The sequence below is a fragment of the Drosophila mojavensis genome, unplaced genomic scaffold, assembly GCF_018153725.1.
Source record: "Drosophila mojavensis isolate 15081-1352.22 unplaced genomic scaffold, ASM1815372v1 contig_277, whole genome shotgun sequence".
In the NCBI taxonomy this organism is placed as follows: Eukaryota; Metazoa; Arthropoda; class Insecta; order Diptera; family Drosophilidae; genus Drosophila; species Drosophila mojavensis.
Window position 1 is genome coordinate 1,473,172 of NW_025318822.1, and position 256,829 is coordinate 1,730,000.

General features: G+C 38.1%; 26 protein-coding genes across 47 annotated transcripts in view; 11 read left to right on the plus strand and 15 right to left on the minus strand.

The window, feature by feature from the left end:
* Positions 1–11,386: 11,386 nt before the first annotated feature.
* Positions 11,387–12,328, minus strand: LOC6574043 (RNA polymerase-associated protein LEO1). The gene has a single exon (XM_002000065.2). It carries the CDS (start codon positions 12,326–12,328, stop codon positions 11,387–11,389), a length of 942 nt encoding a protein of 313 aa, XP_002000101.2.
* A 9,472-nt stretch (positions 12,329–21,800) lies between these two features.
* On the plus strand, positions 21,801–23,202 carry LOC6574044 (opsin Rh3). Its single transcript, XM_002000066.4, has one exon. The coding sequence runs from the start codon at positions 21,842–21,844 to the stop codon at positions 22,982–22,984; it is 1,143 nt and encodes a 380-aa protein (XP_002000102.1). The 5' UTR covers positions 21,801–21,841; the 3' UTR covers positions 22,985–23,202.
* A 25,522-nt stretch (positions 23,203–48,724) lies between these two features.
* Positions 48,725–50,147, minus strand: LOC6574045 (E3 ubiquitin-protein ligase RNF113A). The gene is made up of 3 exons (XM_002000067.4): positions 49,917–50,147; positions 49,113–49,848; positions 48,725–49,052 (listed from the first exon to the last, which is right to left on the minus strand). Exons 1-3 carry the CDS (start codon positions 50,026–50,028, stop codon positions 48,818–48,820), a joined length of 1,083 nt encoding a protein of 360 aa, XP_002000103.1. The 5' UTR covers positions 50,029–50,147; the 3' UTR covers positions 48,725–48,817.
* Positions 50,148–50,206: 59 nt separating this feature from the next.
* On the plus strand, positions 50,207–51,276 carry LOC6574046 (S-formylglutathione hydrolase). The gene is made up of 2 exons (XM_032729438.2): positions 50,207–50,294; positions 50,341–51,276. The coding sequence occupies exon 2, from the start codon at positions 50,344–50,346 to the stop codon at positions 51,199–51,201; it is 858 nt and encodes a 285-aa protein (XP_032585329.2). The 5' UTR covers positions 50,207–50,294; positions 50,341–50,343; the 3' UTR covers positions 51,202–51,276.
* A 37-nt stretch (positions 51,277–51,313) lies between these two features.
* LOC6574047 lies at positions 51,314–53,215 on the minus strand. Of its 3 annotated transcripts, none has more exons than XR_001449579.3 (3): positions 52,441–53,215; positions 51,831–52,362; positions 51,314–51,752 (listed from the first exon to the last, which is right to left on the minus strand). XR_001449579.3 is itself a non-coding variant. In XM_015167243.3 (3 exons), exons 2-3 carry the CDS (start codon positions 53,000–53,002, stop codon positions 52,106–52,108), a joined length of 819 nt encoding a protein of 272 aa, XP_015022729.2. In that variant the 5' UTR covers positions 53,003–53,008; positions 53,097–53,213; the 3' UTR covers positions 51,314–52,105. The 3 variants fall into 3 exon arrangements, 2 of the variants coding, with proteins under 2 accessions (XP_015022729.2, XP_002000105.3); XM_015167243.3 differs by having other exon boundaries at positions 51,314–52,362; positions 52,441–53,008; positions 53,097–53,213; XM_002000069.4 differs by having other exon boundaries at positions 51,314–52,362.
* A 1,071-nt stretch (positions 53,216–54,286) lies between these two features.
* On the plus strand, positions 54,287–55,413 carry LOC6574048 (vasotab). The gene is made up of 3 exons (XM_002000070.4): positions 54,287–54,420; positions 55,008–55,202; positions 55,263–55,413. The coding sequence occupies exons 1-3, from the start codon at positions 54,393–54,395 to the stop codon at positions 55,319–55,321; spliced, it is 282 nt and encodes a 93-aa protein (XP_002000106.1). The 5' UTR covers positions 54,287–54,392; the 3' UTR covers positions 55,322–55,413.
* LOC6574049 (iron-sulfur cluster assembly scaffold protein IscU) lies at positions 55,401–56,677 on the minus strand. Its single transcript, XM_002000071.3, has 3 exons — positions 56,472–56,677; positions 55,767–56,273; positions 55,401–55,707 (listed from the first exon to the last, which is right to left on the minus strand). Exons 1-2 carry the CDS (start codon positions 56,556–56,558, stop codon positions 55,896–55,898), a joined length of 465 nt encoding a protein of 154 aa, XP_002000107.1. The 5' UTR covers positions 56,559–56,677; the 3' UTR covers positions 55,401–55,707; positions 55,767–55,895.
* A 482-nt stretch (positions 56,678–57,159) lies between these two features.
* LOC6574050 (ubiquitin-conjugating enzyme E2 N) lies at positions 57,160–58,040 on the minus strand. Its single transcript, XM_002000072.4, has one exon. The coding sequence runs from the start codon at positions 57,790–57,792 to the stop codon at positions 57,337–57,339; it is 456 nt and encodes a 151-aa protein (XP_002000108.1). The 5' UTR covers positions 57,793–58,040; the 3' UTR covers positions 57,160–57,336.
* Positions 58,041–58,142: 102 nt separating this feature from the next.
* Positions 58,143–60,836, plus strand: LOC6574051 (armadillo-like helical domain-containing protein 3). The gene is made up of 6 exons (XM_002000073.4): positions 58,143–58,344; positions 58,399–58,606; positions 58,664–59,117; positions 59,214–59,588; positions 59,651–60,231; positions 60,287–60,836. The coding sequence occupies exons 1-6, from the start codon at positions 58,291–58,293 to the stop codon at positions 60,694–60,696; spliced, it is 2,082 nt and encodes a 693-aa protein (XP_002000109.1). The 5' UTR covers positions 58,143–58,290; the 3' UTR covers positions 60,697–60,836.
* Positions 60,837–61,208: 372 nt separating this feature from the next.
* Positions 61,209–177,523, minus strand: LOC6574054 (tight junction protein ZO-1). Of its 12 annotated transcripts, XM_044008267.1 has the most exons (15): positions 176,908–177,523; positions 127,125–127,200; positions 108,331–108,871; positions 79,530–79,699; positions 74,992–76,548; positions 74,288–74,915; positions 70,833–71,066; positions 69,961–70,595; positions 69,096–69,247; positions 68,933–69,032; positions 67,701–67,935; positions 67,344–67,635; positions 66,570–66,702; positions 63,061–65,243; positions 61,209–62,136 (listed from the first exon to the last, which is right to left on the minus strand). In XM_044008267.1, exons 1-15 carry the CDS (start codon positions 177,470–177,472, stop codon positions 61,913–61,915), a joined length of 7,725 nt encoding a protein of 2,574 aa, XP_043864202.1. In that variant the 5' UTR covers positions 177,473–177,523; the 3' UTR covers positions 61,209–61,912. The 12 variants fall into 12 exon arrangements, with proteins under 12 accessions (XP_043864202.1, XP_043864203.1, XP_043864206.1 ...); XM_044008268.1 differs by lacking the exon at positions 70,833–71,066; XM_044008271.1 differs by lacking the exons at positions 108,331–108,871; positions 127,125–127,200; positions 176,908–177,523 and adding exons at positions 82,058–82,295; positions 83,330–83,431.
* A 4,302-nt stretch (positions 177,524–181,825) lies between these two features.
* LOC6574058 (maternal effect protein oskar) lies at positions 181,826–187,006 on the plus strand. Its single transcript, XM_002000080.4, has 5 exons — positions 181,826–182,373; positions 182,866–183,292; positions 184,580–184,947; positions 185,036–185,417; positions 185,951–187,006. The coding sequence occupies exons 1-5, from the start codon at positions 181,851–181,853 to the stop codon at positions 186,051–186,053; spliced, it is 1,803 nt and encodes a 600-aa protein (XP_002000116.4). The 5' UTR covers positions 181,826–181,850; the 3' UTR covers positions 186,054–187,006.
* An 80-nt stretch (positions 187,007–187,086) lies between these two features.
* On the minus strand, positions 187,087–188,618 carry LOC26528720. 2 transcript variants are annotated; one of them, XM_044008239.1, is made up of 4 exons: positions 188,482–188,618; positions 187,875–188,402; positions 187,539–187,800; positions 187,087–187,476 (listed from the first exon to the last, which is right to left on the minus strand). In XM_044008239.1, exons 2-4 carry the CDS (start codon positions 188,337–188,339, stop codon positions 187,247–187,249), a joined length of 957 nt encoding a protein of 318 aa, XP_043864174.1. In that variant the 5' UTR covers positions 188,340–188,402; positions 188,482–188,618; the 3' UTR covers positions 187,087–187,246. The 2 variants fall into 2 exon arrangements, with proteins under 2 accessions (XP_043864174.1, XP_032584209.1); XM_032728318.2 differs by having other exon boundaries at positions 188,467–188,618.
* Positions 188,619–188,740: 122 nt separating this feature from the next.
* LOC6574059 (succinate--CoA ligase [ADP-forming] subunit beta, mitochondrial) lies at positions 188,741–192,599 on the plus strand. Of its 3 annotated transcripts, XM_032728315.2 has the most exons (9): positions 188,741–188,832; positions 188,895–188,970; positions 189,539–189,642; positions 190,389–190,541; positions 190,605–190,767; positions 190,832–191,099; positions 191,233–191,235; positions 191,389–191,813; positions 191,880–192,599. In XM_032728315.2, exons 2-9 carry the CDS (start codon positions 188,902–188,904, stop codon positions 192,051–192,053), a joined length of 1,359 nt encoding a protein of 452 aa, XP_032584206.1. In that variant the 5' UTR covers positions 188,741–188,832; positions 188,895–188,901; the 3' UTR covers positions 192,054–192,599. The 3 variants fall into 3 exon arrangements, with proteins under 3 accessions (XP_032584206.1, XP_032584207.1, XP_032584208.1); XM_032728316.2 differs by lacking the exon at positions 188,741–188,832 and having other exon boundaries at positions 188,850–188,970; XM_032728317.2 differs by lacking the exons at positions 188,741–188,832; positions 191,233–191,235 and having other exon boundaries at positions 188,850–188,970.
* A 603-nt stretch (positions 192,600–193,202) lies between these two features.
* On the minus strand, positions 193,203–195,388 carry LOC6574060 (beta-catenin-like protein 1). The gene is made up of 4 exons (XM_002000082.4): positions 195,279–195,388; positions 193,764–195,212; positions 193,436–193,631; positions 193,203–193,374 (listed from the first exon to the last, which is right to left on the minus strand). Exons 1-4 carry the CDS (start codon positions 195,306–195,308, stop codon positions 193,289–193,291), a joined length of 1,761 nt encoding a protein of 586 aa, XP_002000118.1. The 5' UTR covers positions 195,309–195,388; the 3' UTR covers positions 193,203–193,288.
* Positions 195,389–195,908: 520 nt separating this feature from the next.
* On the minus strand, positions 195,909–200,277 carry LOC6574061. The gene is made up of 3 exons (XM_002000083.4): positions 199,041–200,277; positions 198,799–198,952; positions 195,909–196,637 (listed from the first exon to the last, which is right to left on the minus strand). Exons 1-3 carry the CDS (start codon positions 199,184–199,186, stop codon positions 196,275–196,277), a joined length of 663 nt encoding a protein of 220 aa, XP_002000119.1. The 5' UTR covers positions 199,187–200,277; the 3' UTR covers positions 195,909–196,274.
* Positions 200,278–205,661: 5,384 nt separating this feature from the next.
* On the plus strand, positions 205,662–210,728 carry LOC6574062. The gene is made up of 6 exons (XM_044008324.1): positions 205,662–205,928; positions 205,999–207,261; positions 208,049–208,729; positions 208,789–208,921; positions 208,983–210,400; positions 210,464–210,728. The coding sequence occupies exons 2-6, from the start codon at positions 206,004–206,006 to the stop codon at positions 210,646–210,648; spliced, it is 3,675 nt and encodes a 1,224-aa protein (XP_043864259.1). The 5' UTR covers positions 205,662–205,928; positions 205,999–206,003; the 3' UTR covers positions 210,649–210,728.
* A 168-nt stretch (positions 210,729–210,896) lies between these two features.
* On the plus strand, positions 210,897–211,715 carry LOC6574063 (probable ribosome biogenesis protein RLP24). The gene is made up of 2 exons (XM_002000085.4): positions 210,897–211,066; positions 211,150–211,715. Exons 1-2 carry the CDS (start codon positions 210,986–210,988, stop codon positions 211,642–211,644), a joined length of 576 nt encoding a protein of 191 aa, XP_002000121.1. The 5' UTR covers positions 210,897–210,985; the 3' UTR covers positions 211,645–211,715.
* LOC6574064 (D-aminoacyl-tRNA deacylase) lies at positions 211,702–212,517 on the minus strand. 2 transcript variants are annotated; one of them, XM_002000086.4, is made up of 4 exons: positions 212,369–212,515; positions 212,225–212,315; positions 211,938–212,170; positions 211,702–211,867 (listed from the first exon to the last, which is right to left on the minus strand). In XM_002000086.4, exons 1-4 carry the CDS (start codon positions 212,409–212,411, stop codon positions 211,758–211,760), a joined length of 477 nt encoding a protein of 158 aa, XP_002000122.1. In that variant the 5' UTR covers positions 212,412–212,515; the 3' UTR covers positions 211,702–211,757. The 2 variants fall into 2 exon arrangements, with proteins under 2 accessions (XP_002000122.1, XP_032589622.1); XM_032733731.2 differs by lacking the exon at positions 211,702–211,867 and having other exon boundaries at positions 212,080–212,170; positions 212,221–212,315; positions 212,369–212,517.
* A 48-nt stretch (positions 212,518–212,565) lies between these two features.
* Positions 212,566–220,588, minus strand: LOC6574065 (zinc finger FYVE domain-containing protein 26 homolog). Its single transcript, XM_002000087.4, has 7 exons — positions 219,920–220,588; positions 218,041–219,858; positions 216,678–217,983; positions 214,932–216,616; positions 214,615–214,873; positions 213,329–214,556; positions 212,566–213,272 (listed from the first exon to the last, which is right to left on the minus strand). The coding sequence occupies exons 1-7, from the start codon at positions 219,992–219,994 to the stop codon at positions 212,831–212,833; spliced, it is 6,813 nt and encodes a 2,270-aa protein (XP_002000123.3). The 5' UTR covers positions 219,995–220,588; the 3' UTR covers positions 212,566–212,830.
* A 239-nt stretch (positions 220,589–220,827) lies between these two features.
* LOC6574066 (neither inactivation nor afterpotential protein G) lies at positions 220,828–223,082 on the plus strand. The gene is made up of 5 exons (XM_002000088.4): positions 220,828–221,018; positions 221,078–221,212; positions 221,273–222,543; positions 222,608–222,819; positions 222,879–223,082. Exons 1-5 carry the CDS (start codon positions 221,000–221,002, stop codon positions 223,018–223,020), a joined length of 1,779 nt encoding a protein of 592 aa, XP_002000124.2. The 5' UTR covers positions 220,828–220,999; the 3' UTR covers positions 223,021–223,082.
* Positions 223,038–223,809, minus strand: LOC6574067 (peptidyl-prolyl cis-trans isomerase-like 1). The gene is made up of 3 exons (XM_002000089.4): positions 223,644–223,809; positions 223,539–223,587; positions 223,038–223,480 (listed from the first exon to the last, which is right to left on the minus strand). Exons 1-3 carry the CDS (start codon positions 223,715–223,717, stop codon positions 223,082–223,084), a joined length of 522 nt encoding a protein of 173 aa, XP_002000125.1. The 5' UTR covers positions 223,718–223,809; the 3' UTR covers positions 223,038–223,081.
* A 637-nt stretch (positions 223,810–224,446) lies between these two features.
* LOC6574068 (sodium-coupled monocarboxylate transporter 1) lies at positions 224,447–227,021 on the plus strand. Its single transcript, XM_002000090.4, has 8 exons — positions 224,447–224,892; positions 225,164–225,229; positions 225,290–225,564; positions 225,622–225,871; positions 225,946–226,326; positions 226,385–226,581; positions 226,646–226,829; positions 226,889–227,021. Exons 1-8 carry the CDS (start codon positions 224,533–224,535, stop codon positions 226,937–226,939), a joined length of 1,764 nt encoding a protein of 587 aa, XP_002000126.1. The 5' UTR covers positions 224,447–224,532; the 3' UTR covers positions 226,940–227,021.
* A 69-nt stretch (positions 227,022–227,090) lies between these two features.
* Positions 227,091–231,490, minus strand: LOC6574069 (importin-9). The gene is made up of 5 exons (XM_002000091.3): positions 231,215–231,490; positions 230,506–231,147; positions 230,025–230,443; positions 227,804–229,141; positions 227,091–227,739 (listed from the first exon to the last, which is right to left on the minus strand). The coding sequence occupies exons 1-5, from the start codon at positions 231,366–231,368 to the stop codon at positions 227,221–227,223; spliced, it is 3,072 nt and encodes a 1,023-aa protein (XP_002000127.2). The 5' UTR covers positions 231,369–231,490; the 3' UTR covers positions 227,091–227,220.
* A 258-nt stretch (positions 231,491–231,748) lies between these two features.
* Positions 231,749–232,889, plus strand: LOC6574070 (prefoldin subunit 3). The gene is made up of 3 exons (XM_002000092.4): positions 231,749–231,934; positions 232,062–232,456; positions 232,516–232,889. The coding sequence occupies exons 1-3, from the start codon at positions 231,848–231,850 to the stop codon at positions 232,619–232,621; spliced, it is 588 nt and encodes a 195-aa protein (XP_002000128.1). The 5' UTR covers positions 231,749–231,847; the 3' UTR covers positions 232,622–232,889.
* Positions 232,890–233,030: 141 nt separating this feature from the next.
* Positions 233,031–233,892, minus strand: LOC6574071 (39S ribosomal protein L40, mitochondrial). Its single transcript, XM_002000093.4, has 3 exons — positions 233,781–233,892; positions 233,482–233,712; positions 233,031–233,420 (listed from the first exon to the last, which is right to left on the minus strand). Exons 1-3 carry the CDS (start codon positions 233,804–233,806, stop codon positions 233,108–233,110), a joined length of 570 nt encoding a protein of 189 aa, XP_002000129.2. The 5' UTR covers positions 233,807–233,892; the 3' UTR covers positions 233,031–233,107.
* Positions 233,893–249,052: 15,160 nt separating this feature from the next.
* The window catches only part of LOC6574072 (homeobox protein prospero), a 68,033-nt gene continuing 60,256 nt past the window's right edge, over positions 249,053–256,829 (minus strand). For 4 of the 5 annotated variants that reach the window (XM_032728800.2, XM_032728832.2, XM_044008374.1 and 1 more), the window contains 3 exons: positions 256,673–256,829; positions 251,885–252,029; positions 249,053–251,440 (listed from right to left, as the gene is read on the minus strand). The exon at positions 256,673–256,829 is cut by the window's right edge and continues 29 nt beyond it. In XM_032728800.2, the coding sequence (XP_032584691.2) occupies positions 251,261–251,440; positions 251,885–252,029; positions 256,673–256,829 (482 nt within the window). In that variant the 3' untranslated portion in view covers positions 249,053–251,260. The remainder of the gene's footprint in view (positions 251,441–251,884; positions 252,030–256,672) is intronic. The other variant, XM_044008373.1, reaches the window with a different exon arrangement.

Genomic DNA, 256,829 nt, shown 5'->3' on the forward strand with positions numbered 1-256,829 from the left:
TCCCAGTTCAATGTTCTGAGCTCAAACCGAAATTCATTGTAAAGTCAGCTATGTGAGCTCGAACCCATTGAGGCTATATTGGACAACATTCTATGCTCTCTCGCACTCTTACTCTTTCCCACTCATACACACGCTCTCTCTCACACACACACACACATACAGGTCAGCAACTGTGGCTTTCTATTAAAATGTGTGTGCTTCATACAAATTACAATTGGAACTACATCCCACACACACAAGCTGCGTATGCGTGTGTGTATGCAATTATATACTACACGAATTGCTTTCATATATACATATGTATGTGTGTGTGTCTGTGAGTGGACAGAACAAACAATTTTATGGCTTTGGCTATTATTTTTTTGCCATAAATATTTATTAGATATTTGTGTTTGTTCTTTTGTTTCTCTTCTTCTATTTCTGTTTTTGTTGTTGTTGCAGCATATTTGGGCAAATTGTTAGCATGAACCAAATAGGTTTGGGCCTATGAAAATCAGGGAATTTGTGGAACGGATAACGCTTAATCGGCGACGGCCCGTGCCAGTCGTAACGCCTCAATTTAAGTGCAGCCTCAGAATTATCGCACAATAGATACAAATTAAGCTAATAAATAGTTCGAAATCCAATTTAATAATTATACCACACTTGCTGCTAATAAATACGACTCAGCTAAAAGGCTCATAAGGCCATAATGCTCATACCACATCAGACCTATTTAGCTGTAGACATTGAAGACCCTTTCGTAATGAAGTAATAAATTTCACTATTTCCAACGCCAGTTAATATTAGATGTGAGTTCATGAGTTGGCAAATGTGGTAAAAACCGACCCGAATCCTTTCATTCAGCACAATTATTGAGTTCAAACGTCCCGCTTAATTAACCAAGCGTAGCACAAGATTCCCTCTGCTACCCAAATCAGCAGGCGAAATTGCTGAGTCAATACAATTTGGGGCACAAAAAATTCCAATGCGGGTCACTTCAATTATTATAGAAGCGAGTCGGCCCACACACACATACAGATACACACATAAACAAAGCCACAAAACTTTCTGTTTACAGTAATGAAATTATGCGAGCAGTGTGAGAAGGGTCAATAGCAGCTCGCGTTTATCGAAACGCCCATCCTGCGTAGAGTTTTTAATTATTTGCAAATAAAGGCACCCAAAAGTCTTCCAATTAACGCTGCTGCCACAAACTTCTACAAAGAGAGAATGAGAGAGCAAAAGAGAGAAAGAGAGAAGAAAACAAGGAAAAGTTGTGAAAAATGAGCAAATCATAATGAATAAATGTCACACCGGAAGCGACGGAAATCTGAGCAAGTTTCCCATAATACACAACATTTCCGTCAAAGTGCCGAAAACTGGCAACGACCATTACAATGTGACCAGCGCCACGACAACAATAGCAATGCCGACAACAACAACAACAACAACAACAAATATAGGGGCATTTGTGGCAGCGTCAAGGGGTTAAAGCCGGCGAGCTCCTAATGGAAAACGTTGTTTGGCATAATAAACTTTCTGGTCCCAGTGCAGAGGGCAGTAACAACAGCAACAACAACAAAAACAACAACAACAGCAACAACAGCGTGTTGACTTTGTTAATAAGTTCCGTAATAAGTTTTGCCGGGATCCACCCATTTCCCAGTATCTAAATAAGCCGCACGAGCATAAATAACAGAAGAAACGGAGCATTAAAAAATAAAAAAAATTGCTATCTCGGTGCCATAAAAACAATCGAGAATAGCCAGAAAAACCGCCCGTCTGAAAAGTTTTTCAGTGACCCCTGTAAAGGAGCAGAAAATGCGGTTGACCGGCGAAAGAAATTTTTAAGTACTGTTATAATGTAAAATAGTATATTAATAAACTTAAAAAATAAATAATAAATAGATAACAAGTAATTACTATGAATTTTGTTCTATAGTCAAAGAAATGAATATATCCATGGCTCAAAAATATTATTGTAAAATCTACAAGCACTTTTTCAAAAAAAAAAAAACACCCTAAACCCCTTGCAAAAAATACAACTTATTTTGAAGTTTAATAAAATTAAAAGCAACTTTTTTATTCGCTCTTAAAAACTACCTTTGAAGTAATCCTTAAATTTGATTTTTATTATTCTAGAAAAGAAACAAAACAATAAAGTCGTAATAAACAAAAAAGAAATGTCAACTGGAAAAAGAAATCTAAATAAACTCGAATCGGGAGAAAATGAAGTTAAGAGCTGGAGCAAAGACGAATGTATACAATGATAAAGTTCAAGCGACTGTGGCCCACAGCAGTGAAGGAAAATCGGAGAGGCAAAGCACGAGTAATGCAAAAAGCCAGCGTATAAAAAGCCAATAAAAAGAAAAGATGATTAATTTACGCACCCAATTGTTCATTCGTCTTCCTGCTGGTTGGTCCTGGAATGTCCCTTTGTTAGCGCTGTTTCAGCTGCACCATGCCAGCCGAAACTTAATTTGATTAACTTTGAGTAGGTTCTAGCCGCCATTGTCTTTCCGGCTGCGGCTCATCAGCAATGCTAAAGTTTCCGCTGGCTTTGATAATGATGTGGTTGGTCATCATCAGCGCGGACACTTGGTTATAAAAAATAAAAGGAAACTGTTAGCAGGAAACAGACGAAATGTGAATACCCTTAAAAATATAGAGATAAATGCTGGAGAAGTAACATTAGTGCAAAATATTTGCCAGTAATAAAATTAAAAAAAAAAAAAAAAATCTTGATAAACAAATTTGAGGAAGAAAAGGAAAGCTTCCATTTAGTAACAAAATATAATAAATACAATTTATTATAAGCTTTTATTGCGCTTGAACAGCTTAAAAATACTTATATAGTCTTTGACTACTACAAATATTAAAATAAAATAAAATGGAAAACTAAACTTTCATCGAGTGCCCCAATTGTTAAATCCTTTTTGTTAGGACATTCAAAAACATTGTCATTTTATTTTATTTGGCTTATTGGCCTTGCAAATGGAAATAAACGAAATGAATGCTGAGTGTTAATGCCTTGGGCAGAATTTTGAAACTTTTGGCAATCGTCATTAGAGTACTTAAGTGATGTGCGCTATAAATATTGTCCTTGGCAGCCAACTGATGCTCCATAGAACTGGCAGCAGTAGCAAATTAAATGTCCATTTTATTGAATTTAATTAATTCTTTTAAAGAATTTTGATGGCAGCCCTTCTAGTATATAAGAAGAAAACTTGTAGATTACTTTGTCTGAAATAGACTCCTTTATATATGAAAGTTTTGCTGTATAATTATTTGCAGTCATCAATATAAATAAATAAATTCTTGTTTCTTCAAAATATTTCTTGAATGAAAACAATTTTAAAATTATTAGAAAATAAAATTTCTTATTTACTTATTTTTTTATATATATATATTTCTAAATTGTTTTCACAACTTGTCGAGCTCAGTTCCCCTTTTCTTGATCTGAAATATAGCCCTAACAATAATATGAATAGCTCCATTAAGCCAAATCGTTTATTCTCACGCTCGCCTTTGTCTGTTTTATAGTGCCAGAGCGCAGTCATAAATCTGGATGCTGTTGCCAGCCACGTATTGGCCACATGTGCACATAAATATAATTTGTTGCTGCCATTGCAGCTTAGCATTTGTGGCTAGCAATTTATTAATTGGCTTGCAAGCAAATGGATACAGCCAAGGCTAAGGATGCAGGAGCAGGAGCAGATGCAACTATATGCATATGTAAATGGAAGGCAGCAGCTGCACAAAGTAGACAACCAATTTGCAATCTGTTATGAAAAGTGTCAACAAATGTACAAGACTTTGATATTTATGCGCATTGCTACCTACACACACACACACACACACACACACACACACACGGGTGACTCTCACCTGGCCTGAATGGAAAGTCAAGTGTATTCTTTTGCCGCATGCTATTTGCATTTGCCAGTATTGTGTCAATGTGATTGCCCCCAAGTGTATCTGTATCCGTGTGTGTGTGTGTGTGTGTGTGTGCTTAACTGTTTAAGTGTTTGCCATGTTGCCATTGCCATCGCTTTTTATGCAGTTGCCTGCAGTGAATGTGGTCCATATGTGGCCCAGACGCGAGGCTCTCCTGTCTGCTCTGGCCCCTTCTTGCCTCTCCTCGGCCGGCGAGCTCTGGTAGACCCTCTTTCGAGCGCGGTAATTGATTATCAAATTCAGCGCTGCATTTGCGGGCGCCGCCTTTTCGCATGGCACCGCAGCCTTGGCCACAAAGCCATTCTGCATGTCCTGCCACACACTCACACTCGCACTCACACATATTCAAATGCCCTTAAACGAGGAGTCTTCGTGGCCTGGCTTCATGCATGCAGACATTTTTTCTCTGCTTTTATTTTGGCCGTTTGCATTTTTTGGCAAGCCGTGTGGCAGTAGCTGAGAGGCAGAGCAGCAAACATATTTTTAATGTGCAAAAATCTGTGAAATTTGTGCTATGTCGCTTAGATTGCATTTGCTCAACATATTTGATTGTGCTCGCATTCCAGATTTTTATTTCACATGTTTTTATGGCTCAATGCTCTGTTTTTAGTTAGTATAAAGCGGCTCGAGGGATCATTGATGAATGCAATACATAAATGTAGTATAGTTTGATGGCTTTTCTAATAGCTAAAGGTCTTTAGCGATTTTTAAAACATTTTCAATATTCAACAAGAGCAATTAAAGCTATTATTGGTGAAACAAAACCGTTATTGTTATCAATTTTAATTAATTAAAATGAAATTTGGCTGCGGTAACAAATGGAACAATTTTGCAATCAATTGAAATTCAATTAAAATGCGATGCCAGTTGGTACAGGGATGTTGTTGTTCGCGTTGTTTTTGTTGTTGTTGTTGTTGTTCGGCAAACGCACAAATACTAATTCGAAGAGTTTGCTTTTTAGGGGCAAGGGTTAAGTGTATTGCTGTCTGTGTTGGTGCGTTCGTGTGCAGCCTAATGGCTTTTACACCCACACAGTGCAGCAAAATCCATTAGGTTCAATTAAATTTATTCATCAATTAAAAACAAAGGCTAAACAACAACAACAAAGCTGCGAGAGAAAAAAAAGACAGCGAGAGAGAAATGAACTTAAATTGATTACGAGCGGAAACGGAAATGCGTGTGCGCCATTCACGCAACCTTCAGCAACGCCAGCAACACCAGCCACGCCCGCTCCGCCTCCCAGCGAGTACCCTTTGCTCTGGTGGTGCACTGTGCGCAAACAAGTTAATGCCACGCCACAGACCCCGCGCTCGCCCCGTCGAGCATAATAAATTCGGTTATGGCTCAAATTATTCAAGGGAAACGCTTGAATGAATCAATTTGACAGCAGTGCCCGAGGCAGAGGCGACGACGGCTTCCATGGAACCGAGCTCGCTGTGACCTTGTGCGGAACTGTACTCAGCTCAGCTCGACACGAAGTTTGGCCTGCGGAAAATTTTTATTGTGTATGCCACGCCCACTCATCAGCACTCGACATCTGCCTGGCATTGCATGAGATTGTGTTCATCAATTAGTTATAAATCACACGCATTTGCCTACGTCCAAGATCCCCTTTCTCCATAGCTTATCTAGGTGCGTATGTGTGTGTCTGTCAGTATGTATTCGTGTGTATGTGTATGTGTGTTTAATCTGTAATAAATTGCAATAATTATTTATTGACATAGAAATGCGGTTTTAACCCAAACCAAAGGGCGTATACGTAATTTTGTTAGATATCTCACATTAAGCAAAATATATTAAATTTTTAATCCATTAATCATTTTTAGCTCAAACGGGGTAAAGCAAAGTCGTTAAAACATTAAGGTGTAAAAGGTAAACAAATACCATATCTTATATAGAATAATTTTTAATTTAAAGATTGTTTTTAATTTTAATGAAATAAATTTGAAAAAAAAATATATATATATGTTTTTAAATTAAAAACTACTATTTATATATTAAACAATTTAATTCATAAATTATTTGGGGTATTTTGTATATAATTTTTTTCGTGCTTAACTCCAATGAATGAATATTGAATTTGTAAATCAGCGAAGGTGTAGTGTATATTGAAAGTAATTAATAATTGGTATTGAATATTAAATCATTTCCTTTGTTCGTTTATCTCAGTTTTCACTTCTTTCTTGCAGCTCGGAGAGTTTCTCATTAAGTAAAGTGCGGGTTGGCAACCCGTTCCCGTAAACTTACAATCAATAATTAAATGAAGAACTATAAATTGTTTATGAGAAAGTTTGCAGCTGTCCTTTTGGCTTAGCCCGTTGAATTTCAAGACAAATTTCACTGTCTGTTCACATATTCAATGAACGAATGTGTACGTGGCCCAGCGAATAATCAGAGCTTGATTATTTGTATAACTCATTTGGCTGAGTGTCTGCCATTTAGCCTGCTTTTCAGCCTTGGTTTGAGTCCGCTTTTGTTATGTAATTACCGCTGATATTTGCGGCGCCAAACGGGACGGGACGGGCAACGGAAGCGGAAACGGGCAAAAGGCCAGTTCTCGAGGCTTATAGTGCCAACTGTTACAACTGTTTATGCTGGCGCTAAGCAAACGCCCGAATAGTTGCACACGTAAACAAGCTCACATACACACGGATACACACACTGAGAGGACCAACACTCTGACAGTTGACCATCATCATCAGCAGCAGCAGCAGCAGCAACAACAACAAGAGCAACAGCAACAGCAACAGCAACTTGTGTTTTCCTAATTTGCCCACACTGCCTGCGAAAATGTCAACAGCAAACTGTGCAAAATGCATTTCCCATTCTCTAGCAACTGTAACTGCAACTGCAACTGGAACTGGGACAAAAACTAGAACTGAAGAGTTGAACAATTGTGGCTGTTGCTGCTCTGTCCAAGTTAAATACACTCGCATAAAGCGAACCAGTTGGCTGCGGGAGAGTGTATCTCTCTCTCTCTCTCTCTCTCCCTGTCTTTCTCTGTCTCTCTCTCTCTCTCTCTCTCTACTGAACGTTGAAACTATCCAAATATCTATAAGCATGTGCCTGGTGTCCGTATGTTAAGCTAATGTATGATCGGCGCTCCAACTGAGGCGCTCCCCATAGGAGTTGGAAATTTAGCTTATTTAAATATCAATCCAGTAGAATTCTGTCACATATATATGCATAAGTATATCTATGTGCGCTACGAAATATATGCAGACTGCTGAGCTATGGGAATCAGGGACTGACATAACAAATGCCAGCTTAGTGGCCTGAATTCAGAATTCTACAGAAATATTCGCTTGCAATGTTGATATTACCTAGAATGAGATTATTGTATATCAAAAGTGTTTAGCAGAAAGCAAAATAGCCCCACTCAAGTTGACTCGGATATGCTCGCCGACTCATTTCTGGTGAAAGTAGGGATAAACGTTTTACCATTCCGTTTATGGTGAATATGATGAGTAGCGAGTGATGCACTAGGAGACTAATTAATACATATATACAATATATTAATACATATATACAATATATATATACAATATATATTGTATATATACATATATACAATATATTTAATACATATATACATATATTATATGATCAACTTAGTACAGGCAGATTCAAGTGCTCAAGTTATAATAATATATTCTTGCTAACTCAAATAGTTTTCTGTTCACAAACCAAGCAATACCTTTAATTATACGGATATAAGTCACAATTAATATGATGATTTATCGATTTTTCAATTAGTAAATTGAGTTTGCATGCAAAAGTTCATTGCTTCAGCAGCCACATAGACTGGCCATTATAAATGCTCTTAAATGCATTAAAGCTCGACTCTTCGACTTTGTATTAATTAAAGGAGTTTTCTGCACACTGCATGAGTTTCCACTGTTAAATCAATTAGTTTGCTCGAATTCACTGCCGAGTAATTAGGCAGTGGAGCATGCTTAGAAATCTTATGTGGTTTTCCGCTCTTAGTTCGAATCACTCAAAGTGCAAGCCATTAAAGAGTTAGTTAATGAATCGCAAGAGCAATTAGCAAAAGCAGAATCCACCCACGATTTACCTTTTGTAAATCAAATGAAATCTAATCTCTCTTCTCATTAAATAGAACTTGGCAAAATTTATAATCAGCGCATACTTTAGGGGAATCTTTATATAAGAACTTATTCAAATGTGTCTGCTAGCCAGTCTTGATGTCTCTTATCAAATTTGCGTATAAAAAGTACACTCCAAGGAGAAGGGCTGCAAATATTTTTTACTGCCGCAAATTGGGTTTATTTGCACTTTTATGCTGTAAAAACAATAACTTTTAAATGGAAGAAAGCATAAAAAATGTTTGCAAAAAGTTCTTAAGAGATGACAAGAAACAAAAAAATTACTTTAAAGTAAGAAATTATATCCGATAGAAAGAAATTGGATATTTTCCAAAGCTGCCAACAAAGACCCACAGTGCCTGGATGATTCTTAGAGTCAAGCGTCATCTACTTAAACAAATATTAGCTTAAAACACACTCACACACACACACACACACATACACACATGTCAGCAAAATTGTTACGTAATTGCAAATTGTTGAAGGGGGGCAGTTAAAATTTGACAACTGTCATAAACAGGCATGAAGACAAAGACGAAAACATTGCACAGCAAAGTAAAAAGGAGAGAAAGAGAGAGCCGTATGAAGAGAAATACAAGGGGATATTGAGACACAAGGATAGAGTGAGAGAGAGCGAGACAGATTTCCCGAAAGGATGTTGGCACAATTAGACGATTTTGAGACTGTCATGTCACTAATTTTATAATGCAAGCCGCAGGACATAAAACGCTACAAAGCCAACGTGCTAAAGACAAGTCTAGCATTCGGGTACACCAATACACTCACACACACACACATACACGCACGCACGCTTTGCGGTTCTTTCTTTGGCCTGTTTGTCGATGCTTGTGTCAAATTGCAGCGTTGACAGCTGACACGTGGCGTGGCCAAGAATCTATTTTATTGCATGCCGCATCTCTTCGACACCCACTTGCCGCATCCGACGACACTCATTCGTGTAAGTTAAGCTTTATTATGGCCTTTAATTACTTGCCCACTGGGCCTGGCCTGCAAATTTAATGTAATTTTCCGTCTTAATTGCTAGAATTTCAAAACCGTTTGTGCTTGCGGCAGTCGCCTGTAATTTTATTACATGCTTCTCTGTTCATAAATATTAAATGCCTGTTAGGTATGTAAACTGTGAATAAAGTTAGCTTAACACAGCATACATACATACATACATACATACATATATTCCCTAATATACACACATGAATGCATGGACGGACACTACATATACATACACAGACACACAAATGCCCTGGTCTGCGAAAATGATGATGTTCACATAAGCAAAAGTATGTATGCGTGTGTGTGTGTGTGTGTGTGTGTGTGTGATGGGTTAATGTATGCCACTTATTTGCAACATATAAACCTTAGAGTCATCAAGTTAACCAATAACAATGCAAATAGCCCTGAATCAACACATAAAACCAACGTTTAGCATAAGCCAGTTAAGAGTTTTTCCCATTTCGAAACTGGGAGTAGTTCCATAAACGTAGACTTTAATTGATATTGCTAATGTTGTTTTCAAAAGCTGCTGAAACAGCAATAGTTAAACCATCATTAAGGCCATCTTTCAGCACATTTCAAGTTAATTTTCGCCATTATCAAATTAATAAACTCTGCTTTAAAATATCATTCATATTTTATATACTATATCATAACATTTATTTATTATTTATTTTTGGCAATTATTGTTTATGTAATATATGTTCTTATTCATATATTATATATAATTCGGAATATTTATTTATTATTTATTTTGCTAAAGTAAATTGATTGAAATTAAAACAGTAACAACGGAATTCTGCTTATGCCGCAATAAAATAATGATATTTTTAAATAAAAAATATCCTTGGAATGCAAGCTACAATTTAAAACTCTGTTTTATGGCTCTAAAAATGTAAACGGAAAGTGAACAGCTGCAGAAAATAATGAGCATTTTCATTTGCCCAATAAATTTTGAATATAATATACTTAAGCTACAGTCAGCTAATGTAAATGATCATTTAAGTAAATTGATCTGCGTCGCAAACTTACCCACTCACACTGCAGAGATCGTGCAAATATTGAGGAGGCCAGCAAAAATAATATCGATTGCATGGCAACGCAATGAATGGACAATAATAGGGTCTGAAATTGAATGCCATAGAGACGCAGCTCAAATTGGTGTCTAATAAACACATAATCAAGCATCATTAGTTGCAGATGCTCAAAATTGCATCAGCAGAACGCACAGCCTCCCTAATCCACAGCCACCCACAAGGCCGAGGGATCCACCAGCAGATAAGCATAATGGTATACAAGCTTGTCGACAAGCACAAATACAAATCATTGAGCTTTGCAGCTGGCCCATCCTTTGGACACAATTGAAAAGCAACGTAAATCGGTGACAGTTTAGTTTATGGTCTGCTACAAGTTAAGGCCCACCTGCATTACAATTGGATGCATAACCGCAACAACTGCACCTATTGCAACAGCAACAACAACTACAATTTGTTTGTAAGGGAAATTTACTTACAAGCAGCAACTCGAATGGAAATAATTCACTAAGCGGATTATTTTTATAAGCTATCATTAGTTCAAACTCAATCACAAACTCTTTTATAACTCCTATAGCGAATTTGTAGCTTGAATAATATTTAGTTAATTTTTGAATATATAACAAAATATATTCAAAATATAATACTTCTATAAACTATGTCTTTTAAGCAGCTCATATCTCTTACGGAATTCCTTTTGTTTAAGACATTTCGAATGAAGGAATATTTTTAAAATTAATTGAGTGAAGGTAAAATGTTTACATGACTAAGAAATTAAATAAATTTTTACTCCATATAATTGTTTACCTCAATTCTTACAACTTGACTTCATCTTTAAAGCTCTACACATGACAATTGAAATTTGGGTTTCGTTAGCCATCGCCAAATTCACCTTTGCTGCCCCCAGGCATTGAATAGGTCTTGGGCCGCAACAATATTACACGCCTAACAACCGGCTCTCAACAAAAGGCAATGTGAGATATCTGGATATTGCAACTGGACACTGGAATTCAGGCGATGCTTCATATTGAGAGCGAATGCAGGCGCAGAGGCAGGCCACTAATTAGGGCAAAGGTGACAAAATGTAAAGCACGTTTGAATCAAATGCAGTTGGGGTTAGTTAATTAACTGCAAATGGGAAGCAAACTCGAGAGGCTGCAAAGTACCAGCTCAACAGCTCAACAGTTCAACTGCTTAACAGCTCAACTACTCGACTATTCGAGAGCTGGACCTCAAACATAATTGCAATAATAGAAACCGCATTTGAATATTGTGCATTGAAGACTTGTGTCAAGTTTATTCAGAGTCATTAAGGACGGCTTTTGGTGGCTGCTTGCGCTTGGGCTTGGGCTGCACTTGCTTCACATTTGATTTTCTTTTAATGCCTGGGCCGACTTTTTCCTTCCCCTGCACATCGTTATCCATGTCCTCTTCATTCTGCTTTACATTCACGTTGGTGTTGCGATTAATGCGAGCGCCTGCCGGTCGCTTGATCGGAGGAAGCAAAGGCTTACGAAATACATGATCATTTGGTTTCGAAACCTGATTGGCGGCCAGTGCAGCCGAATTGCTGTCGCCGGCTGTACAGTGTCGCGTTGGCTTCACAGTCGGATTGCATTGATTCTTTTGCTCACGCATCTTCTCGAACTTTTCTCTGCGCTCCTGGGCCTGGTCCTCTTTGATCATGCGGTCGCGATCAAGCATCGGGTTAGTGCTCACACAGCTGCTGACCGGCTGCACATGAGTCTGGCCAAACTTCGACTCTATGTCGGAATGCAGTCTCATATTTTCCCTGATCGGACCTATCAGATAATGGTGGCTGTTCTGGCGCACATACAGGTGATCATGCCCTAAGGGCGAAGGATGACTGACCAATTCAAAGGCCTCTGCGCCAATGTGTAGGGTCTCCGAGCCATCGGACCAGCGCACGATGCGGGTATTGGACTCTTTGTACAGTGCGCCTGTCTCCTTATCCTCACACTGGCGCCAGCGGACGGTTGTCTTCAGTCTCGAGATGAAGGCATCCCGAGACTGCCTGTCCTTAAGGTCATCCGGGAGTAGAGCGCTTTGAAACTTATGCGCCTCGAACGCCTTCGGCTCCACAGGCTGCGGGATGCAGAAGACTCTATCTAGGCCAGCCAAATGCCTCTTATGGACTGGCGGCATCACAGCCTTGAACTCGGAACGGAGCCTCCCCTTATACGTTTCCCTACAATGCTTTTCCAAATCCGCCACCATTGCGTCAATCTTTCGATCGAGAGCACTCGGTACAGGGCTTGCTGCCCGGTTGCAATCGGTCTCTTCGGGTACGCCATCGGCACTGGCCTTCCCTCCTTTCTTGGGAGCCGATGGCTTATCCGTCTCCGAGTCACTGCCGCTGTCACTGCAACTGTTATCGCAGCTGCTGCTGCTGCTGTCGCTGCCGTTTTTGCCGCTGCTGCCGTTGCTGCTGCTTTTGCTGCCGCCGTTGCTGCTGCTTTTGCTGCTGCCGTTGCTATTGCCGCTGCTGCTGCTGCTGCTGCCACACTCTTCGTCGCTGCTGCTGCCTTTGCTGCTGCCGTTGCTATTGCCGTCGCTGCTGCTGTCGCTGTCGCTGCTGCCACACTCTTTGCCGCTGCTGCTGCCGTTGCTTTTAACGTTGCTTTTGCCGTTGCTTTTGCCGTTGCTTTTGCCGTTGCTTTTGCCGTCGCTGCTGCTGCCGCTGCTGCCACACTCTTCGTCTCTGCCACCAGACTCTTCGTCGCTGTTGAAGGACACATCCTCAATCACATCCTTTATTTCAGATATATCCATATTCTCGCACACTTTGGTCAACCAATTCAACTGACAAAACAAGTTATTATATCGGAATGCGAAATATTTTTTTTTTTCTTACCCTTTGACAGTTGAGCTTTGAGTCTAGTCTAAGAAAGCAAAGCAGACTTGATTACTTACTGCTCATGTATGTTCATATATAATTTTGCAGCCTATTCTGTATTTTATAACAGAGTTGATTTTCCAGCATATTCTATCGAGTATAAATTAACACGATTTATTTCTGACTGCATATTCAGTTTGACACATGGAAGTGGAATAAAGTCAACAGCGCAATGAAACGCTGAAATGTCTTCTCAATATTATATGCGAATAAATGTTCCGTTTCCACATATCGAATTTCATACGAAATTCGAATCAGGAGTATGTTTAAAAAAATGGATAGGCTAAAATACAGAGGGACTCTATATTTAATATATCAAATTTATAGTAATAATTATATTTATATCATACAAAATTTAAGATTCTTTACCATTATAAATTTTTTTTTGCTAGTATAAATAATTAATTTAAATAATAATTGATTGATTGATAATTAATTTATTATTATTAAATTTATTTAAATACAGTTTTTATACAGGCCAAAAAATGAATAAAGTTATGGAATCTTCAATTTTGTCTGATATTTCTGGTCTGGCTTAGGAAATAAAGTTGTTAATATGCTGCGAGAAATTGTTGTGCTATTAAAAACGTATTCACCTCATCAAAAGTAAAACCTGTATATAATGCAATTTTTATTTACTAATTCCTGTGAGCCAATGTTATCTTATGAAAACTAAACTTAATTAAGGCAAACAGAGCCTCATAAAGCCAATTATTATCTGAAAATAATCAACAATTGCGCATAGAACTCCAAAATCCTATTGTAAACAAAGTCAAATCTAATATCAATATGGGAAATGTTTTATCTGACATAAAAAAGAGTTCGAGTTTTCAGCCAAAGCAAAAGTTGGTTAAATAGTTTTTAAACAGTTTGTTATTGCACCGAAATTCCGAACTGGTTTGAAGTTGTGGCATTTTACATACAGTTGTATAATGGCACACATATACACACATTTACAATGTGTGAGCTGTGAACAAATGTAAAGTAGAAACCAACAACGCACAAAAAGTTTCCCAGTTGCCCACGAACCAAAAAAGCAAACGGCTCCAAAGGAATGAAATAATATACGTAATTAAACTCGAAATTAATTTAACAACTGCCAGCGAACGTACGTACTCAGCTGAGGCTTTATTACAATCTATAACTGAACCAGAGATACCCAGCATAGATAGAAGTATATATGTACATATGTGTGTGGAATTATTATATATAAATTAGATATTCCCGATAGTAACCTGATATTCACCAATCATTATTTAATATTTAATTTATTAATATTTAGTAACATGTGCATTGCTAGTCCAGCACTCCCCACCGGGTAGCCTCTTGCATAGCATTATTATATTTACACTTTACACTTTTATATTTAATACTATTATGAGTTCCCGATTAATTAAAAATCGCTGTCAATCAGCACCTGTGCGTCGAGTTCTCGCATCTGAAATATTCTCTATGATGGCAGCCAGATAATGACAAATGATTTATTTATGAATACCGCGTATGCCAAGTCTGTAAAAATCCGCATGTAAGTCCGCAAATTACTGAGTATTAATCAGCAGTTGAATCCACTTCAAAGTGCTCGACGAGCAGATACTTTGTAGTCGGATCTCAGCACAAGCGAGGTGTATTAAGTCGAATCTCTTTTTCGTCTTAAAACATGTTAATATTTCAAAAGAGAATATGTATTCAAACAAGCCGATATTCACACAAAAAGCATAAATGTTCGCAGAACTCTTTCATTTACTCACACGGTTACAGAATATTCGAATGACTCAGTGATGATGAGAGCCTAATGACGTCAAGCCGAAAGCTTTTAGATAAAAATGTCGATTAATAATTCAGACATCAAATGCAAATGTCAGAAAGCGGGGAATTCGTTGAATGCTTAGTTCATCGCCATAAATTTGTAGTTGCAGAACTATTCTCGTAATGTCATGGAAAATTAATCAATAATATCGCAAATGTAATAATTTTGTGAATCTTTGCGATTCGAGTAGACCCTTCTTATTAATATATTACTAATAAATAATACATGCCAAAAAATCAAAGTATGCATATCACTCTAAAGTAAGCAATACTATATAATAAATGTTGCTAGGAAAGCATATAAATAATATTATTATTAATAATTATAATTATTATACGAAATAAGAGTATGCATATCACTCTAAAGTAAAAAATACTATATAATAAATGGAAAACATATAAATTATATTATTAATAATTATAATTATTATACGAAAAAAGAGTCTTAAATAGTTTGTATATTTAAAGTTTAACATGTGGCATTCATAATTCTATAGTTCCAACTGCTGCAAAGAGTCTTCCTTTACAATTTAAGAAATTGTCAATCATTCTGAGCATATTCTGCATTTTAAATTCAACTTGCAATACTCTTATTTATTTTATTTTATTTTTGTTATAAGGCGTTTGTTTCAGATTTTGAGCAGACACTAGCATAGCAAACATTCACTTTGTAAATATTTGTATAATCATAATCGGATTATATCCATTTGAACGCTGTGCAAATTGTTGTCTATTTAAAGTTGCAAAATGTTACATAATTCAATAAATCTTTTAGCGGTTTCTTATTTAATGGAGTGAGAATTCTCTTACTTTTCAATTGCACACGCACTGAAGTGGGAAACTAGTCACAAATGCAACATAAATTTTAAAATAATTTCTTCTCATGGTAAACGAGATAAAGATAATCTCAGCAAAAATATTTTTTTGTTTAACTATTTCAAATAATTTTCACAAAATAAAGGACATTAAGGGAAACATTCATATATATATATGTGTATATATAAATATATACGTACATATATTTATTTATTTAACTATTTTCGTTCGTTTGGCTGCCTTGAAACGCACCACTCAAGTTTGTTAGACAGACATTAGAACGTCGCTACTTTTCAGAGAAAAAGTCAACTAAATATTGCACAGGCAATAGAAAAATATATGCAACTGTACGTCTTCCATATGCTACACACACACACATACAAAAGCACACACAGTCGTGTTTGGCATTGCCTGAGAGCAGAGTGAAAAATAAACCAACATCTAAAATAAATATTAAAATTTATGCAATAAAATGCTGAGCAATAAAACGAAAAACCTTACTCTGTCTGCCTGTGTGTGTGTGTGTGGGTGTCGGGTGTGTATTTGTGTATGCTTTCTTATAAAGCATGTGCGGAAGTGGCAAGCGCCTCAAGTTGAGAAATATTAAGCTCACATTCCAACCATGGCAACCCGCCCAGTGTCCTCTGCCCATGCTATGTCTGCCAGTGCTGAAAAGTGCCCGGGGGTGGCAAGTTTATCGCCACCACTAAATCTGCGCCACGGGCCGGAACTGATGCCAAAGTCCAGGAAGTCCGCCAAAGACGAAGGAGATGGCAAAAGCGCAGCTGAAAGTAATACAAGTATATATGAAGTAATGAGCGGCTGAAAGACGACCTACAGAGTCGCCACAGCAATGAAAGAGAAAGAGAAAGAGAAAGAGAGAGAACAAGAGAGTGAGAGAGCAGAGAGTTGCTGTAAAAATAAGTTTAATATATCCGCATCGAGATTGCCCCAACCGGAAGTCGGCGTCTGTTGATAAAGGAATCCACTTTGCGGCTGCCCTCGCCCCAAAGTATGCTATGGTTTTTTGCATTTGCCAACGCTACGTTTTTCTTGTGATAGAGCAGCGCAAATATCACGAAGCCTGAGCAACTATGTGCCTGGCGTGTGTGCGGGTGGCAAGAAAAACAGTGCAGCCAGGAACAGGCAACACTTGCACACCTGCACACACACACACACACACACACAGAGCTTACTTTGCTGCCTTGGAATTCAATAAAGTACTAGCCATGATTACTGCAAGCAAGGCAAAAGAGCAAATTCTTGCAACCTTTGCACCTGCAGCAGAAACTTACTTGTCTTGTGGAATTTAAGACAGTCTGCTGAGAAATAGAGCATTGAAGAGAGTTTTCATTAAAAGTTCCTGAATTGCTTTCAATTTCCATTGTTATAAAAATCATAATGAAAACTAATATCTCAAATACTTTGGAATTTAGTTGATTAAATGAAAAAAATATAAAGCAATTTTTAATAGACCACAAATAATTGGTGATAAATTGAATTTATTCATATTTTGTGAAACATTTTTAAAGGACAATGTCAACAATTGAGCTCTGAGAGCTTTAACCAGAACAAAGAATTTTACTTTCTTCTTTGCTTTTATGTTTAGCTTGAACTGGGAGGGGAAAGGAAAAGTTTGGATATTTATTTTTCTGATATATCAGCCAATCAAAAATTATAATATATATTCAATTCTGTTGTTATGATACAGATGACTATGAAATTCAGATAACTATTGAGTGATATCAAATATGAAATAAGGTAATAATAAGATATAAAATAAGTTAAACAATATACATAAAATATTTTTTTAAATATTAAAGAAATTATTTGGTCGTTTTATGGAAAGTAAAACAAAATATTATAATTATAATTTTATATATTTAATTTTAAAAAAGAAAAACACTAAATTGAAACATTCTCTGCTTTGATGTACCTCAACAAATTCTAGCAATAAAGCATATTTATTCTAATATTTCATAAAAAATAAGAGATTTGCAGGAAAATGAAAAGCGGAAAACTAATTTAGCAAAAACGCTGTAAACAAGTTTATGTTTCATATTTATGCAATGCAATTAACGACGATTTCTTGATGCAAGCCATGAATGAAAATTAACATGACGACAGCTATAAGAGTTGATGGCGACAAAGCGCGCATGAATATAAAAATGCTTTGGATTTTTGTTTGTCGAGCAACGTGTGAAAAAGGTTGTAAAGGAAAGGCAGCGCAATGGCAAAAGCAGAAAAGCCACATGCAGCGCCACTTCAGTACTTGTTTAAGTTGTTGTTGTTGTTGCTAAACGTCAGTATCAGTCAGTGCTATTTGTTGATTGTTACGAGCTGTTGGCCGTGCAAGGGACAGGGGGCATGGGTATAATTTTATGTTCAGCTTGAAGCATTGCACAAACAGCAAAACATGTAACAATAAAGTTTTATGAAACAACAAACAGAAGGGTAACTAGTGTCCTGGCCATGTTGCAGTTGCTGCCTGCCTGCTAGCTGCAAGTTGCCATTGTTGTTGCTCCTGCTGCTCCTGCTGCTGCTGCTGATGGCTGCTGCCGTCGCAGCCGCTGCTGCTGCACCTGACGTTGCGTTGAACTCTTAGCTCTGTCTGTGCCCATGCTGCTGCCGGCCATTTCCGTCAGAGAGCGCACTAAGTGCCACCCAAAACATAGACTCTCACACACACACACACGCATACAGACACACGCAAACGTTCAAAGAGTCGCTGTTGCATAGACACCAATACAACTTTGCTTTGGCAGACGCGTTTCGCATGCCAAGTTTATAGTTAATGACGCAACTGTGGCGTGTTTGTAAAGTGTTGAAATTGGAATTATACCCTAGGGCCTGCTTGCTGTAGTCGTTGATGTTCCTGTTGTTGTTGTTGTTGTTGCTGTTGTTCTTGTTGGAGAATGTGTTGCTATTGCTGTTGCGTTTGCCGCTCTTACTGCAATGCATAAAATGCAATATTATGCAGTCAAGGCGCAGTCATGCTTATTGTTGTTGCAACATAGCAACAAAGACAACAGCAGCAGCAACAACAACCACAACAACAACAACAACAGTGCCAACAACAATAATGTTAATGAATACAAATACACAAGTTCAAGCAAACACCAACGACCAGCACTAGGTCGCAGCTGCAACAGCAAAAGCAATAACAACAACAACAAAAACAACAACAATAGAAACAACAAACAATTACCTTCAGCCAGAGTTGGCTTTCACCTGGCTGTGCAATTAAGTTCTATATAGAAGGAATTGGCGTTCCAAGCAGAACAAAAGCGAATAGCAACAGCTGCCGAAATTGAATTTATTAAACAACTTTTCATTGTTTAGTTATCAAATAATAAAACTATTTCAGGCAAAATGTTCAAATTGCATTAACAAAATCTAAGCACAATGCAAAGCAAGGGAATTGTTTGGGATTTTTTTAGTTAAAACAAAGAACTTCATAACTTTGGAACATCAAAGCCATTGAAAACGGGAAGTCAGGCTATAATGCTTTTATATTTCTTCATTTTTATCTAAGAAAATCCACTACATTTATTCAATAACAAATATTTATGACTTTTTAGTTTATAAATTAACTTTTAAAGGAGTTCTAAAAATGATCCAACTGTAATGTTTCAGCCTCCGAAATTGTAAAAGAATTTTCGATTTGCTCTTTATGTAAATGGACTTAAAAATGCATTTAGATTATCCGAGCTCCCAGTGGACGCTAGAAAGAATCTCAATTTTGTATTTATAAAAGAGGAGAACAAGAACAAAACAAGAGAAGAAAAGAACACGGACAGAATGGGAATGTGAACAAACCCATTCTCGTTTCACATAAAATAACATAGAGCATAAAATGCCTACCGAGAATGCATAAGACTCACAGCTATCCTCAATATATATATGCAATAAATTTGCAATCCGAATTTGATTATTTTTAAAACTAAAAAAAAAAATATCATTATGAAAATAGAATGCAAAATAAACGATAAAAAATAAAACAGCCAACAGCAATACGCAATTGGTCAGCAGAGTATTCATGTATAATTTAACCTCAATAAGAGGTAATCTCGTTCTCTTATGGCCGTTGATTGAAATTAGTCCAGGTGAGAAATGATTTGAAGCGCTTTGTATTGCATTCGCAACCATTTCCGTTTGCTATCAATTGCCGCTGTCACCGTTTCCACAGTTGTCTAATGAAATCCTTTAATCAGTGCTTTAGACACCAAAGACAATTAGTAACAATGCAGACAGCCAGAAGGAGAGAGAGAGAGAGAGAGAGAGCGAGTGAGCGAGTGAGTGAGGTGAAAACATGTTCAATTTATGCAAGCTCTAATCAAGTTGGAACATCTGGACGCCACGGGGGGCCTCACATGCCGCAAACAGCTATACTTAATTACTTGGAAATGCAGCCGCCACGGCTCTTGGCTGCTCCATTGGGAAGTGTTTGCTCCCAATGGAGTCATTCACCCTGCCCCCTCTCACCTACAAAAAAACAAGTACAGAGAAAAGAAACCTCAACGCGGGAGTCGAATCCAGCAACTGAATACTCGTTTAACATACTCGTAGTTATTATTTTAACAGAGCCATGTTCATGGCCCCCCACGGCTTCCAATGTATGCTTTATGGGCCATGATGGCTGCCTAGGCGGTTAACTGTGGTTAGATGTGGTTGGCAGCTGTTGGGTGGTTGGGCGGTTGGATGTAGGGATTGAGGTGAGCACATCGCAGCGCTAAAAGGCAAACAAAGGGAAATCAATCTTTGTAGGTACTTTCAGCATATTGGTAGGCATATGTGAGCGCACACACGCGCACCCTCACATGAATTTGAGCATGAACTGTGCGTGTGTGTGTGTGTGTGTGTGGGCAGCACCGAACGGGGCTACAGGGGAATATTTGCATGCCTTTGTGGACTTTTTCCATATGATTTATGACCCAAATTGTAGGTGCACACACCAGCGTCTCATAATTACATACCCACACACACGCATATCTGCACATCTGTATGTTTGCCTCTGTGCGCCTCAGTGTCTTGGGAGCGCACGAAAGTATGCTACACTTTTGTTTTATGAGTTAATAAGGGGCGTGGCAGCTGAACGTTCGCCCATAATAATGATAGCCACATACATGAGTACATATGCGCATAAATGTGTGTGCTTTTAGCTAGCTGTGCGTGGGTGTGGATGCAGGTGCCTGAACAATATTTAAATTCAATGTTGTCTTCCATTTTTGTTGTCAGCCAGCCACTGTGAAATTGAAATTCAAGACTGTGGGTAGCAAAAATGATCAAATATTTGTTACACAATACATACATATGTATATACATATACATAAAATAAAATATAAACTTTTTACACAGACTATAAATACGCGCAACTTTGATTCACATCAATGAAAAACAAATTCCAGCTTTCTTTGGAAAAAATAATAAAGTTCAGCTCAAACGGGAAATTCTGTCATATTAAATTTATACGTTATATATAAACCGTATCAGACTTTACACTGAAATTTACAATCGTAAAACAAAAAGTGTATGGAAAAATATAAACAACAACAAAAATACATTTATTTATTCAACTCAAAGAATTTCTGCAAAATAAATTATTTTCCCGAATTCGGTAAACACCAAATAAATGAATGGAAATGATTTCACTTTCAGATTTTCCTTCTCCATTTCAACGTTGCTGAACCGAACTATTCATTTGTCGTTGGTGCTGGAGCAAATATATTTTTAAATATCAAAGAAAAATGCAATATAATACTTGTTGGAATTTTCAAGTGTCCTTTTTCCCATTTTAGCAATTAAAACAGCTTGCTAAAAATAAATATGTAGAACTTTGTTTCGTCAAATCAACAGTACAACAATTATTCCATGTAAAATAAAACTAACAAATTGGACTCTTTCCTTTGCGAAATTGCAAACAAATTTAGGTACAATAAAAATATTGGAATAAATTAGGAATAAATTTATTCAGCGTAGTTCACCAAATAGAAAAAGCAAAGGCCAGGCAAAGAGATAGAAAATCAATGCAAAATAGTTAACTCAGCAAAGTGGGCTAAGGGATTAGTCGAATCCGCGCTGTAATCCACAAGTGCTGATGCAGAGATGGGGCTAATCCAATTGCCAGCGAGCATATAAAGCAGCGAGCAGAGCGCACTCTGATTTTGTCTTGGGGCAACGACAGAGGCCGGCTGGGCGCCCAACTGTGCGCTATGGAGTACAATATAAGTGGCATCGGGAATGTGTCGACTGCGCTGCGACCGGAGGCGCGTCTGTCGGCGGAGGGGCGCTTGCTGGGCTGGAATGTGCCGCCGGACGAGCTGCGGCACATACCCGAGCACTGGCTGACGTACCCAGAGCCGCCAGAGTCCATGAACTATCTGCTGGGCACACTCTACATATTCTTCACGCTCATGTCGCTGATTGGCAACGGGCTGGTCATTTGGGTCTTCTCGGCGGCCAAGTCGCTGCGAACGCCCTCCAACATACTGGTGATCAACCTGGCCATCTGCGACTTCCTGATGATGAGCAAGACGCCCATCTTCATCTACAACAGCTTCAACCAGGGCTTTGCGCTCGGCAACCTGGGCTGCCAGATCTATGGTATCATTGGCTCCTACACGGGCATCGGGGCTTCAGCGACGAATGCGTTTATCGCCTACGATCGCTACAACGTGATCACTCGACCCATGGAGGGCAAAATGACGCATGGCAAGGCTATTGCCATGATCATCTTCATCTACATGTATGCCACGCCCTTTGTGGTGGCCTGCTACACGGAGTCGTGGGGTCGATATGTGCCCGAGGGCTATCTGACCTCGTGCACCTTCGACTATCTGACGGACAACTTCGACACGCGCATGTTTGTGGCGACCATCTTCTTCTTCAGCTTCTGCCTCCCCACCACCATGATACTGTACTACTACAGCCAGATTGTGAGCCACGTGTTCAGCCACGAGAAGGCACTGCGCGACCAGGCCAAGAAGATGAACGTCGAGTCGCTGCGCTCCAATGTGGACAAGAGCAAGGAGACAGCCGAGATACGCATCGCCAAGGCAGCCATCACCATCTGCTTCCTCTTCTTCGTGTCGTGGACACCCTACGGCGTAATGTCGCTGATTGGCGCCTTCGGGGACAGGAGCCTGCTGACACCGGGCGTAACCATGATACCGGCCTGCACGTGCAAGATGGTGGCCTGCATAGACCCCTTCGTGTATGCGATCAGCCATCCCAGATACCGCATGGAGCTGCAAAAGCGCTGCCCCTGGCTGGCCATTAGCGAAAAGAACGCCGAATCGACCACGGTGGCCTCGACGACGACCACGCAGGAGCAGCAGCAGACGACAGCGGCGTAGAGCTCGACTGCTCCTCTACTGCTCCTGAATGCCTGAACAAATGACTCGAACTCAACTAATCTAGACTCGTAATACTAAGCGCCAGGAAACTCTATAACAGCAACTGAAACGAAACGAGTGTGTAAACAATAATATTTAATATATATTTTAAATCTCATCTTTAGCCTCATTCACAAGAACAAATAAATAAATAGTTAACTAATGCAAGCAATGAGAAACAAACACCCTGTTCTCTGTCTCCCTCTCCCGCCCACTCGGGGCAGCTGAAAAAGCAAAAGCAAAGTGGGTGAAACACAATGCGTGAACGTTGAATATGTTGTGCTAGTTTGCGACTGTAGCATGCAATCCACAATACCATCCACAATCCACACCCAATGAAGCCTGCTCTCTCGTGCTCGCTCTGGCTCTCACTGGAATGCGTTTGCGCAAACGGAATGAAACACTCTGGCTGTGAAACGCGAGCGGAATTAAAGGTTTGCAATCAGAACTTGGCATCCACAGACTGATAACAGCATGTGGGCATATCTAATGCATACGACGGCCCCTTGCATGAAATCTGAACTTTATTTACAGCTTCCACATGAGCTCCACAGGACATTTATCATTTCTCTTAACTTAAATCACGCTCTACACTTGCCATCCACAAAGAATCCACATGCTCGCTCATAGATATATACATATATATATATATAGATGTATATATTTCCCCTCTTCACCGAAGGCGCCTAGACGCCTGTCCCATGCTCAGCTGCGCCGTGGCTCAAAAGATTTTTTTAAGACCCGTTGTCTGTTTATATGGCGCCTTCTTCTTCTATATAGTTTAGCAAGTGAAAGAGCATATAGGGTTGGCTATGAAATATTATATATATATATTTTTTAGATATATACAATATGTATATATTATTAAGAAATATTTTTATAATATTATGGTATCTTGATAAAGTTATGATTGACAGCCCTTTTATTCGGTTAAGTATGGCACAGTCTGTTCCACCCGATTGCAGTTAAGTTATTGTCATCTACTGCCTTATCCTGCAGTCGGTGCCCCTCGGCCAACAACCATTGCCTGAGCTTTTTCCCGCCTCGCTTTGCGGCAAACCCGAAAACCGCGAGCCAACAGCAGCAGCAGCAGAGAGTGCCGCAGCACATAAACCAAAATCTTTCGCAGGAACAGAAACGAAGCAAAATTAATGAAAATCACCCGCAAGCATATACAGGCACACGCCCTCTTCTCACATACACGAACAACCACGCACACACATGCACACTCACACTCATACTCGCAAAGCGAGACAATTAAAACGGCAGCCACAAACGTCCTTGCGGTGCACGCCAATGAGTGACTGCCACCGGGACGAACTGCCGCCAGGACGAAATGCCGAAAGCCGACAGTCGAGAAGCGAGAAGCGAGAAGCAGTTCTGGCACATTTGTCTTCCACGAATTTCACTTTCGCACTCATTAATTAAGATAATTAGGCCTTTTCGACGCCTTCAGAGTTCAACCTGGCAAATGGCACCCAACAAACGTAACACCAGCCGCACGAAGGACTCACTCGAAGGACGACGTCGTCGCATATTAAGCGACAGTTCGAAGCTCAAGCAGCGGCGCCTGTAATAGTCTTAGACCCGAACTGCAATTTTGAATGGTTTTGCGAGGGCACTCGAAGGCTTTAATGAGTGGCTTTAGCACACGGTTCGCCTTTTTTTTACGTGGGACTCGAGCACACACACACACGTACACACACTTACACAAGTTTCAACTCAACTTGCGTGTCGACCAAGCACTTGACTTTGGCTAATGCAGTTGTGTTAGTGAGCATCTTAGGAACGAGCAGCACTGAAAATAAAACTGTGTTAAATTGAAAAAAATAAATAAATAAATAAAAATTTAAAAAAAATGGATATATACATTTATAATTAGTAAATAAAATATAACTTAAAAATATACATATATTGTTAATGATAAGGCTTTACATTATACAATATACATATATAATATACATATATATAAAATCATTTTAATACTAAAAGTTAGAACACACAAAATATTCGAGTATTGTTATAATATACAAATCAAAAATACAAAAATTTATCATTAGTAATACAGTCGACTCTCGTTATTTCGAAATTCAAGGGACTCTTAAACTATTTCGAATTGTCGAGTGTTTAACCATATGAGTACGAATTACCGCGTCTTAGCAATGATTTTTTGTTCGAATTACTGAGTGATAACTTTGAATTAATGAGAGGTTCGAAATATCGCAGGTTTGAAATAACAAGAGTCGACTGTATTATATATTTTCTGACAAGAATTTATTGATTATAGATTTGAAAAATATATATTTATATTTTCATGTATATGCATACATATATATAATTCATTATATAATTTCATTGAAAATAATTTCATAATTGAATATAAATACATATCTTAGATAACAAATAAAAAGAGGATTACGCTGCAATAAAATGATTTTAAGAGCCAATAAAAATATAATTAAGTTATGAACCTAATGTGATTTGCAATTAAAATTTACTTACTTACTAAAAATAAATATATATTACATATAACATTATGCCACACATTTAACGAATCAAAACAAATCAGATTCAAAGAGAAATCAAGTGCGAAACTCAAAACATTTTAGATACATTACTAGTAATAAAATAAAATATCAAGTAAACAAAATAACATTACTCTCAGCCCTTTTATTTAAAGGCTCTCATGTTTGGTAAATCGAAATATAAAGCAGATATATGGAATAATATTTTATAAATAAGCATTATTATGAACTGGCGATATTAAAATGAAATATTTGTTCATAAAGCATACAATTTCTTAAGCTTAAAAAGAACAATAAAAAAAATATTATTAAAGATACAGACTAAAAAAATAATAAAAATAGATGAAGAACCAATCTAAGTTGGATAAACGTACCGAAAACAACGATGAATTTATATTTTCTCATACAACAGGCAATTGCGACAATTCCTGCAACTAATTGAGATTTGCATGATCCTTGTTAAGGTTTCCCCGTCTAGCGGAAAGAATAATTGGGCAATGCTTAAATTATGTGCTGCATAGCTGTTATGGTCTCAGCCATCTTTTGTGGCAATGTGCTAATATTTTTAGATCCGTTTTGTGCTCCGTGCTTCGTGCTTCGTGCTCGGCGCTGTGCCGATGAGTGTACAGGCATTGCGTATACGCCCGCTAGTCCCTCGTTAATTGCAATGCTTGTCATTTGCCTGTCAATTTGCATTTAAATTACAAAATTTAAATGCTTTGGGTGTTGTTGTTTTTTTGTTGCTGCTGATGCTAAGTGCGTTGAGCATTCTACACACTTTATGACCAGCAGGAGGCGGCTGATATTAAAGGCGGCAGGAACAGCGCATTCGTCAAAGCGACCAGAGCCATTGGCTCTTAGTCACTTGGAATGCCAGAGATACTTTGACAGATGTCATTGCGAGTCGTGCTCTCCAACACAAACACACACACACACACACGAACACACTCAGACAAGACTCAGCCTTAACCCAATCTTTTGTTTACGCTGCCACATTGGCCGCTGCCTGGCTAATTCTCAATGAGCACGGCCTAGCTGGAACAATGTTTTTCGGCTAATTTTGTTGCAAATTGCTCGACTGTAAAAAAGAGGAACGAAATGGCCCAGCCTCACGGCCACGCGCCACACGGTCACAGGGCCACACGGCCTGACCTCGAACTTTGCTCTCTGATGCGAAGGCGAGATGCTGGATGTTGGATGTTGGATGTTGGGCACTGTTTGCCGTTTAATTAAAGCAACGCCCACGCACCACGCCCTTATCAGGCGCCAGCACTCCCTTTTTCCACATCCTGTGCATGTTGACCTTATTATGTTAACTTTGTGTGTGCAGTGCATAAACTGTGATAAAAATCGCATATTCTACGCCACGCCGCTCGCCCCATTTTAAATGTCTATAATTTATGTTGGCCGTTAAACTGCTGCCTGCTTGGCTTGGCCTGGCTTTTGCTTTGGCTTTGGCTTTAGCTTTAGCTTTGGCTTACAACAATTTGATGGCATATAATTATTAGTTCGTATAATTTATGGCTTCATTTTAGCTTAAAAAGTTGCGCCAGCTGAGTCAATCCTGTATACACACAGATATACATATACATATATATGTGTTTGTATATGTCCGCTTTGCTGATTTATAACTAATTTCGCTGGAGTTTTTTACGAGCTATCAAAAGTGCAGCTGCTTTGAATTTTAATAAACATCACTGCCAAGCAATATGCAAGCGATTCAAATTGGCTTTGAGCTCTCAACCATAATTCACTAAAAGCTCATCCTTAATCGCTTTATGCAATTAGTTTCATAAAATGTTTAGTGTTTTTGTAAATTGAGGTTATGGTTGCAGTTAATATTTTGCTGAAATTAAAAACGTTTTATTTCCGTGTATTTTGAGCTACAGATTAGCTGCAGGTAAGACCACATGAGCTGCCAAATAAATAATTTATATTATTACGTGACAGTCGCCTGCTTTCCACATGCGCTGCGATTCCAATTTAATTTTTTGAAACTTATGAGAGATAAGTGGAAATGTATATAGTATTGTCTAAGCATTGGCAGTAAATTACTGAAGCCTTTAAGTAAAGAATATACATCAGTTAATAGATTTCTGTTCTTCAGAAACTATCCTCAGTCAAACAAAAGTCTACTATTATGTAAGATCAAGTATTTATTATAAATAAATATAATTAAATTTAATAAATAAAGTGGGAGACATTCTACGACAGCTCCCTCGAAGCTGCCTCTTTTATTTATTTACCAATATAATTCATTTACAATACATGCAAAGCAACGTTCAGACCGACTGCTTAAGCCTTTTCCACTATTAAATTAACCTTAAGTTATTCAATTGAATGGTGAAAAGATTTTCATTTGTCATAACTATGAGCCACAATTTTTACTTCATATTTCTACATACATAATGTAAGCAATATTTGTAAATTTTAAATACCTTGAAATATTTGGCTTTGTGTCTGCTTTGACTCGTCAAAAATGATTTTATTTGGCAATCCACAACTGCCCAATGGAGCAAACCACAATGAATTCCGTGCACAAAAACTATTTATTAATACATAATTTATTTACCTATTTAATAAATTAAACTCCAAAGACTTCGCTTCATTTCGAGTGGCGAAGCAAACCCTAAAATTTAACTGAAGAATGCTGAAAATGTTTTCTTGCGGGTATTCCGCAGCGCAAAGAGGGCTCTGGGTATGTATTTTGAAGGGCTGCGAGTGGGTCGCCCGCATGCAAATAATTGCATCAAAGTTTTACAGGAGCCGACCTCCTGCTGCCTCTTGGCCGCGTGGCTGTTTGGCCTCCTGCCCTGCTGGTCTCCTGATATCTGTTCACAGTGACACCAACTGCATTGCGGTTCGGGCGCGTCAAAAACTATTTGTTCGAGAATTTGTACTTGCTGTTAAGTTTTTCATGTTTTTGTTTTTGCATTTTGTTTTTTGTTTTTTTGTTTGTTGTTTTTGTTTCTGTGTGTGTCAACAAAACAAAGGGCCAAAGTGTCGGCCTCCTCTGTCTCAGGCAGTCGCCACTTGGCTGCTGGCCAACAATTGCGCAGCTCAGCACATAAACATATCCATTTTCCTTGGCCTGCCAACTAAGTCAAATACAAGACGTGACGAAGCCAACGAAATTTGACTTTAAGACACGACCCGCTGCAAACTCTGGCAACCCTGGCAAACAGTGTGCACAACAACACTAAGTATGCAAAACATGCTAATTTCAGTACGTTCTCTACTTCAAATAAGGCTTGAGCTAACTTTTAATTTATGCACCCAATTGACTTAAATTTCGCTTAGAATTATTTAATATATCTGGGAATATTTCATTAACATACTCCTAAATACATAAATACTTGAGCAAAACTTTCTAAATTAGATAAATGTACCAGAAAATTTGTTTCTACAGCAGTTCTAAGGTGCGTGTTACGTTTTATTTTGATTATTATTTATTTTTTTTTTTTATTAAATTGTTCATGCCTAATAAAAGTTTGCATAGGGGTAAAAGTTTTGCCATGTATTTATAACATGATGATGTAAACGAATGGTAAAAACGGCCAATATGGAAGTTATCTCCTGTTACGTAGTATAACGTAACTGTTGTGGATTAACAGCAAGCAGGCTAGCCAAAGGGGATGCGTGAAACAAAAGACTCTACTATTTGTTTTTAGAGCAAAGTGAGAGGGTGAGAAGAGATTTGTTTTTGTATATTACATATATAAATATAAATGTAAATAAAACTGAGATCACATTTAGACTGAAGTGTGTTTCGTCAGCTGTTACAAAAGTAATTCTTAGAATTGTTATTGAGTCTTTATAACAGTTTTCTTGAATGCCCATTTCTACCTTTGTTATAATTGCTCACTTTAGGCAAACCTATTCTGATTAATAAAGCAATCAGGTCATTTCTCTCTCCATTCGAAACGAAGTGGAAAGAGTGAGTGCGCAGCACGAAACATATTGAGTGAGTTGGAGTTGGAGTGCGCCACAAGTCTCAAAGCTTACTGCCTTCAGTAAAATAAAAATTAAAATGGAATGAAAAAGTTTTGCATGCATTAAAGACTTCGTATTTACTCGGCTCGGTCGCTTGATGCTCAAGTGAAAATAAAGCATGACGAAAATAGGCTGCGAACGCTCAAACGCAGTGATCACAGTTCTATACGCTATGCGTATACGTTTACTCTCTCTCTCTCTTTCTCTCTCTCTGCATGTGTGCGAACTTATCAACTCATTTAATTGCGCTCCCACTTCTTCACTTCGTTCTTGCTCGACTGTATATTCTGCCTTCGTGTCATATACGGGCGCACTCTTTGCCTTCAATGTCAGTCAACAAATTTTACTCACTGTTAGTTCAAACTCCTTTTTTTTAAATTCATGCAGCTCTCTAACGCACATAAGCTCATTAATCTAAATAATCAACAAAACTAAATTATTAGCACAAGTAAAAAAAAAAAATTATAAATAAATAAAAAAGTTCAGACAAGCATAAAGCATATCCATGATTTCCTATAGTGAGTGCGAAAAAATAAATTTATTGACAGGCTTAAACAAAAGCCTCAGTTATTTTTGTCCGTACATCGCTTGGGGCAAGTTGTTGCCATAACAAATCAATTTTCTATTATACATAAATATGTACAGATATTTTTGTTTGCCAGGATGAACTCACCAATAAGCTCGCCGGGATATAACTTTTTGTATTATGGATTTGAGCGCAACTATAACAAGACGCTTAAAATATAAAATATTTTAAAATTGCTGCGCACGGAAAATTGAAAAGTGTCCCAAGGCAATTCCCAAACAAGTGAAAACAAATTGGCTCTAAAATCAAGAAAAACAAGAGCAACAAAAAAAAAAAAAAACAAAAAACAAAAAAAGCAGCAAACGTAATAAAACTTTTTGAACCTCGAAGCTTCAAATACTTTAACAAGCTGAACTTGAAATCGAAATGAAAATCGAAATGGAAATCAAAATGGAAATGGAAATAAATCACGTTGAATATGACGCGTATAAAATCAAAGGCTTGCTCAGGTTGCGAAACTTCCTCTTCAACTGGCTGTGTAACAAGCCCCGATGTTTGCCTAATGCCGCTGCCAACATTGTCAACTGGAAACTCTAACAACTGCTAACTGCTAACTACTAACAAGCGGCAAATGGCAGCTACTGCCGCAACTTGAGCTCGTAAAGCTTCCGCCCAAGGACAAGTTTTAACAACGTCAGCCAAGGCAGGGCCTCCGTTGCCGGCGACAGCAACGGTGACGGTGATGTTGATGGAGACGGAGAAGGGGCTGAAGGAGTTGAGGGTCGGGCAATTTGATTTTTACGACCATCACTAACGAGTTGCAGTTGCAATGGCGCAGCCATTGAACGGGCTACGAACAAATAAATACAACGTGGCGTATGAGCGATATATGCCTAAAGAGGCAATCAGACCGCCCCCACGTACAACGCGAAGCCTGAACCATTTCGCATTCATGGCATTACACCTTAAATGCATTTTAAGCCCTTTAACTGAGCAGGTGACATCAATATTATACAAATCGACTTAAAGATACTATTCAAACCGTCTTCACAACAGGGCGTATGAGAAATAAATAGCCAAACAATATCCGGCTTAAACAGTGGATGTGAAATGCAATCTTATTCTCAAATTCGGTCCTAGATAGTTTCATGTAAGCAAGAAGAAAAAACTCGGTGTATACGGGTTATACTATGTACAATAGCATTTAACGTTGAACAATTATTCTATGAGGTACTTAAACAGCATAATATGACGGTGCGTATGAGTGATATTTTAGCCATGAATCTAATAGGCCAACAGGCTTAGTGCAATAGCTTATGAAGTGTATATAGCAAAGGTCTAGGAGGAGCCCGAATAGGAGAGCCCCTCAGCCCCGCCTGATCTCCACAGTTTGATTTCAGCATAAAACATAAATTATAAAATATAAAATATAAGATATAAAATATAAAATATAAAATATAAAATATAAAATATAAAATATAAAATATAAAATATAAAATATAAAATATAAAATATAAAATATAAAATATAAAATATAAAATATAAAATATAAAATATAAAATATAAAATATAAAATATAAAATATAAAATATAAAATATAAAATATAAAATATAAAATATAAAATATAAAATATAAAATATAAAATATAAAATATAAAATATAAAATATAAAATATAAAATATAAAATATAAAATATAAAATATAAAATATAAAGTATAAAGTATAAAATATAAAATATAAAATAATTAAAACAAAAATGCATTTTCTCTCATAAATCTCAATATCCTGATCATAAATATATACACTCCGCCTCCATCTGCCCTGTTACATACGCCAACCAAGTCAATATGCCTTGATTTCCCACTTTTAATGGATTCAGAGTATTTAAAAAAAGGTGAAGGCTCCAAGTAGGTAACAGCAGCAACAGCAACTGCGGCTGGCCAATCAAATCATTTTTTTTTAAATATTGCAATATATGTAACTTGAAAAAGAAACATTGCCAATTAAGAGAAATAAATAAATAAATAAATACTTAAAAATGAAATTTAAAAATGTACGCCAATTATTTTCATATGTATTAATGGGAAAAATATTTCAGACTTTATTTTCTTTACCCAAAATACTTACAATAATATTACGTGTTGGTGTTAGTTCAATATTGCTTTTATCAATATGCTAAGCACTTAAGAAAAACAAACAAAATAAGATTTTGTTAGCCTGGACAACAAGGACATTTGACAATTCCCCCGGCCATAAATCGTTGTAGAATTTAGAAATATGTTTTTTTTTTTTTTTTTGAGTTTTCTTTTGAAATTTGTTCTATCTATAACTGAGCAATCGAGGGCTTGTGTACAATGTACATATTTGCACACGATGGCAGCGCCAAAGGAAAACAATCAATAAAATTCTGTGAATTTTGCCATAATCTCCAAAATATAAAAAAAAAGAAAAAAAATAAGGAATGCAACAAAAATGTGGGGAAAGGGAAGCATCAAAAATCAATATGCTGCAATGCATAAAAGCTGGCGTAATTTTTGCACTAAGGCGATAAACGACAAGGCAAAGCTGGAAAAACTGCAAATTCAAAGGCTGCAGATACAATGCCTGCATGTCACACACATACACACAAACACACATATGTGTGTTTTCATGTGTGTGTGTGTGCCAAAAGTTGTGCATATGCTGGCAAGTGTTGCCAACGTTAAGCAAAAACAATTTATTTTTATGTGTCTATGTTTGAAATTAAAATTTGCATATGCCCCAAAGAGTCGCAGTCATTCTGCGGGCTGCCAGACTGACAGACCGGCCGACAGACACACAGACAGACAGCCTGACAGACTGACAGGAGCGAGCTCTGCTTCCTGGTCCCGATCTCAGTCTGAATTCTGTTTGTCTGAATCTGAGTAAATGTTGCTGCAATTCAAGTCAGTGCCGCAATCACAATTGGAGTCATGGCCGCAGCGAGTTTCAGTTGCAACCGCAGTGGAGACACGTCCCCAACTGCACATGTGACAACTGATGCGATGCGCTGATTTCCAAATCGGAGTCTGAAACGAATGCGGATGCAGCTACATGTCAGCAGCTCCTCAAGTGAGCGTTGCCAGCGATTGCAATCAATTCTATAAAAATCAATTTGACGAAAGCAAATGCATGGAAATCGCATCAAAAACTTTGCTCGACAACTCAGACGATTGCGGTTAGATGAAAATATTCCCGTCATTTCAATAAAATTAATCCAAATTGCTGACGAAGTGTGCGAAGTGAATAAAATATCAATGAGTTGCGAGTCTTGCTGTTGTATTTAAACAAACTTTGTTTTCGATTTTCATTGTCATGTTCGAAATATATTTATATATATGTCGGAGAATGAGTAGATATCGATTGGTAATATCGATAGTTATAAGCTGTGAGTGGCAATCAGGATTACTAAACTTCCCGATTGCTGAGTGTAGTCCGTGTCACGTAGTGTTATGAGGTGGCAACGGGTAGTATTGCCAGATTGTTAAGAGACGACGACGACTCGGGGCAGATGACTTGCATTTTTGAAAGGATGAACACACGTACACGGAATTCACGCAGCTCCAGCGTTAAGAGAAATATGTCGGCAAGAGCTGATAGAAAAGTGACGACTATTCCATCCGATGAAGAAATAGTTAACTACGAACAAGATAACGAAGACCCGACATATATATAGTTAATGTACTACATGCATATATGTCCGAGTTCGAGCAGAAGCTCGCTAAATTCTGGGATTTATGACCACATGCAGTCTTTGAGCGTGCTCGAATGATTTCAATAAGAGATAAACATTAGCACAGTCGGGAGGCACTTGAGCAGCAGCTTCGGCCGGGCCATAAGTCAGGCAGCGGCAGGTCTAGCCAACGGATCTGCTGTCATGCGAGCGATAAGGCCATTTGACAGAGGCACACGCAAAGCGCGCACAAGCCGACAAGTTGAGACGCGCACCGCAAGCCCCACAGCGGTGCAACATGTCTGCCGATAGCCGAACAGAGAGCAGCAACAAAAAAAAAAAAAAAAATGCCGCCACAGAGAGTGAATGGCACGACATATCGGCGAATGTTGGTGCCACTGGAAACGCTTCTTCTGCTCCAGCCACACGCCTGTCAATCCGGCCGCAAAAAGGGACTAGAAGATAACAATCGCAGTGTCCTTCTGCAGCAGCAGCAGTAACCGAATGCAAATCACAGGGATGCGAACGTGCCTAGTTGTGAATCCTTGCTCCTTGATCCGGCGTCCTAGACTTTTCAAAAGTTTTCGGCCCTCTATGTATTTCTACCCACCGAGAGTTTAAATTTATTGTTTATCCCGCTGATGCAAATTTAATCCTTTCTCCACGCACAGCAGTTCGTTTCGTGCTGCCACATTTGTTACTTACTTATCTTCAAATAATGTCCCAAATGACCAATTTGGAATACATTATACATTTACTGCGAACAATTTAATGAACAATTAGTTTACACAATTTATTCAAAGATTGTTAGATATTTACTAATGTTTATAGAACAATATTAATGAATTAATGCCATGTCAATATATCTTAAATTAAAGCCGCAACGCTGGATCAAAGTAAAGTTTTTTTTTTTTTTTGGTAATTTGCATTAACTGATTTTAATTCGGTAGAATCTGTAGCTCTGTGATGTTTAGATGCTGAGTTTGTGTTCTATCTAAGGCCAAATAAATCCAATTCCCAACTTGAGAATTCTTCGTTTATAGAAAAAAGAAAAGAAAGAACCAAAAGAACTTGGTCGCATCTCTCATTGATTTTTATTCAAAGTAAGCGCAGAGAATAGGAGCAGCGAGCATAATGAGAGCCACATTTCCGCTGTTCAATTTCAAATGCTGCCCTTGCAGATCCCAGTCAAATGCCGCTCTTATCATATATAACTACCTATGGTATATGAAGGCAAATTTATATAACAATCGGCAAATTCTTTTTTATAACTTTAACTATATAATAATAAAAACTTCAAGAATATAAAGTATTTTTGCAACAACTGAATTTAAAGCTGAGACGTTTTATTTAATATATGAGAAACTTGTCAACATATGAGCTGACATTAACAAAAACCTATGTTTGATGCTAAACTCATCAAAAATATATTGAAACTAAAATATTTGCTATTTGGAAGTTAATTAATTGGTACATCGCTCTATTTATCAAAGTAAAAAAGGGAATATTTAATACTCTGGACCACAGATTTCTTTAAATAGTTTTGTGATTTAGAAACGAATTTCAGATAGGGAAAAAACAAAGCAAACATATATATGTATATTTGTAAATTTACTAGGGTTACAAGCTTTATGCATTCTATTTTAATCAAACTTCAGAATAGCTTGAAAGACGCAAAGGCATGCTACTATCTTAAAGCAAAGGCTACTTGAAGTCATCCTTGCCCTAAGTCTCAACCATAACTCTGTAAAGTAATTCGTAGTATTGGCCTTTTTCAAGCTATCCTCAAGTTTGCCTAAAATCTTTTAAATAACAAATGCTGAGCTGTGAATTTAGTTTTATGCCAGTGGCAAACGTGACGAAATATAATTTTTTTTGCAAACAATTTGTTTGCTAATTTTGTTAATGTCCGTCAGACAAAGCAAAATTTATTCCTGTGCGAAGTAAACAAAAGAAGAAACAAAGTAAAGTGAAGCTTCGACTCGACGGCTTCGACGTCTTGGCATATGTATATTGATTGGTTATCCGTGAGAGATTGGCGACGTGCCTGTTCGTTCGCATTAGTGCAAATAGACATTTTGTGGCTGCCGCCCACATAAGGGGCCCAAATGCCCCGATAGCCAATTTTAATGACAACAGCGATTGAATGAAATTATCAATCTATGGGCCGTTGGCCGATGGCCGATGGCCGTTTGCTGTTGGGTCAGGCCCAAAAAGGCAACGCAATCAAATTGATTGTATTTACTTTGACACCAACGTCCACAAGCGGCGTCTCTGGCCTTCCGGCCCAACCACGAGCTCTGCCCGGACTCTGTGCCCATTTGACTTAAATACGGTTTTTAGCTCGTTAAGTGTAACTAACAAGTTTCCAATGCCCTGATGCTCTGTAGTCGGTCCTTTCGATGTCCTTATTGTTTGTTGTTTTTTTTTTTTTTTTTTTTTGCTTCGTAATGCCACACCCGAAATTTTGAGGGGCATATTGTTTGGGTTGGCGTATGTCAAGCGGCAGACATAAATTTTCGGCATTCGAGAACAGATTTCTGCTTTTCCCAAAACGATGCTGGGCAAATTAAGTTATCGAAGTTCAGTCATAAAAAAAAGGTTTGCTTTTTAAAGTATTTATTGGATTTTGAAGAGTATTTCGAGTATAGGAAACTGTATATAAAGAGTGGAAGATGTGTGAATGTAAGTGGATGATCTGTTGCTTAAAATATATTACTACGAAAAACAATTTTCCAATCATAGTCATTTCTGTGTAAAGTAGTTTGATTTACATATAATATAGTTAAATATTTTCATTTGTTATTTTGTAAAATATCATTAATGATACTGTCTTATTCACATATTTTGTATAATTATTATCAGAATATCAGTTAAGTCAGAATATGTGACTGCAACTAAGATCAGTAAATTGTTAGAATCGTTAGGAAAATATAGAAGAGTTTACAATGTTAGTTTCCTTCATTTAGCCAATTTTTAGTAACTTTCCTTAAGAGTCGCATTGCAGCTCATTAAAGATGTCGACTATGTTATATAGTCAAACGATTCAATTAATTTTTTCGGGTTACCTCAGACTGCGTAAAACTCTCAGTTTGATCACGAATTTTGCACAGGCAGGCCGTTGCGTCGTGAGCCTTTTAAAGGGCGGGAGGGAGATGAAGTAAGAACAAAATAATAAAATACATGCACAATAAATAAATAAAAAAGCATAAAATAATCATGTCACGTGCGAATTGATTGAATTTCAGTGACGCCATTTTGTTTCGAGCCGAACGAAGGCGCCACCGCTCTTGTCCTGGTGTTCCGGTGTCCCGGTGTCCTGTTGTCCTTTTACCAGCAGCCGCCCCAAAAATGGCCCATGTTGGGTTTCCTTTGCCCCTTTCGGTCGCTCGACTCAGCTCGACTCAGTCGTTTCATTTAATGGCCACAGACAAAAGGTATTTAATTTAATGCTCGCCACTTGGGCAGGTAATTTGAGCTATGAGCACACGCTACACTCGCAGAAAACTCGCTTCACTTCAGCGTCACAATGCGAGTTGGACGCAACAAAAAAATAGAAATCCGCTCCGAAATGCCAAGAATTCCAATACACATGCCCACATGCACACAATGCAACCAATCAACAAAAACCATGGCATAGATCGTGACGAAAATCTCTCAACCAATATGTGTGTATGTGTATATGTTTGTTTATGTCAGCCAGCATTCTGCATTTAGCTATTATTTTTGACAAATAACACACACACACACACGTACTATAATAATAACTAATAACTAAAAATATACTTATTTATTTATGACTAAAATGATTATTGTTAATTTTATCTTTCTTTCATTTTTGTAACTATGTGCATTTCTTATCCTCAAGAAAAATAAATTAATTATTTTATTTTATACCATATCTATATTACATAATTAATATATACCAAAAATTAATATATACAAATAAATATATAGTATAAACATAAGTATAATTATCCAAATATTTGCAAGTGTATTTTTGAATTCATTTTAATTCCCTTTTTATGATTATCTTACGATTTAGTACGAAAATTAGGTTTTTAAGGCAGCTAATACAGCTAATATAGCCACTCTGATTTAAGGGTATGGGTATAAAAACTCTGACTGCGCTTCACGCAAAAGACGTGGCTTTTTTTAAACGCAATTCGAAATCGTTTTTATGCGTTCGCCACGAGAAATCTGGCCAAAAACTGCCCCAGCTAAATTGTTAAAGTCAGCGAGCTCACAAAAACAAACACTTTTATGGCCACGCCCACACCCACAGCCCCACCCACGCCTACGTTCATGTCCACGCTCAGTGCAATGTCGCTTGCCGTCGACCCACTCAAATTCACAGCTACTGTCCAATTCAGTTCGGACTTTGCTTTCAAACTGCCATTGTTATTGTTTCACTTGCAATGAAGGTGTCATCATATTTTTTCAATTTCATGCAGATTTTTTATGTGTTTTTTGCTTGCGCTGAAAAATGTGCATTCGGTTAGGTTGTCGATGGCATCGGCATGGCCGAGTTACGTTAGATCTACAAAGAATTGTGACAAATTTTTAAAGTTAAAAAAAATTACAAAATTTTGATTTTGCTTTAACTCGAAATAGGCAGGAAAAATTTCCAAAATTATTATATATTTACTCAATTCCTTTATGCTTTAAATAGTTTCTGATATACCTGAGCGGCACTAGTGTAGCGTGCTCAGCCGCCTCTCTATGCGATTCGCAGAAAAGTCAGCAAAAATATGAGCGGGTGTTTGTTGAGAAAAAAATGCTTGTAGCTGCTTTATGGCATGAAAGGGGCCAAAGTGAAATCGGAGCACAAAATGCCCAGCAGCTGCGTGTGAAAGAGAAAGTATAGCACGCACACACACACTCGGAGAGACATACACACACGCACACACACTACTAAAGACGTATCGAAAAAGAGGAACACTTGCAGTAAAAGCACGAAAAACTCGTTACTCAAAGCGTTAGTTTTTCAATTATGGCGCGTAGATTAGTATTTGAAAGCAATTCAATGTGTGTGCGTGCGTGCGAGTGTGTGTGGGTGTGTGTGCATGTGTGCGGGCGTATGTGTTCGTAAATCTGCGGCAACTCCAAGCTCCAAAGGCCATTATTGGATTTTGGCTTGCTGCAGTGGCTTCGCGGCATTCTGCTACCGGACCATGCCCAAGGTGATGACAGAAAAACTTTCCGACAGCCTCACAATAACTTTGAATGCACAGAGGCAGAGAAGCGTGTAGCTGTGTGGGCGTGGCAGCAGAAACTTTACAGTTTCAATTTTGCCATTCAACTTGGACTGGTGACACGCTCGCCTGCCAATATCTCAGCTAGGCTGCTCGAGCACCTGCTAACTTCACAAAAATCACACATACGCAATGTTGTGCTGAAGCATTTACCGCATGCCAATCATGTGAAATAAATTGGATTAGCCTGATTGTAATTCGTAATTGAAGTATTCTATAAATGTCAGATATTTATAATTTTCTAGATTTATAGATCTCAAAATCGAGACGGGGTTTTAACCAAGCTCTGCTATTCGGACTTCCTTTAAAGCTGTGCTTGCTGTAGGGGTTTTTATTGTGGGCACTCTCTCCCACGAGCGCTGTGGCCACTGCAGTTGCAGTTGCAGTTGCATTCGTAGTCGCAATAATACGCTTAGCTGGGGCATTTTATTGTTCATTGAACGGGGCTTTCGTGTGAACTTCTAGGCGACGACAACTTATGCCATTTCCGTTTCCGCCGACCTGAGCTATAGCGCACTGGCTACAGCAACACAATGGGCGATGCCAAGGAGCGGAACACAATTGTGAGGTCATGTATGTGACAAACAATAAAGACGATAACTTAACGCACTGCGCGCAGCGAGAGAGTGCGAGATAGAGAGGGAGAGGGAGAGAGGAAAAGAGGGAGAGAAAGTTGTAGAGCGGCACGAGACAGAAACGGAAATGCCTCGTGTAGATACGTTTGCGCCATGTGTGAGAGTTTCCAACTGCGCGAGTGTGAACGTAAATGTGTGTGTGACTGCTTAAGTGTGTGTGTATTTGATTTCTTTAAGAATAAAATTAAGTTTGCGTTCGCCTCTTCCGCAAAATATGGCAAAAGTAAAGTTTATTTTGTTTAACGAAAATAAGGTTGCCGTCGTCATATGCCTTGACTTCCTTGGCTATAGGTGCGCCCGGAGCAGCACAACAGCAGCAACAGCAACGACAACAGCAGCAAAAACAACAATAACAAAGCGAAGCAGCAGCAGCTGCTGCTGTTGCCAGTTGCCAGTTGTCGGTTCGCAGTTGGTAGAATGGCGGCTCCAGCGACTTGGCGCAAAAGTTTTCTTTGTCCCGACACTTAAAAAGTCGTAAAATGCACATTCCGCATCAAAACCACAGTGGAAAATTATAACCACCTCGCTGGCAAGGGAAACCCAAACCTTTCCGACGTTACTCTATCAGATTTCTTGTTTTCTTTCAACTCCCTAACAGTCATTTTTACTTTGATATATAATTTCGGCACAAGCAAATGAACTTGGTAAATAAACGAGGTAACATCTTTAACATTTTAATTGGTACAAAATATGACAAAAAACTTCCATGATGATGAAGATGATATACATTTGCATGTGTGTCTTTTCCATTGTTTACTTTACTGAAACATATCAACGAATATGAATAGCTGTTGTAATATTTGGCCAAAATAATTGGAAGACAAACTCGATTATAAATAAATCCCCTTTTTACATAATAGGGTTGACTTTAAATCATTTAAAAGTACAAATTCGATGCATAGATTCTCCACTATAAGTAAAAAATAAAGCAAAATCAATAAATTTGGAAAAATGTTTTTTATCCTTATAAAACTAACGAACGCTGCTAGGTAAAACTATTTTATTTATTTTAAATATTTGTAGAAAATAATCTATTGATGAAGCAGAGAAACGGAAAAATACGGACGTATTTGACGTGTGTCAATGTATGTAAGAGTTTTGTCTGTTACATGAATTGGCATTGAGGGAAAACAGAATCAAGCATATATCATTCAAGTTAAATCAACATATCAATGTCCCAGACACAGAATCAAATGCAAATGTGAGTGAGTAGTAGATCAGTAGAGATTAAATTGCTTCAAATTTGGGGCTTATACAGTTCAGCAGGCAGCTAGATTTTCAGACTCTCCTAATTGTCTCTGAGAACAAATCAGACTACTGCTGATCTGAATTTGAGAGATACAGAAAGGGAGAGTTAACACTGCGAGTAAAATGACCTTCCCGCTTGCACGCTTGATGTCCGTCAAACCCCGAAGCCTAATTGAGCGTGGGGGAGAGAGAGAGCAAGATACCCGAACAAATACGAAGTTGATTTTGACCAGCCGCAGAAACTTTGTTCTCTTCTGATTACACCCCCCATTAAAGATTTAAGTGTTTGTGACACGAAACACCTCTAACAAGCATTTCTAATCTCCTCCTGCAATCCTCTTATACAAAGTAATTTAATTCAATTGAGTAAAATTTGGGTAGCTTCAACAGCAACGTTGAGACTGTTTAGAAAAGTGAAAGATATAAATTTGTATTTATCTTCAATTAAAGCAACTTCAGTGACTTTATGGCACAGCAAAGAAATAATTCAACAGAGAATATGTTCAACAGAACTTGTCAAGAATAAAGTTTGCAACTTGAGTTACTTAAAGGTGGGTCAGATTGCTAATTTCGTGATGGCTCTCGTGCTGAACTGTAAACAACAAAACATAATTCAGAAATTACATCAAAATGCGCATTGGGGCTGCTTTATACCCCCAGCGAACGGGGCGGCGCATCACCTGTTGATGCCACCTGATGACGCTCCACACTCCAAAACCAGCGAAATAAAAGTTTTGTACTTTTCCTCTTTTAAACCGCGACTCGGCCATTAATTCGCATAAGGCTCGTAAACCTAATGGCAACTTGGCCCAGTCCTGGCCATGATTGAAAGATTCGCCCCCAAGCAAATGTTTTGACCGCAGCGCGCCACCAGAGCTTATCGGCAATGTGCTGGCAGTTACTGTTATTGCTGGCGCTGACGATGTTGCTGCTGTTGTTGATATTGCTGCTGCTGTTGCTGTTGGTATTAGCAGCACATTATTGAAATTATTTATGTACATTGTCCTGCTCACCTGTCTGCTGTCGGTTCTTGCCTTTGTTTGTTATCCTTGGACCATCGACCAGCAGCTGCTTAAATTTCCTCTCTTAATGTATTTCAATGATTCTTTGCGCAAGTTTTGATTAGCTTGGCTTAAAGTTTGGGCATATTCAAAATCAAAATGAATCCTAATTTAGAAGTATAATGCGATACAATCAGCTTTGATTAAATATGCACCTGCGTCACATTTATGGTGTGAAAAAGAAGAGCAAAAACGTGCATGGCCAAGGTAAAATGGAAAATATTTAGATAATCGATACTCAATACGTAGGAGAATTGCGAATAGATTAGCTATGCATTTGCATGAAACTTACGTTAATGATAGAGCTGGTTATCATATGGTTTGCAATTATGTTAATTTAAATACGACTCTTCATCAATTCGTAAGCTAAAACCTTCTCAGCTTGTCTTTCAGTAAAATATACCTAACTGCAATATATTTTGATTATTTAATATTATTATATATTTTGTGAAATAAAATATAGTATAGTTGTTATAAAAAATTTAAAATAATATAAAATATATATTTAATAAAAATATTTCAAAATTATATTTAGCCGCATTAAACTCGCCCATTTCTATCCTCCTGTACTGTAAGTTGCTTGCATGATAGGGCAGAATGATGAACGGCCATAAATAGCCAGCCTCGATAGCAACTACTTATATATATTCTGAATTTGTCAGAATCTCCGTGTCATCGAACAACTCGATCTTTTGTTGCGTGCGTCGCCTTGCTAACCCGCAGCTAAAATGTTGGTCATTTCGACGTCTGCGAACATATTGTGGCACAATTTTTAAAATAAAATTAACTAGTATTACTCGACGTATATGAAAGTGACTTTGCTCTGAGCGTCCTTGGATGTCATCATGTGCACTCAGCCACAAGCAGACATACACATACGCACACACACACACACACACATGAAACAGTGTAAGACGTGGCGAGGCAGCAGAAAAAGTTCTTAGCTAAAAGTTGAGTTTTAAGTTTAGATTTTGCACACATAGACAAGCCGACACACAGACCGAGGGAGAGTGAAAGAGAGAGATAGAGAGAGGGATAGGAAAAGGAAGAGAGTGAGCTTGACTGACTGGCATTTCTGTGGTGCTGTTGTGCCCTGCGCTCGTGATTCGCCTCGAATGGCAATGGAATAGCGTCCACACAGCCGAGAGGAGTGCGAGTGGCATGCCACAATTGCAACATAACTTTGCAGCTTATTATTTTTTATTGCAGCTAATAAGCTTGACTTGCCAGTTAATGGCGCACTTCCGTTCCTTTGCGAAACCTGTCGTAAAGTTTATAATGAAAGTATTTCCAGCTTAGTGCGACCAAGTGGGGCAAATAGCAATGCTAACTTGTTGTTGTCTAACAACTACAATGGACTCAGCGCACACACGCACACCCGCTCACACACACACACTTACAAGAAGTTTGCATGTGTAAACACACACACTTTCAAGCTTATTAAAATAAAATTTTCCACACTTTTCATTTATTTTATTTGCACATATTTCCTTATTGAAACTTCTAGACCCGTCTCTCAGGCCACTGCTCATCTCTCCCCAGGCTCACAAATAAATGGACAGCCATTTGCGAGGCAATGAAAAGCAACACGCCTACTTTGTTTTTGTTGCCTGTTTATTGCATTCACTGCGGGCCTTTTGTTCCCTCACATTTCGTCTCTGAATGTAGATGCCTTTGTTGCCCATTTGTTTGCTTGACCGGAAGTCGTTTATGTCTCCCCGTTCAGGTTACTCTGTCGCAGCCATCCACAGCCTCATTTCTGAGCGTGCTCTGAGAGATATTTGCATACATTATGTTGGTTTCGCTTGGCTTGTAATGGATGCCATTTAACTAAAAGTGAAACAATTTATGTTGTTAGTATTACTAGAGTCTAATATTTGAGTCTAAGCTTGCCTTAAATGAATTACTTACCTCTTTAATTAAATAGTAAGTTAAGGCAATTTAAGGCAACGTATCGGTACCGATACCGATACCGATACAGATACCGATACCGATACCGATACCGATACCGATACCGATACCGATACCGATACCGATACAGATACAGATACAGATACAGATACAGATACAGATACAGATACAGATACAGATACAGATACAGATACAGATACAGATACAGATACAGATACAGATACAGATACAGATACAGATACAGATACAGATACAGATACAGATACAGATACAGATACAGATACAGATACAGATACAGATACAGATACAGATACAGATACAGATACAGATACAGATACAGATACAGATACAGATACAGATACAGATACAGATACAGATACAGATACAGATACAGATACAGATACAGATACAGATACAGATACAGATACAGATACAGATACAGATACAGATACAGATACAGATACAGATACAGATACACCTGCACTACATAAATACACAAATACTGTAAATTGAAGCACATTGTATTTCGTTGAACAATTTAAAGTGCTCTGTCATAAGCGGCATACCAATTAAATTGCAATTTATTGGCTGGCTTTGAGCACATAATTGTATAATTATATTATAAATGAACCCGCATGGCCAACTATGCGCTCACAAAATGCAACAAATTAATCCGCCACAATCAAAAAACATTAATCTTATACTTAATAGTGCCAAACAATTATCCACACAAGCTTTATTGTATGCTACACGCGCACACGCACACAATATTCATATGAGTGCGTATGGCAATTAAAACTAAAATACAGAGAGCAAAAAATACATACGTATATGTATGTATATAAAAAAGAAACAAAATAAAAAATTAAATTATAAATTGCGGGGCGTGGCAAACGAGCAGAGAGCAAAATTGCCCTCGGGGCAAATACATATAAAATTGATCCATTAGCTCCAGGGAGCGCGATAAAAGAGAGCTCAGTGCTGCCGAGCGATGGCAAAAGTTATGCGAAAAGTTGCGTTTTTACAATTTGCTTGATAAGAGTTCCCAATAGCCCAACTCACAGAGCCACTGGCGGAGCTCTTCATTTATAACAACAGTCGCATATCTGAGCCAAAAGGTTGCCCAGAATCTCTGACACTTGCACTCCGACCAATATTTTGGCGTGCGGCCAAGAGGAAGAGCAGGATGTGCCGGAAGTGCAGTCAAAGCAGAACTCGCTGCACTTGCAACACTCACAAAGCCAACAACGTTAAGATGAAGTAGAAGAAGTCGAAGTGGAAGTGGAAGTAGAAAAGGATGAATCGCTTCACTTACAGCTGTAACAAAGCCAACGTCGAGCAGAGAAACTTTTCAAAGTTTTCTTCAAAACAAACCGCAAAAATTCTTGTCTCTGGTTAGCCGCAATGCAAATACAGCTGCAAGTGGACGGAGAAAACTGCAAAGAAAACACTCAAAAATAAAAGGAAAAGAAAAAAGAAACAACAACAACAACAAAAAATACTATTGCGTTTACGCCAATTTTGTTATTGATGTTTGTCGATTTCCATTCTTCGCTGCTCTCATTTTCGATTTGCCTTTCTCTTGTTCGCTCTTTCTCTTTCTTTTTTTAGCTTATTTCTCACAAACTTTTCGTGCACTTTATGATTATGTGGCCAAACTTTTGTCAGCTCGGCTTTGTGACTGTTCTTTATCGACCCATTCACTTCTACTTGGACCAGTTGTGGCATTATGTTTGCTGCCAAACTAGATGCATGTTTTTTATTGCACGTACACATTCGCAATTCCAAATGGTTGGAAGAAGAGAAACAATTGCAGAAATCAAATATTTAGTAGGCAAGAATCAGACTTCCAGAGAGGCTTGTGCTATGCTCAATTCTAATTTGAAATCAAACTAACCGCGAACATATTTTCGATTATGATAGGATAAAAGATACATGACAATTACGTTTTCTATTTTTGCTTGTTACATTCGAAACTTTTTTTTTTTTAAATAACAATATTAATTAATAATAACATATTAACATATTAACAATATTAATAATATTAAGATAATATACATCCTTCGTTAACTATTTCTTATTATAATTTTTTAGATATGTTTTTCTGCAACGGCGACACATTTTTAATGTTACTAAACAGGAGTTTATTATACTTTTAAGCTAACTAACTAGCCTCGTTTATAAGCGCGCCTATATATTTTTATATTTTTAAATTTAAAAACATATATTTATATATTCTAGCTAAATTTTTTTTATTTTTTTATTTATTTTATTAATTATTATTAATATTAATATTTCTTATTTTATTGCTCTAATTATATTTTTTTAAGATTAATTATAATTTTCTTATTCATTTTGTATTATTACAAGATATATTTTTAATTATTTTATAAAAAAAAAATTGTTCTTTCTTTATAAAATTTGGAGAAATATATTTAGTAGCTGTTTTTGGAGACATCTTAGTTGTCTATTTGGCTAATGACACAGAAACCGCCATTAAAACACAATGAATATAAATCAACACGATCTGTGTGAATAACTAGCCACGCCCCGCAAACTATCAACAAATATGCCATGCGTTGGCATTGGCTCTTTAAGGCATTGGCCAAACCGACAGTCAAATTATACGCTCAAGAAATAACAATTTATATGGCTGGAGACATTTTAACTGCAGCGTACGTGCCACGTAGCCACGTAGCGGGGAGGCGTGCAAAAGGTGCGATAGCCTTGGCGAAGACAGGAGCATTCCGAAATTAATGATAATTGACAGAATAAACGACAAGTTGAGCTGCTGAGCTGGTGAGCTGCTGAGCCATCGGACATTGGCCAGGGGATAAAAGCCAGTGACATTAGAAGCCAATAAATAAGAGAACAAACACAAATACTATTTGGAATGTACGGTCCATGCGTCGTATACGCAACGTGAACACATTTACGTAGCATCAGTTAGTCTTCTATGAAATCAGACGAGGGATGCTTGAAATGTGTTCTGTAATATATATATATATATATATATCATATATATATATATATATATATATATGAACGGAACAGTGTTTATATATTGCATTACATATTTACTATTTGAATATATAGATAGATAAGTAGTCGAGAGCGGCTGATAGTCAAATCTTAATTTTAGTAAATATAAATCAATTTTTAGACGACGAATATATCCTGCTAATAAATTAATTAAAGAAGAAGAAATTTAATGAAATTTTAAATTTAATTGAATCAATAAATAAATAAATGCCAAATTATTCGACTTTAATTTGAATTTCATGGTTGATTAGTCTAACTATTTCACAGGACTGAGTCTCGAATAGAGTTGATGCCTTTTGAGCTTGAGTTGTTAATGTCATTGTTAAACGAAATGTCGAGAACGCGTCAAACGTATTTAATGCTTGATTACCTAACAATTGGCCTAGTATGTGGTAAGAAGAGAAAGAGAAAGAGAAAGGACATTCACTACACATTCCACTTGCTAATTGAAGAGCATTTTGAAGTGCAATTATTAAAATGGCTTCTGCTCTTGTTGTTGACGTTGCAGTTGAGTACGTGTGCGAGACCTTTAACGGCATCCCACTAAATATTACCAATATTCATTGTCAGTCAACACGTATGCGAGTTTATTGATATAATTAAAACTGATTTGTCGCCAATTACATGAGAGCTGTCAGCGCTCAGAGACAGAAATCTTCTGCCCGTTAAATTTACTTTCGTTTGTCATGCACGACTTTGTCATTCAATTAGAGCCAATAGATTGACTAGAACTGAGAGTACGTGACTTGTGGATGCTGTGGCGTACTTTTTTTTTTTTTATTTGTGTCTCATCTGCAGTTAAAGTGCGATGATTTTAAATTGCGTTAATTACGAGTGCGAGGGAACTTCTATATCATGGTTAATGGCCGTTTGTTCCGTAAATGAATATGTTGATGGAAAATACTCTTTACAAAAATACTCTTTACAAAAATCTATCCCCGGTTACCCGCCAATTACATATATAATATTTTAATTATTTTCCGTTCGCAGTTCATCTCACTGCCTCAGCTTCCACAAGACTTGGCAATTAGGTATTCGCACGATGCAGCTATTCCATAAACTTTGTTTGCAAATTCGTCGAACTAACGTCGGTTTGACGTTTGGGGCAGCTCAAAGTGATTTGTGTGCGTGTGTATCGAGCTGGCTTGCAGCAAGTATAGATTTTCCTTTGCCCAGCTTTGTTTTTGAGACTTATGCCCTCTCGTATGTTGTGTGCGTCGAGCAGGCAGAATTTGCGGCTTAGTCTCTGCTCGCCACGCCACGAATATTGGCAATATTTTGGTCTTATGCGCTGAACAATGAAAGGCAAACAAGTTTACAAAGCTTTCTGATTGCTGTCCTTAATGGCAAAGGCATTCTTTTCGAGCACAAGTTGCTTTTGCCCCTCCCTCTCTCTCTCTCTCTCTCTTATTCTCTTGAGGTCGAAAAACAGCCAAATGTGCAATCAGCCCCAGCAGGTTCTATTCCCAGCAGACTAATAATTCCAACAAGCAGTAGTGCAGAAACTTTTGCCAATTGAATAATGAACAAATGTTTTCCACTCTGCATTAAAGATGGAGTAGCATCCAACTGAGAATCAGGTACTCGTAAAAAACAACTTTATTGCCGCTGCAGCCAAAGATGTTTATATGCGTGAAGGTTGACTGGAAAATAGCAGAATAAATGGGAGAGAGAGACGGTGAAAATAAATGAAAGGAAAAAGGAAAATCTAAAATAAAACAACAAAAGCAGAAAACTAAAGGTGACTTCGTTTCATGGAATAATAAGACCACCAATCAAATTAGTCGAGTTATATTATAATTAACTTCCTTCATTTTCAAAATATAAAAACTTTTATTATAATTAATTATTTCCTATTCTAGACAATTCTAATCCATTTCTTTATAAACTCTTCAAAACAACCTGATTAATCGCTATCACTATTCGAGGATATAGCCGGCTCTTGCTCTTTGCTATTGTCATGATGATTGTTGTCATTGTCTTCATCATCATCTAAATCTTCCATGGGTTCTGTTTTGAGACGAGCTATAAGCTCCTTAGCAGGATTAAATATGCCATTGGTTTGCTGTGAGCAAATGATGCAACGCTGCGATTTTTTGTACTGAGCTAAAGCACACTTCTCACAGAAATAGTGCTTACACCTGAAATAGAAATAGATTAATTAGCATACCTATATTACAAGCGCATATATAAACACCTACTTGGTAACTACTGGATTGACAAAGCTCCCCCTGCATATGTAACATCTGAATGGTAAAGACTCCTCATCCGAGTGGATCTCGTATTTGGTATCATCCCCATCCGAATCGCATTCTCCCTTGCGCTGCGCCTCGTGATCCATTTCCAGTTGCCAGCCTGCTTTGTAGTCGCTGCGATCATGCAAAAACTTGCAACTGTCGCCAAATCCACAGTAGCCCGTCTCCTTGTAATCCTTGCAAATGTCTGGCTGATAGTCCCAACGGACAGTGGCACGCAGATGAGCCGGCGCCCGTATGGGTCCACTTCGTACCATGCCTGAACTGGCGTTGCCAGCTGCCGTGTCCTTCTTCTTATAGTACTGCGCATAATTATTGAGACCACGATAGATCTTGTCGTCTGCCTTTCCTTCAAGTTCTTCGTTGATTTTGACCGAGCGCACGTGGATTGCCTGGGCATCGCGATCCAGTTCGGTATCCACTTCATTTATGGAGGTTGCGCCCTGATCTTGCGGGCCGCTGGGTATGCCTTCGCGTTTCGATTTATATGCAACGAGCACTCCATTGGCCTCGCCAGCAGAGTCTGAATCGCTTTCTGAGACATTTCCAGCTGCGACGCCCGTTTCCGCCCTACGTTTCGCAGTTTTGGTGCTCTGAAAGTTGGGATTCGTGCGTTTTCGTCGATTTTCGGCACGAAGTAAAGCGCTGGTTTTACTATGTGACTCCTCGTCGCTATTTTTAGCTGTGAATTAATTATTTGCTCTTTAGAAATTTATTTCTCATTTATATTTGCGCCAATTCCGCTCTCACCTGAATCACTGCTGCTGCTGCTGCTGACTTTCTTTCGCCGCATGCCGGCGCTTCTGTTAACATTCCGCTTCTTAAAGCCAAAACTAGACGTACTGGGCGCCTCTTCAGACATTATATTACAGTAAATAGCAACTATTTGCAGTAAGTACTCCAATTACTGCCGGCTTATTTATGTTTAATGCTTTGCTATATTTTGGTGTTGCACATTATGACATTTCACAACACAGCCAAAGATAATTTGAGGGCTGCAAAAAATAATATGGAGCCACCCTGCAACCAGTATGCATCCCTCGTACCGGTGTAGAAAAAAGAATCATTGTTAGTTCATTTCTTATTCGTACCGAGAACAAACTTGCTTTTTCAAATCAATCAACAAAAGTAATTATTTTGTTTCACATAATTTACTATAGTTGTTTGATTGCAGAAGATGAAACTGGAACTTGTGTCGACCACAAAATGCTTCGAAGGCGAGCAACGTGTCTACAAACATCACTCCAACGTTCTGGAATGTGACATGACCTTTGGTGTCTTCTTGCCCCCAGCGGCAATTGAAGATAAGACCGAATGTCCAGTGCTATACTTTTTGAGCGGTTTGACGTGTACTCACGAGAACTTCGTGCAGAAGAGCGGCTTCCAACGAACGGCAGCCAAAGAAGGCCTCATTGTGGTAAATCCCGATACCTCTCCACGTGGAGTGGAGCTGCCCGGCCAGGACGATGCCTACGATTTCGGCAGTGGTGCCGGCTTCTATGTGGATGCCACTGAAGCACCATGGTCCAAGCACTACAAGATGTATAGCTACGTCACCCAAGAGCTCCCCGAATTGGTCAATGCCAATTTCTCGGTTTTGCCTGGCAAAAAAGGAATTTTCGGTCATAGCATGGGTGGCCACGGCGCCTTGATTTGCGCTCTTAAGAATCCCGGCTTGTATCAATCGGTGTCTGCATTTGCACCAATTGCCAACCCATCGGAATGTCCATGGGGCCAAAAGGCCTTCACTGGATACTTGGGTGCCAACCGGGATGACTGGGCGCAGTGGGATGCCACCAGCTTGGTCTCCAAGTACGCCAGCACACCTCAAGAGCTGTTCATAGATCAGGGATCGGCCGACAATTTTCTCGCTGGCCAGCAACTGCTGCCAGAAAAATTGCTAGCAGCAGCTGCCCCCAACGACCACATCCAGACCATATTCAAGCAACGAGATGGATACGACCACAGCTACTTCTATATAGCTACCTTTGTGGCCGAGCATATTGAATATCATGCCAAGTTGCTAAAGGCTTAAATGTGTCCCGAATTTCGTTTATAAAACAATGTGTGTTCACAAATACAGTCTGTATATAAATCCGCATACCTAAAACGAATCTTTTATTTCATTACGCAATGAAAACAACAAATTTCTTAATCACAAATATTGTGTAGTCATAGCTTTATTTGGGCTCAATAACAAATGCATAATAATGATGAAATCGTATCGATAATTCTTTCCAAAATCAACAAATAATAATTGAAGGTATACATACAAACATATGCCTTTAAGGAGTTATGATAGAAGTACGTACCGGTGTTCCAAGCCTCACTGTCCACTAAAATCAATGAAATCTCACATTGACTGTGTGATAACAAACATCTGAAACATTTCAGAATCCAAATAAATTAGTATAATTTTGTTACTATTGAAATTCGATAAAAACAATAAATAGAAAACAACGCCTGCTTGTATTTAATACAGTTGACGTCTGCAACTCTTCTCCTTCCGTTAGGGCTCAGCCGTGAAGGAAAATATTTTGTGGAAATCCGTTAGATTTCGAGTTTCGTCCTAAATTCTGGCCGCAACTGAAAAAGTGGCACAAAAAGATGATCATAGTCTCATTTGGAACTTTTGCTCTTTGCAGATCCTACGAAGAAACCCACCTTCAAATGAATCATTTGCGCGCTGGATGAATTATCCAACTCGCCTCCACACTCGCCTGAAAATGTGAAACAAATTTGAAACGTCGAAGCCAAAGGGCTGCTGCAGTGGGCTGTCGTTCTATCATAATCTCCACGGGCTATGCTAATAAAGTTTTAAGACTGTCAATGTGGAAAGAATTATATCGATTCACAAAAAGATCGCGCTCGAATACCTTAATCTAATTATGGTTAAAACTTCTTAGAATAGTAAATAAAAAAACACATTAAACTATAACTTATAGACTTGCAATACATTCGATGTCTGTGTCTGCGTTGCTGAACAAGAATTCGTCGTCTTGCAGCAGCTGCGTGGGCGGAGTGCGACTGGGACTCCACTCACAGTCCGGGGTGTAAAGGCCCACTTCCGCAAACTTATTGAAATAGCTATGTTCGTCAATGATGGCCAGTGGCTGGCTCTGCTGCAGGTCAAAGCTGCTCTGCTCCACGAATCGGGTGGAGCTCTCATCTTCGTAGGCTGGCGTGGGCTGATAATCTGTTAATAAATCGTCAATAAAATCATTCCATGAACTTGATGGTGTCTCGTTTACAAATTGCTCGGCGGCTACACTACCATTGTCGACGTTCAGGAAGCCTGCGTAAGAGTCTGTCTCCATGGGCGGCTCGTAGCTGCTGCTGCTCGAATATGCAGATATCAGGGAGCCCTCCGGCGAGGCGGCTCGGTTGTTCGGTGATGAAATACCCACATTTAATTGAGTGGCTACATTTTTGTTTTCTTTGTAGTTACCCAGTGTATCCTTCAGGAATTGGCACTCTCTTTCAAGCTTCTGAGTGCGCTTCAGTTGTTTTTTGAGCGCTTTCAGCAACGATCGGTTTGTCATTCGCGTTTCATTCAACTCCTTCTCGACTGCCTCCATGTGCGCCTTCTTCTTACGGCGATTCTCACGAGCGAGCAATGCATTTCTGTTGTATACGTTGGGATCTGGTCGCCTAGTTGGCAGCCGCGCCGTTCCAGACTTGCGCTTTCCGCTCTCCGCATTGACTTCTTTTGTTTCTCGAACCGAAGCTCGGCGCTCCGTTTGTCCCATTGATACGTACGAGTCGCTGTCGCTTTCGGAGCTGCTTTCATCAACGTTTGAGTTTATATCGCATTTGTATTGGGCGACCAATTTCATATATTCCTCCATTATTTTGAGTTTTATTGCAAGCAGGTAAAATGTTTACTAATATGTGCTCAATTTCACGTTAGATCCTTGACTTGTACTTTACCTTTTATAAATATTTTACTAGGGATTATAAATTTGTGATCAAGCTAAAAAAAAACTTTCTTTTCTGTTGTGAAACTGCAAACGTTTAATGCCAGAAATGACGCATTGAGTTTGTGAAAACTAGAGGTGTGACTAAACATCGCACATTTTATATCGATTCTAAGTAACGATAGTTCGATTTACTGATTCCTTGAATCTGTGATAATGGAATCGAGTTATTTGAATGGAATGCGCTCTTTTCGAATATTTTATAGTTACTTTATAAATATATCAGTTTTATTTGAAATATTTACTTCAGAGTTTATATACGCTTTTTAGGTTCAATGAACTACATACATACATGCACATGTATTAAAAACAACAAATTTGAAAAAATTATATATTATGAACAAGGAAATTTTGCTCAGTTATGATTTAATCCATATGGATATTATAAAGTTTAATGACTGGTCTGACATCACTGAATTCAAGCAGATCTTAATGACAATCAGAGCATTTTTGATAAACAATTCCATTAAATTCAACAATATGAAAGGCAGAGACTTGATTGTGGTGCGTAGAAACGTCACGTGAACTAGATCAAAGGGGCAGATTCCCGTTCATTGCACACATAAGAATGCAAATGTGTGTAAATTGGTTTGATCCAGAGTTGTAAATGTGGATCTGTAATTTGCATTTGACGTATTAAGATTCAAAGCACATTTACACAAATTAATGTATATGTCTTCTATTAATGCTGCTTTAGATAAGAGATGTTAAATGTACATATTAATATAATTTTAACTAATCGCCTTTTTTGCCATATTTGTTAAATTCGCTAATTTGATAATTGCCCACCTCTGTTGTAAGTGTCTGTTAGTAGATCTGTGGAGGGGGCAAGTGCCACCATAACCGCCTTAAACTAAATGACACCATCCCCTATTCCAATTCCCATTTGTTCTCATCGACCCAGGCACTGTCGTTGTCCCCGTCCATTGCCATTTTTACCTACTCATACAAATAACGATGCACTTCAAAGCTTGTCTACTTTTTAATACACTGTAATTTAAGTGTGGGATGAGTGATTCCGATCATCGCACATACACATAAATATGTATATTCATGTCTATCAGCCTGTGTGTGTGTGTGTCACCGGCTATTGTTCAACAGCTACGCTCTGAGCTGGACTTGTTGTATATAAAGGTGATAAATCCCACAGTCTCGAATTCAGTTCTATTCTAGCTCAACTCAAAGCCGGTTTGTGCCAAATTTTGCTTATTTTTTGCTCTAAAACTTTTGGAATACTGGAAATATAAAAATGCGTTTCGCTCTGTTTACCATTCTGGGTAAGTGACTATTTACTGCATAACGTCCACATCGGGACTTATGTATATGTAAGTATAATTTGTACATATGTATATCATAATTTGGTGACAGGCGTAAAAGTAAAAATCTATTATTTAAAAGCAGAAATTTTTTTTACAAGAGTTCGAACAGGTATGTATATACATACATACATATGTACATACACACATATGTATGTATATGTTTCCAGGCCAGCTAAACTTTACTGCACAAGAAAAATGTTAGATAAGAGTAGTACATTAAAAAATAATTAGAGAACTTGTATAGAAATGAAAAGCTTACAAGTGAAATAAAAACGATTTCAATAATCCTATGGCATTTCTATAGTATCCCACGTAATACTTGTACATTTTGCCTGCGATAATGAAATCTCTCAGTAAATATAAATATTGATCTATATATGGCAGTTCAGAGCAAACTGACCTAACCAATTCCCGAGATTAGCAAAAATAGGCAAGGTATACATGTATATGTATATTCAATACAGAGAACTCGGTCTAAAACGCAATATACTATTAAAAGTGTATTACGTATGTGTAATAATGTATTTTGCTTTATTGCCAATTAGCCCTGTGCCTCTTGGCATTCGTGCTCGCTAGCCCGGCCAAGGACTCGAAGAAGGTGGTCAATAGCTGTGCTCGCGCCTGCGGAGATGATTACGAGCCCGTTTGTGCCAAGGCCAAGAACGGCAGCAAGGAGCGTCTCTTAACTTTCGGCAGCTCCTGCGTCATGGCCAACTATAACTGCCAGCACGCTGACGATCGTGAGTTGATATTGATTGATTAATCTTAAATGGGATTGAACTAACAACTTTAATTTTCAGCATTCGAGGTCAAGTCAAAGGGCGAGTGCGGCGGCGGAGTTAGCGTACGTCTATCATAGGAATCGCGATAAACGAACCTTTGCAATTGAAACTGGAAAAAAAAGCAAATAATGTATATTAACAAGATCAATAAACGCATTTTATATTCAGATCGTTTAAACATTTAATTGATTATTAATTAAGCTTGAATTTTGCATAACTATAAGATTTAATTGGCTTCCATCCACACTGCAATCATATTGTCCATTCACAAAAAAAATTTAGATAAGTAGCCATCGTCCATCAGTATTAGCTACCCTCTAAGACAAACACATATTCCATGACCGTTCAGATGGGGTCCAGTCACTCCAAAGCGTACACACACACATATATTCACAGATCGTTCAATTAGGATCAGTTCCAGCGAGTCCTTATTGTTCAGTTCCTGAATCCCAAATCTCACAAACTGGAAACGAAGAACTCTACATAAGTATGAATTCAGTGAGCACTTATATAACTACTTACACAGCCACATTAATAATAATCTAAAACTCAATGCAAAATAACTGTATATCTGTATATCGTTTTTCTAATATTGATAACTCTTAATCGGTTATCATATCTACTATTTGTATGTAACTTGAGTATATGTATTTAATTCGTCTCGTTCTTCTGCTGCTTGACTTTGTAGTCGGCTAAGGCGGCTTTGATGGCATCCTCTGCCAGCATCGAGCAATGCAGCTTCACAGGCGGCAGACGCAGCTCCTTGGCAATATCTGTATTCTTTAGCTTGCCCGCCTCGTCGATGGACTTGCCCTTCACCCACTCCGTGGCCAACGAGCTGCTGGCGATGGCCGAACCGCAACCAAATGTCTTGAACTTGGCATCGATGATCTTGCCATTCTCATCGACTTTGATCTGCAGTTTCATAACATCTCCACAGGCGGGTGCTCCCACAAGTCCAGTGCCAACCCGTATATCCTTCTTGTCCAACGAGCCCACGTTGCGTGGGTTCTCGTAGTGCTCAACAACCTGTAATTAAAAGCGCAAACTTAGTTATCAGCACGTAATTTTTATCTTGCCGCGTGCAAATGAAAATGAAAACAAATGGTTAATGTGCTTATATACATATGTACATACATACATGCATATGCATGTGTGTGTGTATTTATAGTATAAAACATATTACGAAAGGGAATTCGTGCGGCAAAAATGTGTATTAAAACTTACATTTTCATGGTATAAAGCTATTGGCACGCTCTGCACCCGACGCAGCTGGGATTGCAAAAGACGAGAGGATTTCTTAATGAAGGACATATTTATTCCAAAAATTTACTTTCCACAAAGCAACAGAGTTCAAAATAATTGTGAAATTGCAGCACGAGCAGGAACAAAAACACAATGATTGCTGCGTAATTTATATCGAACCAGCTCAATGAACTGCTTACTATTGTAATCGAGAACGGTACCAAGCTTTAATCGTTCGTTCATGGTTTCTAGAACCAAAATATTTTTCCTTCTGTGTATGAGGTTAGTGGTATGAGTTTATGCGTCTGTATGTGCATACATACATATGTATGTAAATACGTACACAGGTTATTTGATATTAAATGATTTCTTGTTTGGCATCATTGCTTTTGTTTATGTTGAATTTTCAGTGTTGTTTACTTTAAATTTAGCAATCTGCACTGTTATCTCCACCTCTCCATAGGTGAAATTAATTACAAATTGAAATATTAGTTAAACATATAATTTATTGATTGAGCTTAAATAAGACATTGTTTCACAAAGAATTTTGTAATGTTTCGTTTATTATAGCATTATTATTATATTTTCATTGTTATCGCCATCTCCATATCTTCGGCATTGACTTATTTAAATATACAAAAAAAATGTGTTATAAAAATGTTTAATTCTCTCTTCTTATTTTTACCGGTTTTGTTGTTGGTTAGCTTTGCTTTGTTTTGCGTTGTTTGTGGGACAAAGGATGAACTGCCCATCCCTAAAAAAAAGAAAAAAGTTGGCTGATACGCCTCCCTTTCCACCGGCAGCCAGCACGCAAGGAGATTTAAGAGCACGCAGAACTTGCGCTGCTTCAGTCTTCGACAGCATATTTCTGCGTCCATTCGCGTGCATTGCGTATGGCCTCGGCCTCGTTCACCTTCCAGAGCTCCGCCACATCGTTGGCCAAGGGATCGTCGGGATTGGGCGCGCTGAGTAGCGCCTGAATGGACAATAGTATGGTACGGATTTGCAAAGCCGGACTCCATTTGTCTTTTAGCACATCCAAACAAATGCGACCAAGGCGATCGATATTGGGATGGTAGATCTTTGTAATGAAACGCACCTTGGGCGCCGACATGGGATAGTCCTCGGGCAGGAAAAGCTCCAATTTGAACACGCCGCCTTCAAAGGGCGAATCGTTGGGACCGGCGACAACTACATGGAAATACCGTGCATTGTTTTCATCGGGAATCGCATTGATCCCGGGCACCGGCTCCTGCATCAAGCGCTGCGTCTCCTTGATGATGCGACGTGGCAGACTGGACATGTTTTGACCTTATTTTATTCTTTTTTGTTAGTCCAAGTTGTTGCTGTCGTTTCTGTTGTTAAGAACGACAAGAAGATATTCGCCTTTTGATACGTGCGTTCAGCGAATGAGTAACTTTTTTGCACCTGTCTAACTAAGAATTTTTAATGCGAGCATAGGAGTATTACGATGTTCCGCTATAAAACAATGATTTATAAGTTTGATCGAGCGTTGTATAAAAGCAAACTTTCCTGTGTGCCTAAAAGGTGAACAGAAATCTAGTTCCGAAAATGGAATGAACTTGCACAACAGCTGGCCAAGCAGTGTTGGAAAGTATTAACCAAAATCAGCATTGCCTACACGTTTCAATCCCATTCATTGGAATGAACGTGTATTAAGTGACGGCCCTGATGTCGAACTACCAGCAAAAGTAGCAACAATAGCCTGACAATCACTCCTAGCTGACACCCACAACGAATTGTTGAATATTCCAGAGTTTAACAAATTGTTTCCAACACGATGACGTCACGCAAACGGAGCGGCAGCGGTTCCACAAAACGTCCAAAAGAAAAGGTTTGCACGAATATGATACATCGAACGTCTTTGATATTTTCATTTTTTATTTAGGTTGTTTACATTTATGAATTGCTCTGCCGCGGAGAGGATCCCAGCGCTGATAGCCCAGAGTTCTGGAACGAGTTCTTTCTGCTGCAGCCCAATTTCGAGTCGCTGGAGGACCAAATCAGCAAACTAAACAACGAACAGCTGCAAGTGGTTAAACCGAATCTGAATACGCTTTTCCAGAAATGCATCGAAATGCTGGACACCTCAAGGGGTAAGAGCTGTAATACTTAAATGAAGATATCTATTAACACCTCCTTAACTACTGTAGAGGATCATCCCAAACGTCTGTGCAACAGTCTCCAGACATTATGCTCACTCTTCTATGGCATATTCAGAAAGTGCAATACGGATGCCAGCTCGAACATATTGAACGAGATCTTTGGCCACGAGACTATGGATGAATGGCTGAAGCTGCTAATGCAATACTGCAATCGCATTCTGCTTGGCGACGTCACAGAGAACGCTCGGTTCATGTGCCTTAAACTATTGCTGGTGCTGGTGACTGGCACGGATGTTGGACAGAATGTGCTCTTCGAGTACCTCATGATGCACAGCCTGTTCGATGCGTTTGTACGCCTGCTAAGCGACCCCACGTTTCGCGCCCAGCATGGCCACGATATTGTTATACTGCTTACCATCCTGGTGAACTATCGCAAGCACGAGGCAACCAATCCGTATGTGGTGCAGCTCTCCATTTTGGCCGACGAGCTCGCATTGAATGGGTAAATAATCAGTTAATGCTCTGCTCGCTGAAAACTATCAGAGTGTGCGCGATAAGGAATGTTTGGTATAATGACCCTTTATCTATTTTTTTGTAGATATGGACAAATGATCTCACAGTCGCTGATTGATTTTTGCCGCCAGTACATTCAGAGTTTAAACAACGTGCAATCCTCTTCGTGGTTCTCGTCGCTGTCAAGCATGGTTGGCAACATGTTTGTCTCAGACGAGGGATGTGAGCGTGTGCAGCAGATCAAGGCTAACAATGGCCTATTGCTCGCCCTCTATGAGGCAGTGCATCTCAACCGCAATTTCATCACAACGCTGGCTCATCCACAGACGGAGTCGAGTGCACCGCCATCGCCGAGCAACACATTGAGTCTGACGCAGCCAACGCCTGATCTGGCCAATGCACCCATTATAGACATGACTCAATATCCGACAAATCTGCTCGTGGCCGTTTTTCAATATTGGTAACTCAAGCCTTAATATCAGTTAAGCGATCCCCGCTAATTCTTTTGGTATGCTCTTTCAGTTCGATTGTGATGCAAGATAACAAAAACGAATCGAGCATTGCCAACCTGAAGCTTTGCTTTCTGATACTCACCTGCATATCGGAGGATCAGTATGCCAACTCAATGATGCACGACAGCAACTTAACTTTTAAGGTGATGCTGCATCGCGCTCAAATGCGCCATCGCAAGCTAAATGTGGATCGCGTAGGCAAATCGCAGCCTCTGGCTGCCACATTACTCGATTTGCTGGTGGAGTTCATTGTCTCGCATTTAATGAAGAAATTCCCCATGGAGCTGTATTTGCTCTGCATTGGAGTCATTCATCGCATTCTATGTTATCAGAAACGTTGCCGCGTTCGTCTGAATTATCCCTGGAAGGAGCTGTGGTCGGCCTTGATTGGCCTGTTGCGCTTTCTGGTCAATCAGGAGCAGACGCTGGTCAAAAAGTGCAATATATTCCACTTGTCGCTGCAGGTGGTCAACATATTCAATTTGTTCATTACATACGGCGACACATTCCTGGCCACAACGAACAGCTACGACGAACTCTATTATGAGCTGAATCGTGAGGAGAAAGTCTTTACGGAAATCCATGCCATGGGTAGGTCAAGAAAGGTCAATGTCTTAAACGCAGCTATATCTAATATTATTTCTAGTTTTACGCTACACAACAATGCCGGAGTGTGAGTACAAGGACGATGTTATCAAACTCTTGAATGCTCTTGTGAATATACTCGCCATTGTTAAGCACTTTCAAAACAAAATTAAGGAATGGCTGGCCGAGCAGGGCTTGTCCACGCCGACAGAGGAACAAATACTTGATGTCGTTCGCAAGAACTATGACCTTACTTTAAAGCTGCAGGACTCGCTCGATCAGTACGAGCGATATGCTGAGGCACCGCTGCACAGCAGTTTCTTTCAGGCCATGGTGCGCGATGTAGTCAATGATACGCGCAAACATATCTATGGATACGTTAAGGAGGCTGTGTCCGTTATACCCGAGCAGGATGTGCTGCTGACAACGGCTGTAACCGCATCAACGCCAACAACAACGCCATCCACGTAGGAGCCCATAGACTCCAAGACTGTTAAAATTGTTTCCTGGCGTTTAGTTATGTAATTGTAAAACCTAATTATTCAATCTCTGGAAGCATAAACTCTATGTAATCTATAAGATTAAAAGTGCTTTTGCGAGCTTTTGTTAATTTTCGTTGTCGAGCAGTGCACTTATACATAAATTTATACATTTTTACATAGAGATATATACAAATAATACATAATAAATAAACCTATATATGCATGTATGTATATATATTGGAAGAATATATACGTACATATATGCCTACGCTACTATTTATCATTATAAATGTATTTAAAATATATTTCCCATATTTGTCTACATTTTCAAACAGCGCATTTTACATTTAGTTAACTAAGCAAATCCTTTGTGTTTTAAGGGTGTATAAAAAATGGTAGGAAATACAAAATATTAGTTTAAAATAATACAAATAATACTTACATGGCAGACATTTTATAATTAAATTTTTGTTATGAAGCAATGAAAATATTTTAAAACAATTTATTGTTTATATTTGCTGTGGCTGCTTTATTTATTCCCAAGCTTCAAAGTGTTTTTATTTCTTTTGCATACAAAAAGTCATTTTGGGTACATAGTATATATATTTATATATATATTCATTTTGTTGGCTATATAGGCATTTTCTTAGTCTAAGCGTAGTTACGCGATTTATAAAAGAATTTCTTTTGTATACAACATTTGCAATGCGCTAAAGCGGATCGTGGGTAAAAAACAATTCGCAAATTACATAGAATAAAATATCAAAATTCGATTACAATAATGCAATGTTTGTAAAATACAATAATAGGGTAAATAAATTTCATTAAAATATACATTGTTTTTTATCAAACTATAGCTAATTTTTTATACAGATTTCTTCGTTTTAATTTTTTTTTAAATATATTATTTGATTAAATTTAGCTCGTTTGCTTATATTATTTATACGACACTTGGCTCAGAAGCATTCGATCACTTAAAGGCACAATTAACAAATAGAATTTCAATTAAATTAATCTTTTTCTAATCAATGCCTAAGTTTCGTTTATTTGTTGCGCGCTTGTCTTGGAATTGTGGCTTAAATGTAATTCAGATGATTTTATTTACAATTGAGAATATTGTATATGATTATAGAGCGGTCCATTCAATGCGTATATTTGCATGTGGATCTGTTAATGAGGATACGTAATGTGCTATAACTAACTGTCTAGAAGTGGTCCACCTTGACGGACACTGTGTGGGCAGCCGCGTTGCTGGGCAAATCAATATTATCCCATTCGGTATGTAGATTCTTCTCGCTGTCCGTCGCCTTCAGCGCCAGTCCCAATGATGCAGTGCGTCCGGCACAGTGGGGTATATTAAGCGTCACGGGCACCAGAAATTCAAGGCCCTGCGGCCCGCACATGACGAGTGGCGATAGCATCGTTTCACCTACGGGGAATATTAGACATTGATTAACACTTATCTCATCTGTATATGCCATAAAGCCGATTGCAGGTAGATGCTTGTGTTGGTGTGTGTAATTGCTTTTGAGAAGCAGCAAAATAATAAGACAGATTTGTGTTTTCTAAGTGTTAAAGAGAAATATAGTGAAGGGTGTAGCATAACATTTATATATAGGAGGGGAGGAAATTGATAGATTTAGGATAAATACTTGTAGATTTTATAAAAAGGGGTTAACAAAAATTAGATGGTGCATAAATATCAGCATATTCGTGCATTATTTGTATGTTTTTTAATTGCCTAAAATATAACTTTTATATTTTTGATAATATTCAAAATATTTATCGAGTGAAGCAATGAATATGCAGAATGTTTAGACGAGAAATGTGTGTTAAAAAGTTAGTGCACTTCACATATATATTAAACATTTATAAAAATACCTATTCAGCAATTAGTACAAACAAATTACACATAAGTAAGAGTTAGTGCAAGCAACTACAGAGTTAGTTTTACGTACATATATAAAATGATATACATTCAATAGTTATATAGCTACAGTAACAATACAACAGAAAACTTCCAGAACTCATATGATATGGTATGATGAGTTTTGGAAGTGAATAAAAGCCCGAAATATTTTTGCATATAGTAATTATTATAAAATAAATAAATGATTTGCAAGCAAAATACGAAAACAAATAAATCAAAAAATGAAAGAATAATAGAAACTTGTGAATTTGCTTTAGTATATAGTTGTTGCTGGTTGTAGCTGTAGTTGCTGTTGTTGTTGTTGCTGTTCTTGCTTATTGCTGTTGCTGTTGCTGTAGTTGCAATAGGTGGTAGTGGAGGAGGTACAACACAATACGAACAATACGAGCAATACGAGAGTGTAGGAAAAGCTAGTGGACCAACCATTTTCCATGTCGAGCGGCGGTCCGCCTACGGCCTGTCCCATGCGGGGATCGCTGACCGTGAAGTAGATCTCTTGACGCACGCCGGCGGGAATGGCGCCCGGCGGTATCTGGAGCGAGACATGCCACAGCTTGTCGGCCAGCGTGCCACCGCTGCTATCGAAGAAGCCGCGCGTGGTGCTCGGCTCGCGCGGCACACTGGGAAATGGACCCGCATTGCCATTGCCATTGGCTGGCACTGGACCCGCAATCGGGAGCGACATGCTGCTGCTGAATGGCGTGCTGGTGGCATTTGGAGGTCCCACCGGGAGACTGGCCTGCGAGGTGTACTGCGTCTCAATGGAGGTGCAGCTGTCGGCTCTGGGCGAACTGGGCGGCGGTGCTGTTCTCTTCAAGATGTTGGAAATGTGGAAGGGCGCACGCAGAGCACGCGGCGAGGCGGCACCGATGGCAGCGGAGTCCGTCGCCTGGGGCAGCGGGGTCACCTGATCGGCGGCTTCGAACACATCATCCGACATGTTCTGCTGCGTCTCGCTGGCCAACATGCCCTCGTTGTGCTGGTTGCTCTCAATGGCCGTGGGTTGCTCTGTGGGCTCTGCTGAGGAATCTTCCTCATTTGCCTCTTCATCCGCATCGATTTCGTCTTGCACCAGTGGCGCTTGACCCGCTCCAGCAGTCAATGTATTCTCAATGACCGTGTCCGAGGACTTCTGCAGGTCCGAGCGACTCAACGTGCTGTCCGGCGCCTCCTCGGGCTGTGCATTGATCTCCACCTGCACCTGCTCCGTCTTACACTCCTTCTCCTTCTTCTCGTCCGTTTCGTTCTCGCGGGATTGCATAATGCTCTCCTCGCGCGTCTCGTAGATGGGCGCCGGCCGTCCCACATCCCGCTTGCTCACATAGATGGGCTCAGCCATGCTGTCCAATGCCTCGCGCCGCGTCTGATAGATCTGCTCTCGCAGCTGACTGCGCGTTGCCTCCCGCCTCGAGTGGTAGTTGCCATCGCCGGAACGCTCGGAGCGATCGTCGCTGCGCTCGGACTGGCTGCTGCTCTGCGCACTCAACTCTCGTTCCATGTCCCGCTTGCCCTGAATAATCCGCTCCTGCATCTCTCGCTTCGACTGATACAGATGATTGCGCTGCATTTCGCGCTGCATTTCCCGTCGTGACTGATACATGGGCTCCGCTGGCTCCTCGCCCTGCTCATTGGCGGCGCCCGGGTAGAAGCGACGTCGTGTCATGACCTCTGAGTTGGGCGCCCGCCGCTGCTCGGGCATCATGTATGCGCCCTGGCGGGTCTGGTAAATGTCGTGCGCCTGTTGCTGCTCGTAGCCGTTGCCGGGATGCTGCGGCATGTGGCGTCGGCCGGATGCTGCTGCACCACCGCGGTCTGCCGTTGTGGTGCTGTGCCGGCGCACAATGCGTCGTCCGCTCCGTCCGCCGACTGCAGCGGCCTCTGCCTGGCGCCGCTCCAGGTCGATGCAGGCGCGATTCGCATACAGATCGTACTGTTCATAACTGCCGTAGCCGTTGTCCGGCGGCTGCTGCTGCTGATGCGGCATGCGATGCACTGGGCCGGCAATATTGCCATAGATATCCTCACTCTCCAGGTTCTGGTACGTGCTGTTCATCATCTCCTGCTGCGGATAGTGCGCGCGATAGTACGGATCGCCTGGTGGTGGCAGTGGTGGCCGCTCCTCAAAGCCCGCCGGATAAGTGGGATACTCGTCCGGATAGTAGGGCCGCTGTACGCCACGCTCCAGCATCGATTGCTGTCGTCGCAGTCCCTTCGGCTTGCGCTCCGGCTCCACCATGCTGTTCATGCGACGCAGCGGGCGCGTCGTCTTGATCAGCGCATTCTTCAGCGCTGCCAGCGGACTCTTCAGCACCGACTTCTTCTTCTTGTGCGGCGGCAGGGGCGGCGGCTGCGCCAGTTCCATGCCCTGATCGTCGTAGTAGGGCTGCATTTCATGGCCTCTGTAGCCACGACTGCCTGTACCGTAGTGGCTGTAGTAGTTGGGATCTTGGGCATGCGGTGGCCGCTCATTGGGATATCGAGGAGCGGATCGGGAGCGCTGCATATGATGCGGATACGGCTGGGCGTGCGAGTGTGGGTGACCCGGTGGTGCTGGTGGCGGCATAGCATAATAATCCTCATAGCGCGCATCGTACGGCTCCATTTCGCTAGAGTTTTTGAATGTTTTTTTTATGGAGGTTAGCAGAAAGTTTTTGTTTATATAGGGATAAACCTGTTTATGGAAATTAAGGAATGGATCTTCAAATAAAGAGGATCGCTTTCGAGGTGGCCCATTAAGCATTTGCCTTCGGTTTATAAGCCAGCATTTCTACAATTGTTTCTAAGAATGTTCCGAATGCCCTGCAAATTCGCGACTTTCGCGACTTTCTGCAAATCTTTCGCAAAAAACACACACAAGCGCATATCAAGAGGTTCATAAATATATACTTAAATAAGTAAAATAAATACTTATTAGATTTTGCAAAATAACCAAATTTGTAGATATATGAACAAAATGTAACCATTTACCATGTTTATGTAGTCAACTCAAGCAACGTTTATGAGAGTACTAAAAGTCAATTAGTAGTTAGTTTTTTTTTTTTTTTTTTTTTTTCTTTGAGCTTAATCATTATTTAAAGTATTATTTAATTAATTGAACCCAAAACCTTCTTGAAAGTCTATAGAAAATAGTTCAGAATGGAGAAATACTCGCAGCATGAGTATAAATTATGATAAAGTGTATGTAAAGAGAGAAAATGTCTAGCATAAGATAGTGGATACTACGTAGAACTGTATTTGGTAAAAAGTTAACCCGAAAAATGTTTTATTTTCGTTATTTTTTTTTTAATGTATTTTTTTTTTTTTTTTTTTTTTTTTTTTTTTTTGTTTTACTTTTTCGATTTTCAAGTTGCTTTTTGAATCAGCAAAAGTGATTAAATCTTGGAATTTTTGGTTAATAATTTTGGTTATTGCAAAATACAATAATTATTTATTCATCTCTAGTTCAAATCGAATAAGAATTTATCTTTCGGATTTATGCGAGTTTTTTGTGCGTTTTGTGAAAAATTGCGAATTATTTTTATAATTTTCTTTTAACTTTTTCTTTTAAACGTAATGACCAGCAACCGCATGATTATGAATATATATTGGCAGTATGAGAGCTTTGACTGACGGATTGATTGATTGATTGTGGTAACAATTGTAAATTACAAAATGACATATAACAAAAATAAAAACATTTTTCGTTAACAGAAATGTGGAGCCGTTGAACAGTGTACAGAGTACGGAGTACAAGTTGTGTAAAGTTTTATATTGGACTAGATCTCAAGGAATGTCCACACTCATACACACACATACACACACATTCAAACATACACTCACACACCAAACTGGCTTTAGAAATTCTCAATCTGTTTTGTGATTCAGTTTCTTTTCGGGTTGGGTTGGGTTGGGAATATTCAATGTAGTTGGACACACACGGCATCTGCACTTACCTCATGTTGTGATGGTGCCCCACAGCGGCGCCAATCTGTGGCTTACGATACAATTCGAAGGCGGAGCCTCGCTGCTCCCGACTGCCAGCCAAATCGAGTGCATGACGTTCAGGTGTGTGCGGTGGAATATTACCTGCGGCCATAAACAAATTCCAAATTAGTTGTGGAAATTTACAAATAAACTATGTAAGACATACACGATATTATTATAGTAAATGTAAAATAAATAATAATAATGTTATTATATTATATTATTATATTATCCTGACTTTAAAAAAATGTTTAAAATGTTCCACAAATAGAATACAAATAAAGAGAGATATTTTGCCTACGAATATGGAGTCACAAAATTTAGTTATTTAAAATTAAATTATTTATTAGACATCAGAGTTGATATACAATTAAAATTAACTGAAAATTAAGCAATGGCTAATGAAGCTTCTGGCATTATTTTTAAATATTTGTATATTGGAAAAAAATTATTATTATTGTTATTATATTAATTGTTATCCTGGATTAAAGAAAAAGTGAATAATATGTTTCTCAAATAGATTAATAATAGAGATACTTTATTTAAAAATATGGAGAAATTTAACTATTTATTAGAGATTAGAATTAATATAAATTTAAAACTAACAGAATTGAGCAATAGCAATAGTTTTTTATTTAAAATATTTGTATATTGAAAGTGTTTTAAATTCCCATCTGATTTTCTATAGCTTATATATAGTTACATGTAATTTCTAGGTATTCCTTAAATATGCTTCCACTCACCTATTGGCGGTGGCATGCCGCGATGTGGCGCTATGTAGGGCCCGGTACCGCTGCCTCCATTGTAGTGGTGACTGTTGCCATTGTAGCCATTAGCTTGATTATATTGCTGTGCCTGCTGCGGTTGCTGCTGCGGCTGCGGAGGCGGTGCCTGGCCGTAGGTGCCATTGTTGGCACCGTAGGCGGGCTGGCCCTGGTGCGGTGAGCCGGGCGCCGGCGTCTGTTGGCCATAATGGTGGTGCGAAGGCGTGGGCGGATAGTAGAAGCCGTTGGGCGAGCGCGGTGAGCCAGAGTCCTGCAATGCAAAGAAAATTTAGTAATTGCAACAGCACTAAAATCATGGGCTAGTGGGCTACTTACGCCATTCTCCCAGGGCGTGGTGCCACCGCTGCCACTGCTGCCGCCGCTCTGCACGGGTGGTCGGTAGTTCTTGGGCTTCGGCGGTGGCACCGGCTTGAAGGGTCCGCTGCCATTGCTGCTGGGCGTGGCACTGCCATTCAGCTGGCCGCCATTGTTGGCATTCGTGGGCTGAACAACGCCGTGTGGATTTTTTGGAAGCTTGCTGTAGTCGGCGGCCGAAACGGAATTGTTCCGACTGCGTTTGTGGTGCAGTGGTTGTGGGTGGTGATGGCATATGGTATTTTGCACATAAAGTTCAAGTGTGTATGTGTATGTGTATATGTGTGGTTTAGCATATAAACAAATTGCATGAAACGTGTGGATGGGCACAAACAGAAGCGAGAAAGAGAAAAAATTTGACATAATTATAGGACGTGTGATAAACTATGAAGATTATACAATATATAAAGATAGATATATGCAGATAGATATTTTATGATATTCACTAAAACACAATACAATTCGATTATTTTTGTAATACTCATTTCGTTTATTGCACAATAGACATTTGAATTTGTGGAAGATTGTCTATATACACAGTGGGAAATGAGGGATGAAAGGATTTCGCAATAGACTATGAATAGAAATATAAAAGAAAATTGAAAGGCAATCGACAATATCTAGGCTTTCATTGAAAGCCCCGATACTGTGAGTATATAATGGAAACTCTATGTGGACATTGACTGTGGCGATGCAATAATTCGTTGAAATAAATTTCGTTGTGGGGCTCTCTAGACGAGCGTATCGTAGGCTGAGACAATTGGCAACATGGGCGACATTTTCAGGCGTGGCGCTGCAATGGGTCTACGACTCCAGGGCCCCAGGCCCGTGGCAGGTGCATCCATGGCGCCGAGACGCGCCAGGCTGCTGATCTGCAGGGCCGTGGGCGTCTGAATGCGATGCGATGTGTATTTGAAATGCAATTGATGTGCATGGGGATTGGGCAGATGGTATCCTCTACACGGACATGGGACAGTGAGATTGAACGACAACAAACGGGCAACAAGCGAAATTCGATAATTGAATTGAATACAAAAGATTTGCATATTTACGAAACGTTTGAAATTGCATGCGATTCGTTTCAAATGGCGTTAACATCAGAGAAAGAGAAAGTAAAAATTGCATATATGATTTCACAGACATTAATGGAGAGCTCCATATGGATAGAGTAGAGCGCATTCGAATGAACCTACCTGTATTTGCCATAATCCGTTTTGGTCTCCACCAACGGCTTGCGTGGGCTGCTGTCCAAGCCCAAATTCGAAGGTCGCTGCGGCGTACCATTGCGTGGATCTGTCGAGAATGTGAAAGGGCGAATATAGAATATATAGATATGCAATACGGGCATACTCTTACCAATATTACGGGATGCATTCATATCGTGATAGAGCGGCCTGCCGGGACTACTTTGGCGATTCAGATCATTGGCCGCCGCAAAGGCGCGATGATCGTGCGGTGCGGAGCGACCATAGTCATGCGGCTGGCCCACAGGCGGCAAGGGGCGTCCACTGAAATAATTGTTGGAAATTGAAATTAATATTAATAATATGATAATAAATAATAATTGAAATAATTTTGTAAAAATATATAAATGCTATAGTAGCGATTGTTTCCATAGTAACTTTATATTTTTATGATTTATTATAATTTTTTTTTTTTTATATATATATTTCTTGTTATTTTATATTCGATTTTTAAATCAAACTCCTAAGTTTGATTATGATATAATAGAAAACATAAAATTTGTCTATAATATCTTATAGTTCACAGATCAAATATCATAGATTATGGATTATATATCATATACATATCATATCAAGTTGGCATAAAAAGCGTGTTAAAAAGTCAATAAAATAATCCAAATTAGTGCACGACCCAATAGATCACATATCGTGAAAGAGATAGGATATGATAGCAATCAGCCTAGCAGGACTCCATCCATTTAATAGCTAGGAATCGATCAAACCAAAAATTCAGTAAGAGAAGAACTTTTGACTAAGTGTGCTCGGTTTTTCCAGATTATTAACTATTTAATGGATGAAGTCTAGCTAGACTGATGGCTTACGCTCTATCATTATATAAAATAATTTTATTTCAATAAACTTTTATAAACCATATGTATACCCCTTCGAATTGTATATTAAGAAGACAAATCAAGTGATCTGTCTCGCTGGCTTTGCTCGACTATAAATCTACATTTGCATCTGGCACAATGACTTACCTTGCATTTGGCACTGATTTGAGATCATCGGGCGCATTGGGGCCCAGTCGGCCGAGGTTCTGCATGGCCAATTGTGTGTTGTTGTACGAGTCGTAGCTGGAGACGCTGTCGTAGGTGGAGGCGGGGCCGCCGTTGCCGTTGCCGTTGGCCTTATGCTGGGCCGGACTGCCCATGGCTGCATTCATGCGTGCCTGACGCTCCAGTGAGGCCTGCTGCTGCTGCTGGCGCTCGATTGTGTCGCCGCCGGCACCGACTAGCGCATTGCGCGTCACGTACTCGGCCTGGACGTCGTCCTGCAGCACAGCCTTGCCGAAGAGGCGCTCCTGGGCGCTGCGGCCCAGAGTGCCGCCAGAGCTGCCGTTACGCGACGAGCTGCCCGACGTATTCAGGGGCAGATCACCTGGCTTGGACTGGCGATCGATGCGCGGCGGCAGATCTGGGGCATTGATGCCATACAGAGACTGGGGGCGTGCCAAGCCCGCTGAGGGATCACTCGGCTGCTGTTGGGATTGCTGTGACTGTGCCAGCTGTTGCTGCTGTTGCTGGGGACCATTGGTGCCGTAGATGCTGTACTTGCTGGAGTCGAGGGTCTGGCGACGACTCGGTGGCTGCTGTACGCCGTGGTCGTACGGTACCTGTTGGCAGTGCATTGCAGGTGTGGAGTGAAGGGTAGCGAAATAGATTAGCACACATTGGGTTTAATATGATTAGGTTGCTGCTGATGATGATGATGATGATTATTATTATATATAGAATCTAGATTATGCCCAAAGCGGGGCGCGATTTGTTGATTTAGTAGGGCGCATGCGCGACTTTTTGAAATGGGCTTAATCATTGATTTCTTTAGTCTATACTTTGTTTGGGCCTCTTACCGTATATGGAGGTGGTAGTCCTTCACCAATTATGTCTCTATCCCTATCCAAGTTATCCTGGTTAGTGGCAATCGATGGATCTGAGCTCGCTTTAACCAATTGCGGCAAATTGCCAAGCGACAATGATGCGGATGGCCCGGGACTTAGCTCCAAGTCAGACTCGGGACTTGATGCATACGATAAACGGGATGTGGTCATGGGGAATAGGAAATCATCGGAGAGGGATTCGACGGGCTGGGGTTTGTTGATTTTATTTTTTTGTTTGTTAAATGTAGGCACGTTAGGGGCGGAGGCAAGTTAATTGAATTTCAATATAAGTTTGTTTAGCGATATTCGAGATTTGGCAAAGATTAACGCGAGAGCATATTCAAAGTGTTATCGGTTATCGGTAATCGGCAATTGGGAAATAGCAACCAACGTTTTGTGTCGTTTTTTGATTGTAAAACAGCAACAAGAAACGTAAATGAAACATAACAAATTATGATTGATCGATTGATTGAAATTCGTACGAATTGCCAAGCATATTGAATACATAATAATAATATTTGTTTGTTTTTTTTTTTGTTTTTTGTTTTTTTTTGTTGGACGAACACAAGATAATAATATATAGTAGATTTTTTTTTTAGTTTTGGACGAGGACAATTTGTTGAGTATTTCGGTTATTTTTGTTGATAATTTTTGATGTTGTGTTGAGGATTTTTGGTAATTTTATTTGTTTTGGGATTTTTTTTTTTAATTTTTTGATTAATATGCATCGTGTGTAACGGGATGATTAAGCAGGAAATGACCATGATGATATATTGTATATATTTTTGGTTTGTATGTAAATAAAAGAAACAAATGAAAACGATTAACATTTAGTTAGCAACTTGATATCAAATATTTGGTATATGGTTTAGCTAAAGATATACCTCACTCTACTCTAGCTATAAAGTGAGCGATTCTTTTTGCATAGACTTAAGCTAAGATTATGAAGATACAAATAGATGTGATATATATTAATATATGTATGTATATATAGATATATGTATGTAAATATAGGTTTAGCTGTGTGCTGATGTGGAATGGGTTTTGTGGTGACAGTTTCAACATTTAGAACATGCTCTAGCTACACACATATGTACAAACACACACACACATACATACACAGATAAAAGATACATTCATTGTGTAAATTATATTTAGTAATAAAAAACAACTACATGCAATGGCAACTAGATTCATATGTATTTGTTTTTCTTTTCTCATGCAATGCACTCGTTGCTGCGGCCCACATTATTATTATTGTTGTTGTTGTTGTTGTTGTCAGCATTGTTGTTGTTATTATTGTTGCTATTGCTGTTGTTGTTGTTGCTATTGCTATTCAAGTTATTCAAATTGGCTATCTGATTGGATAGATTATTGAAGGCCAAGTTTAAAGATCTAGCAGCTGGCGTTACCCCAAAGCCCGCCTCCTCCAGCGCCCCATCGTCGACCAAGGTGCCGGCGCTGCTGCTGTTGCCATTGCTCAGCAGATCGCTCGTCGAGGCGAAGCTACCATAGGCCGCTGCCAATTTGGCACTGCTGCTGCTGCTGCTGGCCAGCCGCTGCTGTGGCTTGGCAACGGGCAGCGAGCCGCCCTGCTTGCCGCCCACAGCGGCCAGGCTGCTGCCAGGCAGCGTCTTGGTGGACGAGCTGGCCGTCGAGTCGAGCTTCAGGTTGCTGTTCTTCTCCTTCTCCTGCAGCAGATTGAGACTCGAATCGAATACGTTTTTCTGCAACAGCTCGTGGTAGTAGTAGGGCGTGGTGCGTCGCTCTATGGAGACGGCACGGCGACCCAGACAGGCGGCAGCTGCCGAGGCACGTTGGCCGCTGCGCTCGCTGTGGAGGGCGGCTGCAGCCGATCGCGCTGCATTGCTGTTCAGGTGATAGTGATAGCTGTTGTTGCTGCTGCTGCTCAGCAAGTTGGGCTGCGAGCTGTGGTACTGAGAGAGAGAGGCGGCGTCCTCATTGACTGAGGCGCCATCAATGCCGCCGCCATCCAGCAGGTGGCCATTGCTGCCCGGCATGGAGGAGGCGGGCTTCAGAATGGGCGCCATGTTGTAGGACTGGCGACTGTGCGGCTCGAAGCTGCCGTGCATATACTGCCCGGGATCGTAGCCAATGGGCGGGGGGCGTGGCGGCGGTGTTAGCGTGCAATCGTTAAGGGGTATTAGCGAGAAGGAGCTGCGCCTAAGCCTAGCCGGATTGTAGCGCGGCACCGAGACCGAAGTGGGGCGACAGCAAGCTAGCTTGCAGGGCTGAGCAATGTAGGGGGGGAATAGCATTTCAGTGGGGGACTCGGGAAGCTGCTTCCCACACACGGGTGGAGGGTTATTCAACATTGTACAGTCATGAATGTGTCAGAGGTAGGGCATATGAGGTGTTTGGTTTGTGTTTGTGTTTCAAGAGGGGGAAAAAATGTTAGAAAATCAAATTAGAAATATTGACCATAACCAGTTGTAGAAAAAGAATCAAAGAGTTATTTTAAATAAATACAAATTAGTTAAAGTAGAGTTTAAGTTAGCTAAGCTTGTGTCTGTGTGCGGGACAACATTACAGTGATCTCTCGGAAATTCAATTCTATTCAAACTAAAAATATATGCAAAATTATTTGCGTACTTCAAAAGAGTCAACTGAGGCGTTATACTTTCCGAGAGATTACTGTACTGTAGATTTTTAAATTAAAATTGTTTTCCTATATCTACGACTATTATAACAAATGTTTGGATTGTGTAAATTATTCTCGATATGCTTAAAAAATAGACGTAAAGTGGGAAACTAAAGAAAAATAACTTTTAACTCAGGTTTGCTTAATTTAAATTTCCCTATTTTCCTATTTATTTATTTCACAGTTTATCGAAACTATATATTTAATCTGAAGTCCAATTGTAAAAAAAAATAATAAAATAAAATGCTCAATTTCAATTGAAAATAATATGCAAAATTGTTCCCTAATTCAAAGTTTTTGAAACTACACCACGTCATAATAATAGTCTGAATTCCTATTATGATTAAACATTTTATGTATATTTAATTAAATCAATTTAAAGAAATAAGAAAAAGTAAACACAAAAACATATATATGTATTCTTTTACTTCTTTTCTTCTCATAAAATAATATTTTCAGCTTCAGCAAGTCTTAAAGCCTAACACAGTCTAATTGGAAAGCATTTCTTGCATGAGCTCCATCACCAGCGTCGACATGCTCACTCATATCAAGTTACGTCGTAAGTAGTTACTGTTATCAAGTTACGTAAGTATGTAAATATGATTAGAGTTTCACGACAACGACATCGACATCGACACTATGAATGCTACTGAACTTATAACTAGGCTAGGCACTACGTGTACACAAGACACTAGACAGCAAACAACAAGTTCAAGTTCAAGTTGTTGATGCACTGAGTTGAGTGGAATTGGAAAATCGAACTCACCTTAGACTCGGACATCCAGACGGCGCCGCTCTGCTGCAGATCGATCGAGTCGCGCAGCTTGCGGTACCAGGACTCCTCGTCGTTCAGCACCAGCTGCGTGCTGAAGATGTGCGACCAGACGCGGTCCAACTTCTGGCACTGCTCGAGCAGCTTCTTGGAGCTCTTGTGCGCCGCCTTGGGCAGGCCGTGGCGCAGCTGCTTGATCACGTGCTTGCTGTCGGTCTTCAGGAATATGACAATGGGATAGAATTGTGCATAGTTGAGGCGGTCCACCGCGTTGGGCGTTATGTCCAGCAGCGCATGCTTGCCGCGGTCCATGATGTCGCGTATGTGCGAGAGCCGGACGATGCGGCACTTGCTGTTGCCGCTGCCGTTGGCGCTGCTGCTGCCGTTGCCGTTGCTGGTCTTGTCGTCATCCTGCAGCGGGGTGCAGAACTTGTCGGGATAGTCTTTGGCTAGCTTCTCTCTGGCCAGGTCGGAGACGGGACCGAACAGCACGAGGGGTCGCACGAAGCCGGGATGGCGCAGCACGACGCGTTCGTAAGCGGGAAACTTGGAAATGCTGTCCGAGAAGACGACATCGTCCCAGTTCTCGCGCGAGAGGCTCTTGGAGCGGCGATGTGTGGAGCTAGCAAGAGATAAAAAAAGAGACTCACATATTAGAGAGGAATCATCCTTAGGAGTAATGACATTTGGAGACTTACCGACGTCGTCTGAAGAAATTGCCGCGTGATTCATTGGCATTCATCTCTTTTTTGGTGGCATTGAATTGAGCCGTAGCCAGCTCCTCGGCCCGGGACTTGTTGGGTATGACACCGCGCTGCATTTCCTGGTGGCCGCGGCCGATCTTCAGCACCTGCCACGAGCCGACGACGCCGTTGTGGAGCGTATCGATCACACGGAACACGTCGCCCGCCTTGAAGGCCATCTCGCCCTTGGAGGGGTTGTCGCAGTGGAAGTGGGTCTTGATGTGGAAGGAGTCGCCGCGCTGATTGGTCACCACCTCGTCGTACTCCTCCTTGCAGTACTGCACTATCAGATCGATGCGATCCTGCAGGCTGAGCAGGAACAGCACCGCCTCCTCGCGCGTCACTCCATGCATGTCCATGTCGTTCACTTTGAGTATCTTGTCGCCAGGCATTAAGCCTTGGAGCGACGCTGGTGAGCCGGGCTGCACGGCGGTCACGAAGATGCCCGCCTCATTGCCGCCCGTCAGCCGAATGCCGACGCTGCCCTCCTTCTGGAATGAGATGAATCGCGGCTCGGCACTCTGGCGCTCCTCGTACAGCTGGCGTCGCGAGCTATAAAAGTCCTCCTGGGCGGCACGCGGCGGTGGTGGCCTCGGTGGCTCATCCACACGCCCACGTCCGCCGTTAGTGGGCGTCACAGGGCGGTCCAGCTGCTGCAGTGAGACGCCGTCCATGAGCGGGCCACGGGAGCGTCCACGCGGCGTGAGGTTACTCTTCTCCTCGCTGAGGCCGTTGCCATTGATGCTGGGTCCGTTGGAGGTGCGCGTCGGCGGTTGCACGTAGAGATTCTGTGAGGAGTAGCTGGCGCCACCGGGCAGATAGGCGTCATCCAGATTATTGCTGCAGCCGGACACCTGTGCCTGGTGCGTGGCATACAGATTCGCATTGGCTTGCTGATGGCCCGAGTTGTTCAGCTGATTGACCACCGCCTGGTTGGTGATGTCCCGCAGCACGACTAAATTGAGCCGTTCCTTGCAGCCGTCGATGATCTTCTTGGCCTCCTTCAGGCTCATGGTGTCCGCGCAGTTCGTGTTATGAATGCGTGTTATGACGTCGCCCTCCTGCAGCGAGTAGCCGTTCGCCGTCAGCTGATCGCGCGCCTTCGTCGAGATCTCCTTGACGAACAGCCGGCAGCCCAGCACAATGCCATAGTCGTCCTTCTTGCTGCCCTTGCTCAGCGTCACCTTGATGGGCTGTGCGCCGCTCCCGCTCCCGTTCTGCACCAGCGACGAGTTCAGCGAGTTCGGCTGGCTCATGCTGGACATCGCGGCGCTGGGCGCCTGGCTGCCCACTAAGCCACTGCCATTGCCATTGGTCAGGCCCAGGCCCACGGAGCTCATGCTGTGCGAGTGCTGATGCTGTGCGGGATTCGTTGCTGCCACATTCAGTGGCACGCGGCGCTTTACGACCAGTGTGACCGTATTGCCGCTGTCGCGCAGCACCTGCACAGCCGTGGCATATTCCACATTCTCCAGCGAGACGCCATTGACTGTGATGATGCGATCATTTACACTAAAAGTGGGAGTGAGACAGAGAGAGAGAGAGAGAAGGTTGTTAAAATTATGATAAATATATATAAAAGGCAGTGGAAATCGCGAGAAACATGAAAATGCATTTAATTAATTTTAATAGTCATTAAATTGTATTATTTTATTATGCAATATCATTCGATGTATAGATAAATACAATGCCCTATAGCTATTCTCATAATATAATGAGTATTATATTATATTTATCTACAGATCAACGATTATATGAAGCGATTACAGTGAAAACACTTTAACTTCAACTTTAAAAATCTAGGTAAGATCATGTCACAGATATTTTTCTTCACAGTTTCTTAAACTAACACAAAATCATAAATTACGTATTATTTATCATCTCAGTTCATATATAATATAACATTAACCATAGAGCCGTAGATCATACAAAATTCTAAATGTATATCTCATATATTTATTTATTTTTGTATTATTATTAACAACTGACTGGTATATGTATATTAAGGTAATTAAAATTTATAGAGTCGTGGCTCAAGCTATTATGATTGTAAGTGAAATATATGTCAAACCTATGGACCAGCTCAGGTCCACGTCGTGACCGGACTTCGATAATCGGTTTTGTGCCACTGCACACCGATGCGGGTCATTGGGAGGCGACCTTGTTCTATTGGAACTTTGAAGTGGAAATGGAAATTTATACAATCATTAGTCTAGCAGCAATAATTAACGAAATACACACAGTAGCAAGAGCTGCTAAAGCGCTCTAAAGCATAAAAGGCCAAGAGAGTGTAGACCGTAGCGAGATCGTCAATGGTAAATACTTAAATATCTGGTTACATGCTGGCCATAGAGAGAAATCAGGTTGTGCACGGATCGGAGTCATACGCTAATAGACAGCCAATTGTCTGTGCCCAACTTGACGCGAGACACAAGGGGATAGAATAGAGCGTGAAATGAGCCGCAGCGGCGAAACGAGCACGAGAACAGAGACAGAGAGTGAGTGAGAGAGAGAGAGAAGGAGAGAGGGAGAGTGATATAGGGGCAGCTAAGCGGCTTCCGTACTTCAATAGCACTATGCGGGCCCAGCTATATAAGTATATATATATAAAGATATGTGTATATAACGTAATTCAGTTCTATACCTGTTCAGCAATTGCAAACTGTTCTTGGAACGGAACATAAGAGGATGACGCGGAAAATGTAAAAATAAACTAAATAGTACATGACTATAGATAAATGTGCAAACCTATATACATAGATATGTCAGTGTGTGTGTGTGTGTGTGATAATGATAATGCTGGAAATTGCATGTCTGCGCCGACATAATTAACATGTCTAAGAGCGCATGAGCCGCCGATGCCGATGCAGAGCCCAGCTGGAGTATCTGTGCCGCATTTTACTTTCCGTTGACATTCCGGCTAGCCTTCAGCTAAGCAATTAAGCTGCTCAAATATGCGGCAAACGAAAAAAGTAGTTGAAGAAGAGGAGGCAACAAGCAGATATAGCGAAGCGCTGCCCAGGTATTTGCTGGGCAAACATTCCGCTTGAAATAACAGTGAAACTTCGACTTCAGCTACAGCTTTTATCCAACTGGGCTCACATGCTTTTGGCAGCCCAGCCCAGCCCAGCTCAGTTGCCTTGACAGTCAGCCGTCGAGCCGGCCGGGCGGCCTTTTATGTTGCAGCTAATTTACACTTGTCGCCGCCGCACAAATATTTTCCAGCTCTATTCTTGGGATTTTTCATTTTCCTTTTGAAATTGCCAGCTGGTTGGCTGGCTGGCTGGCTGGCTGGCTGTCTGTCTATCTATTTATCCGTCCGTCCGCCTGCCAGGTAGACAAACTCAAATTGTTCGCTGCAGTGTAAATAGTTTCTTTGGAAAAAAGATTATGACAAGTTTTTAATCACACGAGCACGAAATGGCATTGGGTAGGTTGCTCCGCATCTATTGAAAAACGCTTTGGAATTTTTATTATCAGCAGCGCTCGCTGCCGCCGAGGAGATGTGCCCCAGCCCAGCATATTCGAGGCGTTGGTTTAATTATACAAAGGCTCCAGCTACGTGATCTGAAGTTTTCAGGCATTTACCTTTTTTTTTTCTTTTTGGAAATTCTCTCTGCTCTTTTGGTTTTATTTAAAGTTCTAAGCACAAGATTAACGATGTCAGATGTGATGCTCTGTCAATAGCCGGACTTATGAACTCAGGCTGTCAGAGCGTGCTGAGCATATTAAATTGGATATTTCTATAGTAAAGGGGTTTGCTTCAGCTCAAAGACTCAACGAACGATCAATGAAAAGAGTGAAAAAGAGGAAATGCGTTTTAAATAAGTACACACATTTTTGGTCTAGAGTCTTTGGATTAACAATTTAAATCAGATTTGTTGGTTAATTTAAAGTAAGGAATGATTTCAGAGTTTGCTATATTTTTGAATTGAAGACTATAGGGTCTATAAGGCAACGCTTCATAAAACCAGTTATGAAATTTCAATTATCTATTATTATATATATATGTATTTTATTTTTCAGTATTATATAGTATATTCCAGTATTATATGGATATTCCATCTTAATAAAAAAAAATACCAAAAACAAACTTCGCCTCTGACTGAGCTGAACGAATTTCGATAAGAGCTCGCCGAATAGGAAGCGCAAAGTTGGAGTTTGTTTGCGCTAAACAAAGACTAAAATGGAATTGAGATCGTGAGAGTACCATCTTATGGGGGCACATTAAAAAAGCAAAGAAACAGCATGTTAAGCATTTCAAACACAACAATTAGTTTCCTGTCTCGACAGCGACAACAGCTGACACATCAGACGCAGAATCGGAATCAGAATTATTATTTTGTCGTACATAATTAACAGCAGCTGGATGGCTCTGCACGTTGTACACGATATTTGCCAAGTCACTTTGGGCTCTGGGGAGTCGTTGCTTGAGGTTGACGAACAGTTTTCATAATATGCATACACATATTAGTAGTTGTGGTTGTACTTACTGCAAACGATCCTCGGCTGGTCCACCTTTGAGCACATCGCTGACTGCAATCGAGGGATCGCCGTTGGCGAAGTGGGGATTATCACGTCCACCGGAAACGGCAATGCCAAACCCGTAGCCGGGCACTCGAGTCACCGAAACTGTGTGATACTCCCATGTGGTGCGATCGCCCTGCAAACAACACAGAAAAGAGAATACATTGAAAAGGTATTGTAATGAAATAAAAATGCATATATAAAAATATCTGATTAGTGTGTGTGTGTGTGTGAATGTAAAAGAGACGACCATTTGCATACAACTCTTCACATTTCTCTCTCTCTTTTTAGTTTGTGTTTTTTTCTTCAATTTATTTCAATATATTTTAATTGAAATTTGTTAAGGATGGGCGCCCATCATTGCAACGAGGCGGAAGTGCACAGAAATGTGACTTCCGTTTTACAATTTACATACGAACTACACTTGCCTTAGCCCCCAGTCAAAGCATTTTCCAATTTTATGCCCCAGCACATTTTATGGCTAATAGAAAAACTACAACAACAAAAATAAAAGTGATAATAGTAAATATTTTTATAGCTTTCGCAGTAAGTGCGATAACGTTATGAATGAGTAAGTGTGGCTAGAAAAGCAACAAGTCATATCCAGTTAAATACAGAAGTTGAGATCAACTGCTGGCTAAAAGACTTTCACCAAGTCAACATCAATTGACAATCTAATTTAAAGAATTCTCGACTTTCGCTGCATGGAAATTCAGGTGTATTAACTCAAGTGAAATATCTGATTGCTGATTTCTTAATGCATCCAGGCAGACACACTATATATATATACTCATTTCAACTCAGGTATTGTACAAGAAATATCTTTAAAATATTTCTGTCACTGGCAATTAATTGATTTTTTCCGTTCTACGACTCGTAAATCTAATTTACTTTCACTGCGTTCTGTTTTGTTCAATTCCTTCTGTCGATTCGATATGCGAACCTCAACCCTGAAGTCCATCAGCAAGTTGTTTGTGCGCGCTTAATTATATCTCAATCAGTAGACAAATCCAATCAAATCAATTAAAAATATAAATCCCAAACAGTTGCATTCGCTGTGAATCATAGCACTCAATTCAGAGACCCCCAGACTTGCCGCAGAGCCAATCCCCCATTCCGAGCAAAGCGAAAGCCGTGCACAAGCCTCTGAGGTGGGCGCCAAGAAATAAATGGTGTTACGAGTAGACGCGACGCATCCAAACCAAACTAAAAAAAAAAAAAATTATATAAATTCCACGTGGGCTGTGCGCGACGTGTGCCTAAATTAAAAATAAAAGACCTGAAGCCATATATAAAAAATCAACTAAAAAAAAATGGAGAAGAATTTGTTGTGCATGCGTGGGCAAAAGTTATAAATATTTATTTTTTACACGTTTGCAGGTGTAGAAATCATAGGCTAAGCTCCCCCTACAACGGGACCCATCCTTGAATTAGCATGAGACGCATTTGTTGTAAATTTTGTATTTTTTCATATTTTTCATCTGGCTTTGGGTTTTCTTTATGTTATGCTCCGCTTGACTGAGACATTAAACAAAAGATTTATATAGGTGTACGGAGCACACATGGTGACCGAGTTCCGCTCCAAACGGAGCGGGCGATAAAATTATAATTAAGTTAATTGCAAGTGAAATTAGCCTGAAGTTTAATGATGTGCTCCGAAATGAAGGCGTGCGGAAAACTTGAACGGCTGCGAATTAGACTTTCTTTGTAGTTTTTATTGTTTATGTTCGGAATTTAATTGGGCGGGCAGCGTGGAGCGCATACAACTCTCTGTTTATCTCACACATATGATATGCATGTCGAGTTGAAACACTGCTCTAATGAGCATTGTGTTAAAAAAATAAACTGAATAAACAATTGATATTTACTGGCATAAATACTATATATAAATAAATATACTACTTGTATATAATGACAATGATCTTTAAAAATACAGATTGATTAAACTTTAAAAAGATAAAAACAATTTGAGAAGAAACAGAAATCTTTCAAAATATGTTAAAACATCTATAAAAAACACTCAGAAACAATACACAAGGTATATAAGGCATACCAAATTACAAATTCAAATATTCTGAATACCTTCGTTACAATGACCCAATATTTAATCAGAAATCAAGAACGTAATCAAAATGTTCACATTGAGCAACTATGTACGGAAAACCGCTTTTAACTTCCCATAAGATAATGACGATTTTTTTGAATGCTTGGCATTTAAGTAGGGAGTTCTACCTGTTTGGAGCACTTGAGAAATTCCAAAGCGTCAAGTTTTATGTAAGTTAGCCTTCATAAAAAATATTTCTTTGTCATCCAATTTAGATGGTTTATCTGTGTAAAGCTGGGATTTATTCATAATTTAAGTCGTAACAACTTGATTTATAGAGCATTTAACGCTGCCCAACGATTATAAGGAAAAACTACGCCGGCAGACAGAAGGAGAGAGAGAGAGAGATAGATAGACACACCCTAGGGCAAAACACTTGTTGTTGCTTACCAACATGTTGTTAGGCACATAATCCGGAAACTTCATTGTTACAATGTTTCGTGTTGATGTTGTTTGTTGAATGTTGTTAAATGAAAATGAAATTGTTTCTCATACAGCGTACGAACTTTGAGCCAGTCAAAGCAATTAAGTTTAGCATTTAATTCAATTGTACGACATATTTAAATGTTGTTTTTATTTTATTTTATTATTTTTTTTGTTTCTTCGAACTTATGTTTCACTAGTTTGCCTAACGATAAAAGCCAAGATATGAAAACACTTCAAGACATAAAGCAAAATAAAAAGGAATACAAAAATATGCCAAGCTCACAACGAGTTATAAATAAAAGTAATAACGAAAAAAAAAATGGAGAAAAAAGGTAAATAATGAAATCGAATTAAATTGTGAAGAGTGCGAATCGCAGCTGATGTCACTTTCAATTGTTATTTACTTGAAAAATGTTGCATAATTAATTGCACTTTGGCACTGAGCTAATGGTTTATAAATAAACTTGAGTTTAGCTGCAGCTCGGCTCAGATTTGAGTTTCCAGTCGAAATTTATTGAGGAATTTCTAGCAGCATATGGCAGCCGGCTAAGCGGACCGAATTTGCATATTGTTGTATTTCTTTCCACTTTATGGCGAATATCTATCAATACGCGTCATCCGGTAGCGCACAGATGCGAAGTGAATTGTTGGCGTTGTCGGCGGCTGTTTAACATAATTTACTTATTTTATTTTTCTTTTTTTTTGGCATTTATTAATTTGTTTTTGCGTTTTAGGGGTGTTATTTTGTGACCAGGCAAGGTGGCTTTAATTAACACGCACACACGAATTTACACGCAAATTGCTTGACACACGCACTTTAAGATACATCACTGTCGAAAGTATCTCAACTGCGATCGCAGTCAGCGCCAAACAATTGCTGAAAGCAATCGCATTGTTACCCCCGCGACCCTCTACGCGCAAGCGAAGAAGCCAATGACCAAGCAGCTGCAAATTTGGAGCGCAATTGCAGCATGTAACGTTGTAACTGTTGGATGCACCGAAAGTGAAATGCTTGCGCCTTGCAGCTGCGCTTCACTGGGCACTGGGTACTGGACACTAGACACTGGCGCAATGCAAGCGGGAGCGAGACGAGTGGCTCAGTGAATCAGTGGGTTAGCCTTTCGATTGGCATTAGCATTTCTATATGGATTGGTTGGAGTTGCTATTTGGGCAGCTGGCCAACTAATTAACATTTACATTTCACAGAGGAGGTCAGGTATGCGCTCTTGTACGTACTATGTAGTATCTTAGAGAGATACTTCGCGTCGTTGTCAATCGCGCCGTCGCAGTCCGCTCGCGGCAAACGTTGACGTTGACGGCTTGAAACACGCTTCGAAACTATTTTACAATTGTGGATGGCAGTCGCCGACGACCGAGAGTCACAAGATCCAAAACCGGAGAGCGAAACGAGCCGAGGCGCAGCCACAGAAACAGACGACGATGACGAAGGCACAGCACAAAACAAACAAGAGAATAAAGGCGAAGACAAAGCGAGCGGCGTGCAGTAGCCGCTGCTGCTGCTGCTCGGACTCGAAACGTATTTGGCGAAGTTGTTGGCTGCTGCCCTATCTATAGTTGCATTGCTATCGGTGTATATGTGTGTGTGTGGAAGCTATTGCATGTGTGTGCGTGCGTGAGTGTCTCTCTTTATGCTTGTGTGCCCGTTGTGTGTGTGGCTTCCATTGAGGCCGGAAAGCGGCAGCGAAGACAAAAATGTAAACAAACCGACGAAAGTAAACAGCGATATTTGATAAAAGTGTGTATGAAAGAGATGCTCCGCTTGTTTGCCTGACGTGCTGTGGAACCTAATGTCATGTGGAACTTATATGGCTACGCGTTTGGAATTCACAAGGAATGTTTTTGAAAAAGAAGTTCCTTGTGAAATCACGAAGAAACACAGCAAAAAATAGCTGAGCCAGTTTTATGATGCTTCCTCTTTCTCGCAATTGTAGTTGTTGAAATATTTAGTTTCATCACAAAGTGAAATGTAGTTTATTGACTCTTCTACTGTGCTTATAATCCACACATGCATACAAATGAAAAAGATACATACATACATACATATGCATGTGTAATATGTAAATACGTAATTGTATATGTATGCATGTAAGTACTTCTGAGATTACATGTCAAGCACTTGAGGAGTCAAAAGTTGAAAAGTTCACAGCTTGATGCGCATTAAATGGCAACTTCAATTCAATTAAACGCCCCCACCGATCCCAGGCACAATGGCATCTTAATTCAATCAAGCGAGTGCTTATTAAACGCTTCAAGTGACAACCAGACAAAGCTCAAGATCTCCATTACGAGAGAACAAGAGAATAGCAACTGCAATTGCACACTCTGTATACATGAGTGTGAGTGAGTGTGTGTTTGTGTCTGTGTGAAGTAAGCAGAGCTAGAGCAGAGCATTCCATGAATTAAATTCTAGACGCCAAAGGAAAATGTGCAAACTATGCAAAACTTTCATGAATTAAAGCCCCAGTGAGGCTTTGTATATGTGTGTGTGTGAGTACAAAATATGCAGAGATATTCATTTCCTAGCTCTTGACAGTCGTCACCATCATCATCATCATCATGATCATTGTCATCATCAGCAATGGGGGCTCGCTGACAGCGACTGCAACTGACAGCCGCTGTTATTTATGCGAAATGAAAAGCAAATCGTGAAGCCAGTTGCCACTCCTAAATGGAGCTACTCCATCAACACAAACGACATCGACAACGATGACAACGACGACGGCGATATGCTTTTCATGTAAAATGTAAGCGACTCGATGCCAGCTCCTATGCCAATATCAACTATTGTGCTAACAATGAGTAAAGCGAGACTCTGGAATTTCTATAAAGTACAATTTCATATTATTGTAGTTCTTCTTGTTGTTGCTGTACATCGATGTTGGTGTGAAGCAGGGTTCAATAAAGCGTTTGTTTTCATACCAAAAATAAAAACAATGCTCAGACAAGCACAGACACACACACACATGCGCTCACACATTTAGACTGACAGTCAGACGGCTAAAACAATGGGCAAATATTGTCGGAATTGTGAATATTGAATTGCATTAATGGATATTGAGTTTGCTGTGCGATTCATTCACAAAGCAGGATTTAATGATTGTTGAAGCTTAGATACTCTCTCTCTCTCTATGTAAATAACATATATCATATGTATGTATGTATATTATATATAATATAATATAATATAATATGTAAAGTTGATATGATTTATATGTAATTAATTATATATGTATGTATATGTATAAAATATTTATTTATTTTTTTTTTAATTTTTATATTTACTCAACATCAGCTTCACCCCAAAATTTTACATCCATATGTACCTCCTATCTCCTCCTCTTCCTCCTATCTTTTAGTACCAACACAAAGTATATAAACATTATTTAAAATGTTACTAATTTATTTCTATACTTCATACCCATTTCATAGAGGTTATACAGATCTGAACTCTTGTGAATGAAAGAGAGCAATGTTATCTTCAAAATGTGTGAGGTCAGTCGAAGTCTTTACATGAGCATTCGCCCAATCATAGATGTGCCGCACCCAAGCTGGAAGCGCGCTCTTTAAATGATCTACATATTTAATTTGCCCAACACCTCCTGCCGAGATTTAACCTTTTCTGTTCGTTCGTTCGTTCTGTCGGTGTTTATCGTCTTCGCGCAATGCAATTTATCAACATTCTAATGATTTTTTAATCTATTTCGTTTTAGTGGCTGTACGGTGTTCCCAGGCATTTTCAAGGAGACGCCCTAGGTAGGTACCAGAAAAAAAACACACACACACAACAACAACACGAACAATAAAAAGATCTTTCAGCCCTAGGGAAACTTTGGCTTTGCCCTCGCAGGTAGCAACACGTTTAAGCACGAGCATGTCTAGACATGCACAACAGTGGATTACAATCAATGCAACACGTTCCACAGGCACACACACACCAACATAGAAGTTGACATAGCCTGGGAGGAAGTGCTTGTTTCCATGCGGACCAATTGATAAACAATTGACTTTGGCGCACAACACTAAAATGCAATCAACCGTTAATATTTCGTGTGCAAATGGTTGCCTCCTCTCTCGAGGGTTGTTCAATCGAATCGAACTATTTAAACGCTTTTTTAGAACAACATGCGCAAGGGCTGCTAACTTTCAGATTCTCTGTTTTCAAATCAGTTCCAAGAAACTGGTTAGTTATATTTGCTGTCTTTCATTATCAAAATAATTTTGCCGAATATATAAATCTTTAATAAATTCAACTTTCTGTGTTAAAAATGTCCAGTAAAAATTGTAAACTGCAATATGGATACGCCCGTTTTCCACACGAACACTGAGTACAAAAAGTTGGCACAAAGTTGTGTTTGCTAAATGCCAAAAGTTGCTCATCTCTCTCGCTCTCTCTCGTTCTCTCTCTCTCTCTCACTGCTGCTCTTTCCTTTATATTAAATCATTGTCAAAGTGCAAAAGTAAACAGTTTGCGAAGATAAATGCTTGCATAAAATTTGGATTATTTATCTGCAAATATTTTCGATATATAAAACATAAATTGTTTGCATGACACGAAATTTATTTATTTAAAATGATTATTTAAGACAGATAGTCAATTAATTTCAATGTTGATTTTTTTTTGTATATTTTACTGTTTCGCTTTTTTTTTTATTAACATTAAAAATAATTAAAAATTGAAATTATTTTTTATCTTGTACCAAATAACAAACACTTTATTTAATTTTTTTCTTCACAATGGAAACCCAACTAGAAAGCAAACAAAATAAATTAATAAAAACCTGTGTTTATAAAAAATAATGTATTCCTTTTTTGTTATTTTGTTGACTATTATCTACATAAATAATTGTTTTCTAAATTTATACATATATTTTTTGGATGTTTTATATTGTTTACTATTGAAATAAACAAGTTAAGATAGCTATTATTTAATTTGTTATTTAAGTTTGGCGAAAGTAATTTATTGTTTTTATTAACTTTCGTGATTGATACACCCTAATGTGATATTTGGGGTATTGCCCACATATACTGATGCACATCAGGTGAGAAGGCAGAGCAACCAAAACTTTGCCTGCCTTTTCAATGGCCTTAACATGGGTGGCAGGCAGGACACAAGTCTCGCCGCTAATGCAGGGAGAAGGACTATGACTAGGATGAGTTTTCCGTGTTCCATCGCTCGCGTATGACAGACGAGTCTGTCTGTGACGATTAACAGGTCGGAGTCAAAGGGAGGAAGGGGGCCAGGGCTTGTCAACTGATATTGGATAAGTTTGGGTGTGTGAGGCGATTTGGGTGGAGCATTTCAATGACGGCATTAGCATATTGTCGATTGGCACGTCCTCTAACAGCCAGCAGGCAAATGTCGCATGTCGCATGTTGCATGTTGCAAGTTGCCAGCCAAATGATGCGACTGAGTGGCAGCTGCGGCTGCTGTGGCTGCCACTGCTGCAGGCCATGTTGATGGCATTTAATGAGCTTTATGCTGGCGCGACGTGTTAATGTTATGTCCTGCCAGAGAGGTCCTTCTGCCTAATATGCATAAAACGAAGAGCTTTTAAGGAAAAATCTAAAGCGTGAGCATGTGTCTATGTCTGTGTGTGTGTGCTGATAGAATGGGTTGATAGCGATTTGGGCATTTGTTGGCATTCGAAAAGAATTTCTATGCCCATTTCTGTGTCGAGTGTTTGCTACTTCGTGCTTGGTACGTGCTTGAACTACCAAACTCTAGATTTTCAGATTTCATAAATTAGGCAAAGAGGAACCCACAAAAATATATACAAAATAACAAAAAAATGGCTGTAGAAAAATGCCACACTGCGCACTGAGGCATGCGTCAAGGGGCCAACGCCGCCGACGCTGCTGGGTCACATTTCCAAGTGCAGTCGAGTGAAAATTGAAAAGCCTAAAGTCGAGTCTGTCGGGTCGGTCCGCTCTGTCTGCTGTCTGCTGGCTCATGTGTTTGAGTTATGGTGCGCATGCGTGCAGCGGCACGGCCAAAGTACCTTAAGTACTTCAAGTCGGCTCTGTGCGGGTCTCTCAACTGCGCTGCTGCCTAGAAAGCAACAAAAGATTGGCCTCAGCTAGAGAGTAGGTAATGGCATTTCCAACTTATCACTCTTAAGGTCAAGCTGACTGCAGTTGAGCTAGGATTACTCCAGGGCTGGTCCAAGTGCGAGTGCTCTTGAAATGTGATGAGTAATCCAAATGATAGTGGAAAGAGCAACATATTATGTGTAGATGAAGTAGTTCGAAACTGATTAAAAAAAGATTTATTGAGCTACGAGAGAGAGAGAGAGAGAGAGAGAGAGAGAGAGAGAGAGAGAGACATAGGGAGACAGACAGAGAGAGAGAAGTGAGAGTCCATGAGTCCATAAATGTTTCTATAGATATATATGAAGTTTGGCTAAGGTAAATTTAGTATTATAAATGTCTTATTTAAATTTAAAACTTCAATTAACTTTCTTGGCAAATATTTAATCCAAATAAGTTTCTGATATTGAAGAACTTTTCTGTTTACATAAGTAACATAAGTAACACATTAGGCCAGTCAATTGGCTCGTTAATATATGCCCAAGTATGTTATATTAACCCGGCTTTGCAGCACTTTGGCAAGCAACTTTAAGCCTATGTCAACAACTTTCACAGGCATTGCCCTTAGAAGACAGCTGAGTGGCTTGCCTTAGCGTTGGCAGGACAAATGAAAAACTCACTCAAAAGTGTCCGCACATCCTTTCACTTGTCACGACGAGTTGTGCAACGCACATGAGCAACGAGCAACGATGCAACGAGCATCCCGAGCAAACACCTCACATACTCCAGTCGAGTGCCACCTGATAGAGATGGAAATGGATGGGCACAATGTAAACAGGAAACGGGATGCAGGCCCCGGGCAACGGAACACGTTTCTAGTACACACTCCTATGCAAAAGTAAACATTTTTCAAATGAGTGTGTAATTTTCCAATGCAAACAGCAACAGCGGCCCAAGCCTGTTGGCAAAAGGACTACAAAAAGAGGAAATGAAAATGGGAGCAGGCTGCCAACATGACATGCCGCATCTGAAATGCACCATAAAACATGGAAAATGCCAGTGCGACACATTTCAGTGGTTCGTTGTCCAGTTGAAGTTTACTGAATAATACATATGTTTTGAGAATGTACTAGCATATGGAAGATAAATATGGGCACAGTGTAGAGAGGGAATCATGTTGCCGACCAATAAGTAGGCTATAAATACAAATTTTATATGGCTCTTGTTGAGATATATCAATAATATAAAACATACAAGTTTTACGAATATATGAGTAATATAAATATATTAAATATATTAATAATGTAAAACAAACATAATGTATATGAATATATGAATAATATATATAAACGAGCCCAGAATCTGGCCAGCTTTTCATTATCTAAAACAATCTCCATTCTTTCGGAATAACTTTTTTTATTTATCATAAAAAATCAGTTACACAAAATTTTCTTGCTGAATCAATAGAAAAAGGAATTTGAGAGAACTAATTCAATATATTTATCTAATAAATGATTATTATTTATTTCAAGCAATATGCTAAGCAGAATAAAGTTTGTCTTCATTCTCGCATCTAATAAAAAATAAAAAATAAATATTATTATTTAGAATTTGCTTGTTAAGGCAAATCAATGTGTACAAGTTTATCTGGACTGCGATTGACATTTCATTTAATCACAATAATAATAAATTTAATGGATTTAAACGATTTGCATACAGCAGACATTTAATTACAGATAGAGAGAGAGAGCGAGAGAGAGGGGGAGAGAAGCAGACAAGACTTGTTGCTGGAGCAAAGTGGCTGTGATTATTAGAGAAACCCACATATGCGATTATCTTTATGGCACTCGATCAATAATAATAATAATAATCGTGAACTGAAGAATGCTAAGAAAAATATGGCGTTTGCATTTGTAATAGCTGCAAACTATGTGGCAACGACTGCAGTGCCATTAAATGCCCACACATCGATGGAAGCTCAATTTGCATGTTTGCAGTGTCACTTAGGCAAAATAAATAATTGATATCGCTCGGTGCAAATACTTGGCCAGATAGTAAAATGAGCCATAGACCCTGCAGCTCAACAACTATCATTAAAGAGAGAGAGAGAGAGAGAGAGAGAGAGAGAGAGATAGACAGAGGGTGTGAGAGGTGAACTTGTCGACGCATCAATGATTCCTTGTGTACAGAGGTCTACATAACATGTTCGTTCGCAATTAAGTGCCAGGTTACATAAAAGTTGCCATCCATTCGACTGGAAAATGAAAAACTGCTATATAGAGTCAACAGAATAATAGAGTGTGTGGGCTTAACTATGGATAGTTTGAGTACAGTGTACTCTATATGAAGCCCTAGCAGAGCTGTCAGGTTGGTCTGGTTGGTCGGGTTGGTCATTTGGTCTGTTCGAAAATTGTTTTTGCCTATTATGGCCCCTAATGGAGCACATGTCCAAGCGTTGGCTTGCCACTTAGGGCCCGGCCAATTAGGCGCTGTTCGAATGAAGATTTCATACTCACGAATGTGCCCCAGGGGCAAGCGATTTATTTAAATGGAACGTTTAACTCACCTGCAAAACAGAAGAAACAGAAGCAAAATTAAATAATTACATTATTAAGGAAAAATATTTATAGTAATAATAATAATAAACAGAAAAAAAAATTCCACAATTTATAAATAAAATATGCCAAAGAATGCGGTCGCGGCATCAGGCATATGAAATTGTAATTAATTCATTAAAAAAAGGGGGAATTCTGAAATATGCACTAATTGGCAAAGAGTGAATGCCCTTACTATGCATATTAAGTAATTTGTTAAATAATATTATTTAGTTGGATATCTCAATTCATTCATATGAATTTATGCATGAATACAGAGAAAAGGGTAAGTCGAACAAATATTATTTAAAAACTTATAGACAGATAAACATTTCTTCTTCACTTCATTTCTTCCAACAATATAATAATAAAATGTATAATATTATATAGTTTCATATCTTCAATAAATATTATTATTAATTTTGTACATACTAAATATAAATAAAGAACGATAAAAATAAAATAACGACTAATTTTTATCGTTTTATATACTTGTATATGTAGTATATAATCGAATAATAATATTTAATTAAATATTTCACAAATCGCAAGCTTAAGCCTGCATACCCTATGGAAGTGTATGACTACAATACTTCGCCAAATTGAGTATTTATTCGTGTTTATATTTTCAACTCAAAATTCAGCTGGAGCACGTTGTTGAATGTCAGCTTTTTTATACTCATTTTTTTTTTCAGTTTTTGAAAATCATTGTTAAGGCTCTGTAGTTTGTCCGCCTTTTGCTGATGAATCATAAAAGCTTTGGCTTTCAATCATTGTATTCAAATGTTGCTCTACAAGGGGTTCGGCCAGCTATCGGAGTCTCATATGTAAAATCAAGAATTCACAAGAGTCTCAAATAGTATGCGAATAAGAGCGAAATAAATAAGGCAACCTACAAGCAAAATTTGGATTCGCAGAATTAGCGCATCGAATCTTCTCTTCTCAGACATTGGGCTCTAAATTACGTTAAAGGTCTGTTCTGCTCGATGACTGGCTAATGTTTTATTCAGAGTCTCTTTGATTTGCATATAAAATTGATTGTTTGCTGCTTTCCAGTTGGGTTCCCCTAAAAACTTTCACGTGCGAGAGCGAAAGGTTGACAACTTCAACCGCAAAGCTCAATCAATAATGGTTTTAAATTCAATATTATGTGCATAGAACCGACTTAGAATGCATTTAAGACCTAAACGTAGTTAAAGAGTTTGAGAGCCTCAAGAGTAAACACGATTAACTTTGACATTTCAGTGGAAAAGTGTGTCATAAAAGTTGATCGCAGGCGGCGAACAGCCCACGCAAACACATCAAAACTGAATTTATTAAACAGCTTCGGAGGTGTGAATAACGAGATTTCCCAATGATGCGATGGAAAGACAATGTGGCTTAATTGACGTGATACATGTGGCAAATAAAGAAACTAGTTTTTTCTTTATCAAATTGGAGTATTACAAACGATAAAAGTGCTGTTGAAAGAAGACAATCAAGAATAATCTAGTAAAAAATGTTCATTGGAAATACGCTCAACAAAAGTTGATTAAAAAGCGTTATCGATATTATGAATAAAGAAATATGTAAGCAAAATATTTATAAAGTATTTATAATGCTTAATGAAAGAAATTCAAAATTGTAATTATAGATTTAAACTTTATATATTTATCTATCTATATATTCATAGACATATATACATATATAATCTCATTGTATTATACCTTAAGATGTCTCTGACAGAAGTCTTTTACTTTACTAGAATATAAGGCAATTTATATTAATTGTGTAACAAGATCTAAGCTTGCATTACCCGACTTTTTCCTGCTTCAAAACTTTCACTGTCTCAATATTATTAATAATTACTTTGAAAAAACTTAAAAGTTTCTATTTTACGATAATAACAAATACCAAAGGGTTCAATTAAGCTATTTTTTTGTAATACAATATAAACTGGAATTGGAATTGAATAATGAAATTTCTTTCCACTGAGTAAACAGTTAGAGAACACAATAGCAGCCATATGTCGTCTGCCAATATCTCAGTTTTTGTTGGACAGTGAAACTCGCACCGACTTCGTTTACAATAAATAAATACGAAAATAAATGTAATCAAAGCACGCGTATAAATTTTTAATTAAAAAGAATAACGCGACTACAAAGAATGAAATTTGAGTAAAGTAAAAAAATAAAATAAAATAAATAAGCAAACGAAAACAAAGAAAATATTGAATAAAAACTTTGAATCAAGCCAAGCTCTGAGAGTCATTAAATGAATGCAAATGAACAAGAAGTGAGTAGTTAAGGCAGAGGAGGCAATGTGCCAGGTGTGTGAGTGTCATAAAAAAAGGCAAGAACTCTGGAATGCTCCGATGGTTCTGCTTGATTTGATGCGAACTGGAGGCATTACAAATTGATATGAGAGTTTTGTGAATTGTTATGCAAATATTTGTGAACGTAACGCAGCAAACCAGTTTCTGCATCAGATGAATCAATTGTCTGGAATTTGTGAGTTTATTAACTGGGTGCAGCATGCCTATGCACACATACATACAGGCATATGTGTATGTGCGTGTATTTGTAGCTGCAGGTTGAGGTTGTGTATCTTAAAGATACACATGACTTCGACTCATTTCCTAATCAATTGCATACGAAAAATGTCGTTGTTGTTGTAGTTGTTTTTGTTGTTGTTGCTAACTAAAAACTTTATGTTTATGTGCCTGTTGAGCTAGTAACTCGGTTTGCCTTTGGCTTGGCTTTTTGTCGGCGATTTCGTAAGCAAACGAGTCTTGCATTTCGGCAGCTCAGGAGTCGCACAAAAATTCCATGCCATACGTCGACCACATTCCTCTTGACCAGTAGCAACATGAAGAGGGCCTTAGAAGCTTAATTTAAGCGAATATTGAATACGCTACAAAGTATGTTGAATATTCGTGCAGAACGTAATAGTTGCAAGTCAGCCATAAAATAAATATAGTCAAGGTTAGCTTGCTTAAGATTGATTGCCGATGACTAAACTGACCTAACTTGCTCACTAGAAAATTACATATTCAATATGCATACATATACTCAAATAATACCCTCTGTTAGCCAATTTCCTATAATAATCAGGTGCAAGCATATGCAGCTCAGATGCATTTTACGCTGTTTCGTATCTTGTCTCTTGTAAATGCAGCCAAGTTATGAAGCAGCAATTGAAAACTGGCTCAAAGGAGCACAGCTCACAGTTTACAGCTAACAGCTCACAGTTAACAGCTTCAGTTTACAGCTCACAGCTCAGCGCAACTCAATTTGGTTCACTTGAGTCTCGCTTTTGTTTTTACCGTTTAGCAAGGTCCAGTTTCTACTTGAGTTTCAGTTTCAGTTGCGTTTCCAGTTCGAGTTAATCAAGATTGTCGCTTTAGATTTCGATTTCCATTTCAAAATGTTAATAAATCGCTGTTAATAAGCTCGTTTCAGTACTTATTGTGTGAATATTGTGAATGGCGGCGGACTTGTTAAAGTGTCTCTTAGGCCTGAGAAGTGGCACAAGTCAAACGACATTTTTCCTCAGCAGCATGTCTGAAGGTGAAATCTTATGTATATCAATTGTATATTGTCTATATGTAATCCAGTTTCGTAGAGTTATTTATAGGCTTATTCTTATCGAACTTGGGAAACGATTTTCTATTGTTATTTATAGTATTACTATATTTTAAGCTTAGCAGACGTAAAAAGACGAACAAATCAAAATATATTCCAGTTCTGTTTATTTATTTTATTTGTATATTTACGTAACGCCTATTACTATATTTATATAAAACATGCGTTTAAAAATGGTTCGTTTATTTATTTATTTATTTTTTTTTAATATATTTTATATATATTTAAATTACAAAGAAATATATGATATTTTAATGTAAAAAATCATTTAATTTTAAATATCAAATAAATTCCACATCTGGTATTATAATATATATTTTATTTATTTTATTATTTTATTTTATTTTATATTTGTTTCCTTTAGCACAACTCTCATGCTATGTCAAATCGTGATTCGTATCAAAAAGTTAATCCAAGTTTATTGTTTGCCTTGCTGCGCTATTCTCTATGCAACTCCATTAAAAATGAAACAGTTAATTGTTCGCAAAACAAGGGGAAATTGAAGAAAGCAATTTATAGTCACGTGACGAACTAACTCAGTAGCCAAATTAACAATTTTACAGTTCAATCGAGGCGCTGGCATGCCAAACAATTATGAAGATTATATCATGGCAACCAGCTGGGGTCGAGCGCCCTTTCATGGCCAAGCCCAATCAGCATGGCCTAAATGAAGCCTGGCATAGGGCTTAGTTCATATTGGGTTTGGGGCTTCTATTGTTTGATCGTTGCAGTTGCATTTGCAACACGGCCTCTTAGATAACTTTCGAATCGAGAGGCGAGCCAGCTGCAGAATACTGGTGTTAAATTACCAATATAAATCAATGTGCTGTGTGTCTAATCGAACTCGTGCGCCCCGCACAATGGCAACAAACACCCGCATCTCAGAAAGAACTCAAAAGCCACTCAAACGGCAGCCAGCCAGAGAGGGGAGAGTCTCCAAAGAGCAGTTGGAGCAAAGGGCGAGCCGCCAGTGAGTGGAGCCTGGGGCCGGTTTCAGAAGATCGCTTATACCCTGGAAAACCAGTTGAACAACTTGACTTGATTCTTAAGACTTTTTCTTTCTTTCAAAGTGAGTTGGTTTCTCTTCTATTTGTTTTTTCTTTTCTTCTTCTTTATTTTTGTCGCTCTCTCAAATCTTTTATCTTTGAGTGCAACTCAACTGGGCTCCAGCTTAAGAGAGGGCTCAGTGTTGTTTTATTTTATTTTTATTTATTTATTTTTTTTTTAGGGCGACATTAAAACACACAATTCGTGTTTGTGTGTTATATTTGTGTGGCTATAACTGCTTCTCGAGCGGATCGAACCTTCTTTTATGGCTTGTAGCATGTGAAACCAGTTTCTTTATGTGTAGAGATTCTTTATGGGGGAACTCTGCGCTTGTGTTTGCCTTAAATTGTTGCTTTATCTCGGTTTCTTTCTTTGGCATTTCGTGTTGTTGTTGTTGCCTGCCTGAACTGCTCTTCCAGAAATCGGTTTAAAGGATTTGTGTTGCGCATTTGTGCGCATAAATTGCAGCTTAAGGTGCTTCAAAATGTCTTCATAAATATGGCAAAAATATATATAGCCCCAACAATGACATAGGCATAATAGATGGTATGATCTAGTCAGAGTTATATATACTAATACGAATTCTATTTTAAATTCCATATTTTAAAGCCTTTTCAGAGATTCAATTCATATAGTTTAGTATATAAAATAAAGTTCTATAAAAACGTTTTAATTTTTTATTTAAAACAATAATATATATAAAGCAAAAATTTTAAAAATTGCTTGACTTTTTATTTTTTTTTGTTTTCGAATATTTCTACTATACAAATAAAATATTCCAAAGCAGCCATAAAAAGACGCCTTGGAATTTGCTGATGACCAGAGAATTTATAGCCATTATATTATTAGCCATATGAATTATTTAAGATGTGACATAAACATAAATTGTTGATGTTGTTGTAGTTGTTGTTATTCTTGTAGATTTTTTATCGATCAAGTGGCGCTCGCGATAAAAAGTGAATGCCAGCTTGAGCATGTAGAGCCAAGTTTGGTTTGCCCACCAATGTCAAGTTTCTCTAGCTAAAAAGTGTTGGCAGTGGCGCTGTGGCTCCGCGTACCTGACAAACCAGATTTACTAAGCTGTATTTATGTAAGCAATTGTCTAGCTGAGTGCTGTCCGTAGTTAAGAATCTCTGTTATCGAATATTGTGCAAACGAGAACTTAAACAATGACTCAAAGACCATTTCAATTTGTCGAGGAGCTAATTAGTAATTATTTTGACTGCAAACTCTGCTAAAGACTTTCCCTTTATAGAATATTAAATAGATTCGATTAAGTAACTATGCCACAATCTGTATTGTTTACTTATGAAGTAACTGAATCACAAAGACAGCTCTCGCCATCAAATGTTATCCTAAGCTTATATCTTTTATGTATCTCAGCTCATCGCTTATTTTCTATACTTTTATAAATATTTATGTTTTCTCAAAAATTTCAAATTCACTTTTGCAGCTGCTTCATTAGCATTAGTCAAAGACTTTTCTTTATTGAATATCTAAACGCCACAAGATCTCAACTGATTATTATAAACCATATATTTTTCGGATACCTCAACGCCAGAAAGTTTCACTTTCAAAAGTTCATGAATTTTATTGGTACAAGTTGTTGCTGCCACTGGACAGCCAAGTTTTGTGCATATTTTGCACAGATTGTGGGTCAGGGTAGGACAGGGGCTGGCAGGCGGGTTTCAACTACTGTGGCAGTGGCAGGTCCATGTAATTCCCGAGTCGTAACGCCAAAAAGCTTTCTTTAATGACACCCCAGCTGCACATGCGCCTAGTTGCAATGACTTTTTATATAATTTTTGTTATTTTTGCGTTTTTTTAACGTTTTTTTTTTGCGTTTTTTTTTTTTTTTTTTGCTTTGCATGCGCTGGGCATATTTCTTAAATTATACACTTTATGTTAATTGGTTGCGCTCCAAAGTGATTGGTTTTCTTTTTTCCACCTTTTTTATGGGTTTTCGTGCTTGTTTACGATGTTATCAGTGAAATTGTGATTGATGCCTGTGGAAAGCCTGACTGAGAGAGGGGGAGACAGACAGTGAGAGGAGGCAGAGAGACAGGGGTCTGCACATTGGAAGGTTATCAAAGCTTTGGCATCGTATTCGTATTTACTTGGCCTTTGATAGCTTCGATATCGAAGCTGGCGCCCAATCAAATCAAATCTTGGGGCTGTGCCATTTGTCGAAACAAACTCAACAATTTGTCGCATTAAATTCAATTAGTGTTTTTCATGTGGTTTCTTTTTGTTTATGTTGTTGTTGCTGTCTTCATGTGGTTTTCGTGGCTGTTGGCCAACCTTTATGGCTTTAAGCAGCTACCATAAAAGTGGTTTTTGTTGCCTGTGCTTTTTGTGTCTCCCATTGAAGTTTCACTTAAATGCAAACAGCTGCAAAATGCAACTTGACATTTTTGTCATGCAACGCGTGTCGCTGTTGGTATTTGTCTTCTTCCTCTTCTTGCATATTTCTTTCCAAATAAGCAACGTGCAATGCTCAACATTCAATCAAGAGGTGAGAGTCTTGCAATACAAATGAAATCGTTAATATTCCAAAAGTAATTTAATTAGCTGTACTAATTAAATGAAACTGAGCTGATTGCGAAAAAATGACGGCCTTTTTTATCAGTTTGAAAATCACAATTCAGAGAATTTATATAGCCCAATGGGTTTCTTTATATATAATTAAATGATTATTTTTGCAAAATAATTTAATAAAATACATTTTAATAATATAAAATGAGAAGCATAGGCTTTCGAAAAGCCTTTCAATCCGGTTAAGATGTGTCATACATTGAGTAAAACTATCACTTATTAATATATTCAGTCTGTGTAAAACTATCATTAAGTAATTAAACGCGCTTCTTCGCGCTTTTAATATTACCTTATAATTAAATAATAAGCAACTTGAATATGAAACCCTCAAAATAGTTGGACTTCTCCAAAAACCAAATAAATCTCGAACTGTTTTTTATCATTTTCAAAATTTATTCAATTCGAGTTACAAAACTTGTCGGATTGTGAATAAATTTTAATAATGTTAAATAAAAAATTGGTTTTACATCTTTAAGGCATTTAAGACTCCAAATAAAACTGAGTCCGAAAAGTACAAAAAATAAATTTGATACAACAAACTGTATGTAAATAAATCGCAATGTAATAAAATTATACGAAGAAGACAAAAATATTAAAAACTAAATTTTGCTAAATATGTATGCATACAAATTCTATAAAAAATTAAATATAATAAGTATATTTATCAAAATATTTATTGAACATTTTTTCATGAAATTTTAATATTTTAATATTTTATCAAAATTTGTATAAATATTAAAATTTCATTAAATTAACACTCAATAAATATTGTTAATATTAATTAAATTCCTAATCAAATTTCTTTATCCATTACTTATGACTGACTTATAAATCAAGGAACAAGAAATCTACCCTCAACCAAACCATTTGCCATTGCTAAGAATTGCATTTGGCCCCAATTATTATGGAGTTCATCAGATTCAATTTGGCCGTTTCAACTTTCTTTCGAGTTGCCAATCGACACTCTCTTTATGCCAATAATTATCGTATTTACCTGTTGCAACAAAGATTCATGTCGATAATGATTGTTTGGCAGAACGTGCTGATTGCCCGTTGCCGTTCCGACGATATCCATGCCGAAAATTTTGTATGTGTGTGTGTGTGTGTGTGCGTGTGGTTGTTGCTGACTTAAGTTGTATTAGCTTTTTCTTTTGTATGTATGTGTGTGTTGCTTAGTGTGGCAACAACATGTTGCACAAACTAAATGCAGGCGTTGCGCATGCGCCGTTCAATTTACACAAAACCAAAAAATGCACAATTTCCCAATAACTTAGCAATTAACTGTGTGTGTGTGTGTGTGTGTCATAAAACTTTTGTTTTATTAGTTAAGCAATTCTCTTGTTTTCTTTTGTTGTTGTTTAATATTAAATATGCACATTTCTCTGCTTTATGAACTTTTGCATAAATTTGCTTGCACTTTAAGGGGCCATGGGGGGTGGAGACGGAGAGGCGGACGGTTGGCAGGTCGCTAGACACGCGCGCGACAAACAATTTGGACACACACACAGAGAGCTACAACAACAATTGCTAACGGGGCACGTTCGCCAATCGCCCAGTGCGTGCGAGCGAGATGACAGGCGGGAGCGCGAGTCGCTGTTAGGCTGGAAAAGTACAGGCGCCGTCGCAATGCAGCGAAAAATCAAAGCGCACTATGATGACGACGACGGCGACGGCGAACAACACAAAAAAATATATATTAAACGAAAAACGGGCGGCTAGCTCGACAGCAGCGAAATTCATCCGTTAATCGCGTCCATTCGCCAGCAAACGTTGTCGACTTTTGAAATGGACGCCGAGCGCTCAAGAAAGCAAAAGCCGCCGTCGCCGAACGTCGTACGTGGAAAACGTAAAATGTGCTCAAAAATGCCCAACACACACACACACACACACATATGCATGGGCGCAGGTAAGCAGCGCGCACACTCACACACATGCTCAGGCTCACACAGACACATGTGTCAGGTAGACGACAAACAAAACTTGTTGCTGGCAACATGCGCGCGATGCTGGCAAAAATGTTGCCAAGCAACTTTTTGAAACATGGGCCAAGCGGAGACCCGGTTTGGCGGCCGTCACTATATGCACACACACACACACACACACATACACGTGCATGTCCTCACATATACAATTATATATGTATGCTGCTGCCTTTGTAGAGTTTGGCGCAGAAAGCCACAGCAACGACAACCAAATGGGCAGCACTGGCAACAAGTTTTGATTTTGATTTAAAATGTTGCTGTTGTTGTAGTTGTTGTTGTTGTGGCTTTGGACTCCTGGCAGCAGGAGTTAGTTGAAGGAGTGTTTGCTGCCGTTGCCTCTCTGTGGCGTGTTCAAGTTTGCAATCAAAGATAAAAGAAAAACTTGCCAGCATAAGCAGTGTGAATTGGTATTTATAGGAATGTGGCTCCCTTTGTTGCTGCTGCTGCTGCTGCTGCTGCTGTTGTGCATTTGCAATGAGCGACTGCAACAGCAACTGCAACATGCATATGCACCGGGTTGCCATAGCAATGCCTTGCCATGAGTCAGTCTGGCTGGTCAAGTGGTCGTGGCTCGCAAGGGCGTCAAATGCTCAACGTTCACGTCACACAACCTATCGCAATTGAATTTGCTGTGTGCCAGCGACAATACTTTAAATACCTTAGGTGGCCGAGATAGCCGCATAGTTTCAGTCACATTAACGATTGCTCCAGAAAATTTATATTTTTAGCCAGTTGTGGGAGAAATATGTATTTTAGTGTGAAGCTCTAGGGTTTGAATTTAAATATTTTTAATTAACAGGAAATCCTATATTAAATTCGAAAGCTTCACACTTTCAAAGGTGAGTCTAGATAGATCATAGATTATATTTTTATTATATATTATCTTTTAAATTTTGGCAGAGTTTAAGGTGAATGTAGCTACTAATTAACTATATTTAAAATATATTAAATAAATAAAAAAAAAAAAAATAATAATATAAATTAAATAATACATAAATCAAATAAAAATAAAATAAATAAATTTTTTTTCTCTATAGCAAAGCGGATTTATAAATAAGATAATGTATCTAATAATATATAAAAAAGGATCAGTGTCAAGTTCTAAGGCTATAATATGTATATGTAGTACATCTAATTTCAAGAAAGAGTAATTCTATAGAGGACAAAATCAAAGAGTGAATAAAGCATAAAAAAAACTATATTTTATAACTATTTCAAATTTTCACTATACAAAATTTTTAAATAATTAATTTTTACACTTTTTTTTTTCAAAGAATATTAAATTTTAGAGTTATGCATGCATTTAGAGTTATACATTTCTATAAGAAACAATGCCAACTTCTTCCTCGATTCAATTTAGGATTTATCATTTTCAGACAGAGCATTTCTATATCAACAACTCAACAAGTCGTCAACAATTTCCCAGTTTATCGACTCGACAAACTATTTAGACGGACTTGGTCTAGCCCAACAATGCGCCTGGCTCATTGTTGTTAAGACATTTGAACTGCTCTACGCAATCGCCTGCAGCGTGATTGGACAGAGAAGCCAGCCAAAGTCAGAGCACAAAACATTTAATCAACTTTACCATTGACTCAATGGTGGTCAATGTTCTTAGCCTTAACTCAGGCTGTTTACCAAGCCAGCAATTGATTTTGCTCCTACATTTCGCCCATTAACTGGCGGAATTTTCAATTAAAGCCCGAGCCGTTATCTAAGACTTGAATCAAAGTAATCTAAAAGTGGACTCTTAAGCAGTCAAATTTAATTATATATAGCATCTATATTATGCTTAGAGCTTTATTTACAAGCCATGCCAAATGCTTTGTCAAAGCTAATGCACTTTTTCTGTACGGAGCAACAATTGTTTTATCTACCTTTTATGATTGCCAACAACAACAACAGCAATAACAACTACAGAAATGAGCACGTGCAACATTTCAAACTGGCGGCAATTCGTTTTTGACACAATTATTGCCCAAATGGGCGGTGAGCAGGGGATTTACGATATGACAGAGTCGGAGCCAGCTGCCTAATGGTCATTAGACCACAAGTTTCTTGGGCCTTTGGGCGGCCTGGGTAATTCGATTTATACACGAACATTGCCTAGCGTTCAGCTTTGAGGGGCGCAATTATGGGCCACGCCTCTTGTATATACCCTAACAGTGAGTTGCTTTAATAAAGAGACAGAGAGCGTAACAGAGAGAATGTATAGTAAATCGAGCGATGAGAGCTTATATTATCGTAATCATTAGTGCTATGCTAAGCATAGGGAAATATCGCTATAGTTGAATTTTTGCTTGAATCTGTTATTAAGCTTTAAAGAGTGTAATTTTGAAGATCTGGGCAAATTTTTTCTTTTTAGAGTGTCCTTTACTAAACATTTTAGGAATATTTAGAATTCTATAGATAAAATCTTTTGAAAGTATTGTTTTAAACAAACTGAAAAACTATATAATATTTAGTATATATGATATAGAATTACCATTATATATAACCATTTGTCTATTGTTTTTCTAGCATTAAAAGATTTATAAATTTCTATATTTTTTAAATACTCAATTTTAATTTTCCATGAAATTCTTCAAATTTAAAACAACTTTCTACTGTTTAGGCATTTGTCTGAAATTTCTGAACTTCTTCACATAATCCCCATCTGCACAGTTCTGTCTCTGCTGTCATCCAATATAAAATTCCAATTATGTGTTACTCTGTATGTTATTTCGTTGATTGATTCAAAAAAAAAAAAAAAAAAAAAACAGGAATTTTAGAAATGCAGTCGCATTAAGCTGCAAGCCACAAGACCTAAGAAAAAAGTCATTTTGTATCTGGGAAAATAAAAAGCGCTGCAGATTTTTCGTTGGCACGTGACTGCGTGCAAATACAACGAAATATGGCAAACTAAGCAGAAGAAATAAGTCACGTTTGCTGTGCTTGACTAGGAGATACCCTGTATTCAGTGGAAAGAATGTTGCGATTATAGACTTTAAGTTAGGTTAAAAGATTGAGAATAGATCTTTATCGATTTGGAATATTATAATAAAATTTAAAATTAAGAAATCTGTATTTAGTTTCAAAAATTTTAATTTAAAAGTCTTAGTTAGTTAACAAATTGATTTAACGTGAGTAGACTTGATGCTTCATAAGGTCAACTACAGCCCCCCCCTTCATATCTACAATACCCAATAGCACTGCCTACAGGGTATTAGAAACGCAGTGCAATTCAGCTAACAACATTTCTCTCCCGCCAGCTCTCCAGCTCGTCCGCACTGCCAAATGGCATAACACATGCCGGCGCGGAGTCGCCCTGCGTGTTTATTCAATTTACGACCAACTGCAGCGAAGAGGTGTTCGTTCGTTCACTCCTGCCGTCTCAGCTCAGCTGCATTGCGAGTTTTGCATAAAACAGGGAAAACTGTCGTTGTCTGCCCACACGGCTGTGCCGCACAGTTTTCCACTGTAGTCAAGCCCCACTGGCCAGGCGGGGTTCTGCGTGCTGCCAAGAAATTCATTTCACATGTTGGCTTAAATTCCAATACATTGCTCGTATTTCAAGAGCTTACAGGGTGAGCTGCTGCTGCGAGCACCCTCTAGCCTCTAGCCTCTATCCTCTAGTCTCTGGAATCAGGCCTCAACTCTTCAGCCTCTGGCCTCAGCGGTTGCTGAGTTGAATGAGTTAGCAAGTTTCCTTCATTCGTTTTTCATTTATTTGATTTCGAGTTGATTCGAGCATAACTCTAAATGGAATTCTGCGCAACGGAAGTTGAGTCATTTGGCACAGTGGTCCTAGACAGCTCGCAACGCAGTTGAATTTTATTTTAAGCCTAAGCAACAGGTAGAAAGGGTAAATGTCGTTGCCTTACTGTATATAAAGTAGATTTTATTTTAAATTTAAGATAAGCTCAGTCTACTCTTTTAACTCTCAAGTTATTTCAGTCTAAGAAAAATGAATTTTAGTGTGTTCGTATTTTTCATACATAAAAATAATTGAATGATTTAATTATAAATAATTATTCGATTAATATTACAAACATTATGTATCAATTAATTTCCAAAATTAAATCTGTTTTTAAATATTTCGGATATAAAGAAATAAAATGTTCCTATAAATCAATTCATAATCAATATTTAAATTATAAAATTATTCAAATTAATTTTATGTTTATCCATATTATATTATAATAATAATTTGTAATATAATTAATTACGCGATAATTGTAAGAAATAAATTGCATATAAATTAATTATTTTTAATATTTAGGAAAAATAACGCAAAAACGAAAAAATGCAATATCATTAAGTAGAAACGTATACCTGCTTAAGGCAGGACAAGCTATACGTCAAGAAAAAAAAACAATTAGGGAAACCAATTTCTCAACCTCAAAAGCTGAAATTACTCTTCAATTTAGAGAAACAGAAGCGCATAAATTCAGCCCGCAGCGAGCTGAAAAAAAAAATGGCGTAAAATAAGGCTAAAAATTGTATTTCTGATTTGCTAATGATGCTACGAGTTGGAAGAGAGCGAAAAAACAGCAGAATAAAAATGAATAAAAGAACTGACTGAATGAATGAAACTGCGGCCGGAACGAACGGCTGCATAAATAAATAAGTCGAAAAAGGGCTGATTTTTGGAGCTGATGGAGCTCTGACCGCAGTGGAAGGCCATGATGGCCGCCTCAAAGCAACCACAGCAAACAGCGCTGTAGCTAGGCTCAAGGAGTTCACCTGGCAGCAGGTGTGCTGGTGTGTGTGTGCCTGCCTTAAATTAGCAGCTACTGTCTGGCCTGTGGTCTGTGTGCTGTGTTCTTTTCCATTTCGCCAAGAGCCGCTGGCAACATTTGGAACATCATTAATTTTAATTTTTGCGCAGACGCGCCCTAAGGGGGCCTAACCAGGAGAGAGCTGGCGAGATGTTTAGGCTTCGCTGCGCTCTGGACAGCGGCCTGAGTGATGGGGTAGTAGTTGAATCGTGGCGAGTGTGTCAACATTTGAGTCGACACTCGAATCGCAATTAAGGTAAATGGAAATGCTGCAATGCTGGCAAGACATGACAAATTCCATTGCTCCATTTGATTGATCACCTGTGCTCATTCACTCACCTTTTTGAAGCGATGCCGCTGCTGCTGCTGCTGCTGCGTGGAGGAGTGCACCGAAGCCGTCTCGAGCTGGTTATCGGCGCTGGCATCGCGTTTGCCTAGCGCATGCAGCAAATCGTCCACGTTTCGTATAAAGGGTCTTTTACGTTCCCGTTCTGGCTCTGTGCCCTCTCCGCCAGCCCCACCCCCTCCGCTGCCACCCATGCAGCTGGCAATGCTTTTGCTGCCCAAACTGTTGCTGCGGGAGCGGGAGCGGGAACGTGTGCGCTGCTTGCCCAGCCAGTACGCCTGATTGACCAGATTGATGTCAGCCGCGGCGGCTTGGCGAGCGCAACGCCGCATGGTCGCTGCCGGCGGCTCCTGCTCCGCTTCCAGCCGCTGTTCGTTGGCCAAATACTCGCCAGCAATGTGCACCTTGGGAGTGCTGACCAATTGCAGACCGGTGGCACCCAGCTGTTCTGGAAATTCGTGCAGTTCGAGTGGGAAACGCGGATCCATGGGCTGGCCGGGCTGGCGTGGATACATGTAGCCATCACGCATAAACATTCTGCTGGTCGTATAGACGCGATCATCAATCTGGTAGAGGCCATCGGCGCCCGGGCCGTTGCCGCCGCCGATAATGCCGTTCCTTACATACGCAGTGGGTCGGTGCCGCACGAGCGGATTATATAAGTTGGCTTTGGGTTGTATTGGTTTCGTTTTAAAGCTTCGGCGTCGCGTCGACGACTTCATTTCATTAGCTGCCTAAGAGTATGCAACGGATTTCTAAAACCAACAGTGCACAAAAGTATGCAACAATTATATGAAACAAATTCCCATTCATTTGTAAAGGAAATTCACATTTATTGTTGCATACTTTTAAGATCAACAAATATTGAATGGTAGAGAATATATTTATACTTTTAATTTCCTTGGAAATTTTTTTATCAATACCCAAGCGGTAATTTATATTTCCCTTAATGTAAGTGTGTCGACATTAAGGGAAATATAAATTACCGCTTGGATATTTATCAAAAAATTTCCTAGGAAATTAAAAGTTTAAATATATCCTCTAAACATATATTTGGGAAATTTTAATTGGGTAATTTTAAGTTTTCCTTTTCTGTTTCCACTGAGATGGGTAATTTACACTTTAACAAAAATTGCTCAGGGAAAAACATTAAACATCCAATTCAAGTGGGCAAAGAGGGAATTTGTTAGATAAGGAATATCCCATGTTTGGAATTTGGGCGCGCGAATTTCAAATGTTGTAGTAATTTAAAGTTTATATATTATATACGTATGTGTTTATATAAACTAAAAAATTTAATTCTTATTATTTGTATAATTTCTTTTTTATTTTTCGCGTTACTCGGTGCAGCAAATATAATTGTTAGGCAATTTGTTAGTTTCAGCCGAGCGACGCGTTCGACGAGACGTTCACAACATTGCACGTTCGATTTTTCACTGAAATTGTTTGAATTTTATTGCAACAACTTTTTCTATTATTTGCTGGAAGGGTGCGCAGCTAATCCAATTAGCGAGTCGCTTGTCACAGACCTGAAGCCGAGAACACTGTGAATGGTGCACTGTGCCCCGCCCTGAACGCCCCTTAGCTGAGGCAAGGCAATACCAAAGTATTGACACAGTTGTTAGCTATTTAGTAGTTGGTTCGACTCGTCTTCCTGAACACTGTCCATCATTGGCGAAGCGTCATCGAAACCAAGAACTGACTGAAAGCCCGTTCAAATTCTATGCTAATCTGTCAGCATGAGTTGGCTAATTAAGCTAGATTTGCAACACACTCGACGTGGCCCCAATTCAAAATTTAGCGATTAAATGACAAAATATACGAACCACTAAAAAGAATTGAAAGACACGTAATTCGATTTGACGCCCCCCATTTGATATAAACACATCGAATTGAGTTCAGTTCAATTTCAATTGTTGCTTTCCTAGAGCCTTTTCAAGGTTGCCTTTAGCACTGGATGGGTCGAAGTCACTTGAAGAATTTCACATTCACTAATTTCCATGACACAGTTAAGCAAGTTTACATATATACATGTATGTATATATGTATATCAATATATTACTAAGCACACACTGTTAAAGTCTTGTTGGTCTTTTCTTAGTTTTCTTTTCTTTTGCTCTATTTTTATGCGACCTTATCACCTTTTAAGTAACTTTGATTTTAGCTGTATACTTCCGCTCACGCTATATAGAAATAGAATAGTCGCTCGATACGCCCCGACTAACCAACTTATACTGAATGCCTGCATTTGAGAAGCAATCTATGTCCGAACTTATTCCAATGGTCATTCATTTCGAAGATAAGCCGAGAGATAACTTCCACTCACAAAAGCCACAAAAAATTAATTGCGATAACAATTGGGATTTGTTTGTGTAAAGAACGTGAGCTTCTATAGAGTATATATTTTTATACAGATACACCCCTTTTATAACAGAGAATAAAGAGAGAGTAAGATAGGGCGACAATAGCTTTTCATTGGGCGCTGCTTGTAAATGCAATTCAGAGATGCTTTACATATTGTAAGCATATCCAGCTTCGAAATAAATGCCTTTGTAAGATTTGCTTTAACCGATGATAACTGGATAACCGATGAGAAATAGTGAGCATAAGATGATTTTCTTTATCGCCTGCGTGCTTTACCTATTAATGCCAATGAGGCTTTCAGCAAAAATTTTAATTTCCAAGAATATAAAAATTGTTTATCCTTTACAGCTCTTATGATGATTTATGTTTTAAATAATTGAGAATAAAAGTTAGTTTTGTTATTATTCTCCTCCTACATCTTCTATTAAAGGATATCCGCTTTGTGATTTTCTTAGTCAGTTGAATTTATATATATGTTTGGCTTACTGAGAGACTAGTTGGCTCGATAAGGATATTTTAAACTCTCATGGACATCGGCCATCCAAAAACTCAGGCAATTAAATATAAAAGTTCTTAATCTTATTTTAAGTATTATATAATATTATTATACTATTATATTAACACCTGTATCTCTTGTCTTTTATGGAATATTAACTTTATTTCTCACATCCAATTTATCCCAATTCAATCACAAATTCACTTACATGCAATTTGCACGTACGATATTTCTATTAATTAAAGTTCAGAAGGAAAGCATTCACATGGATGCGATCTGTTTTCTAGCTTATTTACAGCTCATAGAGGTATGTATGTATGTACCTATATTGTATATGCTTGTGTATCTAGAAATTTGATAAGAAATGGCTTCGTTTACTTACGAAAAACTCATCCTCGATGACCGGATCGGCGAGCATCTCGATGGCTTCGGTCATGGAGCGGCAGGTGCGATTCGTGTTCTTCTTCTTCTTGAGCTTGCGTCCCAGTGTGGCCGCATCGCTGAAGCGATGGAGCAGCTTGTCCCGCTTCCGCACCGCCAACGGACTGGCCGTGGAGCTGGCATGGCACAGCAGGGACGAATAGCCACCGTTGGTGGAGGATATGGTGCCGGTGTTGGCATAGAAATTCTGCGGCTGGTACTGAGCCGGTGCAGTCAGCGTGCTGTTCGAGTCGATCTTCTGTATGAGATTGTACTCAGACTGCGGATACTTGCTGGCTATGATGCTGGACGCATGCGAGGAGTCTGTGGACTGCAGCGATGCCTTCGACGTTAGTTGGGGCTTGGGCGGCGGCGGCGGTGGCTCCTTCATGAGCGCCACACGACGCGGTGCTGCACGCGGTATGGTGGCACAGTGGGTCGGCGAGTTGCCGCCGCCGCCGCCATAGCTAACCGCACGACGGTTGCGATCGTTCTCCTTCTCTCTGCAATGAGAAAACGAAAAGCATTTTGTTAGATTATGAACGGGAGAATTTCGTGAGGCTGAGCTGAGGACACGGCCCACCTAAAACGACGCCGTTGCATGGGCGGACTGAAGAAGCAGTTGGGCGCCAATGGCACAAAATAGCCCCACTGTGGTGCCGCCTCTGGCCCATCATGATAGATGCCCAGCTGCGGTGTCAGCTCCCTGGAGTGGCTGCCCGCGGCACGCAGAGCTGGCATCGAAACGCGCTGTGGTGCATAGTGTTTGTACCGCTGCTGGTTGTGGTTGTGGTAGTGGTGGTGCTGCTGCTGGTACTTGCGATAGATGTGGTGTTCCATGGAGGATGTGGTTGTGGCATCCGAATCCAGCGTGCAATCAGACTGCAAACCATTCTCGAGCGTGCCATCGCTAGACTCATCTCTGTCATCATCATTACTATTACCATTGTCATTACAATGGCCATTAGCAATGCCATTGCCATTTCCATTACCATTCCGATGCACCACATCATTATCATCCGGATCATCATCATCATCGCTGGAGCACTCCGGCACCGTATAGCAAGTATAATCGATCTGAGACATTGCTCCCAAATAGTTTACAATTTTTTGGCACTTTTATCACACGTTTCGTTTCTCTCATCGGCAAACTTTTATTTTGTTATTGTCTTTCACAGATTTTTAATTAGTTCACGACTTTTTTTTGCTTTTCCGTTTCTGATTGTTCTTGTTTTTTTGTTCGTGTTTTTACCTTTGACAAATGTTAAATGACAATTTCACGTTGTTTTCGTACACATGTACGTAATTACTCTACAAGCTTGTTCCGACACATTTCGTGCTCGACTGACTTTAAACTACTAAGAGAGAGAGAGAGTGAACGAGAGTGAGGGAGGGAGCGGAGACTGAGAGCGACTGGCCCACGCATTCATCATGTGTCATGTCTCGACTCTACCCCTAAACCCTTTCCCAGCTGCCACGGAGCTTCGCTCTATTCTATTCTATTCTAGTCTAGTCAAAAACTGTGTCCAGTGGGCGCAATTAAAAGTCGTTTTGTGCTCGAAAAGTTGCCTTAATGAGGTGCCGAACGGAAGCGCACAGCAATTGTCTAGCCTAGTTGAGATGTTTAACTGTTTGAGAAGGCTACAGATAGCCAGCTCCCCCTCCGAGAAAATAACCTGCATTTACCAAATCGATGTTCGATGCAGAGATATGTATATGTAGTAAAGTGCTAAGCAATTACAAGCCGACTTCATAAAAGGTCAGAATTCTTTAAAGTCATTTTTATTAAAAATTAGCAATTTTATTTAATTTTTTCATTTTTATAAATTCGTGGAATACTTTTTATTGAATTAGTGTACTATTTCTCCACTATCGTCTAACTTTATTGGAAAGTAAAATAAAGTGAAGCTTATATATAAGAATACTAACATTTTAAGCTCTCAGGCTATTCGACTTTGGTATCAATTAGTTTGGGGCATGAAACCCTGATTTGTTTTAGTAACAACGTTTTATCATAATTTCATTGACTTCTGTCACAAAATACGATTTTGTTTTATAATTCAGTTTTAGTCATTTATAGCAAGGATTTTATATTTTATTTAAGTAAATCAGAAATTTGAGTTCATATGAACTAATTGAGATAAATAATGTAGTTTTATATAAATAATGAAGTCATAATAAGATCATAATATAAATTTGACATAATACGAAAAATTAAGAATCTATTGATTTAGTCTTCATTTACATTTGGAGTTTTTTTTTTTTTTTTTTTTTTAAATTGAAATTAAGTTGGTTTCAGATCATAGACTTTTTAGAGTTCTTTGTGAAACCTTTTAATTTTCTAAATCGAAACTCTCACAAATTAAATATTTAGATTTTTGGTCTTTAAGGCTTAAAGTTAAAGCTTCTGTTAGACCAACAAACAACGTGCTAAATGGTAACTGGGAAATGCATTTGAACCGAGGCAGAGTTCATTAAGAATTTATAGGAAAGCAAAAGTGTCAACAGTGAAATCCATCAACAAAGCAATTAACATGTCAAACGACAAAACGAGCCACACGAACCAAGCACTGCCAACCAGCTTCGTCTCCGGCTTTCAGCTCCGGGTTCGCCGCCGGATCACCCTATCCACTTGGGAGTGAACGGACTGAGCACGGCCATCATCAACATTGCAAAGAGTTTTCCTTTTTTCATAATAATGATGATGCAAAAAGCGCCGCGAGTGACAGTGAGCCAAAGCGCCAGAACGCAGTCGCTGGGTAAATGCAGTGACGGTGCGCCGTACTGGCATAGCGACAGATGGTGTTGGCAGACAGGCGACATGGGAGACACGCAGCCAGCCGGATATGGCGAGATTACAAGGGATTGTTGCTGTTGTTGTTGTTTTGTGTGTTTATGGTGATTTTATTGTCGCAATTATTTTAAAATTTGCGCAAATGAATAGAGCAGCATATTGGTAAAGGGCTTGATTAATGCAAAACTGTACATAAAGAAGAGGAATCACTAAAAAGGGGAGCAAGGCAACAAGAGAAGCAGTTGCAGACCGGAAAAGAGTTGTAACCGCATTAATGATGTCATGAGAGTATTAAGTAAAGCTTAAGACTGTATTGAATGCAATTAAATTTTGCCATTATAAAAATGAGTAATGAATAAAAGTAGAGCGTCAAAGGAAGAGCGATAAGCGCATAAAGTGGAGAAAATTATATAAAAAGTAAGTATTGATAAATAATCAATCAAATTGTCATCCAAGTAAAGCGAAATAGCTCGTGTCTAAGATTAACAGAAAGGGCAATACGACAAAATAAGTATAAAAGTGAGAGTGTTCCACGCCTTTATTCTATTCTTTGTTTATCTTGACTGAATCGTATAAAAAGTCTAACCCAAATGATCAAATCTTTCTTCACTCTATAAAGAAAAAATTAATGCAAATTGTACTGGGAATACGTATACATGTATTATAATAAAAATAAACCATTTTCAGCTGGAAGTCCAAAAAGCACATTTTATGATCTACACTTTGTATACTTATGTATATGGATGACGTAATTTTGGGGCTCACATTCAACTCAATAAAATGCATTATTTAAATATCATATATATTTCCGCATTTTGTATACAGCAATAGTTGAGGCAATTTAGCACAACATGAAATGCATTCCTGTATGTATGTATAATATATACATATAAAAATGCATATATTTCTGTTCAATTTAGAATAGAAAAGTTCAGTTTTTATTTCATTTTTTCCCACATGATTTGCTCTTTTCATAATTAACTAACCAATATTAATTTGCCAACAAATCACGCTTAACATTTCACACATATACATATGTTTTCATGATTTATTTTAAATTTAGGAATTGCTCACTGATTGTTTGATTGCATTTCATATACATATATAAACATATACTATATGCTTGCTTAAATTTTCACGCATTTTTACACAAACTTGGCCAACAATTCGTCCATTCAAATAAAAACCACAAAAATAGAGCGGCATAAAAGGCGCAGCGAATCTCTCGAAGTATTCACGTTTTTCTTTTCCTTTTATTTATTTTTTTCTTTACAGATTTTGTCCTATCGAGAGCAGCTCGACTAGAATAAATGCGCTGACCGCCGGCAATTTTGAAACTGAACAGCTAGAAATTTTGTGGCTGGGAAGAGCTGAAGAGCGGCGGCACACACCCCCGGAGGAGACGAGACGACATGCGCGACAGACTCATGCGACTCGCGAGGCGGCGCAGGGCGCGAGGTGGCCAATGCGCCTGAGAGAGAACAAACGGAAAAGAAAAAAAAAAAAAATAACAATGTTGCCGACGCAATTGCCTAAAAGATTTCGGACAGAAATAAACAAAAGCAAAAAAAAAAAAAAAAGCAAAAACAACAACGAAATATGGGCAACCAAATTGCAAATGGCATTTGAGACAATTTTACTGGATAACTAGGCGCATGAGTGTTTTTTATTCGTGTGTGTGTGTGTGCGTGTGTAAAATGTCATGCGAAATAAATGTCAAATGTCGCTCTCCCTTCTGCGCTCTCTCTCTCTCTTTCTGAGTTCTCTGCTCGTCTTGAAATTGCCGTGACTCTTTAAAAATATGTTTGTTGCTTGCTTAAAAATAAACACACTGTCTGCTGCTCCAGGGTGAAGAAGAAGAAGAGCAACCATTTCCACTTGTCACGCATGCAGACGCTCGCCCGCTCACCACATTGTCGTTGCAGCTGTTGTTGTTGTTGTCGTTGTCTACGAATGTGTGCCATAGTGTGGCATGGTTTATTGACATCTGTTTGCCTGCAGCCACTTGGCAATTGGTGTGATTAATCAGAAGTGCAACCAACTGCCAAAGCCATTCAAGCGCCTCTTGGCTGCTGCTGCTGTTGCCGCCTCCTCTGCCTCCTTCAGCTCCTCCTTTCCCTCTGCCTCTGCTGCGGTTGCATTATCAATTACACTTGTTAATTAACAGCTCGATGCAGCATGGCCATGGATTAGCCCGCATCTTCGATCCCACCTCCCAATACTATTTCACCCAAAGCAGGGTGACGATGTGCATTTGATAACAATTGCATGTCGGCAATGCCGGCGCACAATTGCAATTAAATCAGTTCTAAACGGGCGTTCACTGAAGCCAATTGCTGTTGCTGTTCTCTCCTCTGTTTCTTTGTGCTTCAGCCATGCTGGCTTACTGTCCAACTGGTTGTTGGGCGACCAACCGGAAGGCGTGGCGCTTATATGGGTTGCGAATACCATAAAAATTAATTGAAGCAATGGGAAGAGATCTTCCAGATTAAACCATGCGACGCTAGCTATGTGTGCCTGTGTGCACACGCTATATATAGGCATGTGCATAGCCCCGGTGGATAGGGTTTGAGAGAACAAGTACTTATGCTACAGTTGCGTGCAGACAATAATGCGATACCCTGGAATTGGCTTACCCAATGATTGGCATTCCAAATATCAATTTTATGTATAAATAAATGCATGATTTTATGAAATATTATTTTATAAAATAAATAAAAAAAAAGTATATTTTTTTAATTTAATTTGCATGAAAATAATATAATATTTATAAATAAATAATAAATAATTTTTTTTTTAATATTTGCTTGAAAGCTTTAATTTCGATTTAAAAAATATACCATTTAAAAATAAATAAATAAAAAATATAATCAATAAAAATTTAAACAAAATGTTTTTATAAATGTTCATAAAATGAAAACTATTTTTCCAAATTTTTTTAAAATTGATATTTATATTTGATATGAATTTAAGCCATAAAGACAATGAAATAATTTCCCAAAGTCTAAATAAATAGTCTTACAACTTAAAATTAAAAAAAAAATCTTTTTTGAACATTCCACAGAAACTCTGGTCACACTTGCATTCAGATTCTGCTCTAAATATTTCAGTAATAGCCTAAACCAAAAGATTCATAAAATATTTGTTGTCAGGCCAAATGCCGCTCACTTAATATCGAATGCCTAAAAACTAAAAAAGAAAAACGCATCAATTAATTAAATTGATCATTTAATTGCCTGACTGATCGATACATATCTCTTGCCAATCTTGACAATCTCGACTGTCAAACTCAAAGCTACTTCCCAGACGCTACCTTTCGCAGTTTAGGGCGATTTCGCAAAACGTGATTTATGGTCCCCGAAATGTAATTAAATGACATACGAAAAAACTAAAGCTGAAAACAATCTCTTAGGCTCGTGCCGGCAAAAAAAAAAAGAGGCAACAACAAAAATAATAAAAACTAACGCCAAGAGGCAAGACGTAAATTCTATTTTTACTGTGGCAGCAACTGCTTGTCACCATAATTATAGCCACAGCTTAGCGTTCGCCACTCGTCTCTCTCTTTCTCTCTCTCTCTCTCTATCACTCCATTTGCCTCTCTCTCTCTCTCTGTCATTGTCTGGCGTATTTTTCACTGCGTGTGATTTTTTTGTGCTTCATTCATTTACCAGAATTTTCCCACTCAGCTGCACGTTTTGGCAGCTGTGAAAGGGCTGCTAATAATAAAGAGCTGTACTTAGTTGTTGTTGTTCTGTTTGCTGTTGTTGCTGTTGTTATTCTTGTTTATTTTATGATTATTAATTTTGGTCGTTGATGTTATTTATAGTGACAGATGCAGGGCAATGTGTTTCCTTGCAGCACAGCTCCCCCTACCCGAATACCTAGAGCATGTTTTGGCTGCCAGAGCAATTTTAATGGCCAGAAACTTTTAGTGATGCTCCATCCAAAACAGACAGAAAGACAGACAGACGCACCAGCATTGGCCGCATTATTTAAACACATTTCCAAAATATATATAAATATATATATATGTATATGTATATATTCCTTTATTTATATAGTTTTCGTTTTTGGAACATTTTACTTTCATAAGTGTTGTCCACAGTTGATTTATTGCACTTATAGCCATGATTTATGTAAGGGAAATGGCTGAGGGTGGGTCGCTTAGCATTAAGAATCTTTTACATTGTGCCACAATATAAATCTCAAAATTATTTATATTTATAGAAAATGTAAGTGATTGTTGTTTAATGGACGTTTAACCAGTTACAAGTATTTTGTTGAGAAGCCAAAACAATTTTTAAACGAAATATCAATCAAATTTCTCACCTAACTCCGTATTTATTCTTTGGCTAAAAATACTAAAAATAAATTATAAATAGTTAAGGAAAATATCGATAATTTGACTATAAATTTAATTTAACTAAAATTTTGTATAGTTCTTGATCTTGACAAATCAAAATATATATCTGACAACTCAAGATCTAAACGAAAGCCTTTGTAAATAACCCTAGCAAACAAGTTTTACCAATTGATTGATCATTAAGATATTAAGTTCATTCACATCGTCGCCCGTTGTCGCCTATCATTTCTCTTGCTTCCACGTCTTTGCTCATCATTCATCACATTTATAGGAAGCGAATGGTGTTCGCAATTAGTGTGTCAAATTTAATGTCAATTGGGCCACGTGCCAGTGCATATTAAATGCTGTCAACAAACTAAATGAACTGTAATACCATACCAAGCTGTTGCCGTGAGGCTCTTTTTTTTTTTCTGATCCCAGCCGGCCGGCGATTGCATCTGCAGCTCTGCCTACAAAATTAATAATAATTTGTGCTCGTCCCCTGTTTTATTTTATTTTTGCGAAAAATTTGCATCGTCTGCTCCACGGTTTCGAGTCATTTCATTAATTGCCTCATAAAAGTCAACTGCAAATTGCAACTGCAAGTGCATCAGCCGCAGCTGCTGTTCTTTGTATGTTGTGTATGTCTATATATATATATATATATATATATATATATATATATATATATATATATCTCTTTGTCTCCTGCAAATTCGTGTTAAGAGGTTAAAGTCATTTGACATCGTTCATTAAATTATGTTGCATTCTAGTTATGCTGATGATGTCTTAGGCTAGAGTGAATCAACCCAGGAGAATAAGTTTCTTAATTGGCAAACATTCTAGTGCAGGTGCTGCAAAGATCTCCAACATAAGCAGCACATAAAACTTATGTGCAGGATAATTAAATTTAATACTTTTCATAATTAAACTTAATTATTACATAATCCGCTCTGGGAATCTGAATATGTTAATGTACGAATTTATGTTAATATCAGTGTGAGGAGTAAATTATTCAGATTTACTCTTAAGTACTCTCTTAGGAGAGCAGGGAATCAAAGACTCTCGTCACCAGCAGGCATCGTATGCTAATAGCGACTGTTGGCATTTTATTGATTTAGATTTTAATGAGATTATTTATTTATAAAGAGATTGCGGTCATTCATTCCGTTTTTCCTCTGTTTCTCACATGTTTGCTTGCTCTCATAAGTTCGAGGCATATTACAATTAATTACCGTTTTGAATGCTCCATCTGTGAGTGCATTGAATAGAATATAGAAGAGTAGAGAATGTAAAGTATATAGAGTAGAGAGTAGAGACAGCCAGATCGCTTCCTCGTCTTTAGAGAAAATTGTGAAAGCTTGATATAATAAAAAGATATAATCATATAGTTTCCTAAATTAGTTTTCATTGACTTTAATCTATACAAAAAATCTAGATAAGGCAGCTTCCTCGTAGTTCAGCCAATAATTCTGACTGCAAATGAAAAGAGAGAGTATTTTCAATCGTTAAGCTCTACAAAAGAAACTATACAAAAAAGGTTTTTCTCACATTCAGCTCAAACGAAACTCATCAATGCTATGATTATTCAGTTATCGAGTTTCCCATCAGCTCTAAGCAATTGCTCTCACCAGCAAACGAATGAATGAACGTAGCGAAAATACGTCAGTATATATGTATATATGTATAACTATTCATATCTATCCATCTCTATTTATATATAAATGCTGGTATTGATTTCACATAATGAGAAAATCTTCAAGGGCTCCATGGCCGAGGGCATTGAAATTACAAACTTGAAAAGGCTTTTGACGAAAGGTTTCTGCATGTAGGAGACCCCGCAGCGTCTTTGTCTGCGATCATCGTATAATAGGGTGTGATAATTACATGAGTACCTTAAATTACTTAAGTGAGTGCAATTGATACTGGATATTGAAATAGCTTGAAATGGCTTGAAAACTGAGCATTTAAGGAAAGTAACTCTCGCAGTGAAGCTGCCACTTGTCTTGATGCTGTCATGCTAATGAAGAAGAACTAAAAACAGTAAGATAAACACACACCTATGCTTAATGTAGATATCAACTTTTATGATGCATTCGTGCGGCAATCAGTCAAACCCGTATTCATCATTAAGACCTGCGCACCTCAAGGTTGGTTTGTATATTTTGAATGCAGCCTCACATATTTCATTTGCAATTCAAGCTAGCTCCTAACGTGCAAATTTTTCATTTGTGTATAATTAAAAAATTAATCTTTTTTTTATTTTTACACATTTATATAATATTCAAAATGCTGTGGCGACCAACTCATGCAAAAAACTGCCAAAAAACATGAGGGACCAAAGTGGAATGGAAAGAAGAAGAGCAGCAAGCTGAGGTGAGGTGCCGAAATCTTTGTGAAGCGCTTGACACGCAAACGTCAAACGTTTTGAGAAACAAATTTGGCTGACAGTTTGTTGATTGTGTGAGGTAATATTGATAAAAATGTATAAAAAAAAAGAAAAAAATAAAGAAAAATAAATATATATTAGTTATGTATAGTATGTATTCATAGACAGTTCAAAAATTAATTGTTTCAAAATACATGAAATAAAAGGCAAGATAAGGATGGATTTGAAATGGATTTGATTGAAATAGGAATGAAGGGCAAAGAGAATAACAAAGACAGCAAGCCAAGAACAGTATTGAGAATTCTTTTATCAAAAATTTAGCTCGATAAATAATTATTTACTAGCAATTCAAACCCCTAATCCAAAAACTACACCATTAGAGCCATAGTCTAACTGTAACTAATAATAAAAAAATTCTCTCCCTTCGTAAATGTAAAAAATAAATAAATATTATATTTGATATTCTGGCGAATTGTTTTCCATTATAATATTTATAGAGCCCCAATTGAAATATTAATATTAAATTTCAAAATATTTTTCTTAACTGAAAAGTTTAAATGTTCAACAATTTCACATCTAGCCAGCGTTTTGGTCTAAAAGTCATATTACTGGAGGATGAAATATGGTCTGGACCCCCTCTACAAGTAATTGTCGGCAAACGTAAGATGCGAAATAAAGAGCGAATTCCAAGAAATTAACCAAGACACTAGCCAAATGGGGGCACACACTACTAAATCAAAAACTTTGCGGCGCAAAAGCAAGAGCTCAACTGCAGCTTGCAGGCAAAATTGGCCCCAATTGCAGCACTAAAACAAAAAAGAAAGAGAAAAAAATAAAAATGCTGCGCTTTACAACTAGCAACTGCTCTTGGGTGTAGCTACCAGGAAATGGACAAATTGGAGCCAACACAGCTCAACTCAGTTCAGTTCAGCACAGTAGAGCATAGCCCATGGATTGAGTCATAAAGTTATGATTCGAGTTTTCGCTGTGACTCCAATGGGAGCAATCAGTGTTCCCAGTTTTTTGATTTGGCCATCACGAAATGGCCAAAAGCAACGCCAGCTAGACTAGAAGCCATCGCCACACTCCACTCGCCGTACACTATAAAAAACCAGGGGCAATTTAATTTGCACAGCGAATGGTTCGTAATTATTTCAGAGCTTATGGGGCTTTGGTTCGTCAACCGTTTCAGCTAATTAGCCACTGCTTTAGGGCATGATGTCTATGTTGCTCTGGGTGCGGCCAGTTTGATTCACTCTCTTTTCTCTCATTTCCTTTTGTAGTTTTCATTGTGTTTTTCGCTGATTTCGGGCCGATTGTCTCGTCTAATGACGCAAAAGTTCAGAGTTAATCAATTGCAAGACAATTAACCGCAAACATTTTGAACTCTGCTGCTCGGACCAGAGGCCAACGCAATTAGTGAACGCAGCCAAGAAGCCAATGGCATACGCCAAAACGGAGCAGCTGCTCCAACAGCCACAGATACTGACACAGACACAGCCATACATACAGACTCAGACTATGGCCATGGCATCGGGAACTGAGCATCGGCGGCGCGTGTTGCCAATTTATCTTGAGCGAGTGCCCCGCCAAGTTGCAAGATTTGTAGCTCAGCTGCTGCTCTGACTCACTGCCTTATGCAGCTAATCCTGTTTTTTGTGTCAGCTTGACTTATTACCCAAATGCGCTGCCTCCCCCTTCGGTTAGCCATATGAAGATCAGCAATAAGAGATCTTAGTCTAAGCCTTCACTGGCACAATGAACAGAACTTGGCTTTGAGTTTTAGTAGTTGTAAGCATATATATATATATATATACATTTATATTGCTTGGTTTATTCCCTTTCTGAACCTTTAGTGTAAGAATAAGAGACTTTCTTAGAGATCTACATAAATTTTTCATGAAATAGCTTACTCTATAAAAATATTTGTAAATTCTAATTCTATATAAATTTAGCGCTTCAAAAAGAAGAACGTAACTCAAAAGCCGCACGAAATTGATCTAAATATCAAATTTTTGTTTGAAAATGTTATTTAGACTAAAAATCTACTTGATTGAGATTTTATTACTATATTGGGCCTTTCAGTTGGATTATATTTGAAACCATGACTATGTAGTAACATTAAGTAGTTATCGGTATGAATAATCAATAAAGTAATGAATATTTTTTTCCTGCTTGCAGTAATGATTTTATTCATTCTGTAAAACTTTACTCAAATCATTTATAAGAATTTATAGATATATACAAATTTTTGCAACAACAAATATATCCATAAATAATTCCTAATATATGCGTATAAAAAAACACACACACAAAACAAATATTAAAAAAAAACGTGTATAAATTTAACTACCAAGAAATTTGGCATACGTCAAATTTATATTTTAACAACATTTTGCAACTATAATATCTATAAAAACTTAAAAAAAAAATAAAAATAAAAAAAACAATAAAGTAAACAACATAAATATATGTACACGTATATAAATACAAATATACCCATCATAATTTTTTAAACGCTAATACTTCCACAAACCTTTATCCGCACACATTCATAGCTTTAGACACGCATATAAATTTGAGCGAGACTATTGATTTGAAAGCTCCTTCGCCATGGACCGCCAATGATATGTAATTTTCAGTAGCGCCCATCCAATTTGTAATTTGTGGAAGGCATACAAATTTCGCCATAACTCAGAGTTGAATATACAGCTCAGAGCTCACAGAGCACACAGCTTGCCAGCTTTGTTTACCTGGCTCTGCCCGGCTAAGTTGCTTTGTTTATAACTGGTTCAAAGTTGGCACGTCTTTGGCATATATAAATAATAATAAAAAGAGAAAAAGCAACGAAAAAAGAAGGTTTACACACTCAGACTCACACACACACACACACACACACACACACGGACAACTTGTTTATCTGTCTTTTCAGCTGTTTGGCAGGCAGCAGCGTCTGCGTCTACCTGCCCCTGTTTTAGGAGCTGTCTTTGTCCCGATGCCATGGCAAGTCCTGTCCGTTCCCCAAAACGCTTGACAGCCAGCGCCAACAGCTGTCGTGCCAGTTAGTCTCTATCGTGTAACCCCTTTGCTGGAATGGAGGGGAGGGAGAGGGGGGCAAGGTGCAAAGTTTCGCAATGCTCCCTAACACTGGAGCGTTGCATGTTGGCTAATTTCCATGCAGACCTGCCTGGCTGCCTGCCATCGGTTTATAGTTATGTTGTCCTCTTGCCGTCCATTATGATTCCATATAGTCAGCTCTGAGTTGGCCAATGAAAATGCTAATGCTTTGGTCAGATTTCATGACTGCTTTTCAAAATGCTCCACGTGCATTTCCTACTCATATGCTAATTTCACACATGGCAAACGCTCTCTGAATTTCAAGTGCTGCAACTAACAATTTGGCTGGGCTCATTATTAAAGACATTGCCATATTACAGTACTTTCATGGCTGTTGGCCCATTCTGGGGCCCAGCTGATTGTATACATCTTTCTTTTTTAGTTCTTTTGTTTTTTTTGTTTTTTGTTTTTGGGGCCAATGGAGTGGGGACGCCCCTTATGCCTTGCTCCCCATTTCAATAATGAAAATACGGTAATTTATGTGTCAAGTGAGCTTACGAACTGAGACTGCAAACCGCAAAGTCAACGCCCAGATTTTGACTGTTTTGCATTTCGACTCAACTTGGCCAAGGCTCTGGCTCGTGCCAAGCGCTGCCCCCGTAGGCGACGTTTTGTTGTTGTGAAAGCCCAGACAGAACTCTGGCCTAGTCGTTTGTGCCAATAAAATGGCATAAAATGCATTTGTTAATGGATCATAATGTCTGCAGGTGGGCTACAGGAGATAACTTTTTAGAAGCCGAAGATTTATTGCCCTTGCTGTCATAAAGCATTAGTATTACATATTTCCGAATGCACTGATAAAAACAAGGTATTTTTTATGAAGCTAAATTTCTAAGCAGTTGCTTTAAGAAGATTGTAAATATATAGTAAAGAGAAACTAGATGAAACTGATTCTTATTACTTTTCTTTTATTTCTATATATTATACTCTGCTTTTATTTCAGTTTAATAAATTTCAAGATCAAAAGACAAATTTGAGGAAGTCTTTTCATTGCCCTGCTCTGTTTTTATATTAAATATATATTACCCTATATTTATTATATGACAATGAAACGAATTAAGGGATCTTTTACGTCTTCCATCAATAACTAAGATGTCCTCATTAAAGAAAAATGGGATGAAAATTTTTCATATTCAGTCATTCCATAAATGATATAGTAATCAGCAACTTTACTTAAGGATCGGAATAAAAAACATAATTTTACAACAAATATTTCTATTCTTCCATTATCAAAGCAGTTGTGTATAAATATAAGGAATATCAATTAACATCTTCTCTATTATACAGCATTTCCATAACATAGCCATAGTATCCTGGTTAAGGGTATATAAATAAAAATTCCAAAAAATACATTAAAGTAGGCAGTGACGTTACGCCCACAAATTGAGCAAGTCGCTCGATCACACTAAAAGCGCGCTGAAATATTTGCGTTTCCCTCAGCTTAAGCTTAGTTTTTATTCCCCAATTTTGTTTTTTCTCTTTGGGGCGGTTCGCTGTTGCAACTGCAATCTGATAAACATAAACGTTTAATTAGAGCGCTAAATGCATTTTTTAATAGTCATAAAACGAGAGAAAAAACACTTTTATTGCCTTTTTCACATATTAATTTATCTCTGTGAGTATTTATTGTTCGAATATTGCGTTTAGTTTGTCAACGCGCGCGGCTGACAAAATAAAACAAAAAAGAAAACAAAAGACTTAGGTGACAAACTTGTTTCTTTGTTCAGTTTAGATTATTTTGTGTTGTTGTTGCTGTAGTTTTTTATTGACTGTTAGCTACTCCATGAATTTTCATACAAGAAAAGCTTTTGTTTGGCTTGATTGCATTGAAATCGATTCAGTTCGCATCTGGCTGGCTGCGCTGTGATTAATGAACGCTTAATTTATTTCTTTAAGAAATTTCATAATTAAATTCAGTTTAGCAAGCATTTACTTAAGAGTTCCGCTAGCTGAGATTCAATTATAAACCGGATACATCATTTTTAACAAATTAATATTCTATACAAAAATGACTCTTTCCTAGATTTAAGCATTCTAATTTAAGCTGAGTGCACGGCGAGGCTAGATATCAAAAGGATCTAAAATTAAATATTGACTTAATTCCCCAAATCAAATGTGGAGTTCACATTTAATCATATAGCTTTCATATAATATCATATTACATATTTTTTTTATGATTATATATTACAAAATATGATTTGAGTTAGTCAATCATTTTCTTTGTGTCTTTTCCCATCACATTTAGTACAGCATATTTTTGACTTTTTAGTATTTGCTCAGATATTTTTTCCTCGAGCTTGACAAAGCGCAACGTCGCGTCGTTGCTCTTTAGTCGCTTAGCCGTAAGCTATTTATAAACTGTATTTATTGGTTCGTCATTTAATAGTTGATTTTTTTTTCGCTTTTTTCTTTTTATTATATTTTTGTTGCTATGTTAAATCCATAAGCAGACGACCGTTTGATATTTTCAGTTAACACCGAGCGAGCAGCTTAGCCATAGCCAGTTACCAAATGAAGTTGCCAAAAGCGAACAATAACAAAAACTCAGAAATGAAAAAATGAAATCCAAACGAATCTCAAGCTCAAATAAAGCTCCTCTTTATATTTAAATGCTTGTCTCTTTTATTGTTATTTTAATCGGCTGGCAGGTCGAACATCACGTAATAGTCGTCACTGGTTACACCTGTTTCATCACGTTGAACACTGTTACATCGTGTAATGATATGCCACCAGCGCATACAACACCCGTATAGCTGAATGTTTCCTCTTGCCAAAAGTTCATCAAACGCTAAAGCATGCAACAGCAACAGCAACTGCAACTGCAACTGCAACTTCGACGGGTGTTCAACTACTTATTATTTGCAAAGCTTTTCGATGTTTGCTTGGTCGACTGATAAGTGGCAATAGAGTCGCAACGGGCCAGGCCAAAAAACTAATAACAGTTGATTTCTTTGGCTTTTACTCCTCAAAGTGAAAACCCCTACCAACAACAACAGCATCGACTCAAATCCTGACTGTGCAACGAAATCTTTTAAATATCAGCAATTAAAAACTCACTTCAGTGAAAGTTTTTTCGCATATGGATTTTGCGTAGGAAATTTCGTAATAAATTGCACAGCACAAAAAAAGTGTTCAATATTCACACGATTTATATGAGTGTGAGTGCGTGTGTGTGTGCGCGTTTATGCAAATATAAATGCGTTACAGTCAGGCTAAAAGAAGACGAACAACACAGCCACGCGACAAATTGCCATCCACTCATGCGTTTGCTGACTCTTCGTCTTCATTTGCATACCTGAGCCGCTTCACTCTGAGCCACTTTTTTCTTTTTACCGATTAGCCCCAGAGGGAAGATGACGATTGAGTAAAAATAAATAAATAAGAGAGTAGTAAACACGCACGGAAACAAGCTCCGATTGTGATATGGCGCCTATGAAAGTGAAATCAAAAAGAAAGCGTTTCATTTTCTTCATTAAGTTGTAGGAGGTTCAGCTCAGTTTGTTCAATTTGTTTGTTCCGATTTGATAAATCCGGCGATAACATTCTAATTATGCGCATGCATTTGATAATGATGACGATGATGTTTTTATTTATGGCCAAGTCGTTTGCATTAACAGCTAAGCAGTCGGTTGACTTTTAAGCTGAATTCTGTTTTGCATACGGACGAGACGTGTGGGCGATGCGCTGTCATCATAGTTAATGGGATAATACTAAATAAAGTCGTTGGCTCATTTTTATACATATTGTAGATAGGCTAATAAAAGGCTTTACATGTTAGCTAGGACTTAACAGTTTTAATGAAACATCAATTCATTAGAGAAATTTACTTGGCTCTTGGTGTTTGTTAACGTATAACTGTTAATTAACAATCCGAAATTGTGGGTGCAATATTAATTAATTTCATTTACCCATTTATAGATATTTGATATTTCATTAGAGAGACATATTCATTTCATTTCAAATATAAAAGCGATTCACATATTATATTAACGTCAATTCATAAAGGAAACCATTTACGGTAGCTTTCATAGGAAAGTTAACCAAGCCATATTTGATACACTATGATATGATGTTACTTCCCAAGTTCGTTGTCTAAGTCTTTTGTTCTGCTCAAAGAAATTATGCGGTTTTAGCTCCGTATACGTTGGACTTGCTATCCCATGGGTAATTAATATCTTATGGGAAGTTAATTAAATGTCGTTGCCTGGCTATTGGATTGCAATATTTTTTATGCAAGAAGTGATGTCTGCAGCGAACAAACAAGTTTACAGCACAACAACAAGTGCGGGCAAGAAACCAAAAAAGTGTGGTCCACACACACAAACAGCAAATGCAACAACTACAACTACAACTGCAACTGCAACTTGAATGTCATAATTATTTAGAGTCATTAAACTTTAAGAAGCAAAATCTCGACCACAAATCAAGAGGCTGGACAGCCTGCTTGGCTACAAAAAAAAAATATATATATATATTATCGAAAAATCAAAAAAATATGACCGCAGCGATAAGGAAATTATGTATTAAACACATCAACGATTCGACGGGCTACATGATCTACAAAAAAAAGCCGAACGAACGAACGAACGACGGAAAAAAATTACCATTTAATGTTGGAAAAAAGTTAACAAGTTGCCGGTGTCAGTAAAAACTGCAAAATCTGCCACACCAGCCGATTTTGGCGGCTGTTTAACTGAATTAAATATTGCGCAATCGGTTGCTGCATGTGTATGTGTGTGTGTGAGAGAGTTAAGACTCGCTCGTGTTCATTGGCCATATAAATGGTAACAACTGAGGCGATCATTGAGATGCTTGTTGTTGTCCAATTGGCGTCCACAAATGGCTTAAATGTGCTCATGACCGCAAGTAATAAAATAATTAAAAAAAAGCAAAAACATGCTGCATAATTCACACTTACATCCGAACGGGTTTTCATGACTAGCACTAAAAGATCAGCTTGGCTCACACTGACTGTGTAATCAGGCTAATACTTTGTTTCGAGCGAGTAGAGAAATGAGAGCAGGTGCAACTTTCTATGTGAACTATGACTATCAAGTGCTACTTTATTGAGCAGAAGTTTACTTAAAAATATAGTATGAGCTGAGAGCAATAATAACTTAAGTACAAGCTGAATACAAGTCTAACCTGATCCGTAATTAACACAAGCATTGACAGCAAAGAATTCGAGTCTAATATAAATATTTTATGAATGAAAATTTACTATTATATGCTGATTAAGCATTGGCTGTATATATGTATAAATATACATAAAATAAACGTAATATGGGAGATGTTAACCATGAATATAGTATAAATAAACTCATTTAATGTTGTCATTTTGTGGTTCGGTAAAATTCTATAAATTAAATTATTATACAGCATTTTTTTAGAGCGAAAAATCTGACTAACAATCAGCTATTAAATCACATTTGATGCATAGTAACAGATATGCAAGATATACCATAACTTACAGCTACCATTAGCCGTATCCTAGGAAAAATTGTAATCACCCACCCAGGAGATAAAAGCAACACATTCGAGCAGCTAACAAATTGTAATTGTAGTTCATGTACCAACAAGTCAGCAACAACAACAAAAACAGCAACAACAACAAGCACAGTAATCACAGCAGCAACACCCAGCTCTCAGCGCTGCAGCATTGTCAAATTGAGGATTGGTCAAACGTGGCGTATACACAATTTGCACAACGTTCCGGCAATGGCCAAAGAGTCAACTGCAGCAACTGCAGCAACTGGGACTGCAGCAACGCCAAGATTAGTAAATAATTATGGTTTGGAAATTGCTACAAGTTAATTCCACACGTAATTGCTGGCAACTCTGGTGACTGTCTAATTTAATTCGAACGATTTTGTTTTTTTTTAAGGGCGTTTACCACTGCTAGAAAAAAGAATACAAAAAGCGCAATCGAAAATTACAGCACTCGCTTTGGTCATTCGTAAGCTTAAATTGGCTGTCAAAGTTGCGATTGAATCGATTTGGTTTTGAATCGAAATTAAATTGTATTGACACCTATTTGGGTTCCGTATTCGGCTCGCTAATTACTGTTTCTATTTGCGCATTTTATTTATTATTTTTTTTTTTGCATTTACTTACTTGTCTATGTAGTCGATCGTTTCGATTTCCTTTTGGATTTTTTCCTCGCCCGGGCTGTTCTCAATATTGGCAGCATCTGTAAGACATGTAGAGATAATATATATAGCTATGAGTAATTTCATGAATCAAAACAAATCACAAAGTGTTAGTAAAGTGAATGGGGCGTTGCATATATGCATTAGCATATTACAAATTATAGCTAATTATTTATCTCTGCTTCTTGTTAACCAAAAAAAAAAAAAAAAAAAACAACATGATAAAATTGTAATAGTTACACGAATGCCTTTTCAAAGTGGTAAACTCACTTGGCACTTAGCCGAGCCTCACATAAATTAGCCAGATTGTAGCATATAAATCATAATTAGTAGAGCACCTGGGACAGAGCTACATAGACCTATACACACACACACTTAGGCATACATTAATTGGAATTGCAAATCAGCTAGAAATGTATAAAATTACGCACCCATTGACGACAATAACAAAATTCTGACCAGCCACAATAATAATATTTAACCTTACGATCGGCTATATAAGCTGTTGCATATAACTTGATTTATGACACAACATTCGATCGAGCCAACCAGCCAACGCAATTGTATCTACTCTTAAAAACACATTGAAATGGAGCACTCTACTCGTTTCTGCCGACAAATGTCAATCACAGTGCACACATGAACGTACAAGGGCCATGAGAGACACTTCATGAGCTGATCAGTGTGTGTTTGAAATCATTTAATAGAAAACCATAAAATAGACAAAGACTTGAGAGACTTGTTGGGATTGTATATAAATTGTTGAATTATAGCTCTAGTCTAGTTAGCTCTTTTTGTCTCTAGAGTAAAAATTTATTACCAAAACGATGTTTTCTCAATATTCCCTGTCTAAATTTAAAAAAATTGTAAAGTTAAGGTATGGAATACTACAAAATATTTTAAATTATTTAAATCTCGAAAAACAAATTCTTTTAAATATATATTTATATTTATATATTTATATATGTTTTTCTTTTTTTTATGCATTTAGTACAACACGAAACTATTTTTTTTTTCAGAATAATTTTTTTTTTTTTGTAGCAAAAAAATAAATTAAATAAATTATTAATATAAAAAAAATCAACTAAATATCTAAAATACATACTTTTCCATACATTTAATATATAAGAATTCAATTAATAATTACACAAAAAATATTTTTTCTTTTTATTTTTTAATATTAATTTTATTGTTGTTCTACAATCATATGTATTCACGTTTTTATTCAGATTCCCAGCCAGTTAAGTATTATAGTTTGCATAGCTGACTATCTCAGTGCCAAAGTAGAGCATTAATCAAAAGGCGTGTGGATCAAAGTAAAATCAATAAATGATATCAAAGGCAGACTCAAGAACTTGCTACACACACGCACACACGGCCACTGGCACTCACCTAAGCTGGTAACAAAGTGGTACAAGAACATGAATGTCGGGTATCTATGGCTCTGTATAGATGTGAGTAGATAAATAACGTTTGTTTCGACTTATGTGCTGGTGCAGCACTTGAAGTTCAATTGAAAAGCGGCTGTCTGGCCAAAGATCAAATGAGCAATGAGTGGACTAGACCAACCGCATGGCCAGACAGACAATGGCTGTGTGGAGGTCTGAGACTGATGTCTGACGACGGGGCTGGGGCTGGGGCTGGGCTCAGCTGTTGGTAGTTGGTTTTGTTTTGGACGGGTTTTTGTAGCATATGACTGGAAAGTGACTGTCAGGGGCCTCGATGTGTCTCGGTCGTGTCTCGGCTCACTTAGCGATTTCATGCATGCAAATTAGTTTTTGAACCTGTTGCAATTTGTTGTTGTATGAGCTGCCAGTGTTAACGGCACCCTCCCTGATGTGGTAGCCGCAACGGGCACGAGCACCACAAAGTGCTCCACGCTCTCCACTCCACAGACGGACGGGACAAGTCGCTCGAGTTGTTCGAGCTGTTCCCATGTTGCATGCTAATTGAGTCTGAAGTGTAGCGCAGAAATCACTAACTAAAATAAACTCATGGAAAATAGTGCACCAATTATTGGAAGCGACTCGCCGAGTGGTCTCTGCCTCTGAAACTCACTCGTGCATATCCTAGAGACATGCGTGAGAATATCACCATAGAATTTCTCACGGATACACACGCTTTGCCAACCAACACTGGGCAACCATGAGCGGCGTGGGGGCCCACAAGATGGAGTATCCACCCAACTATGGCCGCTTTCTTGTCGTCTGTAACATGCAACAAATTTATGCGCCGCCAGCCAACTGCAGCAGTTGTCGAAAGGCAAAGGCGAAGGCGTGGGCAACGGCAGGGGCAGGGCAGTTGTCAGTAGTAAGCATGCTGATTTTGAACTTGTACCGTGCTATGTTTAAACATAACAACATACAAAGGTATATAACATGCTTAAATTACACACTGCACATTGCGACGGCACTGCATAGTTAAGTGCTTGCCAGGTTGGATTACCTACTAAGATGGTCGCGATGGTGCGGAATATGTAACGAAAACTTTGCATGTTCTTGCCACCCAATCTGCCCGAAGGCGTCGTCAGCACATTTTAAGGCTGTTGCTCTTTCTGTTTGAAGTACACCAACAACAACAACAACAACAACAAAAACAACAACCAAAACTGATTTTGTTCAAGTTTTACAACTAGCTGTACCTATTCCCATCTGATTATGTAGCCAAGTTGCCTTTGGCTGACAAACGGTTTATAATATCATCAGGAAGGAAATGCATTCATCATGCGACTGATTAAATAACTTTGCGGGATATACCTAATATGAATTACTAATTAACATCTTGCCTTAATTTATGCTTAGTCTCAATTTATCTATTGAAGCACAGCTATCACTATTAATTTTTAAGCATTCCTATGCAAATGGGGCTTTATAATAATTTACAATTCCGAAGCTGTCAAAAATTCGTGATTAATTCACAATAAAATTTATAATTCGCGTATCGATTATTTATGGCCATTCGCACATACATGAATGCTCGGGCGCTAAAACCAGATAGTAAATAACTCTGTTTATGAGCAAATCAATCCAATTTCAAAATAATAGTTGCCTGCAATAAAAATCAGTTTTGGCTAACCCATGTGTAAATGAGATTTCACTAGTTTATTTATGTATATATGTAAATATTAGTAAAATACTTTAAAAGTTTTTTATTTATTTTTTATCAGAAAAACTAATAACATTTCAGCAAAATCCTCAAACTGGAAAAAATTACATAAATTTTTATTGCTAAATTAAATGGCAATAAGCTGTCAAGTGTTGTTGATAAAATTATTTGATATGAGGTAAATGAGAAGCCGTTAGCCATTAAAGTATGAACAAGTTTAAATACTTTTTAATGACAGACTCCACTTAGAAAGAGTGCAAAGAACACAATGCACAATTTGGGAAATTGCTTGGCATTGCCCTGCAGGCAATCATGTATTAAATAAAAATACAAAATAAAACCACAAAACCTTACGTTAATCTACAGTAGAAGCCAACGCCACAGCCAAGCCAAGTATGGCAACAGATCTATAGAGAAAAGCCAGCAAGATAAATTATCCGCAGTGCAAATGACAGAAAAAAAAACACAAACACACGCACACATCAAAAGAGACAAACGGAAGCGGAAATATCTGAGTGAAGTTACGGCAATTTGCGGTTTTAATAGTCGTTGGTGCCCAAATGTTGCTAGGCCCTCGAGCAGCGAAACATATGTAAAATATATATGTATATGAGCTTGTATATATGGATAGGCATAAACACTTTTATGATGCTGTAAATGAGAGCTATGCTTGTAACGAGAGACACACAGCAGCGATAGCTGAGAGCTGAGACTGGCAGAACGCCTTTCCCAGACACAATGACTGGAACGGAGCGTCTCTGGTAAAATATGTGAGAGGTTTTTGAGAAAAATGCAGCCAAGTCTTGTGGTTTTTCAAGAGAATGGGTCAAGTTTACAATTACTATTCAAAAATTGCAAAAAAAAAAAAAAAAAAAAAAAACATATGCATATATATATTTTTACAAAATCAGCGTGGGAAAATAAATTGAGGCATACTAATTTTGTATTGATGACAACGAGCGAGTGAGAGGCATATGCATAAATATATATAAATACAAAATTATCATAAATCTTATTTAACAAATTAAACTGCAAAAACACTTTACACAATGTGCCACAACAATGAGATAATGAACCAGAGAGACAGCGAAACTGACAAAAAATAAAATTTCAATTGAATCACAAATGCAAAGTGTAAATAAAAATGCCAAAAAAAAAGGCGACAAAAGCAACCTAAACATATGACAACAATCAACAGTCGAGACCAAATATGATACCACTTAAACTAACTGCGGTTCAGACCCACAGCGCGACCCACTCGCGACGGGGCAGACAGTGGGTACAGTGGGGCAGGCCCACAGACAGACATTGTCGCACCAATTTTACTTCGAGTGTCAAGTTACTCGAGACAGCGTCGAGCGACAGCCGCAACACAACAGCAGAAAAAAATGTAGATAAATAAAAATAAAGAAAATCGAAATAAAATAATATACTTTGCAATTGTTGCAACAATTACTGTGCGACAGTGCGACAGTACGACAGCGGCAACAATGGTATCTTAAAAGCCGCATGTGACATAATTTTTAGAGGCTAAGGCGATTTACAGAGACAGCGCCAGACACCCCAGAGAAATGCAAGCCCCCGACGAGACCAGACGAGATCCGACGAGCCCAGACTCAGCCAGGCGGTAAGCACTCGAATGTAAAGTGAATATATATTTATATACATATATTTCTGCTTCTTTTTTCAATTAGAGAAGAATTGTGCAATTTAGTGAAAGAGGCGACTTATCGGCGCTGAAAAGGCCCACCACATAGAGATAAACGCTTTGAGCTATACGATACGAAGTGTGAAATGCGATACAAATCAGCAGCAGAAAGAGTTTTGTGATTGGGCATGCGTTGAAAAGTAGATGACTTAAATGTTAAGAGCTTAAATTGTTGTAATTGAGTCCGGAAGCAATTTATGAATATACATATTGAATTTTATAATTTTTCAATAAAAAAAAAAAAAACATTTTATATTATAAAAATATAAATATGTTTTTAAATAATAATATATTTTAAAATTTATTTCAACTCTAAAGAAAAAATTTGTGTATAAATTAAAAAAAAAATTAATTAATTAAAAATGAAAATAAAAATAATAATTAATACTACAAAAAAATAATATATTATTTTAAGAATTTTAAGTAAAACTAAGTTTACCTACTATTTTAATTAAATTATATTTGTATTATTTTTTAATTAATAGCTTTTCGTTTTGTGTATATATAAAAGAGTTTTAGCTCTAATATGGCTACAATTGAGGCATATGCAAAGTTTTAGAAAGTAAAATGCCAAAGAAAAGTCACATTAATAAATCAACAAATCGACAAGAAATTTACATTTTCTCATGGCATTCCGCTAGATTCCTCTAATAAATGAAACAGAGTTTTTTTCTTTTCACCAAATCATGCCATTTGTCTGCCCATATTTCCTATACATAATTCATATGAAATATTTATAACTAAATATCTTTGAAAATTATGCGATTAGCCAACACGCGATGTTAATACTAATACTTTTCAAATATATATATTACGATATAATAACGGGTATTTTAAATTATAATGTGCTGACTTTTTCCACTTTACGCATAATTAATGAAATGCACAGTTAACACAATTAATATATTTAACCTTTTATCAAGGTGGACACGCAAGGCATATAGATATATACATATGTATTTATATATATATAAACATTTGAAATATTTATGAATTCAAAAAATTTGTATTGGCTTTTGAACCGCGCAAGCCGAACGGATTAAGTGCAGGCTGTGCAGGCCAGCCACACGCTTCAGCCATTTATCACAGCCATAATGAGCGGCTTTCGCGGCCGTCAAATTTAAGTTTTAAATATGCCCCCGGAAACAAAAAAACAAAACAAAAATGTAAAGCAATGTGCAACAAATGAACATGGGCAACAATTTGTCGCAATGCAGCGACAAAACAACAAAATGTCACATAGATTAAACGGGGCTTAGCGAATGTCGAAGTGTCAGAGTCTGTCGAAACGGCAGCTGTTGTTTCCCCCAAATGTATCTGAGAGATTAACGCAGCAACAATAGCGTACATGCATACATACATACTACATATACATATATTGATATAGTCGCTGATATGTTTTAGATTGAGCGTGCGGGCGTACTTTAGCCCTGACAGTCATCAATCTTTTTGCCACTGCGCCCCATGTTAATCAATTTTATTAGCATTTGATATTCGTTGTGGATTTTGGTGTTTCTATACGTTGGAGTCTCAATTCTGTTCCGCCTTCAACTGTCGGACAAGAGTCGGTACGAGTGTTGTAGCACTTTTCAAGACTTCAAAAGTCAAATCTCAAGTGCGGCAACTCAACAAAGCTCAGACGATAGAGGCAAGAAAAATAAAAAATAAAAACTATAAATAAATACAAAATGGAAACAAAATTGTGGAATTATGAATGAGCTGCTGGCAGCATTTAATTCAGCATCTTCTGCCCCACGACTTGCTGAATGACAACGCTGATTTGTTCTGCCAAATGGTTTCGGCTATTTAAAGTTGATGTTTCTCAATTTCTGTTTCTTTTTCTGTCTGGCAACGATTACATTTTTTGAAGGTCAGCTGCTGGGCTAGCCATCATTATAGGCCTCCATTCGATGCTCATCATCGAGCTCCCAAAACAGAAACCAAAACCAAAACGAAAACGAAAAGTGGCGATTAATTCGATGGCACTTCCATTTCTAGGCATATAAATGTGAAGGGGGCTCAAGTTATTGTACTTAGTTGTTGTCATGAGATCACGAGGAAGAGCCTCAAGACAACAAACGGAAACAGACATAAAAGCAAATATTAATAATTTATTACACACAAATTAAGTGTAGGCATAAATCTTCCAGCAGCAATAAATGCAAATTGTTCATTTAGTTTTCATATACTATAAGTTGCTTGAGAATTCTAGAAAAATTAACGTTGATCTTCACTCAACTACTTCAAGTTCATTATAGGGTATGCCATCATAAGAGACCGTTAGAATTGGAAAACCAAATATCGCAAGTATACATCGTCAAGTGAAACAATACACTTGTCATATTTGTTTTCCAATTATAGTAATATTTCAAGGCTACACAAGTTTTCTAGTTAAGTAATTTTCATGAATGCATGGAAGGTTTGAAAAAATTCCTGAAATAATATAGTTATTTTTTTAATACAAACTTTTAATATTATATATAAAAATTATTGATTTTATTTTTTTATATATATTCTTATTTCTTATGATAAATATTTAAAAAAAAGATATTATCATTAACCACTTTTTATTTATTTTTATTTTTATTTTTATTATTATTATTTTTATTCAAAAGTATTTGAATAATTTAGAAATTTTAGACATTCAATTATTTTTAGGCACGTTTCGCCCATGGGTTGATGCATATATTCAATTATCTGGCTTACAGATTCGAAATGAAATTAACCATATTTGACAGCATTCCATTCCCTTCAGCTCCCACATGTAAACGCATATTTGTATTGCATTTCCAGATTTTGCAGAACACAGCTCGTGCCAGGAATAACCCCAGCAATTGGCAACAGACTTGTGCTATTGACAGCTGACATTACAACAAGTGTTTGTACTTGTAATTGCTTTGCTTGGCTTAAATTTCAACCCCAACAAAGCCCGGGGTCAGAAGACATGTGCCATGAGCCATGTGCCTGACTATATCTAATATGTATATGTGGATTCATATATACATATATATATTTTATATATATGATGTGTATGCTTATGCACCTCTTACTGCTCTTCGTTGGCTACAATCAGCTCGTCAGGTCGCGTGCTCCCCTATGGCAAATACCGTTTTCATAATGATTTTGAGGAAATTTGATACACCCCTTGCAGCTGGTGGCACATGTGTGTCCAACAACCCTTCTGCTATCAGGCCAAGCCTTGTTGCACGCAACTCATTTCACATGTGACACGAAATAATCCCTTTTCCTACAGCTTAGTGCTAAAAATTTGCAATGCTTCAAGAAAAAAAAAAAAAAAAAGCGAATTTGATGGAAAAAACTGTATTCATATTCTATGACAGAAATTTGTTGCCTGCAGCTGTCGCCTCGCATGCTTCAGTGCATCCAGACCATGGACACCGGATCCGGCAGCGACCACGTCTCCATTCGTAGCCTCATTCAAATTTCATTCCGCATAAATAGCCAACGTAAAGGATGTCGAAGACGACGACGACGTCGACTAAAGCTAAATAAATCGCTGATGGCATAATTTTTCGATTTCTGTTTAAATAAAATTCTGCTCGACTTTTGGCCCATTTGCTCAAGCTCGTGTTCTTTCTCTTACACACACACGCACACATAAAGACACACACTTAAGTCTGTTACATATGTTTTGTTGCAATTCGATTGAAATGCGAACGGAAGACATAAAATTTGCTGCAATTGCAATTGGACAAGCGGCAAATGTGACCTGTCGGACGCTTTATTGAAAATAATGTTTAGTTCAACAGAATGCCGAGCCATAAACAAAATTTTATTCATCATCAATTTTATTGCTTGTTGGAAATAGTTTTTTTTAAGTGCACGCAGTTACTCATTGATTTCACAGAAACGACTTTGATTATAGTGCATAAGCTTCCTGAGAAATAACAAATAATCGATGCTAGAAATTCGTGTTTGCTTTTAAGTCATTTACTGTGAAATGCATTTGAAATTGTTGTTGTTTATCACGCTTGTAGGCTTAGTTTGTGTAATCGTAAAGCATTGATATTTCAGGTAATTGACCAGAAATTTCGCAATATATTTCACATAGATTTATAACAACTTCAAATTTGATGAAGCAAACAATCTCTACATTATGATATTTTAAAGATTTTTAAAAGCTTTCTTAACGGTACAAAATATTTAATAAAATTGTATGGGTGCTGAAAAATCTGATAATTGATTATTATAAATTTAATAAATATTAGCACAACTATATTTTTTTTGTCATGCCACTTCTTATCAATATAGTTTAAACTCCACAAAATGATAAAGACTCTCTAAATATATCGTTAACATCTATAGCTGCTCATAGCTCAACTGCAATCTACGCCCAATTAGCTCAACCAATTTCTTAACTATTATGTAAAGAAAGTATTTACCTTACTTCTCACGTAATTAATATCCGCATCTGTTCTATTTCTGCAATTCTGTGACGTTGCAACGCAATTCCTTAGCTACAGCACAGCAATTACAATCTCTCTATTACGACAATTGAAAAGTGCAAACCCATTATGACAATTCTTAACCTACTTTTAAGAGCCCGCAAATATTTCTACGCCATTTGCACAACGTATAAAAAATAATGAAAGAAAGAACGAAAAAAAAGGGGAAAAAATCATCATTGCGAGAGCTGCTATTAAAAGCAAATTTCATTGCAGTGCCTTTCGCTCACCCCACTAATTGCATGTACGCTAATTTAACCCATTCCCAGTCGCATTGCGCGACGCACTGCACTGTCGGAAAATGAGAAAATGGGGAAAATGCGAGACGCAAACGCCGACATCGAACTGGAACGTGCGAAGAAAGCGTTTCAGCTGCCCGAGTCGAGGGACATTAGGCATTAGGCTAATTTATGAAACTCAAAAGAGAGAGAGAGGGAGAGGGAGAGAGAGAGGGGGAAAGAGACAGAGAATGATAGTGAATTCTAAGTACGTTTGCGACTGGAACTGGAGCTGGTCGAGGCGGTCCCATTGACAGCTCCATTGAACTTGGGTTCAAGTTGTTGCGAAGCCGCGAGCTTGGCCCGCTTCTGATTGTAATTAAATCAACATGTAAGAGCTGCCGACAGCATTGCCCAAGTCTCGTTGTTGTTTTTGTCTTTTTTCTTTTTTGGCAGTTACAGCTATAAACAAACGAAACAAACCTCAAAGCATTTAAAGGCAATTATGAAAGTTGACTTTGGGTGCTACTGCTACTGCTGCTGCTGTCTTGGTGACTTGGTGACTTGGTAATTGTTGACTTAATTGCGCTTAGCCGGTTAATTGCATTTCAATTGTGATGCCAAGACCAAGTGCTGTGTCGTGTCGAGTCGTGTTATTGCAGCCCATGAAGGTTGCACACAACTTGCAACAAATGCAACCATATCGACAATGACAGCAACAGCATCTGACATCTGCTCGCTGTCCAAATGATGAGTCGTGTTTGAGTGCAAGTTGTTTGAGAGAACGAACGAATGAATAGCAACAACAAAAATAATAATAAAAAAAAAATTAAAAGCATTACATAAGCGCATTAACAAGCCGCAGCCAAGTGTGAGAATGTGTGTGTGTGTTTGTGTGTGAATTTGTAATACGATTTATGCATTCACAATATATTTATGTGATTTTATAATTCCATTGCAATGACAGCGGCATCGGTGTTCAAATTGCTATTGATTGATTTTTTTTTATTTTTTATACCACAAATGCTTACTTAATCACGTCGCTAATTTTCAATAGAATTTCAATGTGCAATTAGCAACAGCGATAAAAATATTTGCACAGCTTATGTCAATAAAATTAGTCGCACTAATTACAAATACAGAAGCGTAATTAAGTCCAACAGGAGATCAATTATACTATTTATATGTAAAAAAAAAAATTTTATAAAAAATATGTATGTTATATATTTTTAAATCAAGAAATTATTATGAATTATACATTATATATGTACATATATAGCATATTTTAAAATTATTGTCAATTGTATATATTATACATATATATTTGTATATTTGTATATAATATAGAATTCACTATTATTTCTTGATCTGATGTAATAGTTACAGAAACTTTAAGGCTCCTGCTCGGATGAAGAGAGACACAGAGGAAGAGAGAGTAAAAGAGGGGGGAGAGAGAGAGAACGTAGGAGCGTAGCAAGCATGCTTGCTATTACTAATACATATATACGTATATGAGTGCACCAAGATTAAATTTAATGAGCGCAACACCTCTAAAGAGATAAAGATAGGCTTAAGAGGGCTTATTATACGAATGATTTTTAAAGGCTGCGCTAAACAGTCTCAATTGCTCATATCTATTTATTTAGGAACAATGTGAAACGTAGCAAGAAAAAAATCTAAAATAAATACAAATTATAGAATAACATAATTTTTACTTTATTTATAATAAGTCGTTTAGTGTTTATTTTATTTGACTAATGACTAGTTAATTAAAAATGCGGTCACACAATTCCTGTCAAGACAGTTTGCACTTTAATGAGCTACAGAGTTGTGATCCCATTTAATAGCTAATCGCAACATCTTCAGTTGAAATCTCAATCCGAGCTATAACTACTATAAGTGCGCGATCATTAAGTCTCAATTATAACACTGGTATTTCAGTGTTCATTGACAAGAGCTAACAAGAGCCTTAGCAACATTCCATTCAATCAAAACGATAAAAATCTTCAGCTTCAGACACTTGTCAACAACGCAACTGACTAGAGAAGAACTTGTTTTTCCAATTTGAACGGGGTCAGTTGGCAATTGACTGTTGGCACAGTCGGCAAATCGGTTTACAGGTCAACAGCGAGCTGTAAACTGCGAACAGCGAACTAAGACGAAAAGTGCAATAAAATCATAGCGTTAAATTGTGTCTGCATCTAGCACGCGGTGTGGGCCAAGCGACTGGCAAACGTCTCTAGAACTGGCCAAGACACCAAGTGCAACAGGAGCAACGCGCAGCGGAGGCTTAGTTCCAGTCAGAAACGCATCTGTGCGATTCCAGGGAAAATCATTAACGTGTCTTAAGCATAAATAATTAAAAAATCAGCGCTGCGCAAGAGAAAAGCAAAAGCAACAACAGCAGCAGCAGCAGCGGCATGGAATGACAGGTCTATGACGAGGACAGGGTGTACAGTCTAACCATATCAGGTCTCTGCAGCGCTTGGCAGTTAAGATTGGCGCGCACATCCTGTACAGTTGGCATGGGGAAAAGTGTAGCATAGTTGGCTCCATAGCGATGGGGACAGAGGCAACATGGCAGTAGCAGTAGCATTTGTGCTCTGGCAATTAGAGAGCTAGCACGGCTAAAAGGAAGCAGGCTTGTCAATATGATGAGTGTGTGCTCGAAGACTGCGACTGACTGATTGACTGCGATTGAAGTCAACATCGGGGCCGATCTCACTTTACAGTTCGTGCGGTCTCATGGCCTGAAAAGTTTCACATGTACATTGGCTCTTTCTCTTTCACACTCTCCCCTCCCTCTCTCACTCCCTCTCTCTCTCTTGTGGATATCGTATTTCCGGTGCGGTTATTGTGGTAATTTTATGGAATATGCACAGCCGAGAGAAAATTTAATCAGTTAAGCATCTCTATATGCAGCTACTCTATCATTTCATTCCAGCTAAGAAAATAAAGGCCTGAAAACAAAAAGGTAAATGAATTATAGCCGCGCTCTCAATATTTATATGCCACTCAGTGCCCGGTTCTAATGCACCAAATAAATCAGCGTAAATATTTAGCATTCATTTAGCACTCGAAAAACGAGTAGCCCGCCTGCCCCGGCAAATCCCTGGGTATCCCATTCGCTTCGTTCTTCTGGCTGACTCACAAACTTGTCTCGCACGCTCCCATATTTGATAAATATTTAAACATATTTAATCTCGGCACTCGACCCACTCGCCAGAGCCCAGCGAGCAGCGGCTACCGAGTTCAGCAACGAGATTGCTATTCACAGTAGCTAGTGTAGCTGCGAATGTATCTAAAGTCTTGTGACTGTGTACATTAGACCGAAAGGTGCGCCAGAGCAAACAGCTTGACTATGAGACGAGTAGCGCTTCAATTGCGCGTAACTAAATAAAAGCATAAGACAATCAAATGCTGCGTTAACATGGCCAAACACCGTTCAAATATTCAACTGGGCAAAAAACAAGCTAAACATATTTATAGAGCACTTAACAATACGAAGTTTTCCTTCCCTAAATTATGTATTTACTATATATTCGATTAGATTCTTCTTTGTTTGAGATTTCATTGCAACTTTACGCTAACAATCGAACAAAAGTATTATATTCTTATTTTCTTCTACTTGTATTTATTTCGCAGGCAACATGCTCGATTACAATGCTTAACTACTTCAGTTCTCCAAGGAAATCAAGAAATGAAAGCCTTAACATATTTATGTGGGTTAGCTTCCATAGCAGAGCGCTGGACACTGTGTTTACTTAGGAATTTGGTTTGTGTTATACCCTGCAAGCATTGAAAAAATGTAAATTATATTATGCAAGTGCATATTTTATTGGTGAACAGATTTGATATGCTGATTGATTTCATAAAAGTTCTGCTTTAATTAGTTAGCTTGATCTACTTTTTTTAAGCTCTCTCAAACATTTTCAAGATATACTATACTACTATACTATATACTAGAAAATACTATTTCAAATATTTCTCAACAAATATGTAGGCAAGAGTTTTTATATAGATCTGCATAGCAGTCCCAAAATAATTTTCGTTTATCAAATTAAATCCATGCTAAGCAATTTGTATTAATATTAATATAAATGCTTACAGGGTAGCTGCTAGTCGTGCCGACATCAGACTCATACTTGTTTCGCTTGTTTTTTGCTGTCTGAGCCAGACCAAAATTGATTTTTAAATATTGCTCTCTAGCGACAGCTCGTCGACTCTGAGACTTGACGAGCGTCACGTTTGAATAGTGTTCAGCATGTCACAAGAATTGAAAATATATAGAAGAATATTATGGATATACAAATGGTAACATTTAAGGTCTCATATGTATGGCCAGACAAAGAGAAATAAAGTCACAGCATAACCAAAACAACAAACAGACGGTGCTAAGCCAAACGACTGTAAGTCGACTCGCATCTGAGAGGCTTGGCTGGGTCGGGGTCTGGCTGTGGACTTGGGTTTGGTTTTGGTTATGAATTCGGCTTTGGTTTCGGTTTTAGTTTTATGCTTGAAATTGGTTCAGTATTTGGTCGAGCCACTAATGAGTGCAGCTCTTCTGTTAGCTTCAAGCGTAAAGCTCTTTGCCTCTTGTCTTGTTTGGCCCATAAAATTTATGAGGTGTTTTGTTATGTGTTAAGATTTGAACATATCGACACAGAGGGTCGAAGTCCTTGAGCACAGAACCCGATTTGCGCGTGCCCATACTACAATCATAAAAAAAATGAATACTATTCGTGCTCTGCTCAAAATAAGGCTGAAAGACGAAAATCAAATAGTAGCTAATTAAGGCGAGTTAAGCCAATTTTATGATCGATGTATTGCAAACGGATCTCTCAGCTAAATGCTAAGCTCAGCCAATTCTTGGGAAATCACGCCAGCGACGTCGCACTTAATGACCCGACGGCATGAACAGGATTGACAAGTTTTCAATTTCGCTTGAGTTTACACAAAATGTTTGCGGGCAGCGTCATAAAAAAAAAAGCCTTTGACGTGCAAGTGTCAAATTTTGTTTATGCCCTTCACAAGATTACAATAAATTTTGAAATTTAACGATGAGTTCAAGCCACCATCAAAGACTGTAAAAAGCCTTGTCTCAGTGCACAGTTGATGCCGAGCCCATAATCCGCTAGAGAGGAGTGTCAATAGATATGTTTGAGCATGCGGGCAGATATTTAAATATTGCTTGTAAGCTTATATAAAATCATGATCAAGCAGTATGATTGTAAAACTAAAACAATATGTATAAAAATGCTTCTATAGAAATATTTATACATATGATAATAAATATATAAATCTACAATATGCATATATGCAATAATATAAATATAAATATACATACAATAAAATATACATAAATATATATTCATCAATATATTATTTTCTCAGATTTTGTCTAAAAATATTCTTTAATTTATTTAGTACATATAACTGACTTCTTTAAAGGTCTATAAAAGAGTTCTTGCTGCACATATTTTTAAGCAAATATTTTTCCAGCATTTTTTAAACTCTTACTTAATATTATTAAAATCTCATTTGATTTCCTTACAATTTTGCTTTGAGTATCCAAGCAAATAAAAGCAAGCGCAACAATTATGATTAATGGTTATGATATTGATCACAAGAAAAAAAATTAAATTCAGCTAAAATTAATGCGCTTAAAACTATAATCGGATTGTGAACAGCTTTCAAGGCATTTCAAGTAGAAATTTAATGATCATTAATTAGCCTAAGTCTTAACGCCTTTACCAATTGTTAGCTATTAAATATAGTTTTAACAGACTATAACATTTCGCTGGGAAAGCATATCAAATAAATTTAAATAAATCAATGAAATAATCATTTGAATATTTTCTATATTTATTTATAATTTACTTACACAAATTATGAAATTCTTTTATGAAATTACGCAATATTTGTCGCTTATAAAGCGCGATAAATGGCTAAAAAGAGTTCGAGAAATCGCCGCAGCGAATGTCAAAAAATTGCAAACGTGTGTGGAAATTTAAAATTCGTTTTATTACAGCAAACAAAGTGAATAAAATATAACGTGGCACATTCAGATAGCTTTGCTGTCATGTTATGTGCTGCTTGGTGCCGCAGGCAGCTCTTGGGCTGTGCATTATCCATAACTCAGAATATCAGATTGATATGTATAACAAAATACTTGGTAGCTCAGCCACACCTGATATCTGGCCAACATATCTATCTGTACAGATTCGAGCGTGTAATATAATACATCAAAGCATTTGTATGCCAAAGGCATAATAATATTATTTAATTTTTATTTTTTTATTAACATCTCAACAGCTACGTCAAATTGTTAAGCAATTATTCGAATCACACGCCGGCGCGGGTGCGATAAATTTACAAAATTGGTATATAATGGAACGATATGGTATGGTATGCCATGGTATGGTATGGTATGGTGTTATATGGCAGGGTGGGAGAGGCTTGCTTGAAATGTTTTGCATCGCTGCATTCGAGCCAGGCGTCAAACAGTACTGACAGATGATTAATATTGTATGGAGGAAGTGGCTCTGCGTTGGCTTTACATGGCTCAGCGAAATTGTTTTCCACTTAAAGCCGAACCAACTATAAGCGAAATGCGAAGATGATGTCATTTGCTGAAGTCATTAGACATAATGAAGACGAATTTGATTTGTTTATTCGCTTTGTTTCAACGCACAAAATATAAAAGTAAACAGCAAAAAAAAAAAAAAAAAAAAAAAAAAAAACTAAACTAACGCAAATAAATAAATATATTTTTATGAGTTTTTAATTCTTTTCATCTTTGCTTTCCAGCGGGCATTGACCATCGTTTGTCTTTTTATTTACTTTATCTTTTTCGTTTGTTTTTCTTTTTTCCTTTGGTTCCATATATATTTTTTGGCAAGACTCTGTGGCGCCGGCTTTTCAATTATTTTTGCCAACAATGCAAACTAAATCTGGCACACAATGCGAATTCGCAAACTGTGTAAATATCGATGACTAAAAAACATTGCGTCGCATACGCAGCAAACAAATTGTTGACGTTGTCAGTTTTCTTTGTCGCTTGCCACAAAAATGGACACAAAAAAAAAAAAAAAAATCAAAATAAAAATCAAATAAAATTGCAAACATACTAGGAAGAAAATCGGGCGTAGGCAACTGCAGAATACTTGTTCATAGTTAAAACAAAATAACAGAAAACATTAATAGAATATATCAATATAGTAATGAAATTTCAATAAAAATAAATCTCAAAATTTATATTTTTCCAGCCAGAAATTGCTGTTTATATACAGAAGGTAAACTGTGAGAAAAAAAACCAATAGACACTTTATATCTTTGCCGACGAGTATCAACAATTTTTATTACATTTTGCGCAATTTTCAAAATATTTTTAATTTGCTTTTTTTTCTTAAATGTTTTCATATTGATTTGGCGTTGTGTTTTGTGTCTAATTTTGCCACCTGCATTTTGGCATATTTGGCTGGTTTTGGCCAGTTGGCAACTTGACCAATTGGCAGCCCCTAGTTGGTCCATTGATCGATTGGTTTTCACCAAAAATGGTCGCACGCGCAGCTCATTGGCGAAAAGGGTGGCTCATTTTGGTCAAAAATGATTTATTAACGTGCTCAGTTGTTTATGTCGACTTGCCCGCCTCTCTATGGCAACTGCAATCAATTTGTTATTTAACAATTTGTAAACGATCCGTGTAATACTATATCCCATGCGAAACTCTACTTGTAATTCGGATTTTTAAATGTATTTATGCTTGGCATGCATTTTGATATAGTTATTAGTTACGCTCGACTTTTAATGGAATCTCGCTGCAATTTTGTTTTTTGTTTGCTAATAAAGGCAAGAGCTTTATAAATATTTAAGCTTTGTTTGGCAATTATTTTCATTGAACAAATATTCGATATAATTTAGTATTTATTTTTTACATTTTTCATTTATTTCTTATATTTAATCAATTAATTTCTTCGGTACAAATTTATTAAAAATATTTTTGAATAAATTTTAGACATAAATTAATATTATTTTTTTATAATTTTTTTTTTATTTTTTTATTTATTTCTTGTATTTAATCACATTTTTTTCTTTAATTTGAATTTATAAAAAATATTTTTAGGCTTTTTCCATGAAGTTTAAAAAGTTTTTTTTTTAACAATTTTTATATATATATTTTTTTTTTTAATTTTGAACTTTTTGTAACTCTTTTAGAATATACATATTAATTGGAAACTTCTAGCCAACAGTTTCTGCGAGTTGACCCGAAATTAACTGCTTAAAATTCACGTAATTATGATTATTAAGTTATTATTAATAATTATGTAATTATTACATTTATGGTCCACACAAAAATTGTGTTTTTTTTTTGCTGTGGATATCGAGTTGAGTGTACGAGCATGTTTGAAAGAAACTCTCTCATCATCTGTACTTTTGGCTTTGCTTAGCTAATGCCCTGAGCTACGGTCAGGCCATCATAAATGAACTTCAAAGCAATAGCGACCAATTGGACATTTGGCCATTTGCCAGCCCACAACTCAAAATATTTGACTTGCTTTAAACAATTTTATTCAAGCCAAACACGTGCAGCTATAACATGAAGCTGGTAATGAGGAAAACAAAGCCAGAACAACAATAATAATCAACAAATAATAGTAGCTATATAACAGCAACGACAACAACAACGACAACAAAAAAAGCAACAACAATAAATCAAGTCGTACATAAATTTTTGTTGAATTAAAAATGGCCAAAGCTCTCCAGTCTCTCCACTCCAGTCTACAAACTATGCAAATTATACGTAACAATAATAACAATAGCAACTCAGATTGTTGGGGCCTTTCAGGCAGGGCTTCTCGTGCTGTTGCCGGCATTTACAATAGGTGCCAGAACAAACCCATAGATAAAGTATCTGAAAAATGAAAACCATTTAAAGCAGTTGAATTGACTTCTGTTCTGCGATATGAATTTTAAATGACTTTGGCATAAATTGATATTTTTATGACGTATTCGCGGTCGTGTAAGGCCGAGAGCACCTGATCGAACAAGAAATTTGCTATTGTTATGGTGATTGCATTAAGTGATGTAAGAAAAGTGGATATAAATGAAAATATAAGTAATCTTCTTAATGATTACAATAAATTAAGATATGTAGAATATGACAATTTATTAAATAATCTTTTTAATTAGGCAGATGCCCTATTTTGTAAAGCAATCTTATTTAGTTTATAGCATTTAATATTTCCCTTTACAATATATTACAATGGTTTCTCGTTCAAGCAAAGAATTGATATCTTTAGAAAAAAGTATAAACAATCTTATTTATCTTATTGAAAACTTATTTTTAGAATTATTGGAATTTCAATTTATACAGGACTGTTTTTTATAATTTTTCATCTATTCAATATATTATATTAAATAAGAATACATCAACTGGCATTCTTTCTTTGTTCAATTTTAAGCCCTTAACTTATTTAGTTATTTATTTCAAATTCAAATTTAGAAAACTATATTTTTACGATTGTGATAAGCGTCAAATTGAAAAGTTTAAGAAAACAAAATATATTACATTTCAATTATATAAATTTAAATACTTTGCTTTGAAATATTTTTTCTTTTTAGCTTTTTTTTTAGCTTGTTTTATTACCCGATTAAAGCAATCAATTTAATATAATTTGAAAGCAATAGACAAGCTACTGCCAATATTAAAATGCTGTACTTTATGAGCCCATATCTTAAGTGGACAGCTAATTTGCTGTTCCCAGAGAAGATTGCGCACATAAAGAACGGCAGGTCCGCTTATTGATACACGGCAGAGAATAGAACGATTTAATGCCTCGGCCGTGATGTGCAGCCGTAAAATGGGAGGGAGAGGTATTAACGATTTACTAGCCATGACGCTGAGGCATTACAAATGGGGCTCACACGTAATTTATATGGCACATTCACAATTTTATTTGTCTGATGCGTCGGGGCGATCGTTAAATGCGCTCATGCAAATGTGAAAATCGCCTGGTATCAACAATCTGGCAGTAAATGCTATGTGGCAAATGAATTGGCAACAGCAGCTGGCATAGCCGCAGCCGCAGCCGCAGCCGCATAATTGAGTATCTGCAGCTACTAAATACTTGAACTGGATGGAGCCGGGAACAGGTCCATGGCACGGACTGCGGCTCATAAGTAGTATTGTTGGACTGGCCGATCGGGTGCGTAATGAAAAAATGTTTGCCAGTCTTGCGGTTGGCCTCCTGCCACCTCCATATTTGTGCAAAGTGCGCATGCGCGCGTGCCTCACTTGGCCTGAAGTTGAGTCGGATTGGGATTCGGGTGATTTGCCCCTGCCACATGGCCAGAGCTGGCCTGGCTCGGCTTGGCTTGATTGTTTGTCTTTGGCAGTATTCAAAGCACGCGCGTTTACAAATTGAAAACTTGTTAAGCCGCCCGACAACAACAACAACAACCACAACGACGACCACTGGCAGGCAGCAGGTGAACCCGGCTGCCTAGTTGGACTCGGGCTCGGCCGGACTCAGGCTGCCAATTTGTGGCCGAGAGCCACATAACTTAGTAGCTCGGCGCGTCGCTGTCGTGTTGATCGTTTTGATAGAGTTGTTGACATTTTGTGGCTGCCAGAACTTTATGCTAATTGAATGCCAACATTTTTACTCACTCACCCGCACACACACCCACCCATCAAAGTAAACGTCCACAGAGCTTTATACATACCTGAAAATAAACAAAGAAATATATAAAATAAATATAAATGCATTAGAACGTTTAGATGTCTGTTTATGTATATGGAAATTGGGTTAACGCATTCGAGTTCTAAGAGAATTGAGTGTCGATGGGAACGGCGGGCGTGCCTTGTCATTGAGCATTTTACCTGGCATTGCTTTGATATTTTAGGTTCTGTGAAAACATAAACACAGCCACTTTTTTCGCTGCCCAAAATAAATGAAGAAACAACAATATCCCAGGGCAGTTGACCCAATTTTCCGAAAGGAAAAACCAAAAAGAAACACTTTTCCACAGTCGATAAAGTGGCTTTTCGGCACTTGGCATGAACGTTGCGCCCAGCCATAAGCCGATGCACTGGAAACTAATGCAATCCAAGTGCATCGAAATACCATAAAATACTTCAAGCCACTTGAGTTTCATATTATAAACAAAGCAGCAAATCGAGCTAACTCCAAATACACTTAAAAATACATATATCTGATTGTGGGCGTGGAAAGTTGTTTAGAGAAGCATTTGAAATAGGAGATCTTGTTGGAAGTTGAAGAACAGAAAGGAACTATTTTTATAGATCTACCAAATTTTTTTAAAATAATAGCAAATTGGAATTTAAGCTTTTTTAATATGCAAATAAACAAACAAAATAATTTTAAATTATATTTATATTATAAATATCTTCTATATAAGATATTTTAAAATTGTATATATTTTTTGTAAAATATTTATCAGATTTATTTAGGTATTTTCTATAATCTTACTGGCTTTTTATGTGCTTATATATTTCTTTCTATATTTATTCTTATATATTTATATTTGTATTTACATTTATATTTATAGAATTTGCAATACAAGCCATGGAAATCCAAATAATAAATATCTGTGATATTCATACCATAAACATAAATTCATGTATAAAAATTGTTTTTGAGTAACCAATATTATACAGCTCATCGAATTTCTATGAATCCAAAATGTTGAGGATTGATCTCGAAAAACTCATCATCAAGTGAGCATTTGAGCTAACGGTAAACACAGTCGTCGGCTGATCGCACATTTGTCTCTAGAATAAGAAACCGAATGTTCTGGATTATGAAATAGACGCAAACATAGAAGCATAAGGAGACATCCAGAACATTCGATATGCAGTAGAAGTAGGTATATAAGCGAGCTGTAAGTCGAGCCAAAGTTCATTCAGTAAGTTCATTGTGTAAGATCAATGTCAGTGTGTCGGCTCGGTTAGTTAAGTTCAAATCGTCGCGGTACGTGAAGAAGTGTACTTGTTACTGAATATTGTGTTAAATAAACTTTTTGCGTTGCGCCTACATATACCGTGTTTCATTTAAGAAAAACCTTCAACAGGTTATGGGCCCAGACAGTGCTAAACGTGTAATGTAGTGTGAAATCGAGTGCAAGTACAAAAGTGAATTAGTGGCAAATTTGTAACTAAATAAAGACAATGAAAATGGAGCCATTAAATATGAGAATTGAACGATTACGCGACAAAGACAATTGGCATTTGTGGTGTTTTATGATTCGTACGCTATTGGAAGAAGACGACGATGTTCTTGCCGTTTGTGAAGGTAGTTTGACGTGTCCGACACAGGAGTCTGCAACATACGAGAGAGACTCGAAAAGGTTCTTGAAAGCTGATAAGACTGCAAGGAAAATAATTATTCATTCTATCGAGAGAAGACCGATGGAATTGATTGTAAGCTGCAAAACAGCAAGAGAAATGTGGATAAAATTGAACTCAGTGTATGATATGAAATCAGAAGAAAATTTATCGGCTATTCAGAAACAGTTTTTTGATTTCAAATGGATTGAAAGTGAGAGTGTGGACTACAATATTTCAAAGTTAGAAGTTTTGTGGAGCAAGATGAAAAATCTTGGAAGTGCTGTGCCTGAAACAATGTTAATGTCGCGAATCCTGTCATCTTTGCCTCAAAAGTTTAACTATTTTCATAGTGCGTGGGATTCGGTCGAAGACAGCAAAAGAACATTGAACAATTTGACGACTCGTTTAATGACAGAAGAAATGCGGTCAAAAGAACAAGAAGTGGTACCTGAAGAGTCAACAGCGTTAGTTGCCGGCAACGGAAAAAATAAAAGAGAACATGAAAATAAGAAGAAAATTATGAAGTGCTATAACTGCGGCGTGATGGGACATCTGAAGAAGGACTGCTACAGGTGTTATATATGCAAGAAGAAAGGCCACAAGAGCAACACATGTCACCAAAGGAGAAATGCAGGAAGTCAAGCGGAAAATAATCAAGGAGAATCGGGTGAATCATCGAGGAAAGGATTGATTGCGAGCAGGGACGGCAGAGAAGATGACGTGTGGGTGATCGACTCAGGAGCTTCTGATCACATGTCAAGGCGTCGAGATTGGTATTCTACTTATGAAGAATTTTTGGAGCCCCTGAGGATAGGCGTAGGTAACGGTAAATATATCACGGCGCACGGAAAAGGTAATATTGATATTGAAACTTATGTCAATAATAATAAAAGGGCGACGACAATGTTTAATGTTTTGTATGTTCCGGAAATAGTTTACAATTTATTTTCTATTATGTCAGCTGCAAAAAGGGGTGTTGATTGTCTTATTAAAAATAAAGGAACACAGTGTTTGTTGAGACGTGATAATAAAATAATTGCAACGGGTTCTAGGTTCGGAAACTTATTAAAATTAGATGCGAATGTTTTGATGCCAAAATTGTGTAATTTAACAAGAAAAATAGAATCGAAAGAAAGTGATTCTTTACAAGTATGGCACGAGAGGTTTTGTCATCAAAACGTTCGACATGTTCGCGATTATTTGAAAAATAAGAATATTGATTTTCTAGAAAATGATTTCTTTTGTGAAGGATGTGCTTATGGGAAGCAGCATCGGCTAACATTTCACAAAAATATTGACCGTGCAACAAAGACACGAGAGATAATTCATACTGATGTTTGCGGTCCGATAGAGGTAGAGTCTATTGGTAAAAAGTTGTATTTTGTTAGCTTTAAAGATGATTATTCAAGTTATCGGGAAGTTTATTTTATACGTCATAAGTCAGAAGTATTTGAAAAACTCCAAATTTTTATTCAGGCAATTCAGAATCAATTTCATGAAAACATTAAAGAAATTCACAGCGATGGGGGGTAGAGAATATATTAATAAAGAAGTTAAATCGTTCTTTAATAAGAAGGGAATAAAACATATTGTTAATGCTCCTTATACACCTGAACAGAATGGAGTTGCGGAACGTGAGAATAGAACTATTATTGAAGCTGCACGATCAATGTTGCATTCTAATTCTGAGTTACCATTATTTCTATGGGCAGAAGCAGTAAACACTGCAGTTTATGTAATTAACCGCACAGGTCCAACAAAACATGGGAATAAAACTCCATATGAGTTGTGGTTCAAGAAAGAGCCAGATATCGGAAATCTTAAAATTTTCGGGACTGAATGTTTTGTACATGTACCAAAAGAAAAAAGGAGAAAATTAGATAAAAAGTCTATTAAAGGATTTATAGTAGGATACGTTGAAAATTGCAAAGGATATCGTGTATATGTTCCAAATATGAGAGATGTAATTATAAGTAGAGATGTATGTTTTAAGCCAGAAAACTTTACAGCTCAGTTTAAAAGGCCTGAAATTTTAGTTGACAATTCTGAAAGTGAGACTAATGAAAGTGAATACGAAAATAATAAAATTGAAGATGAATCAACTGAACATAATAATAGTGAAATGGGTCGGCGATTGCGAGATAGATCACAGATTCGTATGCCAGATTTTTTATGGTTGCCCTGTTACATTTATTACACAAAGCTTGCCTTTAAATTATAATGAAGCGTTAAAGTCTGATGATAAAGAGTACTGGCAAACTGCGATGCAAGAAGAAATTAATTCTTTACATGAAAATAGAACTTGGGTTCTTGTTCCAAAACCTGAAAATAAAAAAGGTTATCAATAGTAGATGGGTTTATACAAAGAAGCTCAATCCAGACGGCTCGGAAAGGTATAAAGCGCGTTTAGTTATTAAGGGTTATTCACAAAAAGGAAGGGATCGATTATAAAGAGACTTTTAGCCCTGTAGTTAGATTTGATACCGTGAGATTCCTGTTAAGTGTAGCTGCTCAAGAAAATCTATTTCTTGGTCAGTTTGATGTAAAAACAGCCTTTTTATATGGTACTCTTAAGGAAAATATTTATATGCATCAGCCAGAGGGTTTCGAAGATGGTACCTCTTCTGTTTGCAAATTGTTGAAGAGTTTGTATGGGTTAAAACAAGCTCCGAGGTGCTGGACAGAGCATTTTGCAAATGTTATTAAAAATTTGGGATTTACACAAAGTATTGCAGATCCATGTTTTTATATATACTCTAAAAAATAATGACAGAATTTTGTTAACGATTTATGTAGATGACGGGTTAATTGCTGCATCCAATGAATTTTTAATTGATAATCTATTTGAGAATTTGAGCAAGGAATTTAAAATAACAAGTACAAAAAATGTAACATGCTTCTTAGGAATAGAAATACTGAAGCAGCCAAATGGTTCTATCTTCATATATCAAGAAAATTATATAAAGAAAATTTTAGAAAAATTTAATATGATAAATGCGAACATTGTCTCCACGCCAGTTGAATGTAATTATGATGAAAATGTATCTGAACAAAATAATTGTAATGCACCTTACCGCGAAGCAGTAGGAAATTTAATGTTTTTACAAGTTGTTTCAAGGCCAGATATAAGTTTTTCTGTTAATGTAGTTTCCCGAGAGCTAGAAAACCCGAAGCAGCATCACTGGACGTTAGTTAAGAGAATATTTCGTTATTTGAAAGGAACGATGGATTTGGGAATTTTATACAGTAAAATTAATAATATTTTTGAGACATATAGTGATGCTGATTATGCAGGTGATAAGAAAACTCGGAAATCTACATCTGGAATTTTGTGTAAATATGCGAATGCTGCAATAACGTGGCAAAGTAAAAAACAACAATGTGTAGCTTTATCAACAACAGAAGCCGAATATGTAAGTGCAGCTCTAGCAAGTAAGGAAATGATATGGCTAAAGAAATTGTTTTTTGATTGTAACATTAATTTAAGTAACTACATCTTGTTTATAGATAATATAAGTGCGATTAAGCTAATCAAAAATCCTGAATCTCATCAACGAAGCAAACATATAGATGTTAAATATCATTTTGTACGCGATTTATTTGAGAAAGATGAGATAGATGTAAGGTATGTAAAGAGTGAAGAGCAGATCGCTGACATTTTTACTAAAGCTTTGCCAAAGCCCAGATTTTTGTATCTAAGAGAGAAATTGGGAATGAAGAATAAGGGACAAATTTGTTATAGAGATGTTGAGTTTTAGGGAGGGTGTTGAGGATTGATCTCGAAAAACTCATCATCAAGTGAGCATTTGAGCTAACGGTAAACACAGTCGTCGGCTGATCGCACATTTGTCTCTAGAATAAGAAACCGAATGTTCTGGATTATGAAATAGACGCAAACATAGAAGCATAAGGAGACATCCAGAACATTCGATATGCAGTAGAAGTAGGTATATAAGCGAGCTGTAAGTCGAGCCAAAGTTCATTCAGTAAGTTCATTGTGTAAGATCAATGTCAGTGTGTCGGCTCGGTTAGTTAAGTTCAAATCGTCGCGGTACGTGAAGAAGTGTACTTGTTACTGAATATTGTGTTAAATAAACTTTTTGTGTTGCGCCTACATATACCGTGTTTCATTTAAGAAAAACCTTCAACACAAAAGTCTTAATCAATTCTCAGTTCAACTTAGGGCATTAAAAGTCAAGTATGTTTAATGCGTTTCCTGCTTATCGAATTACTGAATGAAGGAGCCGGTAAGAACCGCAAAACCTCAACGCAGAAATGTCAGCCCAAGCCGCCATTATGCATATTAAAACAACTTGGAATTTTCCAAGTTCTCTGGGCGCGATGCAATGGAGTGAACCGGAGTCAAAGCTGCAGGGATAGCTCAAATGCAGGCAGTTTGAAGCGTACTCCACAAAGAGCACGCGTCGCACCGCGCCTGCCACAGTGAGCACTCAACAAAGTGGCCACCGAGCAAACCAATTGACACTTGAACGTGCAACGTGCAACATATAACGTGGGCTACCAAGGCAGCCAAGGGCAACAGGCAAACGGGCAACGGGCAAGCGAGCAATAGATGTTGTTGTACAAGCCACCAACGCACAGCCGGGTGGGCCTGACAGACAGACACGGCACAAGCTGGTAAAATGGTAAACTGGCAAAGAGGCGGCATTGGCTCTTTTAGCCCTCCGTCATCCGCCCTCTGCCCTCCGCCCTGCGCCCTCTTCGACACTCAGTGACACTCGGTCGCCAGGGAACGTTGACGTTTTATTTGATTTTACGCTTGGCTGCACTTTCTGCACTCGTCTCATCTCTCGCCGGAGTAAGTGCCAGCTGAAGTTGAGAGCTGGTGGTGGTGGTGGTGGCACCACCGTGCTGCTGGGTTGAGCCACTCGATATGCATCGATTTTCAAGTGCTCAACAGCAGCTTCAGTAGCCAAGCGAGCTGCATAATGCATAAACTGTGACACCAGCAACTGGTCAAACAATGGCCAAGATTAATGGTCCTAGCTGTGGCACAGGATATGATGCCCTCTGCTGGCATTTGCAAATTCATGATTGTTTGGCCTGGCCCAGCCCGGCCTGATCTGATCTGTTCTGGCCTGGTCTAGCCTGGTCTGGCCTGGTCTAATCTAGTCTGTGTGTAAATTGTCTACAATTTTTGTCTCATTTTTTTACATTTTTAATGAGTTTTCGCACGAAACATGACTTGTCACTTGTCCTTAGTCAGCAGTCTCTCTCTTTCTCACTCTCTCTGTATCTCTCCTTTTCATATAACATACGACAGTCGTACGTTCATATGACTTCATCTTCATTACCATTTTGCCTGCAGGGCAGTTGGCAGCTGGCAGCTGGCAGAGCATTGTCTAGGATCGGCTGGCATTGTCTATAGCTTCTATGTTTACCATATTGTTTGTCCCCCACTTGACATTTGTGCTGCTCCGCCCTGTGCTGGGCAAATAAACTAACAGGATTATGTGCAGCCATTGTTGGCCTCCGGCTTAAGCACTCGCCGAAAGCCTCGTAATCCTTTAATGCAATGGGGCAGCTATCTACACCAACTGCGACCCAGCGTTAGCTCTATGCAAATTTATTTACTTTTCAGTCTAAAAATATATATTTTGTATATATACACACACACATGTAAACAAAGACAACGTGTGCGGCAAAGCGCTTCGCTTTGGCTTCGTTCGCTTGGCTCCTGGTTAACTGGGCAAATAACACGCCACACTGCACAAGGACAATGACACCAATTGCACTTGAAATGTATGAAGGATGCAGCGCAATTGTCTTTAAAGTCCAGGGCATAAAAATAACTCTGCATTTAATCACATCGATAAGCATAAAAGCAGATCAGATAAGCCACAAGACTTCAGGCCACGTAATTGGTGCCGCCGCTTGCAGATTTTCTAAGCCAATTAATGATAAGCCAAAGTCGCTTGACATTGATCGGCAGCTGCTGAGCTTCAAATTGGATATTAAGATCAAATTAATATGACTGCAAATCCAACTAACTAACGTCCGCTCTGTTACAGGTCTGTGCATTTGAGAGATTTATATTCAATTGGAGTCAGAAAAGCTTATCGACTTATGCTAAACTTGAAGGCCTTCAAGACTCAAATATTATTCAATTGAGAGATAATTAAATATGAAACTAAGCAAGTGCTTAATGAGCATTCTAATTTTTAAATATTCTATATTTATTTAAGTAAAAAAAAAAACACACACACACATTAAATCATCTCTTTTGTTATATATTTTCGAATTGTATATAAATTTTTTCTTTTCAAATGTTTTATATTTAATTGTTTATAACCTATGATACCGCTATTAGATTTGTAATATTTTATATACGTTAAATTAATAATTGCAAACAATTTGAAATATATTTAATAATGGAATTTATTGTTAAATTTTTTAATATTTTTTTTTTATATATACTATTCAATTCTCTACTTGTTAAATATTTATAAATTTTCTTTTTCCCAAACACCTTATATTTATGTATTGTTTAATTTCTTTTACATTTATTTTAATTTAATTTAATTCTTCCCTCATATTTCTATTACATTCTTATTTAAACATTATTAACTTATTTAGATATTTACTTTTTACTTTTTAACATGAAATCTCTGCATCCAATTTTCGCAGAAAGTTCTGCAAAATAAGTACAAAATCTGATATAAATACATATACAAATACATATTTACATCTATATGACTTACATTGTATCAATGGCAAAAACTTTTGCTAAAACGAATCAAACATTTCATCCAGATTTCTGTGCACTTCCATTCAAAACAAAACAAAAAACTGTCTGCGCAGCGAAAATGGCAAAAACGAAATCAAACTACAATTGAATTCGACTTGGAGCCAAACAGCAGCCAAGAAGCCGAGCCAAAAATAAATAAATAAAAAACAAGATCGAAGCAGAAATGTAAATGTGCCACGATTTCGAAATGTGCACAAATGCATTTAATGGATATAAAAATAGATAGAGACAGCGGCAAATGCAGAGCCAAAGGCAGTCGGCAGACAAATTTGGTTCGCTTGGATATGCATACATATACACATACACATATACATGTATATTTATATAGTACATAGTCTGTAGGGAATTGATGTTGTCTGCACTTGTCTCTGCCGAAGCACAGATGCCAGAGCAAAGCCCATTTTTGATTTGCATTGAAAATTGTCTGGGCTGCCGCGCACTTTCCCCTTGGTCGGGATGCAGCCTGCCAACTGGCGCGTGGCTACAACAACAACAACTACTACTACAAACAGAAACAACAACAACACTAATAACAACACAAAAAACAACAACCATTTCCAGAGCAAAATTTCATGCTGTGCCCGCATCTGGACTATATGTAAGTGCAACGGCTGCCCCTCGCGCCTCGCCCTCCACTGCACCACCGCACCACCGAGTGCAGGCGACCCATTGGTGCATAGGGCATCTGTTTTACATACTTGACAAATTAATAATAATTACGCTCTCCCTATGCGTGCATGCGTGTGTGTGTGTGTGTGTGAGTGCATTTTGTGGGGGTATTTCCCCAAAAACTCTACAAATTGCTGTCTAACGTTACAATAGGTTGGCTCTCTGTCGAACGGATGTGGCGTTCGTTCGTAGGCACTTTGAAGTTAATTTTGATTGATTTGGATACATTTGCTTGATTTATGTGAAATACCAAACTAGTTTCATCTGCTTACGAAGCACGCATACCAAAATTTTCTCACGCGCATTGAAATTTTCAGTTAGTTAGGTCTTACTGCATTAATAAATATTAAAAATATTATTTAATTTTAACATATATTTTAAATTTTTTATAAGTAAGAATTGCACCAAAATGAGTTTTTCTTGAATATTCTTATCCATGCCGAAATATCGCACAGCAAATTTGAGTTTATTTTCTAACTATAAGTATATAGAATAATCAGGGTAATCAGTACTCTTGCTAAACCCATAATTCACAGCTAAAACCATTTGACTTCTGAGTTAAGTCTCTAAGTGCACTTGAATAAGTTTACTTTTTGGGCCACATTTAGCCAAGAGTTTATAATTTATACAAACAACAATACTAACAAATTGTGCCAACAACTTGCAAGAATACCCATTAGTATATACAGACACATGCAGTTGCTCGTTTAACTATAAATTATAGCACAAGTAACGAGCGTGTGGACTTGTAAGCCGACTTCTTAGCACCGACCGCAGCTCTTCTGCTGAATGCTGGCAACACAGAGAGAGATATGCATCTGAAAGCGAGCGAACTGAACTGTAGTGCATTGCAATTTATACCACTTAGACGCTAAAGTTGCGCCATTAAAGGCAAAGGGGCGTTAACCACCGCCCAGATGGCCAGCAGGTGGAGTTGGAGCCTGCGAAGGTTTTTTGTACTGCGGGGTAGAGCAGAGCCACAGACACAGACACAAAAGGACTAAAACACTTTGGCCCAAAAGAGTTAAAGCGAGTGCACACAGACAGGATGTGGCTGAAATATGGCTGCGATGTGGCTGGGTTGTGGCCGAGCTCCGCGCTTATCCTGGCCACAGCCAGAGCCAGTGCTAGAGCCAGGACTTTTTTGTTGTAACATGCAAAATGTTAATTCATTTTCAACTCGACCCCGGATTTTTATCTCTCACGTGCGCGGAAGCTTCAGCTTTTTACCGACCAGACCATGCTGCGAAACCTACGAGAGCCTGGCACAAATGCCAACTAAACAAAATGTTTTGTCAAGGGAGGCAAAAGGTGCAGGCGTTAGCACATTTCCTTTTCCGCTTCCGCTTTCTGTGCTCTCAGCCATTTTCGGCTGCCATTGCAGCAACTTGAAAGCTGCCAGTTCCCATTGTGATAGCGCTTAATTTGTGGCCTGTCAGCTGCCAACGAGAATGTATCTTAAAGTCTTGTATATGTATGTATAGTCTTGTATATGTATGCATATGTATCTTGTATATGTCTTGTATGTGCAGAGTCCAGAACTGAGTGCAACATCCCATTTAGGCGCCAGTTCTGTGCATCCACTTGCTGCAAATTGAGTTTTCGAGCCCATCTATCAATTTTGCTCAACTTTTAATAACTGAATTTCCGTCAGTTAACTGCAGTGTAGCAAAAAATATTGAGTTTTAATAAGTCTACTGCCCCTGGCTGCACAGTGGTGTGAGTGCCTGTCAAAATTGCGTTCAATTCAATTACCAAATTAACCGTTTCTAGCTTGTTGAAATACAATTTTGTAAATTAGATTTCCAAAGCCAAAAGTGAAAATTTTTCAAATTTATGTTAATTATATAATAAATTTAATATAATAAATTATATTTTAGTGTATACAACTCTTAATTGGTAAAAACCATATTTTTGCTTAATTTTAACTATTATTATTATTTTATTATTTTTTTTTTTTTTAATATTTTTGAGAAATATTTTATTGCAAGAACAAAAATTTGTAATAAATCTTTTTTAGCTTTGAGCGCGAATTATGTATTCGTAACCTAAATTTTATATGTTATTTACAAATTTTTAGATTTGAAGACAAAAAAAAAAAATAATAATAATAAATATAATTACAGCATTGCAATTGACATCTATATAAAATATTTGAAGGTGTGACGAAAATGAGGAAATGTTTTTCTTTCAAAATATGAATAGATATATATGTATATGTATATAGACATATGTGAACAGGACAGACAGTTTTGTTACTTATGATACTTCATCTCTTTCTCATAGAGCTAGTCTGCAAGTCTTCGCCTTTCTCCTACAAATTATTTATATTCATCACAATCGCTTTGATCAAAATTGGAATATGCTAATCAAATTCAGCATTTACAAACTACAAACTGCTTGCCAATGATAACTCCATTTGCTAGCATTCATTTAAATATTAAATTTGCGGCATTACATAAGTTTGATTGAAACTCATACCACAGTGCGCACTAAATCAAACCACGCAAAAATCGTGCTGACCTGCCGCTGATGCTGAGTGCAGCTTGTTGCCAGACTCATTCGGCATCCACATCCACATCAACATCGACATCGACATCGATATCGACTATGCAAAGCGAGTGTGGGTGCCAAACTACATGTGTATATCCACGATGACAACGCAAACGATGTCGATGCTAGAATGGATGAATGGCTGTTTGAATGTTTTGACTTTTGGCGTTGGCCTGCGCCCATGTGACTTAGTATATGTATTTGCTTGCATGTGTGTGTGTGTGTGTGTGTGCTCTTTCAACTGCTTTTGGCTAAATTGGCGAGAGGCGCCCACACAGCAACGCTGGCAAACAACGTGCGCCCATATGGGGACATGCAAATGGCCACTGCCAGTTCGAGCCTCAACCAGCTGACGTTGTTTAAATACACAAGTCTACATTTCTATAGATACATGTGTGTGTATATATGTGTATGTGTATGTGTGTGTGATTGTGTGCCTGTGTGAGTCTGGCTGTGTTTGTTTGGGCTGCCGCGTGGTCGGTGAGTGCATTTACATGACGCAGCGAAAGTGAATCGAAGCCATGATTATGCAGGCAGGCACAGTCAACGACAAAAGCAACAGCGACAGCAACAGCGGCGACAGGCAACATCAGCAACATCAGAGTAACAGCATCAGGAACAACAACAACATTTGACATATGTTTGATTGGACTCACGTTAATATCTAGATACAAACACAACAGCAGAGGCTGGACATTGATGGGCAAGAGCTAAAACTGAAGCTGAGCCTTAGGCTGCGGCTACGGCTAACTGTGAGGAACGCCGTCTTGACCACTCGTTTGGCTTTGTATTGAAAATCAAGTCACAGTGAATGCCCGGCACTTACAGCGGGTGTCGTAAAGCCATGACTGGCGGCCACAAATTATGTTAAACGAAGGTGCCACACAGCCACAGGAAGGTGGTAGTCAAGGAGCTGCCCCAGCAACTGCTGCTCTTGTTGCAGCCCGTTTACAGTCTGTCTGATGGCCAGCTCGAGCTGATGAAGCCGACAAGGCGTGCCCCACGGCTGCACAAAGATGACGCTCAATCAGCGCAACATCTGTTGATCGCAGCCTCCTGGCAGCCAGCAGTGACACTAGAGGGCGGAGCGACATGCCTCCAAACTGCTCGTAATTTGCATGGGGTGCCAATGCATGCACCAAAGAATCGACCAACGCTGCTACATGGCAGAAGTGATAAGTGCAAGGCAGAAGAATATATTGATAGGGTAAACAAAAAGAAGTTGTAATTAACAACAGATATTAAGTTTCTGTTATATATGTTGATGTGATGACGACTCGTAGATACCCTATATACATTAATGTTGCTATAAGTAGAAAATATGTTTTTATGATTTCAATATTTTAAATATTTTATTTCATTTCTTATGTATTTAATTTTTTATTTATTTATTTATTATTTTTTTGTTCAAGTGTATTTAATTTTTTTTTAAATTTATTTAAAATTTGTTATTTAAATTTAAGTTAATTAATTAATAACAGAAATAAGACTTCTTTTGAATTTTTCTTTATGTTTTAATTAATTTTTATATTTATTTAATTAATAAATGAAATTTTGTTTAATTGCATCTGTTTTTTTTTTTTTTTTTAACTTAACTAATTAGTTGAAATATAATTTTTTTAAATTTACGGTATTAATCAATTTATTCATTTAATTCATTCTGATTCAATTTTTATAAATTTAACGATATTGAATGAAATATGAAATTCAATCAAATTTAATGTATATCAACTATAAATTGGTAGGACAAATTATTTGAAGCTGACATATAAATAAGTATAGAAACAAGAAAATCTTTCATTATTTTTAGCAATTTCAAATATCTTATATTAATTTTAATATAAATTGTATTTAATATACATTTAATAAATAAAATATTGCTATCCCTAACAGATCTATTCTATCTGACTATACCAACTTTAGACAACTCTAAATCGGACCCTCTATAACTATCTCTAGTTAAATGCTTGCCCAACGAATTACACTTAACCATTTTTATCATTATCATATATCGTGCTGTCGCGACTTCTTCTTTCTTCCTAACGTCTTGACTGCACCCTATGTCGCGCCTATCCAGCCAGCTCATCAATTTTATAGTTTGGCGAGTATTTTTAAAATCAACTGAGCCATGAAAATGCGCTGCATGTAATTTATAGCAATTTCCTTCTTGCTTTGACTGCATTATTTCGAATTCCACGCCCGCTGATATGCAAATTTCGCTGAGGGTAGCTCCCCCTAGCTATATGCACACATATACATATACCTCTCACCATCCTTCTCTCTGACTCTTGTTGAAAATACAAATTTATTAATTTATGCAACACTTGAGTTTATATTTATTATTGTAGTTTTTGTTGTTGCTTTTCTTGTACTGTGATTTCACGCTACATTTGCAGCGAATGAACAATTTATAGAGCTCTCGTCGCTGTTACATTTACTTGATAAATTATTTCATTAAGTATCATGAGACCCATATGTAAAGTATATCAAGCAACATTGCACGATTTCTTATAGTATTGAAATACCCTGCACTCTTTATTGCTGAGGTAAGCAAACTAAATTTCATTCAGTGAGATCAAGAACTAAATACTTTCTAAGTATATCTATAAGGTATCTAAAAGTCTATCACTCCAACATGTTCTCTTTGTTATTATACGCTAATTGCATACATTCTTACAGTAAAATAAATAATTCTAAACGTCTATTGCGGCTTGTTAGCTTGGCCATTACGCTGCACTAGACTTCAGCTGATGGTAGGCGTGGCAGCGCGTGGGCGTTTCCTGCGAGCACTTCCATTTCTGTTTTGGCTAGTAATTCGGAGCTGGTTGCATAGCTGCATAGCTGGTTATTAGCGCCTTAATGAACCTCTTTACAACTGCCAATCACAATGTGAGCATTGGAAAATATTGCCAGCAGTTGTTGGCACAAATATGGAAACAGAGGCGAAGCCCCGACTCCTCAAGTGGAGTTAATTTTCATGTTTTTTTAGTTTTTTATTATTATAACTGATATTCACGTAGGAGGCGTGAAAATGTAACACGCATAAGTCGGAGCCCTGAAAATTGGCCATTGACTCGGCACGGAGCGCCGTCTGAGCGGCGTTTAGGTCGTAGGTTGAGCAGATGTTGGCTGCTTTATGGAGGAAGCACTTGACTTACGGCCGAATTACGAGTAGGCGGAAGTTGTAAGCTGGACATAATGGGACTCTTTAAGTTTATGGTGCTATAAAATCTCGAGCTTCTAATTAGTGCACAGTTTGTAACATATACTATAGTGCTTGAACACATTTTAGTTCACCTACAGTTTGTTAATATTTGTTATTTTAAATACTATTATTATAATAAATACTGGATTTAACAAACTATTTGAACGTCAGACTACAAATTAAATAGAATAATGCAATATGTATGCAGTATTTAAAAATATTAGCTTCGTAATATTTTAAAAATGATCATGATATAAATACTAATTTTGAAATTTTAATATAAAACAAGTAAGAAGGCTCCAGTCGAGACTGCTCGACTAGGAGATACCCTGAACCCTCCTCCAAGCTGATATTCTAATCATTCTGGACTTTTTTTATGCACACATACATACACATGCACTTATAAGCACGCGCTCTGCTAGCTGCGCAGTAAGCAGCGGCAGCGCTTATGCTGCGCTGCAATGTGGGCAATATTATGAGAATTTATTTATTAAATAATTTCTTTTGTAGACACACGATCTTGATGAAACTTTTTAGAGCGTAATCATATGGTAAAAATGTGTGTACATTCCAAAGCACAAGTCTCTAGTACTTGAAATGCGTTTTTTACAAATTGGGGGCGAAGGGGGCGTGGTATCCAAAATCTGTAAATTACAAAATCTGTGTATCCATTAACTCTATATACAACGCAAATTTGAAGTCTCCAGGTTTAAAAGTGTTCAAATTAGGCTGAAAAAACCAAGTCGATTTTTCGATTATTCTCGATAAAAAAGTTATCGGATGAGTTATCGAAAAAATAAAGCAAACTCGTACTGCCTATGGTATACACGAGTATGCATGCCAAATTTCAGCTCTCTAGCTCTTATATCTTCTGAGATCCTTTTGCTCATACGGACGGACGGACGGACGGACGGACGGAGGGACGGACGGACGGACGGACGGACGGACGGACGGACAGACGGACAGGGCTATATCGACTCAGCTCGTCGTCCTGATCAAGAATATATATACTTTATGGGGTCTGCGTTGATTCCTTCTGCCTGTTACATACTTTTCACAAAACCATTATACCCTGATTTCCCATTTTCAATGGGTTCAGGGTATAAAAAATAATATTGTTAAAAAATATTTTAAAAATTAAATACAATAATAAATATTTTCTTTAAATATAACACTGCTATAAAATAAATGTTCGAAAATAGTTTTTAAAAAAAAAAAATATATATATATAATTAAATATTTCTACATTCAATAAGAAACTAGTAGAATCCCAATAAAATTAAAAATTAAATTTTTTCGATTTACACAGAAAACCAAATTATCGAGAATTATTGAGAACGAATTTCTTTCAAGAGGATCGATTTTTTTTTTCGATTTATCGCAATTTGCGATTTAGTGGGGTATATATGTATATGGTTATGAATATAATTATTTAATAACATTTAATTTAATAATTAAATACAAATTTCTTTGTATACAAGTTGTTGTTTTTTTTCTTTTTTTAATTCCTTTGAGTACATTTTTGAAATATTCACATATTCGCCATTCTTTATATTTTGATTTATTTTTTATTGTATTCACTGAGCCTCGGTCATCAATTTGTTTTTTTATTCGCCTGATTGCGGCTGGCATTCATAAATAAAGCTGTAATTGAAGGTGAATGGCTATTTGTCCAACAATTGTCATCAAATGTCGCATTTTTCTACTCTTACTTTACATTATTCAGCACATAAATTGGCCAGATAATGGCAATAAATTCTCGCCTCCAATGCACTGTGCAGACGAGAGCTCAGCCAGCTCAGCTGTGGTCAACTGGCAGACAAAATAATTTACAGTAATTGCGCGAAATTAAATTATCAATTGCAGACGTCAGGCAACACGCAATAAATAATTTATTATTATTATTATTTATCTGTCGGGCCCTATGTGAACTGAGAGAAATTCCACTTTCCCACAGGATTCGAAAGTTGAGGGTAACTTGGCAACGCCCTGTAACCTATTCCATTGTCTCGGCTTTCTGTCCCCTGTCCCCTGTTGGCTGGTCTATCCAACAGTTTGTCTGCTTTCGCATAAAATTGCATCAATAATTGCACAGCCAGCGGCATCCGCCCCAAAATGCATTTGGTATTGAGAGGAAGTTTGCCAGCGTCTGTATTTGTATTTGTGCATTTCCGCTGGCCGGCACGTGCAAAGAAAATATTTACACAGCCGCAAAAGTTGCGGCCAGCAGCTCACCACCACCACCTCCTCCGCCTCCTGCCAGGCCAGGGCGTGAATGCGTGCAGAGTCTTTAAATATCTCACGCTTACTGCTGCCGACTCCACGATCTGTGTGAGCTAAAGCCATAGGCTGACGGCGACCTCGTCTAATATGACGCCAACGCCACGCCTCTGCCCCAACCACCGCCTCCGCCTCCGTCTCCGCCTCTGCCAATGACAATATAATATCTAATTTGCCATTGTATTTAGTTTTCGATTTCAAATACGAAGCGAATTGAACTCAATTTATTGCAATATATACATTTAGCTAGTATTTATATACGCACATATAAGCGATGTATGTATGTTTGTGTATAAACGCCTAATAGCATCCAATCAACGCGCTGTTGTTCGCTGAACTCTGTGGCCGGCACAGGTGCGCAATAACAGACAGGTAACATGCGTAGCCATCGAATAATTGTTACTGACGCAACGAACCGTTGCGACTGAGGGCGTGTGTAAGGCAGGGGCATGTTTGGTAATTCAGTTTGCCAAATGTAGATCAACAACATTGTAAAATCTGTCATGACGCTGATTTTAGTATATAATGTGAGCTAAATATATATTTAAATATTATATATTTGAAATTAAATTTCAAAAATAGTTTATATATAATTTATGCTTAAGTCTTTCAGTCTGTTAAATCCATTCAAATATTTATGTACAATAATAAGTATATAAGTTAACTGATTATTTAGAAGATGTTTATATACTAGTCATGAAGTTGGCAAAACATGACTGAGATAAGGAACAAGGAAAGTAAATTTATTCACTAGCATACATAAAATGTTTAAAACTTTTATTTCATACCATGCACAGCTTTATTTTTTAATAAAAAAACAAATATTTGATACCAAGAAATAGTTTACCTATAAGTAAAGCCCTAAAGTTACGCCTATCGTCGTTGTTATATTTTCAGATATAAGCTACTTTAAATTATTGATAAACTTGGTTTTTAAGCTACTTAGTTAGAAAGTCCTCCATATGATTGCAATAATACAGAAAACGCAATCTTAAATATTCATCAAGTTAACAAAGGCAGATGGGAGTGGCTACATATTGTCTATATATGTGTAAACAAAAAACTTGGTAAGCAAAAAAAAAAAAGAAAAACCATTTTGTATAAAAGTAAAATAAACTCGTGTATTTGCATATTTATTTTTATAGGCATTATTCATTAAAAGAGCCATAAATATTTATTTATACACTTAAAAGAGTCTATTCATAAGATTTTGCAAGTTGAATATAATATAAAATCGCCATAAATTTGCATAAGCCGAGTTCATGACCAAAATAAAACGCAGTGCGCAAATATTTTATTTTTATTTTTTTCTCTTTAAATAAAACACAAAAATCTGAGTAATTTAATCAACAAGAGCTGAGACAAACGACATGCGTTTCGCTTTCTACAATGGCAATTCGCCATTCCAGGCATAAGACGCCAGCCTGATCTTGATTAATATAGATCAAATCAAAAGCAACAACTACAACAACAAACTGAACACAAAAAAGCATAAAAGATGTCTGCTGATATTTTTACCGTCCGGCCGGCGTCTGGCGAACAACTGAAGCAGCTTCAATTAAGAAATTTCATTAAAAGTCAGCAACCAGACGAGAGGAGACTGCACAGAAAGAGTGCGAGTCACTCCTCTACCTCTCTCTCTCTCTCTCTTTAGAAGTCCAGTGTCCATTCGTCTGCTGATTGCCATGGACATGCTGGAATTGCTGTCGATGATTGAGATAAACAGTGCACGTCGCACATGTGTTGCGGATGTGTGTGTAAGTGTGTGTGTGTGTGTTCACATATGAGGAGAAGGGAGAGCAGAAGCAAGCGATTTGCCGGAAGCTGTGCGCACACTGGCGCCCTCTGCCGCATCCCGCCCCAATATGAAGTGTTCATGATCTGTCTGATGGCGCGTATATTCCTAGCCATAGTTTGAATTTTTTCTATAAATTTTAAATCGGAGCATATTAAAGAAATTTATGGCCCTAGTTGTTGAGACGCCTTCCATGCGAATAAGATAAATGTGCTTAGATCATATGCTCCGATTACCTGCACCAAATTAAGTCCGTTGCCAACAAAGTCAATCGAACTTACTTTCAGTTCATATTGATTTCAATTTACATGATTTATGGCCAGGCACTTAAAGGCTGTGATGCGTAGGCTTGAAACTCAAAGCGAAAATCAATTCAGGTTCTCAGCTAAAAATGGAATACTGCGAAAAGTGTTCTATAATAAATAGATGTGTAGATAACAAAATTATTTAGCTATTTATTACGAGTTTAATAACTTAATTCAAAGAATTGACAATTTATTATAAAGGATAATTTCTTTATTTTTTTAAAAAGATTTAAGCTGAAGAAAATAATATGCATAATAAATATTATTACAATTTAAATAATTTAAGTTTTGTTGACACTCTAAAAGGCTCAACTCTTCCTTGCATAAGATAAGATAATAGGAATAATAATTGATTATGCATATAAATTCCTGGCATGTTTCTACTCTGCAAATTTCAAGAGATTCCCCTTTTTCTTCCATTTGAATTGCTATTTACTCAATTTTCAACTGAAACTGTATTCGTATAATTTTGTTTTTTGCAACTCAACATATTTTTCCATCAACTATTTGTTTACACACACGCACTCACACACACACAAACAGTTTGCTGATATAAGCAAATATTATGGTAGCTGTCAAAGATGCTTCACGAAATGTAGGACATTGCCCCACTGTGCCACACAATGTGAATACAACTTCGAATATCGAATATATATGACAACTATGCCTCGGGCAGCAGCTGTCGTGTCAAAGAGCATCTTAGATATCAAAACAATAAAACATCAATGACCACACACATACAGATTGAGTATATATATATATGTTATACATATATATCTATATATATATATATGTACATATCCATACATGGTTGATCAAAATTTAGCCCGCTGGCGCCCTTTGTTCGCCTAACGAACTCAAACAGCTAAAGCCATGTTTAATGTGTGCTTTGATTTCATTAAAAGCAAATAAATTTCTGATAACGAGAGATCGCGTTACTCTTCCATGGGCGGTCGACTTTTAGAATTTTGATGGCATTCAATCGAGATTTTAATTGCTTATTAAAAGCATTTTATTTGCTTTTCTTGATTGATTTTTTGTTTGTTTGGAAAACAACAAAATATTTATTTGGTTAATGCTTGAAAATTGAGTAATAAAATCACACGAAAGGTTTATAAAAACTCAATGTTAGATATTTTTTTTAAATATGGAAAATTAGCCGGCGTTGTGTATATCAAATTAACTAGAAATTTTGTTTAAAAAATAGATAAATAAATAAATATTAAGTTTGGTGTACTCCTTCATTGTTTCTTCAATTTGAATGTGAATAAATAGTGCATTCTCTTTTTGGCTACAGATATTTCAGTTATATAACTGAAAGACATATATTATAAACATAGTATTTAAAGTCTGCAGGGAAAATTAAACTAACTCAGATCTTTTTCTTCAATATAAAATTAATTTTTTTATTTATAAAAATGTATTTCTTCATATAGAAAAACAATATATATTTCTAAATATTTTCAGTTGCATCCAAACCTTACAAGATTGTTTTATCTCAACAGTTTAATTAAAAATCTTGTTCATTACAGTCACTACACATGGTCTGGAAAAGTTCATTAATTGGGTTAGATATCTGTGTAATAGGTGAACAGTCTTACAATTAACTTAAAAGTAAAATTTGTTTAAGCCAACAAGTTTTTCATGTCTTGCACATAGCTTTCACATATTGTTTTAGCTGAAGATCTGATAAACGCAATTGGAGCTCTTACAAATGCTGGGCTCCTAGAAAGAATTTGGAGTTTCAAGTTGCTCCATTTTCCAGCTGAAAACGCTCCAATTATTTTCAAATTACATGCACTTTCCCCTTTGGACTGGCGATCATTATTTGGCAATTTTCCAACATCGAGACGTAGCTACGTTTGACCATGTAAAACACGCATTAAAAGACGAGCCTGGATGGACCTAGACAATGAGCGCAATTTCAGCAAGAAGAAGAAGAAGTAGGCAGAAAAACAAAGTCCAATTTTTTGTTGCAAACTTTCTTTCTTCATTTACAATAAAAGAAAAAAAGTTTTATTGAAATGTTGGTGGGCTTTTGAGGTTGCGATCTTGAGACGATAATGACTCAACGGCCCACTAAATGTCGAAAACTGTAGCGAAATCGAAAATGAGCAAATAAAAGAGGATAGCAAAGCTGAAATTACCTGCTACGGCTAACATTCATTTGAATATATGTATGTATATGTATGTAGTTAAAATCAAGGCCAGATCTATTAAACGCCCAAACTTATTTCACAAAGAGAGAGCCATACAAATCAAAACAGGTAATAATTATTTCAAGTGGAAATACAAAACAAAAAAAAAAAAAACAAAAATTAATAATACTTTACAAGAAACAGATTGAGTTGCTTTATTAACAAGTATATTTGAGATCACGAACTGCAGTTACATAATCGAAAGGCATTCTACATACTTCTAAATAGTATGAGAAACCCTTCGAAAATTTATTTACTTTCAATGCATCAACATAAACGAAGCGTTAAATCAAACATTTGCTTAACATATAGACATATACACATGTACATATATCATATATGTTTAGGGTCAGCCTTTGATCAAACCAATCAATCATTATTTTCAACAACTGAGAGAGAGGGAGAAAGAAAGACAGAGGGAGAGAGAGAGAAATACCACCAAGCTTGAAAGCGCATTTTAATAATGCCTAAAAGGTAACGGAAACCGATCAATCCAATGATCAATAATCAAGTATCTGACCAATGAAGTAGAAGAAGAAGAAGAGGCAGAAGAAGAAGGAAAAGAAGAAGTTTTTTAAGTGCAACTTTATGCATCGCCAGCTGCGTTTTATGAGGCAGAACGCCGTCATCGAAACTATGAATGAAATGTCTATGTCTCTCTCTCTCTCTCCCACTCTGACTCTGTGTGTGTGAGTGCGTGTGTAAATTAAAGCTAATGACTTGTAAAAATAACAGAAAAATCATGTAAAAAAATCTTAAAAAAGAACAAAAAAACACAGATAACATTTCATGTCGTCAGGAGGTTGCATTTACACGCCATGCGGTGAGTGCAGATGAGTTTTTTTCTGCATTCTCTCTCTCTCCCTCTCCCTCATTTGCTGTCTCTTTCTCTCTCGTCCGACAGGTCAAAATGCAGTAAATACAACGGATTTGTTGTTGTTATGGCTGTGGTTCTTGTTGCTGTTGATGTCGCTGCTGCTGCTGCTGCGGCTGTTGCTGTTATTCAGTGGAAACCGAAACAGTTAGAGCGGCTGCAAGTCTGCATCTGACGGGTCTGCAACATCAGCCAACTGGCAAAAGGCTAACGACTTGTGCCAAGTTTATCAGCTGCACCAGCAGCACCACCAGCAGCGGCATAAGCAGCGGTAGTAGCAACAGCCGGTCGCACAAAAAAACCAATTTAAAAAGTCCGTGTGCTGTTAAAACATAGATGATCTGTCGAAGCATACCCTGTACTAAATGTGAGCTTTCCATTTACATACAAAGCAAATGCAGAGTTTTGTGATACAATTTTGGCTAAATAAGTAGCTTAAAATTAGTAAGTGAACAATTTATAGTCAATTAAGCAATCAACTTTGTGTTGTCATCTGTTTATTATTTTCAAATATATTATAAATCCATATGTCTCGCAAGTTGTTACCTAATCAATCAATATCAATTAACATATGGATTCTGTTTGGATCTCTAAATATGTAAATATCTAAGTGATATGCAGCTTGTATATTTCTTAATTATTTTGCAATATATTATAAATAAATGACATCAAGCAAGTAACTAATCAAGCAACATCGATTAATACTATATGGATAATAGCTCAAAATGTAAATATATACATATCTAAATGATATACAGCCTCTCTCGCTCTCTCTTTATTCTATCTAATATACATACATATAATTGAAATCGAACAAACTGTTCAAGCAACACCAATTAACACCTGGATTCTCCTTCAAACTGTAAAGTATATACATATTCTCTAATAGCCTCTCTTATAAAATATTATCAATTCAAATTTTGCAATTTAAAAATATTTTGTATTTTAAAAAATAAAATTTAGCAAATTGAGATTTATATATGATCAGTGTATATTTATATATATGATGTCTTTAAATTTACTTATACACACCTACCAATATATCCATTTACCTCTCATTGGTACAGGGTACAACGAACACAACCACAGAACAGTTGTTGCTCGGCACAGACGCCAGTCTGGGATCAAGTGAGCGGCGAGTCTGCATTGGGGGAACGGGTTGAGCAGCCACTACAGAACCGAATCGTAACTTTGCATGAGTCACACCTTTCGGGGGATTTGTTGTAACGAAAGAGCGTAGAAACGAGCAATCGGCAAAAGAGACGCAAACAAGTCAAAATGGGAGAGCGTAAGGGAAACGCCGATGGCGTGACAGTTGTGTGGGTAAGCGGCTTACACGATCGGCAGCAGTTGCAAGCTGGAAGCTGGAAGTTGGACGATGGAAGTTGAAAGTAAATGCCCACAATTCATGTCAAAGGAAGAGGGAAACAGGCTTTAGCTTTGACGGCTACCGAAATTAATAAAGATCTTGCTCCGACTGTCCCTAATGAAGCTGAGTTGTAATCAGGCGACTTCTCTATTAATATGAAACTGATCTACTTTGCCACCCAGAAGCAGTTCGAGTTGAAATACATTTTATTACTTCTTTTATGGAGAATATCTTTATGTTATAGATAAATGATAATCAGGCTACGTTTTTACTATGCTCCTCTTATCTGGAAATACAACAGCTTCAACCAATTCTGTTGTAAATGGATAAGAACGAGAAAGGGAACAAGTCAGAACGTGTTAATCGGGAATACCCGGCTAGGAAATACCCAGAGCTGTATGCAAGGCTGATGACATGTTCCAATAACTATGGTTTATTTCACTGAGAATGCATACACACATAGTATATACACTCACTTAGACTAACTATTGTTGAACAACTTTTGTTTGACATGCACTTTCGTAATGCAATTTTCAGAGCGTAATGATTAGTATCGATAAAAAAAATAATTGGATTACTTAACAAAATTATAATATAATAAGCTATACTATTTAATACAGCCGAAGATCTGAAAACGTCTTCAGACTTTGTAGCTTACGAAATTCATTTGATTTTATTTTAAACACAACATGGGTAGATCAATTTCAGTTAATCGCCCTGATTAGGAATATAGTGTACTTAATGGGATATACCAGGCCTCGTTTTTTCTGTTGCGTATATTTTCGGAAAACCATGATACCCTGAATTCCCATCCCAGACGGATTCAGGGTATATAAACTGTCATATCGTAGCAGACCCATTAAACTCAAGCAATCAGCAAACTTTTAGCACATTTCCATAAATAACAAAAGAGAAAAAAACGTTCATAACCCGTTTGTAGAGTGTTTACAAGCCAATCAACCTTGTTGCAAACTATTGAGAAAGAGGAGTGAGCAACAGCTGAAGCCAAGCTGTCGAATGAAGTTCAAGACAACGACGACAGCAACAAGAACAACAGCAACAGCAATAGCAACAACCAGAGTTGAAACAATAACAATAAAAAACACTGGCAAGTGGACAGGCACGACGACCTACTATTTGGCCTGGCCAGTAAGCATAAAGCCAATACTTTAATGGCGCCAGACACATCCTGAGTTTGTAACTGGAACGAAAGAGTCGTCGATCGGAAAATCCAAGTTAACAGCGTAGCAAAATAAAACGCGTCATGAAAAACCTACTCTTCGATGGGTTTGAGAGCAGCAGAGAAACGGATAGGAAGACAGAAAGAGAATGAGAGGGGCAGCAGGCAAAAATAAGTAGGACTGCGACAGCAATAACAACAATCACGAAGGCGGCCACAAAAACAGGATGCGCATGCGCAGCAGCAAAACAGAAAGCAAAAGGTGAACGTGAACCTCATAATGAAGTTGAGTGGAGGTAGAATAAATACACATAAAAAAGCGAAATCAAAGAAATCAACAAATAAACATAAAAGGAAACGTATCTCAGAGCTGACACACACAGGCACACACGCACACACACACACATGCAAGAAGCAACGTACAAGAGCGATAAGAGCGGCGCACAAAGCAAGGGAAACGCTAAGCGAAACGACTAAGCGGCAGAGCGAAGAAAACAGCAGCGCAGCAGTGGCAACAGCTGATAGAGAGAGAGACGAAGAGCGGGGGAAATGGCAAACGATAAACGTCATCGAGCAGATTATGCTGCATAAATTATCAAATGCAAAAGACAGTGCCAAAAGGGAGCGCCGCAGATGAGCGCAGACAGATGAAACGAGCAGCGAGAGCGTAAGAAGAGCGTAAACGATGAAGAGCGAGAGAGAAAACGGGAATGGCTGAGGCGCAGGTAAACATTACGCGCTGTAAATAATTGTAATTTACGAACAGGGAACTGGCTCTGCATCAGCTCTACCTGAGGGAGCGGCAGTGCCAAAGAGCTAAAGAACCTAAAGCAGAGGCAAGCAATGGCAGCAGCAGCAGCGCACTATGGGGAAAAATCCAAATTATCGGGTATTAATTAATAACTTAAAAACTAAGCCAGATTTTTTGATCCGGTTTTTGTATTATTAATATGTATACCATCAGAAATATATTTTAGAAAAATGGGCGTGTCACCGCCCACCCAAAAAAAATTTATTAAAATTTTGTATTAAAAATTTTTTTTTTTTTAAGAATTTTGCTTGTTCATACTTTAAAATAATAATTTTAATTGAAAACAATCGAACTTTCATAAAATCGAAATTAGTTTTCTTCAGTTTCGAGTTCCAAATCAGCCAGAAATATTGATCCGCTAAAAAAATTCGGGTTCTTCAACTGATTTAATTGTGCCTTCAACTTTACATAATACAATACGTACAACTTCATTAGACAGCGACCTTTATGCTTTCAAACTCTTTTCTAAAGATTTGCCGAAGAAATAATCTGATCAGATGTATCCATTGTTAAAAACCATCAGCGAAATTATGGATTCTGCTCTCATGCTCTCATGCATGATGAAATTAGTCTGATTTATAGACCTGGTTGGGCAAATCAGACGCTTCCCTTACCAAAAAAGCCTACAGGATGAACAGTACTTTCCATAATCTGCCTCAAATGAACAATTATTTTTATAAACATTTGCTGTCATAGGCAGTCATTCATAGTTGTCAGCTAGTTTTTGTTCCTGCTGCATTTCTTCCATTTGTAATTTATATTTTGGCAAAAAAAGCGGCTTTTGCTTTTTTAATATCATTTATAAGTTGAATCAATATTAGTCTTATTTAGTTTCAAAATCACAATTACTATTTCTTGGTTAGAGTTGCCTTTTTCATTGAGCCAAATATCACACAGGTCAGCTCATAGTCACCTGCTAAAAATTGATTTGCGCCGGTTGTGCGCAAAAGTGCACATTGAGACAAAGGCACTAAGATCCCAATTGATTACTCTATAACATGCAATTGGAATTACACTGGTGCGCCCTGGTGGCTGTTTTATATGTCTTTGCAAAGTTTAATTTTATTTACAAGAAATGAAATTTGACAACATTTGCTAATTATACAATAAATGATTAAAATAAGTTCAAACATCAATTGGTTTTTAAGCCAACGCATAGTAGAAGCCCTAAAAATTCATATCCTTTTTAAATTTCTCAAAAATAATGTCTGGTCATTGAATAACGATGATTTGAAAATCGGCTAACACAAATTGTAAGCTGAAGGCAAATGCTTTTCGAAGATAACAGCTGACTTTAACAGCTGTTAGGCTTAACAGTGGACTGTTATTCAACATTTTGGGTACAGTACCTTAAAGTTTGGAGTTTTATTAAGATGTTAACATAAAAAAATTATAAATTTTCATACTTCGCAAAAATGACTAAATACCCGAAAAACGGCAAAATTCCCCATAGTGCAGCGGCGGCAGCGACAGCGACACAGCGCAATAGCAAACAAGAAGAGCACGTACAAGAAATTAGCAAACAGAAGAAGAGAAGTAAAAGCGAAACGTCAACCCCGACGCTCGCGCACACACAACTCCCAGGCACAAGTATTATGATTATGAAGCTAGGCGGCTGATCATAATGATGAATGGCCAGCAGCCAGAGCCAGAACCAGACGTGTAGCGTATACATAGATGAAAAACGAAAAACGATGAAAAAAATAAAACCCTGTGGCAGTTGTAGACTTACTCACTCACACACACAGACAGACATCCATACATACAGAAGTTGGCTCCATGGACATTGGGACCACGCGTAACGCGTTTCTTGTAATCGTGGCCAGAATCGTAAAACGTGATCGAGTGCCTTATGTACTATACATTGGCCATGGGCTTTAGCAGAAACTGTTGTTGTTGCAGTTGTTTCTGTTGCTGCTGTTGGCACTATTTATACTCAGTACACAGAAAATGGGATAAAACAGGGGTATATATAGGTAGATAGTTTTGCAAATAGGTACAGATAAAGAAAAGTGTAGAGTGTATTTACATATAATATTATAACAATTCTGTGTGTACGGAGAAACCTATATTATAGAACAAATATGTATGTAAGATATTATATTATACTAAAATCTTACTAAAACGCATTAATATCTTAATAGACCTGTATTAATTGTAATAATACTTTTCTAATAAATAAATCAGATTTTGACAGCATCCTTACATCCCTCAGTAAAATTCGTATTTAAAATTATTTTCAACCAGTTACTCTCGTAACAAATATAGGGTATCCATATGTCTGTCAGGTTATCCTGCTACAGTTGCAGTTCATTTTTGATCTTGTTTGGTTTATTTCTTTTTCTTTATTTTTTTATTATTTTTTTTCTTGAACACGTATCGTGTAGTATGTAGTCTGATTATTTTTGTTTTTTGTTTTTTTTTTTTTTTCATTGCGAGCCAACAGCGTTTTCATTAGGGAAATACACATGCACAGCTACAAAAACAACAACAAAGACAATGAGAAAGAGACGGAAAGAGGTTGAGGGAGGGAGACGAAACAACAATAGTTTATATTTTGCCTGGCTACTAACATGAATGTTGTTTTTGTTTTTCTAGCTGCGCGATTCAGTCTCAATTTCGTTTTATTCCGCCGTCCCTGCCGCCTCTGCCCTTGCTCCCTTGTTCATCTTGTTCTCGATTCCCTGTTCCACACGTTGGCATAATTTACAGTTCTTCAGAGAAATTTACATGCGAACTGAAGTCTGGAATCGTTTCGTTCCCTTGTCTCAGCTAGTCGCGGTTGTGGGTCAATGAATCAATGAATCAGCGCATAGATGTTTCCATTTAACAGCTGTGCGAATTTTGGATTAAGATGGAATCGTTATGGATTGGAGAAGATAAATTATTTATAAACTAGATCAAATAGTTTGGCACCAGTTTACAAGCGATCAGGTTAGATAGATGATTTTATAAAGATCATTTAGCCTAATGAAGTGATCAAGTTTACTTAATTTAGTTTGATGATAAAAAGAAATAATCTTAAAGTCAATATTAAGATATTGCGATAAATATAACAATAGACATATTGCTTAAAAGTTTGTATCTCAGCTATAAGAAATCCACAAAATATATTTCAGAAGAAGTTACAGATTTTACATTAGTCAGGTTATATACATATGTTTGCATGTATGACTAATCTAAAAATGAGTCTGCTATCACTAGGCGGCACGTTCACTGGGTTTTTATCATACTATTCAAGGGAAGACAGAAAAACAGGCATTTGTTTGGTTAATACCCGAAAACAAATACAGACTGATAGTTATTTTCCATAACTTCTGAAAGAATTTCTATTTCGGAAGTACTTTTAAAAACATCTTTATATCTTATACTAATATAAATAGAGAAGATAAAACTTCAGAGAAAAATAAAATTTTGGCCGGTCTCAAATTCTTTAATTCTTATTCTCACTATTTATGCATCGTATTTATGAGGTGTGGATTAAAAAAGCATTAAAGCTCAGGTAGCTACGATCTCCGTAGAAGGCTGTCAAGTGTCACCTGTCTCACTTCATAAACAAAAAATTAGCATAGAGCCAAAGCGAAAAGCTCGTATAATCTCAGATATTATCAATTATTAACAGCACGCCCACGTAACGGACACGCCCACCCACGCCTACAATCCAACATTCCATGCGAAGCAACAAAAAAGAACGAAACGAAAAAATACCAATTAACCGAGACAAATTTTTTTAGAATCGATCGAGCGGAATTACGCGCATAATTTAGAGGCAATAATATCGCGATTGGCAAAGCGTCCAACGCGATTGTGGAACAGGTTCCATGTTCTGGATGGGACTGTTGGGGCTGTGGGGCGTGGCGTGCAGAGTTGATTAGAAATTTAGTCACTTACCGCTTTTGAGACGATCGTTAATTAAATCCTCAATCAGCTGCGGACACTCGCACTCGATGGCATAGCAGAACTGCTTGAACTTCTCAAAGCCGCTCTTGGCAATGATCTCGATGAGATTGGCGCACTGGACGCGCAAAATTTCGGCATCGTTTAGAGCTTCAGTAGCAGCGCTGCCGACGCCGACGCCGCCACCCACAGATGGCGTTAGCGAGCGATTGTCACTTTGGGCATGGTCACCATTGACACTGGCGCTGCGCGAGGAGCCAGCCAGGCTGGAGCTGTAGTCTCCACCTACACCACTGACGCTAGCGCTGCCACCGCTGCCACTGCCGCTGCTGCTGCTGGCGACAGCGCTGAGCTTGCGCTTTGTCAAGGCGCCCACGCTAGATGGCGCACTGCCCGGTGGCTCGACGGTGGTCTTCAGCAGCAGATCCTCCTCGGACTGGCTGAGCACGGAGTTCTTGACGAGCACCGCTATTAGATCCGTGCTGCCCAGATCGAGCATGATGCGCTCCTGGTGACGCGACAGCAACAAGCGCACTTCTTCCTCTTCTTCACGCGTCATTTTGACGTTTTTTTTTATTTTCTTCTTTCTAGGCTTCTTCTTATTTGCTGTTGTTGCTGTTGTTTGCAATGCACTTTTATTTATTGCACTTTAACACATTCACATACACTCACTCACTATTGTTGTTGTTGCTGTTGTCGTTGCTATTTAGCATGCATATTCGTTTGATTATCATTGAAATTTATAAATTATTTTGCATAGTATTTGTTGTTATTCGAAACGCAAAAAACACAAACGCGCGCCATTTATTGGCGCTTACGCCGTTTAATTCGTTGCTCCGCTCGCACAACGTTCGTTCAACAAAGTCAGAAAGTAACTGAATAACTGAAAAACCGGCTCAGCTTGAAACAGCGACATAGTGTCTCACACAAACCTAAGAGAGCCGGAGAGCGAGAGCGTAAAACGCCCGCACAATACGGAGAGAGTAACGCACAGTGTAACATTGTTTGTGCTCTAAGGGTAAATCTGAAGATCTGCAAACATATGCATATAAAGTTCAACAATTTATATTTGATTACTTGCTTAAATAATTAAAGAATTCCTAAAATAAGCTTTTTATTGTATATTTTATATTTCAACATATGGAACAAATTCAAAATTTAACTTTTTGAGCTGAAAGTCATTATATCAAACCACTGTTCATCGCTGGCAATTGTGGTTGTTTCTCTTGCATTGGCTCTGCAGCTGCAATTGTAAGCGATAACAGTGTATTGTAGTATGTGTTAGCAATGTGTATGTGCGTGCGAGTGTGAAACAACAAAGTCAAACAAAACGTAATTGCATTTGCTCTGCATCTCTCACTCTCTGTCTTTTGGGAAAACAAAGAAATTGTCTTTGCGTTATATAGCAGCATGTCTTACGAATATCGTAATGCAATCACGTAAACAATATACGGTTTGAAATGGCGCATTTTTCAAAGAAGAAATTTTAGTTTAAAAGTTTTGTATACAATTTTTAGAGAGTAACTAAAAATACAAAATGTAATTTATCAAATTATTAATATATATGAAAAACTTTGACACTTACAGTTAAGAACACACGCACATTCATAATCCCCTAGCCAATGAGCACAAAGAGCTCTTATTACATGCATTTTTGCTGCTTCTGACCCAATTGAATGGATTGCTAGGATGGTCACAGATGTTACTTCAGCCGGAAAGCAAAGCAATAAGGATAATTGCAGGAAAAGACAGATTGAACCACGAAACAACAATCAAAAACGGAAAAGGTAAAAAATGTTATTTAAAAAAATCTTATAAAAGAAAAAAGTAAATGATAAGATAAATATAATGCTAGAAAATATATTTCAGTATTACAATCAAATATAAAAATAGTTATAAAAAGTAAAAAAAATTATAATAAATAAATTTATTAATTAAAAATAAAAATTTATAAGATTACTTCTTGTCAGTACTTAAAGTAATGAAAATTAAAAAATATATACATATTAGATAAATTAACGTGAGATCGTCACGTTCAAATCCGTTGAGCGAATGAAATTTAGTCTGGCACGTTTTCAGCATATCGAATAGGCCGATATTACCATATATTGTATTTCAAAGTATAATAGAAGTCATTGTCTTTCGGCATATTGTAAAATGTAAACCAGTTAACAGATGGAAATCAATTGGCTTTCAATATTGAATTTTTCGAAATGCTTCGAATATTTTCAAACACAACAGGCGACAGCAGGTGTCGGCCACCCACAACAATCCGGCATTCCAACATTCCAATAACAAAGTTTGTTTGCATAAATTGAGTTAAGTAATTGCAACTATTTGGATATTTCTATATGCGAATGTTGGAGTGCCGCCCTCTATGGTCGGGTAACTGCATAATTTATGCGAATATGCTAAGTCGTGCATAGCGTCGCCCATGCGTAGAGGCGACAATGAATAAAGCTCCAACGCGCTCCCGCAAAGTTGTCAAACGAATCTTCAATAGATGCAGCCAGCCAGTGATTGACAGATTGACTGAGTGAGTAATTCATGAGTGATTGATTGACGAACAGCCTGAGTGGTTGATCAATTGAACTGCATGAGAAATAAATTTTCGAATGACTGATTACAGCAACTCCATAACTGATTGAATGTGAAACTGAGTGATTGAACTACATACTTCTCGATTGGTAGACTAAGTACTTATGAGATGAGTAAGTGTTTAAATATAGTTAAACAGATTGGCAAGTAACTGGCTCTCTGTCTAGTAACTATCCGAACAATGATTGTCTGACTATTCAAAATAATTGCTTGAGTGATTGATCGATTATGTCATTCAACAGACAACAAAGATTCAGCTGACTGATTGACTGAATGAGTTACTAGCTAGTTAATAGGGCCCAAGAACTGATTGCCTAATTATGTGACTGTTGACTGTTGCGAGATGATGCTGATGATCTGAAATCTAAATTCGAATATGTGCTTGTCAGATAGGAATATATAAAATAAGATCTCCCCAGATATAGGTTGTTTGCCGACGCATAGGCTGTTTTCTCGCCGCCTCTCATTTCCAAGAAAAATAATCTACTTCAAACCAAACAAAATATTGCTGAGCAATCAGAAAGTTTGCTTCAGCATTTTCCTGATTTACACTCCAAACGAATTTACTGAATAAATTTCCCCCTATACCAAACAGCTTCAAGGGGGATTACATTTGCAAATACAAATCGAAATCGAATCGCAAACATGCGAAAATGTGTTAGCAAATGGTCCAGCACATGTTTCTTGCCCATTTCGTTACTGTTTGGCACGTCGCTGCAGCTTCCTTTGCAATTAAGAGATTTGGTAAATGGGCTTAAAGCACAGCTCTCCCGTCCTCCCTTTCTCTCTCTTCCCACTCTTCCTCTGCCTGCTGTCTGCTGTATTTCCTTTCTTTCCTGATTCGTGAGCCACTGTCCGAGAGGGTGTCTGGACCATCCATCAAAGCTGTCTGATTATCCTCCACATCCAGCCAGGTGAAATTATTCGATAATCATCTGGGGAGTTGTAAAGAGAGAAAGGGATAGAGAGAGAGATAAAGATAAGGAAAGAGGGGTATCTATTATACGGTAGTCAATTTCAAGATTGGCGTTGCACGTGGTATTTTTATTATAGCATAATTGCTTAATATTTTTAAGCGTTGTCTGACCGAAGAGCTGGAAAAACCAGCTGCCAAACAACGTAAAAATTTCATAAGCAGCTGATTCCAAATATTTTATAGGCTTAAAGGTGGCAATTGCTTTCAATTATAGGCGACTTATCACATTAATAATAAAGCCTGAAAGATATAAAAAAAATGATCTAGCATGTATTCATAAAATTTGCCTATCTAGCTAAATATAAAAATGATCGACCAAAATTGTTGTTTTCCTTTTTTATGCTTAATGCTTAATGCTTTTTTATGGCTTAATTGTCAGGTAATTTTATTTTACGACTGAAGTGTTGAAAATATTTTAAAGAATACGTGCTACGTGCCTCAAATGCTTTACAAGCAAACAATTTAATTTCCAAGAACTTTAGCTAAGTTAAAAAAAAAATATATATATATATATTACTAAGCTACTAAGCTAATAAATAGAACTAAAAAAAAAATAATAAAAAAAGTCTGCAAATGTTTGTATATAAGACTAAATTGCTCTTAACTTTCAAAATATTATATACATTATGAGTTTCTATAATATGTATAGTACTTAAATTATCCTCTTATTTTAATATAAGCATTGAAACACCCTTATGCTTATAGTATACAAGCCACAGTTAAAGCTCACTTTCTACTGAAGTGCAGTTATTTAATGCAACCTTGCCAACACGTATTGATTCGTATAAAAACCTGCAAAAGTCTTCGAAAAGCGAATGAAACTAATTTCAGAATATTAATATAAATGGATTCACAGAATACCAAATGAATAGTTTACTCTATTGGGATAAATAGTGTGTCATCCTGCTAAAGGCAAATGCGGCAGCTCATAAGTATTTTGTATTCACATGCATACACACATACATATATTTAAATGTAACATGGGTAAGTTATTTATTAACAGTGAAGCACCCACCTGCGCGGACTGATAAAGTTAAAGGAAAAAAGCACTTCAAGTACAGTAACTCCTCATTCTAATGTACATACACATAAAAATGTCTCCAAACCTATACATGTGTAATTTCATGCATTCGAATAGTGAGTAACCCTACTGCAGAAGCAAATCTGCCAAAGCAAAAAAGCTCATCAACTGCCGTTATTCTAATCGCACACTTGCCAAATTGCATTGATCGCTACCAATACACGCACAGGATGAAACTCTCCACTGAAGAAATGATGTATGGAGAGAGTGAGCGCGAGAACAATAGAGCGCAGCACATGGCAAACGCAGCGGAGAATGGAGAAACTCATTTTCGTCACAGCGATGGCGACATTCAGAAGTGAATTTCACAGCGTGCCGAACACTTACAACCAGCGCCTGACGGCATTGAAGAAAAAGCTGACCACGTGTTTTCAGCACTGGCTGCTCAAGCTGCAACAACACCAACGCCAACAGAACCACCAACGTGGCACTGGGCAGTTCTATAATATATTTGTCCGCGCGGACTGCTCCATTTTGGACGAGAAAGTTACCTATTTGCGCAAATTTAAAAGGATCTTCACAGCACGCCAGAATTTGGCAAGTGCTCGGACAGCAGCCGCTCAGCTACAGCCAGCACTTGGTCGCCGCATCAGCCAGAAGCAGACGCAGGTGGCAGAGGAGGAGCTGCAAATTGTAGCGCGACTCTTCTCATCGACCCTCATATCGAGCACCCTCAGCTCCGACATGACCATCATGGATAGCTCCTATATAGGGGTGCGTGACGAGCACCCCGAGATTGATGCTGAAATACGCGCCATACTGCTGGCTAATGCCCAGAATGGTATCACGATATCAAGCATCAAAAGTAAGTTTAAGCCGTAGAAACTTTAAATACAGGAACAGTGATAAAGATAATTTGAGCAAAGTCAGTGCAAATTTTATTTCATAAGTCACGTGATCAAAGAGGCGATCGGATATTATCGACTAAGAAATAACGTTTTCAAAGTATTTGTAAGATAAAGTTTTTGTTGATTAATTTTTGAATATAACTAAATCAGAATAATAACCTCTTTAAACTATAAACCAAGCATAGTTATATAGGATTATTTGTTTTAAGATCTTTGCAGTAATCTAAGCAGTATTTAAATTTCTATTATACTTTTAATTAATTCTAAGTTCCACAAGTTTTTCACAATTTATAGTGGACATTTCAACACATCATTTACTCATAGAGTTAGTAGAAAAATCAATTTACTTTCTTTATTGTTGTGGCTTTTCAAGACCAATTCATTTCCATGTTCATCAGATCTGCTTGATATATATTTAATATTTGCACCCATATATCTGCATAATACAGATGAGTATCGACAATTGACGGGCACTGCATTTCCGGTGCACGACAACATCACAGATTTTCTGCTAACCATTCCGCACGTCACGGCCGAGTGCTGTGAGTCCGGCAAGCGCATCTTTAACATCAAGCCCACTGAGGAAACTCGCCATCTTCACGAGATGATATTGCAGCAGCGCCAACGTGAGAGTCGAAACAATTACAACAATAACAACAACAACACCCACTACAACAACAACAACCACATGGTGTACTCACAGGAGCCGCCACGTCTGTGGCGCTCACAATACAAACGGCGAATGCCACCCAACTTCAATGTTAATCTCAACTCGAGCGAAAAGCCGCCAGCTGTCAAGATGGCCAAGCTGCAGCCCCTGGCCACGGCTGCTGCATTGGCGCCCAACGGTGTCTATCATGACAACTGGAAGCATCTGTAAGTGTGATTAACTTATTAATTTAATTGACGTAAATTAACTTTACATATTTTTGCTGAGTTATGCAAGAGTAGTATCGGGATCAAGTTCTTTCAACTTATCTTCATTATTATTGATGGTATAGTATCTGTATCTGTATCTGTATCTGTATCTGTATCTGTATCTGTATCTGTATCTGTATCTGTATCTGTATCTGTATCTGTATCTGTATCTGTATCTGTATCTGTATCTGTATCTGTATCTGTATCTGTATCTGTATCTGTATCTGTATCTGTATCTGTATCTGTATCTGTATCTGTATCTGTATCTGTATCTGTATCTGTATCTGTATCTGTATCTGTATCTGTATCTGTATCTGTATCTGTATCTGTATCTGTATCTGTATCTGTATCTATCTGTATCTGTATCTGTATCTGTATCTGTATCTGTATCTGTATCTGTATCTGTATCTGTATCTGTATCTGTATCTGTATCTGTATCTGTATCTGTATCTGTATCTGTATCTGTATCTGTATCTGTATCTGTATCTGTATCTGTATCTGTATCTGTATCTGTATCTGTATCTGTATCTGTATCTGTATCTGTATCTGTATCTGTATCTGTATCTGTATCTGTATCTGTATCTGTATCTGTATCTGTATCTGTATCTGTATCTGTATCTGTATCTGTATCTGTATCTGTATCTGTATCTGTATCTGTATCTGTATCTGTATCTGTATCTGTATCTGTATCTGTATCTGTATCTGTATCTGTATCTGTATCTGTATCTGTATCTGTATCTGTATCTGTATCTGTATCTGTATCTGTATCTGTATCTGTATCTGTATCTGTATCTGTATCTGTATCTGTATCTGTATCTGTATCTGTATCTGTATCTGTATCTGTATCTGTATCTGTATCTGTATCTGTATCTGTATCTGTATCTGTATCTGTATCTGTATCTGTATCTGTATCTGTATCTGTATCTGTATCTGTATCTGTATCTGTATCTGTATCTGTATCTGTATCTGTATCTGTATCTGTATCTGTATCTGTATCTGTATCTGTATCTGTATCTGTATCTGTATCTGTATCTGTATCTGTATCTGTATCTGTATCTGTATCTGTATCTGTATCTGTATCTGTATCTGTATCTGTATCTGTATCTGTATCTGTATCTGTATCTGTATCTGTATCTGTATCTTGATCTGTATCTGTATCTGTATCTGTATAGGTATCGGTATCTATATCTGTATATGTATCTGTATCTGTATCTGTATCCATATCTACCGATTTTTCATTTGCAGCAACAATCAGTATCAGCTACCGCAGCCCAATGCTCTCAAGAACAGCAACAGCAGCAACATCTACTCGAACACTTTGAATCCTGCACAGTTACAGGCAGCACCGCCAGCAGAGCACAAAGAGCAACAGCAGCAGCAACAGCAACAACAACATCAAGTAGTTCAGCAGTTGAAACACCTGGAGGAGTACACTCATAAGAGGCGAAACGATTTCACACCCACGCCAACAACGTTGTCATGTCCATCGCAACATGACTCCATGTTCACCATCAACTCGGACTATGATGCATATCTATTGGACTTTCCACTGCTGGGCGACGACTTCTTGTTATATCTGGCACGCATGGAGCTGAAGTGCCGTTTCAAGAAGTGTAAGTGTAATATGGATTGCATTGGTATTGGTATTGGTATTGATATTTGTGTGCTCACGTGTTTGGTTCCGCATCGACCCATAAATAGACGAGAAGGTGCTGCAGTCTGGACTCTGCATCTCTGGACAGACGATCAATGCGGCCAGGCAACGGTTGCGACTTGTCGAGCTGCCCGAGATGACGCAAATCATCGTTAATATCGGCTCCGTGGATATAATGCGTGGCAGGCCGCTAGTGCAGATCGAGCACGATTTCCGTCAGCTGGTGAAGGAGATGCATAGCCGTAGATTCGTACCTGTGCTGACCACGCTCGCACCGCTGGCCAACTATCGCCACGACAAGCAGACATGCGACAAGGTGTTGCGCCTGAACAAGTTTATACGCAACGAGGGGCGACACCTGAAAGTTATTGATATACATTCCTGTCTGATCAACGAGAATGGCGTCGTGCGATTCGATTGCTTCCAGAAGTAAGTTATCTGTCAGCTAGAACTGTGAATGTAACTTAAGTAATATTTCAATTATTATGTTTAATACTTGTGCAGTAAACGAAAAGAGTATATTGGCACCTTAATTAATATATACGAGGGTAGTGTGAAAAGTAAATGTCTTTTAGCGAAGAAAAAAGTGTTTTAATTTTTGTTAAGTTTATGTAAATTGAATTAATATAAATATACATACTATACATATATAAATAGATACCGTTTTAGACTATCATCCTATAAAATCGTATGTATTGTAGATTCTATTCGCATTTATTCAGATTGAAACGTAATTTGAAACAAATGTTAAGCTAACAACTTTTTATACTACTCTCGTTAACGTATTCATATTAATTTTATTTGATAGAAATTTTATTTAGTAATGCTATAGAAGATAGAAAGACAGAAATCATACACGCTATTTTTTTAATCTTATAAATTTTAGTATTTTATTACTAACTTTTCACACAACCCTTTTATAAATCGGAAAACCACATAAATTTTCAATATTTATTCCATAGCGGGCCACGTAGTGTGACGGGCTCATCTGAGCCACATGTATTCTGGAACAAAATCGGACGGCAGCGAGTGCTTCAGATGATTGAAGCGAATTTGGAGTATTAGGGAAGAGCTGTGGAGCTGAGCTGAGGGAGCCGCCGGTCTGGCACCAGGCTTCAAATTTTACATTCATTTCAAGTGACGGCATGCAGAGTTGTTTTTAAAACAGAAATGTAATTTCGAATGTTAGTTTTTAATGTGTTTTATGTTCGTTTCGTTCTGTGTTAGTCTTTGTGTTTATTTGTAAATCTATGTGATAAATATGTGTTAAATGTTTATTGTATATTCCTACGTTTGTTCGCTTAAGTGTTATATGTGATTCCCAAAACATCATCAAGTTTATAAGGCTCGAAATCAACATGTTTTGTTATGTATCGAATTTTTGGTACTTTGCTTTTGCTGCTATCCCAAAAGCTTTGCCAAAATTTCGTTACATAACCAATTTGATTTCGAGCAGCATTTGAAAATATTCTTAAAATTCTTTTTTCTCTTCACATTTTTCATTGTGTTTTCCGCACAGAGTTCAATGGAAAATGCAACTCTAAAAAAAACATTGCAATGTTATTAATGTATCTATCTATTGTATTCTATCTGTCTATTCGGCTGGCTCTGCCCATGCTCATGTATGAGAAGCGATTCTGGACTGTGCATCAGGATCGGGATCTATACATCTGAGCCATGGGCTCTGTCGGCGTCATGAAAATGCATTTGCTTCCCTTGAAGGTTTGCAGCGAATCAATGCCGCGGTTGATTTCCCATTTATGTCAAAGCCCATTCAAGTAAAGCATTTGCCCAATTTTCGTACTTTCGTCCTTAAAATTTAAACAATTTCGTACACTGTATAGAAAGTATGCCAATCGAAGTGCGCGCTAATGCGGCGTGCTTTCTTTCAGTGTACGTTTGCCAGATTGTGAACTCAGTTAAATATTCTAAACTCATTTGTCGAATTATTAGAATTATTAAACTTATTTATTCTCTTGTATGTATGTTAATTGTATGTGATGATGTAACCTTTTTTTTTTTGTATGTCCAACCATAACAAGCTAAAAACAAAAAAAAAAAAAAAAAAAAAAAAAAAAAAAAAAAAAGAATAAATAAAAAAGTAAACAAAAATGCAACAATTTCATTTCGATAAACAAATGAAACTGATCGGATAATGTCCAGTAATCCAGTGAGTCCTCGTCTACAGCCGGAAACTTCTTCGGCATACAAAATGGTATTTATGTTAGATTCTCACTTTCACAAGTCTTCTCAAAATACTAATCCAGACAGCATTTATCCAACATCACTGACAGCGATTCCATTTCATGTTTCTCAAACAAGTGAAGTTTAAGATCACCCTCGCTGCTCGAACGACAGCCACAAAGCGTACACAGATACTGATCGGTCGATTCTTCCTCTACCTCAGATAAATGTCGACGAAACTGGGCATAAGTTCCCAAATGAATAGACGATGCATTGGTGTTACGGGGCAAGCCCTGACAGGTTTCTTTGGATATTTTGAATATATCTATATTATTGATACAAATATGCATTAGTTTGCCTACTCACCCATACAGTTCTCAGTTTTCTCTCCTAGGGATTTGTGCGCCTCTTGCTCTACCTCTACAACAGAGCTGTCTTCCGATAGCGACTCAGAATCAGATGACATGCTTAAGTTATTGAATTTGTGCAGCTTTCGCTTATATTCATAAATTATATCGTCGCGTTTTTCATTCCCAATTATTAGCATTTCGTTGATCGTAGTTATGGCAAGCACATGAGTCTGGCACCGCTTCAATTCGCGATCGGCACGACTTAGATCTTCTTTCAGCTAAATGAAATTTGAATAAATATTGCAAGCTTGTAAGCTAGGTATACATACATATATATGTACATGTATTTTACCTGTGCAATTTGTTGCTCAGTCTTAGTTTTCTCACGGGATAGCTGGAGCTCCTTAGCTTCCAGGGTCGCAGTTAGCTCAGCATTCTCTGCAAGCAGCTTTTTGTTAGCTGCAATCAAAGTGTCTTCATTATATAAAACAGTTTTCAGCTGGGTTGTTTGCTCCGATTTTGTGGGGTTCAACTGCGATTTGAGCACAGAAAGCTCATAATTGGCATTTCTTAACATAGCATTCAGCTTTCTGTTATCTGTGAGTGAACTGCACTGCTTCTGTAAAGCTGCTTTCAGCTGTAATTCTTGCTGATATCTTGCATGCTGCTCCCATTTCAATAGATATTTCTGCTCGCCTACATGGTTAAGCAGGTGCTGCACAAGAGGACTCTCGTTCACAATGGTATGATTAGGGGAATCCGATTGATATGGCTCTTGCAACTGTGGATCGTGTGTGTGCTCAATTTTATGGTCCATATTTTATTTTAGGTATACTTGATTCGGGTACTCTCCACAAAATTATTGTCTTACGTTGTCGTACTAAAAAACAACAAATATTAATGACGTGACATGTAAACGTCATTTATATATAAATGCCATCTACGTCTGTATTTTATACTTGCGCGCGACAGTACGAGTAGTCGAGAATTTATTCAATTTGAATATCGATAGGCCCGATAGGCGACACTGAAGTTGGCGGGATACTAACGTTACACACAAAAAAGTCAAAACATCTATGTGAATATTAACTGGTATTACACATATGGAAGGTATATAATTTTGTTTTGTATCAAATCATGTAAATCACATCAGCTCACCCTTTAAAGTCATTGGATTTGATTCACTCGAGCAACGACTTAGCTACCTATCGACACATCGATGTTTTACAGTTGTGTGCCCGTATAAAACATACTAAAATTATCATCGATAACAAATTTATTAAATGAATACATATTAGAAGGCGACCGAAGTGAGTAGTAGATTGTGTTGGAATAAGTGCCAACAAATTCATATTAGTTTCATTCATTTTAGACGAAAAATGGCATCTTTTTTGGCGCGTGCAGGGGGTACTTTTGTTGAAACAATAAACCCCAAAACGGTGACAAAGGTAAGTGTGCTGCAACATTAGCAAATGCATAATTTGCCGTGGTACTTTTACATAATTGCAAGAATGAGCACCTAAAACCAACAACAAATTGACAAGGTGAACGCTGCTCTCACGAGAGCGCTGCACAAAAAGCCACCTGACTGTCGTTGTTTGCGATCAATTTGTTGTTGCTTTTTTTATGCGTAGGAAAAGTGCGTATGTATGTGTGTGACGCAATGGTCGACTCTGTGTAAGGTGAAAATGGGACCTTGAATGGCAAATTCAAAACTGATCTCTTTTATCAATGAACCGTGGGCATAGTTGACAACTGTTGCTATCGCGGACGAGCCCACTAATTAAAAATTTAATCTATGTGAATTAGATTTGATTAACATGATGAAATGCCGTTATATTTGTCGCGTCTCCCTCAACTTGTTTGTTTGCAAAAAACGACTTTTGTTTATGACCTACAGACATCGTTTCGAATTTATTTCATGCGTCATGCCATTGCCCGAATTATTTCCAATCAGAAACTCGTGACTTTTTGCTTATTACTATATTGTTCTCTATCTCTCTCCCTCTCGTACAGATCCTGAAATACTCGCCAATCGGACTGCAGCAGTTGAGGAACCTAAATGTTCAGGAACATGTTTCATATACGCTGTTGAACGAAAGTAACATCCCGACGCCTCGGTAAGTGCATAGCAAATACATATTTAAATATATAAATAATATAAAGTACGGTACAAAGTGCAAGCTAATGTTACGGCAACTGTTTCACGGACTTTGACTTTTGCATTCCAATCATTAATATATATACATTTGTATATAAAACGAGATTACGATTTGCATTTAACTTAATGTAAATATTAGTAAATAGACGGAAAGCTCGTGAGATATTGATAATAATATACTATATAAATTTTACATTTTCATAACTTGCCTAAACACTTGAAAATATTACATTTTTTTAGAAATATTCCTTAAGTAGTCAATAAATATTCCTTATATATTAAAGCATTCTATAAAACCTCAACATATAAAGTTAAATAAATATTGATTGAATTAATGTTGTCACGTATTAAAGTAGACCATGAGTGTAGTCCTTATATAAATATATACTAAAAAATATTAAATTTAATAAATATTGTTTTTTAATAAAGATTCACAAAATTGAATTTGAACATTGACCCTACAAAGAGAAACTTCAGAAAAGATTAAGCAGCATGTATATAAAAATTTGTTTATTAACAGTTTTTTACAATTTGAATAACCTTGAGGTAAGACGAATATCTATAAATACAAAACATATGTCCAGTTATTCAGCTGATAAGAATCGTTGACGTAGACATTATTATCAGTTATTACATTCAGTACTCTGCAACATAAATGCGGAGCCACAAAACTTTCTCATTGATGACTCATTTCTTGATTTTCAGCTTCGCCGTTGCAAAGAATGGCAAAGAAGCTCATGACATAGCCAAAAAACTAAAGACAGATAATCTGGTGCTTAAGGCCCAAGTTCTTGCTGGCGGACGTGGTAAAGGCACATTTAAAAATGGTCTTAAGGGCGGCGTTCGTGTCGTCTTCGAGTAAGTATTAATTGTATATCTTATAAACTTTAGTGGTAATCATTTTTGTCTATTGTCGTCTAGTCCGAAGTCAGCAGAGGAAATTTCCTCGAAGATGATCGATCAGCTGTTGGTCACCAAGCAAACCGGCGAAGCAGGTCGCCTCTGTAAGAAGGTAATGGTTGCCGAGCGAAAGTTTCCTCGCCGTGAATTCTATTTTGCTGTCATGTTGGAGCGCGCCTTCAATGTAAGTTCCACAATCATGTGCTTAAAAGAAAATCAGAATTATTATAGATTTTCATTGCTATCAGGGACCCGTACTAATCGCATCCAAGGAGGGTGGCGTCGATATCGAAGAAGTTGCCAGAGATAGTCCCGATGCCATTATTTACGAGCCAATTGATATTGGCAAGGGACTGACCAAAGAACAGGCCTGCCGCGTCATTGACAAGGTCGGTCTGGGTGGTGAAAATGCACAGGAACATGTCGATATGCTGCTTAACCTCTACAAGCTGTTTGTGAAGAAGGATGCACTGTTAGTTGAGATCAATCCCTATGCGGAAGATGCCATGACTGGCTGTAAGTTGTCAGCTTGCCGAACTCTTAACGATAACTAACTCTACTAAAACATTTGTCATCTTTCCTTAACTAACTCATAATTCATCTATATCATAATAACGTCAATAATGCTGCGTGATGCTGACTTGTAAAGGCTGTAAGTACTGCTTTATATATATGGTTGCACTTTGAAATCACACTACATAAAATCACCCAATATAAGCTCAACGGAAATTTACTAAACAAAAATCCACTTAAACATGATAAATTGAATTAAATTTTAAATAAATTTTTCAATTATCAATTATAGTCTTTGCCCTGGATGCCAAATTGCGTTTTGATGACAATGCGGAGTTCCGGCAAAAGGAGCTGTTCAGCTTGCGTGACTGGACCCAGGAGGACCCCAAAGAGGTCGAAGCGGCCAAATACAATTTGAATTATATTGCGCTAGATGGTACCATCGGATGCATGGTTAACGGTGCTGGCTTGGCCATGGCCACCATGGACATTATCAAGTTGTATGGTGGTGAACCGGCCAACTTCCTTGATGTCGGCGGTGGCGCCACAGCTGAAGCAGTCAAGGCTGCATTCAAGATTATCACTTCCGACAAGAAGGTCATGTGTTTGTTAGTTAACATTTTCGGCGGCATTATGCGTTGTGATGTTATTGCCGAGGGTATCATAGCCGCTGCCAAAGATTTAAATCTTAACTTACCGATCGTTGTGCGCTTACAGGTAATTTGAATACGTTTAACTGAGAGAAAATTGCATTATCTTATTAAAAATTGTCTCTGATTATAGGGCACTAAAGTGAAGGAGGCTCGCGAATTGATCCGCAACTCAGGATTGAAGATTTTGGCCCGAGATGATTTAGACAAGGCTGCCGACATGGCTGTGCATTTGGCACAGATTGTTTCGTTGGCTCGTGAAATGAACATGGATATTAACTTTGAGATTCCCGATGCACAGAAGTAGATCCATCCAATAAACGGCTAAGTCAACCATACAGCCCACGTAGAACACAAACAACAGCAACAACAAACAAACAAAAACACATCTACTCAAAAAATTAGATACAATTCACATAAAAAAACTACTACTGCTATACAACGCTTCGTAGTTAGTAATATTTCATTTCGATTTATCGAATTAAAAGAATTGAACAATTTTGCAAAAATCGTTATTACATATAAGATGAAAGATGAAGCTCGAGTCGCGTCATTGTTGTGAATTTGAAACAAGCAAACGTCATAATATTATGTCACTTCGAATAATCCTAAGAACTACAACTTTTTGCACCTCTATAACTTGAGCGTTAAAACAAAAATGTATTGATATCTGCACGAAAGTTAAATATATATTAGTAATCCAGCAGCTGATCTATCGATCCAAACGTTGAACGTGATTTTTGCAAAACAGATATAATTTATTGATCTGCGAACTGCTTCAAAAGTAGTGAGTCGTGTATTACGCAATTTAAATTAATTTCGCTTTAAATTAAAACGCAATATTATTACAAAACACTAGAACTTTATTTGATAACTCTTTGGTTCCCCAAAAATCTCAACTCATAATATACATGTGTTTTTTGTAGATCGCTTATCTTCATTTCATTCATTTCCATTTGCAACAACTAATTTACATTCCTCCAGGTCAAAAGGCGGCGATAAATGCAAAAAGAAATAGAAATGGGAAAAGGAAAAATGCAAGAAGCTACAAATGAGACCCCTCTGTTAAAACAAATACCCAACTATTACTTCAATTGCAAAATTTATTTAAATAACTAGATATGATCGAAAAACTTCAAGCGTGCATTTTGATGTCTTCATATAAAACAATTTTAATAAACACACATGCTATATATATGTGTGCGAAAATATTTTGCAATGCAAAAACTAAAGAAGAATGGAGACCATAAGCAATATAGAAATTAGGATTAAATAAACCAAAATAGATCTGGCAGCCATTGAAATAAATATCTGAAATACAAGTTCAATGATGGCGATATAGATACTCCCGGCTGGGACGGTTGTGCATTAATTCTCAACAATTTTAACATATAAAACCTTGCACGCTTTTTCAAAATTTCAAAATCTACCAAATTAATCAAAACTAATTGAAAAATTCAAAAGTAATATTCGCCAACGGACATTCTTTTATTTAGTTAATATTATTATATGAGCTGGTCACTGTAGAGGGAAACGATTACATCAGAATCGATCGACTAAAGAAAGTATATGCGTCTGCTCCTGTTCCCGCCATTCCGTGTCGCCGTCACCCAAATTACCAGCGTATTCTGCAAATATACCCAATGATTAGGGCATGATCAAGAAATAGTAAAATTAATCATTACTCACCTCGCATTATGCTTCGAATTGTCTTCATGGAGGCGCCGCGCAAATTTAAGATTTGCAGAACGCGCTGTTTTACAGTTTCGGAGGTGGCGCTGACCTCCAGCAGGATGTAGTCGATGCGCTGCAGGGTAAACAGACCACCAGTTAGACGCTTTATGTAATTGTTCTCAGTCTCCTCATCCTCATCTATAGCTGCATCCTACAAAAAATTTCATATGTTAATTGCCATTTTTCCTTTGTAATATATATTAAATTATTCTAAACTAAAAAAAAAAACATAAAAATGTACAATATAAAATTAAATTTGAGAACCAACAGCTAAGGCACTCACCTTTGGTTGCTGATCAATTTCTTTGTCGATGGCCTCCACCTTGGCCAAATACTTGAGATGCAGCTCCAGCAGGCGATCAACCTTTTCGTGATCGTTCTCCGTGAATTTGGTCAGCATACGTTGGCGCTGTGTGCCCTTGCAGTTGCGCAGCATGGATGCAATCACCGAGCAGACATGCTCCTCATGCTCGTCGACGGACAGCAGGCGCTGTTTGTTGCGCTTGGGCGTTTTCATAAAGAGCGGAAATATGGTGCGTAGGCCAAGGATCTCCACAAATTTGTTACAGTTCTCACGCCCGTCTGGACCGGCCATGGCATGATCGAGCACCTTTAGCGAGCCGTTGCGCGACATTTTCTTTTCGCGCAGCATCAGATTCATTAGCTGCAGACCCTCACCGTTCAGGAAACGATCACGATTCTCTCGTGCCATCAGCGCCGAGCAGAGGCAATTGAACAGATTGGACATGTACTCCTGCTCCTCGTTGCTGGCGGGATCGTGACGTTTGTATATAGCTAGCTGCTGCAGCAAAACATCCACGCCATCTAGTGTCCCCAGCAGCAGACGATTCTCGTTTTCTGTTTGTATCAGTATTGACAATATCTCGCTGCAGTATAATTTGTTTGGATCGAAGGGCGACTTGCCCTTGAGCCGCTTAAGTATCCAGGCCAGCAGACCCTGTGTGGCCGCCTCGCGCACAAACTCGCCCTCAATTTCGATTAGATTCTCCACAATAGCCAATGTATTGTGTACACCATCAGATTCCTCTTTGACCTGTTCGTTAAGGCGCTCTAGATTCTGAACTAACAATGCACAGATTTGCTCTTTCCGCAGGGCCTCAATCAATGCCTCTGCTCCATCGCTGCTCTCGCCCAGAATGTCGACGTCTGTGACTTCCTGCAGCAGATCGACAACCGCGACGGCGATGTCCGTGTTTTGATGTGCCAATAGCTCCAACAGACTGTGCAGCCCATGCAGCTCGACTAGCAATGGATAGAGATCCGGAACTGTTGCCACCGCTTTCAGTTCCTGGATGACTGCGTGCAAATCAAGTTCTGATTCCATGAACTTCTCGGGACTGTCGGAGAACTTGATGCGCATTTCTTGGTTCTTTAAGTTACGCTTCTCAAACACGAGTATCAACTTCTTAAGACCCTGCTCGTCCAGTACATCGCCCTCTGCCTCTTCGCTCTCCACATATTTCAGTATGTTTAGGCGTTCCTCCTCCGTCAATTCAGGGTCAAATTCAAATGTACTGCCGGCGGACCCTGAGCCTGCATTGCCCTCCTGTGACTTTTTGTAGTTAGCTGTTTCCTTGGCATCCGCAATACGACGCATTCGCTTAGCCTTTTCATCGCCGCCGCCGCCCCGTTTTCCAATATCGCTAGGCGCCGGCTCTGGCACCGCGAAATCATCGTCGTCCTCATGTGGTCGCTTTGGCGTCTGCTCGGGCTGTTGTTATTTGCAAGCAAAATCACTTATAAATGAATTGCGGATCCTAGTATTGCATATACTTACCTTAAACGCCAACAGTTCACCAATATCCATATTCAACCAACAAATTCAATAAACATCAACGCTGCTCTTACAGCTCACTTCGATAATATAGAGAGAGAAATATTATCGATTCCTAAAGTACTTTCAAAATACTGCAACATATTGTTGGGTGTATATCGATACTAACAACAAATCTCTTAAGAAATCGATAGCTACATCGAAATAGTTCGTTGAGTTGTTTATTCAAATCAATAATAACAAATTTACACTGAACAGGTTGACAACTTAAAATCGATTAAATCATATCGATGCATATGCAGATGCTCATATAATGGCGCAACTTTTCAAAATGGAGAAAACGCTGTCATAGTGAAAGCAAATGCTTTGTATGTTTGTTTTGCTTGTTTTGTACATTTGAAACTTTCATAAATTAACTAAATATTTAACTATAATCATAATAATATAAAATTGAAGTCAATAAATTTCCAGAGTATGCTTTCATATCAGATAAACTTCGAACAAAAGAAATATGTTAACATGTAACGCTTGCCTTTTGACTTGACTTTCTTTTCAAAATCACTTATAAATTATTACCATATATTTTGCCCCCGGCTTAAATGAATTGGAAGACTAGCAGAAAAAGACAGTTTGTTTTACTCGTCGTTTTGAATGTTATATTATAATTTAAAAAATCATAAATTAATACAAAGTTAATAATTAAACTAAGTGATGAGAAAGAGCGCAGAGACTGGAAAAACTGTTACAACAAATACGTAAGACATATGTATAGGATAGCCGGAAGTTTACAAGATATCGAAGAGTAACTAACAAAGAGTACATGAGCAGCACCGAATCGAATGAATCATTTCGCACACCAGCACACATACATTTGCATACACACACGTATGGACATCTGTGGTAGCTACATAAAAATATGATTTTTGGTTTATTTGAAGTCGCTGCTCGAGGCTCCAACTCCACACGTTATTCCCAGCTGCTACTTCCGTCTTGAGCGATTTAGATGCGCAGATTGGGGTTCGTGTAGCGCACATACTTCAGCAGAGCATCGTTCTCCTCGCAGACGAACGACTTCTTGTGGTGGCAGGCCACATCGTGCCAGTTGACACCGTCGTTGTAGAACTGATTCAACAGAGCCAAACAGTTCTCGGGTGCGCCGTTCTGTTTGAATTCACGGTTGTCGGGCTGGGGCAGACCAATGCCACCGGTGGGCGACCAATCGCCCTGGCTGCGCTCCGTGGTTGGTGCCAACTTCTGCAGCGTGGCGGTCCAGAACCAGCCGTTGATGTTTGTGGGCTGCAGATCGGGACGGTCACAGCCCTTGAAATCGCACAAGCGACCGCTGGTCCAAATGTATTTCACCTGCAAGAAAAGAAAGCAGTAGCATTTAGTATGTAAGCAAAGATTGGAAATTATGTATGCCTAAGCGAGGTATAGAATATATTCATATATATCACATATATATTCATAATAATCTTAATAAGCATTTAAATTTTATGTGTGACCTATAACTAACTTTCTAGGTCAAGTATAGAATATATAGAAAGGGAAAATTTAAAATATATTTTGAATGATCTTAATATTCAATAATGATCCATTGATGACCGTTAAATAGCTAGATACGCATAAATTTGGTTTATTTATTGCTCCCATTTCGACCAGTTCAAGTTCAATGCACTTGCCTAAGCTCGAATATCAGTTTTCCGTTAGTTTGTTTTTGTCGTACGCTCGAAAATGCGTTGACACCAATTACAGTTGGTAGAAATTTAAGCATCGATAGGGGCTTGGGCTCAGTAACAATAGACAGACGGACGGACAGACAGCCGCCAGCCAGTGAGCAGCTATTATGGTGCCATTGAAAGCGAACTCATTCCAAGTCGCGCCCTTTGTGGCCGCACCCGTTGGCGGGTTTCGTTCGGCGGTTGTCAGCAGCCACAAGAGAGCTACAGGCAGCGACAGCAACCGCACTGTTCATCAGTCACTTTCACCCGAATGGCCATAAAACTGTTTATTTTATATAGTATACAAAAACATGTGTATTTACACAGACAGACACACGCAGAGTCACACAGAGACACACACACCTGTTGCCATTGAGTGCCCTTTGGAAATGTCCATTGAGCGGAAAGCTACAAATTAATGGACATCGAATTGTTACTGTTGTTTTTGTTGTTGTATTGTATTGCTGCGGGCCTTGCCAGCATTGTAATTGCAAACGGCGTTGCAATCAATCAATTGCAACATCGCGGAAGCGTAGCCGATGCACTTGTCTCATTTGAATATATGAGGGGATCAAATCTGATGTAAAGTAAAAGTGGAACGAGCATTGGATACCCATGTAGCTTATCAGCAAGTTGATTCCACAGAAAAGCCATGAACAGAAAGGCCATAAAGTCTTTCCAATCAGAGAGTCAACAGAACTTTCTCAATTTAAAAAAAAAAAAAAAAAAAAAAAAAAAAAAACCCGAGGTAGAGAGCTGGGTAATATATTGTCCATTGACGTTTAACCACAATTGGTTACCACAAATTAAATAATTGATATACAAATTGCGGCAAGTTTGTTGCCTAAGTCTTTTGTTTGGCATTGGCAATGGAAGCATTTAGCCACAGCACTTCCTCTTTGCTATGGCTATGGTTTACCACAATGCATATTGATTTTATTTATTTTTTACTGCTATATTGTGTTTCCACGGCTGTTTCCTCACACTTACTTTCGTTTTCACTACAATTACAATTTTCTCACGTAACTCAGACAAAAACGCTGCCGGCCGGCCGCTGGTCAGCAGCAGCAGCAGCAGCAGCAGCAGCAGCAGCAGCAGCAACCGCAGCAGCCGTAGCCTCAAGAGTTACAGACAGCTCTTTAACTTGACACTTGTCTGCCTGTTTGTCAGTCTTTCCGTTGCATAACAAACGAACAAAAACAACAACCATAACAGCGAACAACAAAATTGCCCGCAACAAAAGCGACTGCAAAATGTTGATGAATCGCTGAGAAAGTTTGCCAAATGGTTTTGCATTGAACTTGGTCAACTCAACTCCATTATTCCTTTGTAATCTCAAAAAAGTAATGAAATCGACAATTATAATATGAATGTGGATCGGCAACATTTGCATGTGACTGCCCCAATTCGAAAGTGTGCAAATTATCAAAACCTCAAAATGACATAACTCAAACAAAAGGCTTTTAGTTCAGTAAGCATCGTAAATTATTGCCAATTTCTTTGACTGGTGTCCGACAGAGGTGTCAATTGGTATACAGCCGAGGCGGCTTAATAAAAGGAAATATCTACATATGTATAGTTGTTGAGGCATTTAGCCAATCGCTTGTAATCTTGTCAGTGTCAACAATGACTTGCATGATGCAAGTATGATATATATACATATGTATATACATAACTTATCGAATAAAATAAAGTTCAATACCTTGGTAGTGATATTGTTAAAGATCATATAAGTTTGTTGCTCAAGTCTTTTGTCTTAAGGACCATCCAAATCGTATAAATTAGTTTTCTATTTCACTTACATTATCACCCACAACGCGTTGCTTGATCCACTCATTCTCCAGACTAGTCTCCAGCGATACAGAGTCCATGCAGCGTCTGCGGCAATAATTTCTGGCCGTCAGCCAATCTTCCTCCACGCCCTTCAGTTGTGGGTCGCGCCACGAGAAGAAGTAGCTGTAGTAGAAGTGAATGTAAAATATGTTTGAGATTAATAACAATTCACTTCGTGGAGCTGTGGAAAGGGATTTTGTCAGTGACTCACCCTTTGCCATCGGGTGTCTTCTCGTGAATAATGCGCTGGGCGCACAGCTGCGGATTTGGCGGCTCTAGGCGTCCGTTTTGGAACTGGGCCGAGCCAAGGCTCAACAGGCCAAACAAACAAACACCGGCAACAATAAACGCTTTCATTTTCGAACTGTCTCTGATTTCACACCCACGCACTTTCGTTTTTTTAACTTTTCGACTTTGTTCACGACGAACAAACCAGCAACCGACCGATCGACTATATGAAACTGCAATGACACAAATACTTCGGTCACACTCGGTCTTATATATGGGCGAGCGGCAGCATTTGGCTGCGGCTTCGGCTGTGGCTTCAACTTCGGCTTTGACTTCGGCTGTTTAGTTTTTGTTTTTGCGGGGTTTTTCATATATGAAAATGTTTTTTGGAGGTGCCTCGCTTACGATGCTGAATTTTAAGTGGCCGGTTACCTGTCGATTGCATTGACAAACATTTTCGGACTCCATCAGACGGGGATCGTAAGCAATCGCAGTCGCAGTCAGAGTCAGAGTCAGAGACGGAGACAGAGACGTAGCCGTATGTCTAGTACTCGTTAGTTCCATAATAGATGCGTTTGCGCCCATCATTTGCACCACTTAGTAGTGCGAATACGCGCCTTGGCCAATTTTCGTTATTTACTCGACGCCTCAGCCAGCAAATCTACATAATTAGCTATACAAATACGACACGACCAGACGCATCAGACGCATGGCAATTTCGCCATGTACATACCCGTATATCTTTACTTTTGCTTTAGTTTTGTTTTATCACTTTACATTATTTAATGCATTTTTTTCTCTTTGGCTGCTTGACATTTGTGTTTGTTTCAAAAATATATTTACTCTTGGAGCGGCAGGCATAGATTTTGGGGTACTTTTTTTTTTTTTTTGCATCGCCTTGTCTTTGCTTTGGCCATTACATAACCCAAATAGCTGACCAAATTTATTTCACTGAAAGTCACAGGTGACACATTTGGCTTAAAGTCTTGAGCACTCGAGCTCGCGGGCCTTGCCATTTTCCAATTAGGAAGCCAGCTGCTAAATAGACGTTTATTTATGGATATCCATGAAATATGAATCGAAGCCACGCGCTTGAGAAATTGCGGGAGAGCGGTTACGTCTCTATGAAATATCAACAATTATTTTTTTTTTTAACTGTCGATTGGCATTAATTGGAAATGGGTTTTAATTATTCTGATCAGACAAACATTTGTAATCAATTATTCTTCAGCCAAGAATATTTTTAGATTTAACATGCATGTTAGCAATTTAAATATAATAAAAGCCAAATTTGAATCGGAAATTATATATATTTTTGTAACTTAAAAAAAATAAAAAAAATGTATCCCAAATTGTTTGAATATTGTAAGAAATGCAACGTAAAGAATTTTGTTGTAAAGTATCAATACTATATGAAATTAAACTAAAAATGTTTTGTTGATTCAAGCAAAAGCTCTATTTTTTTTTTATTTTTTTATTTTATTTTATTTTTTTTTTTTTGGTAGCCTTTTTAGAGTAGAGAAACTTTTATTAAATTTCAATTTAATTCTTGAATGACTTTAAAAACTTAGCAAACTAAAAACTTTGAGACATTGAGTCAAATGAACACAAAAATGTTATTAGATAGGTTTACATATATGTTATGCATTTATCGCATACATGTATAATATTGGTAATTTAGAAAGTAAAGAGCATAATGCATGATAAGTCTAATGTCTCATAATCAGTCTCATGTTTCATACGGATCACCAGCATAGCTTGATGCCGCGACAGGCAATACTGATAAGATATTGAGATTGGAGTGATCTGTGATGAATGCGTTCATGCTCCTCCCAGCCGATTAGTTTAACGGGCCAACAAGTGTTTTTTGACATTACATAATGGCAATAAACAACCAGAAGATTTACATATTTATGTGTGCACGTGATATTGCATAAGCATAAGCCAAAAACAAAAACAAAAATGACGCGGGCAACTGCAGTATGTTCAGCTCAGGTCCACAGCACATCAGAGGTCCAAGTTGCGTCTCTCCATCACCAGATCAAGGTCAGTAAGGCGGCAAAGAAAATAACGACAGCCGCAACGAGTACATCAATGGCGAAATTTCACCAACCGAAAGCAAATTGAACAAATGTGAACAGACCCAGCCCGATGCGAGGTACATTTTTCGACATATTCACGTTTTCTGAACAACTAAATAAATAAGTAAGAGTGCTCTAGTAGGGGTGTGTCCAAGCAGGTAAGATGCGTAGCCGCTCATAAAATACCTTTTATATCCTAAAAAGTGTAAGCCCTACCATCTCTCTCTCTCTGTGAAAGTTTTTTAATGAAACAGGCTGATTTATGTGTAAATTAAAAGAACTTAAAATAAAGTAATGTTTATGAAGAAGAATCTTCACGAATCGATAATTTCGATATTTATCGATTTGACGGTCGAAAATAAGTAAGATATTGATTTGAACAAATAAAACAAACGATTTTAATTATTATAGACTAAAGTCAATGTTATAGGGTATATTTAAGTCTTTTAGAAATCGGGGATTTCATCTAAAAAGTCAAACAAAAATGCTGATATATTGACTTTTGAGCAAACCATATGCTCAATATATGAGCCAAAGACGACTTCTGCTGCCCAAATACCACAGCGTATGCTCATTATAATATATACAGGGTGTAGGAAAAAGTAGGAAACATTTTAGGTCTTTGTTTTTTTTTTTTTTTTTTTTTTGGCATTTTTCCATGTTACGTTAACACGTGCCGCAGAGCATGTAGACTACCTATGCTGTATGCATGGCAATCTAATGTATCACCATTGCAGATCTGGACAACTCAGTTGTAACAGTTGCTAAAGTCGACTGGCAGGTGCTCAGTTGGTATATACACATACATATGTATCTCCGAATCATCGCTGAATACCCGCAAGTGAATGCCTCGCCCATGCTCGAATGTGTTTAAGTGTATTCGAAATGTAACTACACAGCATCGAGCGTCGGACGAACCCAAAATTTCGATTTTTTTTTTTTTTTTTGACATCTTGTGAGCTGAGTTATTTTCTCATTACGTTTTTCGGAGAAATTATTTAATGAATAAGCAACAAAAAGACGATAAGATAACAAATAAAATTTCTAAATAATAAATTTACACAAAATTGGAGAGTTTTCACGTTTATGTTATTGCATACATTTTCTTTTAAAGTGTGAAAATATATATTTAAAAAAAAAATCGTCTTTTGACAAAAGCAGGTGGAATATCCGTAAATTATTCTGTTTATTTACTATCCAAATTAATTAATCTGACATAAAGAGGGCAAAGTGAATAATAAGTTCAATAAACAGAACTATTATTTTTATAAAATATTTCAATTTGTAAGCTCTGTTTTGTTTAAGTTTTAAATGTCAAGTCAAAAAGCAACTAGCTGTTTGTAAAAATCAAATCTCCTTACATAAAGAATAGTACAGTATAATAATTTTAAAATATAATATTGTAATATCATAAAGATCTGAAATCCTGCTTAGGTTTTGAATTCGCAGTTTATATACATAATTTTTTTAATTTAATTTTTTGTATTGATCTTTCATAAAAATAAATATTACTAATATTTACTAATTTAATTTTATGATATATATATGACTTAATGTTGCTCGGTATGTTTAATAGACAATTTAGTAAAAAACTTATCTACTAAATCTATATAGAGGCCAAACATCTGAAATCTTAATGTGAAAAGTTTACAAGCTTCAACAAATTATAGTTGTACTTCACTGTGGAAGACTATTTCACAGTTAAAGTTGAGTTCAAATTCACTCGGCTCGACTTTTAGCTATGTTTGATATGGTTTGTATTTATTTTCGGCGCTCATAAAAATTATCTATGTTTACATTGAGAAATGCAAAGAGTATTGTAGTAACAAATTGTACGTGCAGTCGACTGTTTTTGGACTTGGGCAATGCCGCCCATTGTGAGCACGTCGCGACGTCTTTTCCCAACCAACTGACCCGACTTTTCGTAAACGATGCTTCAAACATTATAATCCTAACGCTATATGTGATTTATCACTGCACTGGACAATATGATTATTACTATTTACTAATTGCACAGCATCCCTCTATTTAATAGTTCAAGAAGTTGCTACTGATGGCAATAGTCCTTCAATGGGGTATATAACATGTTAATATGCCATAAAGCTAAAGAGAGTATTTAAGAGTCGTATTAAATTTTTTAATAACTTTCTGAAGTTTATAGTTGTGCTTTCAGCAAGTTCAAGTTTGCCGACAAACAACTTAATTATATGATCTTTATTTTAATTACTCGGTTGGGTCAGCAGTGATTATAGTATGACCAACAAAAGAAAACTACAAGTATTATATATATAAATATTACTATTATAAATAAATTGTAATCTTTACTATTGTGACTGAAATTTGTGTGTCTTCAAGTCTCTTTGTAGCTCCATTGGATGTTAAGGAATTGAGATAACGTCAGCAGCAGCTACAACGCAGACAGAGAGGCTGGGCTCATTTGTTTGCTTACTATACAAAAAAAATTACCGCATATTTACGCAATGGGTTCCGGCCTGTCATCCCAGCGATCTCGGGCTGGCCAATTTACCACAGAGTTGGCTAAATGTAAATATGTACTTGTTGAAGGAGAAAGTGCAGCCGTTGTGTTGTTTTATACAGATATTTAATTTTGTTTTATCGAAATTTAAAATATTTTGCACAGCTTGCATATTGTTTAATATTTGCTGCCTCCATGTGTGTGTGTGTGTGTGCATAAGTGTGTGGTACCTTTCAGGTATTTACATAAAAAGAGAGTATGGCAGGTGCAGCTGCCAACCCATTTATAAGATCTGTGAATAGTTTGCGTCAATATTTGAAGAAATGGCTGACGAAGCGTTGAATTATTGCTTATAACTGGTGAAATTATTATGTAAAAAAAAATTATGAGCCCACATTTGGATTTTCCTCAATTGGCTCGTCTGTTTGGCCAACTCGTGGTCCCGTCAATGTCACATATTTGATACAACCGGAATGGGCTATAGACCCAACAACAATAGCCCCAATGGCAATTACTTATTATTTATGTCAGCGACATATGCCTATAAAGAAATAATAATTAAAGTTTGCTTTATGTTCACACCGTGATTGGACTTTAAATATAATGCTTATCTATGTGTATATACATACATTTGTGTATGCACATATATATAGTAGTTGATTCGGAACCTTTAATATTTATTCTTGACTCTTCTATGCGCCTCATTGAGCATATGCTAATTTCGATTTTTGGGAACTCACACAATGTAGGTTGGCATACGATTCAACAACTCTGCAACCTTAGCTCTATAAAATACCTGACATTAGGCATGAACTTCTGGGTACGCTTTTAATACACGCCGGCAAACTTTAAAGATCGAGTGTAAATATTTTGGTAAACAACATTTTTTATTATTTACAATATTTTGTAATACTCAAAGGGAGTTGGGAAGATTTTATAATGATTTGTGATTTTGCTGTCTTTTATTACTTCATCCTCTAAATTTAGAAAATAGTGCACAGCTCAACTAAAAGGCTATTGTTTTTTATTTTCTGTAGAATATATATACTCAAAATAAATAAATATTTTAAAAATTAGTACACACATTATTCAATCATTGAAACCGCTTTTTACTTTTATGTATTTTATATATGTATATTAGATTAAAATACTTATATATAACATTTGTTTTAATTATTTATATCAATCCCAAATTTATACATATACATATTTAATTTGGAGGCCAAGGCTGCTTTTCTGTGTGTGTGTGTGTCAACATTTTGTGTGAACTTTTTGGCACCTGACCAACGCCCAACAGCAACGCTGGGCGCCATCTACTCAAAAAGTTTGCGCGTTACTGTACATATTAATATACACACACAAGTCTACGGATAACTGTGGAATGCATAGTAATGGCTATTGTCACTGTTTTAATTACAGCTAACAATTAAATGTTATAAAAAAAACTTTGATCGCAGACAACGTATACATACATATACATAGGGATATGACTATGAATGTATAAGTATATATATTTACATATACATGTGAGTGACTCCTTCGACTAAAAACTGGCGTAAAGCCTTCTGTTACATACATTCATAGTAAGTTGTGCGCATGGTGTGTCACTACAATGCGGACGTGAATGTATGATAGCCCAAATTCGAACTATAATTGCATTTCAAATAGGTGCTCAGTGGCCTTGTCACTGCACATTGTTCCTTGGTTCATGCGATTTCTTATGTGGCGGACATATTTATGAGACTTTCAATATGCCGCAATGCATACAAGTGCCGATTAATTGCACCTTTCAGCAAAGTAACATTAACATTTATGAATCATTTGTTTTGCATACAAAAATAATGCATTTATTTGTGTTATAAAACAAAAGATCTAAACTAATGTAATCCGATATTCAATTCAATTCAATTCAATTCAAATTTAAACTTAAATTTGTATGCTATGACTACAAAGTTGATTGCTATGACACATCCCCACACAAACTCTAAGCCACCTCTGCCGCAATCTACCGACCACCACAAATAATCGAAATGCAACCATATTCTTCATTATTATAGTAGAATAATACTTGCAATTGGTTTTAAGTTTGCGGTAATAAATTGCACTCACGTCGAAAAAAATGATTGTAAAAAACAATTCAGACATTCTTTTGAAAATATCGGGTATCATGATAAACTAATACGATAATCAGAAAATTACTAAAGACTATACGTATCAACAGAGCATGATCGCAGTAAGCTAGTCACTGAAAAACAAAAATCGAACATAAGTGTGTTCTACTTTCGTTAATACTGCGCATTTCGCTGAAATTATCGTAAGGAACAACAGCATCGGTGTAAATTTTGTGGTTTATATTAAAAACAAATAATTGCTATTAAAACCAGACAAAATGGGGCGCCGCTGCTGCGTTGCTGATTGCCCCTCGACTTCGCGTCTGTTTGAGCACCACGGCGTAACTTACCACTCGTTTCCGATGGACGCCGTTATTCGTGCCATTTGGATTAAGAACTCGCGCATTAGCCTGGACCGACAAATCACAAAGAGTGTGCTTGTATGCTCACGTCATTTTCGACGACTCGATTTCAATACTATAAGAAATGGCAAGTACTTGCTGAAACCGCGCGTCTTCCCCACTGTATTTCCGTGGGGAAAAATGGAGCCCGCCGAGATAGAGGCTGACCACCGGGCCTTGCAGCAGGCAACCGTCGATGGCTCTGGGGTGAGCGGTTCCGCGAACAGCGGTAGCAACGAGGACGTCATTAAGGCAACCGTTGACCAAATTGTTGCCCAAATTATGGAAGAGACAGCTGTACGTAATGCTGCTGCAGACGCGGCAGCCAAGGCAGCCAAGGCAGCCGAGGCAGCCGCTAAAGCTGAAGCTGAAGCCGGAGCTGAATCAAATCAAAAGGAAGCAGCAGTAACCAAGGAAGCTGCCGTCGACTCTGAGCTTGTTGCGTCATCTGCAGGAAGCACAACTGTTGTTTCCTCCAACGAGGCAACAGCCACTTCAACTGATTCGGCTAGTGAAGCAGCTCCTGCTGCTAACAACACGTGTTCCCCACTTTCGAATTCGCCACCCAAATATGGCTTGCCCACGAACATGGCGATTGGCGCTCGTCTAGAGGCGTTGAGCGCGGATGGCACTTGGCTGCCAGCACGTATTGTCGAAGTCAATGAATCAGAGCAGACTCTACTGATACGATTCGAGCGCAACAACAAGTTGAAGGTGTCACCCTCGACAAGCGGCGGCAACCAAGAATGGATCGCTTTTAAATCGGACCGTCTGCGTCAGCGCATCAGCTCTCGCGTCTTACCCATCTTTGAGTTGGAGGAGAAATGCATGGCGCGCTGGTCGGGACCGCGAAAATTTCCAGGCACTATCAAAAAACTGCTGGGCAACGACACATACGAGGTGCTATTCGACGATGGATACACAAAGAACGTGCGTGCAGTGCACATGAACAAGCTGCCGCGCCAGATCTTGGCCAACATTGAACAGGATGTTGACACACAATCAACAGACTCTGCTCCACCTGCAGTCGCAGTGAAGAGGCCCAGCACTGGTGCCACCAGTGCCAGCAAGAAGACCAAGGTGACTCCTCAGCGTAAGGACTGGCCACTGCTGGACATGTCCAATTTGGATTTAGGTATGTTGCAGCATCAAATATATTCTGTATTAACTTTACTGAGAAACAAGTAAGAAAGTTCTAGTCGAGACTGCTCGACTACGAAATCCCCTGAACCCTTCGAAGAATTGATACATATATCACAATAACTCTTCGGTCTCTAGTACTATTTGAAATACGCCTTTTACAAAGGTTTTTTTACAACAAAAATCAAAATTCTATAAAATAAATTTGAGTTTACATTTAAAATTTGCGGACTCTAGCTCTAAAGGTGTAAGGGATATAATTAAATAACTAGTTTTCGATTAGATTTTTAATCGATATCAAAATATAGGGAATAGTTATCTATTTTTGTAGAAAATAGATATGCGCGTAAATATCAAGTCTCTAGCTCTTATATCTTCTGAGATCGACGCGTTCATACATACGGACGGTCAGACAGACGGACAGGGCTAAAGCGACTCAGCTCGCCGCCCTGATCATAAATATATATACTTTGTGGGGTCTACCACACCTCCATCTGCCTGTTACATTTAACAAAACCATTATACCCCGTTTTCCCATTAAAAATGGGTTCAGGGTCAGGGTATAAAAATAGTTTATATATTTGACTAAGTGGTCATGTTTGAAATATGTATATGTAAAGTTCGTTGCGTTTGTGAGTTTGCATTTCTGTTGACAGTGGGCACTGAATTTTGATATTCGGATAAGTCACAAAAGGAGCACAATGGAAAATTCCCTCTCTTGTAATTGCCGCAGAAAATATCCTTGATTTTAATACCTTACATGTCTCTATTAAACTTTTCAGCTGCTTTGGGATTGCCAGAAATCCCACATGATGGGGAGTGGACATGCCATTGGGTGAACGATCAGCCGATCGGCACAGAAGGCTATCTAATTGTCGGGGAGCACCAGAAGCCGACGGTGATCGTTCACGACTGGCGATTGCCGCCTGGCTGGATCAAGCACATGTACCAGCGCTCAAATGTGCTAGGCAAGTGGGATGTCATATTGGTATCGCCCAGTGGAAAACGTTTTCGCTCCAAGTCCGATCTAAAGGTGTTCTTGGAGTCGCAGGGTTTGGTTTATAATCCGGATGTGTACGACTTTAGTATTCATCGCCGTCGTGCCAAAGATATCAATGCATACGTCTACACACATGATTACAGTCCACAGCAACCAGTAAAACCCAAGCCTATGGACATGTCCCTAGATACAACAGCAACAGAGTCACAGGATCAGAGTACCAGCAAGCTGTTGACAGCCACGCCCACATCAAAGCCCATGTCGCCGATGGGCACACGCCGTGCAGCAGGGGAGGACAGCCAGTATATGGAAACACCAGTGGCCTCACTGATGCCACCTGCAGAGTTAATGTCTCCCTCACCACGTGCCCCAGACAATGAGGCAATGCCTCATACAGCCGAAGCAGCCGATGCCACCTCTGTGTTAGCTTTGGATGAAGGCACCGTACTGGAAGATGGTTTCGGTACGTTATCTAAGCACAGCAAAACGTATTCCGGCTAACTAAGCTTTTGAATATTTCAGTATTTATTGGCGGATTAAAGGTACAGATCACAGATAATTTGTTTGTGTGCCCAAGCGAGGGATGCGGTAAAACATGCCGCAAAGAGCACATTCTGCAAATACACATACGACACTATCATAAGGAATTAGCACAGTAAGTCACAGATTGGTTCATTATAGAACACTTGTCTAATTTTATTGATGTATTTTTACAGACATTTCAGCCACTGTCCTAAGATGCAGGAGCTGGCTGTGAAGCGCACGCATCCCTCTTCGATTGAACAAAATGAGCAAACGCCGAAGAACCAAATACCCAATCAACAGTTCTTTAATAAGTTGCATCAACAGGATTTACAACAGTCTCGCGCCTTTCGACGTCAGACAGCTGTTGCGGATACATCGCCCACAGTCCGTGACAATTCGCCAACTGTTTCGCCTAGCAGTCGATTGCTATCACCCAAAGTTGAGACACCTACGACACCTAAAGTTGCACCACTGGCAACAAGTGGTACTCCTGAAGCTGCTACTTCTGTTGCTGCGCCAGCTCCTGTCGTGGCACCACCGCCTGTAGAAGTTTCGCCTATTTCAGCACCACAGGAGACAACTAAATCTAGTACACCAGTCGTCACAAGCCGAGCCACCAAACGTGCGCGTGCTTCATCCAACAAGCGCTCGTCTGGTTCCCGTAAGAGCAGCCGACAACGTACCCAACGTCGCTATGCAGACGCGTCGCAAGAGAATGTGCCAGCGGCAACCAATGCCCACAACTCACCAGCATCTGGAGCAGGTTGCGAAGATACACAGCAGTCGTGTAACACGCCCACACCCGATGCTCGTAATGATGCCAAGAAACGACGTGTCGCTCTCTCTGGAACGCCGGTTAGTTCACCAATCATCGATCCGATGTCAACGCCATCGTCAAACGATCTGGTAGACATAAATGCAGCATTGGCGCCACCGCCGCCACAACAGGCTAGTCAGACGCCACAGTACATCAAGGAGAACGGCGAGCTCATACGTATAGTGCGCATGAGGCAGGAGGAAATCATAAATTGCATTTGTGAATATGGGGAAGAGGATGGCCTTATGATCCAATGTGAGCTGTGCCTCTGTTGGCAGCATGGTGCTTGTAATGGCATTGTCAAAGAGTCGGATGTACCAGATAAATACGTCTGCTACATTTGTCGCAATCCGTCGCGTGTTCGTGATTCGATGCGCTTCAAGCATGATCAGGACTGGCTCTTCGAGGGCAAACTGCCTGTGGCTGGGTATCATACGCCCAATCCTCAGGCACCCAAAAAGTTCGAGTTGCTAAAACGATCTCACACACTTACGGGCAATTTACTAGATGCTAAACGATCGATGCATTCCTTATTAGTGAAGATCAATATTGCTCGCAATCGTTACCATCCCAAGCTATATCTGTGGGCTAAGAAGTGGGACGAAGATCAGGCTGAGAACGCAACCACCCCTGTGAAACGTCCAAAGGCCGAACAATCCGACTGGCCGCACGTGCCGCAACCGGAGGCTGCAATCGACCCAGAGGAATGCCAGTACCGTTTGATAGAACACGTTAAGATACAGCAATCGCTGTTAATGAATCGTCTCAATGAGATAGAAGGTGAAATAGACGGTAAGTACTTCCTGCAGATGAAAATCAAAATTTACTTAATATGTTTTTTATACTTCTTTTTAGAGCTTGAAAAAGAAGATACTCTGACCGATTTGAAAGATGCAAATATGTCCACCACCAAAGAAGCCATGGCAACGTTTATAAAAGAATTGGAAACACTAAAGCGTCTTGCTAATCTCAACAAGGTGGCCAACATGAAACAGGCTTTAAAGAATCAAGAACAGTCAACAGAAGTTGCCCAAGTGTAAAATGGAGAATGATAATTATTACTATTGAATTTGATTAAATTTGTTGAATTGCAGTAAAGCAAAGTTTAAAAACCAGAGAATATCTTAATTAGCGATTAACTTTGTATTTTGATTAAATGTAAATATATGAAGATTAATAAATAAAAAAAACCACTCTCTGGTTAGTGCAAAAAACGAAGTTAAACTATCGGTGATTTTCTTCATACATATTGCATTCGATAGTTATCGAAATTTATTAGAGCAATCAAAGACAGCTCTGCGTCTACCTTTCTTTAACAACACACGTGTTGATAGTTGTGCGTTTTATTTTTACAAATTATTTGTATAATTTGTAAAAATGCGCATCGACACGTGCTACTTTTGCTCCAGCAAAATATACCCTGGGCATGGGGTACACTTTGTACGCAATGACTGCAAAGTAAGTAACAATATAAACTTTATTCCTATCCGCGTAAACATACACAGTACAGAATTCTGACCATACTTTTTTTTTTTTTCCAGATTTTTAAATTTTGTCGAGGAAAATGTCACAAAGCCTTTAAGAAGAAGAAGAACCCACGTAAGGTAGCATGGACAAAGGCACATCGCAAGGCAGCCGGAAAGGAGTTAACAATTGACCCCAGTTTCGAGTTCGAGAAACGCCGCAATGTGCCCATCAAATACAATCGCGATACCTGGCAGAAGGCAATTACAGCGATTAAGAAGGTCACAGAGATTAAGGAGCGTCGTGAAAAGCACTTTGTCATGGAGCGTCTGCGTAAGGGCCGACAGGTTGAGATCCAAATGGATGTTAAGGATGTGCAACGAAATATGTCGCTCATACGTTCTCCAGCCGCTGGCTTGAGGGAACGCCGCGCCAAGGAAGAGGCGGAGGAAGACGCCCTTATGGACGAAGACCTGCCAGAGGAGAAGATCACTTATGTGGATGCACGCGAGCTAGAAAAGAGACTCGAGGAGGGCATGACGGAGGCAGACTTGGAAATGCTAGAGTCTTAATTCAAAACATTTTAAATAGTTTTAGCTTTAAGTTTACAGCAGAGAAAATACAAAATATGTGGTAAAACAAATTTGTAGACAACAATTTATTTCATAGGAGAGTACTATATATTCTATTTATCTACACATTCTTCGGAGTGCTTCGGTTGTGGAGACTCCAATTCAATGGTAACGGGGCCATCATTCTCTATGTGGACTTGCATATAAGCACCAAACTTTCCATCTGACATTGCACCGAAAAATCAAATCAAATAAAATGTTGAGTCCAGTTTTATACAGAATACAAATATTACCTTTGATTTTGCTGGAATCATATGATTGACACAGTCTATTTAAAAAATGACTATATAGCTGCTGGGCATCTTCACCTTTCATAGCTGCAGAGAAGTCTGGTTTGTTGCCCTTCAATCGATGATATAGTGTAAACTGAGATACACATAGAACTTCTAGCTGCAAGTCCTTGACAGACTTTTGCCAACGTTTTCCTTCATCCTCGAACAGTCGCAATGCGAGAATCTTGCGCACTCTAAAGGCTCAGTCAAAAATTGCCTCATTATGTGTCAGTTAGATATTTACCTACAGATATTCAACATCTGTTATCGTATCGCTAGACTTGATGCCCACTAGAACACATAGTCCAGGTCCAATAGTTGACACCAGTTCATCCAGCACTATAAGATGTCCAGATTAGGAGTAAATTTAATCAATGGAAGTGAATCCTTACCTGTGACTTTGGCGGCCTTAACACGTTGAATTACGGCACGCATTATTAAGGTTAATCTTCTAAAGTTTAGTATATAGAAACTTAATAAACAATGTGCCAATTTATCCTATAAAAGCACTTGCAGTCATCTGCCCCACTTATCGATATATATGTATATAGCGAGCAGCAAATTTATCGATGTCATGTTGGCGGTATGGTTGAATAACAATATTTTATATTTAATAAACAATAAAAATTAAATACTAGTACAATAGGATGGTAAAGACAATAAATTGACAATAAATGTATATATATAAATATATGAATATAATTTGGTACCTTGTATGAGTCTTTGAGCAAAGGGTTAAGAAATACTTGACCAACGCATTGGTTTTCGGAACGATTTAAAATCATTTTCTCTACAATAGTTTTATAAAATTAATCTACCAAAATTAGACTTTATATATTGCCTGATTATTTGTATCACAGTGGCGTTGGCGACATTGGAGTTGAATTAATGTTCAGTTTTTTCTCGCACAGCTTCTTAATATGTATTTGGTTCGTCATCTCGGCTTGCCTTAAGATCTTGCGTATGTCTCCCAGGCGATCATGTTTGTTGGCCAACAAGTAGGCTGACTTAAGTTGACCAATAAACATGTATGATGATATGCGCAGCTCCACATTTCCGATGCGCTTGATCAATTTATCCAATACATGTTTCGTCTCGGGCTCATTGCTGTGCACAGCAGCGTTGACGGCAATCGAGAGAAGCTCGTCCGAGTCCGAGCTGCTACTGCTGCTGCCGTTGTTGCTAGCTATGCAGTCCAACAGACGCTCCACCTCGCTCAGGCGTTGATTTTTTGCCAAATATTTGGCCGTAGCGCCGAACACTTTCATTGGCGTCAACTTGTAGTCCTGCATGATGCTGCGAAAAGATAAACCATGCAATCGATTATTGACTATAGAATGAAATCTGCTTACCCGTAGGCCAGACCAAAGCCCTCATCGATGTTCTTTCCGCATAGAAGTACTAGAATGCACAGCTGAGTCTTTTCGGCAGTGCTATCAAACAATGTGGGCAGAGAGCCCCGAGGAGCCTCTGGCCGTATCTGTTTCAATATTTGTAAAGTGCACAGCATGCCATTCACTGGCGGTTGTTCCCTCTCGCACTGAGCCAAGAACTTAGCCAGTTCTAGTTGGCGTCGTATCGTATTGATGTGGCCATTCAAAGTACGTGCATCCAGTTGCATGGCAAAGCAAGTGCTGCTCGTATTGCTGCTGACAACGCTGGCACGTCTGCTACCTGTTCGTTGCTGCTCACGCTGAAGATGCTCCCATTGGGCCAGATCTAGTTCACCCTGGAGGTGCATGTGTGCTGACATTAAATGTTGAGCATTGGCGTGCAACTTTTGAAAGTTATCACAGTGTAGGGGATAAAACTTCACGCAAGTCATGCTCGCGCGAACAGCATCCTTTAGCAGTAGCTGCAACTGGTACAGCGAATTGAGCTGTTGCTGCTGCTCCAAGTATCGGCACGTCTGTAACAGCGGCACGCGCCAAGCACTTAAATGAGTATCGGAATCAAGCCCCTGCAGTTCCTCAATCAGTGCTGGTAAACGACCTCCGGCCAGGGATACCTGGAATATTTGTTGTATGAAGAGATCCGATTCCAGCTGTTGCAGTTGCCAATAGCGCAAAGCTGCGCGCAGCTCGTCGTGCTGCATTAAGAACTGAAGAATGTCTGTGTGACTGCCATACGTAAACACATAATGCAGCGATTCTTCGAAGGCGCGTGACTGTCGATGGGCCTCGATGCAATTCCGCACAGTCGGCTCCCCGTATTGACCCTTGGCAATGTGCTTCAAATTAGCCAATGCATTGATCACATTAAGAGCTGGTTCTCGTAATGGCGTCTGCACCACGTACGGCTCTCGGCGCCGCGAGAAGAGTGAGGCCAGCGAGGTATTTGAGTTGCGTATGAGAGATGCACGCTGCAGAGTCTCTGGCTGTGGCTGGGCTTGGGGCATTGTTGCAATCAGCTGGAGAATCTCCTGTAGCAGGGCAGGTCCACGCTGCGGACGTTTTTTAGTTTTGGCAACTGGTAACGATGCTGGTGCCTTTAATTCCTTTCCGAAAATATGTTTGTATATGCAACTGTTTTGCTCTTCTGTGGACAGACGAGTCATGCAATGCGCAAACTTTTCACGTGCTATAAAATAACGGAGGATTGAGTGATACAGTTGAGGAAGGCAACTACACTTGCTGACCTGAGTCATAGCAGCCGGCGCGTAAGGAAGCCAGCCCATGAGCAGCCATTACACCAGTGGTAGCAAAGCCCCATTTAAGGTGCACATCCAACGCTAATTTCCAATGCTCTGCCTCGATAAGAGCATCGCCCAATTGACGCACACTATGATCATTCAGTGGCCCTGCGGGTATGAGTGACTCGCAGCCCTGCTGTACGACGGCCATGATAATCTCCGAGTGTTCACGTATGGTCTCAAATTCAGCGGGAGCACCACGGAGCTATGACAGCAATATAACCGTTGATGAAAGCAAACAAATTGTATATATTGCAACTTACCTTCGCTGCCAATGCCAGGCAGTTGATCATTTTAGCAACAAGGTCGTAGTCAACCTCTGGATTGGGCACTATGAGCTTCTCCAGTTTACGACAGTGATATAGCAACAGGTCCACGCATTGTCGCTGATCCAAATGATGTCGCAATATGGATAGACAGAGCGCTACACTAGGCGCATGCTCATAGCAGAACTCCTCGCGCAGCAATTTGTCGTGTGTAATGATGCCACTCAGGAGCCACTTATAGACGTTCGATGAGCTCGTGGAACGTGGAATGACCGGATGAGTTTCGTTTTGAATGTTTATCGGTTTCTCGGCAATGACAGGCTTATAGCAATCATTACAGACGCGCACCTCCACATCGCCGTACAGCTCTGGAATGGTCATGCGTTGTGTGGAGCAGGCATAGCAAACAACTCGGCCACAGCGACGACAATGATGACGACGCATCAGCATTGTGAACGCGGAACGGCGGCAGCACATGCAGTGAGTGGCACTTTCATCAGGTATCCACTCTTCTCGAGTTGGCGCCTGTGGAGGAATTTGAAAGGCGCCACACAGTGAGTCGAGAGAATTGTGGACGTCGGTGCCCAAGGAGCCCGGCTCTGATCCGACTGCATTCCGTACATTGGCTATCTGATAGTCCAGTGCCTTGCTGGCATAAATGCGCAGCAACAAGTCAAGGCAATCATTGCTGACCACATGATCTTGCTGATAAGAATTAAAATTGAGCAGAATAAAAGCTTCCGAATTGGTCTGACCCAGCTGAAAGCGCAGCTTGCTCCCGCTTTTGCCTGTGGTGGTGCCACTGCTATGGACATCGTAGGCATGGCCACGCTTTTCAAAGCAGTAGCCACAGGGTCCCAAGGGCATGCGCTGCAAAAGTTTGGCCCGTGCCGGTTCCAGCAGCTTGGTGAGCAGTTCAAAGCGCGTATTCATGACCAGCTGTTCGATAATCAGCAATGGATAGCGTAAGAGTGGCCAGAAATGCTGTCGCTCATCGGCAGGCAATTGCCGGAGAAGCTCCAATGAAAATTGATAGTTGAGATAGGGACGCGCATCACGTGCGTTTGCCTCCAAATAGTCAACCAACCATTGCAGCAGCGGCAACGAACGCATCTTGTCTTTATGTGTATCCAGAAAGTTAACCAGCACTGTGGCTGGAAATAGCTCCGCAATGCATAACAGATGTGTGTCCAATTCATCTTCATCGCTCAGCTCTAGGAATGTATCAAGTAGTGTGAGCAGACAGACACGCTGCTGCCCAACTGCGTCCTCCAACTGCACCATGCGGCACCAGTCGTAGCACAGCTCATAATGCCGCCCCTGAAGCAGCTGCTCAAAGATGACGTTAGGCGTTTGGCGACCAAAATCGTAGGCCTGCGGCCAACTCTCAAAATGGAGGAGAGCCGATACTCTCGCATATATCGTAATATCCGACAGTGTATGCTCTAGTTGAGTGCGTAACTTGAGCGGAATAACAAGCGCCGCCGCCCGATGCTCCAGCGTGTGCTCGATTAGCTCTTTCGCTAATTGGCTGCTGGAGATTTTGCTGAAGTGCTCATGCAGAAGCTGTGCTCGCTGCCCCAGATCCTGCATATACGAAGTCAGTTGTATGTGTCGAGTATCCTCTGCAATCAGTTCACTAATTAAACTGTCTACGCGTGTCTTCAATTTGTAATCTGGCTCTGGATAACGAAACAAGTTAAAATCTTTCTGACTAGTGAAAATAATAATTCGTCGACTCACCAGCCTGTCCGCCAATGCCCAGCAGAAGTATTTGCAGCTGTAGCTCATTGCTAAGCTCCGATCGCGCCAATGTAGCGCTGTCCAGTTTGTAGGCATGCAGAGCTGCCATAACAAGATTCCCTTGATGCATATGCGACAGCGTCTCTATTTCAGGCATTTGCATCAACTGCCGAAGGCAGTCAAAATGCAAGCCCGCCTCCGATTCGCTGATCTTTGGCAACGCATTCAGCTGCACCGCCTGCAGTAGTTGGGCCAGCAACTGATTGTGCTGCGAAATATAGTTGTGAATCGATTCCTGTTTTTGTGGCGATACCGAACGTGACAACGGTTTGCCACCGCCATCCATCAACTGTGGACAAATGTTGAGACCGATGGCATGTACGAGATTCAGATGAAGTGCAGCCACATTTCCTTCGATCTCCAGCGGAGTGATGTCGCATTCATAAATCAGCTCGCCAATAACTTGGTAGGGATCGTGACGCAACAGCTGCGTGTTGTGATACTCTAGATTAGTGTCGCGCAACTGGAGAAGACGTGACAGCTGCTGCACATAACTGCAGAAGCGTGTGTAGTAATTCTGTCGCGATTTGAGCTGCTGAAAGAGCGCGGAATGGGCGCGTAGTTCTTGAGAATGAGCATAATCCGACGAGGTCTTTTGGTAGAGCGTTTTAAAGGCGGATTCTCGCTGTAGCTGCAAGGCCAAGGCTGCTGGCCTCAACGGATAGCTGTGCCGGCAAAGCAGCTCATTAAGTGCTGATTGGCGACCAGAACGCTCCAGCAGACGCATGCACTCGCAGAGATTTTCCAATAAGTACATGGCGCCGATTTCCCTCGGACTAGACTCAGATGGTCTATTTATCGTTGATGGCTGCTGTTGGAGCTGCTGCTGTTGGCGTCGTATAACCAGCAGCAGATTGCACGTAATTTCGCGATTAAAGCGCAGATTTATAATCAAATCGAAGACAATGAGGGCATTAAGGTTGCGCTCCTGGAACTGTTGTAGGAAGCCATATTGACCATTTGCGCAGTGACGTTGCAAAAGTGTTTTTAATTCAGCGCTGTGTTGCAGCTTCTGCGACTGTGCAAAATTGTCCACCACGCTGATAATCTTGGATAGCTCAAAGCCTTTGGCAGCCACACTTTTGATTTGCTCCACTGTGGTCGTGGCGTTGCTGCCGGTGGAACTGGCCTCAACAGCCAAAGTCTCATAGTTTGCATAGATGTTAGCCAACTTTTGTTTGATCAACTGCTGATGCTCCATGAACTGCAGCTCGCGACTCAACTGCGTATGCTCCAGGTGAAAAGTCTATGAGCAAAGTAAGATTAGTTTTGTTATATAGCAGCTTAACTTGATTTTGATTACCTCAATTATGTATTTAACATCATTAAAGTTCTTCAGAGCCAGCGCCATGATCGCCAACTGCTCGGGCGTGCTGAGCATCTTTGGTATAATGGAGCGTTCCACTGACTGCGTCACGGAGTTCTGCAACTCGTCGTTGCCTGCACTTTCGTTCAGCAGCAGCTGCTGGGCACGAGCGCGACACTGTTCAAGAGTCGGCGTCTCAGATAATCTGCCACCAGCTGCTCCACTAAAACTGGCCGCTCGTTTCTGCCGGCGCGACTTTCGTCTTGTTAGGCTGGATGCGTGAAAGATGCGCTCCCTGCTCTCATCATCACTGGATGCCTTCTCACGTAAGTGACTATGCAATTGAATCAGCTGCAACATCTGTTCAGGCTCAAAGCGGCAGCCTGAAGCCGGCGTTGCTTTCGCCAATGATTGATCAATCTTTTGTAGAACGCTGAACTTCCAGAGCGCCTCACTGATGGCATCCACTAAGCGCTGAAAGCGCTGCTGTTGCTCCTCTGAGGCGTACTTGAAGTCCTGAGTGTGCAACTTCTTAGTCACAAATCCTTTCAGATAGCTAAACAATGCGTACAAAGCCGGACCCCGGCAAATGAAGCCGTAGCGTCGCCTTTGCGCATTGCTGATATAAGACGAGTGTGCAGGTGTCGCATCATCGTCCACATACTGCTCATCATCGTTATCCTCATCATCGTTATCGTCGTACTGAGATTGCTTTGTATTTTGCAGCTGTTCCCAGCGCAAGAAAACGAGTTGGAATACGTCCTCTAGTAGAGAGGAAAGTGTAACCAATTCACGTAGCTGACGCAGCTGGGTGGAGAGCAACAACAACTGGCCTCTCACCGAGGAGTCGTGTGACTCCAATATCACATTGTAGACATGACATAGGGCTGTATAATAGCTCCATGTTTCCAGCTCCTCAGTACGTACGTTCTTGAGTGCTGGTGTCTGCTGTTGCCATTTGTAGGATTGCTCAATGAGCTGAAACACTTGCTCCTTATCACACTCGATGCCATGTTCGTAGATCAAAGAAAGCACGCCCGGTGCCCGAAGCAGTGCGTCCACCTTGATTATCTTGAAGGCATTTCCATCTTGTTGCTGCTTCAAAAACTTGAGTATCACGCAAATTCGTTGGAAGTCTGCAAAGAAGAACTGGTGCACTGGCTGCAGCTCAACGGGCACTGCAGCTACGTCAAAGGCGGCTAGAGGTTGATCCAACTCAGCCAACTCGTCCAACGTCTGCGAGCTCAGGGCAAATTCGTTGGCTAGTCGCAAAATTAGAAGAGTATTTCGTAATGTCCGATCATGAATACATTCAAAATTCTTCAACTGTTGACACACCCTAGGTACAAAGTGCTCTCGTTGTTTGAGAGCCAGATGTAACACCAACTGACTTGTAGGCGCTGAGTTGGTGCACTCAATTTCCAGATGTTGCTGTTGCTTGTGCAAAACTGTGTTTAATAAGTGCGGATCTTGTCGAGCCAATAATGCCAGCATTAGATACTCATTGTTGCACAAGGCATTATTCACAAGATGTGCGATCAGACTTTGTTCTAATTGTGTCGCCTCCAGTATCTGTTGCGGAACGTTTGCCAGTACGCTGAGGAAGCGAGTCCAGGGGGGAGTTGTGGAGAAAGTGTCATTACCATCCAGCATATCTTTCAACGCCCCACTAACAATGCGTCCTATGTAGAACTTGGACTGATTATATAGCAAGCTCAAAATTTGGAGTACTGGATATGGAGATTTCACTAGGAGAGTCTGGCAGTGCTCGAGATGTAATTGAGCACCACTTCCCCCAAAACTTTTGATGAAGGACTGCAAAGACCCGAATGATTATTATACAAGAAAAACGATAAATTGTTCTGCGCAATTGTACCTGTATCACTTCTTCCTCTTCCCTGAGTAGCAGCTCAATTAGCTGCTGCAGCTCTGTTTGCTGCTGATGTGACATTGTAAACACCTGTTGATTGATATTTTACTAGAGCCGATTTGATGTATTTAAGGCTACGCGTTTAATAGAGTTCATTGCACACTGGCGACCGTCTACTGCAAGCTACTAAGTACATCTGTCAACGAATCATTCATTTGCTGATTGTATCTGCCTATTGTTCGATGAGCCACTTTTGTTTTTGTTACACCAGCAGCTGTTGCCCTGTTGTTGTTGTTGCTATTGTTACTGGGGGTGAGATGTTGATTTTCACTGGCGGTACCATAACAACAAGTGATAAGCGACGCCTGCATATTATTACCGTGGTCAGCGCTGATTCAATAAAGCGCTGCTTAGAGCGCTCAATAACAGCGGAGAGCGATAAACACTCAATATATGTATATTCGCACAAACACCAACAGTTAATATTATGAACATTGAACAACTGTTTGCAATTAACACAATGAGCCGACAATTGGCCATTCACACAAAATGATGAAATGAAATAATTTTTTGAACTTTAGCATATCTTCCAATTGGAAAATGGTTGCAGTAATTCAAAGACACTATAATATTCACAAGGCAGGCAGCTTAAACTCTCCTGTTTGAAGCTCAAAAGTCGTAGTAAATTTAAAATATATTGTAACATTTTGAGCCATAGTAGACTGTCAATGTATATCTCTTTGGTTGTACAATTGTCTATTTTATTTAAATAAAGAAACTTGGAAATAATTTAAAGTCAATGTGAATTAGTTTAACCACTATTTGTAAATGTACTTAAATAAACAAATGAGCCATATACAAGAAAATAAATTTGATTTTTATTTATGTACTTGCGATGAGCAGATACCCACAGATAAATCGATAAGTGTCAGAGTTCGCGCCTTTATTCAAATTACTAGCCAGACATCTCTGTGCACACAAACGGGCCTATAATTGGATTAGTCTGTGGCGGTTTACTTTCAGTCTTCTCTGTGAGTTTAGCCAACTACTTAGTTGTATTTCATCATATCAGGGTACTAACACAACATGGGAGTGCATTTTCAAAGTAAGTCTGTTTTTGATTTATCTGTGGATTTAGTTTTATAAACAAATCTTTTATTATAGAACTGCTTTGTGTTGGCGCCATCGTCATTGGTTTTTTTGCGGCATTGTTGATTCTTGTTTGTAAATTGCATGAAGACAACATACCTAATGTATTAAAACTTGAGAACAGAGAACTTGTCTTTGATTATGTTATTGGTAAGTGGTAAGTGATGTCACCGCTATACTAGATTCATTTTGGAATATTCACTCTTCTAGTTGGAGCTGGTACGGCTGGTTCTACTCTTAGCTCTCTACTGGCCAAGCACAGCAATGGAAGTATATTGCTTATTGAGGCTGGTGGCTCTTTTGGCTATTTCAGTCGGATTCCTCTGCTAGCCACATTTCAACAAAAAGGCATTAATGACTGGTCTTTTCTCTCGGTGCCCCAGAAGTACTCGTCCAAGGGCTTGATTGAGAAACGTCAGTGTCTGCCAAGAGGCAAGGGCTTGGGTGGATCAGCTAATCTCAACTATATGCTACATTTCGATGGTCATGCTCCCGACTTTGACTCGTGGCATAAACTGCACAACGTTAGCGATTGGAGTTGGAATGACGTGAGTCCTTTTATTACTGCCGCTAAGCCCAAGAAGGAGGAGCTTTATGAAATACCACGTAGTTACTCCCTGTTATCGGAAGCTCTAGACGAATCAGCTGCAGAATTTATGCACGAGCCTTGGCAATTTCGACGGTCTATTTACAATATCAGGAACGGATTAAGGCATTCGGTGCTGCAACAATTTCTCTTGCCCATGATCAACAGCGTGAATCTTCGTGTGCTGCCCCAGGCACTAGTCAAGCGTATAAACCTATCCTCGAGCTCCAATCTAAGAGCCAGTTCCGTTGTAGTAGGTATTAAGGATGAGCAGAATAAGGAGATCGAGTTTAACATCAAAGTACGGCGTGAGTTGTTGCTCTGTGCAGGTGCCTACCAAAGTCCGCAACTGCTTCTGGCCTCTGGAATCGGTGACACCAAACTGTTGAAGGAGGTGGGACTGCCTGTGCAATATCATTTGCCACTGGTGGGTCAGGCTCTGCATGATCATTTGAATGTGCCTCTGTTCGTCTCAATAGACATTATCGGACCTACGCTGAATCAGCGAACGCTGCTTAATCCAATGAACCTGTTTAAATATTTAAATACGGGCACTGGGGCCTTCGGAAATTTTGGAGTGCTCGGACATGTAGCTGGTTACGAGGAGCCGATGCCCTTTGGCATCACCTTCTTTGGCGCTGGCGCCATAGATGAAAGTGCACTCATGTCTATTTCAAATTTCAAGCGTTCAGCATTTCGGGCGCTTTTCCCACGCTACCATAATGCTTCCCAGGAAGGATTCGTTGTCATATCCAGTTGCTTGCAACCGAGATCTAGGGGCTCTGTTTCATTGCTTCATAAAACAATGCGTAGAAATCCTCTAATTGATCCCAACTATTTAAGCGACGAGCAGGATGTGGCCTGTACTATAGCCGCCATAAGAAATGCTGTGAAGGTAACTGCTACACTGTTACAAGTTACAAATTCGAATCTGCTAACAAATACAGTATATTTTATAGATTGTCACATCGTCCGCTTTTAGCAAATTGCGACCGCATATTCATTGGCCCAAACTACAGGAGTGCGCTAATTTTGGACCGTTCAAAAGAGATTTCTTTGAGCACCAACCTTCGGATAATTATCTAGAATGTCTTATGCGCCATATAGGACTGGGCTCACACCATCCGGCTGGGAGTTGTGCTCTAGGCAATGTCGTTGACTCACAGTTAAGGTAGATTCTTTTACATCGAATTCTCTAACAGATCTAAATCTTACTATCAATGAAACCAGATTGCATGGTATACCTAACGTGCGAATTGTCGATGCTAGTGTGCTGCCTCGGCCCGTTTCGGGAAATCCAAATACTGTTATTGCAGCTATTGCCATGCGAGCAGCATCGTGGATACTAAAGGACGAGTTGCAAAATAATTAATATTAGAAAATATCATATGATATTAAAATTAATTAATTTATTAAATATGCGGTAGTTCTGGTTACAGTTTCTCTACTTTGGCTTTAATAATGCGAACTGGATCCACGGGTCGATCATTCTTATCCGTTTCTACCATACCAATACGTTTCACCACTTCCATGCCTGTATAAATACGTCCAAAAATTGTGTGCTTGTTGTCCAGCCACTGTGTGGGAGCCAACGTGATAAAGAACTGTGAGCCATTTGTGTCTGGGCCGGAGTTCGCCATTGACAGTATGCCGGCACCGGTGTGCTTAAGGTCACTGTGCAGCTCGTCCGCGAATTCTCCGCCATAAACCGAGGTGCCGCCGCGTCCAGTCCCCGTTGGGTCGCCACCTTGTATCATAAAATCGCGAATAATGCGATGAAACACGACATTGTTATAATACCCGCGTCGTGACAGCTCCGCGAAGTTATAGCACTGCAGTTATGAAAAATCATGAACTATTGAATAATTTATGTCAATGTACTTTACGTACTGTGTTTGGTGCGTGTTTCCAGTACAGTTCCACGGTTATTTCGCCCATGCTAAGAATTAGAATCAATGTATCATCAGCATTTGCCGGTTGTTAATAAATACTCACGTTGTTTCTAGTGTAACGAAAGGTGGCTGCCACGCCTTGTCTGGCACGCTACTTCCTGTAGGATTGGATAACATTATATACAATTGAAATATTTAATATTGCAGAAAGCTAATAAATTATTTTGCCGTAGTTCGCTTGTGTTTGTGGCGGCAAGCTGATAAGTCATCGATAACGACTGTTTAAAATGTATTAATCGATAATAGTTTTGGGGATTGCGAACTGAATTCCGTTAATTATGAAAATAATTATTATTATGATGATTGCTAATAATCTACTAATCTTAAAACAGACATTCACAAAAATTTGTTAGTTTATTTTATTACATTTAGCCCAGGCAATCTTTAATAAATAGTATAACGAAATGCCATTGGCAGTATATTATATTAATCAAAATAAATTTAAGTAAATATTCTCAGAACATAATTTTATTAATAAAAATAGATGTGGCACCTTCTGATTGTTTGAACCGAGAACTAGACATTATGCAAATTTCTTTTACAATTTGGGGGTCAACACTTTTTTATCCAGAAATAAAGTAAAATCACTTATTTGTAAGGTCAACGCTATGAAAAATGATGAAGCTGACGCTAAAGTGTCGCAATTCTCTCTAGGTATAAAACACGCCATCTGATTAGCTAAACTAAACTCATATATACATACATGTGGATTTTGTGCTCTGCCCGGAACCTAAATTGCCCCACAATTGACAATTGAGTAAAATTGGATTGAATCACAGAGCCGCCGACTAGCGCCCACAGCTGCTGGTAGCAATGGAGCCCAGTGATTCAGTGAATCACAGAAAAACATATGAAATCGTTGCGCGGCTTAGTCCACATTGTCACTGCGGAAGATCAGACGTCTGGTCTGATTCAGGAACTCCAGCTGCAAAATGGATAACATTGAAAACATTCTGAGAGACCTGCAGCGATTCGCATGGCCCGACTATGTAGCCTTCGTGGCGATGTTTCTGCTATGCATTGGCATTGGCATTTACTTTGGTTTCATGAAGAAATCCATGTCCGAGGATGACTATATGCTAGGTGGCCGCAAAATGCTGGTGGTGCCCATTGCCTTCTCCCTGGTGGCCAGCTTTATCTCTGGAATCACATTACTAGGACTGCCCACAGAGGTGTACTCGTACGGTATACAGTATCTATATGTATCCTTCGGAGTCATTGGCATGGGCATTGTGATGGGTGTCTTCTATTTGCCCGTTTTCCATGATCTGAATATTACGTCCACCTATGAGGTAAGCAGTAACATCTATAAAACATATCAGATTGAGAATATTAGTGAAAATTACGGGCGCCTCTTTGTGTTTTATTAAATTAAAAACAATGCTGTATCCGGCTTTATAAAGTACTTAAAATCCACTCATTTCATTCTCTGTCTGGGGGCATTAATCTACTATATTGCTCTCTTAGATAACGTATGCGTGTACCATTACTTTATCACGATTAATCACTTAAAAATAATACAATAATAAAACTAAATTTTACTTAAATGATCTTTTCTTATAGTACTTGGAGGTACGTTTCGATCGTCGTCTTCGTTTATTTGGTTCAATTATGTTCGCAATTATGAATGTGAGTATCCATGATAAAGCTCCACAATCCAAGTCAAGCCTTATCACAATTATTTTGTAGGTAGCCTATCTTCCCATTGTGATCTATGTGCCGGCACTAGCATTCAATCAGGTAACCGGAATAGGTGTTCACACCATTACGCCGATTGTCTGCATCATTTGTGTGTTCTACACCAGCATGGGTGGCCTGAAGGCTGTTGTCTGGACGGATGTGGTGCAGGCGGTGTCCATGTTGGGCGCCCTTGCTCTCGTTGCCATAAAAGGAAGTATGGACATTGGTGGAGCTAGTGTGGTAGTGGAACGCGCTTGGAACTCAAACAGACTGGAGCCTCCAGAGTGAGTTGAGTTGGGGCTCGCTAAAAGTATTCTAGCTAAATACCATATCTTTTGTAGTCTCAGCATTGATCCCACAGTGCGTCATACATTTTGGTGCTTATTTCTGGGAGGCATTGTATACTGGACGCAGACCAATGCCGTCTCCCAGAACATGATTCAGCGTTATCTATCCCTGCCCACCTTAGCGGATGCTCGCAAGGCTCTGGTCATCTTTTGTGTTGGCGTCTTGATCCTGATGGCCTTGTGTGGCTACAATGGACTGCTCATTTATGCGACATATCAGAACTGTGATCCACTTACTACCAAGGCACGTAAATGCTTTCCACATTTCTCTCTCTCTCTCCCTCTTTTGTTTACTATCCCACTTAATTCCATCCACAGCTGGCGAAGGCACGTGATCAGCTTCTGCCTCTCTTTGTGATGGACACGCTGGGAGAGTTGCCTGGAATGACGGGTCTATTTATTGCAGGCGTCTTTAGTGCTGCTCTCAGTTCGCTTTCCACCTGCCTGAACTCCATGTCTGCCGTTGTCCTGGAGGACTTTGTTAAACCCTATGTAAAGAAACCGTTATCGAGTCGGGCCACCAACTGGGTCATGCGTATGGTGGTCGTAGGCATTGGAGCGCTTTGTGTAGCCTTGGTCTATGTGGTTGAGCATATGGGCACTGTGCTGCAGCTGACAATGAGCCTGGAGTCGATAACAAATGGACCTCTATTTGGCATCTTTACTATTGGCATATTCATGCCGTGGATCAGTGGAAATGTGTGTTACAGTGTTTTTAATTAATTTACTCCTTGTAGTACGAGTTTTACTCTTACAGAGCGCTATTCTCGGTGGCTGCGTCGGAGTCGTAGTCATGTCTTGGGTCAGTCTGAATGCGCAGTGGGCCATCGCATCTGGCGCCATTCGTTATCAAACCAAACCGCTAAACGTTGATCAATGCAGCTACAGCTTCAATGCAGCTGCTCTGGTTTCCAGCGCTGCCAATGCTACCCATCTTCATGGACCCTCAGCGGAGTAAGTGCACCCTTTACACCGTTTGCCACTGTACTTCTCTACTGATATGACTGTTATATTGCAGGGATATATTTCCTCTGTATAGAATATCATACATGTGGTACACGACCTTAGGCGCCTCGGTTACCATAATCGTTGCACTGTTCAGCACTTTGTTCTTCAGCACTAACGTTCCAAATAAAGTTGATCCGGTATTGCTTACGCCTTGTATTCGAAGGTTCTTCAAGCCTGACTCACACGAGCCAAAGGTAATTAAATGTAATCCACAAACAACAGCAATTAATTTCCAAAGATTTATAAATTGTAGATCGAAGTTCCACTTCAACACAAACTGCGCAGCGATGAGGTGGCTCTTTAGTTAATTCTATTTCCACAAACAAATATGGAATATATACATTATATATACAGAGATAAGTGGAAATATATGCTTAAACAAATCAGATCTACGTCTTTTATATATGGTTGTCGGTATGGCATTACATTTTTGATGTAGACGCAGTTCGTAAATATACGCTAAAAATATAGATTTTATTTAATTGAATGTGCTTTGTAACAAATATTAAATAGGATTAACACAATGAGCTGAAAAACATATGCTATAGATTTCATAAAGTCTGTACTGAAGACCGTAAATTTAAATTACTTTTGCTGTGCCTTGGCCAGCAGAACAAGGCGTTCGGATTCGTTGAGATGTTCGTAGAATGTGGGAAAATGTTCGTTTTGAGTGAAGTTTGTGAAAAACTTTTGTAAATTTTCGCCAATGTCGCCTGTGTAGTTGCATTCCTTGAGCAGACCCTGCAGCACTTGCTCGTCTTCGGCATTGTCCTCGTCGAAATCGAAACACAAGTCGGAAATGTAGCGTGGCTTGCTGGCATTGCCAGGAGCATCATCCTCCTCGGTTACTTCATCCTCAGAGTCTGTAAGCGGCGCATCTGTTTTGCCCTCTTGAAAGTGCTGATATTCGGATATGAGAACTTTAAAGATCTTTACAAGTGCGGGAATCGTAACCCATTTTTGATAGGACGACGCAACTGAGCGTGTGCGTATGCGATCGCCGCTCGGCTCCTCCACTAGCTCCTTGTATGTTATGGATGTCAGACGGTTGTCCTGGGTGGCCACGCCATATTCAAAGAGCTTGCAAAGGGCCATCGTGGTAACCTGAGAATAATAGAAATATTATTAAACTCTATTTAAATGCTTTCACGATTATTTGTGTACGCACCTTTCGCTCGTATGCACCGAAGAAGGAGTTTTGACGCGACAGCCAATTGGTGAGAACGAACTGCAATGCGGGCTCGCCATTGGGTCCGGGAACCGTAGACAAAAAGTTAAGCACCGCATCCATTTGGGTAAGAAACAGATGAGCGAATATCAATACCAAATTCATAATGACCTTGAGACACTCGAGGTTCTGCATCTTGCTAATGACGGCCTTTAGCAGCATGTCCACAGTTTGGCCCAGCATGCTGCCCATTTTTGTGATTATGGTGATAATCAGTCGACCGATTTGGCCACCGGCGGTCATCTCGGCGTTCATGGGATTTAGCAAAACTGTCGCCACCTGCATCACATAATTGACACCCTCGCCATTCTTGTAGTTACAAATTTGCTCTGGCGAAACATTGATAAAGCTACGAAGGCACTCTCCGCCGGCGACCATTACGGTGTGATCGTCCGTATGCAGCACACAGTTTACCATGGCGGGAAATGCAGATTCCAGCAGAGCAGTGGGCAGCGGCGGCTCCGTGTACTTGACAATAGTATTGAGCACATCCAAGGCAATATCCTGCTTCTCGCCGCATTGTTCACCTTGCAATGTCAATATGCTAACAATGGTTGGTATGAATTTCTCTTGCAGTGGTCCCAGGCACTGTTTGTGCTGGCACAGCGCCTTGATCAGATCTTGTACATTTTCTAAAACGAACGGATCCTCTGCATACTTAAGGAATGCTGCAATGGTCAGAGGTGTAATTTTTGGATGCGCCGCATATGCAAAGTCCGCATCAAACTTGACCATCATCGTGAGAGCTTCCATTATGAGCGCCAGCACAGTGGCCTTGCAGCCAGGCACCAGCGTCATGATGCCTTCCAGAAAACCAGGAAGTTTCGAGACGAGCAGTGTGCGTTTCTCGCCCTCGACATTTTCATTGGCTTGCAAGAAGCCGTGTAAGGCCCGAACAGCGCTGATGCGTAGAATGTGTGACTTGTCCGGTGACAAACTGCACAGCGTTACGTCTAAAATTTCGACTATCATCTGCGGATTGTACAAATCCGACTTGGAGTACGTGCTGAGCGTCCAGAGCGCGCGGCCGACCAGATGAGGCGATTCCTGATATACTAACAAATTTCGCACGATCGTCAGATAGTTAAGCAAATCAAATTTGGAATCGCCCTCGAGTATTATGTCGCGAAAACTGTGAACAGCATCCATGCAAGCTTCATGAATCTTCCACCAATTTGGATTGTTGGCCTCCTTCTCCGCCTCCGCTACGCTAAAATGCCGGCCAAGTGCTTCCTGCAGCGGCTGAATGGCTTTCACTCCGAACTCGTCATTAATGGCCTGGAATATTGAATATTGAATAGATAATGAAAATAGATTAGTTATCAAATAAAGAGTCAACAATCAGAATGTTTATAGTATTATATATATACACAGACACATTGTAGACAGTATTTATTACATACATACATTCTAATATTCAAACTATTCTTATACCCTTAAGCCTGAAAATGGAAAATCTGGGTATACTATTAGTATTTCTTGAAAGTATTTCCTTCAAGTATTCTCTCTAACTAACTAACTATTTTCTCTAAGAGTTTATTATAGGTGTTTCCTCTAAGTCTTTAATGCTTAGCTGAACGATCATATTATCACATCACATCACTTCACTTCACCTCCTTTCACTTCATTTCACTTTACTTCACTGAACCACTGACCCCCACCAGGCCTGGGCGACTGAAGAAATGCTGCAGCTGCTGCCAATTATATATGGAGACTTTCACACACTTAGTTGCGCTCGAATGGTGAGCATGGAGCTTTAAGTGAGCAATGGGAATTCTCTCTGCTGCTACGAGCACTCTAGCTTCGTTTTACTAAATACAAATACTAAATGAATACTGCTGCACACATATGGAAAACTTAAATGATCTTCACTCCTTATAGACAAAGAGACAGATATACAGTCATATAGACAAATAAACACACATAGTTAAATCGGATAACCTCCTTACGCTAAATATATGTATATGCTGTAAATTAATATTTATAATTACTATATGGCATAGACAGCAGTCTTTTGTGCTCTATAGTTCTCTTGAGGACTACAACTTCGGCATAGTCTGTCTCACTTTCAAGCTATTCCATCTCATACTCATACACTCTGAACCGATTGTAATGAGAGTAACGGTTTTGTATACTGATCTCATTTGAAAAAGCGACTCACCAGCAGAACATCACGACCACACATGCGTACAGTTAGCTCGACTCCACCATCGTCTTCGTCGTCTACAAATTTCTCTGGATCCTCTTGCCAGTCCTCAAGCTGCTCCTCACCGAGTTGGATATACACGATAGTTATATAAATTAAATCCGCAAGAACATTCTTAATATTGCCACGCAATTTGCCGCAGGTGACAATGCAGTTAATGAACTCGAGAATTTGTATTATCAGCGTTTGGAAATTGGTCTGCTCATCTTCTTCTTCATATTCGCTAGTTGCCAAGGGATTCGCTTCCGTCTGATTGACAGATACCTTTACATAGGTTTCAGCTATCTGTGTAAGCAACTGCCAAATAATTGGCAAGATGCGATCCATAAACGGATTTATATACTTCGGCATATCAGTCACCAGATAAGTGAACACTGCGAATGAGCAATTGATATAATATAAATAATAAAATATTATTTGTTTAAAGATAAAATACCTTTTATGATTTCGGAGCGCAACAGAAAGCTAGATCCAGCCCCGCAATTCATGCTGAGATAGTGCACAAGCTTGTCCATAAAGTTGGACAGAATGGAGCTCATCATGGAGCTCTGCTCTTGCTTGTCCGTTATGAGCGCTGAGATGGACGTGAATAGTTGCTTCAACGTTCGTATCGCAGAAACTCGCGTTTTAATTGAATAGTTTTGTTCCGAGTCGAATATGCGATATACTTCAGGTATAACCACAGGACCAAGCTCCTTGATTTGATCTACATCGTAGGTAAAGTCTTGCAATACTTGCATAGCACCATGTATGGAATCCTCGTTGCCACCCAAACATTTGACTATAATGTCAAAGAGCTCTGACCAACAATGTGGATAGTCTGTTGCCGCAATTGTGGATATCGTGTGAGCCACCGATGAGCGGATTTTAGAGTTGGGATCGTACAGGCCATTGGGCAATATGTTACGAATTGTGCGCTTAGCCTGCTCGGTAGCCATATGTCCACCTGCTTTGTCCGTCTCATCCAGATCCGTCCAATGGTTTTCAACATACCGGGTCAGCATTATAATCGCTATTTGACGCAATGGTAGCTCATGAGATTGGTTCATAATTATCTCCGACAAGTAGACTCCATACCCTGAAATTCAAAGCTGTTAGCATCGGGAAGACAACGCCTTTATTTGCCCGCCAATTTGCATGCATACCTTCCGTGTATTGCAATTGCTTGTTACGCTTTTCCGCCTGCTGCAAAACAGTTGTGTCCGAGCTTAGCAGATTCTGCAGCTCCTCAATTATAGCTTGTTTTACAGAATCGCCGCCCCCGCGTACGGCACCGATGCCAGCTTCGGCGTTCGACATGACAAAATACCAAATTCAAATAAAGAGAAACTGCACAATGGCTTTGCTATGATATTAGCCGCAGCAGATCGCAGCACATGTGAGCTGCTGTAAGTTCTGTTCAAACTTATTTGGGCTATTTTACAGCACTGTCATTTTAAAGTTGAATATTGCGATGATTTTATAGTCACAGTGACATGCTAAATAAGGAAATATACTGTAACATTTTTTTGTTAATGCAGTTAAAAATTTAAATAACATATTTATGAATGGTAAGTTGTTATAATAATGTATTTAACTAATTAATTTCGCTAAAATTGTTGTAAATCTCTGCAGTATGCGATAGCACCAGTAACTATAAAATACTGGTACTATTAATTGTATTTGAGAAACGTTGTACAGCACTGTTTTTATAATAATCGCATTGCTCTGCTGCTGCCGCCTTTGACCTGCTGTAAATTTATTACAATTTATAAGAATAAATAGGAAATAAAAGCAATATGACTGGAATTATGGACACAATAGAAATGCCAAAATTACCGGAAAACCAAAAAACTTTCGCGGGGATACCAGAAGCAATATTTTTAGTAAGTATGAAGTTTCGGGTATCAGGCCGCTGCCGAGTCAATTGCAATTCTAACCTAGATAGCGTATAGCTCAAAAACAGCTGTAGACATTATTCCATATTAATCATCAATCGCGTTCATTTTGCAGGAAGAAATTGATACATTTATGTCACAGCCCGAGAACGAAAACTGTGAGAAAGTGTTGCAACGATTGGACGAACAGCATGGCAAGTATCGATTCATGGCCTATAACTTAGAGGCGCGCCGTCACAAGCTTAAATCTCAGATACCCGATCTGGAGCGTTCGTTGGAAATGGTCAATGTGTTGCGCAAAGAGGACGAAGAGCGAGAAACGCAATTTCTGCTCAGTGATCAGGTGTTCATCAAAACGCTAGTGCCGCCCACAAAAACGGTTTATCTCTGGTTGGGCGCTAGCGTTATGCTGGAATATCCTCTCGACGAAGCAGAAGCGCTCTTAAAGCAAAATATTACATCCGCTGTGGGCAATCTAAAGTCTGTCGAGCACGACCAGGACTTTCTCAGGTACGTCGATTTGTACTATTTGTCGTGCAATGCACTCACCTACTTTTGCCTATCCACAGAGATCAAATTACCACAACCGAGGTAAACATGGCGAGGGTGCACAACTGGGGCGTGAAAAAGCGGCAGGCCGCAGCTAAGAATAATCCCTCTACTACGCCTTCCTAGATAACTCTTAAAAACTAACTAAAATGAAATAATCAAGAAGTTGTACAAGATAATCGGGTATTGTCCCTCATATATTATTTATTTATTGGAATATATATAATTTTGGTATCTGATGCCCGAGGAGAACACAAAACATTTACAAATATATAATCAGCTCGCAGTGCTTTCAAAATTATATTTAAACAAACACGAAGCAGACCCAATTGCAATTTTCACTTGTTTAATTCTTGTTCTCGATTATAATAAATATATACAATGCAAAAATGAAGCTTTAGTATCTAATGAATGTGGAGTTATCCTAATTCAACGTTTTGCATTTATGCTAAAATTCCTCGGAAAAACAGCTGATGAATCGAAATTGTCAGTATTTGGTTGTTGAATACTTTTAGCCTTCAAAATTACAAACATATTTGGATCACTTTCATCTTTTAATTGAAATAAACAAATTAACAAATGTTCTTTTTACTTAAATTAGTTGACTCCGCTTTATTCCCACTTCATAGCCTGGTGTATGTAGTCGCCGTCAGGGCTTATATAGCCTTTGATAGGGGGCGTTGCGACGGGTCCTTTTACAGAGACTGGCAGCAGAGTCGTGTCTATTGCTATGGCAGCTTGGTAAAGTTCTTCGGACTCGCATCGTAGCTCTTCCAGCGCTTTGTTTTGTGATTGGACCAAGCGGTCAATGATTTGGAAATCTGCCACCTTCTGTTCGTGCTTGTATTGCGCCCATTGTTTCTTCAGCAGTGCCCGGTGTTCTAGCTCTTCTGCGCTTAAGGGCGCTAGTTTTCGTTCTCGTTGACTAAGAAATAAAGAAGTAAATTATTAACCGAATCTTGCGTCAATACAAGCCATCGCCTTACGCCTTGTTGTCAATTAAATCTAAAGGCACCTCCAGCTCTTCCACCGGCTTCAGTTGCCGCGCATTCTTCTCTAGCCTGCGTATCTGCTTCTCGATTTTCTTTTTCTTACGGTCCTCTCTCTGTTTTATGATCTGCGGGTCGAGTTTTTTCTTTTTCTTCAAGGGCTCGGCGCAAAGCACTGGCGATGTGTGCAGGAAACGTGCGGCAACCCCGTTATTTTGCAGACTGAGCCTGTTTATGAATGAAATATATGTGTACGTTATAAATAAAGCCGCTTAATTCGAATGTCGTTTATTTACCGGGCAAGTGCGCTGAGTAGCGACATTTTTCATAAACAATTAAGCTCAAAGCCGAAACACCTTTTGCGTAATGTGCTGCTTCTTCTCGTATGTGGCTAAACCGAGTACTTGTATCGACTATCGATATGTCAACATATGGTCACGGCTGCACAAATCTGCAATCGTTGCCACCTGGTTTAATATTTTATATAACCGTCGCTATCTAAGTGGCGCGTACGAAAATATTTTAAGACTATATCTATATGATTTACTATCCGGCCCAAATAAGCCTAAGAAAAATATCCACATGTTAATATAGCTGTAGTTGGTCGAAGTCCTAATCTATTACTTTAAAAAAAAAAAAAAAAAAAAATGCTTTTATTAATAATTGTATCACTTAATCCGTCTCAAAAAGCTTTCCATCTTTTTAAAGCCAAGTATTACCCTCAAAATAAAACAACGGGATTTTTTTTTTTACTATTTTTATACGATTTTAAAACTTTATTTTTAAAGATGAAAATAAACAATATACTTGTATTATGTGTTTTTTTTGTTGTTTTAGTAAATTTTACATAATTTTCAATAAAATAAGTAGTTTTTTTTTTTTTTTTTTTTTTTTCGATTAAAAATGTTATATTATAGTTTAGTGTTTTGTTGTTTTACCTTCCCTTCATGCATTTATTTCTTTGTTTTTGTTTTGCTTTTATTTTTATTCCTTACAGTTGCTGCATAAATATAAATTTATGTATTCATATTTGCTTATATACCAAATATTTAAATTTTTCTCTTACACTTTTTTCAGTTAATGCTGCGTTACGTTCTATGTTTTTTTTTTTTATTGATTTTCTTTATTTTTTTGTTTGTTTATTCTAAATGTTGTCTCGAAATACAAAACCAAACTGTCGATTTTTGTCTTACGAGAAAATTACAAATTTTGTGCGAGTCTGCATGAATGTTCGCTTCTGCATTACGGTCCAGACAAACGATTCGAAGATTTCAAAATGTACACCAAAAGTGAGTAAAATATAAATAGATACGGATGCGAATTTCAACTGAAACCGAAACCGAAATCATACCATGTATGCATATATACATAGATAGGTATTTGTGATTTCTGATTTTTGCTTTCGAAATGAGTTAATCATATAAAATTTAATGACTTGAATGATGCATTATACGCAGTCATTGTCATCATTGAATTGTGAAACTTTCGATTTTCATTTATGCATCTTGCGTATTACATTCATAATTATTTACTGTTTATTGTGGTAAATAGTTAATATGTGTGTGTGTGTTTTTCTGCTCTTTGTAGGGAGGAGGGTCTCGTAGAGGGTTATGTCTTCTATTGTTATTACATATACTTATAATTGTAAATTGTTTGCCATTAAATTTGTTTTTTTCAGATCTCTCCTTGTTTTGTTCTGTGTGTGTTTCCTTTCCACATTGTGTTGAAAGTAAAGTTTTACATATATGTGTATGTACGTTAAGTCATTCAATTCATTTGAAATGGAGTACGTAATTTCAAAATGAAATACAATAATTGTATATATATATATATAATTTTTTTAATGGTCTCAAGTTGGAAATTAGAAAATATGATTAGTGCTAGGCTCTTTTGTCATTATATTCTTGTAATTTACTTTTTTTTTTTTGCTTTCAATTCCGCTTAGTTATAATCAAAATACAAAAACAACATATTGTGTGTATAAGATGAAATTAAAATATAATATAATCGTATATGCTTTTGAGGGTCTTGATTTTTTCTTTTATTTTTATTTAACAGCGCTCTAATCTGCCAATTTCATAATGGAAAATTGAATTTTCTTTTTGCTGTCAAATAATAAATTTGGTTTGATTTGAAGCCCTCCGTATTCAGATTTTTATTTGGCATATATATTTAGAGCGCTTTAATTACCGCTTACTTTATAATTACATTATAAAAGTTATTTCTAAAGTTGTTTGTACTATTTCTTGGAAATAATTCCGGTCTATTGTTGTATAACTAAAAACATTTGATTTTTTTTAGCTTTTTGTTTTTGCTTTTGTAAAACTTAAATAAAAGTTATTTTTGCAGTTAAATTTTGTTTCACTTGACTCTGAAGTTAAGAATTTTAGACTTTCGCATCAATCAATCGAAAACGATGCGTTTGACTTTGGCCTAGAAGTTGGAAATTTGGAATGTCGTAATGTTTGCCGAAAATGTTAAATACATTTAAAGTGGTTCTAAGCAAAACCCATGCACATTTACTTCTGTTCCTTGCTTCCGATCCATACATATTACGTATACGTAATGAGAAAAAGAATAAATTGTATTTTGGTTGTTGGCTGATCTTTGTGTTGAGCTCCGAAATTGTGAATCGTAATTCGTAATTCATAATCGATAAATGAATATTCATATATACTTATATATACATAGTGTGTGTGCGTGTAAACACCTTAAAATGAATGGATATTCATAAATTAATAGTAATTAATGTTCATAAATTGTAAATTTTAAATTTTGCTAATTTTCGCTAGTTGTTTTTTGTTTTCTTAAAAATGTTTCGAAGTATGTTTTAACTCACAACTCAATATTCTAAACTGAATAATGCAAATATATATATATATATGTTCCTTTTCGTTTGTGTGTAATTGTGTGTGTGAAATGGGCGAAAGAAGCATAAAAGGGACACTCGTATATTGTTTATTTGGTTTCCTTTTAGTCTTTTAGTTTTGTTCTCAGTGAACTGCTTGTTCTTTTCACTGCTCGCCTCTACCTCCTATATATGTATATGTAGATGCCTTTTCTTGTTTATATGCACACATATGCAAATACTCAATTTTTCCATTCATATTATTTTATTTTATATATATACTTTTTTTGTTTTTTTTTTCTTTATTTTTGTTTTTTTTTCGTATCGGTAGTTGAGTTTTAGCTTAAATTTAGTTGCATTATAGCTTATTGCCGCCTCTTTAAGTATGCCGTTCTTAGTTTTCTTGCAATCGTTCGTTTAGCTTAACTTTTGTTTTAAATATGTATGTATTTTGTTTTTCGTTATATCCACCTAAGATCTAAACTAAATGTAGTACAGTGTTTTGTGTATGTGTGAGTGTGTACGTGTGGGATAGAAAGTAATACATTTATAAATGAGCAACTCAGCGCTATATGTGTTAGGCATATGCCTCGTAAGAGTAGTCAATGTATATCCAAACCTTTTCATTTCTAAACACTAAATCATTAATTTCATACGTATTTTCCATTTTTGTGTTAATTTTGTATTGTTTTTTGTTTACATACTATAACTAAATACACGTTTATGTACTCGTATGTATATCGCTTACCTAGACAATTAATGTCAACTTTGTTAATGGGGAATTTCGTTTATGATAGATCTTGAGATTTGCGCCTTGTTATTCCTGATCGAATTTTGTCGTTGATCAACTGAGAATATTTATTTTGGTTGAGTTAATGGGTTGGTTGTTTTGCAAAACCCGAGAGACTTCGTAGCCAGGCCAAGTTGTTAAACAGTTTTGGTATTTGCTAAAATGCTGGTCTATTTGGAGCCTTTTCATTTTGTTTTTGTTTTTCGCTTAGATTTTTAAATTTGTTTTATCTTTTTACAATTTTAATTTTTTATACAATTTTATAAGTAATTTCATTTTTGGTTTTTTAGTTACATAAAAAATTAACAGTTTTTTTTTTTTTTTTTTTTTTGTATTTGTTTTTTGGTTTTTACTTTTGTTACATGAAGGCACTTAAGATCGGACGTTGTGGCCCCATATCAAAAATTGCTTTTAACTTTTGCTTAACTCGTTATCACTTCCTGTTTCTATTCTTGTTGTTGTTGTTGATGATTGGTGTTTATCTTGTGGTTGTGTGCGTGGAGACGTAGTCGCAAAATAACAATTAACAACAAAAGCTTAAGTAATCGAAAGTTGTTCGAAACTCGCCGAAAGATTTGTTCGAAATATTACCGAAATTCCTTGATTCGAAACATGTATTCTTAGCCTTGTCTTTTGCTCTGCATCTGCATCTGCATCTGTTGCCTTTAACCATTTTTGTTTTGATTGAATTTTGTATTGCCTTCAGTGCTATTGATAACAAAACGGTCATGGATGTCCAGGATATGCAGGCAGCTCAACCCCCATTTCATTTCATGATATCCTTCGGGTTACTGCCTAGCACTTTTGGTTTTATTTCAGGCTTGAGAACTGTTTACGCTTAGGCCTGGTACACAAATCAAGTCTCTGTCTCTGTTTTTCGGGCTGCGGGGAAGTAAGTGAATTAATTTAAGTTTATATTGCCATGCTGTAACGCAAATAACCAAACAAAAAGGCCGCTGGAACGTCGATTTGAACCTAAAACCGGTTTGCCTAAATGATCCATAAGTTTGTACAGAAATATCGAGCGCAAATCTTAAGAGTTCTTCACAAAGTTAATCAACAGAAATATTCGAAACTTGGGTACACTTCATATTCGTATATTACACATGTCTACGTGGATATACATACGCATTATTAAAACTAAGTAGTAGGGACTGAATTTCGACTTCCTTTTTATAATTTTCTTGTCTACAATTTTTACATACACATTTCTTAATTTCTTATCAATTTTTGCCGCATCAACATCTAACTTAAGTACTGTCCATGATTTTCTTTATATTTTCTTTTTTATACACCTAAAGATTTACAAAGGGTTTAATAACACAAGATTTTAAGCATTTTATGTATATATATATATATTTTTTTTTTTTTCTTTTTTTTTTTTTTTTTTTTTTTTTTTTTTTGGGCATAATAAAGTAGAGAAAACCTTTCCTATTTTTTGTTTGTGGTTCTGTGGTTTGGATGTTCTGCAATTTCATCTGAGCTTCAAACCTTAATTTTGTTCAATTTACTTAATTTTTTTTTTTTCATTTGGTTTTTGAATTTTGAAATTTGCAGCGCCTTTTGACGACGATTTTGAATTTTGGTGTTTTTCTTTCATTTTTTTTAGTACATTTTCTTCTTCTTTTGTATTGTTGGTTATTTAATTTAGTTGTTTTTGTCATGAGCAAATGCGCTTTGCATTGCCGATTTCTTTGACTCGTCTTGTTCTTGCTTGTTTTCTTTACTCTTTTATATATAATTTAAGGCAGATTTTCCACAAAATGAAAATGGGAAACACAAAAGTGAGAATGACAAATTAAAATATGTTCTAATGCGCTCTTTAATATCAGACTTAAATTAATTCATGCAATAACTACCAGGAGCTGTGTCGAAAGTTGCGATCGCTTTTTTTCTTCTATATAAAATTTACACTTTTTGTTTCTTTTTTTTTGGTTTAATTTTGTGTTTTTTTTTTTGTTTTGTTTTTTGTTGTTTTTTTGTTAAATGTATTTAAATATAAGTTTATGTCATTAAAGTTTTTTTTTGTTTTTTTTTTTTTTTTTTTTTGTTATTTGGTTTTAGTTATTCATTTATGTTCTTAAAGATAAGGCGCGAAGGTGCTTAAAATAAGCTTGTACTTTTTTCTTGATATTTTTCCAACACGTTTTCAAAATCGTATTCAATTACTTGTTTTTTTCCAGATTGTGAATTGCATGTTCACGTGTTTCCCCATTAAATTTCTGTTGATTCCATCTGCTAGTTTATCTACGATTTAAATTTAGCTTTACGAAATTTTGTTTCCCAAAATTTTGTAATTTTGCATATAATTTTTGGATTTTGAGTTTTTTTTTTACCATTTGCCTAAAGTCTAAAGAATTTTTATTTGTTGTTTAAACTTTTGTTTTTTTTCTTGTTTTTGTTTTTTTTTTTTTTTTTGTTGTTGTCCTGAACGTTTACACCGAGAGAGAATTATCCAAACATGGCCGAGAGTTTACAATTTTGTTCGCTTCATTTCATCTTGAGTTATCATTTTTGTTTTTGTCATCATCATTTGTTTTTGTTTCATTTTCTTGTTGTTGGGTCTTAACGCGTTTTTCATTGTTGTTGTCGTTGAAAAGTACAAATTTGAATTTTTGTTAGTTGTCAAATTAAAAATTGTTGAACATAATTCAAAACGAAAACTAACAAGTATTATTTACTTTATAAAATGCTGCCTGTAAACTATTTAAGTTTTTATTTTCATTTTTTATGGTTTTTTCTTTATCATTTTTCTTTTCTTTTTTTTTTTTTTTTTTTTTTTTTTTTTGCTAGTGTTTCAAGAGCTTGCCAAATACAAAAGTTTTCTTGTCGCCGAATTAGTTTGGTTTAGTTTTTTTTTTTTTTTGTTTATACTCCAAAAAGCTAAATGCTGAATTTTTGTGTTTGTCCAAAAGTGTTAATTTGTTCATTACGTTGTTATATATACATATACATATATATTTATATATTAGTATGTATATATAGGAACATTACCGAAATATTTTTATATTTTAATTTTACACTTACACCTAAAGCTTAATTTTTTTGTTGGCTAGAAAACTTGAGGTTTGACAGGCGCTTGAACCACTCGCAGCGCGTATTTTGTCATTTGCCTTTTTTTGTCGTTTTTGAGATTTGTTTTTGCGTCTTCTGTTGTTCCGAAATATACGCCAAAGTCTTTGCCGAGAGTTGTGTTCCAATGGAACTAGATATTTTTGTATCTTTGTTTTTTTTATTCTTCATCTTGTTCTTCTGCACTTATGCCGAAAGTCGTCTGCTTTTCGATATTTTGTGTGAGATTTTTCTTCTTAGTAAAGCCGAAATATTGTTGGTCGAAACTGTTTCCTAGAAGGGATTCACCTAATCACCGATACCACTTGAGCATGTTGCCGAAAAGCTCCTCCCATCGAAATTTATATGGTATATATATATGGATATTTATATAGTATTATTAATATTATTATATCATACTCAAATATATGTGTTTTTGTTGAGAAGTTGTTGAAATTGCCGCAGAATTGAATTTTGATATAAAGATTTTAAATATTCAAGTTGCTTCTACAATATTACGTGTATACCCGTTAAAAGTATGCTTTAAAATTAATTTAATTTAAGTTTGTCTTTTTTTTCTTTTCATTTTTGTTTTGTTTTTTATTATTGTTGGATTAATGGATTCGTTGTATGGTGTAAGATTGTGTACATATGTAGGTAGCTTGAACAAATTATATGTTGTCTAATTGGTAACTGATTAGTTGTATGTAGCTGTTGTTGTTGTTGTTGTTGTTATTATATTTGTTGATTGAACGGCATTTGTTTGTTGTTGTTACTGTTGTTGTTGATGTTATTGTTGGCTGGCTAAAGTGTCTATTTGCTGCTGTAGTTAGAGAGTTAGTGTTAGTTTAGTTTTAGTCGGTTTGCTTGGCTTTCGTTTTAGTTTTGTTTTTGGCGAACTATGTAAGTTTATGTCCTATATGCAATTTGTTTTGTGTCCATTTACTTAGTTAATTGAAAATAAATGAATTACGACTGCTAAACTATGAGTAGAAATTTATGTTTGATTTTTGGTTTCCTTTTTTTTTCTTTTATTTCTTTTTTTTTTTGCTTTGCTATTCATCTTCATCTTATTTTGGTTTTGTATTATTTGTTTATCTTGTAGTTATGTAATTTTAATTAAGTATGCTTAGTTTTTCATACTTATGCTGACATTGATATTTTGTTTTAGTTTTTTTTTTACTGCTGAGTGTATGTGTTTTGTGTGTGTGTGCAAAAAAATTAAACCTAAAGGCGGCGTCTGTTCTATTTGCCCGACTTGCGTTATATTTCAAGTGTTTGTTCGCTTATACGTGTTTCATATAAAAAAGCATAGAAATATCATACGTTTTTTAAGTTTATTTTGGTTTTGTTTTCGAATTGATGGATTGGAACATTTTTTACTGTTGTTGATGTTATTGTTGTCTGCTGTTTCTGTTGTTCTAGTGGGTCTGATTGGCTTATGGTTCCTGCTCAACATTCATAGCATACTTGTCTGCATATTTTATGTTCGCTTACTTTTGTTTTGGTTTTTATTTTAGTTTATCTGCTGTAATACATATTTAAAATAGCAACTACCAATAGTATTATTTTATTTTTGTTTACTTCATCTTATATAGTTAATAAGTTATATATATTTAGGGCATGTAGGGCATGGTGCATATATGGGGAATACATATAGTACGTGTGGGTGTGACTGTGTGTGGGTGTGTAAGGGCTGTTGTTGTGTGTCCAGCGTCTGGGCCTTGGGCGATCTTTAATCACGTGCCTATTAAATGCTTATATTAGAAAAAAAAACTGTGCGCAAATGAATTTGATTTAATTTCCTCTTCGTTTTGTGTGTTGCATATCATTTTGTTCAGTGTACATTTAGAACATTAGTTAGCTATGCTGAAATACATTTTACGACGTCTATAGTACTTTATATATATATATATTTGTATATATGTATTTAGTTACTTATATAATTAATATTACCGGCACTATTGTTCAGAACTAAAAGTCTTTTCAATTTTTGATAACGCGCAAAACTAGAATAAAATGTTTGCCAAAATGGTTGTTGTTGTTGTATTAATAGAATATATTTGACATATACTCAGCTAACAGAATCAAAGTCATATAACAAATATGAAATTTCATGAAAAGTTTCTAGTTTTTGCTTACGTATGTTGTTTTTTTCGATATTGTTTTCTATTTCAAGTTTTTAGATGAAAGTTTTTGTTTCGTTGCTGCTGTTTGCTTCCCACTAATCAATCATTCTTCTGTACTCTCTACTCGCTTGCTTCGCTTCTCTTTCTTCCCCTCCTCTCTCTTCACTCCCTCCGAATAACTAAATAGAATCTTTGTATGAACCGTTAACTAAAGGAACAGCAAGCAGCAGCTCCTGCTGCCGCTGTTGTTGTTGTATTGAATAAAACGAGGTAAACGGAAAGCTGGTTGGAAAATATGGCAACGCCGCGGCTGTGAGCTGTCGGCGCTGCCACTCTGGTTTTTTCTATTTCACTATTTGTAACTTAAACGGTAAATTGTTTCTGTGAAAGGCAACTGTTGCGCGAGTAGCTCAGCTGCCCAGGCTTCCGCTTGGGCCGCGGCTCTCGCTCGGTTTGTTTGTCGTTTGCTATACATTTAGAGATTGGTTTTGTTTGTCTTTTTTTTTTTTTTTTTTTTTTTTGGTTTTTGTATATGCTATTGTAAAAAATATTATTATAAATATTTTTAGTTTCGTTTTTTTTTCGGTTTTCTGTTTTTGTTTTGTTTCACTTACGTTTTAATATTGACTTACATTTTGCTTACAAGGTTGTTGTTGTGTTTAGTGGATTTCTGTTCTCGATTTTGTTTTGATTCGTTTCGCTATTGCAATAAATACTAGAGATTTTTTGGTTTTTGTTTTTGGCTTCTTATTACTTGTTGTAGCGGTTTCTTGTAAACTTATATTATTATAAAATATCTGATCACATTTGTTTGCAGTCTCTGTATAAATATTGTTGTTTGCTTTTGTTTTTATTTTATACTTATTTTCTTTGTTTTTGTGTTTTTTTAATATTATTACGTTTTCTTTTCGTTTTTTATACATATTTTACACACGCCCAAGTGGATGTGTCGGCTACGGTTTTCGCTTTCGTCAAAAGTGAAAAGCGAAAGATAAACAGGAACTGAAAAGTATAGTAAACTGAAAATCTCTTTTATCATAAATGTTATATATATATATCGTATGTATATCATTTGATAAAATTGCGTTTTTCGTTTGCTCCTACAGTTTTTACAAAAATTTTTTGTAGAATTTTGACAAACGTCTGAGTCGATTTCTGACAAGCGGCGCTACACTATAACACCTATCTACTAGATATCTCAATATGGCTTCTCCTTTTTATTGTGAGTGGGCAACAGAAGGTCGTTTAGCAAGTTTCATTCATTTGTTCGATTCGTGGTGGCCAATAGTGAGTTGCTTTTGTTTTGGTTGTACTGTCTGTTTATACGGCTTGGTTTTTGGCGCCACTTTAATTCTCGGAGAATTAGAAAGTGGACGACCATTTGAGAAAATAAGAATAATATTACTGGGCTATTGTCTGTGGCTCGCTGTGGCACACATATCGAATTGCTTGTTCAATTTATCGCTTGTTTATTGTTTATTGTTTGCTATTTACTGTTTGCTATATTGCTGTGTGTTTGTGTGAGAGAGAGAGTAAACCAAAGGAGCTTGCAGTTTTGCTAAAACTATCCTTCTGTTGCTTGCGCCACGTTTACATTGTTTTTCGTCCTCATCATCGTCTTCTTCTTTTTCAATGGCTTGTTCTAGTTCCGGTCAGAAATCAACATCAGTTCAACGCACGCAATGCTTGTGGTTCACATCAATTGATTGATTCAGTTTTTCGTAAGAGAATTGTGAAACAAAAGGTTTTTCTTCGTTTTCATTTTTACTTTTTATCACTTATTTTGTTGTCTATTTTCGCTGCTGGGGCTGTGGCTGTGGGCAAGAGGCAGTTGTCCACTAAAACCGGGCTGCCACGCAATCGCAGTCTGCTGAGAGCTTTTCATAGCAGAAGCACACGGGCTAGGCAAATGTGTTTGTTATTGTATATTTTGTATTTGAATTGTTTTTAGCAGGCAGGCATCTCAGTTGGGTCTTGCAGTCTTTCAGTCTTCTTCGATTGGCTTTCTTCTAGTTACTATTGTTAATTTCATATGTGGCATGTGCTTGTGCTTGGGCTCCGCTCTACGATTGCTGTGTGTGGCATGCAACATGTTTTACTGATTGCGCCCCTCGCTGAACCAGCCGGCCAGTCAGCACGTCTTCTTCTTCATCATCTTCAACTAAAAACATAAATGTTGCTGTTGTAAAATTGTGAACGAAAAATAGTTGCTGTCAATTGTGAACTAAAAGTTTTGGCTTATTATGCTAATTGGCTATGGTTGTTGTTGTTGTTGTTGTTGCTATGTTTAATTCGATATTCGATTTCTTATTTTGGTTTCATTTTTCAGTTTTGTTTTGTTTTTAGTATAAAAATATAAATAGTTTTATAAAAATTTATTGGTATGTATTTGTTTGTTTGTTTGTTGGTTTGTTGCATTGTACTATAAATTATCCCGGCACGCGCGCTTGGCGCGTTTTGACTATTGCAAATGAAACTGTGGCATAAAATTCCTCTCTGAAAATTCAACTATATAAACACTTAATATTTATATATTTTATATTTTATATATATTATATATATGTGTATATGTTATATTGGGTAAATATCATTTGATTCACGTTTGAAAATTTGAACTTAGGATGGCTTAAAAGATATTATAAGAAACTAAAAAACAACACAATTTCTTATTGGGTTTGTTTAGTTATTCAGTTTTTTGTAGGTTTTTTGATATGTGTAGACAACCCAAAAGAAGTTGCTGCTGGAAGTGCTGTGTGTGTTTGTTGTTGTTGTTGGTGTTTTTATTGTTATTAATATTATTATTTGGTTGTTCGTTTATATTGTCACAATTGAATTGGGCTTGTTACATTGTTGTTGTATATGCGTTTCAGTAAAAATAAATGAGAGATTAACTCAAAAATATCACATACGAGTTGTGTATGTTTCCCTGGCTATTGTTGGCTGTTAAAACTAAATTTTTGTATTTCTTTTGTTGTTGTCAAATTCTTAGTTGTCAAATTGTTTCAGTTGATTTACGGTTGTTTATTATTAAGGTTATTGTGTTATTGAATGTTATGCAACTTTTATATATTTTTATACTATCTTTTGTTTGTCGTTTGCTTTACATGTGCTGTGTGTGTGTGTGAATGTGTCAATGTGTCAGTGTGCATGTGTGTCAGTGTGTGTGTAATATATATATCAATCGAATTTTGAATTTTTTCTTTGTTTTTGTTTTCGTTTTCATTTTTTATGATAAGCCAAAAGTTTTAATATCATTTTCATCATAAACTTCATAAACTTAGGATGCTTAAAACTGTTTCAGATTTATATGTTTATTTTTTCTTAGTAATTGCAAAAATTTTGTTTTATAACTTAATCCGTTTGGTTGCAGCACAGTGTGCGCCAAAAGTATGCACCAGCTGTGCTGCTCTATTGCAGTTGAGAAACTAAAGATCGGCGCGTTGCGCCTAAAACTTGGTATTCTCTGATACTCTACGCCAAATAAGTGATAAAACCTTTTTTTCTCAAAACTTTTTGTTTTCTTTTTAGTTTTTGTTTTCGGTCAAAAGTGCTTAGAATTTTGTGAATCGCGTTTGCTACTAAAAAAACGCAATCATTTTAAGTATTTCGTTTTCGTTTTGGTTTTCGTTCTTGATTTTTATTTTGTTTTTAGCTTGATTTTATCTAAACTGCAAATTTGTATAATTTTTCATTTTCTGTGTTCATTATATTTTGTGATCAGATGTTTTCCAAAACAAGGATGTTTAATTAACTTACCTAAATAGAATGCAATTACAGATCATTTTTATGATTTGGAATTTCATTCTGTTGTCTTGTTAGCCAAAGTGATATTTGATATACATATAAGTCTGTATAAGGAGATACCTTTGTATCTGTTACTCGATGTATCTGTATCTGTTATCTGTATCTTCTGCTTGTTAGTTTGGCACATGTTCTCCAGAAACTCGAAACAAAACAAAAACCCATTTGCGCGCATTTTCAATGCATTAAAGCTCTGTGTCTAAGGATTGCCTTTTGCCCGTGGCCGAGTTTGCTTTTGGTATGTGTGTGTGTGTGGGGACTTTGGGGTCGGGTAGGTATTACTATGCTGTTAAGGTTTAGCTTTAGGTTTGCTTATGCTTAAACTGTAGTAATATTTAATTACGTGTATGTAGTTGTATTTTTAAATGTGATTTTCTTTTGTTTTTGTTTTCTTTGTTTTTATATACAAATTTGACCAATTGTTCTCACTAAATCTTTTTCGTTCATTTCAGTATATGCGGTATTTTTTTTTTTTTTTTTGGTATTTTGCGGTAATAATGCTTTAAAATCTAGTTAAAATTGCATATGGCTGCATTCTGCATTTATATTTTGTTATTTGGTTTACGTGTAGTAAGTATATTTTTGTTTTTGTTTTTTTGTTTTTATATATTTGTTTTGTTTTTGTATTTAGATTACGTGTAGTTGTTGGTTTTCTTTTTAATTTGCTGTGCTTTATGCTCACAATCAGTTAATCAGTAAATAAAATTATTTCGCTTGTTCGTTTTCGGTCTGTGAGTGCGCTGCTTTGCAGCACTGTCGCACCTGACGCACAGTGCGTTTATCAACACTGTGCGCCTAGTGCTGATCGCTGTTTGATTGGTTATTGGTTATTGTTTACCTGTTACCTGTTACCTGTCTGGTTGGCTGAGTTTTCTTTTCTGATTTTTATTATAGTTTTCGTTTGTTCTGATGCCGCCGCTTGGCTGCTATCAGTGCGTTTTCTGTAGTTTGTTATCGTTGGTTTGCTGGTTTTGGCTGGTTGGTTTGTTATTTGTTGTCGATGGTTATTTATGCTAATATCCTGGCCTCTCTCTTTACCCAGGCTGTAAACTGTACTTGATATGTTTGCTGTCTCCTATCTTGCGGGCTCAAAAAAGCACTTACAATCGCTATTACTCATAAATGATTTAAAACTTTTCTCTAGGCTATTGCTTTCGATTTATATACGCATATATATATCTCTCTTATTTTTTTTTTTTTTTTTTTTGAATTTTCAGCACCAAAAGCTACTGCATATAGACATATTTATATCCATATGTGTTTGTGTGTGTAAAAAAACGCAATTTGAGCGCCTCGAAAGTTTCGTGCCAAAGAGTTGTGAAGTTGGTTAAGAAGGACTCTCGGTGCTTTTCTGAAAACCCGCTTGAGCTTCGATAATAATTTGGAATGATAAAGATTCGCTTACCGTTTAGTTGTTGTTTGTGAGTTGGTTTTTGGATTTGTAGTGTTGTAGTAGTGTTGGTAAAGGCCAATCAATTCCGTTGACGCGGTAATTTTGCTTTCGTAAATGCCGAAAATTGGAAATGTAACCAAAAATGTTAAATATCAGAAATGAAAATAAATGCCAAAATTTGAAGCAATTTAGTAAAGAAAAAGCAAGCAATATATTTTTTTTTTTTTTGTGTTTTTTTTTTTTTTTTCAATTTTGTTTATTAACCAATTATTAATATGCCTTTTTTTTTTTTTTTTTTTTTTGTTCACTTATAGTATAATTATGTATGTAAGTATAAATGTATGAAATATGTATGTATGTATGTCAATTTATATATAGTATATGTATAGTTGTGGCTGTATGCTTGTATTTGTGTCTGTGTGTTGAATTTGTTGTTGTTCTTATTGGTACGCAAGCAAATGGGCTGGCAAAATGTGTTCAAACTGCTCTAAAACATCATTTATGCCATTAGAAATATTGTCACAAAATGATCTATTTTTGGAGAAATTGACAAACTGAAATCAAAACAGAATTTTAAGTTTGTAAATTTATAATTTTTTCTTATTTTCAAATTGAACTTTTTTTGTTGGTTTTTTCAATTTGTTTTTGGTTTTCATCTCCATGTTAAAAACGTGTTGAATTTCGACTTGCTTAATTTATAAAAATTTTGCCTAAAGTTTTTGGTTTTTTTTTTTTTTTTTTTTTTTTGTTAGCCGAAAGTTTTTTGTTTTTGTAGCATTTGTTTATTGTTAATACGCCTTAAATTGCCTAAAGGGATTGTTAAAAATTTTCAATTTCGTTTAGATTATCTATTTTTACAATCAATAATTTCGTATGGCGGCATGTTTGGCCAGTGGGCGTGGCCACTGCCCAACCATTGCCACCATATTAGTATTTACCGAAACAATAATGTAGTTCAAAGTTTCTTCTTCTTCAACCTCTTTTTTAGTTTTTTTGTTTGTCTTATCACAAAATCAGTTACAATTGTGTTTAAATAAATTTTTTAAGTCAACTTTAGTGCCAAAAGTTTTTTCGTTTTCGTTTAATAAATTTTGTAAAGGCATTAACAATCAACGAGCTTTTTTCAATTTTCAATTTTCAATTTTGAGTTTTCAATTTCGATTTTTGTGTTTGCAGCAAGTGTGAAATGAAAACCTTAAAAAAAGAAACACTAAAACAAAACTTTTGAAATGAGAATAAATTTCTTCTTTCATCATGTAGTTAGCCAATGTAATCAATGTTATGTTTGTACGCTTTGTTAATCTAAATATGAATTTTGTTTTTCTTTTTATGAAATTTTCAATTTGAATTTCGATATCAATAAAGAATTTAGTTTTAAATTTTGTTTTGTTCTTTTTTTTTTTTTTGCATTAGATTAGGAAACTCACCGTTTATACTTGTTTAATTTTGTGATAATTTCGCCGAATTGCATACGATTCTGTAAGGCAATAGCCATACATATATTTTTATATGATATGGCCATATGTCCGCAGAATAGTTAGTTCGATTTAATTTTGCATTAGCTAAAATTCGACTATTGTTAAAATTTTGCTTAATCATTGGGTTTGCCAAAAGTTTTGCATTATGTAGTACTTCTATATAAAGCGGTGTTCTTCCGGCTCTAATCTCTAAATTCCAGCCAAAATCTAAGCGAGTGGGCGCTAGGGGTGTGGCAAGGGGGGCTCTAATGCCGGCTGATGGGCTCCTCAAAGCACATGATGGGCCGAAATTTGTTGGTTTTTCGAAAAGTTGTTTTTGAGGAATATTTCGTGCATATATATATTTTGTATTTTGTTTTTGTTTAATTCGATATTTTTAGCGATGTATTTATGTGTGTTGCATGCTCAGATGATAGTTGTTGATGTTGATGTTGTTGTTGTTGCTGTGTTGCATTTGATGTTGCGCAACACTGGTTTGACCAACACTGACTGACGTGCAGAGCTGGCCAACATATCCCTCTTAACCCGCCCACTTTCCATGCTTTGTATGAAATGAAAGTGCGTATTAAAGGCACTCAGCCGACATTGGAAATGATAAAACAATAAACGATAAGTCAAAGAAAACAAACTCAAAATTTTGATTTGTGTATTTATATATTTTTTATATATTTTGTATTTGGTTTTTGTATATTTGTTGCAACTTAAGGCCAAGTAAATTAAACTAAACGTTAACTTAAATCGAATTTCTATTCAACTAAACATATAAGTATGTACATAAATAACAGACTAGTGTATGTGTGTGTGTGTGGTGTTTGTGTTTAAAAGTTTAAAAAGTAATATGCGTGCACAATTTGGTGCATTTAAAAATGATTCGTAATATATATGTATATAATGGGTTTCAAAAAAGGAAATCGCATTCAAATTCAGTGGATTAACAATAAACTTTGGTCGTATGTTTTGCATAATAACATTAAATAAATTGTCGCTACCCTAACGCCCGCTGCTAATTCAATTAATTATTAAATTTCTTCTTTTTGTTTTTAATAATTTTTTTTAAGACTACGTTTTTCTTGATAATAATTTTTTTGTTTTTTTTTTTCAAAGATTTTTTTTTTTTACGTTTTTAATAGACATCGAATTATGCTTAAGTTTTAAAGGAAAAAGCAACCTGAACTTGGTTAATTGATATATATGCTTGCTTGTGAAGCGACAGCATTGCTCAACACTTTTTAAAAGGTTTTGCAACACCTCAGCTTACAGAAAAGTTTGTCTGCAATTGAAGCGAATACGGCTTCAGCTGCAAAGAACTTTTCGATCGGATAGAGAAAATACACCGTAAAACTTTACCGATATATAAGTGTGTGTATTGGTATGTATGGGTGTATTGTGTGTGTGTATGTGGGCGTGTGAATGTGTGTCAACTTGCGGTAGATTATTAGATGGCTCAACTATGTATGTATTTGTAATATATACGCATTGTAAAAATATTTCTTAAAAAATTTCAACTAAGCAACCCAACGGTCAGAGTACAGTTTACACTCTGTATAAATACATTTGTAGTCTCTGTGTATTTGTGTGTGTGTGTGTGTGTGTGTGTGTGTGTGTGTGTGTGTATGTGTGATTGAGAGTGTTTTGGTTTGTGTTTAACGGCTCAGGTTTTAAATTTGCACTATGTTCCTTGTTCTTCGGCTCGAACAACATTTGGTAGCTGATCAAATCAAATGCGCTGCATTCTTTTCAGCGCTGATCTAAATATATTTGTATTTTTCTTCAGTTGAGGCTTGTATATATATGATTCTTGTGTGTGTGTGGGTGTGTGAATGTGTCGAACCTAATACGAATTGCGGCTAAAATTGTATTTTTGTTATGTTACCAGGGAGCGGCGACAGCATTTTCGAAATTTACAAATAATATTTTACGGCTCTAAAGAAATTGTTGTTCGATTCGATTTTTTGTTTGTTTTTCTTTTAAGTTGTTTGTGTTTCTACCTTAAAATTTCGACGAGAGGCCTAAATATTGCGAATACTTATGTAAATGTGTGTTGCCTCTTGTTGTTGTTGTTGTGTGTTCAATAATACAATGATACTTTGCATTATATCCAGTTGTATTTCTTACGTAGATTTAACTTTTTAACTTTTGTCTTCGCTTCGCTTTCGGCATTGCTGTTGTTGCAGTAGTTCTTGTTGTAGCTGTTAGTGTTGTAGTAGCTGATGTTGTTGTTGTTGTAGCAGGGTTCGTAGATTGATCGAGAGGTGGTGGCATCGTTGGCATAGCCAACTCCTCCACTTATTCCAGCTGCTCTAAAAAATTCGGCGACTTGAAGTACTCGGGCACGGGATCGTCCATGCGTGAGATTATTTTGTATATGGATTTCTTCCACGATTGCTCGGTGTCTTTGCCACCCTGTATTGCACGGAAAAATTCACGCAGTGTCTGTTCGACCACAAAGCGAAAATTTTGGGGTACCTGTGGGCGTGGTCGATGGCGAAGGACGAACGATAATGATAATTAGCAAAAAGGTCAAACGGCAGCGAAACGAGGTGTGTTTACTGTGTGTGTGTTTGTGTGTGTGTGTGTGTACATGTGTGTGTGTGTGTCATTATCAACAGAGCTTTAACTACTTAATTATCATAGCAAAAGAGAAAACTTTAATTTATTGCAATACGAAAGAAATTACCATTTCATTACTTTAATTACTTTAGTGTAATTGAAAGTATTTACAGCTCTCTGATCGTCAGTGTGTGTTAGTGTATTATTGTAGTGTAGTGTATTGCTAACAGAGCTTTAATTACTTCAATGAATACTCAAAATCTTATTTAATTACTTGCAATTATTGTTTGGTAGTTTAAAGTATTTACAGCTCTGTTTGTTAGTGTAGGTGTGTATATATGTGTGTACTTTGTTGCATACCTCAATGTGATTATTGCGATTGTAGTGCAAATTGAGCACGCGATATAATTCACTATCTCCAGCAATCAACAGATCATCGGGTGTCTTGATGCCTTCAGTGACAGCTTGTCGTGCATATTTCTCCATTTGTATGTAGTAGAATTCTCTGCAGATGCGTAGATGAGGAATATGTTTGGTTTCGGTCAGTATACTAAATAGCTATACTTTGTTTTTGTTTGGTTTAAAGTTGAATTTTTTTTTTTTTTTTTTTTTTTGGGGTTTTTGAAACAGCATTCAAATTTACGAAATCATAGTAAAAGTTGTAAGAAATTATAGAAAGAGGATACGGTAAGATAAATGAAACAAAACAGAAACAGTCACCGAGAAAGTAAAAAACAACCAAAGTCGAATTCAAAAGCAAAGATTTTTCTCATGCATTCACCCCAAACGAAAAACAAAACAAAGAAGGAAAGATTTCCTACTGGCTTGCACTCATACGTTTGCTGTTCCATTCTGTCTGATGCTAAGCCTATATCGACTGCCTCTTGCCTGCATGGGCTTAATGCATTATATTGGATCGACTTTGCAATATGACATTATTAATAAATTTGCAGCATACTCTTAGGCGCGCCATTCTGTTCTACCCTAAAAGCCTCGACTTTGTCTCTCTCTCTCTGTGTGTGTGTGTGTGTGTGTGGGTGTGATTTTTGTGCTTCTTTGTTGTAAAGAATTTTTAATAAATCTCAAATGTGCAACGACAGCGCTGAGGGCTGCTGGCTGCAGTACTGCACACAGACACATGCATACATATATATGTATATTAATCTACATATATATGCTGGCGCCGAACGTGCAAGTTAACGGGCAGCGTCTTCTTCTGCTTGCGGTTAGCTTCCCCCCTGGGTGGGCCAATGCCTAACTGTTCGCCTGCCCGCCACTTGCCCGTCCCTTGCCCGCCTGCCTGCCAATTGTCTAGTGGTTGGGGACTTAATTAGCAAGTGCAGCGGTGCCTCAGTGGTGCTGTTTATGCTCCTCGTGTTGGCTGCTGTGTCGCCGCCTTGTTTAGTCAAGTGATTTGTGTCCGGGGCCGTAGCAACTGCCGCCTCTATGTATATGTGTGTGTGTGTGTGTGTGTGTAAGTGATTGCTTGTCTTTTTCTAATGAAAAGTCCTCGCTCTACCCCCAGCCCTCAATCGTCTGTGCTACATTTGTTGCTGCCGCCCACTTGACAACGCTCCGATAATCGCGCTAATTTCAAGATTTCCCAGCAGTTGCCGCCAAATGCATTTCTCTGTGCATGTCTCTGGCTGATTTCTCTGTTGATTTTTCCAAACAATAAGCGCGAATTGCGCAAATGGAACCAGATTGCGGCACGGGGCTAGATGTCTTTGCCAGAGTCATTGCATTGAGAACGAGCACGAGAATGAGAACGAAGCCTGTCAAGCCACGAGGAGCTCCCCGGAGGCGGCTGCCACGCGCACTTGAACAGCAAATGCAAAGCTTTCCCTACAATGGACCGATGCCCATAATGAGCAGAGATGAGGCAAACGCAAGAAGCCAACGGTACAAATTGCGACAGAATATCTGTCCCCACCTCAGTCTTTGTGTGTGTGTGTGTGTGTGTGTGTGCGTGTCAGTGTGAGCCTTTGTTAAGGCTTGCAACAATATCTGAAAACTGTGGCTAGGGCGCTCCAGGCCGGGTGCCTATAGTTATTAGGCGTTTGGCAACAAAGCTTTGCCTACTTGTAGCCCCGTGTGTGAAAGGCACAATATTTTGTGTGTGTGATAATGCAATTAGCTTTGGGTTCTCACATGTTTTTGTTGCTTTTGCTTTTGCTGCTGCTGCTGCTGCTGTTTGGCTTGAGGCTGGCATTCAAATGCCGCATCAAGTGTTGGGTGCCAGGAAAAGGAAGTTTAGCTAACTGCCTGCCATAAGTGTGTGCGCTGCGCCACTTAATTTATATAATACGCTTCCAAACACACCCACACACACACATACACACACTCACTCACTCACATGCTGCACACAAAATGACGCCAACGGATGTGCAGTCGCTGCTTTAACTAATTAGTTTATATAATTTTCGTAGCCTATTTACAATTCATATTTGGGCGTGGCGCACGCCCACTTTGCAGCTAGCCAGCGACACACTAGAAACTGCATAAAACTGCATGCGTGTCTCTATGTGTGTGTGTATGTGTGGAGGGGAGAGGCTGCGCCTGTGTCTGTGTGTCTGTGTGTATGTGTGTATGCGTGTGTGTGTCAAGTCTGCTTCTTTGCTACTTCTTTGCTTTCTTTAGAAGTGCCATTCACTTATGGTATGAATAGAGAATAAGTACATTAATAAGCTCACACATACTCACCCACACATATGCAGACATCTCTACCTCATACACTAATGAAGTAATTGGCAACACTTTATATATACATACATACATAAATATGTATAAATATGTAAGCATCGTTATATATATACTGAAATATGTGTGCGTGTGTGAGTATGTGTGTGAGTGTCTGTGTGTGTATGTCTATGTGTGTATGTATATACATATATGTATTTTGTTTGCTGCTGTTGTTGTTGCTGTTCATTTCATGATTTTTTCCTTTTTTTTGGTTTTTATTTTTATTTTTTTTATTAATTCAGCAAGATCTTTTCAGGTGGCTGGCTGCCTGGCCATGGTTGGGGCTGCCTGTACTAAGCGCCAAAAGGACACTTAACCTCAAAAATGCTTCATGGAGAAACAAAACTCAAAAACAGAAAACAAAAACAAACAAAAAAGAAAAAGAAAAAAAAATCCAAACACAAAAAACACATAGAAAGTCACATGTGTGTGTGTGTGAGTGTGTGTGAGTTCCTTGCATATCCTTGAGCGCCTTTTGCCAGTTGAGGGCTGGGTGGCCATTGTGCGCGTCTCTCCAGGCGCGACTCTCAAGTAGCTGCCCCGCCCCCCGCCCTCAACAAATGCGCGCCAGCCAAAGAAACGAGCTCCTGCTGCACTTGCCCCTAACTGGCAGTCAGTCAAACAAACTAATTAGCCTGCCTCCCCACCAAGTGGGTGAGTGTGTCTGTATGTGTGTGTGCGAGTGTGTGTGTGTGTGGACATGCATGGTCCTTTGGCTGCTTTCTTTTCATTATTTGCATTTGCCATAAGAGTGAAGGCAGATAATGCAATTATATAAGTGCCATACAAATACAAAAGCCACTTTTCCTAATTAGCCCGCACAAAGGCGAAAAAGAGTGGCAAGAAATGCCAACACTTGCCCCAAACCATCCGCTCCGTCCCGCCCCCGCCCCGTCTCTAAAATTGAGTGGGCGCATTCTTTTTTAATAAAGCAGCAGCCGCTGCAACTTTCTTTCACACTTCAAACATGCGAAAATGGAAAAATGCTCGAGCATCCTTGGCCAGGACTATCAACGGACCCTTTTGCATTTTCTTAAGTGGCCACTGAAAGTGGCATGCAACATGTTATTAGTCCTCTAATGTGTCTGATGTATGTGTATGTGTGTGTGTGTGCGTGTGTGGGAAACTCATAATGTTCAACTGTTGTGAACTGTGCAAGAGATTGAGTGCTAATTTCCTTGACTTCCCATATTAAAAACGAAACAAAATTATATGAGATAAAAAAGAAGAGAAAATAAAAATGCAAAATAAGTTGAGTAAAGTAATTGAGAAATAAAAAAAAAACAAGGAACCGTTACTAACTGAGCCGACCTACCCCTAAGCATAAAGCACTGCGAAATGGAAACGGAAAGGAAAAGAAACCGAAGCAAGCCAACGACATCAACAAAAATATTCCCACCCATTTTAACCTCAGCAGTCGAAAGTTGAAGTCGCAAAAGAAATAGAGAATAGAAAGGGATAAGATACGCCAAATGAAATTCCCATGCAAAGTCGCCTTCAGTCATAGGAGATTTCTTTGGGGCAGCAACCCTTAAGAAACTACCCAGGACAAACAAAAGAATTCGTAAAGGACGAATGAGGGAAAAACCCGTGCCACGATTTCTCTGTGCGCAGGTAAGAATTGAGGCGAATTTCTTAAGACGTTGCGCATGTCTTAAAGCAAATCGGGGCAGGAGCTAGGGGTAGGGCGTAGTTGGCTAAGCACGAGCAACAACAAGGGACAGCTGCTAAGCCAAGTCTGTCTGTGTGAGTGTCTGTGTATGTGTGTGTTTTGTTAGGGGCTGAAATCAAAATCCAGGTGAACTATTGTATTGTCGCGTGGTTAGCTGCAGATGTGCCTCGCATTTGGCGCGAAAAGCGAACTGCAGAGCTGCAGAGCTGCAGGATCCGTGCTCAAAAGTCTTTGCCAGCTGTCGTTACCGATGCATAGATATATACATACATGTATATATATATATATATATATATATATATATATATATATATATATATATATATATATATATATATATATATGTATGTATATTATTTTTGGCAACTTCTTGCGCCCATAGACAGGTCTGACAGTCAAATGGATTGCAAATGCCAAACAACTCTACTGGAGGGGCTGCGCGATGGCTGGGGCTTCGTTGCATTGCATGCGCCGAGGCGTCAGTTGTGCGATTTCTTGAGTGCAAGTCAAGGATTCGACAGTTGGCAATCGAATTGAATTTGGAATTTTTGTTGAAGTGCCTGACAGATTTACAAATGTTCTAATAATATACGCTAACGGAATAACACAAATGAAATCATAAAAATGAATGCTGCTTGAGTAAGAGTTACACAATAGAGACAGATACAGTTATATATATGTATATAGGTATATAGTTAAGTAGAGGGCGTGCTGTGGAGGCGTGTGCAACTTACCGGAAGTTCGAGAACCATTTCACCAATTGTGCTGTGTTGTTCTTGTTAAACTTGATGTCCGGGAAGTACATCTTGAGCACCGCCGAGCTGGGATAGCGCACCCAGAAGAACATCAGCTTGGCCTTGCGCAGGTGCATCGGTGTCAATGTTGAAGAGT

What these genes read in the sequence shown, in the direction of transcription:
- LOC6574046 (XM_032729438.2), top strand. Translation starts at nt 50,344, where the DNA reads ATGAAACTGGAACTTGTGTCGACCACAAAATGCTTCGAAGGCGAGCAA.
- LOC6574050 (XM_002000072.4), bottom strand. Translation starts at nt 57,792, where the DNA reads ATGTCCAGTCTGCCACGTCGCATCATCAAGGAGACGCAGCGCTTGATG.
- LOC6574045 (XM_002000067.4), bottom strand. Translation starts at nt 50,028, where the DNA reads ATGTCTGAAGAGGCGCCCAGTACGTCTAGTTTTGGCTTTAAGAAGCGG. An exon ending in CAGCAGCAGCAGTGATTCAG is followed by an intron (nt 49,849 to 49,916) that starts GTGAGAGCGGAA and finishes ATTAATTCACAG; the next exon opens with CTAAAAATAGCGACGAGGAG. An exon ending in GTCAATCCAGTAGTTACCAA is followed by an intron (nt 49,053 to 49,112) that starts GTAGGTGTTTAT and finishes TTTCTATTTCAG; the next exon opens with GTGTAAGCACTATTTCTGTG.
- LOC6574061 (XM_002000083.4), bottom strand. Translation starts at nt 199,186, where the DNA reads ATGAAAGCGTTTATTGTTGCCGGTGTTTGTTTGTTTGGCCTGTTGAGC. An exon ending in AAGACACCCGATGGCAAAGG is followed by an intron (nt 198,953 to 199,040) that starts GTGAGTCACTGA and finishes CTTCTACTACAG; the next exon opens with CTACTTCTTCTCGTGGCGCG. An exon ending in AACGCGTTGTGGGTGATAAT is followed by an intron (nt 196,638 to 198,798) that starts GTAAGTGAAATA and finishes CTTTTCTTGCAG; the next exon opens with GTGAAATACATTTGGACCAG.
- LOC6574058 (XM_002000080.4), top strand. Translation starts at nt 181,851, where the DNA reads ATGGCGACATTCAGAAGTGAATTTCACAGCGTGCCGAACACTTACAAC. An exon ending in CACGATATCAAGCATCAAAA is followed by an intron (nt 182,374 to 182,865) that starts GTAAGTTTAAGC and finishes TGCATAATACAG; the next exon opens with ATGAGTATCGACAATTGACG. An exon ending in CATGACAACTGGAAGCATCT is followed by an intron (nt 183,293 to 184,579) that starts GTAAGTGTGATT and finishes TTTCATTTGCAG; the next exon opens with CAACAATCAGTATCAGCTAC.
- LOC6574048 (XM_002000070.4), top strand. Translation starts at nt 54,393, where the DNA reads ATGCGTTTCGCTCTGTTTACCATTCTGG. An exon ending in CGCTCTGTTTACCATTCTGG is followed by an intron (nt 54,421 to 55,007) that starts GTAAGTGACTAT and finishes ATTGCCAATTAG; the next exon opens with CCCTGTGCCTCTTGGCATTC. An exon ending in CTGCCAGCACGCTGACGATC is followed by an intron (nt 55,203 to 55,262) that starts GTGAGTTGATAT and finishes TTTAATTTTCAG; the next exon opens with CATTCGAGGTCAAGTCAAAG.
- LOC6574060 (XM_002000082.4), bottom strand. Translation starts at nt 195,308, where the DNA reads ATGGATATTGGTGAACTGTTGGCGTTTAAG. An exon ending in GTGAACTGTTGGCGTTTAAG is followed by an intron (nt 195,213 to 195,278) that starts GTAAGTATATGC and finishes AAATAACAACAG; the next exon opens with CCCGAGCAGACGCCAAAGCG. An exon ending in AAATTGATCAGCAACCAAAG is followed by an intron (nt 193,632 to 193,763) that starts GTGAGTGCCTTA and finishes AATTTTTTGTAG; the next exon opens with GATGCAGCTATAGATGAGGA.
- LOC6574070 (XM_002000092.4), top strand. Translation starts at nt 231,848, where the DNA reads ATGACTGGAATTATGGACACAATAGAAATGCCAAAATTACCGGAAAAC. An exon ending in TACCAGAAGCAATATTTTTA is followed by an intron (nt 231,935 to 232,061) that starts GTAAGTATGAAG and finishes TTCATTTTGCAG; the next exon opens with GAAGAAATTGATACATTTAT. An exon ending in CACGACCAGGACTTTCTCAG is followed by an intron (nt 232,457 to 232,515) that starts GTACGTCGATTT and finishes GCCTATCCACAG; the next exon opens with AGATCAAATTACCACAACCG.
- LOC6574069 (XM_002000091.3), bottom strand. Translation starts at nt 231,368, where the DNA reads ATGTCGAACGCCGAAGCTGGCATCGGTGCCGTACGCGGGGGCGGCGAT. An exon ending in GCGCTCCGAAATCATAAAAG is followed by an intron (nt 230,444 to 230,505) that starts GTATTTTATCTT and finishes GCTCATTCGCAG; the next exon opens with TGTTCACTTATCTGGTGACT. An exon ending in GTGGTCGTGATGTTCTGCTG is followed by an intron (nt 229,142 to 230,024) that starts GTGAGTCGCTTT and finishes TCAATATTCCAG; the next exon opens with GCCATTAATGACGAGTTCGG.
- LOC6574051 (XM_002000073.4), top strand. Translation starts at nt 58,291, where the DNA reads ATGACGTCACGCAAACGGAGCGGCAGCGGTTCCACAAAACGTCCAAAA. An exon ending in AATGCTGGACACCTCAAGGG is followed by an intron (nt 58,607 to 58,663) that starts GTAAGAGCTGTA and finishes TAACTACTGTAG; the next exon opens with AGGATCATCCCAAACGTCTG. An exon ending in GTGGCCGTTTTTCAATATTG is followed by an intron (nt 59,589 to 59,650) that starts GTAACTCAAGCC and finishes ATGCTCTTTCAG; the next exon opens with TTCGATTGTGATGCAAGATA.
- LOC26528720 (XM_044008239.1), bottom strand. Translation starts at nt 188,339, where the DNA reads ATGGACCATAAAATTGAGCACACACACGATCCACAGTTGCAAGAGCCA. An exon ending in CTGAGCAACAAATTGCACAG is followed by an intron (nt 187,801 to 187,874) that starts GTAAAATACATG and finishes AATTTCATTTAG; the next exon opens with CTGAAAGAAGATCTAAGTCG. An exon ending in GAAAACTGAGAACTGTATGG is followed by an intron (nt 187,477 to 187,538) that starts GTGAGTAGGCAA and finishes AAATATCCAAAG; the next exon opens with AAACCTGTCAGGGCTTGCCC.
- LOC6574062 (XM_044008324.1), top strand. Translation starts at nt 206,004, where the DNA reads ATGGGGCGCCGCTGCTGCGTTGCTGATTGCCCCTCGACTTCGCGTCTG. An exon ending in CGTACTGGAAGATGGTTTCG is followed by an intron (nt 208,730 to 208,788) that starts GTACGTTATCTA and finishes TGAATATTTCAG; the next exon opens with TATTTATTGGCGGATTAAAG. An exon ending in TATCATAAGGAATTAGCACA is followed by an intron (nt 208,922 to 208,982) that starts GTAAGTCACAGA and finishes GTATTTTTACAG; the next exon opens with ACATTTCAGCCACTGTCCTA.
- LOC6574063 (XM_002000085.4), top strand. Translation starts at nt 210,986, where the DNA reads ATGCGCATCGACACGTGCTACTTTTGCTCCAGCAAAATATACCCTGGG. An exon ending in TTGTACGCAATGACTGCAAA is followed by an intron (nt 211,067 to 211,149) that starts GTAAGTAACAAT and finishes TTTTTTTTCCAG; the next exon opens with ATTTTTAAATTTTGTCGAGG.
- LOC6574068 (XM_002000090.4), top strand. Translation starts at nt 224,533, where the DNA reads ATGGATAACATTGAAAACATTCTGAGAGACCTGCAGCGATTCGCATGG. An exon ending in TTATGTTCGCAATTATGAAT is followed by an intron (nt 225,230 to 225,289) that starts GTGAGTATCCAT and finishes ATTATTTTGTAG; the next exon opens with GTAGCCTATCTTCCCATTGT. An exon ending in TGCCGTGGATCAGTGGAAAT is followed by an intron (nt 226,327 to 226,384) that starts GTGTGTTACAGT and finishes TTACTCTTACAG; the next exon opens with AGCGCTATTCTCGGTGGCTG.
- LOC6574066 (XM_002000088.4), top strand. An exon ending in TGTCTTTGATTATGTTATTG is followed by an intron (nt 221,213 to 221,272) that starts GTAAGTGGTAAG and finishes TCACTCTTCTAG; the next exon opens with TTGGAGCTGGTACGGCTGGT. An exon ending in GTCGTTGACTCACAGTTAAG is followed by an intron (nt 222,820 to 222,878) that starts GTAGATTCTTTT and finishes CAATGAAACCAG; the next exon opens with ATTGCATGGTATACCTAACG.
- LOC6574059 (XM_032728315.2), top strand. Translation starts at nt 188,902, where the DNA reads ATGGCATCTTTTTTGGCGCGTGCAGGGGGTACTTTTGTTGAAACAATA. An exon ending in TGTTGGAGCGCGCCTTCAAT is followed by an intron (nt 190,768 to 190,831) that starts GTAAGTTCCACA and finishes CATTGCTATCAG; the next exon opens with GGACCCGTACTAATCGCATC. An exon ending in CGATCGTTGTGCGCTTACAG is followed by an intron (nt 191,814 to 191,879) that starts GTAATTTGAATA and finishes CTCTGATTATAG; the next exon opens with GGCACTAAAGTGAAGGAGGC.
- LOC6574044 (XM_002000066.4), top strand. Translation starts at nt 21,842, where the DNA reads ATGGAGTACAATATAAGTGGCATCGGGAATGTGTCGACTGCGCTGCGA.
- LOC6574071 (XM_002000093.4), bottom strand. Translation starts at nt 233,806, where the DNA reads ATGTCGCTACTCAGCGCACTTGCCCG. An exon ending in CTACTCAGCGCACTTGCCCG is followed by an intron (nt 233,713 to 233,780) that starts GTAAATAAACGA and finishes ATTCATAAACAG; the next exon opens with GCTCAGTCTGCAAAATAACG. An exon ending in GATTTAATTGACAACAAGGC is followed by an intron (nt 233,421 to 233,481) that starts GTAAGGCGATGG and finishes TTTATTTCTTAG; the next exon opens with TCAACGAGAACGAAAACTAG.
- LOC6574049 (XM_002000071.3), bottom strand. Translation starts at nt 56,558, where the DNA reads ATGTCCTTCATTAAGAAATCCTCTCGTCTTTTGCAATCCCAGCTGCGT. An exon ending in TAGCTTTATACCATGAAAAT is followed by an intron (nt 56,274 to 56,471) that starts GTAAGTTTTAAT and finishes TTTTAATTACAG; the next exon opens with GTTGTTGAGCACTACGAGAA.
- LOC6574054 (XM_044008267.1), bottom strand. Translation starts at nt 177,472, where the DNA reads ATGACGCGTGAAGAAGAGGAAGAAGTGCGCTTGTTGCTGTCGCGTCAC. An exon ending in TAACGATCGTCTCAAAAGCG is followed by an intron (nt 127,201 to 176,907) that starts GTAAGTGACTAA and finishes CATGTCTTACAG; the next exon opens with ATGCTGCCAATATTGAGAAC. An exon ending in ACGGATTATGGCAAATACAG is followed by an intron (nt 67,936 to 68,932) that starts GTAGGTTCATTC and finishes CCACAAACGCAG; the next exon opens with TCGGAACAATTCCGTTTCGG.
- LOC6574067 (XM_002000089.4), bottom strand. Translation starts at nt 223,717, where the DNA reads ATGTTATCCAATCCTACAGGAAGTAGCGTGCCAGACAAGGCGTGGCAG. An exon ending in TTCGTTACACTAGAAACAAC is followed by an intron (nt 223,588 to 223,643) that starts GTGAGTATTTAT and finishes TCTAATTCTTAG; the next exon opens with CATGGGCGAAATAACCGTGG. An exon ending in GGAAACACGCACCAAACACA is followed by an intron (nt 223,481 to 223,538) that starts GTACGTAAAGTA and finishes TCATAACTGCAG; the next exon opens with TGCTATAACTTCGCGGAGCT.
- LOC6574064 (XM_002000086.4), bottom strand. Translation starts at nt 212,411, where the DNA reads ATGCGTGCCGTAATTCAACGTGTTAAGGCCGCCAAAGTCACAG. An exon ending in TAAGGCCGCCAAAGTCACAG is followed by an intron (nt 212,316 to 212,368) that starts GTAAGGATTCAC and finishes GACATCTTATAG; the next exon opens with TGCTGGATGAACTGGTGTCA. An exon ending in ATAACAGATGTTGAATATCT is followed by an intron (nt 212,171 to 212,224) that starts GTAGGTAAATAT and finishes CTGAGCCTTTAG; the next exon opens with AGTGCGCAAGATTCTCGCAT.
- LOC6574047 (XM_002000069.4), bottom strand. Translation starts at nt 53,014, where the DNA reads ATGGAGGAATATATGAAATTGGTCGCCCAATACAAATGCGATATAAAC. An exon ending in CTTCCTGAACGTCGACAATG is followed by an intron (nt 52,363 to 52,440) that starts GTAGTGTAGCCG and finishes ATTTATTAACAG; the next exon opens with ATTATCAGCCCACGCCAGCC.
- LOC6574065 (XM_002000087.4), bottom strand. Translation starts at nt 219,994, where the DNA reads ATGTCACATCAGCAGCAAACAGAGCTGCAGCAGCTAATTGAGCTGCTA. An exon ending in GGGCATTGGCGGACAGGCTG is followed by an intron (nt 216,617 to 216,677) that starts GTGAGTCGACGA and finishes TTCGTTATCCAG; the next exon opens with AGCCAGATTACAAATTGAAG. An exon ending in CGCCGGCTGCTATGACTCAG is followed by an intron (nt 214,557 to 214,614) that starts GTCAGCAAGTGT and finishes GTTATTTTATAG; the next exon opens with CACGTGAAAAGTTTGCGCAT.
- LOC6574043 (XM_002000065.2), bottom strand. Translation starts at nt 12,328, where the DNA reads ATGGTGGCGGATTTGGAAAAGCATTGTAGGGAAACGTATAAGGGGAGG.